The sequence below is a fragment of the Protomyctophum parallelum genome, assembly GCF_964188405.1.
Source record: "Protomyctophum parallelum genome assembly, chromosome: 10".
Lineage (NCBI taxonomy): Eukaryota > Metazoa > Chordata > Actinopteri > Myctophiformes > Myctophidae > Protomyctophum > Protomyctophum parallelum.
Window position 1 is genome coordinate 30202041 of NC_139704.1, and position 251722 is coordinate 30453762.

Consider the following 251722-nt stretch of genomic DNA (forward strand, 5'->3'; position numbering starts at 1 on the left):
TAAGGAGCCATTCCATGTACCAGCAGCCTCCAGTCCTCCTTGAAGGAGGCTAAGGAGCCATTCCATGTACCAGCAGCCTCCAGTCCTCCTTGAAGGAGGCTAAGGAGCCATTCCATGCCGTGCCACAACCATTATGTGCTCTCAGACATGGAACTTTAAAGCAGCTAAGCACCTTCGGTATTTATTTATTTATACGGAAATTATGTTTTGAATCCATTCACCGCTCAATGCCTATGAGTATGGACATCTTTTAATTAAGAATCTTAAGTTAATACTTGTGTGCTTGTTCAAGCATGAATTTAAGCAGGCAAGTTGGTTAAAAAATTATACATTGGCCCAGGAGAGTTGGAGGAGAGGGTTTTTTTTTGTCCTACAAACACCTGGTTGGTACTGTATAGCCACATCAGTGTTTGTGACAGTGAACATTACAGTTCCACAATGGCTGCGGTAGGTTATGTCCTCGGTGATAAAAATCCATTTGGGTATTATTGAGTGGTGCAACCACTCCCTTACGGAGCTACTGTATGTGTGTGGCTGGGTGGGTGGGTGGCTGGCTGGCTGGGTGTCTGGGTATGAGCACGAAAACAGCATGGTTGTTTTTCACCTGTGCGCAACCTAATGCACACACGAACACACACGCACGTATTAACTGTAAATATGCTATCGGGTGTGCCAGTACAGTACAGTGACAGTACAGTACAGTAGAGGGTACAGTAGAGGGACCGCCACACAGTACTCTGCCGCACAGTAACTGTCATTTCTCAACCGTTTCGGACGCGGGGCGGCACGCCGGAACCGGCCCGGCCCCCTGGGCGCGTTCCTGGGGGTCTGGAACTCCCCCAGAGACGTGCAGAGAGTGTTAGAGGGGAACACCCTGAAATACCGTAAGATTTTGGACAAAAATAGCAAAAATAGCAGATCTACATAACGCGTCGCGCTGCGAGTAGATCAGCTATTTTCAGCTTTACAGTCCTGTATAAAGCAGTGGTTCCCAAAGTGGGGTCCGGGGACCCCTAGGGGTCCTAGAGGGAGTTCCAGGGGTTCCCCAGCTATGATAGTTCAGAACCAAATGAACCATTAAACCTGACAGAGTTAAATTAACATTGATTTTACAATATAAATCGGGGTTCCCAGAGATAGAAATGCCATTAAATGGGAGTCGTAGTCATGTCAAACTGAGGGTCCTTGAAACTAAACGGGTTGAGAATCACTGCTAGAGCCGTAAACATCTTCTCTCATGGGGGTCCCTGGCATTGGCATCTCTTTTCAAATGGGGGTCCGCGGGCTATCTAGTGTCAATTTGGGGTCCTTGGGGCACGGTGGCACAGTCGGTCGCCTTACAGCTAGAAGGTCCTGGGTTAGATTCCCGCTGGGGACGCTGTGGGCGCTGCTGGGGGCGTGTTCTCTCCTCCAGTCCGCATCATCAGTGCCCATACCCGAGGCGTGGTTGGCGAAAGGGCCTTTCTGTGTGGAGTTTGCATGTTCTCCCTGTGTCCCCTAGGGTAGGTACCCTCACAAAACACATGCAGTAATCCTGGTCTCTATACTGCCTCCACCTGGCCAGCCGGGGCGCCTGATGGAGTGGAAAGGAACTGGTCGGAAATAACATGTTCCTTCCACGCGTGATGCGCTATACGTCCGGCCGGGGAAAGTCCCCCCTGTCAGGTGAAAAGAAGCAGCTTTGACTCCTCATGCAAATAAGGGGGCATGAGGTCAGTCCGCTGCCCCCCCCCCCCCCAGGTTGGCAGAGGAAGTGTAATACCCAGGATTACATTAGATAATTGACACTGGGTGAAAAAACCGTGGGATAAAAAAAGAATACGTCCACTGGTCCAACATCACACCCTCGGCAGGACCACATAAGACCTTTTGTTTTTAAAAGCTCAACAGTATGCAGGTGGTTTGGCTCATCCATTAATGCACTCAAACTACCGGTATCCATGCTATAGGTCCAGATTTAATCTGGCATGATTTCTTCACCTGGGCTGGGCCCTATATATGTTCATTGACCACCTCACTCGCAAATATTGGACAATTTGGAGAGAGAGAGTTTGAAAAAAAAAGAAAAAGTACAGGTGCATATAGGCGTCCTAATTCCTATCTGAAAAGAAACACATAGCCTACAGTATATATAGGCTATGCCTGGGGCTGGCTCCAGCCTTTATCATATAGGCCTCTCGGTCTCGGATGATAGTCAATAATCAATAATAAAATCGAATAACAATTTTAAATGCACAAACATATTTCGTTGGCGGTATAATCATCCACAATGTATAGCTATACTCGCATCAATTAATCACGGACCGGTATGGCAACGATATGTTTATTGCATCGGCATATAGCTGCATTCAAATGAATGGTATAATATATAAACCCATTACGGATGCTATGTAAAGGGCTGGTGGGCGGCGAGAAGATTTCCTTTAGCAAATAAAACCCTAAAGAGCTATAATAAAGCCGGTTTACAGCGTTTTGATCACATCTCAAACCACCAGGCCCACTTTTCACTTCATCCTCAGCCTGTATACGGCCGGTTATCGAGCAATATATATAGGCTATAACATAAACATGGTACCCACATCTACCGGGGCAGCCGCGGCGCTGTGAATATGGTCATGTTTGAATAAAGGCATCATCATGTACAGTAATCTTATAGGATTTAATTTCCAGACATAGGCTACCCCCCCCCCATGCGATTTGCGGCCCTTGGGGTGGAACAGAAAACCAAACATGATCAGAGTTCACGTTTTTTTTGGGGTGTGTGCATAAAATGGCTCTTTACATGATCAAAGAATTGTGTATTAATAAAGCAAAAAAAAAATCTTTCAAACCATCGGTTGATTAGCTATATGCGCAGATGTTGGCCACACGCCACCTACCTGAAATGTGCGTCCCTAATGTCTCCAATGTGTTGATAATTCCGGGGTTGACTCCACCCAACAAAGAGATCTGTCAAAAAAAACCCTGAAAAAACGGGAGACTGATCAGAGAAAGCCCCCTCGCTGCTGTTGTAACAGATCAGATGATTATTATAGCCAGGCAGGACGTCGTTTTCATCCGTGGTTTCATCGGCGTGCGGCTCTGCCGTGGTGGTGTCTCGCCCCGAAAGGTATGGTGTTGCGTTTACGCATATTCCGTTCAAGGAGGACCGGAGGATGAATCAATCCGAAATGAGCAGCTACGGCGCACGGCAGGTCCCGGAGAGTGATTACGCATGCAGCATAGGAGGGGATCCTCGCTATGACGGCGGAATATGGGGCAGGAACCACTCAATCACAAGACCATGCAGGGCTAGGAGGCGAGCTGCTGCTGAGTCTGAGAATATAATACACACAGGCGCTACTAGTACAGCCTACATACAGTAGCTTTCGCCCACCACCACCAGCTAGAAAAAAATATGGCTTAGAGAAATAAGTATAGTGGGCAATTCTGGTAGCGAGAAACGCATTCAGTCACACCCCTCCTCAACCCCCTCCAACTCCAAGCGAAGCAGCGTTCTTCTTACAGACAGCGACAGCCTGGCTGGGATTTAGGTTTCCCCATTTCACTTTATACATCAGAGCGTTGACATCACGGCGTCGGGTGGGTGGGTCCCCCCCTGATTTAGCCTATAGTTCAAGCAGGTATGAGTTCGTATAATTAATGACAGGCGTTTATCGACGAGTATTCATTCATATACAAATATTATCAACCTGAATAAACACGAACGATTTTTTTCCTTAATTCCGCCCACACTGTTGTCCCACGTACATTACACAATAATTGACAAATAGTCAAGGTATAAGGCGAAGAAAACAGATCAACTAAAAGTTTCTTAAATATTATATATGTATTTATAATATTGGTCACTTGGTTTATCCATACATACAAAAAAGAAAACGAACAAACAGAAAAAAATGGCATCAGGACTTAATTCCTGGATGCCAAATAAACCACAAACCAGTCCAGAAAGGCAAACAATGAGGGGGGGGGGGGGGGAGGGATCAATACACATTAAGTAACATAAGACAATTACCTTAAATTATGCATAGCTTAATTCATCAACAGAAAAAATAACACTCAATATTTCCTTCTGTGTTGGAAAGCATATTAAAGACAAATCTTTTAGTAGCCTATTTTCCTCCCTGCAAATGTTTGTCATTTTCTTCAAAATATCATTCATACAATCTTCTTATACCTGCTGATGCTCGAGGAGAGACCATATACAACAGTCTGGAGATGCAACTTTGAGAGCGGAGAAAGGCATATAGGAGCAACACATACTGTATGTACAGAAGCAAGCATTATAAGAGCACTGTAAACATCATGGAGTAATCAAACAGCAACATCCTTTGCGTCCCCGCTTGTTTTTCTTTAACCCATTTTGACCTGAAAAAGCTATGTTTCTATGTCAGTCGTTCTTCGATTTTTCAAAAATAGCAGACCTACAAGCTCGTAGCGCGCCACTCGGTGGCGCGCTACGAGCTTGTAGATCTGCTATTTCTCAATAGCTAAAGCATAACATAATGCTAACACCAAAAGGGGTTCCTGCCCAGAATGGGTTAAAAAAAAAACAGGTGTGCCGCACAAACTACACAGCATTAGTTCAGGGCAGCTGAATCAGAAGGAAAAATCAAGTAACAAAACATATATATATAAGTATATATAGTCCAGAAATGATAAAGACGTTTTCCCTTTTTCTTGTAAACACATTTTGAGTTGAACACAGGTGTGAAATGTACAATGTTAGGAACCCCGTCAAGGACCCTACTGAGCTGAAGACCGTTGCAGTGTTTTCACTGCAGTGGAATTTCTGCAAAAACAAAACATGAATGCTTATAATCACTGCCATTTTAGAATGATGGAGCTAATTTTTATATATTTTCTGAATAATTACCATCTCAGACTGAGGTAATCCATATAGACTCTATATACCTTACGTTGTGTCAGTGGATGGAATTAAATCTGAAAGCGATGCCTCTCATCGTCAAACCATACGGTCAACTGGCTAGAAGATGACACATAGGGGTGGTGGAGGCCAAAACAAAATTAGAGAAGAGGGAAAAAAAAGTGCTTTGCATTCTTCCATTTCAGTTAAAGACCACACAGATATGAATTATGAAACACATTGAACGTGCAGAAGGTGGAGAGAATGTAATGAACGTGGTATAGCGGTTTGTTTGTGTTGCCGTTTACTATCCCCCAAAGAAAGGCAGAGGAGACCTTTCCTCTTATTGATCAGTAACTGTGTTGCCTGAAGCAAGGAAGGTGAGAGCAGATGTTCCTCTCTCAGCTCAGGCTGGACCTCAAAACCTTTCGGACCTGGCCCACGAAAATCCCCTCTTGTGCTACTCTGTTCAGGTTCTCATAGCCATAGGAATGTCTCTGTGTGGGGGTACACAACAACATATACAACAGCTAGCGGACCTTCGATGGTTCACAGGACACCTGCGTACAAATAAGAGCGAGGCAAGCGAGGTCTCAGCCAACTCCTTCCCCACACTGTCTGTCTGTCGGGTAATCCTAGCAGGACTACCATTTCATTAGCCAGGGTAATACCTCGCTGACAGTAATGCGAATCTATTTGTTAAATTAAAGTGTCAATCAAACACCACTTTCAATGTGGATGAAGGCGGGCGGCTATGGGCATGTGATTTATGATAAATAAAATATCACGCAATATTCATCGCTATACCCTCATTATCCAACCTCAGGCTCAGCTGATACAGTGGCTGAAGTTAGATAATATCATGCAACAAAGGAATGCCGGGTCACATACAGTGTTAAGATAGTGCTGATTGTTCCATCATTGCTTTTATTCTCTGCCGTCAACAATGAACTCAAGTGATCTTGGAGAAGTTGGTTCATGTTGTGTAGTGCATTTGGGAGACAATTTAAGACAGCAGGACACGAGAGGAGTAAGATTAAAAGATGAGACTCCGTTGGTTTCAATCATAATCGAGATCGAGGACAAAGCTGGCCTTATCATGAGGAATGGAACAGCTGTAGTTTCAACAATCGCACAAGCTTCAACATCATTCTGCCATGCAAAGAAAGTCATTCAATTAAAACCCAAAAACATCCCAAAACTCCCCGTTTTCCTCATGCCTAAGCCGTTCTAATCTAGACAGAGATTCAAGGGTCACAGGATTTAGGAATAAACAGACTAGTGTGTTCATGTTTGAGTGACACAGACAACGGTGTTCTCAGACCCACGAGGGATTCGCTCTCTCTCACACACACACTGCCGTCTCAGCGAGACGAGGTGGTTTCTGAGCCTCTCTGAGCAACAATCTGTCAGGCCAACCAACGCCTGCTGCATGCTGGAGGACGTACATGCACTCTGGAGGTCAGACTCGGGGGCTCTTCGTGCTCCAGAATCTGACTCGACCGGCCCTTTGGTCGGTCTTATTATAGCAGCTTATACCGGGAACACCCACATTCAATCAATATCAGCCCAGGGGTCATCGCATGACAAGGGAACACAAAGGACTCGAATGCGCAAAACCAAACAAAGGGGAGGAGGAGGAGAAAAAGACAAAACCGAGCAAAAAAAAACCAAACAAACAAAAAACAGGGACAACGAAACTAAACGAAAACATCCAAAAATCCATGTTTTGTATTAAAGTGTCTGTTGCAACCTCAGCCAAAAATTCATCCATCTCTGTCCACCCACATTCCATTTAAGTAGGTCTATAAATATATATACATATAATACTATTTTCATATCATTGCTTTAGTCTGGGAGTGGGAGTGGCTCTGGTGTAGAGTTTGATTAGATGGGGGAATGGCTTTAGGTCGAGGTCGGGGTAGGTAGTTCAGGGTGTGTGTGTGTGTGTGTGTGTGTGTGCGTGCGTGTGTGTTGAGGTTTCTGTCTGGGTCATGCCGACACATCTTCCTCTCCCTGGGGGGGGGGGGGGGGGGGGGGGGAGGAGGAGGAATTGCTCTTGGTAAGGCTGGTGCAGAGAGAAGGAGAGAGAGAGAGAGAGAGAGCCGTATAAAGTCAGGGTACAGCACAGTGTACCGCCTCAGGGAGGCGTCAGCCTGCAGCATAGCTGCAGCCTCAGGGAGGCGTCAGCCTGGAGAATCAGCCTGCAGCGTCAGCCTGCAGCATCAGCCTGCAGCATAGCTGCTCAGGAAGGAGTAGAACATGGGCAGCTTCATTCTCTGCTGGTCTCGTCGGCACCAGGCCATCACCGTGCCCTCGCTGTTGGCCGTGTACAGGTGGTGTCCGTCGCACGAGTACGTCAGGCTGAGGGGAAAAAAGGACGAGAGCGTTAAGGAGAATTCCATACTAAAAGGTTTTCTTACCTTTCTTTGTAGTTGTTACGTCCCCACCAAAGAGGTCCAGGTGTTATTTTGTGCAAAAGCTCCTTATTGGCTATTTCCCCTACCATAAGCCCTAAATAAATTGCATTGAATTGAATGGGGATATGGGGTGTTGTGCTAATTCGCTTATTTCCATCGCACAATTCTTTTTTTGTTTGTTGTATATATCCTCTCTTCATAATGTAAATAATATCCCAAGCGGCACACTTTACTACTTATTTAGATGGAAATAAGCGAATTAGCACAACACCCCATAGCCCCATTCAATTCCCATTCAATTCATTGAGGGCTTATGGTTTTTGCACACAAAAAACACCTGGACCTCTTTGGTGGGGGGGACGTAACAACTACAAAGAAAGGTAAGAAAGGTAAAAAAGCCTTCTAGCATGGAATTCTCCTTTAAGATAAACAGACGGCCACATCAAGCCCCCAAATGAAAAAACGACTTGCACTATTTAGCATCGACGACAGAATTAACATGGATGCTTTACTAAGAGAGCTCGATTCTGAGTTGGTTCACTTCCATACACTGTACCGTAGTGTGCAGAACACTGTACTGTACTGTACTGTAGTGTGCATGAGTCACACAGCATAATTCAACTGGGAAGGGACACCTCTACCGCACTGGTGCTTTATCTCTGGTGCAGGGAGGGGCTTCATGTATCTTTAACGCCTTCAGGGCGGGAAGTGGGAACCCCTTTTGGTGTTGTAAGCATAATGTTATACTTTAGCTATTGAAAAAATAGCAGATCTACAAGCTCATATCGCGGAACCGAGTGCCGCGATACGAGCTTGTAGATCAGCTATTTTTTTTTAATCGTTAAAAATGTGGTGCAAATCTTTGAATATATATTCTTTCTGAGCAAACGTTTCTTTTAAGTCAAATCTTTGCTTCTGGGAGGGTCCCTGGAACAACATTTTCAGATGGGGGGGTCAGTGACCAAATACATATATAATTTCGGGGGTTCTTGACATGAAAATGTTTGAGAATGACCGACATAGAAACATTGGGTTTTTCAGAAAACTGTCAGGATTTAGAAGACATTTGTAGAATCGTCCTCAGGTCTAAATGGGTTAAATCATAAGCTCTTTTTTTTGCTTTGTGAGGTTCTACTGCTGCATACTACTGTAGTTACAACAGTTACACTTACAGTATGTGAAGACTTGGTTGGCCTAGTTTATAATGATCTAATGTTGCCCTATGAAGGTCTTCAGGATCAGAGAAGGATTAATGACATTTCATAGGCAATTATGAATTACTAGAGCGGTGCCGGTTGGGCACTGGCCTACTTGGAACGATGCAAGTTGGAGATGCGTGTAACGATGGAAGTTGGAGATCCATGCTCCCACCCCGGCTATGCAATACCCGTTGTCCACCCGTGTCAGAGTACTCGTTCCACCCATCTGTCTGTGTCCCTTTTATGACCATATATGGAGATTTCTGTATCCGTCTCTCTGTGTCCCTTCATTCCTATATATGGAGTTCTGTGTCAGGCATGACCAAATATGGAGTGTTGTGATGTCAGAACAGGCCAGCTCCATATATGGACCATGGGAGCCCAGGCTTTTTGTGGCCTTTTGTGGCGGTTCTGGACAACCGTGTGTCCGACCGACTGGACACCGGGCACTGCACTCTCTGTGGGGGCGTGGAACGTGTGTGTAGAATTTGAAGTCGGTGGGGGGCGAACGGTTCTCAAGTTACTGGTACGTGCATTACAGACGAAGTACACACGTACAGACAGACGGAGACGTGGTGCATTTATAGATAGATATGATTTAAAATAAGCTACCTTTTGAAAAGAACAACAATTATATAACTTTAACCCATTCTGAACGGGAACCCATTTTGGTGTCAGCATCATGTCATGCTTTAGCTATTTAAAAATAGCATTATTTTTGAAAAATCGAAGAGCGACTGACATTTTTAGAATCTGATCTCAGGTCAGAATGGGGTTAATCAGACCAGTGTGTGTCCAGTGGAAACCTCGTATGAATCTGATCTCAGGTCAGAATGGGTTAAATGAGACCAAATCAAACCACCTAGTCTGCCGGGATCGATCTATTACCTTTGGAGCATTACGGCGAAGTATTTGCAGCTTTGATTCATGTCAGAGAAAAACATGCCATTACGATGCGAAACCAAAACAGCATGGACAGCCTGTTGTAGTCCAATCAAACCAAAACAGCATGGACAGCCTGTTGTAGTCCAATCAAACAGCATGGACAGCCTGTTGTAGTCCAATAAAACAGCATGGACAGCCTGTTGTAGTCCAATCAAAACCAAAACAGCATGGACAGCCTGTTGTAGTCCAAACCAAAACAGCATGGACAGCCTGTTGTAGTCCAATAAAACAGCATGGACAGCCTGTTGTAGTCCAATCAAACCTCGTTCACTTGCATTGAACTCATTTTTTTCCCTCCGTCATCATTATGTGACGGCCTCGTCACCAGGTCCGTAACAAATCCGCTCTTTCTTTTGAATTATTTAAAAAACTACGAATTAAACACATTAAACAAATAGCTGGTTTAGCGTATTACGCAGCACCGACACATTGATTAAATAAATAGCGGGGGAACACGGGTTACGCAGTAGAAATGAACAGCTCCTTGTTTACATCAACTCTGAGTCTGTCAGATGTACAGGCCTGAAGAAATGGCAGCAGACATAAGGTACTGTAGTATATAGACATGGAATGAAAACAAAGGCCTGTGTGAAAGGAGCACAAATATAAAAAATGTATTTAACCTGATGATGGGTTTGCTGGACTTGGGGAAGGTGATTTCTCTCACTGGCTTCAAATCCCAGGTGCTCCAAAGCCTGAAGATGAGGAAAATATAAGGTCATCCATTGGGGGGGGGGGGGGGGGGGGTATTTCAAGAGCTTGAGACGTCAAGAACGAACCAAAATGGTGCATTTATAAATTGTGCATCACATTCACCCATTCACACTTTGATTGATTGATTGAAATATTTATTAACAGTTTGCAGAATTACAGTACATTTCAAGCACAAACTCAATACAAAGACTGTTAACTGTGAGTGGACGACCCAGTTAAGCATTACACTTGTTTACAAGAGGGTCCACCATGTTCAATTCAACATCAATTGAACATCATCAATTCATCACACACACATTCATACACCGATGGCGGTGGAAACCACGCAAGGTACCAACCTGCACATCGGGAGCAATTGGGGGTTCAGTGTCTTGCTCAAGGACACTTCGACACCAACTCTGGGGGAGCCCACAGGGTTCGAAGTGGCAACCTTGCGGTTCCCATCTGGCCACCCTGAGCCGCCCCTAACCGATTAACCCATTTAGGGCGGGAACCCCTTTTGGTGTTAGCATTATGTTATGCTTTCGCTATTGAAAAATAGCAGATCTACAAGCTCATAGCGTGCCACCGAGTGGCGCGCTACGAGCTTGTAGGTCTGCTATTTTTTTTAAATCGAAGGACGACTGACATGGAAACATAGCTTTTTCAGAAAGCTGTCAGGATGTAGAACCAAAATGGTGCATTTATATAGCGCCTTTATCCAAGGCGCTTTACATAGATTGTGCATTACATTCACCCATTCACACACACATTCATACACCGATGGCGGCGGAAACCACGCAAGGTACCAACCTGCACATCAGGGTTCAGAGTCTTGCTCAAGGACACTAACTCTGGGGGAGCCCGGGATCGAACTGGCAACCTTTGCAGTTCCCATCTGGCCACTCTACCCCTGAGCCACCGCCGCCCCCTAGTGGCCACTCTACCCCTGAGCCACCGCCGCCCCTAAAATGTTGAATGCACAATAATAAACCACCACTTTACCTGACCACGCCGTTCTCAAGGCCGCCGGCGATGACGTTCACAGACACGCCCTCCGGCTGATTGGAGAACGCCACGGAGCAGATGATCTCTCTGCAGTGGACGTGGCCAATCAGGTCGCCGTTCACCGTCCACAGGCGCAGGTCACTGCCGCCGCCCACTGCATATATTATACAGTACATCCAATCAGAAACCAGGTATGACGGCGTATGAAAAAAGGGCAAATATTCCACCCATCAGCAAACCCCGTTAGTGGCCGTTCTAAAAGGACCATATTAGCATCAGTCCAGTGTTGATTTCGTCGACTAAAACCAAGACGAAAAATGTTCGTCGACTATGCCTTTTTCCACTGACTAAATGGAAACAAAATGAAAACTAAGCTATGATGACTAAAACTAAGACTAAATATAATTGACAATTTCGTCAACAAATAAAAACTAGACTAAAATGTTAGGAAGGGACTAGTGGACAAGAGATCCAGTATAAGTCATTTTACACTTGGTTGCATGCTGAAAATAGCAGATTTACAAGCTCACAACACGTCGCAGCACGACGCATTGTGAGCTTGTAGATAGGCTATTTTCAGCAAGTGTAAAATACAAGCTTGTAGCTATGAGCTTGTAGATCTGCTATTTTTCCACAGCTAAAGCAAACATAATGCTTAAAACGCCAAAAGGGGTTCCTGCCCCAGAACAATAGGGATGAGGATATAGATTTAAAGAATTCTAAACGGCACACTGCGTTTCTCACCTGAGTCACAAACTGTAGCGATGTCACCTGTGGTCTCGCTGGCGGACACGGCGGTCACAGGACTCTTGTGACCCGTCAGACTTTGTACATAACACAGCCTGGAATGACACCACAGGCTCAGGGATACAGACATTATACATGACAGAACAGGCTCAGGGACACACTAGACTACAGACATTATACATGACAGAACAGGCTCAGGGACACACTAGACTACAGACATTATACATGACAGAACAGGCTCAGGGACACACTAGACTACAGACATTATACATGACAGAACAGGCTCAGGGATAATCTAGAGACTACAGACATTATACATGACACCACAGGCTCAGGGATAATCTAGAGACTACAGACATTATACATGACAGAACAGGCTCAGGGACACACTAGACTACAGACATTATACATGACAGAACAGGCTCAGGGACACACTAGACTACAGACATTATACATGACAGAACAGGCTCAGGGACACACTAGACTACAGACATTATACATGACAGAACAGGCTCAGGGACACACTAGACTACAGACATTATACAAACAAGGTAAAAGCATAACACCAGTTGTCAATACACTTATACCAAGCATGTGAATTCAGGCGGTTTTGTGCATGTGGCTCCTTAAAGATGGAATGCCGTGATCCCGCTATTAGAGTGACATATTTCAATATTCTAACCACGCCTGGGGGTCTATTAGAGTAATGTTATCTCCATAGATAGACACATACAAAACAGAAAATCACGGCACTCCATCTTTAACTCTGAAAGTGTGTTGTACAACATACCTGTTGAGGTCCCAGAGGATGCAGGTTCCGTCCTGGCTCACACTGATGAGGATGCTGTAGGGCTTACAGACGAACAGGCTGGTGACTTCCCCCGTGTGCCCGTACAGGTGGACCTGAGATTCCACCTCCATCTCTGAAGGCTAAAACACATCAGACAAACGGTTATAGCTCTAATGACCAGCGCTATGAGCTTGTAGATCTGCTATTTTTCAATAGCTAAAGTATAACATAATGCTTAAAACACGAAAAGTGGTTCCCGCCCCAAAATGGGTTAATCGGGGCCTGTGTGTGTGTGTGTGTGTGCATTGAATCACTTGGGTGTCCCCCGTTTTGAGGATGTCCTTCCTTAAAAAATAGCCGATATATAATTAGCTTCATGCCTTCTGAGCTTATAGTCCTCTACTTCCGCCATGCGACACCCTTCTCCACGACTAAGTACAAAATAAGGCCTAAGTGGTTAGGGGGGGGAATTAACATGTGCTACACCCACACCCTCCCCATCACCACCACCACCACCACCACGCCTCACCTCACAGACTCTTGTGTGCACAAATGAGTCATAGAAATTTCCGGAAAAAGGTTGTTAAACCATTCTGACCCGAGATCAGATTCTAAAAATGTCTTCTACATCCTGACAGTTTTCTGAAAAAGTTTCTATGTCAGTCGTTCTTCGATTTTTGTAAAATAGCAGACCTACAAGCTCGTAGCGCGCCACTCGGTGGCGCGCTATGAGCTTGTAGATCTGCTATTTTTCAATAGCTAAAACATAGCATAATGCTAACACCAAAAGGGGTTTCCGCCCCAAAATAGATTAATCAAATCAATGGCCACACAGAGTGAGAGAGAGAGAGAGAGAGCCTGGCTGTCTGCTGACAGGAAGCCATGAGAGCTTCATAAAGCTTTGATGACTGAACTCCCAGACCAATAATTCCCACTACGAGTAGTGGCTCAATGGAGGCCGTTTCTACGGCAACGTGATATCGTTCGCTGTCGAGGTGCAAAACCTTGTATGTCCAAACATTCTTGCTTTTCAGGAAAAGGGGGGGGGGAAGGGGAAGGACGGACGCGTCATGAAAATGTGGTGCAACTCTTTGAATATATATTCTTTCAGAGCGACGTTTTTAACTCAAACTCAAAAATAGCAGATCTACAAGCTCATAGCGCAGCACCGAGTGCCGCGCTATGAGCTTGTAGGTCTGCTATTTTTTTTAAATCATGAAAATGTCGTGCAAATCTTTGAATATATATATTTTTTCAGAGCGAACGTTTTGAACTCAAATCTTTGCTTCTGGGGCCCTGGATGGAACAACATATTTTCAGATGGGGTTCGGCGGCCAAATACATATAATTCCTTGACATGGAAATGTTGAGAACCACTGATATAGAAACATAGGTTTTTCAGAAAACTGTTAGAATTTAGAAGCCCTTTAAAAAAGAAACGGCCACAGGTCTAAATGGGTTAACCAACGTCTACAAGACCTCCAGTTGGGAGCTTGTAGATTTAGCTATTTTCGCTACAGTTGTATGACAAAGCAAGGGAATTAATTTAGAAAAAAAGATCTATCTGTAAAATTGTAAAAAGAAAAAAATCACACCCGAGTGAACTGAGTGGTGCAACTCCCCTCTCCCCCCCCCCCCCCCCCCCTCTCTCTCTCTCATTAGCAGGCAACAGTACAGCACTATCTTTTGTTTCTGGCACAACAGCTCCCCTACTGGTACCAATAGTCATACTCGTGCTCATTAACACATACATAGGCCGGCGGACGACACATAGGCGGACACGGACATTGCGGTTCCTTGGAGCGGTTGTGCCACTCAATAATAATATACTGTAAAAAATTGTAAATACAAGGTTTTCTACGTCTAATGAAGCCGGCAGAGAGTGGAGTCTGGTGCTGGTGGAGGTGTTGGTGGGTGGAGGAGGAGGAGGAGGGTGGGGATAATGGAAGGTGGGTGGGTGCTGTGTGGAGGTGGATGATTAGAGGAAGCAGAGGAGTGTGTGTGTATGTGTGTGTGTGTGTGTGGGGGGGGGGGTGTTGTCATGGTAACCCACCGTAGTGCTGGTGAAACGGTTGCTGTAGGCGGTGATGACTCCACACTTGCTGCCCGTGAAGAGCTGGCAGCTATCGGGCACCCAGGCACAGCTGGTCACCTGGTGCACACACACACACACACACACACACACACACACACACACACACACACACACACACACACACAGTGAGTGAACTAACTAATGTATCCAATTATACAAAGAATTGAGCTGCTCTGTTTTCCCAGCAAACTCGGTGGCTAGGCTAGCTAGTTTCTTGGGACAATTGTGGTCGTAGTGACTACATTTGACATATTTCTTTTTTTTTTTAGAAATCAGCAATTCTCTTAGTTGTAAGGGTAACTGTTGCAATATTACACTTGAGGGTGTGGTTATTGAACTGAAGGGGGGGATTGATTGTTCCTGCCTGACGACTACAAAACAATACTACAACATGACGTACAATATGACTCACACGGCAATTACGGCAATAACGCGAGGTTAGTTATGGTGTAGTCGAGTCCTGTGACTCATTCCCGTGAAATCGCATGCGTCTAAAATATCTCAACATGGGTGAGTTTGTTGGGAGTCAAACTTGTTGGGAATCAGCACCCAGTGTTGATTTAGATTTTTAGTTTTAGTCATAGTCTCTTGAATAGTTTTCATTTAGTTTTAGTCACATTTTAGTCAACCCGGAATGTTTTGGTGTTTAGTTTCAGTCGACTAAAAATGTATTTTGGCGGGCCTGGATGCCGTCGTAATGGCTGATATTACACTTGCTGAAAAAAGCAGATCTACACTGTGACGCGTTTGAGCATGCAACAAAGTGTAAAATGACTTGATGACTGGATCTCTTGTCCACTAGTCCCTTCCTAACATTTCAGTCTAGCTTTAATATGTAAACGAAATTGTCAATATATTAGTCATCATGGCTTAGTTTATTTAGTTTTCGTCAGTGAAAAAAGGGTAGTCGACGAACATTAGACATTTTCCGTCTTGGTTTTAGTGGACAGAAACAACAGTGATCAGCCCACCTGGTGGAGCTGTGAGCACTGGATGAAGTTGATGGGCGGCTCGCTCTGCTTGCTCTTCAGACGCAGCATGTTGTCCGCGTAGCCCCAGCTCAAGATGGCCGACCACTGGATGTCTGTGCTGTGCATGCTCCTCACACCTGGAACAGGAATTCATTATTGTCTTAACCTATTTAGGCCTGACGTCTTCTGAAAGAATATATATTCAAAGATTTGCGCCGCATTTTCACGAATTTTCAAAAATAGCAGACCTACAAGCTCGTAGCGCGCCACACGCTGGCGCGCTATGAGCTTGTAGATCTGCTATTTTTCAATAGCTAAAGCATGACATAATGCTAACACCAAAAGGGGTTCCCGCTCAGAATGGGTTAAAGGTATATTCAGTGATTTCACATCATTCAAATATCACTTCTTTTTTTTGTTTCGTTGTGATAATCCTCCCTAGTATAGAGTGCGCTGACCATATAAGGAGTTCCTCCCTGTCCCCAGTTAACCCCTGGGGTATAAAAAGCCTTAGGTTTTTGGCTAGGTGGCCCAGTCTTCATCCAATCAGGATAGAGAGGGGCCTTCCGCCAATCATGATTGAGCGTGGGCGGGCCTTTGTGTGCGTGCATGTGCACATCTTGTTACCGGGGGGGTTTTCCAAATCACCCAAATCACTGAATGCTCCTTTAAGTGTTCATTATTTTTCGATTCATCAAATACATTGAGAAGCGTTTTTATGTCGTGCAACAATAGTGAAGATGGCAAAAAATATATATATGAAAATATCTACAAGCTCACACAACGATGCGACGGGTTGTGATATTCATTCTTTTTGTAGATTGATTTTATTTTCACAATTTGAGCTTTTTGAGGAGCTTTGTGTGTCTGTGTGAACCCCCGCCCCGTAGCGATGATTTGATTGGCTGAGCAATGCGTGTACCCCATAGAGATGATTTGATTGGCTGAGCAATGAATGTGATGTATGATGTATGTACGATGATAAGAGCTCCCCTCACTTCACACAAGTGTGATTTTTTTTAATTTATGTTTTGAACTAAAATCCCCCAAAATAGGGATAATTGATTAATTATTTCTTTCAAATATCTATAATTGTTTTGTTGGAGTTTAACCGTTTCTTTCAGCCATAGTTCAGTCTAGCGGGTTTCTCATCATCATTTATTATTTCAATTCGGAGTACAAATCAACAATATACAAGTCGGTCATTTTACAACAGCACTCTTAAATATATATACGAATCAGAAAACAAACAATAATATGATACCTTGTTCCTTGCTGTAGATCATCATGAGGCAGAAGTTGCGCGACAGGCCGCAGATGGCCCGCGTGGGCAGAGCCAGCAGAGACCCAAACCTCTCCCCGTGGGGCTGGCTAAAGCACACCACCGGGTCCGGAGCGCTGGGAGAGCCCACATATTCACCCCACTTCAGACCCTTGATCCAGGGGAGGGGGCTCTGCAGCAACACGGTAGAGAGACGGAGAGATGTGAGAAAAACCCACCCAATCATATTCACTCTGTTACAGTTCTGGAACAATGGGAGGTTGGGCGGTTAGCTCAACTCAACTCAACTCACACTTTTTATTTATATAGCATGTATCACAATGACCAATGGTCGACCAAAGTGCTGTACAGATTAAAAAATAGAAAAGACAGTTTGTTTTACGGTCGGTCAGCAGTAGCTTGTCAGCTGACCTGAGGGGTCTGAGCGGAACATACGGGTCAATGAGTTCAGACAGGTACAGGGGAGCCAGCCCATTTAGGGCTTTAGAAACAAATAGCTAAATCTTAAAATTGATTGGGGAATGGACAGGAAGCCAGTGGAGGGAGGCTAGGACCGTAGCTGATCAATACCCATCAGAGAAAACCAGTACCAGGTCCTCGACGCACGTCCCACTGGGAGGAGACCCCGGGGCAGACCAAGGCGCAGTTGGAGGAAATACATCGACTCACTGGCCTTGGAACGTCTCGGAATCCCCCAGGAGGAAGTCACTAATGTTGCTCTGGAGAGGGAAGTCTGGAGCACTCTGGTGGAGCCGACTACGGATAAGCGGTTGAAGATGGATGGATAGATGAAAACCAGTGCGTATTCTATTCCAGTTGTCATCAGTGGCGTGCACAGATATTTAGAGGGGCAGGTGCTCACGTGAAAAAAGGTGCAGCGCATGGAACCTGCCGGTTGCCTTAATTAAAAGTGTGAGATTTATAGATTTTGGGGCATAAATAATATAGTAGAAGCTTTTTTTAATCAATAATTGATCAATGTCACCATGGTCCACATACTGTACAAAATTAAAAGTTAAAGTTGACCCATCTGGCACGAGAATAGCTTACCGGGAAGACTATCTCCTTGGCCTGCTCTCTGTTCTCCCTGAAGGCCAGCTGCACCAGGAGGCCCATGGCCGCGGGCAGCTCCCCCTCCATCAGGAGCCTGGGTCCGGCCCGGCTGACGTGGGTGGCGCTGAACAGCTGTCTGGGCGTCTGGCCATAGGTCTTGATCATGGTCTCCAGGGCCCGGCGCTGGACCGGGTCCTCCACGGCCGAAACGTCCATGCCGAAGTACGTCTTAGGGGGGGGAAGAGGGAGAGAAACTACAACGTTAGCCCAAACAATTCAACTTTTATTTATTCTCTTCTGATTTAAGAAGACATTTTGTAGAATCAGTAAAATCCGTTGAAATTAAAAGTCAATTTAAGATAAGGTTACAAGAGAATCAGTTAAAATCAGTTAAAAGCAAGGTTTTTTAGCCGCCTCTTTAAAGTCATCAACTGAGGTTGCCAGGTCTGACATGCAGGGGAAGAGAGTTCCACACCGCTTGGGGTGGAAGGACACTACTTACCGCCGGGTGGAAGACATTGATGGCGTGGACGGCGGCTTTGCCTTTCTGCTTGAGGCCGAACACCAGGTCGATCCACTGGCACAGCGTCTGGGACACCTGGTCCGACTCCAGCGCCTGGCGGTGGATCAGGATGAAGAGCCTCGGGTCGTTGCGGGCCCAGGGCGGCAGGTTGACGTGGTTGACCCGCTCGCTGTTCTGACGCACCCCAAAGTCAAAGCCTTCCAAAAAAAAATATATATATAGTCATTGGTTAGACCAGTCATTAGTCCTACAACCTATCTCAAACCCTCACCTCCCACGGGGCAGCACACCTAAACCTAACCTTAAAACCCTCTCCCAACCCTTAACACATCCCTCACCAACCTTAATCCGGTCGTTTTAACGCACCCCTCACAAACCTTAATCCGGTCGTTTTAACACACCCCTCACAAACCTTAATCCGGTCGTTTTAACACACCCCTCACAAACTTTAATCCGGTCGTTTTAACACACCCCTCACAAACCTTAATCCGGTCGTTTTAACGCACCCCTCACAAACTTTAATCCGGTCGTTTTAACACACCCCTCACCAACCTTAATCCGGTCGTTTTAACGCACCCCTCACCAACCTTAACCCGGTCGTTTTAACGCACCCCTCACAAACCTTAATCCGGTCGTTTTAACACACCCCTCACAAACTTTAATCCGGTCGTTTTAACACACCCCTCACCAACCTTAACCCGGTCGTTTTAACGCACCCCTCACAAACTTTAATCCGGTCGTTTTAACACACCCCTCACCAACCTTAATCCGGTCGTTTTAACGCACCCCTCACCAACCTTAACCCGGTCGTTTTAACGCACCCCTCACAAACCTTAATCCGGTTGTTTAAACGTACCCCTCACCAACCTTAATCCGGTCGTTTTAACGCACCCCTCACCAACCTTAATCCGGTCATCTTAACGCACCCCTCACCAACCTTAATCCGGTTGTCTTAATCCACCCCTCACCAACCTTAATCCGGTCGTTTTAACGCACCCCTCACCAACCTTAATCCGGTCGTTTTAATGCACCCCTCACCAACCTTAATCCGGTCGTCTTAACGCACCCCTCACCAACCTTAATCCGGTTGTCTTAATGCACCCCTCACCAACCTTAATCCGGTCGTTTTAACGCACCCCTCACCAACCTTAATCCGGTCGTTTTAATGCACCCCTCACCAACCTTAATCCGGTCGTTTTAACGCACCCCTCACCAACCTTAATCCGGTCGTTTTAACGCACCCCTCACCAACCTTAATCTGGTCGTTTTAATGCACCCCTCACCAACCTTATGTCTAACCAATGACTAAACTAAGTATGCACCCCTATAAAGAAATAAAGAATTCAGATAATTCAATACCCAATACCCAAAGCTCACAGCTTCATTCACATTGCATTTCTGCTCCAAGAGTGGTTAAAGATAGAAATTATCGATTCAAAGAATGGTAAAAAAAAAAGAATATCTAAACTCCTACCCTCTCTGTTGACCAGGAACTCGGGGAGATAGAAGAACTCCGGGATGAGCTCCTTGACGTCGGTCATGGACTCGTAGGAGGAGAGACGCCATGTGGTGTTCATGGAATGGAAGGTCCGGTCCGGGATATCAAAGCTCTGGTCTGATTAGGGCCAAAACACACACACACACACACACACACACACACACACAAACAACACTAATTAGAGATTCGGCTCCCCTTTCATGGCTCTCAGAGAAGCTTGTTTCGCTGAGCCGCATTCATTTACAACCACATTAAAACAAGATGGTGCACTTCAGAGGCTCAAAAGCGAGAGGAGAGATGAAGGAAAAAGTCGATGACAAGAAGAAAGATATTAGAGGAAGTGACACTGGACAGGGAAGTGGTCAGTATTTGGACAAAAGAAAGAGGGTTCACAGCATTAAGAGAGAACATGTTTTCATGGTTAATACCGGTAATAATACATATGTGACTAAATTTGACTGAGGGACTGCCATTGGATTTTCTTTTCTTCATGTCATGTAAAAGCAGGGAATCATAGCTTCAAATTGACATTGGTTGTTCAGTTTGACCCACCAGTTTTGGAGATAGAGCTTATAGAGCAATGTACATTACATATTTACCTCTGACACTTATTTTAGACATGCTCTAGTATGTGAAGAGTCTGCCTGTCCTATTAACTCATTTAACCCATTTCGGGGCGGGAACCCCTTTTGGTGTTTTACTTTAGCTATTGAAAAATATCAGATCTACAAGCTCATAGCACGCCACTGAGTGGCGCGCTACGAGCTTGTAGGTCTGCTATTTTTTGAAAAGTCGTGAAAATGTGCCGCAAATCTTTGAATATATATTTCAGAGCGAACATTTTTAACTAAAATATTTGCTTCTGGGGCCCTCCTGGAACACCATATTTTGAGATGGGGGTCTGTGGCCCAATAGAGATAATTCTGGGGGTCCTTGACATGAAAAAGGTTGAGCACCACTGACATAGAAACATGGGTTTTTCAGAAAACTGTCAGGACTTTGAAGCCTTTTTTTTTAATCAACCTCCGTCCAAAATGGGTAAAAAAAAAAAGAAGCTGGATTTTAAAAAGCTGGATATTGCACGATGGCAGGCTCTCAGTCAAATCTGGTCACATATGATCCCCCACCACCACCACCACCACAGTGCTGTAGTATCACACAGTCACATCTGAGTTCCTCCATTAGGCACATTAAGGGTTCCCAGATAGAGCTGCCGACATGATGCAAGACAGGTGCAACTCAATGACGCTAAAAGCTTTTCTCCACGAAGATAAACGACAATGATCAACCTACAATTTAGGCATTTAGCGGACGCTCTTATCCAGAGAGCCATACAAAGTACAAGTTATCTTTTGTTAAAGAGACATGGGTTATCAGTATTAAAAAAAAGACAAACAAAGAAGACATCACTAATGTCTTATGTGTTTTATTTGTGGTGAACACTAGCATCGCGCCTATTTGCCCCAAAAAATCATAGGTCTACAAGCTCACAACGTGTTGCAACACGATGGGTTGTGAGCTTGAAGATCGGCTCTTTTAAGCCAAGAGATTTGGGGCTCCATCTTGTGCCACCCCTTACCCCTTATCCCTAAACTTATTTGCCATTTTTTACTATTTTAAAACATTTAAAAATAATTCAACTAGCCAATCTACATCGACACGTTGTTAGCTTGCAGATCGACTGGCACAGAAACATAGTTTTTTCAGAATAATGTCTATTTAGAAGATTTTTTTTTAATAGCTAAAATAATGTTTTAAAACACCAAAAGGGGTTCCCGCCCCAAAATGGGTTAACCCCTTCTGAACGGGAACCCATTTTGGCGTTAGCATCATGTTATGCTTTAGCTATTGAAAAATAGCAGATCTACAAGCTCATAGCGCGCCACCGAGTGGCGCGCTACGAGCTTGTAGGTCTGCTATTTTTTGAAAAATCGAAGGACGACTGACATTTTTTAGAATCTGATCTCAGGTCAGAATGGGTTATAATCAGACCAGTGTGTGTCCCAGTGGAAACCTCGTATGAATCTGATCTCAGGTCAGAATGGGTTAAGACGGTTGGTCATTGTAGTCACCCTGATAGGCCAGGAACATCTTGGTGAAGGGCGGCATGCGGACCAGGAAGTGCAGCACCGTGCCGCTGTTGGAGTAGTGTGAGCCGTAGTGGTAGGGCTGCACGGGGGGCATGGGGTCGTCATCACGCACGCCCTTCCTGTACTCCTCCTCCAGGTACTGTAGGAGGGAGAAACAACACCACTAGCTTGTAGATCAGATATTTCCTGTACTCCTCCTCCAGGTACTGTAGGAGGGAGAAACAACACCACTAGCTTGTAGATCAGATATTTATACTCCTTCTCCAGGTACTGTAGGAGGGAGAAACAACACCACTAGCTTGTAGATCAGATATTTTCAGCGTCATCGTCTTACGATGGCATCAAGGCCCGCCAAAATACATTTTAGTCGACTAAATCAACTGTAGATGTAGTAGACTAAAATCTTATGATATTCTCATTTCTCACACACACACACACACACACACACACACACACACACACACACCCACACACCCGTTGTCTCTCAGAGCTCTCGGTAATGCAACACAACACTTCATACACTTCAACAAATCAACTGTGTTCACATGTATAGCTTCTGGTTACTAGAGTGATTATGTTTACTTTTGTATTGGAGACTATGTAATGGGTATTGTCATTTTGCTGTAAAAATTATTAGAATGTATAATTTTTTGTATTTGACCGGGTGTTTTTTTTAAAACTATAGTGTCACTGTATTTTTTTGAAAAGTCTCCTGTGGACAAGTGGTGAGAACTAGCAACATGTGCTAACACACTGTAAACGATGCATCTACAATTTGTGCAATGAGCAATGCAATGGTTATGTCCATATCAAATAAACTATAGTAAAATACAGCACATCACTTCGTGGAGGTGCTGGGTTCAAAAAGTGACATAGGAAAAGAGAAGGGGAAAACCTGTTTTGACCAGATGAAGAGCCTTGGCTCGAAACGTCGTCAATAAATATATCTTTTGGAGCATAAGAGTCTTTTCCCATATCAAATAAATAAACATAAACATAGTACTATAGAGGGCTGAGGCGTACTTTGTAATTGTCCACGTAGCGGTCCTCTTTCTCCTTGGACTGGACGGCGATGGGTTTGATCAGGTTCCTGCAGCGCGGCGACCACGACGCCGAGGCACGAAGGAAGAGAAGAGAAAAGCAGTAAATAACGGATGGATGGATGGATGGATGGATGGATGGATGGATGGATGGATGGATGGATGGATGCTGTCTCGTGTTGCACTGATGAATGATGAGCGCTTCTTAACTCCATTAAGTCTTGTGCAGAAGAGCATCGAATTAATCAAGAACAGACAATGTGTCAATTAACCACATCTGACCTTTATATCATGATAGTCTGAAAAGCCCATAAAATAAAAATGATTTATTTTGTAATGTTTTTTTTGTGGCTTTCGCTTTTATTTTATATGGGAGGGACAGACAGTAGGCTGACAGGAAATGGGGAGAGAGAGATGGGGGGGGGGGTGACATGCAGTAAAGGCCGTTGGGGATCGGGAGTCGAACCCGCGGCACACTGCCAGGCACCAGCCAAGGTGCCTGGACCGCTGAGCCACGGCCCAGGCCAGCTCATATTTTGAAATAGTTTGAGGCAGCACTGATATAGAAACATACTGTAGGGCTTTTCAGAAATGTTTTATGTTTTAAAAGCGATTCTTAGAATGTGGCCTGGCCTTAGAATCTGGTCTAAATGGCTTAACCCATTCTGAACGGGTCGGGAACCCCTTTTGGTGTTATAATTTAGCTATTGAAAAATCTACATTCTACAAGCTTGTAGCGCGGCACAGAGTCCCGCTCTACGAGCTTGTAGGTCTGCTATTTTTAAAAAATCGTGAAAATGTGGCTCAAATCTTTGAATATATATTTTTAACTCAAATATTTGCTTCTGGGGAGGTCCCTGGAACAATATATTTTCAGATAGGGGTCGGTGGCCAATTACATATATTTTTGGAGGTCCTTGACATGAAATATTGAGCACCACTGATACAAAAAACATGAGGTATTTCAGAAAACCGTCATGATTTAGAAGACATTTCTTTGTTAAATTTCGACGTCGGTCAGGTCTAAAATGGCTGGAATGAGTAACATGAACGGAGGAGGTGCCGTGTGGCGTGCCGACCTGTAGATGGCGGCGTCCTGCAGGTCCAGCGTCTCGCTGATGTAGTCCCGCAGGATGAAGGGGAACACGGGGTACTGCATGAGGTCGTTGAAGGAGCGCCCGGCGTGCTTGTTGAGGTGCGTGAGGTACTCGAAGTTGGAGATCTGGCCCGAGCCCCACAGCTGCGTGAGCGCCGTGATGTTGCCGTGCTCCAGCAGGTTGGGCAGGTCAGAGGTCAGGATGTTGTGGTAGACGTCGTCGCGGAACTGTGTGTGCAGCAACGTAAAGACGTCCCCAGAAACATAGAGAAGGGTGATGAGATTTGGGTTTTAAACAATGCGTCTACCATTTTTCATTCCCCCCGCCCATGTAGACTCTTTCACTGCAGACACCTGCTGTTTTGCGTGTGTGCGTCCGTCCGTGTGTGTGCCATGTGGCCCATAGGGCAGGAGTCTACACCACAGTGCCACTTGCCCAAAATGTGACGACCTCGTCAAATTTGTGATGACGGGTATGGCCGTTTTTAGCCCGAGGAGTGTTTTTTTTCGTGCAAAATCAAATGCTTGCAAATAAAGTATGTGAAAAGTAAAGTACAAATACTTCAAAATTGTACTTAAGTGCAGTATGTACTTAGTTACTTATTTTGCCGTACCTTGGTGGTGTCGAAGGCCAGCAGCAGGGTCCTGCCTGTGTTATTGTGTTATTGTGTACCTTGGTGGTGTCTAGGCCAGCAGCAGGGTCCTGCCTGTGTTATTGTGTTATTGTGTACCTTGGTGGTGTCTAGGCCAGCAGCAGGGTCCTGCCTGTGTTATTGTGTTATTGTGTACCTTGGTGGTGTCCAAGGCCAGCAGCAGGGTCCTGCCTGTGTTATTGTGTTATTGTGTACCTTGGTGGTGTCAAAGGCCAGCAGCAGGGTCCTGCCGTTGGTCAGGAAGATCTCCACAGCGTTGTCTCGGAGCTGCCACCAGCGCTTATGGACCTCTTTGATCTCCTCGTACGTCCAGGAGAACGAGGCCGCCTCCGTCTCGCCGTGAACGCTCTGTTCCAAAGACGTGAAAAAGTTAAAACCCGTTCAAAACCAGGGGAAGCAAAGCATGCGTCCGTGTCATTTTAGATTGGAGCAGACATTTTTGCAATAGTGGTTTAGAACAGTGGTTCTCCAAAAATAGCTAAATGGTAAACGGTGCATTTATATAGCTCCTTTATCCAAGGCGCTTTACAGTACATAGTGCATTACATTCACCCATTCACACACACATTCATACACCGATTGCGGCGGAAGCCATGCAAGGCACCAACCAGCACACCGGGAGCAATTTGGGGTTCAGTGTCTTGCCCAAGGACACTTCGACATGTAGACAGGAGGAGCCGGGATTCGAACCGCCTACCCGCCACGGAATCATTGGACGACCTGCTCTACCTCCTGAGCCACAGTCAGCCACAGTTCGCGGCCTAGCTGATGTACAAGCTCTCATAATGCTCTCATCAACACCACCGTCCGAGACGTATAACTTTATAATACGTATAAACAACTTTAAGCTGTTCCGTTTGAAGTTCCTTTGTAATTTACCCTGATTTTATAATGTAGCCTAAGGTGTACTGCCTGGATATACTTTGATTTGTATTGTGTTGTATTGTAACCTCGGCTACAGTGAAAATGAGGGCTTTCCCTCAATTGTACTCCAGAGTATACATAAAGGTGATGATGATGAGCATTATTTGACACGGTCCTGTGTGACTTTACCTGGCTGTCCTGAGCATCAGCTGCGTTGTCTTCCACAAAGTACATCCCAGACTTCCCTGTAACACAGTAGAGGGTATGATTCCATGATGGTGAACTTAGCAAACTACTGTATATTATTATATTTGATATTTTCTGCACTATAACCGAACTCAGAGAGAGTATACCGTACTACAAAATGTAATCAAAATATGGGTATACTATTTTTAAAAACATTTTTCAATAGTTAAAATAGCCATCTACAACAAGCTTACAACATGTCGATGTAGATCGGCTAGATGAACTATTCAAAAATGTTTTTCAAAATATATAAAATTTTAGGGATAAGGGGGTTTAGCATGGGAGGAAAATAGAGCCCTCTGTGAAGGTTGCCAGGTCTTAAATGTTAGGGATAAGGGGTTTAGCATGGGAGGAAAATAGAGCCCTCTGTGAAGGTTGCCAGGTCTTACCCAGAAGGAGCTCCCCTGCTGTCTCTCTGGAGGGAGCTACACTAACGCATCGCCGGGTGAACCTAAGGATTAAAGAAATACATTGAAGTCATGCAAGGAAATACATTAACCCGAGCAGAGACGCTTTAGTTCATAATTTATTTATCTCACGATTTTGTAACCCATTTAATGGTACCTGATGGGCTCGCTGGTGGCCTTGTCCTTCACCGTGGACGAGAAGGACGAGTGGGTTTTATCTTCAAAGAGGAAGGACAGAGGAGGCTTGGCAGCGTCTAGACCGCCACAGAGGAGGAGGCACAGTACAGTAAAGGACAATGAACGTCTAGACGGCCACAGAGGAGGCACAGTGAGTATACAGTACAGTACAGGACAATAAACGAGACGCTAGAGTAGATGGAGGACTGACTGACACAACAACAGGCATCAGACCCAACGGTCGCGATGACACGCAGCCAAACTCGCCGGAAGCCCAGTATTTTTACAGTATATCAGTGTTATTTTTGCCAGCTAATTTCTATTTTCACTACTATGACTTAGTCACTGAGTCTAATGAAATTAAATTGACTTTTAGTCACATTTTAGTCACCTGGAATGTTTTAATCGACTAGATATCATAAGATTTTAGTCGACTGAATCTACAGTTGATTTAGTCGACTAAAATGTATTTTGGCGGGCCTCGATGCCGTCGCAATGGCTGATTTTACACGCTGCGAAGCGTTGTTGTGAACTTGTAGATCGGCTATTTTCAGCATGCAACCAAGTGTAAAATGACTTACACTGGATATCTTGTCCACTATTTTAGTCTAGTTTTTATTGGTTGAACGACAATATATTTAGTCTTAGTTTTAGTCATCATAGCTTAGTTTTAATTTAGTTCCATTTAGTTTAGTCAGTGAAAAAAAGGATTGTATTTACCCTCGGCCTTGTGTCTGTCTTCAAGAAGGTATTTGTATGTATTTAGTACATCAGCCTTGCGTCTGTCTTTGAGAAGGTATTGGTATGTATTTACCCTCGGCCTTGTGTCTGTCTTCGAGAAGGTATTTGTATGTATTTAGTACATCAGCCTTGCGTCTGTCTTTGAGAAGGTATTGGTATGTATTTACCCTCGGCCTTGCGTCTGTCTTTGAGAAGGTATTGGTATGTATTTACCCTCGGCCTTGTGTCTGTCTTTGAGAAGGTATTGGTATGTATTTACCCTCGGCCTTGTGTCTGTCTTTGAGAAGGTATTAGTATGTATTTACCCTCGGCCTTGCGTCTGTCTTTGAGAAGGTATTAGTATGTATTTACCCTCGGCCTTGCGTCTGTCCTTGAGAAGGTATTGGTATGTATTTACCCTCGGCCTTGTGTCTGCCTTTGAGAAGGTATTAGTATGTATTTACCCTCGGCCTTGCGTCTGTCCTTGAGAAGGTATTGGTATGTATTTACCCTCGGCCTTGTGTCTGTCTTTGAGAAGGTATTGGTATGTATTTAGTACCTCGGCCTTGTGTCTGTCTTTGAGAAGGTATTGGTATGTATTTACCCTCGGCCTTGCGTCTGTCTTTGAGAAGGTATTGGTATGTATTTACCCTCGGCCTTGTGTCTGTCTTTGAGAAGGTATTGGTATGTATTTAGTACCTCAGCCTTGTGTCTGTCTTTGAGAAGGTATTGGTATGTATTTACCCTCGGCCTTGCGTCTGTCTTTGAGAAGGTATTGGTATGTATTTACCCTCGGCCTTGCGTCTGTCTTTGAGAAGGTATTGGTATGTATTTACCCTCAGCCTTGTGTCTGTCTTTGAGAAGGTATTAGTATGTATTTACCCTCGGCCTTGTGTCTGTCTTTGAGAAGGTATTAGTATGTATTTACCCTCGGCCTTGTGTCTGTCTTTGAGAAGGTATTAGTATGTATTTACCCTCGGCCTTGTGTCTGTCTTTGAGAAGGTATTTGTATGTATTTACCCTCTGCCTTGTGTCTGTCCTTGAGAAGGTATTAGTATGCATTTAATAGAAAAAATAGAGTCTGCAACACTGGTATGAAAAACTCAGCTCCACTGGTTTATTTGATTCAACGTTTCGATCCCTTAGGATCTTCTTCAGGAATAGTGTGACAGGGAATGGGTGTGTACCTATATACAGGAAGGGGTACAACTGATTGGCTCTAACCTCCTTGAGGTATATTGGTATTGAAAGGGTCCAACTGCCACCTAGGGGTGGAGACATTGATGTTCTACTCCTTCAGCGTGAAACTTTTTGGATGTCAACCCTCAATACTGTTAATAAGGGCTTGAATGAGTCTTTCGACATCAGACCATTCCTATAATTGTACATTTATTATGAGTCTCTCAATCCAGTATACCTTTGAGTACATTTGTGGTGAATTTATCCCCCTTTTTACTTGAAGGTTTTTAACATGATTTTAACTCTTGCAGTAGTACAGTGTGCATGCCCCACACTCTATTATGTTTAGGCACTCACCTGTTACTGTCATACTATTTGTATCTCACATGTTCTCTTTCTTATCTGTAGGTTGTCGGATGATGTACTCTGATGGAGTGCCCCTCCTGAAGAACTACTAGTCCTCATTTGTTCTCAGCATCGGACACAATTGGTGATAATTAAAGTAATGGTCTCAGCTTCCTCACTAGGAGCTTTGGGACTTTATCCCTTTTTTATTTTCAACATCAAACAATTAATAAATGAGTCATCTGGAATTTCAAATAAGATTTTTGTTATCCATGACAATCTTTTTGTGTCCTATCCTGAAATCAATGTGTATTATTGTGCTTAAATATTGCATATTGTGTACACATTCTGTACCTGTTGTATTTTTGTATTTGTGTATATTTAAACCTGTCATGTTTATTATTAGTATTGTGACATTGGAAACTGGCTAATTGGTTTGGGCTTAGGTGGCATGAGTCACCACCCATCGTTAGAGCCAATCAGTTGTACCCCTTCCTGTATATAGGTACACACCCATTCCCTGTCACACTATTCCTGAAGAAGATCCTAAGGGATCGAAACGTTGAATCAAATAAACCAGTGGAGCTGAGTTTTTCATACCAGTGTTGCAGACTCTATTTTTTCTATTGTACTGCCTTTTGTCTAGCACCTGGGCTAGAGTGGAGGTGCATGCTCTATTTCCTTTGTTAGTTTGCTTTTGAGCTTGTTGCATAGCACTCCACAGACCAGACTCCTGTCCCATCCTTTGAGAGGGACCCGACAGTTTGACAATGGATCCCAGTCAACCCTTAACTGGGACACATGGATACTTATCAGGTACTTTTGAATTCAGCAATGCTGACTACTCTCGCATCATGTTGACGGACTCACTGTTCACCGGCTCCAGTGTTTCCAACGTGATGGACACAGAGACACTGAGAAGAACCATTACTAAACTACAAGCCAGAGAAGCACGCACGTACCTACATGCCGTCTCTCTGAGTGACCATGTCCGCAACAAAGTGATCCCGCACGGGCTGCGCATACAGATAGTACCTCAATTTGGTAAGGATAATGAGGCTTTCTGTGATAAATGGTGTGAGATTACGAACAAATGCTCTTTTGATCTCATGGTTCTTACTATTGAAGAGCTGTCCGAGCAACTTAAGAAAGTCAGGGCAGAAATTGAGATCTTAAGAAAAGATTCAATTTCAGAGATTATCACTCATGAGAAATTAGAGACTATTTTTAAAGACTGTGAAGAACACAAACTGTATGTGGAAAGAGACACCACAAACAAGAAATTGAGAAAATTTGAGAAAGTTAAGTTTGATTATGCCAACAATCTGGTGTACAAATGGAGAATCAAGGACCAAGCTGTCCCAGCTACAGATGCCCAGGCTCCAGCCGCCCCAGGTCCAGGAAGAGGACACTACAACCACAACTATAGACCTCACCGATACAGGAAACAAAAGCAGCGCGGCCCCAGGCATCAGGTGACTGACTACTCTTCAGCCTCCTCCATTGGGATCGACTCCGACTCCAGCAGTCACAAGACCCAGTCCCAGAGTGGCCCTTTTTTAGACAACCATCCACACGGCGACACACGACCCCCCCACCTCCCCCTCCGAGGAGGAAGAGGTGCAGGAGGGGCCAGGGGAAGAAGTCAAAGAGACCCTCATTGGACTCGCAGCCACAAACGGAGTGCAATGTAATCAACTTGTCAAGTAGGTCCATTACAGACACATGCTTAGCAGCTCTTAGTAAGGGCTTGTCTTTTGTACCTACTACCCAATGTAATGATTTTGACACTTTAGTAGACTTTCAAAAATTCTTCCGCAATCTTAGACTGAGGGAATTCTTTTCTAATGTAAACGGTAACAGGGTACAGGAGGTTAGCTCAGAAAATACACAGCCTCCATTAGTTAACCCTGATGATATTGCTGAGCCCAATATAGGGCCTTTGAAACAGTTTAAGAAAAGATCTACATTTATTCCACCTAAACATAGGAACTCATCCATAGACACATATTGCAGACTGGTTGAAAGTGAAGTGTCACAACTCTTATCTAAGAAACAACAGTATAAGGTCACTAATAACATGGCCAAGTCACAACGTGATGCTTTGTTAGAATTAAAAAATGATAAATCTGTTGTTGTACAGTCTGCTGACAAAGGGGGTGCTATTGTCCTCTTGGACAGAGTAGCATATGTTGGTGAAATACATAGACAGCTCAATAATGATGTGTTTTACCAAAAATTGAATGGCAACCCCACTATAGAGTTCAGGAACTATATTCACAGAATTCTTGAGCACTATTTAGAAACAGGAGATCTCAATAAGAATGAATTCAACTATATGAAGGTTGACTGCCCTGTTACACCAGTGATATATACCCTGCCCAAAATTCATAAAAACTTTACTGATGTACCTCCAGGCAGACCTATTGTTTCAGGGATAGGCTCTCTTACAGAGAAGATTTCTTCATTTATTGATTATTTCCTTAAGCCACATGTTTTTGCACTACCCTCTTACTTAAGGGACTCAAGTGATTTCATTCAGGTCCTACAAACCATAGAATCAGTTGACAATGAGTCTTTTCTTGTTACACTAGATGTGGAAAGTTTATATACGAACATCCCACACCAAGGTGGTCTAGAGGGAATTGAACACTTTCTCAATCAGAGGGTTGAAGTTATCCCCAGCACTAAATGTTTGAAAGATCTCACTGAAATAGTGCTTACTAAAAACTTTTTCTTGTTTGAAAATGACTTTTACTTACAAAAATGTGGTACAGCTATGGGTAGTAAGATGGCACCCAATTACGCTAACCTTTTCGTTGGGCTCCTTGAAACTGAGTTTATTTTTGATTCCAGTCACAATCCGTTTCTACAACACATTCAGTTGTGGAAACGTTATATAGATGATATATTCCTTATCTGGACTGGTTCTTCTACAGAGTTGACAGCCTTCCACAACTTTTTAAATGACAGCAGTCATTCTTTAAGGTTCACCATGGCCTCTGATCGTTGCCGAATGAATTTTCTTGACATTCTTGTCATTAAAGAAAACAACAGACTAAACATGGATCTGTATAGGAAACCGACAGACCGAAATGCCCTGTTACATGGTGAAAGTTATCATCCGACCCCATTGAAGAAGGGCATCCCTATGGGTCAGTTCAAACGGGTACGTAGGATCTGCAGCTCAGATCAATCATTCACTACACATGCAAATGACCTCCAAAATCGTTTTGAACAACGTGGGTACCCAGATGAATGGATCAAACCTGCCATAGACAAATTCAGTGAATGTACCCAATTAGATTGTCTTAAAACAAAGGAGAAGACTGATAAAGCCCAACAAATTAACTGTTATACACAGTATTCTCCATTAGGGAGACATTTCGAAGCAACGATCAAAAAGCACTGGCATATCTTGAGGTCAGATCCCTCCCTAGGAAGAACCTTTTCTGCCCCTCCTCGCATAGTCTACAAAAGACCACCTAATCTTAAGAACCTCTTGGTTAGGTCACATTTACGTCAGGAGACACCCACACATTTTTTGTCTGATGTTCCAGATGGCAATTACAAGTGTGGCAGATGTGCACAATGTGGTTTCACATCTAAATGTCATACATTTAATCACCCTACTACAGGCAAGACTTTTAAAGTCAAGGGCATTATCAGCTGTACGACAAATAATGTGGTCTATATGCTTAAGTGTGTGTGTGGGCTTGCCTACATAGGCAAAACTCTAAGACCCCTTAAAACCAGAATTTCGGAACATAGGAGTGACATAAGAAACAAAAATTTCAAAAATCCTGTAGCCCTACATTTCCACCAAGCCCAACATTGTATTTCCTCCTTGAGGTATATTGGTATTGAAAGGGTCCAACTGCCACCTAGGGGTGGAGACATTGATGTTCTACTCCTTCAGCGTGAAACTTTTTGGATGTCAACCCTCAATACTGTTAATAAGGGCTTGAATGAGTCTTTCGACATCAGACCATTCCTATAATTGTACATTTATTATGAGTCTCTCAATCCAGTATACCTTTGAGTACATTTGTGGTGAATTTATCCCCCTTTTTACTTGAAGGTTTTTAACATGATTTTAACTCTTGCAGTAGTACAGTGTGCATGCCCCACACTCTATTATGTTTAGGCACTCACCTGTTACTGTCATACTATTTGTATCTCACATGTTCTCTTTCTTATCTGTAGGTTGTCGGATGATGTACTCTGATGGAGTGCCCCTCCTGAAGAACTACTAGTCCTCATTTGTTCTCAGCATCGGACACAATTGGTGATAATTAAAGTAATGGTCTCAGCTTCCTCACTAGGAGCTTTGGGACTTTATCCCTTTTTTATTTTCAACATCAAACAATTAATAAATGAGTCATCTGGAATTTCAAATAAGATTTTTGTTATCCATGACAATCTTTTTGTGTCCTATCCTGAAATCAATGTGTATTATTGTGCTTAAATATTGCATATTGTGTACACATTCTGTACCTGTTGTATTTTTGTATTTGTGTATATTTAAACCTGTCATGTTTATTATTAGTATTGTGACATTGGAAACTGGCTAATTGGTTTGGGCTTAGGTGGCATGAGTCACCACCCATCGTTAGAGCCAATCAGTTGTACCCCTTCCTGTATATAGGTACACACCCATTCCCTGTCACACTATTCCTGAAGAAGATCCTAAGGGATCGAAACGTTGAATCAAATAAACCAGTGGAGCTGAGTTTTTCATACCAGTGTTGCAGACTCTATTTTTTCTATTGTACTGCCTTTTGTCTAGCACCTGGGCTAGAGTGGAGGTGCATGCTCTATTTCCTTTATTAGTATGCATTTACCCTCGGCCTTGTGTCTGTCCTTGAGGTATTGGTATGTATTTACCCTCGGCCTTGTGTCTGTCTTTGAGGAGGTATTGGTATGTATTTACCCTCGGCCTTGTGTCTGTCTTTGAGAAGGTATTAGTATGTATTTACCCTCGGCCTTGTGTCTGTCTTTGAGAAGGTATTTGTATGTATTTACCATCGGCCTTGTGTCTGTCTTTGAGAAGGTATTTGTATGTATTTACCCTCGGCCTTGTGTCTGTCTTTGAGAAGGTATTAGTATGTATTTACCCTCGGCCTTGTGTCTGTCTTTGAGAAGGTATTTGTATGCATTTACCCTCGGCCTTGTGTCTGTCCTTGAGAAGGTATTTGTATGTATTTACCCTCGGCCTTGTGTCTGTCTTTGAGAAGGTATTAGTATGTATTTACCCTCGGCCTTGTGTCTGTCTTTGAGAAGGTATTTGTATGCATTTACCCTCGGCCTTGTGTCTGTCCTTGAGAAGGTATTTGTATGTATTTACCCTCGGCCTTGTGTCTGTCTTTGAGAAGGTATTTGTATGTATTTACCCTCGGCCTTGCGTCTGTCCTTCAGAAGGTATTTGTATGTATTTACCCTCGGCCTTGCGTCTGTCCTTGAGGAGGTATTTGTTGGGGATGGTGAGGTAACAGCGCTGAAGCCGCCGCCGTTCCCGGTTGGGTCCCTCCGTGGGGTCCAGCTGCCAGGACGTTGGGTAGGAGGTATGGTCGTACCAAACAGCACTAAAAAACACACACAGTTCAACATTATAGCTGTCATATAGAGCTTATTTTAATAATAATAATAATATAGCATTTTTATAGCACTTTTCCAAGTGCTCAAAGCATGCTACATTCATTCATACATTGGGAGGTGAAGAGGTGAACAGTCGACGCCAGCGTCCTCACTTCCCACATTCACACACCAATGGTGGCAAAGCTCACATCGACCAACTCATTGGAGGCAATGCAGGTTCAGTGTCTTGCCCCAAGGACGACATGTAGACATTCTAACAGCGGGCGAACAGCGGCGACAAAAATCTCCTAGTGGTAGTAAAGTAATTCCTGCTGTCATTAACCCATTTTGGGGCGGGAACCCCTTTTGGTGTTTTAAACATTATGTTATAATTTAGCTATTGAAAAATAGCAGACCTACAAGCTCGCTCGTAGCGCGCCACTCGGTGGCGTGCTATGAGCTTGTAGGTCTGCTATTTTTTTTTTTATCGTGAAAATATTTATTTCAGAAAACTGTAGGATTTAGAAGATTTTTTTTTTATTTTGTGGTCAGGTCTAAATGGGTTAAAACGTATCAGCGCTCCACGTGGAGGGCAAACAAAGCAACACATGAATTTGATTGCCAGAATACCGATACCAGAGAATAATATTTATAATATAATACAAAAAGAAAAAATATCTTATTTTGTAGTCCACCGACCGGGAATAATTTATAGCTATCTAGCTATAATATATGTCGTGTTGTGTTTATGGCAACTCCAAAGCAAACTCCACATGCCCCAACATTTTATTTACCTGCCATAGTGTCAACCCCTTACTCCTGTGTCGGATCAGTGGTTAGACTGGCATATTCACCGATACAGATATGACCCGATATGACCAAATGTTTTCCGATGCCGATACAGTATCGGGACATCTCTACTCATTACACAGCCCTTTGGCGCTCACCGGTCATGTGTGAGTTGCTGCACCAGCTCCTGCCAGTGCCGGCTGGCGCTCAGGTCGACCTTGTAGAGGCCTCTGATGTGCTGGATGACCTTCTTCCGTTCCATGCCTTGACGCAGAGACACGTTCTGGGTGATGTCGGCGGCGATCTTGGAAATGTCCTTTGACTTTCCGTCCAGCCGCTGCATGAGACTGCGTCAGCAGAAAGAGGACAGAAATGGTAAATGGTGCATTTATATAGCGCCTTTATTCAAGGCGCTTTACAGAGATTGTGCATTACATTCACCCATTCATACACCGATGGCAGCGGAAACCATGCAAGGCACCAACCAGCACATCAGGAGCAATTAGGGGTTCAGAGACTTGCTCAAGGACACTTCGACAGTAACTCTGGGGGAGCCCGGGTTCGAACTGGCAACCTTACGGTTACCATACCATCCAGGCACTCTACCCCTGAGCCACCGTCGCCCAGAAAGAAATGGAACAGTTGCATCGAGAAAATAAAGAAAAAGCAGATAAGAACCGATACTTTGCTGGTATCTATCTGCTCTGTGAGGAAAACCAAACACAGCAGGTCAGGAATACAACGTGACTCACCCTCTCTGCGTGTTGGACATTTTCTTTTCCCACGCCGCCTTGCTGGTCTTCTCCTCGCCCTCGTACTTGATCTTTTCCTAAGATGAGATGAAATGAAAAAAATCACAAGTCGTTTCTCGAGGACAAGTTGGTACTGAGATGCATGAGGTGGAATATTGTTTCCCTGGCCTAGTTAGATAAACCGCCTATAGCTTTGGGCTGTTGGCATTTAGAGGGGAGAGCAGTTGGAGCACACGGTACTGCTAAAGAGAACGCTTAGAGAGGCTCATCTAATGAGGAATGTTCATCTTTAGGAATAGAGTCCAAAGGGAAGCACGCAGATCTCACAACATTCTACAGGTGGTGCTGAACAAAAGATCATATTTACAGTACAGTGAAAACACAGATCTAGATCCCAGGCACTTTATTTGCAGAGAAGAAAATATGTTGCTACCCCGCAGTGGCGTGCACAGACATTTAGAGGGGCAGGTGCTCAAGTAAAAAAAAGGGCACCTTGTGCAGCGTGTGGAACCGGCCGGTTGCCTTAACCCATTTTGGGGCGGGAACCCCTTTTGGTGTTTTAAACATTATGTTATAATTTAGCTGTTGAAAAATAGCAGACCTACAAGCTCATAGCGCGCCACCGGCGCGCTACGAGCTTGTAGGTCTGCTTATTTTTTTTAATCGTTGTGGCGCAAATCATTGAATATATATTTCAGAGCGAACATTTTTAACTAAATATTTGCTTCTGGGGGGGTCCCTGGAACTACATATTTTGAGATGGGGGGTCCGTGGCCCAATAGAGATAATTCTGGGGGTCCTTGACATGAAAAAGGTTGAACACCACTGACATAGAAACATTTTATTTATCGACCTCAGTCCAAAATGGGTTAATAGTGTGAGATGTATAGATTGTGGGGCCTAAATAATATATTAGAAGCTTTTTATCAAGAATGTATCAATGTCACCATTGTCCACATACTGTACAGTGTACACTGTACAAAAAACAAACAAAAGGGCACATTGCCAAAAGGGCAGGGGGTGCTCTAGCACCCCCTAGTGTCTAATACTGTCTAATAATCTGTGCACGCCACTGGCTACCCGTGTGGGTCTCCGTCAGGTGTTACCTGACTGGCTCTAGGTCAGTGTGCGGACTGCCTTCCTTTTCACCCAGCGTTCACCTTTAATCGCTGCCCATTCGAAAAGAGGAGACCTTTATTTTGTGTGCATTCATTTACCTCTTTGATAGCCTTGAGCATCTCGGGTTTGTGCGGCGCGTTGGGCGGTATGCATCGATGGCCGCACAGCTTCAGCGAGGTCATGAAGATGCCCACGGCGCTCTGCTCCTCCTTGGAGAGGCTGTCCTTGTGGTCGTGCAGCATCTCGTGCAGGTAGAGAGCCAGCTTAGGGCCGTGCTGAAAGACACAAAGAAAATCACACCTGTGTGAAGGGAGTGGTGCAAACTCCGTGTGGGGGTCCCCGGGGGTGGGGGTTCCAGGCCCACAGGAACTCACCCAGGGTGCCGGGCCGATTCCCGTGAGCCGCCCCGCGTCCGAAACGGTTGAGAAATGACAGTTACCGTGTGGGGGGGTCCATCTACTGCTCCCTCTACTGTACCCTGTACTGTACTGTACTGTAATGGCACACCCGAAATCACCATATATACAGTTAATATGTGCATGTGTGTTTGTGTCTGTGTTAGGTTGTGACAGGGTGTTCAATAACACCAACAATAACAAAACAAAAAACCTTTTAGACTAAAATGTTAGGAAGGGACAAGAAATCCAGTATTCATTTTACACTTAAAAAAATAGCAGATCTACAAGCTCACACGCGCGCACATGCACAATTGCGCGTGCACACACACACACACACACACACACACACACACACACACACACACACACACACACACACACACACACACGAGAGTGACCGAAGGCTTCCATGGCAACGTCACGTCGGGGCTGATGGAGAGCATCAGTCTGGATTATGTCAGAGCCGAGGCCACTGTACTGTACTGTACTGTACTGTACTGTACTGTACTGTACTGTACTGTACTGTACTGTACTGTACTGTTCAACCTGCTTTTTACTCAGTATGTTTGAATCAAAACTATTGCTTTCAGAATTTGGTCGGAAAAAAATATCTTTTGACTCTCCAATCTACAATACTGGTCAGGATTGTGCCCAGACTGATTGCGTTAACCCATTAAGTCCTAAAAATAGGTCTATGAAGTATAAACGTAGTGTCTCCCCAGGCCCGGACCCAAACTTAAAGGGACACTTCACCCTTTTTGCAAAAAAAGATATGTTAATGACGTTTAGAACACTTTCCCGGGGGTCTTTATGTGTGTAATATGTGGTTTTAGATATTTTAGATTGTAGCAGTGAGCCCAGTGTCTCTGATGTCATGGACACTGGTCTCACTTCCTTCCTGGACTACAATTCCCCAAATACTTTGGTGCACTGCTCCTCCTTGTGGATAGGGGAGGTCTGTCTTACTGAGTACACATGTAGTCCAGGAAGTAAGTGATCCCAGTGTCCATGACATCAGAGACACTGGGCTCACTGATACAATTTAAAATATCTAAAACCACATATTACACACATAAAGACCCCCAGGAAAGTGTTCTAAAGCTCCTAAATGTCATTAACATATATTTTTTAGCAAAAAGGGTGAAGTGTCCCTTTAACCAATTCAGCCCCCTTTCAAAAATAGAGAAAATAGCCGCTCACAACGTGTGCACATACAGTAACAGCTTATAGATCTGGTATTTTCACTATTGTAAATAAATTAGTTTCTACAAGAAAATTACATTTCTGAAATACTAAACAATATATATTATTCTGACATTTTTACATTTTGTGAAATGTTTGAAAATTGTTCAAATTTTTTATTTACAAAAAAATTGAGTAGGAAAGATTTATATTTACTGTATATTTAATGTTTGGACATTGAATTATTCGATTATTAGTCTGCACTGAAGAGACACTTGTTTTGGAAATTAATAGTTTGTTTTTGAAAAGCGCTATATAAAATTCAAGTTATTATTAATAATAATTAGAGCAATTCGAGCTTTGTTTCTCTCACCTCTAACCCCGGGCTGAGGCTCTCCCTGAGGATCTCCGAGTGCTTGGCGTCGAACACGAACTCCAGCGCCTCCTTCCTGTCGGACAGCAGCAGTGCAGGGCTCAGCGTGTGGACCAGCAGGCGTCCGATCTGCACGCGGAACGTGTCCCGACACGACCACAGGATCCTCCGCCACTGCTGGTGAGGGGCTCCACCCCGCCCGGTGCTGCCCTGTGGTGGGGGGAAAAGGACTCAAAATGTTTTACTGGTGAGGGGCTCCACCCCGCCCGGTGCTGCCCTGTGGTGGTGGGGGAAAAGGACTCAAAATGTTTTACTGGTGAGGGGCTCCACCCGAATACTGGACAACTCGCCCCGGTGCTTGCCCGTTTTTCCTCCCGGATTTTTTTTTCCCCAGTGAGGGGGATAACTTTGTAATATGCTATTGGCTGTTTGTATTCTTTTTGGAAAAATATAAAAAGATACTCCTGTGGAAAGGCTATTATTTGACTTATATTGAACCTATAAACAATTTAGTATTATTTAGTATATGTAAGGTTTTGCCCCCTCAAATGGTACCTCGTCAGATAATCCCCACATATCCTACAACAACTTCTGTGAACAGACTTCACTGTAGTAGCTTTTCATAAATTATATTTGTACTTAGGCTGTTCTGCTGTCATGAAAGTTTATAGTTAGAGAAATTCAAAGTCCAGCCGTCTGCTGTCCAGCCTCTCCCACCCCTCACTGGGGAAAATTCTGGGAGGAAAACAGAAACGGGGCGAGTAGTCTTGTTACCCTCCACCCCGCCCGGTGCTGCCCTGTGGTGGGGAAAAGGACTCAAAATGTTTTACTGGTGAGGGGCTCCACCCCGCCCGGTGCTGCCCTCTGGAGGGACAGGGGTGGTGGGGAAAAGGACTCAAAATGTTTTACTGGTGAGGGGCTCCACCCCGCCCGGTGCTGCCCTAAGGACGGACAGGGGTATGAAAGGTTTTACTTTAGAGAATGTCTTCTAAATCCTGATAGTTTTCAGAAAAATCTATGTTTCTATATCAGTGGTTCATACTAACTCAAGTAAAGTACAAATACCTCAAAATTGTACTTAAGTACAGTACTTAAAGGACCACTTCACCACTTTTCAACCTATCTTCATATAATAGGTCCTCACTAATAATCATGATAAAATGGCACAATCTTTTTCTACTCAGTCTGTGTCTCATAGGAGGGCTGTGGGCAGTTTAGAAACTGTCCTCCAGTGACATCATCATTAGGCAGATTTTTTTTTAAACAAGATTGTCAATAATATTATATTTAGTCTTAGTTTTAGTCATCATGCATGTAGCTTAGCTTTCAATTAGTTTGTATTCAGTTTTCGTCAGTGAAAAAAAAGGTAGTCGACGAAATCAACACTGCTTGTAGACATTTTGGATGCTAGGGTTCATAATGTGGTCACATTGAACTAAAATAAAAAGGCTAAAAGACCAAAACAGGCCTGGGCCGTGGCTCAGTGTTCCAGGCACCTTGGCCGGTAGATCTACAAGCTCATAGCATGCCACAGAGTGGCCCGCTAAGAGCTTGTAGGTCTGGTATTTTTGAAAAATCGAAGAACCACTGACATAGAAACAGCTTTTTCAGAAAACTGTCCTTTTCAAACAGACATTTTTAGAATCTGATCTCAGGTCAAAATGGGTAAATGAATGTCACCCCCCCATCTCTCACCCCATTTCCTGTCAGCCTACTGTCTGTCCCTCTGTAAAAAATATAAAATAAAGGCGAAAGCCGCACAAGACAAAAACTAAATCCTACCAGGCTGATCTTGATTCCCTCCATCATGAGTTTGAGGATGTCCTTCTGGAAGCTCTTCTTGCTGGCGGGGGGGAGGGGGAAGGGGATGGGCGAGTGGGCCGAGCCGGCGGGCGTGGAGCCGCTGCTGCCCTCGTCCTGGGCCTGGTCGCCCGGGTCAGGGGTCAGCAGGTAGCCCGACGGCTGGTCAGGGGAGTCGGGGATGTTCAGGAGGTCGTAGAAGTCCTCGCTCACTTCTACGACGAGAAGAAGGGGGAGGAGGACAATAAATAAACAAATGCTGAGCAAAAAAAGGACAGATGGAAGCAGATTTTATTTCAGGTACTTGTTCTTCCGACACTCGTATCAACTGGCGCTGTTATCTTGCCCCAAAATGCACCCACTCAAAAGACACCGACTCAACAATACCGTTGGAGGGGTTGAACCTGACACAGAGGTCATCATAATCTCATAAAAAGGAGAAAAATTGGTTTTGTTTTCAAATTTATGGATTATTCTTTTATTTATTCAAGAAATTACTTAATTTGGTATTAATTCATGAAAACATTAGCTTTTTTGGGACAGTTTTTAGATTTTATTTTAAATTATTATAATAAAAAACAAAATATTAAGGGTCCCATAAAAATGTGTCTGCGACCCACAAATGGGTCCCGACCCAGTGTTTGGTAACGACTGCTCTAGGCGCCAACATTGCAGAGTACATTGTAGTCAACACTACTACCGTATACCCAAGAATAAGACCCTGTCATTGCTGTGTACCATGTGAGATGAGCCTGAATAAGACACTGTCATTGCTGTGTACCATGGTAGATGAGCCTGAATAAGACCCTGTCATTGCTGTGTACCATGGTAGATGAGCCTGAATAAGACCCTGTCAATGCTGTGTACTGTACCATGGTAGATGAGACTGAATAAGACCCTGTCATTGCTGTGTACCATGGTAGATGAGCCTGAATAAGACACTGTCATTGCTGTGTACCATGGTAGATGAGCCTGAATAAGACCCTGTCAATGCTGTGTACCATGGTAGATGAGACTGAATAAGACCCTGTCAGTGCTGCGTACTGTACCATGGTAGATGAGCCTGAATAAGACCCTGTCATTGCTGTGTACCATGGTAGATGAGCCTGAATAAGACCCTGTCATTGCTGTGTACCATGGTAGATGAGCCTGAATAAGACCCTGTCATTGCTGTGTACCATGGTAGATGAGCCTGAATAAGACCCTGTCAATGCTGTGTACCATGGTAGATGAGCCTGAATAAGACCCTGTCAGTGCTGCGTACTGTACCATGGTAGATGAGCCTGTTGACGGCCAGCACCACGAGCCTCTGCAGGCGTTGCACAAACTCGGTCTCGCTGGCTCGGATGGGGTTCTCCTGGCTCATCCTCCTCTGCATCATCTGGTTCAGCTCGTCGCTCGCCACAGAGCGCATGCGGGTGAGGAGAGAGTCCGACTGGGCCAGGGAGAAGCGACGTCGGCCTGGGGGAGGGGGGGGGGGAAGGGTACAACGAAGAAGTGCATTAGACTCGAGAGGAGGGCGACATTTCAAAAGTTCAGGGAGGGCAAGGCAGTCATGCAACGACCTTATGAATCATTATCGTCGGGCTTGGATGATTAGAAAGATTCACTAATCAAAACAACATCTGTGCTGAAATCTGTCAACAGTTAATTAGCAGATGCACGCTCGCACACACACACACACACACACACACACACACACACACACACACACACACACACACACGCACACACACACACGGGCACCAGTAATGCACAGAGGGTACTGTACTGGGCAGATTAACCCCCAGTTTGAGGACCGGGGCAAAGGGTGAGTTTCACTGCAAAAAAAAGGGAATAACATGTCCCGTGGAACGGAAGATGTTTTCCCTCCTCCGCGGAGCGGAGCGTAGAGGAGAGGACAGGGATGTCCACCGGCTACCTGACATGTAGGACGGAGATCCAGAGGGGGAGGAGGAAAGGGGGGAGTCCTGGGAGGAGAGGAAGCTGAAGGGAGGGGACAGGGGGATCTGCCCATAGGAGCAGTAGTGCTGTCTGGGGGGGCGGGGGATAATGGAGTCTTTCATGGCGATGGAACCTTTTGAGCCGTGGGAGGGAATGGGATGAAGGACACAGCGGTGAGAAAACTTTCACAGGACAAACTCCATCAAATGAAATGTGACAAACATGTGACAAACAATGTGACAAACAATGTGACAAACACTTTCACAAGACAAACTTGAATGAAATGTTCAATAATTAAGTTAAACTCTGGTTGAAATCATGCCAGAGGTGCAAACACTAATACAGTACGTTAAGGCACATTTTAAAACTGTTATTGCTTGTACTTAGATTAGATGTATTTATATTTGTATGTAAAAGATTGTTTTAGTTAGATGTTTAGCTGTATAGAAAGGCCTAACCAGGGACTGGGGTTGCAAATTAGCCTTGGCTACAAACCCTATGTACAATGCAACGGTTTCATGTTTTTACAACTTGATACATTGTTTTTTGTATTGTCCCTGTTAAATAAACGTATAAATAAATAAATAAATTAATTAATAAAATAAAACTACTTGGCACTTTGTAAATTAAGCATATAAAATGGGAGACACCGACTCCCCCGAGGCGTTTTGATTCGCCCGCCATACCTGCGATGCTCTTGCGTTTCTGGTAGATGGCGTGATGCGGAGAGCTGGGCACGTTGACAGAGCTGCTCAGCTTCTGGGGGTCCTGATTGGCTGTGGTCTTAATGAACTCTATTGCTGACTGGAGGACACGGAACTGCAGCGCCACGGCCATCTCTGGAGAACCAATCAGGGGATTGTAATGTAGTTTATACAGACATTTCATTCAGTACACTTTGTTAAACACTTTGTTTTTCTTTTCCTGGTCTTCTGATGTATTGTGATGTTTTTCTATGTGATTGTATTACTCGACGACACTGAAAATGAGTTTGAGTTACTCAGTGTAATTTCGAGAATAAATAAAACTTGAATGAAAAGAACACAACATTACAAATGAGAAAGGGAGTGAAAGACTTGACATTTAGAGCGACATGAGCACATTTAACTTCCTCTGCGTACCCCTATTAGAGAACCACACATTGACACCTTTAAATGAAGTGTGAATCGTGGTACCACTAAAGGTGCCACAGAGGCACCACGGAGGTACTCAAGTGGTATCACTGCCAGTCTCAACCACTCACCACTGTAGCTGCCAAGAGTACAGTAAGGACACATCAATCATGTTTTTGTGAATACATTTCCTGCCTCACCTCGCGTGCGGCGCATCTTGCTGCTCTGCATGTACCCCAGGAGAGTGATGAGGTCCTCGATGATGCGGAAGTATTGGGACCCCGAGGAGCTGCAGGAGTGGATCGTCACCGCCACCAGCAGCTGCTGGATGTCACACACCAGCAGCTTGTAGTCGTTCAGGGGGATTCTGCACGGGGAGAGACAGGAGGGGAACATTAAGCCCAGGGACCGAGTCAGTCAGTCAACTTCTATTCCACACATCAATGAAGTTAAACGAATTAATGTGATCCACGATTTAATTCATGGCTCAACGGTTCGAACTGAGGCCAATTTCACAATAATAAATAAAACATGTTCTAGACATTCTAATGGTCACAAAAAAACATATATTACAGTTATTATTATTTACTTTTATCAGGGTTAAAGGTCAAAGGTCATAGAGTCCAGAGATTTTTAATTTGTGTGAATTTCAGCCTCTGTGGGGGGTATTTATGTACAAATATCATGACCAATGGCATCAATGATGGCGTTTAGGTGAAAAAAGAACATTAAAAAATGTATTAATTTAAATATGTTGTATTATTACAACGCTGTGTGTTACAGGGTTAATCGGATTATGACACTTATTTAGCCTACCTTATAAATTCGATTTGAGCTTCTTTTAGACAACCAAAAAAAAAGCATTAAAGATGAATAATTCATTAAAAAATACATCCAACAATATTTTGGTTCTTGATCCTCATATACATCAGTAGTTCCCAAAGTGGTGCCCCTAGGGGTCCTTGAGAGAGTTCCAGGGGGTCCCCAGATAAATGATAATTAGGAACCAAATGGACTCTTATGGGTCTGTAACTCAGAGAGTGTACAAATGGAACCAAATGGACTCTTATGGGTCTGTAACTCAGAGAGTGTACAAATGGAACCAAATGGACTCTTATGGGTCTGTAACTCAGAGAGTGTACAAATGGAACCAAATGGACTCTTATGGGTCTGTAACTCAGAGAGTGTACAAATGGAACCAAATGGACTCTTATGGGTCTGTAACTCAGAGAGTGTACAAATGGAACCAAATGGACTCTTATGGGTCTGTAACTCAGAGAGTGTACAAATGGAACCAAATGGACTCTTATGGGTCTGTAACTCAGAGAGTGTACAAATGGAACCAAATGGTTCTAACAGGTCCATATGGTTCACACGGCATGGAACAAACTCAGGCAGCCTCTGTAGACATTTTAAAACACAGCTCAAGACCCACTTCTACACTCTTGCTTTTAATTGATCTTTAAATGTTTTTGTTATTCATATCCTCACTGTATTGCATTACTGCTATTATTTTAATGCCTTGCTTTTCTTTTATTTCTTTCTCCACTGCTCTGTAAATAACTTTGAGCTGCATTTCATGTCATGTAAGGTGCTATACAAATAAAGTTAATTATTAATTATTATTTGTACACTCTGAAACACTGGAATAACTTTACTATTGGGGGGGGGGCAATTACAGACAATTTGGGGGTCCTTGAACATGAAAACGTGTGGGGGGGGGAATCACCGTAATACAATGACTCACCCATTCTCCATGCCGTTGAGGGTGGAGAGCGTGTTGTAGAGAACATAGTACATGACTCACCCATTCTCCATGCCGTTGAGGGTGGAGAGCGTGTTGTAGAGAACATAGTACATGACTCACCCATTCTCCATGCCGTTGAGGGTGGAAAGCGTGTTGTAGAGAACATAGTACATGACTCACCCATTCTCCATGCCGTTGAGGGTGGAGAGCGTGTTGTAGAGACCATAGTACATGACTCACCCATTCTCCATGCCGTTGAGGGTGGAGAGCGTGTTGAAGAGAACATAGTACATGACTCACCCATTCTCCATGCCGTTGAGGGTGGAGAGCGTGTTGAAGAGCACGTAGAGCAGGCCGTGGTCCAGGAGGATGTCGGCCAGCTTGGGGCAGGCGTTGATGAGCTGCAGCAGCATGCACAGGATGTTGTGCACCAGCGCGTTGTCGTACAGCGAGTTCTCGATCAGCCCCAGCACCGGGATGATGCAGCGCTTCCTGAAGGGAGAGATGTTCTCCATGTCCTCCAGGTCCAGACTGGGTGGGTGAAGGAGAGGTATTTATTAATCACAACTCAAATGAAGGAATTCATTATTCATTATTGGCCAAACGGGATGGGAAAATGTAGTTCCTTAGATCAGTGGTTCTCAAACCGTCGAGGGCAACGTCCCCCATCCAAAAATAGTTTGAGAGTTTTGCGTTTTCAAAAATGTGCAGAATTAGCAGATCTACAAGCTCACAACATTTGATGGCTATTTTGTATTTTCACTACTTCTTAAATTGTATCGTTTCAATTTATTGGAATTTCTTAGAATTTTCTTTTATTCTTTCAATAAATTACTGAAAAAGATAATTGAATTTGTTTTCAATTCATGAAAATGTAGCTTTTTTTTGGGATTGTTTTGAGTTGTTTTTTTTTGTTTTTTTGGGGGGTAACAAAGGCGTTGTCTAGCAACCGGGCCAGGACTAAAGCTTGGTTTTCAGCCTAGCCGTTTCATATCGATATAAAGCTTAAAAAGCTGCAGTGATATCACGGCTTCGGCAGACAACGGATCTTGATTACACAGATGCGATATTGCGGCTTCGGCAGTAAAAAAAAAATTAGGAAACAAAAAATAAATGGACCCGTAAAAAATGTGTCCGTGACCCACATGTGGGGAAACAGTGCCTTCTTAGACACCCCCCCCCCTCCCCCTCCCTCGATGTCATACAGCAGACATCCCCCTGATGACTCACTCGTCCTCGAGGCCCACCGGCCGTCCAAACAGCATCTCCAGAAAGCACTCCAGCAGCCCCTGGCTGCCCTGGTGGAGGTACAGCTGGTTGGCCAGCAGGGAGAAGCCATGGTTCTTCAGGAACTTCTCCTTCTGCTCCTTGAAGGCTCTGCTGAAGTAGGCGTCCAGCAGCTGAGAGAGAGAGAGAGAGAGAGAGAGAGAGACCTTAACCTTAACCCATTTAGACCTGAGGACGATTCTACAAATGACTTCTAAATCCTGACAGTTTTCTGAAAAACCTCATGTTTCTATGTCAGTCGTTCTCAAACATTTTCATGTCAAGGACCCCCAGAAATATATGTAATGGGCCGCCGACCCCAATCTGAAAATATGTTGTTCCAGGGACACCCAAGAAGCAAAGATATGAGTTAAAAACGTTTGCTCTGAAAGAATATATATATAAAGATTAATAGGTTAATCTTCTGTAGTGTGTATTTTGTTTTAGCCCACTGTAGTAAATTAGGTTAATGATAATGTCCATTTTAGAGCCTTGTAAACGTCATATGAAAGCCTTATACTGTACTGTTACCATCATAATAGTTCCCATAATCTCAGTAAAGAATGCCTTTTTGAGGGCGCTTTAGTGACAGTTTTGTTTTACATTGCCCTGATATTGAACTCGCTTTTTTGCTCGCTGACCAAAAACATATTGTCCTCTCTCTCACTCAACCACAGAAACCCCCAGTACACTCTCACTTCCTCAATGCTCACTCATTGGGGACTTTCCATCTCCATTTTGGCCCCTGTCTGGGGTCACATTTAATCCCATATGAACCCTTAGATTGTGAAAGTGAAAACAAATGTGAAAAGATCATGTGCGTGTGCATGGGTGCGGTGGTGCTGGTCTACTAAATAAAGTCCAACCCAAAACATCTACAAAAGCAAAACCAACGCGATATTATTCTGAACCTTCAGACGGTATTATACCTTCATGACGCCTTGCTGGATGAGAGGCGAGGAGTGGTTGACCAGGACGATGAGCGCCTCGGGCTGGATGAGCTTGTCCATCACCTCCTCCAGCATCAGGTCGGGCAGCAGCAGCAGGACGCCTCTCAGGAGGTCGTACAGACCGCAGCAGATCAGAACCAGGCAGTCCTCTGTGCTGGACCTGCTGCCACAACGGGGCAATACAGAACAATGTTTGACACATTCCTTTGACTTTTAGGTTTTCAATAGTTACGTGGAGGATTTTTTAGGGGGCGCTAGCCGTTCCAATCCATGGCTATTCCCATTCTACGTACTGTGAATACAAATTTCAATCAATCAATCATGGCTTTTGAAGATTGCGTCATATGGCAGTCTAAGACAAGTCTTTAAGAGGACTTAAAGCCGAAAATCGTTTACCAGCCAAGTCTATGGACTTTAATGTTTGTTTAGGGCAGATCGGACAGGACATGAACTACAGACACAAAAAAACAAAAAAAGACAACTAGATAAAGTGCCAATCGGCACAGGTCTCCACCAGGATTCTTCCTCAGCCTAGTGGGAATATGCATGCACAGTTTCATCGCAATCGGACGCTGCGTTGAGGAGTTGTGGCCATTTGCTACTCCTGAAAACTGTAGGAGCCAATCGTGGCCAATCAGGATGGAATATGAGAAATCAAACAAACCTGTCTTGATCACATGACTATGGAGATGATGTGTACCGATTTGCGTGAAATTTGGATAAAATCTGAAGGAGTAATAATAGAAAATGTGTTTTACATATGTCGGCCTCCTGGTGGCGCTATAAAGAGCAGATGTGAAAAATTCCAGACAAAGATTTTTCCTTGGCCTCTAGGGAGTTGGCATACAAAGTTAACCACAGATCCGTGCAGTTAGAGGTAAAAACACTTTTTGGCCAGTTATAGCGCCACCTTGAGGCTGAGTTGAAATTGTTCATGTGGCATTTTGTCCTCTGCCTAGTGGGAATGTGGGTGCACAATTTCACGTAAATCACGCGATGTGTTCAGCATTTTGTTTGAAACTGAGCACTCCTGTGAACTTTGGAAGCCAATCTTAACCAATCAGGATGGAGTGTGAGAAATCTGAAAGAGCGGTTTCGTTGAATGGCTGTAGAGAGACTGTGTACCAATTTGCGTGATGTTTGGACAAAATCTGTAGGTGTACTGTGCAAAAACTTGTTTTGCACAAAGCGGCCTCCTGGTGGCGCTATAACAGGCCGTTCTGGAAAGTTTGGGGCAGAGGTTCATCGTTGGCATCCAGGGAGTGTGTGTGCAAAATGTGGCATCGACCGGGTTAACGGTGGCCGAGATTAGCTGCTAACGGACGGACGGACGGACGGACACACGGACGGACGGACGGAGTGCAAAACATACTCTCCCCACATGCCTTCGGCCTGGTGGAGACAAGAAGATGGCTACTATGTGTGCTATGTATGAACTGTATGTCCTCCTTCCTTCCTTCCTGAACTGAACTAGGGCACTAAATGACAACTATATATAAATACAGTACATATAAATACATCTTGAAACTAATTTAGTTTCTTGGCTGCCACCTCGTCATGTACAGTAGCAGCCAAGTCTATGGAGTAAAAACAACAGATCTGTTGACTAGGTCTTAATAAACACGACGTTTATACAGTTGTAAATGAATTTATTTTCAATACACCGGCTGAACATGTAAACATGGTTCCCTCCACAATTCACATCTGAATACCTGCTCTCACTGCGCATGCGTATATCATAGTTGCCCGTTGCCGTAAAGGAAACTATAGAGAACTGTCGTAAAGTGTACAATAGATAACAACACAAGTTAACAATCTCCCTCTTCTTTCTTTAAAATAAAAAAATAGATTCAGTCATCCCATAAACCAAGTGCAAAGAAGAAAAGTCAAATAGAAAAACATTCAAGAAAAATAACAAAATACAAACTCTCCACTTTATCTCTTTTTTTTTTTTTTTTTTTTTTTAGGCTGGACGCCATAGCCCTTCACAGAGTGCTTTCAAGAGCACTAGAGGTGACGCTCCCTTTTTAGTCAGACAGTCAGCGAGTTGGGCTTTCGTCACTGACCAGAGCACCTTTTTGATAGTTTTACTCTGAACGAGCTCTTTGATGCCGCTTATGTCTAACCGAAGTCTCTTCTCTGTGACCTGTTTAGTGGACTTAAGGGCATCGTAAAGGGAGTGATTGTCAGTCACACAGACCAACCCGGGAGCATTCAATTCGGCAGTCCCAGTAGTGAGCTCAGAAAAGAGGGTGGCAAGGAAAATTGCATTGTCAATTCCATCCGACATGGCAAGAGTCTCTCCCGCAAGTGTGCTCCGCACTACACGTCTGATCCTCTTCGATTGCCAACAGAGAGGAGAAAACTTTCCGCTTTCCCCCATGAGTGTGATCAATGTCCCCCCTTGTGTACCTCCATCTGGCAAGTTCCCCAGCGAAGCATCACTGAAAACAGTCAAGTTCAAAGCATCATTATTACCCAAATACTGAAATTTCAGAGTAACCTTTTCAGCTTTAAGTTTACGAATCACCTTATTTGCATCATGAATGGACTGTACAGTAGAATTTTTTAGAATGGATGCCAAAATACAGGCATCAAACATAACATCAGGTCTGGTTTGCCTTGCAACCCAAAGAATTTGTCCTATTTTTGATCTCAGCTGCTCTCTTTCAGTTTCACTAAGAGCTGAATCTCTTTGTATAGCACGTGCTGGCTGCATGTGGATGAGTTGCATGTTGTCAATATAACTCTGCTGATGCATCTCTATGACACCATTTACAGTGACAATATCCAGTCCCACATAGCAGAAATTCCCATGTTCCTCACGTCCCACATGGAACGCAGACTTCAGTCGAGGAATCACATCAGTTACAAAGTGTTGTGAGCCGGCCCAGAGAAAATCATCTACATGACATGCCAGTACACCTTTAACTTTGCATTGGTCATCTAACCAATAAAAGACTGCAGGATCCACTTTTGACACTTTAGCACCTGTGCTCAGCATGATTTCTTTCACTCTATTATACCAATAAAGTGATGCATCAGCAAGACCATATACACATTTCTTTAGTTTCCATAGAATCCCTTTACTGTTTGCTTCCGGGGGTGGGCGGACATGAATGTCCCTTGACAACTCCATGCCCTGCAAAAAGGCAGATTTAATGTCCATAGAATGGACTTTCCACTGATTTTGGCAAATCACTGATAGCAATAACCTCAGGGATTCAGAGGCACAGGTTGGTGAATCTTTCTGCAGCTGTTGAGTATTAAACTCTTCAAACCCCCTGGCTACAAGCCTAGCTTTAGGTACAATACCCTTGTCAGTTTCTTTTAGACTACAGACCCAACGGGTGGAAACACATTTCTGGCCTGCATCTTCAACCTCTTCAAAAACATCATTATTATTCCAGTTGTCAATCTCTACTTGTTTTGCTTCATCAAATGATATGTCCTTTGTTATAAGAACATCAGCATCCCTGACTTCTGAATCGGATTCAATGTTGAGACTATTCACACGTGACAGATCAACCGCCTCCTTTTGACCATGACCCCCATCATTTTCAATAAACTGCAGGTTATACCAATTTTTGTACCCTCCTGTGGCTTTGCCTGCCCTATTAAGGACTTTAGCTCTACATAGAACACTTTCATCTCTTTTCATAAAAGTTACAGTCTGTCCTGCTTTTACCTTGACACTTGCAGAAATCACAGGGTTATCATCACAGACATTGTGCTCCATTCCAGTTTGTGTTACATCATTTTGAGTCACTAAAGTATGTGCTCCCTCTCCTGCATTGGACTCCCTGTCACTTTCCTGTTCGTTGTCTGTGTTTTGTTCAGTAAATGAGCTACCTGTGGCTCTGTTCACCACACCTGTGTTTTCACTATCTGCTGCTTGGTTCTGTACAATTGTCTCACTGTTTGTGTCATTGAGGACCTCATCTTGAACACGTGTGTGTATCTTATTAAGCCTTAAGTGATGTACTCTAACAAGGATACCACCATGTCGTACAAATACAACAGCCCCATCCTGACCAATAACTACCCCTGGTCCCTTCCACTCTGTACTGTCAGCTCGTTTGTAATAGACTTTGTCTCCTGTCTCATACTTTTCATCTGTGGGTCTGAGCTGCTTACGTAGTGCTCTCCTTATCCTCTCTGAACATTCAGATTCAGTGAAAGCTTTCCTAGAAGCATGCAACGCTGATATGTGTTGCCCTACCCTTGCACTTACTGTAGTGCCTTCTAGTGCAGGTAATTTATCAATTAATACAGAAGGAAGGTTAGGGTTTTGACCAAATACCAGTTGATGTGGGCTATAACCATGAACACTGTGCATACAGTTCTTAGCCATGAGGGCCCAGTCTAGGGCAGTGTGCCAGTCACATCCGTTTTCCCGTCTCACCTTCAGGAGGATGTCAGTGAGAGTCTGATTATGTCTTTCCAACAGCCCGTTGCTCCAGGGGCTGTATCCTGCTGTTGTCCTCGTCTCGATGTTGAAGTTTTCCGCCATATCTCTGAACTCTGCGTTATTGAACTCTCCACCGTTGTCGCTGTACAGAATACGAGGAGGACCGTGAACACTTATCCATGTGTGGATAAGGGAGTTGACTATTTCAGAGGCTTTCTTCGTTTTCACAATACTTCCTGCGCTGAAGCGTGTGAATTGGTCAATCACATGTAGATACCATACTCCTGGCTCCAACTCGTGCAGGTCCACCGCCACGGTTTCATTATACTCTGAAGCTAGAGGCAGACCAACAGCTGGCTTCGGCTTAGCTTTGCTGTATCTCTGACATATGTCACAAACATGCACTATTTGTTGCAAAATAGTGAGGCAGTCCTTGTCTTTGTTTCCCGAGCTATGGATTAGCCTCTGCAGCCTGTCTGCAGATGCGTGGCCAAACTGTTTGTGTAGCTTGAGAAGGACTTTGCGCTTTTCGGCTGAGGACATGTTTTCTGTCACTGTCAGGGCTTCATCTTCAGCTGTCGCTGCAAGTATCATGTCATCTTTCATTCGCTGTGTTGTGTTATCTTTGTCTCTTATGTCTACACAGTAGTGTCCTGAGCTAGTGAACTCAAGAGGAATCTGCTGCTTAAACATTACTGCTCTGTCATTCTCCATGTCTAAAACAGTTCCTGCCTTCTTCAGTGAAGATTTACTCAGTAACAGTGGAATGTCAGCATTGACCACTTCAGCCTCAATGTGACATTTTGTGTGTCCTATTTTAGCAGGTAGTTTCACTTTTCTGGTGGAATATACCAAGTTGCCATCTCCAAAACGAAATGGTCTGGAACTGGAATTTTCTGTCTTCATCATTTTGTCTGCCTGCTCTTGACTAAGACCATTAACAAAACTGTCAAGCCATTTCTCCCCACATACAGTACGAGTGCATGCAGTGTCTATGATGGCGGATCCTACTGATTCAGTTATGAAAATCTCTGCGTCAGACATGGGGTTATTTGTCAACAACGTGATGTTAACTTCATCTACATTTTCGTCTTCAGTTAATCTTACTTGTTCGTTCTTCTTGTGTGGACAGTCCTTGGCCCAATGAAATGTGCTTTGACACACAGCACATCTTGACCGTTTACCAAACTTATCCAATGGGTTGGTGCCTGGCAACAATGTCCTTTCACTCCTTTGTTGAAATGTCGTGTTCCGTCTTCCTTGTCCTTGTCGTTGTCGTTGTTCAGTGAAGAAAGCTGCATCCTGATTTAGTTGTATCCCGCGTGACGATCCTGGCGCCGTCTTCCCTCCAAAAATCCGCTTGAGTGCCGACTTCATCGATGCAAACTTTAAGTCGGGGCACGCCGTTAGTGCTAGTTGTCTGTCTTTTTCATCGAGGCAGGCCGTGTCTAACAGCTTGAAGGCTAACACCGCATCTGGAAGCGCCATGTCGTACCTTTTGATTCGGTTGTAACGCTGCTCAAAGTCGATTATGTAATCTGCCATGGAAACCGAACTGTCTTTCATTAAACGATCAAACTGAGAATACGCTTCGTACGCGCGGTCCTTTTCTTCTTGCTGAAACACGCCGTCCAGTTTAGCTAATAATGTCTCCATACCAGTATCATTGTCCAAGTCTTCTGCTGATATCTCCATCGCGATTTCCCTGGCTCGTCCTTCCAGTCCCAAAGCCACTGCAAGCGCCTGTTTCTTCTTGTCGAGTTCGGTAACTCGCGACCATATGTTGACTTCATTTTTCCAACCTTCATACGGCTTGGTTTCGTCAAACTTCGGCGGTACTCTGTAGTTTGCAGCCATCTTCAAACCATCCTCTGCTACCAATGTTGACTAGGTCTTAATAAACACGACGTTTATACAGTTGTAAATGAATTTATTTTCAATACACCGGCTGAACATGTAAACATGGTTCCCTCCACAATTCACATCTGAATACCTGCTCTCACTGCGCATGCGTATATCATAGTTGCCCGTTGCCGTAAAGGAAACTATAGAGAACTGTCGTAAAGTGTACAATAGATAACAACACAAGTTAACAAGATCTACCAGCTTGTAGCTGCTACTGTGCAGGAGCATCAGAGAAGTGTACTGTACCGGTCATTGGAGTCGCTCTTGCTGTGGGCCCGGTCGTACCCGGGCGAGTAGGTGTAGCTCTCCCAGTCCTCGGGCAGCGTGGAGCCTCGCTCGGCCGTGGACGGCCAGCGGCCCACGGCCAGGGAGCCGTTGGGAGCCGGGAACGCCAGGCCCAAACTGGCCAGGTTGCTCTGGCTCCTCTGGAAGGACTGGATGCCCTTCATGGACACAGACACAGACAAGACAGTCAAAATGGGTGCTATGGCAACTGGTATTGCATACTACAGATAATGAACCGATAATGGTTCATTATGGCGATCCGATCCGATTCAATGATTTGAAATCGATACAGTAACTATTTAAAATACATTGACATTATTTTAAACTAAGTAATTAATCCCCTCTTTTTCCTCTTATCTTCTAAAAATTGCTAAATACCATGCACAAAAATGTAGTATTGATACAATTGATTATTTGCATAGCAAAACGATTCGATACCGATTATTTGCATTGCAAAAGGATACGATAACGAGTACATAATCAATGTTGCCGTTTTCATTTCGATATACTTCGATTGATGAAATTAAAATAGATTTTTCGATGCAGTTACTATATCGTTACACCCCTATTCGGCAGCCATAACAGCTAACCTGTGGAGCTTGTAGGTGTGCTATTTTAGAAAAATCGAAGAAACGACTGACATAGAAACATATCTTTTTCAGAAAACTGTCAGGATGTAGAAGATAACATTTCTAGAATCTGATCTCAGGTCAGAATGGGTTTTAAATCCATGCCTTCAGGCTGTCGGGGCGGCGTGGTGCCGCGGCCTCGGCGTCGCTGGCCCAGTCGAAGCGGTCCTCGGACTCCGCCACCCCCAGGCTGCCCTCCGCCAGGCTGTCCAGCTCCGTGGCGTTGGCCTCGTCTCGGTCCTCCTCCACGCTGATGGAGGGGGCGCTCAGGGCCACCGGCGGTGGTGGCGACGCCTGGCCACCGGCGGCGCCGCTGTCTTTGGAGTCACAGATGGTTTTGGCCGACTCGCAGCTGCTGAGGAGCTGCTCGCCGTCGCCCCCCCCGCCGCCCGTCTTGAGCGTCTCCGTGCTGCCCAGGGCCTCCTGCTGCGTGACGAGGGAGGCTGCGCCGTCTCCTCCTCCTTCACCGCCCGTCTCACCAGAGCTGCCGTGCCGGTGTCGAGGTGCCAGCGTCGGGGAGGAGTACGGAGATGGTGCCAGGCTAGGGGGTCGTAGGAGGTTCTGACCGTCGGTGGCAGCCCCGTGTTCAGGGAAAGGGCCTGGGTGGAGGTGGCCTGGTGGAGGAAATCATTGAATTGAAATGAGTCATGCAACAGTATAGAACTAGACACTGGTTTGGTTACGTTGGAAATGAGTCATGCAACAGTATAGAACTAGACAGTGGTTTGGTTACGTTGGAAATGAGTCATGCAACAGTATAGAACTAGACAGTGGTTTTGTTACGTTGGAAATGAGTCATGCAACAGTATAGAACTAGACAGTGGTTTTGTTACGTTGGAAATGAGTCATGCAACAGTATAGAACTAGGCAGTGGTTTTGTTACGTTGGAAATGAGTCATGCAACAGTATAGAACTAGACACTGGTTTGGTTACGTTGGAAATGAGTCATGCAACAGTATAGAACTAGGCACTGGTTTGGTTACGTTGGAAATGAGTCATGCATCAACAGTATAGCTTAATTTTTATATTACTACATTGGTACAGTAGCATCAGGGGTTCTCAACCTGGGGGTCAAATTATTTTGGGGGGAGCCCCCAGATTATACTAAAAAAGATATTTGGGAGACAGGATTCATGAGAGTACGGTACCTTCAGAGGGACCCTCCATGAAGACGGTGGGGGAGAGAGACATCACAGAGCTGCAGCCAGACTTTCCGCCTACGCTGTTGGAGTGTCTCAAGTACATGATGGACTGAACCTTCTCCTGGTACAGCTTACCATCTGACACACAGAGAAACCAGTTAAAACCTTCACCTGGTACGGGTTACCATCTGACACACAGAGAAACCAGTTAAAACCTTCACCTGGTACGGGTTACCATCTGACACACAGAGAAACCAGTTAAAACCTTCACCTGGTACGGGTTACCATGATCTGACACACAGAGAAACCAGTTAAAACCTTCACCTGGTACGGGTTACCATCTGACACACAGAGAAACCAGTTAAAACCTTCACCTGGTACGGGTTACCATCTGACACACAGAGAAACCAGTTAAAACCTTCACCTGGTACGGGTTACCATCTGACACACAGAGAAACCAGTTAAAACCTTCACCTGGTACGGGTTACCATCTGACACACAGAGAAACCAGTTAAAACCTTCACCTGGTACGGGTTACCATCTGACACACAGAGAAACCAGTTAAAACCTTCACCTGCACGGGTTACCATCTGACACACAGAGAAACCAGTTAAACCTTGTCCCAATGCCAAATGACTTGGGAATAGTGCTGCCACTCTCCATAATTACTGTTTTGATTAATGGATAAGCAGCTCTCTCTCTCTCTCTCTCTCTGTCTCTCTCTCTCTCCTCAGAGAATTACTGTGAACTCATTACAGGAATAGGGCATACTGTAGCAGTGGGTGTGGTTTTCTGGACTCAATCGGCCATTAATTTTTCCCCATAGAGATTTACAAAAATATTGATATCAATTATTTTAAGCCTAGAATCAAGCCATCCAGGATCCTGGTGAATCATGACCATAACACTTTGATTCTGTGATTTATTTTAAAAATAATATACTACATTTAACACCCCGATCGCCCGGGGTTATTTAATCCATTAAATCATAGCGCCCGGCGATTTATAGCAGCGGAGCACTTTTACCAACGGACTGGATGTTATCCTGGATGTGGCTGTAGCAGCTAAATGTAGCCAAAACACTCTTCGACAACAATGGGAGGTATGATTAAATTAGACGTTATGATTTAGATTTAGAGTTATTAACGTTTTAAGATTTTCGGTCTCGTCGGCTAAAAAGGGGGAGAACATTTTCGACGACGTCCCACTGTTACGCAACATCGAGTATTGCGCAACAGGCGCTCCTAGGCTGTGGAGCGATGCGATCGGTTGTGATATCAATAATCTCCTTTTTGATCAATCTTCGTCTGGGTGTTACTAATTGAAAAGACGGTGAACTTGGGGTGTTAATAAATACCCTTTGTTTATTCTTCACAGAATCAAAGGTGTTATGGTCATTGATTCTAGGCTTAAAATAATTGACCATTGATAAAATAAGCTCACAACGCGTTGTGAGCTTGTACGTAGATCGGCTATTTTCAGCATGCAACCAAGTTTAAAATTACTTATACTGGATCTCTTGTCCACTAGTCTCTTCCTATTTAGTCTTAAGTCATCATACTGTAGCTTAGTTTTCATTTAGTTTCCATTTAGTTTTTGTCAGTGGAAAAAGGTAGTCAACGAACATTTTCCGTCTTAGTTTTAGTTGACGAAATCAACACCGCTCTACTAGGGCTAGTCATTTTTACTAGTTGACTAGTTGCCTAGTTTACTAGTCGACTAGTAAACTAGTAAAAAAACGTTAGTTTTTATAAATTGTTGTACATTTAAAAACAGTGTACATTGGTGACTATAATGACTATGAATAATCTCTAATCTTGAGGCCTACAAAATCGTGGATTTTTTTTTTTTTTTTTATTCTTATCAACTAGTCAACTAGTACCAGCAAGGTCGACTAGTGGATTTACTAGTTAACTAGTCGACTAGTTGCTTAATGCCCTACGAGGCCAACCCACCTATATGGAGGGAGAAGTAGAAGCTGGTGGGGGTGTGGCAGACGTAGGTGTTAGTGGGCGGGTGGACCGCCAGGAGGAAGTTGTAGACCAATCGCAGCAGCTCCAAGTCCGGCGGAGAACCCAGCACTTCCTGGATGATTTTGACGAATGACAGACAGACTTCCTGCGGGATGGAAGTCAGATGCATGTCCTTGTGCTCCTGAAAGACAAGAAGATGCACAACCAAATTATCAGTGAAAGTTTTCAAGGTTGTTTTTTATTGTTACTTTATTGTCATTTTGTTTCCGCAATAAATGGAAAGGTGTGCTCCTCGGAGCAAGCCCCGCTAATTTGGTACTTGGAACTTTCATTGTATGACCTACAGTACAGTTCAAGAGCGCCACCATGAGGCCGATTTGAAAAGTGTAGGTTTGCATTTCTTCCTCAGGCCTAGTGGGAATGTGCAAGTTTCGCAGCAATCGGAAAGCTGCGTTCAGCATTCGAGACCTTTAGTTCAAAACAGGCCACTCCTGTAAACGTTGGAAGCGAATGTTAGCCAGTCAGTTTGGAATAATAGGAGAGAGATCCGTCTCGATAAATAGGCAGGAGAAGGGCGCACGCCAATATATTAATGAGGTGCTAAAGGCCTATGGTGGCCGGTAAGGTCTTCTTCAGGGAATGAATGGCGGATGCAACAATGAAATAATAACGAATAGCAACAACAACAGTACGAAAAATAGCAAAGTGGGTACGTTAGTCATAGCACTTTGATGTGCTTGAAGGTGCCGTGTACATCCTACTTCTGAATATGATCGTGTGCACGGCACAGTATATGCGTATAATGTATTTACAGTTTTACACCAATACATTTTGAACACTGGACATTTTTCTGACCTGTAACACCTGGCAGGTGAGCAGGAAGCGATGCACCACCTGGGCCTTGAGGAACTGGCGGATGTTGAACACCTGCTGAGGGTGGTGTACCCTGATGAGGATCTCCAGGGCAGCCAGCAGGGTCTCCCACACTCCACACTGAGGGGAACACAACAGAGGAAACATCTATGAGCAGGGTGTCCCACACTCCACACTGAGAATCAGGCTGGATTTGGGCTGTGTGAACCGGGCCTAAAAGGTATTCACAGATGTATGTTTTTACCTCAGCCTTGGCCCAGATCTTCCAGTCCAGCAGGACCTCGGAGAGGAGCCTGATATCTAGAACCACGGCGGTGGAGTCGGCATCCAGACGAAACTGTCCGTCTTCCCCCAGAGTGAGGATAGGCCCGCTGCAACACCCGTCCAGCAGGGTCTAGGGAGGGAGGGAGATCACATAAGCACAGTATTATTACTCGCACAAGCAGAGCTCAGTGGCCTTGTGGTTATAGTGTACGCCCTGAGACTGGGAGGTCGGGGGTTCGATCCCCGGCCGGGTCATACCCCAAAGACTCTAAAAATGGGACCCAGTGCCTCCCTGCTTGGCACTCAGCATCAAGGGTTGGATTGGCTGCATACATGTGATGATGTATGATGATTGGAGCGCCCCTCGGGTGTGATTTTTATTGATTACTTGTCAAATAAATGTCATCAGTGTTTATATTGCGCATACTGTAGCCGTTTTCTCTTTGGGCTTGAACGCGTCTTACAGCTCCTTGAAGCTATATCTATTATTTTATTTTATACATTCTACTAGCACAGTGCTTGTCAAATGTCATCAAAAACACTAAAACATGCTGCTAGTCATTATTATCTCTGTGCTTTATGGAGTACTACAGTATACTCAGAGTGCTCTGTCAGAACCGATGCCTGTTCATTTCCCCTGAGAGAGAGCCTGTCTCTATTGATCAAGCTCTGCCATTTGTTAAGCTGACCGGCGGCTCCACTGCGGTTGGACATAAAACCTGGCACTCCTTCAGGACTGACGTACGTAGCAGAGCAGCTCTCGGATCTTACAGCCGGTTGCATTAAACCCATTTAGGCCTGACGTCGAAATAAAATAAAAACATTAGTTCTGAAAGAATATACATTCAAAGATTTGTGCCGCATTTTTACGATTTTTCAAAAATAGCAGACCTAGTTAAGTATACATGATGCTTAAATCACCAAAAGGGGTTCCCGACATGAATGGGTTAACATCCAATTGCATTAACATTCGGCGCAGTGCTTTCAGTATTGTCGTAAACAACACAAATACGTTTTGATGAGATAAACACAAAATGTGATGACAGTGTGACTTTTCAATGTGTCAAATCAGCTTGAAAACGTATTTAGTTTGCAGTGAAAACCATTAAAATGTGCAAATAGACACTCTTTAGAAGTGCAAGTATACAGTAGCTTGCCATGTTTTCAGTATGAATGTGTGTGGGGGTGTAAGCTGTCTGAACCCTTTATGCCTATTCTGGGCATGTAATAACAGGTGAACATTTGCAGGGAAATAGCAGATCTACAAGCTCACACCACAGCATGAGAGATGTTGCGAGCTGTAGATCAGCCTATTTTTGGCAAAAGAGATGTGGGTACGTCAGTCAACAAAGAACAGTATATATCAAGGGTTGAAGTGGTTAAGTATGAAATTATGAATGTGTGTGAGTATAATTGTGCAAGTATACATACATTACAGTACATGGTAAATGGTGCATTTAAATAGCGCCTTTAATCCAAGGCGCTTTACATAGATTCACCCATTCACACACACATTCATACACCGATGGCAGCGGAAACCAGGCAAGGCACCAACCAGCACATCAGGAGCAATTAGGGGTTCAGTGTCTTGCTCAAGGACACTTCGACACTAGCCTCTGTAATCCAGACGGGTTCGAACTGTCAACCGGCCACGCTACTCATAGTGGCTGTGGCCTCACTACTACTGGGTCTGAAAACCCAACACACCAGAACGAAACAAAACCAGAGGTGCCGTGTGTCCAATCAGACAGATTACATTTCAGCAAAACAACCATGGATCAGCTCGATTGCAACCACAGCCTCAGGGTCAAACTAGAAAAAGTGCCCTTCGGGGCACAGGTCTCCACCAGGGCAGGTCAGGTTGTGGCCTCCTGGTGGCGCTATAATAGGCCAATGTGAAAAGGGTGCCATTTGTACTTATGCCTTTGATGGCAATTGGATGATTTGAGGCATTTTGTTCCAAAAACGTGTTTTGCAAAAATCCACCTGTTGGTGGCGCTATAGCAGGCCAATGTGAAAAGGGTGGGATATATTCCTCAGCCTAGTAGGAAAGTGTGTGAAAGATTTCTAAACTCCGCTGCAAAAACAACAAGCTTGCTATTACCACTAGCAGTTTCCATCAGAGAATTCTACACTTTCAAAGACATAAAATTCACATTCAGAAACTCTTTACTTCACTTATTTTCATCGGTGTGGATTTCCCCAAGGCACATTTCACAGTTCAAGCACAGTACACACTGCGCCTGTTAGTTGGTGCCAGCACCGCTTCAGAGAGTCAAACTTCAGAATCCATCAATCTCACTGTAACCGATAAACATAGCGGTTGAAACTACACTTTTATATTGTGTAAGACAAGCACCGCGCTGCGCGCCAGATCGTTTGGCTCATGTGGTCGTAATTAGGAACGTCTCACAGAATCACTTGGCGCAGCAGACCTCTTTCTAACAGTATACACCACATCATTAATGACTCACGGCATTGTGTCAGTGAGCCCGAGTATAAATGCCCAAGAGCTAAGAGCCATAGCTTGTCTTCTTATACAGTTTAAGCTTAGTCACTTAAGGCCTATTTTTTATTTGTTTTTGAGCGGTGGCACACCGTCTCCAATGCACAGCTACTGTATGTGTCTGTCCGTCCGTTTGAGTACGGAGCTGAAAATGTCTGTCTGAGTAGGACCTTTGACCCCTGTCTGAGTAGGACCTTTGACCCCTGTCTGAGTAGGACCTTTGACCCCTGTCTGAGTAATATGTAATGACTCACAGATCTGGAGATTGTCATCCTTAGAGGTAAAATAATGGTAAAAAGCAACACCACAGCACCAACCCACAAAGTAAGTGTGTGTGTGCGTGTAAATGGTAAATGGTGCATTTATATAGCACCTTTATCCAAGGCGCTTTACATAGATTGTGCATAAATTCACCCATTCACACACACATTCATACACCGATGGCGGCGGAAACCATACAAGGCACCAACCAAGGCGACTGTGGCTCAAGAGGTAGAGCAGGTCGTCCAATGATCCATGGGTCGGCGGTTCGAATCCCGGCTCCTCCTGTCTACATGTCGAAGTGTCCTTGAGCAAGACACTGAACCCCAAATTGCTCCCGATGTGCTGGTTGGTGCCTTGCATGGCTTCCGCTGCAATCGGTGTATGAATGTGTGTGTGAATGGGTGAATGTAATGCACAATCTATGTAAAGCGCCTTGGATAAAGGCGCTATATAAATGCACCATTTACCATTTACCAGCACATCGGGAGCAATTTGGGGTTCAGTGTCTTGCTCAAGGACACTTCGACACTAACTCTTCGGGAGCCCACAGGGTTTGAACTGGCAACCTTGCGGTTACCATCCAGCCACTCTACCCCTGAGCCACCGTCGGCCCCACCGCTGTGTGTGTGTGTGTGTGTGTGTGTGTGTGTGTGTGTTAGGGCATTCACTAGTCATTTTTACTAGTTGACTAGTTGCCTAGTTTTCTAGTCGACTAGTTGTTTAACTACTAATATGTAATGTGTTTTTTTGGGGGAAATAAATACTTGCACATTTAAAAACTGTGTACATTGGTGACTATAACTATAATCTACCTGGTGTTGAGGCCTACAAAATCAGGGGGAAAAAAAACTAAAAAAAAACTTAAAAAAAACTAGTCGACTAGTAAACTAGTCAACTGGTAGTTGCTTAATGCCCTAGTGTGTGTGTGTGTGTGTGTGTACGTACAGTGCGTGCACTGTGTGTACAGTGCACACACATATGGACACAGCGTGCAGAGAAAACAAAGTCTGTGACTCACTTTCAGCATGTGGTATCCTACGATGCACTTGGCCTTGATAAGGACCTGGTGGATCATGGAGTATCCGTGGTACCGGTCCATCTCGTGGATGCGGTGCTGGTTGATCCGGGACAGGGACAGCAGCACCTGCAGGGCCAGGGCCTGGGTCGTCTCACAGTCACTGAGCTCCACCGCCTGGAGGGTACCGAGGGAGAGAGAAGAACGCACCAGAACACACTGTCCATTAGCCGACCAGGAACACCGTCTGCCAGCTAATTAACCCATTTTGGTGTTAGCATTATGCTATAGCTATTGAAAAATAGCAGATCTACAAGCTCATAGCGCTACAAGCTTGTAGGTCTGCCATTTCTTTTAAAGTCGAAGAACGACATAGAAACATAGCTTTTTCAGAAAACTGTCAGGATGTAGAAGACATTTTTAGAATCTGATCTCAGGTCAGAATGGGTTAAAGTTTGTATAACTTCACGTCATTAAGAACAATAGTGAGCCACGGTGTTCTCGACAACTCAACATGTTTTCTGGCAAAAGAAATTGAGTTTGTTTTAATAAATGTTTGTTCAAAACAGCACAGCCTGGACATGGAAGGAAAAAAAAACCTAAAAAACGACAGGGTGCAGATTTGACCGGTGTGAAGTGAGTGGTGCAACTCCATGTGGGGGTCCACACCGGAAATTCCTGACCGTGTGGGGGTCCCTCTTAGAGTTCTCAAACTCTGCCCGAACCCGACCCGACATTTTAGGGCCGGGCCGGGCCTAAAATGTATGCTAATCAGTAGGGCCGGGCCGGGGCCGGGCCTAGGGCTCCATGAAAAAAAATATATATATTGAATTTGTTTAGAATAATAAAAATAATTGTTCTGTCTGTTTGTGTATTTATCTATTATGAAGATGGTGCTGACTGGCGTTTCACTTTTACTCTGTGTAGAGTTCTCAAATTCTGCACAAACCCGACCAGGCCCGACCCAACACAACGTTTTAGGGCTGGGTCGGGCCTAAAATCTATGCTAATTAGTCGGGCCGGGCCGGGCCTATGGCCTGTTCAGTTAGGGCCCAGTTAGGGCCGGGCCTTAATTTTCGGGCCCGATGAGAACTCTAGTCCCTCCCTCTACTGTACTGTACTGTCACTTTACTGTAATGTACTGTACTGACACAGTCATACAGTTAACAAGTGCGTGTGCGTTTGTGTAGTGTTAGGTTGCGCACAGGTGGTGAAAAACAACCATGCTGTTTTCGTGCTCAGACCCACCCAGCCACCCAGCCAGCCAAACCCACACACAGCTCCGTAAGGGAGTGGTTGCACCACTCAAAAAAAGGGGGGATATCTTGCCTGTGCAAAGAGGTAGACAAAGGTTCCGGTGCCTCCGATCTTGTGCAGAACACTCTGCAAGCCCTGGGTCTCGGTGGGGAGCAGGGTCCTGAGAGACTGGGGGTCCATGGCGCCACACTGGACCTCCTTGGAACTGAACGGGCGCTGGGTGACCACCGTCTTAGCCTGGCCCTTCATCCTGATGACGGGCTCGTAGATGGTGTAGAGTCTGGGACTGCTCGGAGCGTAGACCACCGCCAAACACTCCTGTCCAAGAACAAGGACGTTTTTTTTTTAATACATTTTTATGCCATGATTTTGCAACAGTTTTTTCACCCAGTGTCAATTATCTAATGTAATTCTGGGCGCTACACTTCCTCTGCCAACCTGGGGGGGCAGCGGACTGACCTCATGCTTCCTTCTATGCAGGAGTCCAAGTCGCTCCTTTACACCTGACAGGGGGGAGTTTCCCCGGGCCGGACGTAGCGTGTGGAACTTTAGGAACACGTTATAGAGCGTCGCAGTCCCGCCCCCTTTCAGAACGACGAGTGGCCTAGGAAATTAAACCCAATGCATTTCTCCCATAGGATTTTCTTTAAGTATTTATTTAAAGACGGTTACGCCGCAGACAAAGCCAACTCGGATCGTGACAAATCATGACAATGAACACAATGTTTTGGGCCGATCAAATAATTTATAAGAAGAAAATAAAAACAAATAGTGTTGTCTCCTGCCTTTATTTTCTTCTTTCTAATGATTTGATCGGCCCAAAATATTGTGTTCATTGTCATGATTTGTCACGATCCGAGTTGGCGTTGTCCGCGGCGTAACCGTCTTTAAATAAATACTTAAGGGAGAAATGCATTGCATTTCATTTCCTGGGCCACTCGTCGTTCTGAAAGGGGGAGGGACTGCGACGCTCTATTCCGACCACTTCCTTTCCCCTCCATCAGGCTGGCCAGGGGGAGGCAGTTTAGAGACCAGGATTACTGCATGTTTTTTGTGAGGTTACCTACGCTAGGGGACACGGGGAGAACATGCAAACTCCACACAGAAAGTCCCTTTGGCCAAACCCGCCTCGGGTATGGGCACTGATGACGCGGAGGAGAGAACACGCCCCCAGTGCCCACAGCGTCCCCAGTGGGAATCGAACCCAGGACCTTCTAGCTGTGAGGCGACAGCACTACCGACTGTGTCACCGTGCCCCTAACACAAGGAGTGTTTGAGATGTTTCATATTTGAATTCTGGAAATTGCTTGATATGTTATCGTTACTCTACTAGAACTTTAATTGGGGAAAAAAAATTAATACCAATTTATAAACAAACAAAAAAAATCAGATTCTGTGATTAGACTAAAGGTCTCGCATTAAAGATTTTCATATCAAGGACCCCAAAATTAAAATACATTTGGCCACGGACTCAATTGAACATATTTTGTGGCAAGGCCATCCCCCTATGGACTGGCTTCCTTAATTATATATTTCACTGTGTAAATTATAAATTAAGTAGTGATAACATGACAACACTGTCTCGATTCTTTTCTTCAATAACACATTTCTAATTTTGACATGAATGTATGTTATGTTTTCAGTGTGCACTGCAGTGAAGGTTTTCTTGAAGACTGAAACAACTAACAACTAAAAATAGGCCATCTAACAAGCTCACAATGCGATAGCCTATTTTTGGTGCCAGGACACACTTCTATAGAAGGCAATGCTGACTTCTATGGATTCACAGATGACTAAAATCAGTCGTGGCGACTGAGAACTTCAATCCATTCTATGATCATAAATAATCCTCCTCCTCCTCCTCCTCCTCCTCCTCCTCCTCCTCCTCCTCCTCCTCCTCCTCCTCCCCCTCCTCCCCCCCCCCCCTCCTCCTCCTCCCCCTCCTTACAACGAGTGCCGTCGTATCCACGTCTTTGTTCTTCATCAGCAGCTCCCGTACGTGTTCACATTTCAGTCCTTCCTGGGTGACGTATTTGGAGAAGGTGGCGCTGGGCGTGCCGTACTTGCAGGGCATGATGGAGGTGAGGTCAGGGCCGCTGGCGTAGAGGTAGAAGGCCTCCTCAGAGCCTATTCGAGAACCTGGATAAGAAGTACGAGCACACACAGGGAAGGGGAAAGTGTCATGTGATCAGTCTCTTTTTCCACCCACCCCTGAAAAAGTAGGCGATGGGGAGGGAGTGCTGCCGTCTCTTTCTAGGCCAAAGCAGGACTCACCACTGCAGACTGACTGCCAAAGGAATGTCTGCTTTGGATAAGAAAATAATCTCTGAAGTAAACAAAGGCTTATGGCATTAACACGTTTTGTTCCACGAGATAATCATCTTACGACACAGGCAATTAATGCGGATGCTAAAAAACACCTTCTAAAGCCTAACCAAAGTTTTCTGGAAAAACCTTTATTTTTGATTCAAGAAGTCTATGGGGCTTTGTGCATAAATCCTGGTGCCTGGGGTGACGGGGGCATTGCTAAGCAACCAGACCAATGTTAAACACTTCACTGTCAGCTGGGGACGCCCCCCCCCCCCAAAAAAAAATAATCAACCCACAGGTTGAGAAGCACCGCCGTATGATCCTCTGGTACAATTAGCAGTCCTTGTATTTTATTTTTTCCAGGAGTTATGTGTTCCAACCACAACAGAGGTTCACAGGTCGAGAATGCATGGCCGCATCAGCGAGGTCATGCACGCATTGCACGGCCAATTAGAGGCAACAAGGGAAGTGTTCTGTACGACTGCCTCGGAGGAATGCCCAGAATCTCCAGCATGCTGCGCGCCACATTGGCAACGGCCTTGCAAAGAGAGACGCACTGTAAGAAGACTGGCTTACAAAACAAAACGTCACCATGTACGTGAGAGAGAGGCTAGCGTTTGACCACTTTCAATCTGGCGCCTCTATTTTGTATAGTCATTAGTAATAAGGAAAAACGTCTTCAAAAGCTCTGCAAGCCACGAACAAGCTCACCGTGTATCACATTATGATGCATTGCAGATCGGCCATTTTGACACCATCATACAAAATTACAAATTATTATGAAATAGGGTTTTAAGTGGCCAACATGTCAGGGGCATCACCTCTGAATTAAGACTGATGGGCTGATGTTGAAATGGACGATTTAAAATAATTCAGAGGCATCCATTTACCGGTAGAGCGCACCATTGAGGCCCCGTTCCAACATAACTTGGGGGATTTAAGCCAGATGGCGAGCATGCACTTAAAAGGTATAAAAAGGGGGGATAGATCATGAAGGTGATGGCCTGGCCTGGCCTGAGGGGGATTAAGAGTGGGAGGGCTTATGATAAGCATGCTTCCAGCTAGAACAACACCAGAGGACTCCTACCACCAAGTACTGTAGACCTAAGTACCATTTTGAGATATAATTGTACTTTACTTGAGTATTAACCCATTCTGACCTGAGATCAGATTCATACGAGGTTTCCACTGGACACACACTGGTCTGATTAACCCATTCTTTTTTTTTTATATATATTTTTTATCCCACGATTTTGTAACCCATTTTTCACCCCTGTGTCAATCATCTAATGTGATCCTGGGCTCTACACACCCTCCGCCAACCTGGGGAGAGCAACGGACTTAACTCATGCTTCCTTCATGCTTGAGTGTCCAAGTTGCTCCTTTACACCTGACAGGGGGGAGTTTCCCTGGTTGATTAAAAACGTCTAGTCCACTACATTTCAGAGGCAAATATTGTAGTTTTCCTCCACTACATTTATTTGAAAACTTTAGCTACTAGTTACCTTGATTATTTTTTACAAAACATACATTGAAAACTTCAGCCCTATATATACATTTCGGCCTACAAACTCACAATGCGCCGCGCCACATTGTGAGCTTTTGGTACTTTTAAGTACATTTTTATGCCAGCACATTTGTACTCATTTGTACTTCAAATGTACTCAAGTACATTTCGAATTTCCAGGACTTTTTACTACTTCCGGGAGTAGTTCTACATTGCAGTATTGATCATTTAACTTAACCCATTCTGGGCGGGAACCCCTTTTGGTATTGGCATTATGTCGTGCTTTAGCTATTGAAAAATAGCAGATCTACAAGCTCGTAGCGCGCCACCGAGTGGCGCGCTACGAGCGGTGGCGCGCTACGAGCTTGTGGGTCTACTATTTTTGAAAAATCGAAGAACGACTGACATAGAAACATAGCTTTTTCAGAAAACTGTCAGGATGTAGAAGACATTTTTAGAATCTGATCTCAGGTCAGAATGGTAACAAACATGAGTACTTTTTTCCACCACCACTGAGTCGTACCGTTGAACAGGAGGACGGTGCCCATGTTCCAGAGAGCTCCCTGCTTACCGTTGAACAGGAGGACGGTGCCCATGTTCCAGAGAGCTCCCTGCTTACCGTTGAACAGGAGGACGGTGCCCATGTTCCAGAGAGCTCCCTGCTTCAGCAGCTCTTCAGACGAGGGCATGCAGTGTCCCAGCATGCAGAACGTCTTGTTGCTGTCCGACGACAGACTGGACTTCCTGGGCAGCGTGTAGTCCAGAGACACCTCACAGCGCCTGTTGTCCACACGCACGCACACACAGAGCACGCACGCACACACAGAGCACGCACGCACACACAGAGCACACACAGAGCACACACACACGCACGCACACACACACACACACACACACACACACACACACACACACACACACACACACACACACACACACACACACACACACACACACACACACACACACACACACACACACACACACACACACACACACACACACACACAGAGTTAGCGGTATTACGTTGTCGTTTTAGATGTTATTAATGGCCGGGTTTCCCAAAGGAAATATGCATAATGAGTATTAGGGATGGAGCTCGTTAATTTTGATTGATTAACGATCACCTTATCGATCAGGCTTATCGAGCCGGGTTTTTATCGAGCCCACTATCGAGCATTTTTTTATTATTTTGTGGAAAGACAGGAGACAATAAATTCAGAACAGAACCAGTATCTTTTACTACCAGGGCCTTCAAATACAGTACATTTCTAACGGGCAATTGACCTTTTTACCAATAAAATAATATTAAAGAAACTGTTGAACTTAAAAGTGTTATTTTGCTTACCCCGACAGCGCTGTTTGGCAGGTATCAATAGACTTTTAGACGGACATGTTTGTGCCAGCATGGATGATTACATTTATTTCCCTAGCCTCTAGCCATGATTGTTTGAACATGACGTCATGGAACACTATGCTCGATAACAGGCTTGATAAGCCCAAAGCGTATTGATAACGGTTACTCAATAAGCTTGTTATGAGTATGCCTGTGGTTCTTCTCAACAAAACGCCCTTTCACTGTGAACATAGATATTCCGTGCATAGATTTTTATTTTATTTTTATTTGGATCTCTTTTAGCCTTTCGTCTAATCTTCCAAGAGTCCAGAAATAAATTAAAACATAACAAAATACATTATATTACATTACAAAATAGTACATTTTGTAGTTCAAATTGCACTGATGCTAAACGACAGCAGTGAGTCAAATGTTACAGCGTAATAAAAAAATACCTCAACTCATACAGCTGCACACACTCACGCACACACAGGCACAGCATATGCCTGCCCACAGACAGATACAGTTCATTCACCTATCTATGGTGGACTATATACTATACTGGCGACCCCCTGGAACTCCCTCAAGGACCCCTGGGGGTCCTTGAGGGAGCCTACTATACTAGATGTGTAGATGTGCCACGCAATGGCTTCTGTGTGTGGCTTCTGTGTGCGGCCTAGAGGGGTTCAAGCTACGCGCAGCGGCGCAACACAGCATTTCTTTGGGAAACCCAGCCATTGACTTTTATTTTTGTTTAAGAATGACTTCACAACACCATTACAATACTTTTGGACAAAATACATTGGCATTGGCTAGGCTCTATGAATTATCAATACTATTATGAATCATTGTTATTATTATTATTATTATTATAATGAATCTCTTACTTGACTCCACACACCCAAAGCACCAGACATCCATGGATGTTCTTCTTCCCCTCGGGCTGCTGGGTGTAGGTAAAGCCCAGGTGCTGCCACGGGCCTGGCTTCAGAACGCCCTCACCGGACTGGGCCTGGGCCAACAGGCCCGCTTTGATCTCATCGTTCGGGTCTATACAAATCCTGTAAGAAAGAAAGGCCGTGATTAGTTACATGCTGGAAGTTACTGCTTAAACAGTGAGACACATTAGAGAGCCAATTTAGGAGTCGGAGAAAGCGTCGGCACACTCTAATTGGCCGGGAAGCCAAACGAGTTAGAGCGGAGATAGCACGGACATTCACTTCCTTGTTTACGTTTTGCTGTCGATGCTGTTGGCATGTCATCTAGACAAAACTCAGAAGTATGTCGTGAGATACGCAAGTGCCGTGTGTCATTGACTCGTTAAAACGGCAAAGCATGCATTTAACTTCCATGCAATTAAGTCAACAAGCACTGCTATACTGTAGTGTACTATACTAATTAGGGATGTCCCGATACACTTTTTTTTGCTTCCGATCCGATCCCGATACCTCCATTTCTGTGTTAGCCGATACCGATACAGAATACCGATACCAGTGTCGTGATCTCATGTTGTGTTTATAGCTATCTAGCTATATATCTCATGTTGTGTTTATAGCTATCTAGCTATATATCTCATGTTGTGTTTATAGCTATCTAGCTATATATCTCGTGTTGTGTTTATAGCTATCTAGCTATATATCTCGTGTTGTGTTTATACTGTAGCTATCTAGCTATATATCTCGTGTTGTGTTTATACTGTAGCTATCTAGCTATATATCTTGTGTTGTGTTTATACCAGACTCCTCACTCAAATGTGCACTTGCAGTTCTGGCAACTTCAAAGCAAATTCCAGATGTCCCAACATTTTATTTACCTGCCATAGTATTAACACCTTACCCCTGTGTCAGATCTGTGGTTAGACAGACTGGCATATTCGCAGATACCGATATGACCCGATGACAAATAAGGGCCGATCCGATACTTTTCCCGATACCGATACAGTATCTGGACATCTCTAATACTAATACTATGAATGAATAGAAACTTTGAATTACTATAATTCACACTGTTCACCAGCCTCAATCATGAGTCTGTGTACTATCAGCTGCTGCTTGTGTGTTCTTAACACACGTTGCAGGTCCCACGTTACTTGGAAACTTGGATTCATTCATATAGTTGTTTTGCTGCCCAGCGCCCACTGGTTACTCATTGACTGCTGAGTCCATTTAAAAATGGTTTTAATCTAATAAAGCCCTACAGGGGCTGAACTGAACCCAATTTAGGTATTTGAATCATTGTGCCCTCAGAAGGACACGGTGAGATCTCTCAGGTCCTTCTGAATCATTGTGCCCTCAGAAGGACACGGTGAGACCTCTCAGGTCCTTCTGAATCATTGTGCCCTCTCAGGACACGGTGAGATCTCTCAGGTCCTTCTGAATCATTGTGCCCTCTCAGGACACGGTGAGATCTCTCAGGTCCTTCTGAATCATTGTGCCCTCAGAAGGACACGGTGAGATCTCTCAGGTCGTTCTGACTAAAGCCTTCTATCCCCAAAATCGATGCTTTAAAAACTACGGGTGACGTTCTCTTGGTGATAAAGAAAACATTTGTCGTTTCTTTTCCGTTTTTATTTTTATGTAGGGATTTATTTGTATGCGTTTTGATTTTACAGCGCCTTGTTATAACTCTTGTTTTCTTTGGTTTATATATGCCAGTGGTTCCTCAAAGTGGGGTCCGGGGACCCCCAGGGGTCCTCGAGGGCGTTCCAGGGGGTCCCCAGGAAAATGATAGTTTGGAATCCAAATGGACCCTTATGGGTCTGTAAGTCAGAGTTACATTAACATTGATTTTACAATATATCTGTAACTCAGTTACATTAACATTGATTTTACAATATATCTGTAACTCAGAGTTACATCAACATTGATTTTACAATATATATCTGTAACTCAGAGTTACATTAACATTGATTTTACAATATATCTGTAACTCAGTTCCATTAACATTGATTTTACAATATATCTGTAACTCAGAGTTACATTAACATTGATTTTACAATATAAACTGGGGTCTCAGAGATAGAAATGCCATTAAAATGGGGGTTCCGTGACCGTAGCCTAAATGCATGTAAAACTGGGGGTCCTCAAAAATTAAATAATCTCTCATGGGGGACCTTGGGTGACTTAGTCTCAATGTGGGGGTCCTTGACATGAAAACGTTTGGGGGAACCACTGATATACGGTACTCTTCTTAAGGACATTTCCACCCACTGTGGTTCTCACCTGAATGTGAGTGATCCTGTGGAGAAGGCTCAGTCTCACCTGAATGTGAGTGATCCTGTGGAGAAGGCTCAGTCTCACCTGAATGTGAGTGATCCTGTGGAGAAGGCTCAGTCTCACCTGAATGTGAGTGATCCTGTGGAGAAGGCTCAGTCTCACCTGAATGTGAGTGATCCTGTGGAGAAGGCTCAGTCTCACCTGAATGTGAGTGATCCTGTGGAGAAGGCTCAGTCTCACCTGAATGTGAGTGATCCTGTGGAGAAGGCTCAGTCTCACCTGAATGTGAGTGATCCTGTGGAGAAGGCTCAGTCTCACCTGAATGTGAGTGATCCTGTGGAGAAGGCTCAGTCTCACCTGAATGTGAGTGATCCTGTGGAGAAGGCTCAGTCTCACCTGAATGTGAGTGATCCTGTGGAGAAGGCTCAGTCTCACCTGAATGTGAGTGATCCTGTGGAGAAGTCGGCCCACACCTGCAGCATCAGAGCCTTGGAGCCCATGGAGAGAATGTGGATGAGGCTCTCGTCCACCGTCCTCTGCCCCGCCTGGGAGGTTCCGTGGTGGGGTTCAGCTGTCGCGGCCTTACTCCCCTCCTCTGGAGAAGCAGCAACATGGATTCATTCATAGAGTTGTTGCTGTCATGCAGAAACCCTCTTATCGCCGAATCGTCTCGTTTTCAAATTGTTATATTTTATTTTCCTCGCTTCCTCCATAAATAGAATAGCACGTCTACATGCTAACAATGTGTCGCATCGGGACACATTGTGACCTTGTTGATTCCATTTTCCATACATTTTCAAGGTGAAAGTGGTTTTAAGTGGTCTGTGGGTTTAAAAGATATCCTACTATAAATGCACCATGTCTGTGTGTGTGTGTGTGTGTGTGTGTGTGTGTGTCTGCGTGTGCGCGTGTGTGTGTGTACGGTTGTAATGCACGTAACTCGAGAACCGTTCGCCCCACCGACTTAAAATTCGGCACACGTGGTCCACACCCCCGCAGGGAGTGCAGTGCCCGGTATCGAGTCGATCGGACCCCACGGTTGAGCAAGTGTGAGTGAGCGAGCGAGTGGCTGAGACCTTCGGCTAAATTGTAATTTGGCTTTAAACTCTTACCTTTGTCTTTCTCCGAGTCCTTCTCCTCGGCCTCGTCCGCCCTCCTCAGCCACACAGAGGCGCTGAAGCCGCTGGCCATGTGGGGCCAGCAGTTCTGCCCCACCAGGGGCAGGTGGAGCGGGGCCACGTGCCAGGGAGAGGTGCGCAGGTGGCTGGGCCGAGGAGACTCGCCGCCGCCGCCACCGCTAACCTCTCTGCGGCCGGGTGACAGTTTGCCCCTCCAGAGCAGGCCCACGCCTTTGTCCAGTGGTGGGGGGGAAGAAATAAAAAGTACTTGCTTGTTTTAATTATCCCACTTAGCCCTGAGGACGATTCTACCAAATGTCTTCTAAATCCTGACAGTTTTCAGAAAAATCTATGTCAGTGGTTCTCAAACAGTTCCATGTCAAGGACGCCCAGAAATATATATGTAATTGGCCGCCCGCCGACCCCCTATCTGAAAATATGTTGTTCCAGCAGGAACCCCCCGCCCCCAGAAGCAAAGATTTGAGTTAAAAACGTTCGCTCTGAAAGAATATACATCCAAAGATTTGCGCCACATTTTCACAGGTTTTTGAAAAATAGCAGACCTACTACAAGCTCATAGCGCGGCTATTTTTCAATAGCTAAAGTAGAACATAATGCTTAAAACACCAAAAAAGGGTTCCCCACCCAGAATTCCTTGACGTGAAATAGTTGAGAATCACTGACATAGAAACATGAGGTTTTTCAGAAAACTGTCAGGATTTAGAAGACATTTTATTTTTTTTCCAACGTCGGGCAGTACAGTAGCCTACTAAAGTCACTTTAGTTTCCACCACTGACCTTTGGCCCCCGCTGCGGCGCCGCTCTGTCTGGACCCCGGTGACGCCCCTCCTCCGCCCGGCGTGGAGGTCCCGAGGATTATGGGAAAGGACAGGTAGTGGAGAGGCTCCATCTCCACGTTGGCCTCCACGATCTGCAGGATACCCTTCAGCAGGATCTCCTGACGAGGAAGAGAAGAGGGAAACCGTCATGTATACATTGTTTTTTTTATGTTTTATTGACACTACTTTTGCCGGGCCCGGGCGGTTATACAGTAGCTCAACCGTCTGTCTGGGCACCTGAAGGCTCATACTGTACATAGTCTGGATTTTCGGTGGTGAGGTGACCACCGAACTACAACATGACTGTTGTCACTGAGCCGCGATGAAGAGCAAACCACCGCCCCAGCCCTTCTCTCTGTTTTTACTCACCACCGCTCAACGTTATTTCAGCTCCGGTGGTCACCTCACCACCGGAGCGGTGGTCACCTCACCACCGGAGCGGTGGTCACCTCACCACCGAAAATAGACTATGAATAGGCCTTAAGCTGCCAAACCAGCCAGTCGACGTGCCGCAGGTTCGACTCCCCGAGCCCTGGCGGCCTTTGCCACGTGTCACTCCACCATCTCTCTCCCACCCCTATCCTGTCTGACCACTGCTCCCTATCAATAAAGGCATAAAAGGCAAAACAAATCATACACTTTTGTCGGGAACTTTTCAGAATAAAAGGCATTAGAGTGCCAAGCAGATGAGGCCGATTTTACTCTGAAAAGCCCCGCCTTCCATTTCAGCCCCAAAACCGGGAAGGTATAATGTTCCATTACTACCTGGCGCTACCTCCTCTGATCTCTCCTTAGAAGCGTTACTATTCCAAACGAGGTGCTTCGTTTAGGTCATAAGTGAGGAGAGGACATGGGCGTTCTGATCAAAACCATGGAGAGCGCCGTAGATTCAGAGATAAGAGCACGCTTTGTCGGCCCGTAAACAAGGAAGTGGAGGCAGGCAAAACATGTCCGGGAGCTCTGAGCAAGGGGTGTGTGTGTGTGTGTGCGTGTGTGTGCACGTGACTGTGCGTGTGCGTGCGTGAGGCCGCGGGCGAGCGCCGACGGGTGCTCCCCGATATTTTAACACATAAGTGTTAAAATATATATATTGGACCGTCCATCCAAGGCTCTGCATCAAACCTCAAGTAACCCAGAGAGACTACATAGCATAGAGATGATAAAGACCATGGCATGATGAGATGCTACTGTACTATTTACAAACAGGCATCTAGGAGACAGCGCAGGCAACCCCATCACATTCACAGCCTATACGTTAAACCTAGTATTTGCACTTGGCTGTGGATTGTGTCTCGCTACCAATAATAGCAGATCTACAAACACTCACGATGTGTCGCAACCTTGCAAGATCGTAGATGTACTCTTTTCTGTGCGCGACACCAGTGCGTCACAGAAAGTACAGAATAAAACCAGGCTTTATGATCCTACGATCAAACCGTTAACTTGAGGATTTTGAAAAGGTAAGCCGTGCTGCAATATGCTGCCTTCCATTTTAATATACAGTAAGTTGTTGATCGTCTCATTATCAAAGTATTATAGAGAGTAAAACACACTCTGTTCCGCTAACACAGTGGTTCCCAAACTTGTTCATGTCAAGGACCCCCATATTGACACTAATTAGCCCGCGGACCCCCCGTTTGAAGAGATAATGCCAGGGACCCCCATAAGAGAAGATTTTTACGGCTCTAGCAGTGATTCTCAACCCGTTTAATTTCAAGGACCCCCAGTTTGACATGCATTAGTCTACTCTACGGAACCCCCATTTAATGGCATTTCTATCTCTGAGACCCCCAATTCATATTGTAAACATCTGTGTTAATTTAACTCTGAGAGTGTACAAATGTACATTTGTACACTCTCAGAGTTACAGACCCATAAGGGTCCATTTGGTTCCAAACTATCATTTAGCTGGGGACACCCGGCTGGTACTCCCTCAAGTACCCGCTAACGGATCTGATTTCTAAAAACAGTTGGCTGGTCGTCAGATTCCAATTAACAGCAGGTCTGTGGTAATAACTAGTTCACTGACACAACGGTGCTAATTATGCTTCTGACGAAGTGAAGACAGCCCAGGAGAGAATGTGTTGACGGCTCCACAGAGGAGCGAGGCAGAGCGGCTGTGTCTGATCGTCTAAGGCTCTGAAGCAGAACAAATTATGTCCAGGATTCTTGCAAATATTGTATGTAACTTTTATATTTTAATTAGCTCTTTTGTTAATGGTACGAGATACCAGGGTTGTGGTCTCTTTCAGAGCTGGAACTCTGGAGGGGGTGGGAGGGGTAAAATACTCATTTTTGTATGTTATTTTCTATTTGACCCATATGTGATTTGAAAATGTTAATAAAGAAACTGTGATTAAAATAGTTTTTTTTTTAATTTTGAAGGTTCTTTCAAATTTTGGTGAAAATGTTATGTTAACCCATTCTGGATAGGAACCCCTTTTGGTGTTTTAACTAAGCATTATGTTATACTTTAGCTATTGAAAAATAGCAGATCTACAAGCTCATAGCGCGCCACCGAGTGGCACGCTATGAGCTTGTAGATCTGCTATTTTTGGCGTCACCAATAAAAAAAAACTTGAAAATGCGGCACAAATCTTTGAATATATATTCTTTCAGAAGACTTTTTTATTTTATTTCGACGTCAGGTCTAAATGGGTTAACCCATTCTGAACGGGCACCCGTTTTGGTGTTAGCATTATGTTATGCTTTATCTATTGAAAAATTGCAGATCTACAAGCTCAAAGCGCGCCACCGAGTGGCGCGCTACGAGCTTGTAGGTCTGCTATTTTTGAAAAATCGAAGAACGACTGACATTTTTAGAATCTGATCTCAGGTCAGAATGGGTTTTAATCAGACCAGTGTGTGTCCAGTGGAAACCTCGTATGAATCTGATCTCAGGTCAGAATGGGTTAAGGATAAACAAACACTATGGGCCTTAATCAATGGTGTGACAACAGTGACGGTAAGCCAACAATCAATGTCAACAAAGTGTGAGCGAACGCTAACAATATGAATGATCACCACAGAGTGAACCGCGATAACGATAAAGTTTTCCATTAATTTACCGTCGGAGGGGTTTTCTCCAGGAAGAGCAGAATCAATAGGGCCAGTTCCTCGGCTGTGATTCGCCGGATCACCATGGCAACCAACAGCTCCACTAGGACAGTCTGGCAATCTGGATGGGGGCCAATGAAAAAGATGATTACGCAATAACACACAGGCTGCACGCAACACACACACACACACACACACAGAAACACTACCAAATCCAGGCAGACAGAGTGTTCCTTCTGAACTATTAATCTCCCACAGCCATGAGTAGAGCCGGCGTGAGCCCTTGTTGGTGGTGGTGGAGAAAACAACAAAACAAAATAAGATCAATTTAGAATGGTCCACGACACAGATAGAAAGTGAGAGAGAGAGAGAGAGAGAGAGAGAGAGAGAGAGAGAGAGAGAGAGAGAGAGAGCAAGATAACTGTATTATCCACTGGCGAAAAATGTCTGTTTGGCTTCACCCTGGTTCATTCAATAAAATTCAATTCAATAAAAGTTAACTAAAACAGAGGAGGCGTTCAATATGGATTAGAAACATTTTGCTTGTTTATCAAATGCTACCCAGAATGATACATTCAATGATTCTTTCCTTCATTTCCGTGAACTTTCGTTTCATTTTTGACCCCTCTGTCACACGGAACTATGTTTTTTTTGTGTCCATATCACTACGCCCCAAAAAATAGTTCCATTTGATAAGAGGGGTCAAAGTTGAACAAAAGTTGCGCTAATATTTTAGAACTAGGTCAACAATACAAATGACGTTAGTTTTGTGGATTCATTTACTTTTACTGCGTGGCCCCAGTGCCCCTCACAAAATGACCGGAATTACTTAATATTTCACCAAAACCAGAGCAGAACTCCCACCACAGGACTAGGCAATCAATTATTACAGTTGCAACCACTATATTAAATGGCAAGCATTTCATACAGCTTAACCCTTTTACTGCTGCCATTTATTGAGAAATTAGGACCTAATTCATGCCAGCATTTTTTTAATTTGAGCTCTTATTTTGAAAAGCCACATTTTGCCTCAACCGGAAGTGAGCTTATCCCTGCCAGCTTTACGTTGCCAAGACAACCTTTGTTTACATAATCGAATCATTGCCGGTACATATAGCACTCCACAACGTCGGCTCTGTGCCGTCAAAGAAACGCTGTTTTGACCAAAAATGCCATCTGGGACAAGGAATAGGAGATACAGGCGATTGAAAGAAACGGATAGAATGGATTCTTATGGCGACCGCGATCTAATCTGAACGATCCAGTGCAGTGCTAACAACAATGCTAGCTAACCGGCTAACGTGAGTAGCATTATGGCTCGATCGATCATATGCACTATAAAAGTATAATTGCCGAAGGGCTACGGCAATGGCAGCAAGGTGTATTATCAAATTGAGGCTTTGATTGCCGAAGGGCTTCGGCAATGGCAGGAAGACGGTTAAGTTAAAAAAATCTGAACTATAACTTTATTTCTTTCCTTTACTCTTGTTTTAGCCATTCTTTAGGACGTCTGCCAGTTACTAAATACAGTACTTCTGTATGTGCACATTCACGTTTATTCCCATTTAACCAGTAATCATTGTTCTATTTTATACATTCTTGTAAAATATATAAAACAAGTGGCTGATGAAGTCCATCAGTAACTGTGGCTGGCAGACAAAGTATTCAGGCTTTTCCACAACTCAAATAAAACAAAACAATTAGCGTTGTCCCGATTTTTTTCAGACCGCGTACGAGTACTGTACTTAACTTCGATACCTAGTACCGATTTTTTTGTTTGATTTTATTTTACCCCCTTTTTCCTCATAGATGCAAATGGTTCTCCGATCTACACGTTGTCAGTTATGCTTGTTGTAGATCGGCTGATTTTGGGCTGATTTTCTGCAGTGTTGTTTGGTCAGACTTGCTCCCGTTGCATTCGTTCAGCGTGCCTATAGTGTCAATTGAATGTTTTGGTACTCGGGTCAAAGTATCGGGGGGGGGGGGTTCCGAGTACGGAGTACTGAGTATTTGAGGGTGGTATCGGCCCAAGTAGCCGATACCAGTACCAGTATTGGAACAACTGTAAAAACAATGAGACAAACCTGTCAAGGAGGGATCCGTTTGGCTGAGGATGTTGTGGAAACCAGAGAGGATGGTTTTGACTCCGCCCTGTGTGGACCAGAACAATGTGTCATCATCCACACTGTACATACTGTACACTTACTACAACACAGCTGGGAGGAGAGAGGTGCAAAGTGCAGACAGAATCTGAGTGCTGTTTTTTTTTAATATTTTTCATTTACTTTTAGTCACCTGGAATGTTTTAGTCGACTAAATCTACAGTTGATTTAGTAGACTAAAATGTATTTTGGCGGGCCTTGATGCCGCCGTATTGACTGGGGAGGAGAAGGAGAAGGAGGAGGAGGAGGGGGGGGGGAGGAGGAGGAGACGAGCGAGGAGGAGGGGGACAGGGAGGAGGGGGAGGAGGAGGAGGGGGAGGAGGGGGACAGGGAGGAGGGGGAGGAGGACGGGGAGGAGGAGGGGAAGGAGGAGGAGAAGGAGGAGGGGGAGGAGGGGGACAGGGGAGGAGGAGGGGAGGAAGAGGGGGAGGAGGAGGGGAAGGGGGAGGAGAAGGAGGAGGGGGAGGAGGAGAAGGAGACGGGCGAGGAGGAGGAGGAGGAGGAGGAGGATGAGGGGGAGGAGGAGGAGGAGGAGACGGGCGAGGAGGAGGAGGGGGAGGAAGAGGGGGAGGGGGAGGAGAAGGAGGAGGGGGAGGAGGGGGAGGAAAAGGGGGAGGAGGAGGGGAAGGGGGAGGAGAAGGAGGAGGGGGAGGGGGAGGAAAAGGGGGAGGAGGAGGAGGAGGAGGAGAAGGAGACGGGCGAGGAGGAGGAGGAGGAGGAGGGGGGAGGAGGAGGAGGAGGGGGAGGAAGAGGGGGAGGAGGAGGAAGAAAAGGGGGAGGAGGAGGGGAGGAGGAGGGGGAGGAGAACCTGTAGAACAGTGGGTCACATGGTTCCAGAACGTTTTTAGCCCAAAAGTGAGACCCAAAGAGAGAGATTGATTGGTCGGACCTGGTCGTAGAGCAGCGCGGCGTTGAGGGGGTTGGCGTGCACCGCCCCCAGCAGGCTGTGGAACACGTGCTTCAGGACGTCCAGGTCGGGCGAGCCGGCGGCGAGCAGCTGCAGCTCCATGGTGCAGATCTCTGGGAAGAGGAGCACGCCGCGCTCCCCCACCCCCACCCCGGGGGGGCCCGCCGCTGACCCCGCTGCGGACGCCGCCGAACCGCCAAACTCGCCGTGCAACACGTCCGATTCCGCCTTCAGCCCTGCGACAGAAACCACACAGACACCACAGGGATGAAGCATAGAGTATTAAAAGGATTTGTTTTCCCTTAGGCAAGGCATTTGGCCTGCAAAAACCTAACCAAAAATGTATTATTCGATAAAGTTACAATTAATTTAAATAAGGGCTTCGGCTTTCGGCTCAGGCATAATATATTAATATAATATATATAGTGTTTTTGTTTTCCTTTTGTGTGTATATTGATAGGTAACCTGTGAAATATTTCTGCTATGTCCTTTTCTTTTTTTTTCTTTTTTCGTATCTATTATTTTCGCTATGTCATTGTTTCTGGTTTTACTTGTCTTTATGTTGTCCTAAGTGGGGTATTTTGTATCTGTATGACCACACCGTGGTGTTCACATAAAATAAGTATAAAGTATTAAAAGGATAGAGACTGAACCAGAGAGACAGCCCCGCTATTGATTTCCAGTGGAAGTTGCTCAGTGGCGTTTTGAAGCACCCGGAAGAACCGTCTATGCGTTTTTTTGCAAACGGACGCTTAAGCAATAATACAAGAGAGGGTGTGGGTTAACGTGATTATTGCCACGACAGGGATCCGGTCAGGAACGAGACGTAGTCGAGTTCCGCAAGCATCACTGAAGTGGCAATAATCACGTTAAACAACACCCTCAAGTGTAATATTGCAATTCTACCACAGTTAACCTTAAAACTAAGAAAATCGCTGAAAGAATATATATTTTTAATGACAGATGTAGTCACTACGACCACAAATGTCCCAAGAAACTAGCTAGCCTAGCCACGAGTTTGCTAGCGCTCTGGGAGAACAGAGCGGCTGAATTATTTGTTTTGCTGGTTTAACCCACGGCTAGAAGGCTGTTTCAACCAATCAGATTGCTTCCTCGAAAAGACCTGTGGTAGAATCAATGTTAAAGCCCAGCTGCACTGGGGTTTCCTCGTCATAACTCCACGGGTCCGCCTGCAGTCCCCGCTCTTACCACTAGGGCCGACCGAGCGCCTCAACGTTGGAGAGCCTCACTGGGGGCTTGGGTTGAAAAAGAAGTCCATACGACCAAAACATTTAAACAAATCCCCCCACCCTCCCCCAAAAGCTAACACTTGAAATTGACACACACGTGACGCGTGTCTTTCCGCAGTCAGTAAAGGACCTCCCCCCTCTGCGCAAAGCCTCAACCTTCAATCTCCGGCGATCGCCGCTCATAAAGATGAATTAGTTCCCGTCCTGTGCCTCTCCCAGCAGCGGGACGGAGTCCCCTCATGATTCACAGGACAGAGAGCAGCCTCGGCAGGCTCTCACGTGGCTTCTGGGACGTGCCTTTATTAATGAAGCTTGCTTGGTCTCCCTCTCCCTCCCTCCCTCCCTTGCTCTCCTTCCCCCTTCCTATGTACTCACGCAGAGCTCCCTTCCATGTCGCACACATTCAAATATATATAATGCACTGAATAAAAAAAAAAAAAAAAAAAAAGAGTTCAACGATGCCCCAACATAGTTATCCGCAGCTCTCAGTTTTGTTTGTCAATTGAAACGGCCCTGCGTTCGGTCCGCGGACCCCAATGTGTTCTATACGGAACAGCAAACGCTCAACTGGTCGTCCGGACGGTCCGGTTGTATTCTGCTGCACTCCGAGGGGGAAATAAAACAAATCCAATTTGGATTCCACCAATCAATCCAATGTTTGATTGATTGAATCTTTTTTTTTATATATATATATATTTTTTATCCCACGATTTTGTAACCCATTTTTCACCCCTGTGTCAATCATCTAATGTGATCCTGGGCTCTGCACACCCTCCGCCAACCTACTCCCCATTATATGGGGGACAAGGGGAGAGCAACAGACTTGAACTCATGCTTCCTTCATGCCTGAGTGTCCAAGTTGCTCCTTTTACACCTGACAGGGGGGGAGTTTCCCTGGTTGGACGTACTGTAGCGCATGGAAGGAACACGTTATTCCAACCAGTTCCTAAAATTGAATATTTTATTAGGCAACATATAAATGCAAACAGCACAATGTACAGTCAGGCATTTTTGTTAAAAAAAAAGAAAAGGATTTCACCGAAGAAAGACCTTGCGGCCTTGTTTCCATTCGGGTCCTATATCCACTCACACATGTACTATTTACAAGGGGGTACTATCCAAGCGAATACATTAATATAAAACTAATTATTTAAACACATTTAGAGTGCCATTTCACACGGCGAAAACACCCAAGGATAAAGACATTCTGAAAATGTCAGCCTGCAACTTACTTTGACAAAATGAACTGTTGGCCCCGGCCTACAGTACAGTACACTGGGGATCAATGAATGAAGGCTCAGCAGAGACTTTACCCCCTCCGGAGGCTCAAGAAGGCGGGCCTTCCCACTCCCCTCCTTACCACCTTCTACAGGGGCACCATAGAGTCAATCCTGACTTACAGCTTCACCTCTTGGTTCGGCAGCCTCAAGGCACAGGAACAACACCAGCTGAATCGGGTGGTGAAGACAGCTGGAAGGATCATTGGTGCCTCTGTTCCCCCCTTGTTGGAGCTCTATAAAGAGCGCTGTGCCAGAAGAGCCACCAGCATCATTGGGGACCCCCATCATCCCTCCCACGGCCTGTTTATGCTCCTACCCTCAGGGAAAAGGTACAGGAGTATTTGGGCAAGGACAACCAGGATGAAAAACAGTTTTTTCCCAAGTGCAGTGAGGCTCATAAACGAACTGCGCCCCCTCCCCCCCCCTCCCCCCCCCTCTCCCGGCAAAACTGAATGAAGCGTTGGACTGAACTGGACAAAAAATGCACTTTTGGATGCACAACAGCACTTTAAAAAAAACAGTGCTGGTAACGTTTTGTTTTTAAGGATTGCACCATGCCACTTTATTTATTTATAGTTGTGCGTGGTGTTGGTAACTTTTAACTTGCCCATATGAATTGCACGTCATCATACATACTGGGGCTCTTTTTAAATGTTTGTCCATGTTGGTTTTAGTTTTTAGCTTGTGTTTTTAAATAGGCTCTATGTTTTATGTTGCACTGCCAATAACTGAGGGGAAACGATATTTCATGTTCTTTTGTATGCAAGTACATAGGAAAATGACAAATAAAATGATTCTGATTCTGATTCTGATTCTGATTCTGAACACCGAGGCTGATGGAAATACTGTACAATCAATGTTTAGAATGAAGGGGAAAGAAGATACGGTGTACTACCGGTGTACTGTACTGTACTGTACTGTACTGTATGTGCGTCTGACTGTGCGCGCATGCAAGAATACTACTTAACCCATTCTGACCTGTGATCAGATTCTAAAAAATGTCTTCTAACATCCTGACAGTTTCCTGAAAAAAGCTATGTTTCTGTGTCAGTCGTTCTTCGATTTAAAAAAAAATAGCGGACCTACAAGCTCGTAGCGCGCCACTCGGTGGCGCGCTATGAGCTTGTAGATCTGCCATTTTTCAATAGCTAAAGCACAACATGATGCTGACGCCAAAAAGGGGTTTCCGCCAAAAATGGGTTAAGTCACAAGATTCAGCTCATGAGGCTGTGGAGAGTGCAGCAACCTTACATCATGTAATAAGGGGTGCAAAACAAAGAGTCCATTCTGAAGAGATTAAAACAAAACACAGGGAGTTATTATAAGGAACAGAGTCTTAACCAAACCCACAGAGCAGAAAGGAGAACGGAGCTGACCAGAGGGTTGGGGAGGGGGGGGGGGGTTCACTGGCCACGAGAATAAACCACACCATGCATTTACTGACCTGTCATTCACACTGAATCGCACACACACACGCTATACAACACGCACACAGACACACACACACACACACGCTGTACAACTATAGCCGTTTCAATGCCGTGTGTAAATTCCGTCTTGCCGCGTCGTCCAGGAAGCTACTCATCTTTGCCAGTATGGACGTTTTTTAAGCCTCGTACTGTATACTGTACTGTACTGTAAAGACTGCTATTTTGTCCCCCCCAAAAAAAACCCCAAAACAACCGATGGTGGATCTCAGTCCTATAGGAGTACAGACAGGTTGACAGATCCATCTCAGTAATGGGGGGGGGGGGGGGGGGGAGAGAACATACTTTTTAAGGGTTTTCCCAGGGTTTAAATCGTTAGCTGCTTAATTAAGGGGGTTGGAGTCAAATGCACAACGTTTGGATCCATCAATCTCTCCGAGAGCGCTGAACTCTGGTCTCCGGTGTGTACACAACCAGCAGACGGCGGGGGGGATTGAGGGCACGAAGCAAAACATGTGAGAAAATAACCTCCGGGAAGTAAACAGGGGGAAGAAAAACTATGACAAAATTCATTTCAAACTGTCTTTTAAGTCTTTTAAGACATGGAATAAAAATAAATACAAATGAAGCAAATGACAATGATATCCATCAGTGAGATGTATAGCTACGGTAAAGGGACGCTCAGGAATGAGTAAATACTGTACGTAAATAAGTGTGTGTTAGAGTGTGTGTGTGTGTGTGTGTGTTTGTGTGTGTGTATGGAGTTTATACTGTACATTATGTGCAGTGCGCGATTCTAATGTGCTGTTCTTCTGGGTTTGTTTTATTCGTTATGATACAAATGTGTGTGCGTGTGTGTGTGGTCAGTGGTGAAGCAGAGAGAGAGAGGGAGGGAGAGAGAGAGAGAGAGAGAGAGAGAGAGAGAGGGAGAGAGAGAGAGAGAGAGGGGGGAGAGAGAGAGAGAGAGAGGGGCACAGAGGCGATAAGTATGATGACAGCCGCCTGAAAGCAGAAGTACTTCATGGAGTTTGCACAATACGATCCATGAACCCATTTTGACCTGAGATCAGATTCTAAAAAATGTCCGTTTTAAAATGACAGTTTTCTGAAAAAGCCATGTTTCTATGTCAGTGGTTCTTCGATTTTGTTCAAAAATAGCAGACCTACAAGCTCGTAGCGCGCCACTCGGTGGCGCGCTACGAGCTTGTAGATCTGCTATTTTTCAATAGCTCTAAAGCACAACATAATAATACTAATAAAGTGCGTTGAGTTGCGTGCAGCATAATACCGTACCTTCCTCCTGCTTGGCCATGTTGTTGTCCTCGGGGTTGCTCTCGCTGTCGGCGTCGTACCCTTCCTCCTCCCCGAGGGGCTTGTTGACGCTGCAGCCCTGTCCCCCTTCGTCTACCTCCTCAGACAGGTCCCCTCCGGCTGCTGGGGCCACGCTCTCCACCAACACCTGCAGCTTCTTACAGAGGGAGGGAGGGAGAGAGAGAGAGGGAGGGAGAGAGAGAGAGAGAGGGGAAGAGAGGGGGGGAGAGAGGGGGGAGAGAGAGAGAGAGAGAGAGGCAAAGAGGCGATAAGTAAGATGACAGCCGCCTGAAAGCAGAAGTACTTGGAGTTTGCACAATACGATCCTGCATGAACCCATTTTGACCTGAGATCAGATTCTAAAAAATGTCCGTTTGAAAATGACAGTTTTCTGAAAAAGCCATGTTTCTATGTCAGTCGTTCTTCGATTTTTTTTTCTAAAATGAGCTTGTAGATCTGCTATTTTTCAATAGCTAAAGCACAACATAATGCTAACACCAAAAAGGGCATCCCGCACAAAATGGGTTAAGGACATCTGGAAAATGACAAATTCATGAAGAGCTTACCCCATTCTGTAAAGCAAAAGACAAACTGTCTCTCACACACCAACGCGGTGCAAACTTAAAACCATACAGTCAGAATTTAAAACTTGACCAAAAGATGCTATAAATTACACTCGGCAGGAGACAAGCAGCAGTTCTCCGGTTGCAGCAGCAGAACGGTGAAAAGATTGTTTGAATGAATAAAAGATTACAGGATTTTAGTCATAAGACGGCATCAGCTGACATGTGAGGCATTCACACAGCCATTCCCACCACTGTGCAGTCAGGCGTGTGTGTGTGTGTGTGTGTGCACTGCAATGTGCACAAACGCGTGTACACATATAAACAAGGACAAAATGTGCAAACATGCACTTGCACAGAATGCAACCCGGGGAAATATCCCAGGTTTAGCATGAGATGATCTCCCCTTTTTGGAATAGCACTCAAGACAGGGAAATGACAGTTGACCCCCTTTCTGTTAGATATACCCATTCCACACCCACACACACCCACACCCACAACCACACCCACACACACAATAAGGACAGGTCTGGTGGATCAATCACCTTTAGACAGAGACATTGTGCTTGATGTCTGTCAATCACCTTTAGACAGAGACATTGTGCTTGATGTCTGTCAATCACCTTTAGACAGAGACATTGTGCTTGATGTCTGATTGTCTGTCAATCACTTTTAGACAGAGACATTGTGCTTGATGTCTGTCAATCACCTTTAGACAGAGAGATTGTGCTTGATGTCTGTCAATCACTTTTAGACAGACATTGTGCTTTATGTCTGGTGGAGAAATTATCTATTTTTAATTGATCATTTCAGTTCTATAATATCTCAAGGCACATTTTAAACTTATGGGGAACATCACACCATGACACAACGCTATTACTCTTTAAAAATAACAACAGCTGATTACATTAAAGATTTTCACAGCCGCTCTCTTGCGGGTAAAATGAGGACATTAATTCATGTCTTATCAAAGCACATGTTGTAGTTCTCAGGTGGGTCCTTGACACCATTTACTGTCCCGTACACTAACTTTCCACTGGGCACGGTGACGTGTCTAGTGTTGGTGGACGAGCAGGGAGAGGATATAAGAAGCAGGTGCACGATATCAAATAGTGACTCGGCTGCAGGATGAAGGGTTGTGTGGCTTTGCTTGTTTTACTGTTCTGTCTGTCTGAGGCTGCTGGGGCTCCGGGGGAGAGCGGACCGGTCAGCGAGAGACAGAGCGATGCGGAACCAGGTTCCCTCTTCACACAAGAAATATGGGATGCGATGATAGAGTTGAGAGACAGGGTGGCAGCCAGCGAGGAAGAAGCCAAGGAACAGAAGATGTTCATGACAGGTTAGAATGGTCACAATGGAGCTGGAAGAGGTTGTAAAGGTATACAGGATGAAATGTGTTTAAAATGTTTCATAGTTTAACATAATGTTGCTCTGTGATGTTTTCCAGTAATGGCTGCCAAATTGAGTGCTAGCGAGAGCCTCGTGAAAGACCTCCAGGCCCATGTTGCAGACCTCCAAACCAGACTCGGTACCAGTGAGGTCCATGTTGCAGACCTCCAAACCAGACTCGGTACCAGTGAGGTCCATGTTGCAGACCTCCAAACCAGACTCAGTACCAGTGAGGTCCATGTTGCAGACCTCCAAACCAGACTCGGTACCAGTGAGGTCCATGTTGCAGACCTCCAAACCAGACTCAGTACCAGTGAGGCCAATGTTGCAGACCTCCAAACCAGACTCAGTACCAGTGAGGCCCATGTTGCAGACCTCCAAACCAGACTCAGTACCAGTGAGGTCCATGTTGCAGACCTCCAAACCAGACTCAGTACCAGTGAGGTCCATGTTGCAGACCTCCAAACCAGACTCAGTACCAGTGAGGTCCATGTTGCAGACCTCCAAACCAGACTCAGTACCAGTGAGGTCCATGTTGCAGACCTCCAAACCAGACTCAGTACCAGTGAGGTCCATGTTGAAGACCTCCAAACCAGACTCAGTACCAGTGAGGTCCATGTTGCAGACCTCCAAACCAGACTCAGTACCAGTGAGGTCCATGTTGCAGACCTCCAAACTAGACTCAGTACCAGTGAGGTCCATGTTGCAGAACTCCAAACCAGACTCGGCACCAGTGAGGTCCAAGTTGAAGACTTGAAGGAAGAAAGTGAAGGTAATTTGATCCAGATGGTGTTCAGTGAATGTTCAGTATCGGCCCTACATGTGTAGTGTTGAAAAGGCACTTTGGGGGTTCATTAGTAGTTCACCCAAAAACGTATTATCAGTTACACTCCCCAAGAAGCCTTGAATTGACCACAACTCAACCGGTCATCACATTATATGCTTATTGGAATGTGACAAAAACGTAATAAAATAAATCACACCCGTGTTATCATCATACTAACTGTACATCACATTCCGTGCTCAGCCAATCAAATCATCACAAATGTCATTCACTTTTGGCATCTTTTTTCTGTCGGCACATTTTATCCTCAATATGTACTTTGCTCGGCCAATCAAATCATCACTATGGGGTGATCAGCCAATCAAATCATCAAGTTGGGAAAAGGAGGGGCTAGGGCCCCTCAGAAATCTCCATGAATTCAAGGCTTCATGAGGTGTGTAATTAAGTCACATTTTGGGTGAACTACTCCTTTAATTATTTAAATTGATCTCAGAGAATAGATAACTTTTTTTTATCATGTATCTTACTGTACAGGTGATCCATATAATCCATAATGGAAAGCTTACTCACTCAACAGTGAAAGTGCATGAGTATTTACTGTATGACTGACTTAATGCTAATGTACTGATTTCAGCTCATCTTGCTCAGCTGACCACCATAGAAACCAGGCTGACTGCTGCTGAAAGCCAAGTGCACCAACTGTGGAGTAAGTTTGTTTTATAAATTATAATATATACTAACATATTATTAAGTATACGTACATGTATATCAAAAGTAGGAATTGAAAAAATCCCCAAAAAGGTTCAATTAAATGGAGTACAAGGTACTCATATTTCCACTTTTTTATTGACACACTAATAAACGTTCATATACTATACTAATTATATATAAGTATGATATACTAATATAAAATATGTAAGTATATGCTCAGTAAACATTATGTTCAGTCTTCATTGTGTATGAAGAATTTACTGCACATTATTCCCCAAATATGCATATAAAATTAAATGATCTACTATTCTTTGGCACACATTTGGCTTTTTCTTTTGCAGATCTACAAGCTCATAAAGTAATGTGACATGTTGTGATCCTGTAGATCTGCTATATCTGTCAAAGAGGCTGTCAATGCCTGAATGGGTTAATGTTAGATAGGGTGTTTCTGTGTGGATGTATGGGCTGTCAAGGCCATCCTGAATGGGTTAATGTTAGATAGGGTGTTTCTGTGTGGATGTATGGGCTGTCATCCTGAATGGGTTAATGTTAGATAGGGTGTTTCTGTGTGGATGTATGGGCTGTCATCCTGAATGGGTTAATGTTAGATAGGGTGTTTCTGTGTGGATGTATGGGCTGTCATCCTGAATGGGTTAATGTTAGATAGGGTGTTTCTGTGTGGATGTATGGGCTGTCATCCTGAATGGGTTAATGTTAGATAGGGTGTTTCTGTGTGGATGTATGGGCTGTCAAGGCCAGAAAGTAGTGTTCCTGCATATATGACGATGATGTCACGTGCATAATAATATATATAATATTTAAACTGTTTGATAATGCTCCTCCTGTGTTGACAGACAAACCGAAGGTGGCCTTCTCTGTTGGTTTGACTGATGCTGGACAAGTTGGACCGTATAGTTCTAGAACCACTCTGATCTACAAGAAGGTCTTCACTAACGTCGGCAACGCCTACAATCCATCTACAGGTAGTGCAAAGGGTTTTTACTTAAGTAAAAGTATCAATACTGCAATAACTACTCTGTTACAAGTAAAAGTCCGGAATTCGAAATGTGCTTGAGTAAAAGTAAAAAGGTACTTAAAGTAGTACAAGTGAAAGTATTCATTATGCAGAATATACGTGCCATTTCAAGTTTTCAAATGTATATTAAAAAATCTTTTTGAAAATAGCAGATACCTGGTATACAAGCTTGTAGATCTGCTATTTTCAAATGGCCTAAATGTGGCTGAAGTGGTTAATATATATGTTTTGTAATATTAATCAATACCTACAAAGTAACTAGTGACTAAAATAAATGTAGTGGAGTAAAAGTACAATATTTATATCCAAGTATAAGTAAAAGTATTGGAAATTGGAAATACTCAAGTAAACTACAAATACCACAACATTGTACTTAAGTACACAGTGCTAAAGCAAATGTACTTAGTTACTTTCCAGCACTGTGTTTCACATTGAAAACAACAGTCCAGAGGAGATGAGGAAAGTAACCTCTTAACTCACACAAACTTGTAGATCTGACTTTTTAAATTAAGGTTTTTATTTTTATAATTGTATTTTTAATTTCTATTAATGTAATGTGTTCTCTCATCCTGTGTTCTCAGGGCTATTTTCTGCGCCGGTCAGAGGACTCTATCACTTCACATATACTGCATATAACCAGTGGTCACCAGAGCAGTTCTGTGTCTCCATGTATAAGAATGCCTCTTACCTCTTAGGTAACTGTGGATACAATAGTAGAGGTTATGAACAGTTATCTAGTGGGAGGATGGTAGAGCTGGAGGAGGGAGACACTGTTGACATGCGTTTACGTGGAGGGGAGAGGCTCTATGACTCCTCAAACCACCACAATGTGTTCAATGGTGTTCTGCTCTATGCTATGTAACACTGTCTGGTACCATTACTTTATACAGTGTTCTGGTCTATTCTATGTAACACTGTCTGCTACTGGTACCATTACTTTATACAGTGTTCTGGTCTATTCTATGTAACACTGTCTGCTACTGGTACCATTACTTTATACAGTGTTCTGCTCTATTCTATGTAACACTGTCTGGTACTGGTACCATTACTTTATACAGTGTTCTGGTCTATTCTATGTAACACTGTCTGGTACTGGTACCATTACTTTATACAGTGTTCTGGTCTATTCTATGTAACACTGTCTGGTACTGGTAGCATTACTTTATACAGTGTTCTGGTCTATTCTATGTAACACTGTCTGGTACTGGTAGCATTACTTTATACAGTGTTCTGGTCTATTCTATGTAACACTGTCTGGTACTGGTAGCATTACTTTATACAGTGTTCTGGTCTATTCTATGTAACACTGTCTGGTACTGGTACCATTACTTTATAGAGTGTTCTGGTCTATTCTATGTAACACTGTCTGGTACTGGTACCATTACTTTATAGAGTGTTCTGGTCTATTCTATGTAACACTGTCTGGTACTGGTACCATTACTTTATAGAGTGTTCTGGTCTATTCTATGTAACACTGTCTGGTACTGGTAGCATTACTTTATACAGTGTTCTGGTCTATATAGGCTGAGCTATCATTCCAGCTGACATCTTTAAGAGTCTCCTTATCATGAGGTTTGTCAGATTTCAATTCAGACAATAGATTTTTAATTTCAGATACATTAGTGAATGAAAATTCAATTTTTCATTATAATTTGTTCTGCATGATATCATTTTTTAATAATTGATCCAGATAGATGACTGTTTGCAGGCATGTCATTTCCTATGGTATGAACTTTACTTATGAAATAATAAGAGCGATATGCCAGCCAGTCCTCTGATCTACCTGAATCTACAGAAACTATTTTACCTTCATCTCTATCTTTCAGCAAGCTTCTCAGCGTTGTCAGCTTTTCATCTACCATTTTCAATATGATTTGAAAAACAATCTGAAATAATTATGAAAGTTTAAATTGTGTTGAAACATTGTAGCAATACAAATGTTCTCTCGTGGGGTCTATGCTGTCACAGACGGGGGTCCACAGACAAATAGATCATTTGGGATCTATGCTGTCACAGACGGGGGTCCACAGACAAATAGATCATTTTGGGGTCTATGCTGTCACAGACGGGGGTCCACAGACAAATAGATCATTTTGGGGTCTATGCTGTCACAGACGGGGGTCCACAGACAAATAGATCATTTAAGGGGTCCTTGACAGGAAAATGTTTGAGAAGCATTACGTTAAAGAGCCTCCATAATGTTCATATCCATCCTGTCATTAAACACATTGAAAAGCATTGTTGTCTGTTGTATGTTTTACTTTACAGGCGACACACACACACACACATACTACAAACACAGTGTTCTATTTCACCAACAGTCTGTGTTGGATTTTACAGTTACTTGTATTGTAAATTAAAGAGCCTGTTGTATTATGCAAATCACAGAGCAGAGGCTAGACGGTCAATGAGACACATTTTAACAGCCCATTTCTGCACGGCGGCAGAAGCAGCAGCAGTGATAAACAATAATGTATGTCTTACCTATATTTGGGAGAAAGTGCCTTCCCTTTCCCCATGAACACCAAAAGGGGTTCCCGCCCAAAATGGGTTAAGCATTTAAATGATGCTATAAGACACACATTATGTTTCTGTGTAAAAATAAGTAATTAAATAACATAAAAAAGTTATCTAAATGGATAAATGCTATTCACTGGAGTGCATGGACTTTATAAAGTGGACACTGGACAAAAGACGGCTCCGCGAGGCACTGTTGTGACATATGCACGCGTTCAGGGTCCTCTACCACACCCCACTCTCCACTAAGCGGGAGAGGTGTAAAATTCCCAGCAGCAGACGTTCTACCAAGGACAGGTAATGTACTTAAATAATCAAGTAAACTCATAGACCAAATCACTCAGAGAACTAAGCTTCCGAAAATTGGGGATGGGGATCGGTGAAGCATAAATCTGTTATACCTAAATGCTCAATGTTGGAATTGGATAAATTACACAAAAGCAATTAGAAATGATTAGGCATGTAACGATACACTCAACTCACAATACGATACGTATCACGATATGAGGTTCACCATACGGTTTTTCACAATATTTTAAACACAAATTCATTTTCCAGAGAGATCTTTTTTTTAATGATTTATCTTCCCCCCCCCCGCCCCCTTGCCTTCCTTGATGTATTAATGAGAATCAACGACCATCACCTGGGCACAGTCACAGACACACACAGCTCCCCTCTGCAGGATTCTACTACCGAAAGTGACTGGATGGTCTGACAGTCTCTCATTTCTCTCCAAAACCACTGGAATATTCACTTGAATATGATGGAATATGATTAAAGCTCACATTTCATATCTCTCACACACACACACACACACACACACACACACACACACACACACACACACACACACACACACACACACACACACACACACACACACACACACACACACACACACACACACACACACACACACACACACACACACACACACACACACACACACACGTCTGGTGGATCAATCACCTTTAGACATTGTGCTTGATGTCTGTCAATCACCTTTAGACAGAGACATTGTGCTTTATGTCTGGTGGAGAAATTATCTATTTTTAATTGATCATTTCAGTTCTATAATATCTCAAGGCACATTTTAAACTTATGGGGAACATCACACCATGACACAACGCTATTACTGTTTAAAAATAACAACAGCCGATTACATTAAAGATTTTCACAGCCGCTCTCTTGCGGGCAAAATGTCTTATCAAAGCACATGTTGTAGTTCTCAGGTGGGTCCTTGACACCATTTGCTGTCCCGTACACTAACTTTCCACTGGGCACAGTGACGTGTCTAGTGTTGGTGGACGAGCAGGGAGAGGATATAAGAAGCAGCTGCACGATATGAAATAGTGACTCTGCTGCAGGATGAAGGGTTGTGTGGCTTTGCTTGTTTTACTGTTCTGTCTGTCTGAGGCTGCTGGGGCTCCGGGGGAGAGCGGACCGGTCAGCGAGAGACAGAGCGATGCCGAACCAGGTTCCCTCTTCACACAAGAAATATGGGATGCGATGATAGAGTTGAGAGACAGGGTGGCAGCCAGCGAGGAAGAAGCCAAGGAACAGAAGATGTTCATGACAGGTCAGTGTTTCCTGCAGGAAAAGGCCTTGGCATGGTGCTGGGTGCGGGGGGACCTTCTGGCGCGCGGCCTATCAAAAATTTGATTAATTAATTAATTAATTAGATTAATAAATTAAGATCAATTTGTATTATTGCTCTTGTATTGCTATTGGAGACACTGGGGGGACACTGGGGAGGCACTGGGGAGACACTGCAGCCACTGGGGAGACATTGGGGAGGCAGTGGGGAGGCACTCAGGGGGACACTGGGCAGACACTGGGGAGGCACTTGGCGGAAACTGGGCAGACACTGGGCAGACACTGGGGTGGCACTGGGGGTGGCACTGGGGGAGGCACTGGATATTTCATATCACACACACTATGATTCACTATCCCCCTCAAAAAAGCTTGGCATGGCGCGATTTATTTCAAGCCTGGCGCAGCGCCATGCCAACAACATTGTGCAGGAAACCCTGCAGGTTAGAATGGTCACAATGGAGCTGGAAGACGTTGTAAAGGTACAGGATGAAATGTGTTTAAAATGTTTCATAGTTTAACATAATGTTGCTCTGTGATGTTTTTCAGTAATGGCTGCCAAATTGAGTGCTAGCGAGAGCCTTGTGAAAGACCTCCAGGTCCATGTTGCAGACCTCCAAACCAGACTCAGTACCAGTGAGGTCCATGTTGCAGACCTCCAAACCAGACTCAGTACCAGTGAGGTCCAGGTTGAAGACTTGAAGGAAGAAAGCGAAGGTAATTTGATCCAGATGGTTTTCAGTGAATGTTCAGTATCGGTAGTGTTGAAAAGGCACTTTGGGGGTTAATTAGTAGTTCACCCAAAAACTAACTTATTATCAGTTACACTTCCCACGAAGCCTTGAATTGACCACAACTCAGCCGGTCATCACATTATATGCTTATTGGAATGCGACAAAAACTTAAATAAAATAAATCACACCCGTGTTATCATCATACATCACATTCCGTGCTCAGCCAATCAAATTATCACAAATGTCATTCACTTTTGGCGTCTTCACTTTTCTGCCGGCACATTTTATCCTCAATATGTACTTTGCTCGGCCAATCAAATCATCACTATGGGGTGATCAGCCAATCAAATCATCAAGTTGGGAAAAGGAGGGGCTAGGGCCCCTCAGAAATCTCAATGAATTCAAGGCTTCATGGGGTGTGTAATTAAGTAATTTAGGCCCGAGATCAGATTAAAAAAATGTCTGTTTGAAAATGACAGTTTTCTGAAAAAGCTATGTTTCTTCTATGTCAGTCGTTCTTCGATTTTTCAAAAATAGCAGACCTACAAGCTCGTAGCACGCCACTCGGTGGCGCACTATGGGCTTGTAGATCTGCTATTTTTCAATAGCTATAACATAATGCTAACACCAAAAGGGGTTCCCGCCCAAAATGGGTTAAGTCACATTTTGATCATGTATTTTACTGTACAGGTGATCCATATAATCCATAATGGAAAGCTTACTCACTCAACAGTGAAAGTGCATGAGTATTTACTGTATGACTGACTTAATGCTAATGTACTGATTTCAGCTCATCTTGCTCAGCTGACCACCATAGAAACCAGGCTGACTGCTGCTGAAAGCCAAGAGTGGAGTAAGTATGTTTTATAAATATAATATATACTAAATTACTAACATATTATTAAGTATACATGTATATCAAAAGTAGGAATTGAAAAAATCCCCAAAAGGTTCACACACTAATAAACGTTTATATACTATACTAATTATATATCAATAAGTATGATATACTAATATAAAATATGATATATGCTCAGTAAACATTATGTCTTCATTATGTATGAAGAATTTACTGCACATTATTCCCCAAATATGCATATAAAGTTAAATGACCTACTATTCTTTGGGCAAACATTTGGCTTTTTCTTTTGCAGATCTACAAGCTCATAACGTAATAAGACATGTTGTGAGCTTGTAGATCTGCTATATCTGTCAAAGAGATTTGTTACCCCCCTCCCTCTGATTGCTCAGAGGGAAATACTAGCATCCCTACTATACAGCCCTGGGGGACCCCGGTCAGGTTTAAGTGGTTATTAATGAGTAATTCATATTGATGGTACTGTCACACTCACAACATGTTACATTTAACCAAAGTAATGACTTTACCGTCTTCCACTATTAAATGTCAGTGAGGATCTGACCATTAAGGTGAATGAAATATTTAGGTTTACAGTTTTCTGGATCCCCAAGGACCCTGTTTTTGCTGGAAATAGCAGATCTACAAGTGCACAACATGGCCCAGTTCAACACCTTGCAAGAGATCTGTTATTTTTGCTCCAGAGCAGAGTTACTAGGGTTCAAGTAATGAATGATAAATTATAATACATCCTGTCTCTGCATTTGACAGTAATACAATTCCATGGAGTATTTAACTCATAAACCAACTAAATGTAAAAAGACTTGCTCAGATGCAATTTCGCATGTTTATTTGCGAACGCTGACGCGTTTCGGCAGAGCCTTCTTCAGAAGACTTTTTATGTCAGTCGTTCTCAAACATTTTAATGTCAAGGACCCCCAAAAATATATGTAATTGGTCGCCGACCCCCAGCTGAAAATATGTTGTTCCATGGACCCCCTGGAAGCAAAGCAAAAAACGCACTCTGAAAGAATATATATTCAAAGATTTGCACCATATTTTCACAATTTTTCAAAAATAGCAGATCTACAAGCTCGTAGCGCGGCACTCGTAGATCTGAACACTAACACCATCTGCTTAATGTTAGATAGGATGTTTCTGTGTGGATGTATGGGCTGTCAAGGCCCTGAATGGGTTAATGTTAGATAGGATGTTTCTGTGTGGATGTATGGGCTGTCATCCTGAATGGGTTAATGTTAGATAGGGTGTTTCTGTGTGGATGGATGTATGGGCTGTCATCCTGAATGGGTTAATGTTAGATAGGGTGTTTCTGTGTGGATGTATGGGCTGTCATCCTGAATGGGTTAATGTTAGATAGGGTGTTTCTGTGTGGATGTATGGGCTGTCATCCTGAATGGGTTAATGTTAGATAGGGTGTTTCTGTGTGGATGTATGGGCTGTCATCCTGAATGGGTTAATGTTAGATAGGGTGTTTCTGTGTGGATGTATGGGCTGTCATCCTGAATGGGTTAATGTTAGATAGGGTGTTTCTGTGTGGATGTATGGGCTGTCATCCTGAATGGGTTAATGTTAGATAGGATGTTTCTGTGTGGATGTATGGGCTGTCATCCTGAATGTAGTGTTTTGCTACTCCGTAAGTGCTCCTGCGTACTGTATATGACGATGATGTCATGTGCATACCCTCTATTGGCTTAATATAATATTATGCTTTTATAATATTTAAACTGTTTGATAATGCTCCTCCTGTGTTGACAGACAAACCGAAGGTGGCCTTCTCTGCTGGTGGTTTGGGTTCTGGACAAGTTGGACCGTATTATTCTTTCAACACTCTGATCTACAAGAGAGTCTTCACTAACGTCGGCAACGCCTACAATCCATCTACAGGTAGTGCAAAGGGTTTTTACTTAAAGGTATATTCAGTGATTTCGCTCAAAAAACCTTAGGTTTCGTTTTTGGCTTGGGACCCAGCCTTTCGTCCAATCAGGATAGAGAGTCAAAAACGAAACCTAAGGTTTTTTGACCCCCCAGGGGTTAACTGGGGACAGGGAGGAACTCCTTATATGGTCAGCACACTCTATAGTAGGGAGGATTATCACAACAAAACAAAAAAATAAGTGATATTTGAATTATGTGAAATCACTGAATATACCTCTAAGTAAAAGTATCAATACTGCAATATAGAACTACTCTGTTAAGTAAAAGTCCGGAATTCAAAATGTGTTTGAGTAAAAGTAAAAAGGTACTTAAAGTAATACAAGTGAAAGTATTCATAATGCAGAATATACGTGCCATTTCAAGTTTTCAAATGTATATTAAAAAAATCTTTTTGAAAATAGCAGATATACAAGCTTGTAGATTCGCTATTTTCAAATGGCCTAAATGTGGCTGAAGTGGTTAATATATATGTTTTGTAATAATAATCAAAATCTACAAAGTAACTAGTGACTAAAATAAATGTAGTGGAGTAAAAGTACAATATTTATATCCAAGTATAAGTAAAAGTATTGGAAATTGGAAATACTCAAGTAAACTACAAATACCACAACATTGTACTTAAGTACACAGTGCTTAAGTAAATGTACTTAGTTACTTTCCACCACTGTGTGTTTCACATTGAAAACAACAGTCCAGAGGAGATGAGGAAAGTAACCTCTTAACTCACACAAACTTGTAGATCTGACTTTTTAAATTAAGGTTTTTATTTTTATAACTGTATTTTTAATTTCTATTAATGTTCTCTCATCCTGTGTTCTCAGGGGTATTTTCTGCGCCGGTCAGAGGACTCTATCACTTCACATTCACTGCAAATAACAAGTGGTCAGAAGACTATTTCTGTGTCGACATGTATAAGAATGAGCAGACACTCTTAGTTAACTGTGGATACACTAGTGGAGGTATGGAACAGTTAGCTGGTGGAATGATGGTAGAGCTGGAGGAGGGAGACACTGTTGACATGCATTTACGTGTATTGGACAGGCTCTGGGATACCTCAGAGAACCACAATGTGTTCAATGGTGTTCTGCTCTATTCTATGTAACACTGTCTGGTACTGGTACCATTACTTTATACAGTGTTCTGGTCTATTCTATGTAACACTGTCTGGTACTGGTACCATTACTTTATGCAGTGTTCTGGTCTATTCTATGTAACACTGTCTGGTACTGGTACCATTACTTTATGCAGTGTTCTGGTCTATAAAGGCTGAGCTATAATTCCAGCTGACATCTTTAAGAGTCTCCTGTCTAGATTATCATGGTGTTTGTCAGATTTCAATTCAGACAATAGATTGAATGAAAATTCTAATTTGCATTATAATTTGTTCTGCATGATATCATTTTTAATAATTGATCCAGATAGATGACCGTTTGCAGGCATGTAATTTCCTATGGTATCAACTTTACTTATACGATATGCAAGCCAGTCCTCTGATCTACCTGAATCTACAGAAACTATTTTACCTTCATCTCTATCTTTCATCAAGCTTCTCAGCGTTGTCAGCTTTTCATCTACTGTTTTCAATATGCTTTGAAAAACAATCTGAAATAATTATGAAAGTTTAAATTGTGTTGAAACATTGTAGCAATACAAATGTTCTCTCGTGGGGTCTATGCTGTCACAGACGGGGGTCCACAGACAAATAGATCATTTTGGCGTCTATGCTGTCACAGACGGGGGTCCACAGACAAATAGATCATTTTGGGGTCTATGCTGTCACAGACGGGGGTCCACAGACAAATAGATCATTTAAGGGGTCCTTGACATGAAAATGTTTGAGAAGCATTATGTTAAAGAGCCTCCATAATGTTCATATCCATCCTGTCATTAAACACATTGAAAAGCATTGTTGTCTGTTGTATGTTTTACTTTACAGGCGACACACTACAAACACAGTGTTCCATTTCACCAACAGTCCGTGTTGGATTTTACGGTTACTTGTATTGTGAATTAAAGAGCCTGTTGTATTATACAAATCACAGAGCAGAGGCTAGACGGTCAATGAGACACATTTTAACAGCCCATTTCTGCACGGCGGCAGAAGCAGCAGCAGTGATAAACAATAATGTATGTCTTACCTATATTTGGGAGAAAGTGCCTTCCCTTTCCCCATGAATTAATCCACCCGGGCAATAGTTTATTAAATGAGTTTGCAACATGGCAGGCAGCGGCAGTTTTTTGGCAAATCTAAGCTAGCAAATATAAGACGATCTCTTCAAAATAAGAGTACCCAGTCTAGAGTATTGAAAAAAAGATTAATTTGCACATTAAAACTACAAATTAAGCATTTAAATGATGCTATAAGACACAAATTATGTTTCTGTGTAAGAATAAGTAATTAAATAACATAAAAAAGTTATCTAAATGGATAAATGCTATTCACTGGAGTGCATGGACTTTATAAAGTGGACACTGGACAAAAGACACTGGACAAAATCTGTTATACCTAAATTCTCAATGTTGGAATTGGATAAATTACACAAAAGCAATTAGAAATGATTAGGCATGTAACGATACACTCAACTCACAATACGATACGTATCACGATATGAGGTTCACCACACGGTTTTTCACAATATTTTAAACACAAATTAACTTTCCAGATAAATCCTTTTTTTAATGATTTATCTCCCCCCCCCCCCTTGCCTTCCTTGATGTATTAATGAGAATCAACGACCATCACCTGGGAACAGTCACAGACAGACAGCTCCCCTCTGCAGGCTTCTACTACTGAAAGTGACTGGATGGTCTGACAGTCTCTCATTTCTCTCCAAAACAACTGGAATATGCACTTGAAGTTGAATATGATGGAATATGATTAAAGCTCACATTTCATATCACACACACCATAATTCACTAGTCCCCCTACATGTTTTCCCCCTTTTTTTTGGAAAATCGATTTCTATTTTTTATTAAATCGATATACATCGTCGGGATTAATATCGATATACGATATATCGTTACATGCCTACAAATTATTGATGGAAAACCCATCTAAGGCAGGAGTCACCCACCAACAGGCAGAGAATAACTGCAGTGTGACCTTCAGCCAAAACGTCAGATGACTTCAACCCAGCAAATATAAAAGATCATTTATGTTGTCTATACTACGCAATTATGACTTTCATGGATAATGCAAGCAATTTCAACCAAAATGTCAACCTTTCTTCCTGCGAAGAAAACAGCTTTCGTCTTTTTGAAAATAGGCTTCTACAGCAAATGTAAAAAATAAATAGACAAGCTTCAAACTAGTTGGAACACTGCAACAGCTCAAGGCCCAGACATCCTACATACAGTAACCGGCCTGGTTGATGGACGTTTGAAACCGTAGTACTCACCAATCTACACTCACCAATGAGTGTATAAGCCATATATATATATATATATATATATTCCTGTCACCTGGAAGTTTGGAAGCTACAAAAACACAGACCCAGCTGTCCAGTGGGTCTCAACTAAGTCACTGCTACCCCATGAAGCTCACATCCCAGGTCGTACCTACAAGCCACGGCCTGGAAATCCTCAAGTCAAGAAAACACCAAATGCCTTAAGCTTTCTCCACTCTGCTATTACAACATGGAAGAGCCGTCCGGTCCCCCTGCGGTTGTTAGAGACATTACATTAAGTAGTGTTGCATGCCTTTCAGAAGAGGCTGAACAAGCTCTGATGAAGGCTGCATAGCCCAAACGCCTAAGTAAAGCGTTCCTTTTTGGGGTTTGCCAATAAAGAAATGGAAATGTGAGTACTTTTATTTTAAAAAAAAGCTTGTAGATCTACAATTCTTTCTTTGAACTCTGTCTGTTGGTTTTAAATGAAAAGTACCTTGTGACTTTTTGACATGCAATATTTCCGCCTGTCAGCGACGATACGTACTGTATACGCTAATCTATTTATTTATGTATGAACAAATTACTTCTTGTAAATGAAGTAATGCAGATGTTTAACAATAATGTAACTCTTGACAGCGTAAAATGAAACCAAATGGACCCGTGAGGGTCCATTTGGTTTCATTTTACGCTCTCAATAGTTTTTTAGACCATTCAGGCCTGACGTCGAGGAAAAAAAAGTTTTCTAAATCATGACAATTTTCTGAAAGATTTGAGGCACATTTTAACGATTTTTCAAAAATAGCAGTAGCGCGTAGTAGATCTGCTATTTTTCAATAGCTACATTATAACATAATGTATGCAACCACCAAAAGGGGTTCCCGCTCAAAATGGGTTAAAGATCTATAAAGGGTCCATTTGGTTGGGACCACCTGGAAGGCCGGAACCTCCTCAGGGACCACTGGTGGTCGACGGACCACTGGTTGAGAACCCCTTGGTTCTACAGACTCTCCCCAAATGGAGTCAGAGCTTACCCTGTCCTGTTTGTCCTCGGGGGAGGTCGGGTCAAATGGAGTCAGAGCTTACCCTGTCCTGTTTGTCCTCGGGGGAGGTCGGGTCAAATGGAGTCAGAGCTTACCCTGTCCTGCTTGTCCTTCGGGGGAGGTCGGGTCAAATGGAGTCAGAGCTTACCCTGTCCTGCTTGTCCTCGGGGAGGTCGGGTCAAATGGAGTCAGAGCTTACCCTGTCCTGCTTGTCCTCGGGGAGGTCGGGTCAAATGGAGTCAGAGCTTACCCTGTCCTGCTTGTCCTTCGGGGGAGGTCGGGTCAAATGGAGTCAGAGCTTACCCTGTCCTGCTTGTCCTCGGGGAGGTCGGGTCAAATGGAGTCAGAGCTTACCCTGTCCTGCTTGTCCTCGGGGAGGTCGCGGACAGAAGACACCTCAGCCAGGGCCACTCTCAGCAGAGAGTCAAACAGAGGCACGGCCAGGTCAGAGTTCACCACCCCGGAGCGAGAGAGCTGGTCTCTGACTTCACACAGGGTCTCCTCCACTGACTGGAGCTGCAGGGAGAAGGAAAGACACATTCCCCCAAATAAACGCTCGAGTCAATAACGCGTTTTAGTCAGAGGTCGACGCACTGGCGAGCGTCTATACAATAGACATGTTTCATCCAAAATGTTTGCATGTTGCTAGGAGGCCAAACACTGGGACCCGTGGTCAGCTGTTGGTGGGTTAATATTATTATCTTGTGATTATTATCTTGTGGCTAAAACACACATTAGCTATCACAAATTGAAAAGGGTCAGAGGGGGTCGCTTCTCCCTGTGTGTTTCAGTCCCCTCACCATAGTAACTACCAGACGTTAGCTAGCTTAGGTAAGATAACAACTGACCAAACAATCAAATGTTTTTTAAAATGTTGTATCCAGGAAGCAGAAGGGAAATCCCTATGGCAGGGTTATTCAACTAGATTAGGTCGGGGGCCACAACTGTAGGATCATTGTGTGTGGAGGGCCGCACAGCGTTTTCTTTTGTTGGATTCTACAAATGCATGTTTTTGGATTCTACAAATGCATTTTGTGCTCAAACACAAAGATCTATGTATTTGTATGTATGAGCACAGGGTGATATAATAATGTATCTAGACATATTATGTCTAGATACAAGTATATGTTATACCTTAGAATAGACCTATTTGACAGAATGAGCGTCAACAAGCACTAGCTGAGAACACACACACACACACACACACACACACACACACACACACACACACACACACACACACACACACACACACACACACACACACACACACACACACACACACACACACACACACACACACTAATTTCTCTCCAAAAGCCCTTGAATATGATATAATATAATTTAGGATTACTGTCATTATGACAATCTAGCACTTTATACATCGCACACATCATACCTGTAACTTTCTCTCTTAAAAATAAATATTTTTTAAATTATTTCAAGGGCCACTAGGGGGCGAATGGAGTGAGAGCTCACCACGAGCTTCATAAAGAATGATATAATCATCATACCTGAAAGGACAGTTCGGGCTCAATCCGCTGCAGGGCCGAGTTAGCGCTGTGTAGACAAATGGCCAACAGGGCCTCGAGGAGACGAATGCTCTGCAGGGGCCACTCCTCCTCTAGCTTCTTGGCCGGATCTTTGGCCTTTCCTTCTGCCGGGCCGGTGCTGAGACTGTCGGCCGCGGCGTCGGGGTTGGTCTCCTCCACCCCCAGCGAGGAGGCGGTGGTGCCGCCGGGCTCGGCGGGAGGCGTGACGACGGGCGCCGGGGATTCGGGAACAGACGGGCTGGCCTTGCCCTTGCTGCCGTCCCTCTTCTTCTTGGCCTTGCCGTCCTTGGTCTTGGAGGTCAGCTTCTGGATGACCATGGCCATGAGGCGCGAGCACACGTCCAGGCCTCCGAGTCGGAAGAACTGCCGCTGAAACACGGGGCTGGCCAGGTAGATCCAGCGGCACACGGACCAGACGTCCGCGGCCCGGCGCACCTGCTCCTTGGAGGGCAGAACCACGCTGTCCGGCGACAGGCAGGGCAGCCGCCCGCCCAGCGGCTCGCTGGCCGTGCTGTCGTAGCCCGACGTGTCCTCGGAGTCGTTGGCCGAGTCGCGGTCGGAGTCGGCCTCCTTGCTGACGCAGAGGAAGGCCACGCACAGGAACAGGTTGATGGTGTTGAGGTGCGTCTCCGCCCGGCCACGCCCCCCCGGCGGCGCCGCGGCCCACCCCGGCCCGCTCCTGCCTCTCTGGCGGGACGGGCACGCCTCTTTCAGGCCCTCGTAGAACTTGCTGAGACTCTGCGGGCCGTCTCCGCTGCTCCCCCGGGACCCCAGTTCCTCGGCCAGGCCCAGGATGGCCTCCCTCTCCTGGGCATCGGCGCCGTCCAGTTCCTGGAGCATTCCGTCAGCGTGCTGGTCACCGACGCCCAGTATCAGGGTCTCGAACACCTTCAGAGCCCAAGAGCGGGTCTGGTCCAGGTAGATGAGCTCCGTGACTTGGTTCAGCCCATTACAGCTGATGAAAAGGTCTCTGATCACCCTGCAATGCAAACATCAAAGACTAATTAGAATACATTCAGGTAGCACTACAAGCACTGTGAAATATTTTTCAAATACTTTTCCACTTTTCCAATATAAAACACAAAAGCCAAGCCGACATCTTTTTTTGTTTAGAATTAAATCACTTCAAAGGGCATATTATTGTGTAGTCCAGGGGTCCTCAATAGGCGGACCGCGGTCCACGACCAGACCGCGGACCACCTCTCTGTGTTCTTTGTGCCTCAACACAATACCTCTCCTTTGCTGTGATTTTTTTGGAGGGGAATATTTGTGAAACATTTTATTTACATACTCTGCACCCCAGTATTGGTTGGTTGGGAAGGGGGTCCCATTTGTATAAGCTTGCCTTGGTGTGACTGTACTAAACAGGCATTGTTATTTATTTTCTTTATATACGGTACCTTACTGTCCGATATTATTGTGTGTGGACTGTGGGTGTGTGTATGTGAGAGTGTGTGTGCGTGGGAGTGTGTGTCTGTGTGTGTGTGTGTGTGTGTGTGTGCGCACGCTCACATATTGTTTGCATTTTATTATTATCCTGTCTGTGTGTGATCTCCTACAAATATAGCATTTATCTACTATTTTTACTATTTTTTATTTACTGAGTTGGCAACACATACTGTAATGTTCAATTGTTTGACTTTTTCCTTTCTGTATGTCCTTGTCTATTTCTGTTCGTGAAAAATGAATAAATTTTAAGTTGAAAAAAAAAAAAAACGGGCGACCTTAGTCTTTTTCAAAAAGTATTAGTGGACCTTCAGCTTTTCTTGTTGAGGACCCCTGGTGTAGTCTGAAATACTATGGTTAGAATAGAAAGTTCAAAATTGTATTAATATTGGTAGCTGAAAAAAAATTGTTCACTTCAAACTATGTAATATGAAAGAGACTACCCCAGTCTTTTCAGTAAAAAAACTAATTTTATCTCATTACAACAATAAATGTGATTTTTTTTCTTCATTCAATGCTTTTCTCATTGAAATGCCCTATTAATTTTATTTTGCTACATTACAGCAGAACAAATCCATGTCTGAGGTTTTCAGAACAATGCCTCTTTTCATTATTTTCCCCTTATCAGAGGAACAGAAGTTCAACATGAAGAAGAAACCATTAGCCTAGATAATTAATGCTAACAGCAGAGTGAAACACCAGCACTCTCAGAAACGTCCTTTACTGAAGGCACCTTTACTTTGGTGTTTTAAGCGTTACGTTAGGCTTTAGCTATTGAAAAATAGCAGACCTACAAGCTCATAGCAACATAGCTAGCTACGAGCTTGTAGGTATGCTATTTTTGGTGTAAATAATGTGGTGTAAATCTTTGAATATATATATTTCAGTGTACATTTTTAACTAAAATATTTGCTTCTGGGGGGGGGGGGTCCCTGGAACAACATATTATTTTGAGATGGGGGTCCGTGGCCCAATAGAGATAATTCTGGGGGCCCATGACAAGAAAAAGGTTGAGCACAACTGACATATAGAAACAGGTTTTTCAGAAAACTATTAGGATTTAGAAGCCTTTTTTTAAATCGCCATCAGTCCAAAATGGTTTAAGTACGTAGGCACAGCCAGACTACGTACCAAAATAAAATGTACCTAAAAAGGATATTTCTGTGAGTGAACTGTTCTGTGAATGAACTCTTCTGAACCGCACACCAGGGAAAAGAGACCGCTTGTTGAGACTCACTCGAGTCGTGCTCGCATTTCTTGCGATCATGCGAGTTCCATGAAAATGTGGTGGAATTGTGTGATGCAGATAAAGATCAAGCACATGACTAGTGACTACTACAGGATCTGATGCTTCAGGGGCGTGCAGAGAGTGTTAGAGGGGCAGGGGCTGAAATTCCGTAAGAGGGCACTTTTGGACAAAAAAAAAAAAAAACAGATCTACAAGCTGCGACACGTTGAGAGCTTGTAGATCGGCTATTTTCGGGGCGCAACCCAGCACTCAACCCAGCACTCAAACTAATGTTTGCTCTGGAGAGGGAAGTCTGGAGCTCTCTGGTGGAGCTGTTGCCCCCGCGACCCGACTACGGATAAGCGGTTGAAGATGGATGGATGGATGGATGGAACCCAGCACTCTTTATCTACCGGAGGTGCGGTGTAACGACATGGATTTCTAAACAAACTTGTTCAACGCAAAATACTGCGTTCAAGTCCAGGAGACTTCGGGGAAAAAAGGAATTCTCCTGAATGCTGCCTTTCCGGTATATTATGGCATTGGAAAGGAGAGGAGAGGCATTTTGCATTTCTTTCACCATAGTTAAATGCTGCATCCGTGGTCTGGAGAGGGCAGTCTCTCAGTCGTTTTAACCCATTTTGGGGCGGGAACCCCTTTTGGTGTTAGCACTATGTTATGCTTTAGCTATTTTAAAAATAGCAGATCTACAAGCTCTTAGCGCGCCACCGAGTGGCGCGCTAAGAGCTTATAGGTCTGCTATTTTTTTTTTATCGAAGAACGACTGACATAGAAAACTGACATTTGAACCCAAACAGACATTTTTAGAATCTGATCTCGGGTCAAAATGGGTTAAAGACTGGAAAAAGGGCAGGGCCCCCTTTGATGCCTATGTGTGCACGTCCCTGTGATGCTTTATTGTGCACAGGGCAGTGAGGGCACCATGGCACCATGGCACCATGGCACCACAGGGCACCATGGCACCATGGCACCACAGGGCACCATGGCACCAGGGCAGGGCACCGTGGCACCAGGGCACCATGGCACCATGGCAGGGCACCAGGGCACCGTGGCAGCAACAGAACATAGTGAAGAGAATCATTTTCCTAGCGGTGCTCCCTCCCTGTGACCGCTTCACTGTTGTGGAATTATCAGTCACATGTTTGCAATCTGATCAGCGTATCTAGTCTGGTATGTGACTTCTTCTGGCTCTCTCTCTCTCTGTTCACCTGTCATTCACTCACGTGGCTCCAGCTTATATTCCATGTCCTTTCTCATTAACTGGTAATAAGCTTTTGGATCTGTGTGTGTGCTGTGTGGCATAGATAGCACGAAAAGTAAGAACGCTTTGTTTTGAAGAATCGATTCAATCACTTAAATCCATTAGAATTTTATTAAAAAGCTCCATCTCTTTTAAAATCATACCCAAGGCTTAGCCCTACTGCAAATGCACACTTTTCTTGTTGGGTTATAATGTACAGTAAAGCTAAATGAATCAAGCCTTTGCACAAGTATGTGACTACATAACTGTCTACAAACATCATGGAAAAGGGGCTAGTTCTGTACAGTCACAGGCAGTTTAAAAGTGAAATGAGTTCCTTTTCGGAAGGTCTCTCTATGACGAGGCTGAAAGCATGTCAAAGCCGGCAGAGAGCTGAACAAATGAGGAAATCAATTGGCCTGCTAAAGATAGTACGCCTCGCAACAAAATGAACTTAACACACTCGACCGATGCCATTTACCACCAATCCTAGATCGAATTAATATGACATTCATTCTAAGGAAAGAAAATTTGCTATAATTAGCTAACTTTATAGGGTTATAAAAGAGACACATTATAAAGTGCATCCCTTTGCGACATACAGTACTATCCATGATCAAAGCGAGTCACATAAACCGCCAATAATGTTCTGCCTCGCCTACTTGACAAAAGTTTGTGATCAATAATTTAACAGCATCAATTAGCGATGACTCGGGAGAGAGACGGGTCTGATGACAAGCAGTGTTGAAGTTGACAACAAGAAGACTGACCCGGGCCGGGCCTGGCTAATTATACACTTACTTTGGCTCATGTGAGAGCACATCAGAAGTACTATCCAATATTCTTCAAATGCCTATTCTAGCTAAAAGGCATGGAACAACAAACAATGATTAGACTAAAGTGACATGTCATTAATGCAACGCTCACAGCATATTATAGGCTAGTCGACACAGTCACTTTGACTTGTGCTACAAGAAATTATGTGGTGTGTTTTTTGCCTCAGGCGAATTTGAGCCAACAGCAGCGTGTCCCCATTACGAGCTCAACACGCTACTTGTCGCTCGTACACAAGAGGCCAAATCAGGCTGCTTGTAAATTACAAATGGCTGCCTTGAAATTCTAAATAAAGCGAGTATTGTAGCAGTGTTGTTTTTTGGCAGCAAATTTAAATTTTAGTTTTAGTCATAGTCTCCTGAATAGTTTTCGTTTAGTTTTAGTCACATTTTAGTCACCTGGAATGGTTGAGTGTTAGTCTAGTTTTAGTGGACTAAATCTAGTTGATTTAGTCGAACAAAATGTGTTTAGGCGGGCCTTGATGCCGTCGTAATGACAGTTTTTTTTTCACTTGCTGAAAAGAGCCGAACTACAAGCCCACAACGCGTCGCAGCTCGACACGTCTACATAGCTTGAAGATCTACTATTTTCAGCATGTAACCAAGTGTAAAATGACTTATACTGGATCTCTTGTCCACTAGTCCCTTCCTAACATTTTAGTCTAGTTTTTAATTTGTTGACGAAATCGTCAGTATATTTAGTCTTAGTTTTAGTCATCATAGCTTAATTTCATGTAGTTTCCATTTCGTTTTCATCCGTGAAAAAAAGGTAGTCGACGAACATTTTCCGTCTTAGTCGACGAAAACAACACTATATTGTAGTCGTAAGGATGTGTATATGCTTGCTAACCAGGGCCCAGCAAATGAGTTCCTACAAATGCATTTATAAACACGATCGTAGGAACTATTTGCCTTTAATTGGCACCTCTACTGCTGTAAATTGTTTATTCTGTTGATAACGTGTTGCTGTTTTTATTTCTCGGTTTCTCGCAAACAAATAAAACTCATTATCATCATTTAAAATGTGTCTTAACAAAATCGATGCCAGCACAAACATTAAAAACTGAAACAATTATGCATATAATGTGTCCTTTGACCAAAACAACCAAGGTTCATGTTTTAGGTTGTTATTAGTGAGTGAGTACAAGATTAGTGTCAAAATGTTTTCATTTACCGCTTTCTTTCGTTTTAAAGATTTTAGCTATTTTTGACAGGGGGGGCGGGGGCATTCGAACAAGTGGCTAAATATGTATTTTTATTTTATTTACTATAGTCCTACTAGACCCCAGGAAATTGGCCACAAAAGATGATGGGATCTATTGAATGTGAAGGTGACATATGACACAGTATGGCAGCCCTACTAGTCAGTTGTTTGTTCAGACTCACAGAAAACAATTACTGTGGCCAGATGCAATTTCCCGTCACATCTTTGTTTGAAAAGCTGTCAAAAATAGCTAAAATTGTTAAAACGAAAGAAAGCAGCAAATGAAGAAAAAATAATTAACACTCATCTTTTACTTTCTCTAAAAAAACAAAGCTGTTTTTTAAATTGGATGAAATGCCCAATACATGATTAACTGGAGGGGATTGGGTTTAAAAGCAACAATAAACCATTTTGGGGTTAGCATTATGTTATGCTTTAGCTATTGAAAAATAGCAGATCTACAAGCTCATAGCTTGCAGGTCTGCTATTTTTGAAAAATCGAAGAACCACTGACGTAGAAACATAGCTTTTTCAGAAAACTGTCAGGATGTGTAGAAGACATTTTTAGAATCTGATCTCAGGTCAAAATGGGTTTATAAAAGCAACAATAACAACATTGGAAGGAGAGAAGCATGGTTTTCACTATAGTAGGCTTATATACTCACTTAGACTTGAGGAGCTGGGGCAGCGTCTGCAGGTATACGAGCAGCACCTCCACGGGCAGACACTGGGTGTGGTAGCTGCAGACCTGGCTGCAGACCGTGGACACGCCCAGCTGCTGCGCGTGGTGCGCCAGCTCCACGCCGCGCTGCAGCACGGGGTTGAAGATGTGCGTGTAGAGCTGCCACTGCACCACGGCGTTGCCCCGCAGCGTCAGCTGACACACGTGGCCCGCGATCTGCTGGCTCAGCTGGCGGTCCTCGCCGAACACCAGCTCCTGGGTAAGGTAAAGGAAGGTAAAGGTAGTAAGTGTTGGTTTTGACACAGTGTTGTTTTTGGCGGCAAATTTCTATTTTAGTTTTAGTCATAGTCTTTGGAATGAAACATTTTATTGTTTTTTTTGAAGGGACAGACAGTAGGCTGACAGGAAACGGGAGAGAGATGGGGGGATGACATGCAGTAAAGGCCTTGTCGGGTTCGGGAGTCGAACCCGCGGCACACTGCGACTGGATTACCAGTCGGGTGCCCAGACGGTGACGCCACCGCCTGGGCCTTTGGAATGAAACTTCATAGTCATATTTTTGTCACCTGGAATGCTTTAGTGTTAAGTCTAGTTTTAGTCGACTAAATCTGCAGTTGATTTAGTCGACTAAAATGTATTTTGGCGGGCCTATATTATGCCGTCGTAATGACTGTTTTTACACTTGCTGAAAATAGCCGATCTACAAGCTCACGACGCTTGAGCTTGTAGATCGACTATTTTCAGCATGCAACCAACCAAGTGTAAAATGACTTATACTGGATCTCTTGTCCACTAGTCCCTTCCTAACATTTAGTTTTTATTTGTTGACGATTTGTTGACGTCCCACTAAACATGACCCTCACCTGGTAGGCCTCCAGGGCGTCCCACTAAAAATGACTCTTACCTGGTAGGCCTCCAGGGCGTCCCAGTAAACATGACTCTTACCTGGTAGGCCTCCAGGGCGTCCCACTTCCACAGCATGTCCTCGGCCCCGCCGCCGCTGGGCAGGATGCCCTGGGAGCGGTAGGAGAAGCTGAGGGAGGCCGAGGAGGGCTCGCCCTGCTGCAGCGTCTCCTCCAGGCCCGGCAGCTGGCTGCTGTCCAGCGTGCAGACGTTGCAGGAGGCCAGCTTGGCTCTCTCCGAGGGCCGGCCGCCGCCGAGCTGGTCCAGGATCAGCCGGGCCAGGACGCTCAGGACGTGGGACTGGTAGCTGCGCAGGCCGGGGGCCTGGAAGGCGTGCAGCAGGGGCCCCACCACCGAGCGGGGGTCCATGCAGCAGCAGATGCCCACCGCCTGCACGCCGGCCAGCACCTGGAGGACGGCCGGCCCGCCGGGGGAGAGGCGCTGCAGCAGCCGCAGGCACTGGTGGGCGCAGGCGGCGAGGCAGCAGCAGCGCTCGGGGTAGCGGACCACGTCGCCCTCCTTCCCCTCCTCCTCGAAGGGGTTCCGCCGCGCCGCCTGCTTGAAGGCGGAGACGGGCAGGCCGGAGAGGTCCCTGTGGTGGTGCAGGAAGTGGGAGTACTCGCAGCGGCGGTGGCGCCGCCGCGCGCACACCGACTGGTGCAGCTGCTCCGACTTGGCCTTCTTGACGGCGCTGACGATCTTGAGGACGCCGGCGATGAGGCCGCGCAGCCTCTCGGCGGCCTCGCCGCCCACCGTCTCCGACTCCACGGTGCGGCTGAGGCCCTCCAGGCGCAGCACGGTGGCCTCGAACAGCTCCAGGCCGCGGTGCTGCACGAACTCGTGGATGAGCTCCAGGGCCTGGCTGAAGAAGAAGGGGTTGGGCGCGGAGGCCTGCAGGCAGCCCAGCAGCACCTGCAGAACCCCCTCCAGCAGCTCCGGCAGCAGCAGGGCCCGGTGGCGGTAGCGGGAGAAGGAGAAGTCGTCCTGGACCTCCTGCAGGGTCTTCTTGGGCCGCGGGGCGAACGGGTCGGCCTGCCGCTCCAAGCAGCTGCGGATCTTCAGGGTGGCTCGGAGGAGGTCCGTGAGACTGCGCCGGAGGCTGTCCGGCAGGGTCTCGCTCTGGCCCACGTCCACGGACATCAGGTGTAAGATGGTGCGCAGGAGCATCCTCTGGACCAGAGCGATGGGTTCCTCCGTCCAGCCTCCTGCCAGCTCCTCTGCCCCGGCTCCTCCTCCTCCTCCGCCCCCCCCCTCCTCCTCCTCCTCCTCCTCCAGACCCCGGCCCACAGCAGTCTCCGAACTCCGTCAGGATCTCGGTGAGAGTGGGCACGACGCTGACGGCCAGGCCGGGGTTGTGGTTGATGCTCATGTCAAACTTACAGACCTTCTCCAGTAAAGAGAGCAGCACGTGACAGAGGTCAAAAGGAGAGTTCTCCATGCGATTGAAAATGGACATTGCGGCCGGGTCGGTAAGCGTCTCGGTGTCCAGCATCTGGGAGGCGACGGGCGCCCGCGGATGGGGATAAGGCGCGCTCATGGTTTCCGGTGCGGCGGGCGGCGCCGCTGGCAACGCTTCCGAGCGGTGATGCTGACCGCTCACGCGGAGGGTGGAACCGTGAGAGCGTCGGTTCCGCACGCCACCCTGACCCGCTGCGGCTTTGTCTTCAGAGTTTCCCTCCGAATCCGAGGTAGAAGAAAGCTGGGACTTGCGTGCGTCTCTCACAGAGTATTTCTGCGCGGTTCTGCGCGAACGCCGTGACTTCCATGACCCGCTGCTGGTGCGCGCCCGCTTATCAGCAGAGTTCTGAGCATCTGTCTTCTGTCCTTCTCTGCAAGGGATAGCCTTCACCTCCCGGCTAAGGAACACTTCCAACAAGGACGGCAGGGTGAAATCTGTTGGCAAAACGCACATGTCAGTCAGCCATCACAAAGCCTGAAGGTATATGTTGATCTAGAAGTGCTTCTTCAGGAAGGGGAGATTGTTGGTGTGCAACACCCCGCGTGCAAATAAGTTTAGCCAGCGTGATCTAGTATGAGAGTGACGACACTAGCGCCAACTCCCATTGTAACAATGGAATGCGGAAGTGCTCATTCTATCTCAATGGGATAGTTCCAACGTTTGGAACTATAGCCCATAGGCCCCCCGCTTTGCGGCGAGATCAAAGCGTGTCGCCACTCTCTTCTTCTACGGCTCTGGGTTATACTGTAGTGTAACATACAGATACTGACCGTACAGCAACTGACAGTAGTGTACACATACAGATACTGACCGTACAGTAACTGACAGTACAGACTTTGTTTAGGTCCAAGTCCTGACCTTTGCTGCAATTTATCGCATTCATCTCTAGATTCTCTACCCTTGTCGCATAAAATAAATATATATCTTAAAAAGACGTAGTTTTTTTTTCTCAAGTGAATCTTTGTATTTGCAGTTGAATAAAAGGACCAACCAGTGGAAAATGATTTGAATGCTAAATTAAACCAATGCCTTTGACTAAAATCAACTGATGTTTCCACAAACACTACATTTATTCATTATCTGGTCAAAAAAAAAAAAAAGAATTAAGACATGCATTTTAAACCGCGCCAGATTTAAAGCACGCTGCAAAGTCATATCATGTTAACCCATTCTGTACGCGGGAACCCCTGTTGGTGTTCTAAGCATTACGTTATACTTTAGCTATTGGAAAAATAGCAGATCTACAAGCTCATAGAGTTTGTAGGTCTGCTATTTTTGAAAAATCCTTGAAAATGTGGCGCAAATCTTTGAATATATATTCTTTCAGAGCAAACGTTTTTTAACTCAAATATGTGCTTCTGGGGGGTCCCTGGAACAACATATTGTCAGATGGGGGGGGGGTCGGTGGCCAAATACATATCATTTTTGCTTTTGGGGTCCTTGACATGAAATATTGAGCACCACTGACACAGAAACATGGGACATTTTTTTAGGATTTCTACGTCAGGTCTAAATGGGTCAAAGCATGCTGCAAAGTCATATCATGTTAATGTACCATTAGCATCAGCCTAATAAACACTGGATTTTTCTAAACATGTACGGTGCTAATGACTAACTAAACTAATGAAGATAGCGCTATAGATGAGTATTGTATGGTTCATTTACATAAAGGGTAGCTATTCCCAGCTTGTTAAAAAACAAAATCAGTACGCACATATACAAATTAATAAAGGTAGAAATGTCTAGGCTCCATGTTAGAATGGATTAACACTTCTACACTAAATGCCGGTGTCATCCGAAGGTCACCGAGAACTAACTGCAATCAGTGGTCTTCTGTTATGTAAGCTGTATATGTTAGACCAGAGCTTCAATTAAACTACAGATCAGAAAGTATAAACTACAAATCTTCAATTAAACTCAACAACACAGTTCTTCTTCAATTGAAATCGGGCTTCACAAAAAAACCAAATGACAATTAAGCAACTGACCAACTTTACAAACAAACAGAACCCAAAGAACCCTTAATTAAAATCAACACTTGACGATTTCACCATGCACGTACTACAGTACAGTATGTATGTTGTTCATGGTGTGAATTCAATCTCCACACTGAATAAAACAGTGGAATGAGCGTCGTTTGATGAAGGATGAGCATCACATGTTCAGCCAAAGCGGTCATCAAGTTTAGAGCATTCCCATCATCAACCTTAATAGTGTGATGTTGCTCGACACACAGTATAGTCAAATAAGAACTTGTGTAAAATGACGCCGACATTTCTACATTAAAAAAAACGAAGAACAAAACTAAAAACAGAGACTAAAGTGCTAAAGATTGATTGAGCTGTGACAAAAGCATGTTTAATTCTTGCCTGTGTGAGACGCAGTGCTCATGTCATGATGAGCCACACTGCAGCAATACAGTATATGTCCATCACATAAGATAAGACAACCCATATACGTTACTAAACTATAAACATGACGGTTCAAATAATTGTGTTCACGGTTGTCGGCGAAAATAAAATAGCCCCATCTCCAAGCCTCGCGCGTGTGAGCTCGGACGGAACTGAGATGGATATGTCTTCGGATAACTAGAGTCGTAGCGTTGTCAGTGTGAGTGTTATTTAGCCCACTTCGGGCGGGAACCCCTTTTGGTGTTAGCGTTATGTCATGCTTTAGCTATTGAAAAAATAGCAGATCTACAAGCTCATAGCTACGAGCTTGTAGGTCTGCTATTTTTGAAAAAAAATCGAAGAACGACTGACATAGAAACATAGCTTTTTCAGAACACTGTCATTTTCAAACAGACATTTTTTAGAATCTGATCTCAGGTCAGAACGGGTTAGTTACCTGGGGCTTTCTCCTCCTGCACAGGGATCTTCCACACCAGCGGCAGCAGCGACAGCAGCAAGGTAAGCAGCTCCTCCCTGCAGGTCAGCTCCTGAAGAGTGGGTTCAAAAACATGCTGACGTTATCTCTAGAATCTCCCCCACACACACACACCACACACACACACACTTTCCCTCCCATACACCCCCCCCCCCCCCACCCCCTCTGCTTCACTCTCTAGTCACACTCCCACGTCACGCCCGCATACGCCACTCCCACTCGGCACACATCACGCTCTAACTCGGAGAAGAGTATATTATGCAAATGGGACACCCTTCCCTTATTATGGGTCCATTTGGTTCCACTCAGTGTATACGCTCAGAGTTCAATTAACACTGAGGAATTTGACCGTTTATATAGACCCAGAGACACTGAGTCCGTTCACACTAGTGCAAACTTCACTTAGTGTTTTTTGCTACCTCCATTTGTGGTGCACATCACGTCATTTTAATCACTTTTGCACTGAGGTCGATTAAAAAAAACTGTTTTCTGAAAATCATATGTTTTTGTCAGTGGTACTCAACCTTTTTCATGTCAAGGACCCCCAGAATTATCTGTATTTGGCTGCCGACCCCCATCTGAAAATAATGTTGTTTCAGGGACCTCCCCAGAAGCAAAGATTTGAGTTAAAAACGATCTGAAAGAATATATATTAAAAGATTTGCAACACATTTTAACAAGCTTGTAGATCTGCTATTTTTCATTAGCTAAAATATAACACGATGCTTCAAACACCAAAAGGGGTTCCTTTCCCGCCCAGAATGGGTTAAAGTTAAACCCTCTAGACTTGGTGAACTGGACCCGAGCTCCACCCTCTACTACTCGGACAGGCTTCTTTCCGGCCACATCAAAACAAAGCTAAGATCAGCTATCGAAAATAGCTGATCTACAAGCTAACAACGCTTCCTTTTGCAACACACTGTGAGCTTTTAGATCCGTTACTTTTGGCAAATGTTCCCCCCAGAATATGGACGCTGGGGGCTAAATGTCAACCAGTACATCCCCCAGTCCCCCCAACCACTGCAGATGTACTGCAAAGTTATATCACCATTCAGATTGATTAAAATGCTTTATTCATTAAAACATTGACCTGAGACCAGATTCTACAAAATGTATTTTAAATCATGGCAGTTTTCAGAAAAACCCTATGTTTCTAAATCAGTGGTTCTCAAACTATTTCATGTCAAGGACCCCAAAAATTACATGTAATTAGTCGCCGACTAATTACATATAATCTGAAAATATGTTATTCCAGGGACCGCCCAGCAGCAAAGATTTGAGTTAAAAACGTTTGCTGTGAAATAATATATATTCAAAGCTTTGCACATGTTTTTACGATTAAAAAACAAATAGATCTACAAGCTTGTAGCGCCGCTTATGAGCTTGTATAATCTTCTATTTTTCAAACAGCTAAAGTTTAAAATAAATTGGTTGAAGCTCAAGTGGTTCCCGATTGCAGCTTTATATACAAACATAGGGCTCCATTTTCGTCACCGCTAAACCCCTTATCCCTAAACGTCTTTGCCCCTTTTTTTTTTTTTTTACTATTTTGCAAAACATTTTTGAATAGTTAAAATGGCCAGTCTACAAGCTCACAACGTGTCAATGTAGATTGGCTAGTGGAACTATTCAAAAATGTTTAAGGATAAGGGGTTTAGCGGTGACGAAAATGGAGCCCATATAGTGTCTGTCACTTTTTCCTGGCCTTCTGTGACCCTCGCAGATCCACACAAAATGAGAAGAGGTGGGACTCCACTACGGTTTCCTGGATTTACCCCGTGGTCCGTCCTATGCAGATGTCAGACGGGTGTCAGCGCGCGGTGTGGGGGTTTAATGTAACGTCTACATGACGACACAGAGCTTCTCCCTGAATCAACTTCCAAGTCCTCCATGACCTCCGCTGTGGCCCAGGGCATTCCTCACGGGGGAGAGACAATTTGTTCTCCTCACGTGTGAATTATAACCCGTTTAGACCTATGAGGACGATTCTCTACAAATGCCTTCTATATAACCGTGACAGTTTTCTGGAAAAAAACTCATGTTTCTATCTATGTGTCAGTTGGTGCTCAACCTTTTTCATGTCAAGGACCCCCAGAATTATCTGTATTTGGCTGCCGACCCCCATCTGAAAATATGTTGTTCCAGAAGCAAATAATTGAGTTAAAAACGTTCGCTCTGCTTGGACTCCTCATGCATAGAAGGAGGCATGAGGTCCGTTGCCCCCCCCAGGTTGGCAGAGGAAGTGTAGCGCCCAGGATTACATTAGATAATTGGCACTGGGTGAAAAGAAAAAACTGGGTTACAAAATCGTGGGATAAAAAAAAAAAAAAAAAAAAAAAAAAGTTCGCTCTGAAAGAATATACATTCAAACATTTGCGTTTTCAAAGATAGCAGACCTACAAGCTTGGTGCCACGCTATGAGCTTGTAGATCTGCTATTTTTCAATAGCTAAAGTATAACATAATGCTTAATAATAAAAACACCAAAAAGGGGTTCCCGCCCAGAATGGGATAAATAAACTTTACTTGGACAGCGGCAAACGCTGTAACACGTATGTCCTGCCAATCACATGACAACGCAACACAATGACGATGAATCCATGACGATGAATCATGTGTCATCAATCATCATGGCTCATCAGTTGACTGTTGGTTCAGGATTTAATGTAAAGTACAGTTTGAGACAGGTTATAATTGTAGTATACATTAACAGGGTCCCCTAAGAAATTATCTGGAAGTGTGCCAGATCACCATGGGGCTCACAACAGCACATTGTTGTCATGTATGTATTCCATGACATACAGTTCAATTTATTACGTGCACAAATGTGTCCGTCTATTCAAATGAAACTGGAAATGGTACCAGCTGCTCTGTGGCCATAAGACACACATCCAGAGTTGTTCTTAACTAATTTTGGGCGGGAACCCCATATGTTGTATATATATATAGCATTATGTTATACTTTAGCTATTGAAAAATAGCAGATCTACCAGCTCATAGCGCGGCACCGAGTGCATTTTTGAAAAGAAAGTGACATTTTGGTGAAAATCTTTGAATATATATTCTTTGAGAGCGGACGTTTTCATTTTCAACTCAAGTCTTTGCTTCTTGGTGGAGGTCACTGGAACAACACATTTTCAGATGGTGGTCGGCAGGCCAATTACATAATAATTCTGGGGGTTCTTTTTACATGAAAATGTTTGAGAACCACTGACATTTAAACATGGGTTTTTTTCAGAAAAGGATTTAGAAGGTATTTTGTAGAATCTGGCGTCAGGTCTAAATGGGTTAATAAGCCTAATTTATATACTTGGTCGTGTGGTGGTGATGGGTGTCCCCACCACGCCGAAAATGTATAAGCTCGCACTTGACGATCGGCCATTTGCGGTACAGGAGTAACAGGACACACCATTGTGCGAGTATAAACTAGACTGAACTCAGGACAGGAATAGAAAGATGTTCCCACATACAGCCAGGACACCATTTTGACACGTTTCCCCAAATTAAGTTAACACTCCTGATGAAGTGCCACGTCACCCCTTACTGACGGGAAGGCATTAAAGAGACAGGAGTCCCTTTAGTCATCCAATCGTAGCCGGCAGTGGTCAGTCATCCAATCATTGCCAGCATTGGTCAGACACAGTCATCCAATCATAGCCAGCAGTGGTCAGACACATGGTTTGACCAGACAGGAAGCTAAGGATTCATCACCACGATGGCATGAACCCTGGACTTCTAACACACTCGCTCAACATGAGCGTACATTTGTATTCATGCATTTTTTTAACCATTTAGTCCTGACGTCAACATTTTTAAAATGTTCAGTTTGTGTTCAGTGGTGCTCAATATTTCATGTCAAGGACCCCAAAAATGATATGTAATTGGCTGCCGACCCCCCCCCCCCCCCCCCCCATCTGAAAATATGTTGTTCCAGGAACCCCTCAGAAGCAAAGATTTGAGTTAAAAACGTTTGCTCTGAAAGAATATATATTCAAAGATTTGTGCCGCATTTTCACGATAAAAGAAAAATAGCAGACCTACAAGCTATGAGCTTGTAGATCTGCTATTTTTCAATAGCTAAAGCATAACATAATGCTAACACCAAAAGGGGTTCCCGCCCAAAATGGCTTAATCCATCTGAAATATACAGTGTGGATTATGCATCCATCCAACTGAGTGTACTCTGCGATATACATACATTACATAACACAACTGTATAAATTATAATACCATAGTGGTCCACACAGATGAGGAAAGGACTGGAGAAAGTAATACTTTGAGAGGATAAGCAGACTATTACTGTACCCGAGATCATTATGGTCTAAGTCTTTTCTTTCCACAAGTATCTTATGCAATGAAAGAAAGATCCCCACCCGATATATATGATTTTTTTGTTGTTATTTACAGTTTAAAGGTATATTCAGTGATTTTACTCCAATCAGTGAGCCTTTCGTCCAATCAGGATAGAGAGTCAAAAACGAAACCTAAGGTTTTTTGACCCCCAGGGGTTAACTGGGGACAGGGAGGAACTCCTTATATGGCCAGCACACTCTATAGTAGGGAGGATTATCACAACAAAACAAAAAAATAAGTGATATTTGAATTAAGTGAAATCACTGAATATACCTTTAAATTGGTAACTTCTTCGGTTTAAAGTGAACTGACCCGAATACTTAGTTGTTGACAGACAGTGTACAAAGGACTAACTTATTCAAATCGCAGCTGTAATGACACATAACTGGATCTTTGTGTGCAAACTCTGCATTCTGGGTGGGAACCCCTTTTGGTGTTACTTTAGCTATTGAAAAAAATAATATATAGCAGATCTACAAGCTCATAGCGTGGCACCGAGTGCCGCGCTATGAGCTTGTAGGTCTGCTATATTTATTTTTTTATCGTGAAAATGTGGCGCAAATCTTTGAATATATTCTTTCAGACTTCAGAGCGAGCGTTTTTAACTCAAATCTTTGCTTCTGGGTGTTCGCTGGAACAACATATTTTCAGCAGCCAATTGCATATATTTTTGGGGGTCCTTGACATGAAAATGTTTGAGAACGACTGACATAGAAACATAGGGTTTTTCAGAAAACTGTCAGGATTTGTAGAATCAGGTCTAAATGGGTTAAGCTTCTAAGTGCACACTTTGAAACAGGGCACAATATCTCTCAGCTCAATCTGTGGACGGCCAATAAGTGACATTTACAAGAGATAAAGCACATACAATTCTTGGCCAATGCAATGGCCATGTGGGAGTTTCAGTGACAACCATCTGTGAAACTACACATTTACCATCCAATAAATAAGCCGCCACTCTGCCATAACGTGGTATATTTTGTTGTCATTAACGGAGACTTTTTGGCCATAGAAAATACGACACTGATAAAACAAGCAAGATTCCCTCCTAAAAGATTGTTTCAGAAAACGAAAGACAAACTCAGTCATACACGTATAACTCAACTGACATATTTGCAATTTTGGGTTGTACTGCCATAATTACCAGCAGACAGATGCAGCATAATATATTTATGTCTAACAAAGTTTGAGAGATAATGAAAACCCTTAAGAGACGGCACGTTTAAGCCTTGGCATCAGACCTGAGGGAAAATGAAGATGTCTCTTTCCCTCCATTTTGTTTTAAGTTCACACAGGGTCAGATTCAATAATATGGTCAAAGCCGGTGCCATCTTTCCCCCATAGAGGCTACACAGTAACATTCTCAGTGTTCATTAACCTGTTTGTGTACAAAATGTAACCAAAATGTGGTTACATTTGTACACTCTCAAGAGTTAAAAATGTCCACTTATAATTAATTATACAGTGCTGATAAATGCTGGTAGATCAATGCTGGTTCCTCACCAAAACACCTTAACCTATTTTGGGGCGGGAACCCCTTTTGGTGTTAGCATTATGTTATGCTTTAAGCTATTGAAAAACAGCAGATCTACAAGCTCATAGAGCGCCACTCTATGAGCTTGTAGGTCTGCTATTTTTGGAAAATCGAAGAACGACTGACATAGAAACATAGCTTTTTCAGAAAACTGTCAGGATGTAGAAGACATTTTTAGAATCTGATCTCAGGTCAGAATGGGTTAAGGGTGAATTCATACTCTCACTATTTTACGGACGGGAAAAAAAACCTTGGTTGGGTTCTGTAGAGACTACAGTACTGTGTGACGTCATTTGAGGCGGGAACCGTACTAAAGTCGGCGCTTCAGTGACAGTGCGACTGAAACTTTCTGACGAGTCGAAATAATTTCGGCACTACGGCGGTATTTCCTCATTCATTCAGCCCGGCTTAGGCGCGATTCGGAATAAAAGTCAGAATAAAAGTCGGTTCGGCGCTGTAGAGCCTACAATGTGATGTCATTTGAGGTTCGGGGGGGGGGTACCGTGCTTAAGTCGGCTCTTCGGTGCTACTGAAAATTTCTGACGAGCCGAAATCATTTTGGCACTACAGCGCCGAAACAGCGGTAAAATAGGAGTATGAATCGGCCCTTAAGAGTTCAATTTGTCGGCCGTGGAGCCAAGAAAACACCGGTAGTTTTGGAAGAGACACACAAGAAGCCACCTTCCAGATGCTTGTGGCCGGAAGGTGAGCTCTGCAGAGTGGGCAGTGTTGTCAGACCTGCTGCTCCTCTCCTCTCACATTCGCTCTCAATTTAAACAATAAAACAAATATACGGTCTCTAAAATAACCAATACTAGGCTACACAAATAAACAAGACATTCACATTAAAAAAAAAACACAAGATGCCTCTGTTCCCCACGACGCATCGCGTGCTTAACGAGCCGTGTTGCGTGTGCACACACACACACACACACACACACACACACACACACACACACACACACACACACACACACACACACACACACACACACACACACACACACACACACACACACACACACACACACACACACACACACACACACACACACCGAGGGTCAGTCAGATTATGTGTCCGCGGTGCGAGGCTCATTTCCCGGCCACACAATATCCATGTCAAGGACCTCCAATATTTACAAGCCACTTCGGCGCTAGCCGTGAGGGAGTTATGAATGTACTTTTAAAGAGCCTATAACTAACTGGAGGTCTGGGACCTTTCCCCCAAACGACCTCTTTTTCCGGGACTAAAATAGGAGTATGAATGGGCCCTTACAGTAGACCCGTCTGATCCAATCAGACCATTTATAGTACCAACATGTACAAACAAGCCTAATTGACATGTCTGTCTATTAGGGGTGCAACGGTTAATCCAACTAAAAAGGGGCTTAAGTGAATAAACCAGACTAATCGATTTAAAAAAAATGCATCATGTTGATTTGATTAAAAATAATAATAATCATAATATAATTCAGTCAATGTCTGTACTGTCTGAATGTCTGAACTCTGAATGTCTGTCTGTGACACTGTGACCGCCGTAGCTCCTCACCGCCTGCACCAATCACTCCCACTTTTCACACAGGCATTGGCCATAATAATATATTTTGTCGATTTAACAAATTAATGATTAATAATTAATGTATTAGTGAATTAAAAATGCGAAAACGCACCCAGGGCTTAGTACCCCCCCACGGCCACAAGGGGGAGGCAATATCTCACAACGGGTAAGGGTTAGTAGTAATAATAATAATAATAATAAATAAATACTATCAGAAACAAAAGTCATGCTTCTTTTTTTTTTTACTTAATGTTTTATCCCACAATTTTGTAACCCATTTTTTTCACCCAGTGTCAAAAATCTATCCTGGGCGCTACACTTCCTCTGCCAACCTGGGGGGGGGGGGGGGGGCAGCGGAGTGAGCTCATGCTTCCTTCTATGCATGAGGAGTCCAAGCTGCTTCTTTTCACCCGACAGGGGGGAGAGTTTCCCCGACCGGACGTATCGCGTGGAAGGAACACGTTATTCCGACCAGTTCCTTTCCCTTCCATCCAAAAGTCATGCTTCTTAACTAACCCATTTAGAGGCGGGAACCCCTTTTGGTGTTAGCATTAGGTTATGCTTTAGCTATTGAAAAATAGCAGATCTACAAGCTCATAGCGCGCCACCAAGTGGCGCGCTACGAGCTTGTAGGTCTGCTATTTTTTGAAAAATAGAAGAACGACTGACATAAGAAACATAACCTTTTCAGAAAACTGTCAGGATGTAGAAGACATTTTTTAGAATCTGATCTCAGGTCAAAAATCGGATTAATTCGAAAAAGTAATCAACAGAATAATAATCATAAAAGAAGAGAATGGATGGTTGCAGCCCTAAAAGCAGGGCTGCGCGCACACTGGCTTTGGTGTGTGCTGGACGAGGCCGTGTGGACCGAGGCGTCAGTGTCAGTGTGTAGACACAGATCTGTCTGCATAACAGTAACACTGGGGTCAGTCAGAGCCTGTCCCCAATTAAGACATGGAACAATACCTGCCTCTGTGGATGAACCCATGCCTACCAGTTAAAATGGTCACCCAAATAGCATGCTTGCTTTACAACACAATGTCACAGAATAGAAATGGACGTTATAAGAAATGGAATGGCCGCCGTTTTCCCCCTACATACGTAGTTGTTTTGATTCCTGTTTAAAAAGGAGAATTCCATCATACTAGAAGGCTTTCTTTACCTTTATTTGTAGTTGTTACGTCCCCACCAAAGAGGTCCAGGTGTTATTTTGTGCTATTTCCCCTAATATAAGCCCTCAATGGGGGTTGGGTTTTTGTGCTAATTCACTTATTTCCATCGAAATAAGTAGTGTAGAGTAGTAGTAGATTTTTGAGTGATGGAAATAAGCGAATTAGCACAACACCCGTCCCCAATGCCCCATTCAATTCATCGAGGGCTTAACTTAACACACCGTAGGGGAAATAGCCAATAATAACACCTGGACCTCTTTGTTGAGGACGTAACAACTACAAATAAAGGTAAGAAAGCCTTCTAGCATGGAATTCTCCTTTAATGTCATGGCAAAAACAAGCGCAAATCCTCATACTGTATACCGTATAATGTATAAAAGATTTGCAATATCAACATTTCAAGTCTCAATATCGATATAATATCAATATAATAGGCCACTGTATTTGGCTATCGTTAGGTCAATGTTTGCACAGCCTGTCTATCACTTCCTCTTGCATATGAGGCAGCCTTGTCTGGTAAGGAGAGCCACTAATACTGTAGCTTTTAAGCTTTGTATAAAGTTAACTGGAACTGTTGGCATCTGTTCCAGGAGTACATTCCCCCAAGCAGAGACTAATGCATTTATTCCCTTAGCAAGAAGGAAATAAATGCATTATCCACATACCTAGCGTCCCTTTTCTGGGCATGTCATAATAGACAAACATTCTGCAAAAAATAGCAGGTCTACAAGCTCACAAAGCGCTGGAACGTGACGCGTCGTCAGCGTTTAGATCAACTATATGATAATAGGGAAAAAGGAGTGGGTATAGACAGACCCCTGGGGGACATATAGCGTTTAAGTGGTTAACTATCTCGGGTTAAATGATGAAAATGTAACCGTATGTAAACCACCCATTTAATGTGCATAAGACCATTAAGGGTAAATAATCAATGTGTTAAGCTTGAATGGATAAGTCTTTCAGAAAGAGAGTTTAGCAGGCATGGAAACAGTCCATGGAAAATACCATAGAAATGGAGGTGGTGTAAAAAGATGAAGAAAAAAAACAATGATCTCTAACTGACTTCAGTTCTACTGTACCTCAGCCCTGGTGCTGCTGCAGTAGAGCAAGAGCACCTTTACGTAGACTTCAGTATAGTAGCCTATTTGGATAAAGTGTTTGACAGAGCAACCAAGGCCAGGAGACAGTAAAAGGAACTACGCCATAGACCTAGGCTAGATCTAATGCGTTGCATTTAGACTTAAGAGCCATGTTACTCTCGACTTCCGCCGCTCGCATGAATGCAGAGTTTGCAGACCAGCCTCTTGTCTTTAGCGTAAATAAAAAATAACGTTTTTGCTACTCACCAAAACAAAGGCGGGTTGTGTCAATAGAAAGCCTATACTTCCCTTAGTGGGAGCACTCTGAGCCCCCCCCACCACACATATAAAACTGTACTTTTTGGCCAAAAGAGGATTTAGTTTACACCGGAAAAGAAATACTTTTAGTTACTCCACTGCGCCTTCTACCGATATTGCCCAGAGAATTGCCTCACATAGAATATTTTTCCTCCATCAGTCGACTCTGAGGCTTAATGAGGATTTAGTCCAGGACTACACTGAGCTGTGGACATTGCTCTCTGGCCTTATGTTTCTATGTATGTAACTGTATTTTATCAAATGTGTGTATATGTGTTGCATACAAGGCCGCTGGGACGCAAAACAAATTTCAGTGCAAACTGACAAAGTACTCTATCATATCATATCTTATCAACCACTTCCAGCCCTAAATACATGTTGGCCTTTTGAAAATAGCAGATCTACAAGCTCTTTCTACAAGTACTTTTCCCCCCACCACTGCCAAGCTGACAGAGCCGGTGAGGACGGTCTGACCTGGTCAATGATGGAGTCCAGCGTGCTGAGCAGGAGGAAGCCGCGGCCCCTGACCAGGTACTCTCCCAGCGCCACCATGTGACTCTCCTCCTCGTCGTCCTCTCGCGTCTCCGCCCTCTGGGCCACGGCGCTGCACAGCTGGTGCACATCGGTCAGGAACTCCCTCGCCAGAGTGTTGCTGGCGCCACTCATGTCTGAGCTAAACGTGAGGAGAAAAACAAAACATTCAACGTTAGGATTAGCCCATTCTGACCTGAGATCTCATTCTAAAAATGTCTTCTACATCCTGACAGTTTTCTGAAAAAGCTATGTTTCTATGTCAGTCGTTCTTTGATTTTTCAAAAATAGCAGACCTACAAGCTCTTAGCGTGCCACTCGGTGGCGCGCTATGAGCTTGTAGATCTGCTATTTTTCAATAGCTAAAGCATACCATGATGCTAACACCAAAATGGGTTAGAGATGTCCCGATACTGTATCGGTATTATGGATGCCAGAAAGTGACCATCAGCCAAATCGAATAATCGACAGTTTTGATCTTCTCAGTTCTCATTGTATGCTAGTTACTGCCATTTCAAGATGGAAAATGAAATCCATTTGGATTTGGGGAGAAGTAGTTTCATAAGGGGCTGGTATGAAGTACTTGATATAAACAGAAAAAGTTCAGTTCACTAGTCTACACTCTACTCTACACCTGCCTTCATTTCATCTGATTGTCTGTCTGGCAGGCACTTAACAAGCGATCGTTGCGAACTGTGTCTGTTAGAGAGAGGGGGAGAGAAGAGTGGCTTTGCTCAACTTGATTTATACTTATATTCTCCAAGTGATGAAGGTACATGTTCGATATATCATGCAGCCTTACTTATTAGCCTATATTTGGCTATCGATTTTCGATTATGAAATATTAAAATTGATTTCGGAGACTCCGACGATTAATCAGAAAATCGATTAATCGGCGGCATCCCTAATCGGTATCGGAAAAGTATCGGTATCGGCGAATATGCCAGTCTAACCACCGATCCGACACGGGGGCAAGGGGTTGACACTATGGCAGGTAAAATAAAATGTTGGGGCGTGTGGTGTTTGCTTTTGAGTTTGCCCAAACTGCAAGTGCACATTTGAGTGAGGAGTCTGCTATAAACACAACACGAGATATATAGCTAGATAGCTATGAACACAACACGAGATCACGACACTGGTATTGGTATTCGGTATCGGTATTGACTAACACAAAAATTGTGGTATCGGGATCGGAAACGGAACGAAAAAAGGGTATTGGAGATTTGGGACATCACAAATTAGGATGTAACTCCTAAGATTGCAAATGCAATTGAAAGCATTTAGTGAGGGAAACGTTTCTAAACACTGGAAATGACTAAACTTCCCGAGCAAATATATATTATATTTACTAAAGACCTTCTCACAAAAAGAAGAGAAAACAAGTGCACTGTTCCCCAATGATATTAAATTACATGCAAATTGGGGATTGAGACAGAAAAGAATTGCATTGTAAATTGAATTATTCTTATGACGTTACATTGACAGCATCAAACTTAATGTCCCTATGCTGGGATTCATCATTCATCAGCAGAACGTCCTGCGTACGACCAAGTGTTCCACACAGTGAGTCCATTTCATTAGTTTGTTTGGAAACCTACAAAGTTGGACCATGTGAAAAGAATTACGCTTGACGACGGCGGGCCACGGTCACGGTCAATGTTTTGGGAAATGCTTGGAAAGGGACACTAATAAAGTACACACGAGTACAGACTATAGTTAGTCACTGTCGGGCAGAAACATTGTATCTCCATTTCAACCTTTTTGTGGGGTTTTTTCGTAAATGTACTGTATACCCTACTTATACACAAGTAGAAGTGAAAATAGGCGATATACAAGGTTTCCACAGACAGCAACGACCTTAGCACACCAATCTTATCTTACACCAACCATGTAGGCCTGAAATGACTGCAGCCTATATTGTCCTAATATATAAAAGCTAAAGCTAAAGAAAAGAATTTACCAATGGCATGTACACAGAAAAACCCCTTAAAGTGTTCATGTATACATTTCTCAGAAAGTGTACAAATGTAAATGGACATTAGGTCCATTTGGCTACTGTACATCGATAACTTTCCTAGCACTTCGCTAACTAAACCATCCACGCAAAGACTTACAGTATTTGAAACATAATCGTGCGTTACACACGCCTCAATCACCTCCCCGTTCAATGGTTTGGTTACACACACACACACCCCTATATTACGACAAAATAGTCACACAGTTTTGCTACTAAGAACAACATTTACATTTCTGCAATTGTCGACTTAACGCTCTTTTATCTCATTACTACAATAGAATAAGACAAATGTCATTGCCAAAGACTGAGGGTACATAATGCATCCATTCCATTCCCCCACACAAGGCCATAATCACAAAACATAACTACTGTATAATACAGTTTATATCTCACCAAATTTTGGAACCACCAGCACTTTTATTCCATTCATCTTGCCGTGTATAGTCCAAGGTTAACTGCAGCCCTACGGCCTGTGTCCGCATACCTCCTCACAGGAGCGATGACTGCATTTTCTGTTCCGCAGCGCAAATTCCATTAAATTGGAATTTCAAATGGAAGCTTTCCAGATTTGGAGTTGATCGGCGTATCACATGAAAGCATGTGATGTCACATGGTGACTGGGACTGGCCTCTGGCATATGGACAAGCCCCCGTTGCCCTCTACAAGACCTCACCAACCAACACCACAATGTGTTTTCCATAAACTATGGGACACCCATGTCTGCTAGGAGGAGGCAGCTCTGAGATCAGATTCTAAAATGTCTTCTACATCCTGACAGTTTTCTGAAAAAGCTATGTTTCTATGTCAGTCGTTCTTCGATTTTTCAAAAATAGCAGACCTACAAGCTCATAGAGCGCCACTCGGTGGCGCGCTATGAGCTTGTAGATCTGCTATTTTTCAATAGCTAAAGCATAACATAATGCTAACACCAAAAGGGGTTCCTGATACAAGTGCTAGAGCTGTGATAAGAAGGTGCAACTCAACAGAAGCATGGCTCAGTCCCGACTGTGAACGTGATACAGTAGATATGCCTGCAGTGACAATGAATCCACAGTTGTCGACAATTTGAAAACACTACTAGGACATGACCTGCTTTCTCCCGCACTTCTTCATGTTCACTTCATCTCATGTATAATAGTTACCATGTGCTTTACAGACAGAGGAAGGAAGGCACTGGAGCAACTCAGACAGTTTAAGCTCTTTTTCTACTGTACCGTCTAAGGTTATTTATAAAGCACTTTAGAATGTTATTAAAGAGCAGTGAGGTCCCTAATGCAGTGGTTCCCAAAGTGGGGTCTGGGGACCCCCAGGGGTCCTTGAGGGAGTTCCATGGGGGTACCCAGCTAAATGATAGTTTGGAACCAAGTGGACCCTTATGGGTCTGTAACACTGATACATGAACACCTACCAGAACTTCAGACTGACGTGAACAGAGTGAACACCTACCAGAACTTCAGAACCACTGCCCTATAATGTACCAACTGACGTGAACAGAGTGAACACCTAACAGAACTGAACCACTGCCCTATAATGTACTACCAACTGAAGTGAACAGAGTGAACAGAACCTACCAGAACTTCAGAGCGTCCTTACTGCCGGGCCCGTGGAGCTGCCGCACGCAGTGGAAGAGACACAGAAAGTTCTCCAGACACTGCAGGCTGACCTGAAGGGAGACGAGGAGGAAACAACGATGGGATGTTACACAAGAAGGAGTAGCAGAAAAACAATCAATGAAATGTACAGTCAGTGTGCATTCCTTTTCAAGTACGTCACAGAACACGTATCACATAATGTGTGTGTACAAACTACACATATGTACAGTATGTAGCGTTTACACACACACACATAAGTCACATATATACGGTACACGTCACGCGCACACATAAACGCTGTCAACGTTTATTCTATGTTTTTACAGGGATTAAACAGATCCATATATGCCAATATTTGACTTTAGACCACATCGGCATCAGCAATTATGTGTCCAATTTTAACTAATTAGTTCCAGGATGGAACTCATTTCCATCCTGGTGTTTACTATTTTGGGAATGTCATTATAGGCCAATATTTTCAAAGGGTTACAATTAGTCAATCTACAAACATGTTGTGAATGTCACATTAATATTTGTTTATGTTTTTCAAATTGATTTGAAAATGTACTGTAGCACTTTTTGACAAAGTATACAGTAAGTCAAACCATTGGTGACTGTGGTAACTTGTGGTTTAAGACTCCGAAATAGGGATCGCCATTGGACCCAAAACTATGGCATCGGTTGGACTCCAACAGGAATAACAACTAATGACTTTATTATAACCAACAGGAATAACAAGTAATGACTTTATTATAACTAAATCATGCGGTAACATAACTCAGTCACAACAAGCACACATACTCCCACAAACCAGCTGCTCTCACTCTTTTACATAACTCAAGAGGAAAAGACATACACATGTTACAATGTCTAGACTTAGTAATCTCACGCACGCACACACACACACACACACACACACACACACACACACACACACACACACACACACACACACACACACACACACCCCTGAAGGTTGGGAAAAGCCCTTTTAAGTGCAATGTTGTTAATGTGTGAGGCTTGAGCGTGTAAATACCTTTCTGGGACATAATGGGATCTCCACAAGCCCTTGTCCACCCACCCCCTTCCCCCTTATCCCCGTAGAGATAAAGTATATGCTGGACACAGTGGACAGGAGGATCTACTGGGTCGCTAGCTCTGTGTCACTGCTAATCTGACACCACTGAGTGGATTCATTCAACCCACCACAGCACGCCTCCACACTCCCTCCCTCACTGATCCGTCTGCGTCTGTCTGTCTGTCTGTCTGGGTCACAGAGCTGAAGAGGAGATAGCAAATACTACCAGGCACATTAGACCTAGTCTGGTCTGGTTCTACGATATAACCCCACGCATGGAGCAGCTCATGGGAAACTAAACCTGTGACCGATCAGCCATTTAGGCCTGACAAAACAAAAATAATGTATATTCAAAGATTTGTGCCGAATTTCACGATTTTTCAAAAATAGCAGACCTACAAGCTCAGACCTGATCTGCTATTTTTAAATAGCTAAAGTATAACATAATGCTTAGTTAACCCATTCTGCGTGGGACTGGGAACCCATTTTGATGTTAGCATCATGTTATGCTTTAGCTATTGAAAAATAGCAGATCTACAAGCTCATAGGTCTGCTATTTTTGAAAAATCGAAGAACGACTGACATTTTTAGAATCTGATCTCAGGTCAGAATGGGTTAATCAGACCAGTGTGTGTCCAGTGGAAACGTCGTATGAATCTGATCTCAGGTCAGAATGGGTTAAAACACCAAAAGGGGTTCCCGCCCAGAATGGGTTTAAGGCAGACTGCAACACAACATTTTAAAAATGAATGCAAAGCTAAAAGCCAAGCAAAAAAAAATAAGAGTACGCTCAATGCAGAATAGATGCCAATTGACATTTACAATGTAGCCCACTAAAAACCAAGAGTGCTCATCTCTGGTACGCTCATGTCTTCATCTTACTGTACAGTGATATCTGTATTTGTTTGTAGGTTTATTTATTTCATTTTTTTTTTTTTTTTACGCAATAGCAAGCTGAGTCTATAGAGCGTCGCAGTCCCTCCCCCTTTCAGAACGACGAGTGGCCCAGGAAATTATTCTCCATTAATTTTCTCCATAGGCTTTTCAAAATGTATTCATTTAAAGACCTTTTTTTTTTTTTTTTTTAGATATTTTTTTGCGGCTTACGCCTTTATTGATTTTTTTTAAGGGATAGAAAATAGGCTGACAGGAAACGGGAGAGAGATGGGGGATGACATGCGGTAAAGGCCGTGTCGGGTCCGGGAGTCGAACCCGCGGCACACCGCGACTGGATCACCAGTCCGGTGCCCAGACCGTTACGCTACGGCCTGGGCCGACCTTTTAAGCGTCGTACGAAGCCAACTCTTGTCGTGACAAATCATGACAACATAATATTTTGGACCAAATAAATTATTACAAAGAAGAAAAACAACAAAAAAAGTGTTGTAACCTGCCGTTCTTTTCTACTTTCTAATTCTTTGTTTGGCCCGAAAAGTTGTGTTTGTTGTCGTGATTGGTTAAATAATGCAGCTGGTAATTAATAATAGTTTTGTATTAGAAAGTCACAGAATCAATCTATGAAAACATTTCTGTTAATGTATGTACTGTATGTAGGTAGGTATAATTCTTCACTGAACAGAAAGCATCAGGTATTTGTAACCATTCCATACTTGACCAAGACATTCTCAGTTTTCCTGAATCCTGACCGTAAACTGACCACTTTCTGAGTACAGTGGAGGAGGGACACATCTCTCATATCAAAACTGTTGTTGTAGCAGTTGGGTGAGTGAGTGAGTCAGCTTCCTTCCTCTGTGTAACCACAGTGGAAGATCAACTAATTTGATTTCCTGTGTTTGTATGGCAATTCAGAGTTAGCGTTGGGCTGTAAAATCAATACATCCATGTGTGTGCGTGTTTGCGTGTGTGTGAGATTGAGATTCAATCTCAATCTGTGTGTGTGTGTGTGTGTGTGTGTGTGTGTGTGTGTGTGTGTGTGTGTGTGTGTGTGTGTGTGTGTGTGCGTGTGTGTGTGTGTGTGTGTGTGTGTGTGTGCGTGTGTTTGCGTGTGTGTGCGCATGTGTTTTCACGCATGTGCGTGCGTGGGTGACGTGTGTGTGGGTGTGTGTGTGTGTGTGTGTGTGTGTGTGTGTGTGTGTGTGTGTGTGTGTGTGTGTGTGTGTGTGTGTGTGTGTGTGTGTGTGTGTGTACATATCGTTAGGGTGGAAACCGGTACTATTAAAAAATAAATAAATAAAAAACTTCTACGTATTGAGCTTCCAAATGGATCCAATGTAGTTATTATTTAGTCACAAGCTCCTGATAATCATTTAATTGTTTAAATGTCCCCGCGGCACACCGCTGTGTCTTCAGACCCCGATATCGGAAACAAAGACGCAGTTTTTTTCCACCGTGTTTCAGAAAAACGCAGCAGTGTGCAAAGCTCCTTTAGATTCCACTACCATTTCACACAACGCTGTCAAAGTAAACTATTATGTTTATCGTTGCTGCAACAATGTCTGAGGAACCTGAACAAAAACTAAAATGGTACTCTTAAAGGACCACTTCACCACTTTTCAACCTATCTTCATATAATAGGTCCTCACTAATAATCATGATAAAATGGCACAATCATTTTCTACTCGGTCTGTGTCTCATAGGAGGGCTGTGGGCAGTTCAGAAACTGTCTTCCAGTGACATCATCGATGGGGAATACAAGCTAATAGAAACTGCAGGCTCTCTAGTCCTGAAAAATTGCAATGCGAATATGGAAGCCATCGTTCTCACGATAATGAAAATCTAAACATTTTTGTAAAACAAATCTTGTTTAAAAGAAAAATATGCCTAATGAACTGGAGGACAGTTTCTAAACTGCCCACAGCCCTCCTATGAGACACAGACTGAGTAGAAAAAGATTGTGCCATTTTATTATGATTATTAGTGAGGAGTGGACCTATTATATGAAGATAGGTTGAAAAGTGGTGAAGTGGTCCTTTAAGGGCCTTTCAAACGGGAAGAGAGAAACGCAGGCGTCGTTGCCTGGATTAGCGACAGGTCTCCTACAGGTCTGCTCAAGAGGGGCGCAACAACGCAAGCGTAAAAAAAAAAAGCTAAACCGAATCCAGGTCTGGTGAGTCGCGGGCGTGTGCACGAAACGAGCAATGCGCGCAACAAATTCACAGGGCGGCGCTCACGTACTGTATATTAAATACAGTTGCGTTGTCACACCACGACTGCTCCGTGCAAAAACTCAGGTCTCATTTGAAATTAACTATATGGGGGCTTCAAGATATGGGCCAAGCAAGGGATTAAACAATGGAAGGATGTTTTTAGAGCTCAGCCTGTATGGATGCTCATTCCCAGACGGGTAACACTTGGTTAAAACTGTTGCAATATAATTGGCTGATGAGGGTCTATATCACTCCAGAGAAATTAAATAAATTTAGTGCAGATATTCCAGATACTTGTATCAGATGTGGTAAAGACAAAGGTACACTTTTCCATTGTCTGTGGGCATGTACAAGAGTGAAAGAATTCTGGGAAGAAGTGAGGAGGGAGATTCAGAAGATATTGTCGATAGATATTGAGCTTGATCCTAAACTGTTTCTATTAGGTCTTTACCCACCTGGCCATAAGATTCAGAGTAGTGAACAAAGATTTCTAGATTTAAGTTTACTACAAGCCAAAAGGGCTATAGCCTTATCGTGGAAAAAGATAGGCAAACCCAGTATTGCTCAGTGGTTTAGGGAGTTATCATTGTGTCTTCCTCTGGAAAGAATCACTTATACTTTGAAGAAAAAATAGAAGATGTTTGATAAGATATGGGGACGGTTTATCTAGAGATGCGCCGATCGATCGGCCACCGATCATGATCGGCCGATCATGCCTGTATCGGATCGGATCGGATTCTCAAAATAAATCTAAATTGCCGATCAAAATGCCCGATCAAAACAGACAGTGGGACAGTGGCAAGTCTCCTTTAAGGGGGCGCCTGTTTTTGCAGCTCCGGTCGCTGTTGAGAGCTTGTAGAAGTGAAGTTGGAACGGACAAGCAGATGCAAGCCAAGCTATTAGCTTGGCTTGTTAGCTTGAAGCTAACATCACAACCACTGGCTGGTGACAGTGTTTTGTTTTTAGCCACAGCAACATGTAGCCTGGCCAGTGCCCAAGTCTCCTCCTCCCCGGAGAAGTCTTGCCTCCCCACACCGTCGGAGGCTGGGAGTGCCGGCCCCATGCTGCTGCTGATCCACACAGGCTCTCAAGGCATCGCGTCCTGCCTGTTTCTGCAGTGCCGTTCGCTACGCGTTGAGAGCTTGTAGATCTGTCTATTTTTGCAGCGCTGGTGTCGGGGTTCGTTCACGTTGTCAATAAAAAAATGACTTAGATTAAAGGCGGAGATGAAGTTCAATCAGTGGGTTAAATCAGTAGCTACACGCTAATCTAAGCACTAAGGCTAAGCTAACGATCAGCGAGCCTATACAGTATACAAGTGCTAACACTATCAGCCTGCTTTTTATTTTAGTCTGTACAGTGAAATGTTCAATTGTCTGTGTCCGTGCACTGAACATGTACGGTATGTTATTATAATTTTTTTGTATTTGATGAAAGAAGAAAGCTACAGTTTACTCTCCAAGTTGTCTCTAAGACAGTGGTTCCCAAACCTTTTCACGTCAAGGACCCCCAAATTGACACTGATCAGCCCACGGACCCCCATTTGAAAAGATATGCCAGGGACCCCCATAAGAAGATTGTAGCAGTGATTCTCAAATTTCTCCACCAGTTTAATTTCAAGGACCCCCAGTTTGACTACGAACCCCCATTTAATGCCACTTCTATCTCTGAGACCCCAATTTATATTGTAAAATCAATGTTAACCCTAACGGGTCCATTTGGTTCCAAACTATCCTTTTAGCTGGGGACCCCCTGGAACTCCCTCAAGGACCCCTGGGGGTCCACGGACCCCACTTTGGGAACCACTGCATTTTGAGTCTCTACAGTTTACTCTGTAACCTCCAAGTTGTCTCTAAGAGAGTCTAGAGTGAAATATTGCACGTTGCCTCAGCTTGCAAAAAAACTCTCATCTCCTAATTTTTATACTTACAATGTCAATGATGTGAAGAGTACAGGAGAAAATACAGTAAGTATATATGCTACACAATGGAAAAAAATATGGATTTCACAACGCTGTGATCGGCAATATCGGTATCGGCCTATACTGTTTCCAGTGATCGGTGATCGGTGATCGGCCCCAAAAAACCTGATCGGAGCATCTCTAGGTTTATCCAATATATTACGGTTAATGATTTATCTTATTTAATGGTGGAAACTGAAAATGTCTAATTGTATTCTCTGCAGTTGTTTGGTCTTGTGGCCATAAGGACTCTGTTGTTGTTACCATTCTAATTGCCCTTATTTTATTACTGTATTTATATATGTATGTATTGTAAGTTTTTGTTTGTTTTTTATTTTAAGTAATTGTATTGTCTGTATTATGTATTGTTTTGTTGTATTGTCCGTTTGTCAAAAAAGAAAAGAAAAATGCAATAAATATATTGTTAAAAAAAAAGAAATTAACTATAGGCGCGTTATATCGCTTCAACGTTTGAAAAGGCCCTTTACGCAGCTTACTTGAAAACAAGATGCACAAAAACAAATAGAATCTATGAGAACAAAAACCTATAAAAAGATGAAATGTGAGGTTTCTGCCCGACAGTGACGACATGTTGCATGACAAAAATGTTACAATGGATGACAGTTGTTGTTGTGATGCAGAGCAGTGACAGGAGGAGAGTACAGTTACAGTTGTTGTGATGCAGAGCAGTGACAGGAGGAGAGTACAGTTACAGTTGTTGTGAGGCAGAGCAGTGACAGACAGGAGGAGAGTACAGTTACAGTTGTTGTGAGGCAGAGCAGTGACAGGAGGAGAGTACAGTTACAGTTGTTGTGAGGCAGAGCAGTGACAGGAGGAGAGTACAGTTACAGTTGTTGTGATGCAGAGCAGTGACAGACAGGAGGAGAGTACAGTTACAGTTGTTGTGAGGCAGAGCAGTGACAGACAGGAGGAGAGTACAGTTACAGTTGTTGTGAGGCAGAGCAGTGACAGGAGGAGAGTACAGTTACAGTCTTTGTGAGGCAGAGCAGTGACAGACAGGAGGAGAGTACAGTTACAGTTGTTGTGAGGCAGAGCAGTGACAGACAGGAGGAGAGTACAGTTACAGTTGTTGTGATGCAGAGCAGTGACAGACAGGAGGAGAGTACAGTTACAGTTGTTGTGATGCAGAGCAGTGACAGACAGGAGGAGAGTACAGTTACAGTTGTTGTGAGGCAGAGCAGTGACAGACAGGAGGAGAGTACAGTTACAGTGTGCACAGAGAGAGAGACAGCCACACACTCACCGGTCAGTCAGTGTGCCCCAGTGGGCAGAAGGAGGGAGGAGGAGGGGGCAGAGAGGAGGGTCAGGGTGGGGCTTCGGCCCACCCGCCGCCCTCCTACCCTCCCGGGGGACAGCAGTGAGTGACCTCCTCAAGGGAGGAGGAGGAGGAGGGACAGGGAGGGTCACACTGCACACCAGGGGTCTGGAGGACAAGATGGACGCAGGAGACAGGAGGAGGAGGAGGAGGAGGAAGGAAGGAAGGGGGGGAAGAGAAAGAGAAATGCATGGATCATGAGACAGACGAGAGGACAAGCGAGAGGCCAAAACATGGAAGAACATGATAATATGGTGTCAGAGAGAAATGAATGTTACATCAGATGACAATAAAAAGGTAAAAAAGGAAGAGAGCGGTTTGCAGAATAGATAGATCGTAATTGATTTGCTTTGTGAGTGGATTAATGAATAACCAAGCAGTGAGTAGTAGAAGCCTTGCCATCAATCAATGGCATCACTCAAAAAAGATGTTTAAGCAAAAGGCAGATGCACACCTCAGAAGGCTAGCGACAGGTGCGTAGGGCAATAGAGCATACATTAAAAAAATCACACCCGTGTGAACTGAGTGGTGCATCCCTCTTCCTCTCTCTCTCTCTCTCTCTCTCTCTCTCATTAGCAGGCAACAGTGCAGCACTATTTCTCTCTCTGTTTCTGGCACAACAGCGCACCTACTGGTACTAATAGTCATACTGGTGCTCATAGTCACATAGGTGGGTTAACCAACGTCACATATAGGTAGGTGAACACGGACATTGCTGTTCCTTGGAATGGTTGCACCGCTCAAAAAAAGGGTATCTTTGAAAAAAGAAGAAGAAAGAAAAGGTCCAGCACACGGTCAGACACTTGCCAAAATGTTGCTCTTTATTGCGTCGACGTTTTGGTCGATTGTCTGTCCTGATGAAGGTCTAATCAACCCAAACGTCGACCCAATAAAAAGCAACATTTTGGCAAGTGTCTGACGGTGTGCGGGACCTTTTTTTTGCTTTTCAAAGATACCCTTTTTAACCCATTTTGACCTGAGATCAGATTCTAAAAAGGTCTTCTACATCCTGACAGTTTCCTGAAAAAGCTATGTTTCTGTGTCAGTCGTTCTTCGATTTTTCAAAAATAGCAGACCTGCAAGCTCGTAGCGCGCCACTCGGTGGCGCGCTATGAGCTAGTAGATCTGCTATTTTTCAATAGCTAAAGCACAACATAATGCTAACACCAAAAGGGGTTCCACTTCCTGCCCAAAATGGGTTAATCACTCAAAAATAAACCTGATAACCTTAAAAACGATCTTCTTACCCATTTGTTAAAAAGAAAAACAAAGGTCTTCCATATATATTCCGTGATAAGAAGCTATGTCTTCCCTAATGCCGTCAGTGTAGCGTAGCTGGATCTCAACTCTCCATGAGACACACTGCCTAAACCAAGTCCCCCCCAATGCCTGTGTTTTCTCATTAAAGTAAAAGTGAAACCAAGTGTTTAGAGATAAGATAAGACTCAAGCAGTGAGAGGTTTTTTCCCCCCTCTCTGAGGCTCTAATTTCATAGTACTGCCATGAGCCAGGGGTTTGGTGAGATTTGATAACGGAGCAGATTGCCAATACTGATGATTGAATAAAGCTTGGATGCGCTAATCAACTCCTCACAGTGCTCCGAGATCAGTGCTTTGATATTCTGTTATGACATCATGAATACCTTAAGGTGTGTTGTGCTACATTTTCCTCTTTTAAATACAATCTTGAAAACCAAAGCTGCAACCATTCATGATTATTTTAGGTGTATTTCTTTTGTATGCTGTGTTAGAGAGATTATTAAGAGTAAACCTACCCTAATAATAGTTTTATCTAATAAGTTTAATCTTTTCTTATTCTTACTAGTCTTATTACGTGGGGACCCCCCACACGATAACTCTGTCATTTCTCAACCATTTCGGTCGCAGGGCGGCTCGCTGGAACTGGGCCGGTACCCTGGGCCTGTGGGTCCTGACACTCCGTTCACACGGGTGTCATTTTGTAAGAAGAGAGCATATAGAGGTAAGAAGAAGAAGGGAAAAAAACAGGAAAGAAACTGATGAAAAACTAGAAGAAGTTCCCCGTGGGGCACAGGTGGGCCCCCCTGGGCACAGGTGCCCTGTGGGGCACAGGTGGGCCCCCCTGGGCACAGGTCTCCACCAGGCTGGACATTTGGATAAATTCTGAAGGACTAATATAAAGGACTAGATAAAGTGCCCCTCGGGGCACAGGTCTCCACCAGAGCAGATCAGGTTATCAAATATCAGTTAACAGTTTTGTATTGAGTTGTGCTTGAAATGTACTGTAATTCAAGCCTACTGTACATTCTCAGCTCACCTCTGTATGAATTCAGCCGAAAATACATAAGCGACCTTCTGTGTGGAAAAATTACTTTCTTCATCATTTTCTTTCAAATAACAGGTGATCAGGGACCGGGTGCCTGGTGGTACAGCCAATTTAACTAGGGGGCACAGGTCTCCACCAGGGCAATCAGGTTGTGGCCTCCTGGTGGCGCTAGAATAGGCCAATGTGAAAAGGGTGCCATTTCTTCTTACGCCTTGGATGGCAATTGGATGATTTGAGGCATTTTGTTCCAAAAATGTGTTTTGCAAAAAATCCACCTGTTGGTGGGATAAAGGGTGGGATATATTCCTCAGCCTAGTAGGAAAGTCTGTGAAAGATTTCACGTAAATTGCACGTCGCCGAGTTCATGATTTGAGGCTTTTTGTTCAAAACGGGCCAATCCTGCAAACTTTGAAAGCCAAAGTTAGGTAATTAGGATGGAATATGAAATATGGGACAGATCCGTCTTGAACACATGACTATAGAGATAGTGTGCGTGCAAAATTTGGCACAGACCGGGTTAACAACAGTACCAGAGATTAGCTGGTAACAGACAGACGGACGGACGGACGGACGGACGCACACAGCCACACACTCACAGACGGAGTGCAAAACATACAGTACTCTCTCCCCATGCCTTCGAAATGGTGGAGACAAAAATGCTCCCTATTTATTATTTATTTACTCATAGTCATACTGGTACTCATAGTCATACTGGTGCTCATAGTCACATAGGTTAACACGGACATAGTCACATGTGGTTGCACCGCTCAAAAAGAAAACTGCCAAAAAAGAAGGGATTTTTTTTATCACACTTTACTTGTGTGAACTGTGAAGTGAGGTGCGCTCTTAGAGCCAATAAAATCACCACATTCCATGCTACAAACCCAAACACGTGCTCAAACAAACCTACACACAAAGCTGTGAATAGGACGGGCTAGCGCCCCTCAAAAAGATGGACATTTTGGAGTGGAGGACCAGTGTGTCACCAGCGCTCTGTGGTTGTGGAAAAGTTTACTTTATTATTTAATCTTCCACACACTTTGGGGACAATAGGACCGGCCTTATAATGTACAAATCTAATCATGTGGTGAGTAATACAATCACATCATTCTAATTTCCTGTAATATCATATTACATGTTAAATTGTTTGAGGTCAAGGGCTAGCCACTGCCTGGGGATTTTAAATACAATGAACAGTTTACAGATGAATCACACGATGAAATAAATAAATACGTGAAATTAATTCACTAAAAGTAAAACAAAATTAATAAAAAAATTAAAAGCTAATTTACTTGAGGACACTGGAGCAACTCGTTTTAAGCCGTTGTATTAGGTGCCAGTATACAAAAACAACTAACGTTTCGACCTATGCGGCCTTCATCAGAGTCATAATGTGCATGTTTTTTATAGAGCGCCGAAGTCCCCTTGATTCCCCTGGTTCACAGGTGGTAAATTTATCTATGGAGAATAACATGGGTTCATCTTAATATCGTCGACTACTATACGCATTGTGGTCCAAAAATAAATAAGCTGTCTCTGCGTTATTGTCAGGGAGGTGTCTCTGTATCGTTTATGACAGTCAGCCACTCTATATATGATAGTCTGTTTCTAGCGAAAATGTAACTAATTCAGTAGCAGTAACATTAGCGTTTTCTCTCAGTCGGTTGATTCTTCATATCCATATGAGTATTTTTCAAACACAATATGAGGCGATCTAAACAATCTTACAGTGCAAATAAAAAGTAGGCTACATGAACCCGTGGATTTGCGCCCTCTACCGATATTGATGTCAGACTTCTCAGTGCTCAGACCGGTTTAGATGGTCCCTGAGGTCATCACTTCTTGCTCCGAGAGTGTATTATTGTAATGTTTTTAATGTGCCCTTGTATTTCCTTTCTTATATTTCTTATATATTTGGCCTCATGGCCCTTATTTGTGTATGTTCACTGTTCATCATGCCTTTTATATGGTTGATTCACTGTTTTACTTGATTTAACTGTTAAACAGCATTATTATCCATATATAATATTCCATTATTATTATGGAACCGGCCGGTTGCCATAATATAAAATCTAGATTTATAGGCCTAAATAATATATTAGAAGCTTTTTTGATCAATAATTGATCAATGTCACCATGGTCCACATACTGTACAGTGTACACTGTACAAAATAAGAAAAATAAATAAATAAAAAGGGCACATTGCCAAAAGGGCAGGGGGTGCTCTAGCACCCCCTAGTGTCTATCTTTGCACGCCACTGCCTCTCCTCCTTCTGCAACATGTGTCCTTGTCCCTGTGATGCACTGGACCAGCTGTTCCGGGCTTGAGGGCGCGTTGGTACTTAGACTCCCTTTGTTGATAATTTACTAGAGTTCAGGCTTTTTTTCCTTCTGTGGTCTTTTACCATCCTAATAAATGTCAGTTGCAACTCAAGAGGATGTATATTTCGTCTCTAAACTGCCTCCCCCTGGCCAGCCGGGGCGCCTGATGGAGGGGAAAGGAACTGGTTGGAATAACGTGTTCCTTCCACACGCTACGTCCAACCAGGGAAACTCCCCCCTGTCAGGTGTAAAGGAGCAACTTGGACACTCAGCCTCAGGCATGAAGGAAGCATGAGTTCAAGTCCGTTGCTCTCCCCATGTCCCCCATATATGGGGACTAGGTTGGCGGAGGGTGTGTAGAGCCCAGGATCACATTCGATAATTGACACAAGGGTGAAGAATGGGTTACAAAATCGTGGGATAAAAATTATATATATAAAAAAAGAGGATGTATATTTCAAGGTTCCTCAAACACTCCTCATCGTGATAGCGGTGACTTTACTTATATATATGCTGCTTTTATAGGTTTTTTTCTTGATGATCATGAGCGCGCTCTAGTCATGAGTCGGCTGGGCTGAGTCACCCACTACACACTACAGACTTCTCTCTCCCCAACTTGACATGGGTCATTAGGTAAGCTACAACTGGACAGAGGCGGGGGAAGTTGTGATGCGATCCTGTCCTCGTGAGACAGGGGACATGAGGGAGCTTATGTAACGTTTTTTTCCGGTTTTGGTCCTTGTTGATCTAATTTGACGTTTGGGTGATGAGCGTCATGAGGAGCCCCTAACGTTCCGCATTTCCTCACAATCTGTGAAGAAAAGTCCAGAGCCGTTCTCCACAGACACACACACACACACACACACACACACACACACACACAGCAAATAACTCCACAAATAAGACTTCTATTTTTTCTTACAGACTAGTATTTGTGACACAGATATCCAGCAGTTAGCAACAACCGCAAAGCATGTTTGTTTGTGTTATTTCTTATTTGTTCCACACACTGTTGAACTCAACAGTGGTAACAAGGCTCAATGAAGCATGAGCTATTAAGCAGGAATCGAAAATGCATGAGGAATTTACTCTCCCGTGTTGCTGTTTCCAGGGAAAAGCAATTAGTGACTGTATCCCCCCCCCCCCCCCCCCCACCAACAATTCCACAAAACCAACTGTCTTGGATTCTCTTCCTTTCCTAGTGGACTGAACTGGACTGTCTTGGGAGTCTCTTACATAGTGGACGACTGACTGGACAAAAGGATGTTTGTGTTGTTGAACAGATCAGCAGACTTGTTGTACCCACAATAAACCTCTGGTTAGAAAAGAACTCGGAAAGAACTGGACAGAGTTGGGAAATCTGACTCCGAGAGGTACACAGACATTATGAATTATTCATGATGAAGTCAATTGGGACAGACCCAAGAACGACTCCAAGGAGAGGGTTCAAATGAAGGCTTGAACAATACAAGCTGACGTGTTGTGGACATGGCCAGGCTATGTGGTCAGCCAGTGAGTCCTTACTGTCTGTGGACATGGCCAGGCTATGTGGTCAGCCAGTGAGTCCTTACTGTCTGTGGACATGGCCAGGCTATGTGGTCAGCCAGTGAGTCCTTACTGTCTGTGGACATGGCCAGGCTATGTGGTCAGCCAGTGAGTCCTTACTGTCTGTGGACATGGCCAGGCTATGTGGTCAGCCAGTGAGTCCTTACTGTCTGTGGACATGGCCAGGCTATGTGGTCAGCCAGTGAGTCCTTACTGTCTGTGGACATGGCCAGGCTATGTGGTCAGCCAGTGAGTCCTTACTGTCTGTGGACATGGCCAGGCTATGTGGTCAGCCAGTGAGTCCTTACTGTCTGTCACAGACAGAACATGGATCATAACACTGAAATATAATATCAGGATAATCAGCTGCATGGATCAGAAATTGTGTGACGCTCACAAGACATTAGACTGCATGGTTCTTCATGCATGGACCATAGGCCAAACAAAACAAAACCCAGCCACCTACAGTACTGTATGTCATGGTGAATTCTGCGAAAGAAAGAGAGACTATTGTATTCTCTGAATAACTAGTTGTATTAACAACCTTAAATCATAAGTAGTTGCTTACTTAGGAAAGAAATGTTTTATTATTTTTGTATTTGCAAATTGCAACTAATAATTGGGCCTTAATAATCTGTGGATAATTTGTGGATGCAGTAAATTAGATGTCAAGATGCTTATTCAGGCCTGACGTTGAAATTAAATGACATGACATGACATGACAATTTTCTGAAAGATTTGAGGCACATTTTAACGATTAAACAAAAATAGCAGACCCGCTATGAGCTTGTAGATCCGCTATTTTTCAATAGCTAAATTATAACATAATGTTTGAAACACCAAAAGGGGTTCCCGCCCCAAAATGGGTTAAGAATGCCATCATCAGTCTTTCCTCTGTATCCATTCCAAATATTACACTTTTGACAAATACCTGTAGCCTGTCAAAGCCAGCCCACACATTGCGTTGTTCATTGAATTCTGAGCTCATGATCACATTTAAGGCTAGTTATGCAAGGCTACATAACTTGTTCAAAAAGTCAAATCTGCTTTAAACAGAGATTTGCAGAAGGAATGTAAAGCAGCCAGACACCTAGAAGATTAGCAAACCTAATGACTAAATGTTTGAGGGAAATACTGTCAATGTTGTTATATTAGATCACCAAAACTATTCAACCTTTCTGAAGCTTGATCCAAGGCTCCACGCCACGTTAAGGTTCAAGGTGTCAGGCAGTTGTATTGCAAACTGACACTAATATGAGCTGTAAAATAAATGAAAAGCTTTTAGACTAAACCACAGAATTATTACAGAACATCCAGCAGGCACAGGATGGTGCTGACAGTAAAGATCAAGTATTCATTTTTCAGTTTCACACAAAAGGCTTAGCTGTTAAACCAGTCAAATAAAAATGCCATGGACTGACTCATGTCATTTGACAATGAAGTACTTGAAACAAGGCCACTAGAAGCCCTTAGAACACGAACATGAACCAAAAAAATGCTTCAATCTAGAGTTTTGAATCATCCTGTGAGCTAAAAGTAAACGTAAACACAGCATGGATGCATTAGTTGAGTTCAGTATCTCAGGCTTGTCATGCATGCGTATTATTATAGATGTGTATTATGTTAAAAAAAAACTAGACAACGTAGCCCACAGGATGGCATAAAGATGTGGTGGGAGGGCACAGCATGCAGTCTATTTGTGTATGTTAACATTTTTGTTCACTGTGTAGGCAAGACGTACTATCTTCAATACAAATATCTTCTAAATCCATGTTTCTATGTCAGTGGTTCTCAACTTCTTTCATGTCAAGGACCCCCAGAACTATATATGGGTTTAGGCCACCATCTGAAAATATGTTGTTCCAGGGACCCACCAGAAGCAAAGATTTGAGTTAAAAATGTTGGCTCTCTGAAAGAATATATTCAAAGACTTGTGCCACATTGTCACGATAAAAAGGAAATAGCAGATCTGCAAGCTCGTAGTGCGGCACTCGCTGCCGCGCTACGAATGGGTATACCCAAATGAATGGGTATGTGCTGTGGCAATGGCATAATTATTTTTGGCAAAACAAATGGGGGTTTTCAGCTGGCCTGATGAGGGCTCTTCTCGTTGGCGTGGTAGCCAACCACCAGGCCTGTACAATTATAAGAGAAACACTGGGCACCGAGCCATATAAGCATTCAGCTTATTGACTTGATTGCCTCGAGTATTATACTGCATCCAACAGTAAGCCTCGAAAGCCAGGAGGCTGCTGCTCCTCCAAGAGAGTTTGGTTTATTATTTATTTATTGGTTTATGTCTGAGCATAATTGGGCAATTTGTATAGTGCCTTTATCCAAGGCGCTTTACATAGATTGTGCATTACGTTCACCCATTCACTCAGCACTACTGGTCTCGGACAAACTGCAGGTTGAAAAGACCCTCAGCTCTGAACTCGGTAGAATCTGCACCTGGCTCGCTGATAACAAACTATCCTTACATCTGGGAAAAACTGAATCCATTCTCTTCGGATCAAATAGTAGGGTAGCAAGGCAGATGGCTTCTTGGTTAGAGTGGGTGACAATATTATCACACAAAAAGATGAAATTACCTACCTAGGTTCCATCCTGGAGGCCAATCTTTCCGGTGATAAAATGGCCACCAACGTAATCAAAAAAGTCAATCAAAGAACAAGATTCCTTTACAGGATCTCCTCACTGGTCAACAAAAACACCTTGAAGACCTTAACAGGAGCCCTCGTACAAGGTTTCTTTGACTATGCATCCACCGCTTGGTACCACAGCACCTCAAAGGCCCTTAAAACAAGGCTCCAGACCTCCCAAAACAAACTGGTCAGGCTCCTACTTCGCCTCACCCCCCGAACCCACCTCACCCCTGCCCACTTTGACAGGCTGGGATGGCTTAGGGTTGACGACAGAGTACAGCATCTTGCAATGGGTCTGGTCCACAAGATTCGATACACCACCAAGATACCCATGTACCTGTCTAAATACTTCCTTAATGTAAACGAAGTCCACACCCACAACACCAGAGGGAGTGCAACAAACCATGTACAACCCAGATTCGGCACAAACAAGGGACTAAATTATTTTCACTCCTATGCCACCAAAATGTGGAACGCCCTACCAACAGTCATTAAGACATGTGAATCCCTTGACTCCTTCAAAACCGCTCTCAAAGGGCACCTACGGATGGCTGCAATTCGAAACTGGCCTCTGTAAAATCTGAATGCCCCACCGCCCCCCCCTCTTTCCCCTCACTGTATACGTATGTATCTTTTCCCTTTTTGCTTCCTATATGATGAATTCCTGTTCTGTTCTTTAACTACATAGAAGTGTCTATTTGTATGTCTCTAAATGTTTTGATGAATTGAACAATGTGGAACAAGTGTAATGCTTAATTGGGTCGTCCACTCACAGTTAACAGTCTTTGTATTGAGTTTGTGCTTGAAATGTACTGTAATTCTGCAAACTGTTAATAAATATTTCAATCAATCAAAAAAGCACGCACATTCATACACCGATGGCGGCGGAAACCATGCAAGGCACCAACAACCAGCACATCAGGAGTCTTGCTCAAGGACACTTCGACACCAACTCTGTGGGAGCCCGGGTTCTAACTGGCAACCACCTTGCGGTTACCATCCAGCCACTGCCCTGAGGCACCGCTCACAGAGAAGGTTACCATCCAGCCACTCTACGCCTGAGGCACCGCTCACAGAGAGGGTTACCATCCAGCTACTCTACCCCTGAGGCACCGCTCACAGAGAAGGTTAGCATCCAGCCACTCTACCCCTGAGGCACCGCTCACAGAGAGGGTTACCATCCAGCCACTCTACCCCTGAGACACCGCTCACAGAGAGGGTTACCATCCAGCTACTCTACCCCTGAGACACCGCTCACAGAGAGGGTTACCATCCAGCCACTCTACCCCTGAGGCACCGCTCACAGAGAGGGTTACCATCCAGCTACTCTACCCCTGAGGCACCGCTCAGAGAGAGGGTTACCATCCAGCTACTCTACCCCTGAGGCACCGCTCACAGAGAGGGTTACTATCCAGCTACTCTACCCCTGAGGCACCGCTCACAGAGAGGGTTACCATCCAGCTACTCTACCCCTGAGACACCGCTCACAGAGAGGGTTACCATCCAGCCACTCTACCCCTGAGGCACAGCTCACAGAGAGGGTTACCATCCAGCTACTCTACCCCTGAGGCACCGCTCACAGAGAGGGTTACCATCCAGCCACTCTACCCCTGAGGCACCGCTCACAGAGAGGGTTACCATCCAGCCACTCTACCCCTGAGGCACCGCTCACAGAGAGGGTTACCATCCAGCTACTCTACCCCTGAGGCACCGCTCAGAGAGAGGGTTACCATCCAGCTACTCTACCCCTGAGGCACCGCTCACAGAGAGGGTTACCATCCAGCTACTCTACCCCTGAGGCACCGCTCACAGAGAGGGTTACCATCCAGCTACTCTACCCCTGAGGCACCGCTCAGAGAGAGGGTTAGCATCCAGCTACTCTACCCCTGAGGCACCGCTCACAGAGAGGGTTACCATCCAGCTACTCTACCCCTGAGGCACCGCTCACAGAGAGGGTTACCATCCAGCTACTCTACCCCTGAGGCACCGCTCACAGAGAGGGTTACCATCCAGCTACTCTACCCCTGAGGCACCGCTCACAGAGAGGGTTACCATCCAGCTACTCTACCCCTGAGGCACCGCTCACAGAGAGGGTTACCATCCAGCTACTCTACCCCTGAGGCACCGCTCACAGAGAGGGTTACCATCCAGCCACTCTACCCCTGAGGCACCGCTCAGAGAGAGGGTTACCATCCAGCCACTCTACCCCTGAGACACCGCTCACAGAGAGGGTTACCATCCAGCCACTGCCCTGAGGCACCGCTCACAGAGAGGGTTACCATCCAGCTACTCTACCCCTGAGGCACCGCTCACAGAGAGGGTTACCATCCAGCCACTGCCCTGAGGCACCGCTCACAGAGAGGGTTACCATCCAGCTACTCTACCCCTGAGGCACCGCTCACAGAGAGGGTTACCATCCAGCCACTCTACCCCTGAGGCACCGCTCACAGAGAGGGTTACCATCCAGCCACTCTACCCCTGAGGCACCGCTCAGAGAGAGAGAAATCAAGAGGCTGCAACCCCCAAGTCCCCTGCCCGGGGCACAGCAGTAATAGTCTGGAAACATAAATATGTTTCCATACATTATTTTACATTTTCCAGACTTTTCCAGACCTGGAAATGTATGAAATGAAATTCTATAGTTACTGCGAAGGAACCCTGTTTTTTTATTACTGAAAACAATTATTGCACATGTACACACACACACTACTATGTGTATGTATGTATGTATTATGTACATGTATGTGTAGTAGTTCATACAGAGAGAGTGAGAGTATACATACACAGTAATATTATATGCACACACAGACTGCACCACTGTAGGTCTTTGCATGTGGAGTGTGAGGGGAGAGCGTATACTAGGTATAAAAACACATCAATGTGTGGAGGACAGACAGGACACATCATCCAGCGGATCTGCAGTGCGATCCTAATCTCTGTCTCGTGATCTGACTGCTGTTAGTTCACACAGGGAGAGAGAGAACAGATAGAGAGGGAGGGAGGGAGGGAGGGAAGCAGGGAACTGCAACAGCAGCCTGATGGGGATTACAGAACAGTCTGCCTAGAGATTGATGTATGTGTGGGGGAGAAATACTAAAAGACCCACAATCACAGATCTACACGAACAAAGTGCAATCTGTGTTTTGAAACCTCCTTCGTTCTACTTTGCAGTCAGTCATTGTGAGTCAAACTCATGCTTGCTTGCACTGACAGTCTGACAGCATGCATCAGTTGAGTTTTTGTTTGACATAACATTTTTACATTATTGTTGTTAAATTCACTTTATCAGTTCTAAATGCAGTGAAGCCTGGCCTTCAGTGCAGTGTGTTGTCACAACTTAAGTAAAGGTTTTTCTCTGTATTTACTCACCTAATTTTGCATAATACACCTCCTGGAGCATAGTTTACTTTACACTTAATTATGGTTTACTTTTTGAAAACAGAAACCTGACCATTTTGACAGCACAATGACAACCACTTTGTCCCAACACTAGCATGTCTGAGAGGTCATTTTGACCGTTTTATATTTTATTTTTAAGCTTTCAGAAGGTTTCCCTTCCATGACCATCATCATCCATCACCATTCCATCATCTCAGAAATGTTTGACATCTGAAATAAATTCTAAATATGAATTTATGCACATGCTACTTCTGTCTCATTTTACAAAAAAAGTTAAATGGACAAATTAATAACACCTGGCGTATACACTATATATACAGGCAGGTGCATGATGATTCCTGCATTATATATGTGTCTTGTTTGATTGATTGATTGAAATATGTATTAACAGTTTGCAGAATTACAGTGCATTTCAAGCACAAACTCTTGTAAGTTCTTACCTGTAGTTCTGCTCCTTGTAGTCGACAGTCCATGTACTTCTCCCATGCGAATGACAGCTCAGCCATGTGTGGACTTGCCATGTCTTGCTTAGAAAGGACTCAGCCACAGAGGATGGTCAAGAAGAAGTCACGAATTTAAAAAAGTGCTCCGTTTTAAGTGGTATATCCTTATATATCCAGTGTGTCCAACAGCAACAATACAAAGTCGAAAGCTTCCAGCAAGTCATTCATAGTAGGCTATAGATCCATGTTTTCCCAAATGCGAGGGTTGTTCTGCTGCCACTTTTATATTAGGCTCCTTCTGCAGAGAAAGAAACATAATGCGAACAGCTATCAAAAGGACTGTGCTGATAATAAAAGCAACACAACTCTGGACTCTAACAACACGGAATTATAGTGCACATTTATTAGGGTCCTCCTGGTAATAACGGATCCCGGCATGCAATAAGTTTGACAGTCCTGTCTGTCGCATTGACGACCGAGAACAGTCCAAACACACCGTTGGGTGGAAAGCTACAGCTAGTTAGCATCCTGCAAGACTATAGCTGCCCGTAGATTGAAGCTACTCTACTTCCGACTTAGTATGTCTGCCTTCAAAATAATGGTCCATATATAGACCATAGGTCCAGACATACAGAATATTATGTTTAAGAACCCAAGTCAAGTCTCTGAAATCCAAATAAACATTTGTCACTCAGTATTACCGTTTGATGATGGTTTCTGTATTTGCACATATTTATTTTCATTCAAATGACACTAAAAGGTGCCTTAAATTGAATAGCGGTACTGTCTACAACCTTACTATTACAGGTTGCATTATTCTATTAAACTACATTTCTGTATTGAAGATTAAATATAATAAACCTATTAAATTTCCCCTAAATAATTACTTGTAAAATACTGCAATGTGTAGGTTACAACTTTATACTGAATAGTGATTACGGATCGTGATATTTTTAGGTTAATGTTTAAAGCTCAATATATATTGTTTTTGCTATAGTGTTGTACAGTAAGGGCTCTCCCCGTCTCTACAACGCTTTAGTAAATGTAAAATACCTTTTCATGACCGGTGAGTTAATTAACAATTTCCTCCCACAACTTAGCATTATCTATTCCTTCGCCTGGAAAGGAGCCAGCTTAGGTGGTTCGGGCATCTGGTTAGGATGCCTCTCGGGCGTCTCCCTAGGGAGGTCCTCGAGGCACGTCCCACTGGGAGGAGATCCCGGGGCAGACCAAGGCGCAGTTGGAGGAAACACATCGACTTACTGGCCTTGGAAGGCCCAGGAGGAAGTCACTATTATTGCTCTGGAGAGGGAAGTCTGGAGCACTCTGGTGGAGCTGTTGCCCCCGTGACCCGACTACGGATAAGCGGTTGAAGATGGATGGATGGATGGATGGATGGATGGATGGATGGATGAAGCATTATCTACGAGTTTGTGTCCCTGGTTCCAATTTTGTCTGCCATTATAATAGTTTGGTCACCTCCAATTTCTCTTGTTTATCCGACATGTTAGTTCGCTGTCCTGGTTGAATGAAATTGGTGTCGTGACCTGAACATGTCTTTTCTGTTTACCAAAGAGCTGGAGAGATGGGGAGTTTGTTGTAACTAAACTCTTGCATTGCTATGGGAATATGTAGACCTACAGACATGTAGAGAGATATTTAACACAGCCTTCAAGGAAAGAATATCATGACACATGCAGCATTAGGAGGACTACTATTTATTGGATTAATAAATATGCCGCAGAAATGTATTCTGTGGCATATTTTGAAACACCAAAGTCCTTTGGTGCTGATAAGTTTGTCTTGAAGATCATTATTTTTAAAGAGGCCTAAAGGAAGTCCAAATAGGATACTGTTCCTCCTTTGACACAGCTGGGTTACAGAATGTAAAGGCAAGCGGCAAGCGAAACGTTTAATAAAGATAATAATCACACAAAATCCATAATACCAGCAGCGTTGCAGTCCAAATATGTCTGACAGTCTGAATAAAACCACGTTTAAAGTGTGTGAGTTTGCTGTATCTGACACACGAGATACATGACACGAGTATGCATCGCATCTGGCTGCTGTCACAACTGTTTGTGTATAGGTGAAGGCAACACAACACACTAACTTAAACACACAGATATACTGACACAGCCTAGCTACTTATAATACATTATATGACTGACATAATCTTTCTCTTTGTGTGTCCATATATTTCCCCAATCCCCACATACCTTATGCAATTCCAGTTTCTTTAAAGCCGCCAACCGTTAGCCAGTATGTCAAGCAGCAGCAAGTGCTGCTGTGTGTCATTTGATCCCTGTCACATTTGCACCGCCCCCTTTCTAACTCCTCCTACTATGCCAAGCTATAGCTATACTGTACAACTCTGTAGATGAATGCGTAATATCATCATATGACGGCATTAAAGTGTGTGTGTGTGTGTGTGTGTGTGTGTGTGTGTGTGTGTGTGTGTGTGTGTGTGTGTGTGTGTGTGTGTGTGTGTGTGTGTGTGTGTGTGTGTGTGCAATATTATAATATAACTGTGCAATACTGTTATTAATTTAAATCAACCATAAGTGAAATTATTACCCTATTAAAACAAATAAAAATAGCCGATGTGTAAGGTTGATTGATTTAATAATTTATTAAACACAAAAGTACAGTTCAATACAAGCTCTGCTAAGAGGATTTAAACCCAATAAAGCCTATATGGCTTGTTTCTATTGGGGTCCTTAATTCCTTCATACTCACAATGCAATGTGTTCCATAATGTCATCATGTGCCTCTATAATGCCATTCCCAAAATAAAAGATCTTTGTTCATTTCAAGCTCCTCTTGATCCATTCTTTTATAGAACATTTCTGAAATTATTTTGAATAATGTTTTATCTTATTATTCTTTTGTTATTTCTTTAAAAAAAAAGAAAAAAGAAAGAAAGAGTCACATTATGGCTGTATAATGTTGTTGCAGTTCTCAGTGGCTTTTTATTTTATAATACAGGGGTCTTCAATATTAAAAATGGCCAAATATGATTGGAATTTTTTTAATTTGACTTTTTTAGGTTTTGTTTGTCAAATGAAAGCAGGGCATCATAGCTTCAAATTGACATAGTGGTTGTTCAGTTTGACCCACCAGTTTTGGAGATATGGCTTATAGAGTAATGTTAATGTCAGCGAGTTGAGAAAACAGGCTTTACTTGAAAGGTTCACTTCTGTGGACTCTAACATTACACCTATAGCTATACATGTTTAAGCATTTAATTCATATTTACATGTCGATTTCAGCTCTGATATTTATTTCATGAATGCTCTAGTATGTGAAGAGTCTGCCTGTGCTATTAATTCATTTTGGATAAAATATAAATTCAGTTCTTCTCCTCTGGTGAAAAGCTGGAGGTTGCACGATGGCAGGCTCTCAGTCAAATCTGGTCACTTTTCAGGCCAAGGACCCCTAATAGTTGCTAAAGTGTCTTAGGAACCCAAACTAAATAATGTCTACATAATAAGACATAATCAGAAAGAAACCTTGAAACGTATATGTATGATATTGTACGCATAATCATATTATAAGCTTATAGCTTACTGGGTTATATGTTTTACAAAACTGCAATTATAGACTATGCCATCTGACAGTGCATAGATAGCTGTTCCAGCCACACAGCAACCTGTTGAAGCAGTGATTACCATCTACCATCTACACCTGCAGTGCTGCTCTAATCAAGCCCAATTGAACTGAGTCAGTTCAGCTGTTGAGGTTAGAGACAGAAAGACAGCCAAACAGCAGCAGTGCACAGCACATGAGAAGAGCACAGAACAGAGAGATACCATTTCAACAACATGGGGGGACGGGGGTCCAACGGGGGGAGACGACTTCATGAATCTACTCTAGGTCTTCGTCTTCATTTTGGGGATCTAACGGGGTCCGACGGGGGAGACGACTTCATGCATCTACTCTAGGTCTTCGTCTTCATTTTGGGGATCTAACGGGGTCCAACGGGGGGAGACGACTTCATGCATCTACTCTAGGTCTTCGTCTTCATTTTGGGGATCTAACGGGGTCCAACGGTCTGGGCGAGTGGTCTAGGCGATTCGCCAAAACGTCAAGTCCACTCGGCCCAAGCAGAAGGCCATTCGCCCCGGGGCGAGATGACTTCCCCTTTTGGCGACAAGTCTTCACTTTTTGGCAGAAAAAGAGAAGAGAAGTCCGGTATTCGGTCCAACGGGGGGACTCTTAGTCTTCATTTTGGGGATCTAACGGGATCCAACGGGGGGACGGGGGGAGACGACTTCATGCATCTTCATCTTTGTCTTCATCTTTTATTTTTGTGGGCATGTTGTGGGTATTCCTGAGGTTCAAGAACCAATCCTTGGCATCCTCGTTTGTCACACGGTGCTTGTAACCGATGCGGCCTCGCTTTCTCTTTTTTTCAGCTATTCTGAATCCAGGCCTGCCCAGGACCACGGAGAAGCCCATTCCAAAGTCGCGAAGTCGAGTATCATATTCGATCCAGGGATCACGGTTTGAAGTTGAACCAAAATCGAAAGTCCCCGTATTGGTGAAGGCCTTCCCCTTCAACTCGAACTTGTTCGCCTTGAGTCCCATTTTCAGGATTTCCATTGCCGTGTCACCACGGACGGTACAGTGGACACCAATCTTTTGGTTTTTACGGATACCCCATCGTCGTACAGGGTTGCGGGCCTTTGAGAAGACAGGCTCCTTGCCTGTGAAACTCTTCAGCACCTTAGCAGCGCTGGTCACTTTGTCCATTTCAGACCCAACCATAATATTGAGGCAGGGATCGTTTTCCAGTTGACCATTCCAATAGATGGCGAGCTTCCCACCAGGATCTAGAGATTGAGCGACAGCGAGTATTCCCCCATACTCTGCTGACCACTGGACAGACTACTGCACTCTACGGTGTGGTAGGCCTAATCTGCAGACTCCCCCACTCTCAGCTGCATGCAGTTATCCTAATTCCCCCTCTCTCCCTTCGCGCACACGCATGCACATGTACATTCCCCTGGAATTGGAACTCTGATACTTAGTTTTGGAAACCATATGGAACTTTGACACATACACTGATACATACCTGGATGGTTTATCCTTGGAACTCTGAACCATAACACGTATACTGATATTGCATACATACCTTACCTTACCTTGTTCATAATTGGGAGAACAGTGACTGAGTGGTCAATTCATTACGCATTGAAACGGTGGATATTTGTAAATTGTATTGTCCTATTGTGATTGAACTGGAAAGTTAGAAGGGTGCACCCAAATTAGAAAGACACAGTGAACTGTGAGAATTGAAAGTGGCCAAGCAATTGCTAATCAAGAGTTGGTACCAATTTATTTATTTTCCATATTGTATGTTTGTTTGTTAATGGGTTTTTTCAATATAACTGCCGGCAATCATTTAACATTTAACCTCCTTGTGTCTGAGTCTCATTTAAGCACTCCCCATAGCTCCAGCAGTCGAACCTACACAATAACTAGAAAAAGTGCCCTTCCGGGCACAGGTCTCCACCAGGTTATCCATAATATCCACAGATCCGTGCAGTTAGAGGTAAAAACACTTTTCGGCCAGTTATAGCGCCACCTTGAGGCTGAGTTGAAATTGTTCATGTGGCATTTCGTCCTCGGCCTAGTGGGAATGTGGGTGCACAATTTCACGGAAATCACGCGATGTGTTCATGATTTGCAGCATTTTGTTTGAAACTGAGCACTCCTGTGAACTTTGGAAGCCAATCTTAACCAATCAGGATGGAGTGTGATAAATCTGAAAGACCCGTTTCGTTGAATGGCTCTAGAGAGACTGTGTACCAATTTGCGTGATGTTTGGACAAAATCTGTAGGTGTACTGTGCAAAAACTTGTTTTGCACAAAGCGGCCTCTTGGTGGCGCTATAACAGGCCGTTCTGGAAAGTTTGGGGCAGAGGTTCATCGTTGGCATCCAGGGAGTGTGTGTGCAAAATTTGGCATCGACCGGGTTAACGGTGAAGTTTTTGCACAAAGCGGCCTCTTGGTGGCGCTATAACAGGCCGTTCTGGAAAGTTTGGGGCAGAGGTTCATCGTTGGCATCCAGGGAGTGTGTGTGCAAAATTTGGCATCGACCGGGTTAACGGTGGCCGAGATTAGCCTGTCACGGACACACGGACACACAAACGGACGGACGGAGTGCAAAACATACTCTCCCCACATGCCTTCGGCCTGGTGGAGACAACTAGTCCAGACTTTGCTATAGTGCCTTATACAGTTAGTGCTACAAGTTACTCACAGAAGTGTCACTCGCCCCCGTTTGGCACAAGTTGGTATTACAATATTCACTTTGATTTCCTCACTGGAATTAATTCATCATCAACATTTTTGGGATTCAATGCAAATAGTGAGCCCCACTTGGCATAATACACCAGGGGTTTCCAAACCCTATTCTAACCCTAAACCTTGATGTAACAGACCTGCAAAATATGCCCTAAACTAAAAGGATTCCACTGACATAATACAATCTGTTGGAATATGACTGTGTTTTGATTTAAATTGTCTGAACTATAGTGAAATTAAAGTACTGCTCATTTGGCTGGGTACCCCATGGAACTCCCTCATTGAGTCATTGAGTTAGTGTAAAGTAGGCTACCCTAAGCCAGTGCAACCGAGAAACAAAAAAAGATACATTAATTTACCCAAGTGAACACATGGTGGCGGTATAGTACCACATTCACAAGGCATTGCATACACACTTGTTACAAAAATGTTTTATTGATTAGTTGCACAGCATGTAAACTCATCGCAGCAGCTTGAATAGATACCTTTTAGTCATTTTAACTATAATACTTCCATGAGTTAGCCTATGGCATAATTCAAACACGACACAAAGTAACAGAACTGACATGAGATGTAACAAACTGATCAACCAGCACCTGTTATAATATAATGAATTTGTAATTAATTTCACATTAAATTATTCATCCCTTGAGATATTCATCAGTGTATGTGCACTCAGGAAAATATTGAGAAAAGGGTGTTTATATTTACACTTCTTTAAAGCAGTTGTGAATGTATAATAGGAATAGGGATTTTCTTTAACAGAGTAGACCTGTATTAGGATAACACTGTGACCTCTTTTCCACTCGTTGGTTCCCAATGGGAACCGGTTCAGTTCTTTGTGGTTCTTAGTCCATGAGCCAGAGCTCCAAAATTGGAACATTAATCATGAATTGAGTGTGCAAAACCATACCTATATTAGATTGCTATCACCATGAAACTTACCCGGTTGATCACTTACACGAAGACAATGATTTATTGTATTACAAATTTATTTAAATATGCAAATGAGGCATTATATAGGAAAATATGCAACAAAATATCATATATTAATTTACTTATATTGATCCTATAAACAATTTAATACAGGTTTTGCACACTCAATTCATAATTAACGTTCCAATTTTGGAGCTCTGGAGAACCAAAAAGAACTGAACCGCATCCCATCGGGAACCAACCGGTAGAAAAGGGGTCCGAGTGATGCAAGGCACAGCAGTCCACCTCTGGTTTTCAGTGGCATTTTCAACAGCTACAGTTTAGTACAGACATTAAAATGGTGCCACCTTTTGAACCCTTAACCACTTAAACCCTATACTTTAGTTGACCAGATTCCCCGTGGGGCTTTGGCTCTACTAGGGCCTCCTCCTGTTTTTCGCTCTATACTAAATATCTTCACTTAAAATAGATTTATTTGCAGATCGGCTAATTTGTGCCCAATGTTGGCCCCCAGAATAGGGACGCTGCCTGGGGTTCAAGTGGTAAAGTCTTCTCTTCAGTGTCTGCCCTCCACACAGCTCACACCCCCTGCGTTGTCGGGACACAGGCAGGAGCGACCGGACGGTGTCGCTAAACAGAGGTGAGTGCAGCCTCCCTTGTTCACAGCACAGTAGTTTTGTCCTGGAAATAATATGACAAACATTAGTGGATTTATTTACATTTTTTAAAGGTGGGACATGAAATAAATTATCGTTTTTCAGAAAGGGGTCATTGAACAAACGGCACCAGAAGAGGTAACTTCAGGCAACATCCTGTTCTTTATTTGTTAAACAGATATGCATAATTGGGGCGGAACCACATAGCAGACTCCAGATGTTGTGGGGGCCCCTTGGCTCTGCATTCCCTGGCTTTATGCAATCTTATCTGGTGGGAGGAGGGTGTTGTGAGGATGAGGTCTGTGGCTGCTATCTCTTCCTCACTTCACCGTGAATATACTGGCTAGGGAATATCCCCTGTTTCTTTCACACTGGGGGGGAATAACCAGCAATCGTTCTGTACTGTAATCTCCTTCACAGAGGTCATGATACAGGGCATCAGCAGCTCCACAGGGCAATAGGTAATGGTGAGGAATGGCCTGACTCAAACCTCCAAATATGCACGGGCCATGCTTTTTCTAAGAATTGCCCTTTAGGCACAATTGGGTCCAGGTGGTTCCATTGGTACAGTACGCTCTCAATTAACACTGAGGACTTTACTTCATCCCAGACATTATTATACACAATAATTAAAACAATATTCAGAAATCAGACCTGACCTGGGTAAATTTCTAAAAACGTTGAAAACACACAACATTCGTGAGTGACACGTTGAGGGCAGGGGGGGCAGTCAGACAGATATTTTGTGAAGCCTGAAACTCTGAAAGTTCATATAATGGCCTGTTGTGGTGCTGTCATTGGACTCAGAAAAACCCATAGCCCCATAGAAGTCCATGTATTTGGCCCAACTTCACCTAGACTGTATTACCTTAATAAACATGGTCATGAATACTTTCTGCTTCCAGTCACTAGTTTAAAGTCTCATTTCTAATGTCATAATATTCTTTTTGGAAAATTATGGTCCCATTTATTAAAAAAATGACCATAACGTTGCGCATGTTCTGAGGGGCGTGGCTACCGTTACAGTCTATGATCGGATTCCCCTCCCACTCGAGTCAAAATAAAAACCAACGGAGAAGAAGGGGGGAAGTCCGCCTCGTGTCTGGGCCAGCCAATGGCCAGCTGGGCCAAAACGGAGCCAGCCAATGGCCAGCTGGGCCCAAACGGATCTAGAAAGATGGCGACTTACAGTGCAGGAATAACAGGCTTCATTTTACGTCCATGTTAAACCCGGGGAACGCTTTGTCCATATTATTTTACAGTCTATGGTTGAGGGGCTATTTTTAAAATATGTTTTTTAAAAGTTTTGCCTATAATGAAAGAATATTGGACGCCAGGTTGAAAGTGTATAATAAGTGGCACACTGTACTGTACATACCAGAAGGACACTGGGCGTAGGCTGTGCGATGCCGTACAGTTTGTCCGTTTCTGAGGGTGGAAGTCGTCTGTCTCTTTCTTAGTATACCAGTCCACACCAATCACTGCATCTCTAGTGGAACAAAACACAAGGATTTGGGCTTCACTCACAGCTTTCGATCTAGCATGCAACATTGATGCATGCTAGATGTAAACAAAGGGTAAGTAGTGTCATGGCCGCCCCAATGCATTTCCAATGGAAGTCACATGGTTTGCCACAACATTTTTTGTTGTACGGCTTTCGGCTGTGTTTCGACTGCCCCCCCCCCCCTTCTCATACAACAAAAATGTTTGTGTCAAACCATGTGACTCCATTGGAAATGCATTGCGAGCTTGCATCAGTAAACAAGTCTCATGCATCAGCTTTTATACAACAATCTGTTGTGAAGGTGTGAGTCAGGCCTTAGAAATCTGGGCTTATCCAACATTTGGGAAATATTAGCTGCTGTCCTGTGTGTATGTCATAGACAGGTATATCATGGGGGGGGGGGGGGGGGGGGGGGGGGGCGGTAGAGGCTCTATGGTTCTTAAATTTACCGACATAGTTGTGTTAGTACTGCTCAAGTGTCCAGCCTCTCCGGGGAGGTGGAATCCCTGGTGAGATCAGAGGAGAGGCCCTGCAACAGGTCACTCACAGACACTCAAGAAACGGAGAAATTGCAAGCAGCTGTCACATTTTAAGTAGCCTCCTTGACCCCTCCAAATGCCCCCGCCCCCCCCCCCCAGCCCCCTGGCCGATGGCAAACAAACATGCATAGATTGAAACATGGGGAGGAAAAAAAAGAACAAGCTGCAGAAGGGGGAAGGAGGGGGGGGGGGGTGTTGGTGCCAGGCTGACAGAACATCAGAACATCAAGATCTCAGTGTAGCGTGGAAGCTGCTTGACCTTTAACCACTTAAGCCCTGTTTTATACTTACGATGGTGTCACATGGTCAACATATCAGATCTACAACTCCACAGCGTGTCACACTGCAACACGCAGTGAGCTTGTCAATAGGCCATTTTCCAACACAAAGGTTTTCTCCAAAATACAGACACCAGGTGGCACCTTGATAGATGAGGCTAGTCGCGTCACAGATACGCTTAATCATACATAAAGGCATTCTGTTTGATTCTGCTGTAACGCGTAATGCCTGCAGGCCACAAATTACTACACAGGCCTGGGCCGTGGCTCAGCGGTCCAGGCACCTTGGCCGGCAGCCCAAGTCTGGCGGTGTGCCGCGGGTTCGACTCCCGATCCCGACGGACTGCATGTCCCCCCCCCCCCTCCATCTCTCTCCCCCCAATTCCTGTCAGCCTACTGTCTGTCCCTCTATAAAAAATAAAATAAAGGCACATTTTAAAAAATGGCGCAAAAGGGTGGCGCAAGATGGAGTGCTTTATGTAAAGCGCTTTGGATAAAAGCGCTATATACTGTCAATGTACCATGTACCATATTATACGAGACAACCCACAGAGCCTAGTCCCTCCATGCCCTGGCAGAGTAGTTCTGGAGTAGTTCCAACGGATTGTGTGTCCCTGGTTTTTCCCTAGTGGGACTGATCGAGGGTAAGCTACTGGGATGTACGTCGGGACTTGATCACTCCCGGCTGGGTATGATGTCGAGAGACCCGCAACCCCGTTGACCTCAGGATACATCACTGAGGATACGTCCCAGGTGCATCCATGCCATGTTTTTTAGTTATACGTGACATATAGAGCCATACTGTACATACCTCTTCCAGTCGGTGTAGTAAATGTTCTTCCAAATGCAGTAACTCCAAAGGGATACTGGATCCCCTCGATGATGGTTCTGCGGTCGCCCAGCTGAGGATTCATGCACTCCAGTTTATGTGTCCCTGAAATACAGGAGATTACATCCGTTAGGAGGAAGACAGACAGGAGATTACATCCGTTAGGAGGAAGACAGACAGGAGATTACATCCGTTAGAAGGAAGACATACAGGAGATTACATCCGTTAGAAGGAAGACATACAAGAGATTACATCCGTTATGAGGAAGACAGACAGGAGATTACATCCGTTATGAGGAAGACAGACAGGAGATTACATCCGTTATGAGGAAGACAGACAGGAGATTACATCCGTTATGAGGAAGACAGACAGGAGATTACATCCGTTAGGAGGAAGACAGACAGGAGATTACATCCGTTAGGAGGAAGACAGACAGGAGATTACATCCGTTAGGAGGAAGACAGACAGGAGATTACATCCGTTAGAAGGAAGACATACAGGAGATTACATCCGTTAGGAGGAAGACATACAGGAGATTACATCCGTTAGAAGGAAGACATACAGGAGATTACATCCGTTATGAGAAGACAGACAGGAGATTACATCCGTTAGGAGGAAGACAGACAGGAGATTACATCCGTTAGGAGGAAGACATACAGGAGATTACATCCGTTAGAAGGAAGACATACAGGAGATTACATCCGTTAGGAGGAAGACAGACAGGAGATTACATCCGTTATGAGGAAGACAGACAGGAGATTACATCCGTTAGGAGGAAGACAGACAGGAGATTACATCCGTTAGGAGGAAGACATACAGGAGATTACATCCGTTAGGAGGAAGACAGACAGGAGATTACATCCGTTAGGAGGAAGACATACAGGAGATTACATCCGTTATGAGGAAGACAGACAGGAGATTACATCCGTTAGGAGGAAGACAGACAGGAGATTACATCCGTTAGGAGGAAGACAGACAGGAGATTACATCCGTTAGGAGGAAGACATACAGGAGATTACATCCGTTAGGAGGAAGACATACAGGAGATTACATCCGTTATGAGGAAGACATACAGGAGATTACATCCGTTATGAGGAAGACATACAGGAGATTACATCCGTTAGGAGGAAGACATACAGGAGATTAAATCCGTTATGAGGAAGACAGACAGGAGATTACATCCGTTATGAGGAAGACAGACAGGAGATTACATCCGTTATGAGGAAGACATTGATAAAGCATAGACGCATCACCACATACAGTAGATCAGTTGTTCCTCAAAGTGGGGTCCGGGGACCCCCAGGGGTCCTTGAGGGAGTTCCAGGGGGTCCCCAGCTAAATGATAGTTTGGAACCAAATGGAACCTTATGGGTCTGTAACTCAGAGTGTACAAATGGACCCCGACAGGTCCATTTGGTTCCATTTTGTACACTCTCAGAGTTAAATTAACAGTGGTTTTACATTATAAATTGGGGTCCATGAAATTAATATGTTTCGGAATCACTGCTAGACCCTCCCTTATCGGGGTCACTGGCATATGTTTTCAAATGGGGGGGTCCGTGGCCTAATAAATGTTGATTTGGTGGTCCTTTGGGACCCACTGCAGTAGATAACCTTAGTGTGGAACTAACCTGCGTCCACCCAGCACAGCAGGGAGCTCTGTTGGTCGTACGTCAAGCCGTTGGGAAGCCCGAGGTCATCCTTGACCAGCACTCTTCTGTTGGTTCCGTCCATATAAGAGGTCTCAATCTTTGGGGCATCTCGATTCCAGTCGGCCCAGTATAGGTTTCTGTCGATGTGACGTTGATTGCAATTAATTTATGGATTTAAAGTTATTCAACCTATTTTGAGCGAGAACCCCTTTTGGTGTTTTAAAGGGATTGTGACATTAAAAAAAAGGTTTTGGAATTGTTCTTGTTTTTTTTAGGTTTTCTAATCTCAATTGTACCCAAAAAACATGAACTTTTAACATTCAGTAGATTTTCTGTGATCTGGGCTCAAACAGGTGCTCTGATTTGCCGCAGTAAGTGACATCACTTACTGCAAATCCCATATATGTCAATGGGATTTGCCATTTTCATTGTAGCTCAAAAGGCCAAAAAACCCCAAAGAAAACTTCAGACCACAGAAAATCCACTGAATGTTCAAAGTTCAGGTTTTTTGGGTGTAATTGAGGTCATAAAATCTAAACGAAAAAAGAAAAAGAAAAATAAATGAAAATGAATGTCATAAAACCTTTAAACATTATGTTATAATTTAGCTATTGAAAAATAGCAGATCTACAAGCTCATAGCGCGCCACCGAGTGGTGCGCTACGAGCTTATAGGACTGCTATTTTTGAAGAATCGTGAAAAGTGACATGAAAGTGTTTGAGAACGACTGACATAGAAAAACATAGCTTTTTCAAGAAAACAGTCAGGATTTAGAAGACATGTGCAGAATCGTTCCCAGGTCAACATGTGTTAAAGAGTGTGGTACTGCGAAAGATTTCAAGGGATGCCTTGCTTATACAAAATAAATGCATCTTTTGGTTAACGTTAGCATCAAATGTTTACCCACCCACTGGGGGGGTCGGCGATGATAGCACGAGGGTTCACCAGGTCGGAGTTTATAATGACCCGCCTCTGGGAGCCGTCCAGAGAGGCCACCTCGATCCGGTCCTTCATGGAGTCGGTCCAGAACAGATTCCGGCCCAAGTGGTCGATGGTGATGCCTTCAGGGCTGTCCAGATCTGTGGAGAGGTTATTTATTGTCATTAATAATGCCTTCATTTCAACCTGACTGTAGAAAGTAACAGTACAGTAAAGAACCTGGGGGTTATTATTGATTCTGAATTGAATTTTTATTCACACATTAATCATGTTACCAAGATTGCCTTTTTTCACCTTAGAAATATTGCACGAATCAGAGCCTATGTGTCCTTGGACGATGCGAAAAACGTTAATCCACGCCTTTGTTTTTTCTCGGCTTGATTACTGCAATGCACTTTTTTCAGGACTGCCTAAGAAAACAACTGACAGATTACAACTTGTCCAAAATGCAGCAGCCAGAGTTTTAACTAGAACTAAGATGAGAGAACATATTACTCCAGTTTTGGCATCACTGCACTGGCTTCCGGTTGTTTTTAGGATTGATTTTAAAATTATTTTACTTGTCTATAAAGCTCTCAATGGTCTCGCACCTTCCTACCTACATGACTGCCTGCCTAAATATGTCCCAAACCGCCCCCTAAGGTCTTCCACTGCTGGCCTGCTCGCTTTGCCTAAAAAAATGGCAACTAAAAAATACGGGGAAGCAGCTTTTTGCTTCTACGGGCCGACGGCATGGAACAAGCTCCCACTGTACCTTCGTCAGGCAGCCTCTGTAGACATTTTTAAAGCTCAGCTCAAGACCCACTTCTACAACATTGCCTTTAATTGATCTTTTATTTTTTATTTTTATTCATGTCCTCACTGTATTGCATTACTGCTTGTTTTTTGTCGTTGCCTTGCTTTTCTTTTATTCTCCATTGTTCTGTAAAGCACTTGGAGCTGCATTTCATGTCATGAAAGGTGCTATACAAATAAAGTTTTATTATTATTATTATTATTATTATTATTATTATTATTATTTTATTTATTATCATTTCAGGGCTGTCCAGATCTGTGGAGAGGTTATTTATTGTCATTAATAATGCCTTCAGGGCTGTCCAGATCTGTGGAGAGAGGTTAATATGTTGCATTTTCAATGATCTTAATTTGTTAACACAATCTCAAAATGTACAATATAAATTGACCAAAGCAGCCCGAGAAGAGCAATACATTGATGAGACAGTTAGATAGCATTTGAAACAGACTTATAGCATGTCATGTAGACAGCACAATAATCGCATTGTATGTAGTCACAGCACTTCATAGTATATGTACAGCATAGTATAGTATATATGTATAGTTTATATGTATAGTGTCATTATATAGATATGTTCTAGTTACGTTCTTAGCTTAACCCATTTTGAGCGGGAACCCCTTTTGGTGTTACATACATTGTTATACTTTAGCTATTGGAAAATAGCAGACCTACAAGCTCATAGCGCGCCACCGAGTGGCGCGCTACGAGCTTGTAGGTCTGCTATTTTTTTAAATTTCGCCGTCAGGCCATAAGCATGTTTCATGATAAATGCATATATATGTGATGTATTCCCATGCTTTTTTGTTCTTGCTTAAGAGCGTCTGCCAAATGCCTAAATTGTAAAATTGTAAATTGAAACGTTGGACTTTTTGATCCCACCTGAGATGATAATTGGAATGGGCTCTCCACCCTGCAGGCTGGCCTTGCTGATGGACGGAGTAGTGATGTCCGTCCAGTAGACCATTTTCTCCACACAGTCATAGGCCACTCCGATGATGATCTTCTCCTGTGGAGAGAGAGGTCAACAACAGTCAGCCATCTTTGAAGTGCACTTTGTTTGATGCAGGAGTCGGAACGCTCAGAGAAGTAAAACACTCAACAGATGGGGGACGACAGTGTTTTCACACTCCCACGTCTAGACATAATATCAAAACAAACAAACACAATCCTAAAACCACCCACACACCACCGTCAAACTTCAGACCAGCTGGTTTTGGAGATATGTTGTAACAAGAAATGCGGTTTTATAGTTCCAGTGGTGCTCTGCTGGTTCGACAATTAGAACAAATGTCACCATGTGGCTGTAATAACGATTAGGTCTCCTGTGGCCGATGGGAAAATCGTGTGCTATACAGACTAGTAATTACAGGCAAATAAGGAACAGAATGGAGCAAGATGTTGAGCTGACGACATACAGACTAGAGAGAAAACCCACACGTCGCCCTGGCTGTGAAGGGGTTTGATTCATTTCTCCAGCACAGGTTTCATAATCACACATGCTTCAGATAGATATCGTAGTATCATCCTCTCAAACTCTCTGTGGCAGAGTTCAACTGTAATACAAAACAATGTTTGTTTCCTCTTGAGAGCCAAAGTGTTTACTGGACAGTCATCGCATTACGAGAAACATATTGCCAAACCACAGATGGACCCAAACAAACACAGACAGTGAAATATTCCCAAACAAACAAACCAGTGTCTGGGGCTATAGCACTTCACAATGTCTAAACAAAAATATTTATAACGGCGTGGCTTCCCTGTCCAGTCTTTACTTACAGGAAATAACCCATTCTGACCTGAGATCAGATTCATACGAGGTTTCCACTGGGACACACACTGGTCTGATTAACCCATTCTGACCTGAGATCGGATTCTAAAAATGTCAGTCGTTCTTCGATTTTTCAAAAATAGCAGACCTACAAGCTCGTATCGCGATGCTAAATGAACCATTTAAAAACTGTATTCTAAAACGGTTAATCCCAATACTTGATTCTGATTGGCTGGTTACCGTCACATGACCGTTGTTAAATTTCACAGATAGCCCACACCTTCAAAATCAATCGCAGCTGATTCCGCATCTCTGTAGCTGTACTGGGGAAGGGGAGCGCTTGATTGCCTTGCAAACCCATGCCGTGCAGGTGTCTAAGCACCGCCCGGCTCATATAATAATAATAATAATAAAACGTTATTTGTATAGCACCTTTCATGACATGAAATGCAGCTCAAAGTGCTTTACAGAACAATGTGAATGTGTGAATGTGTGGCTCCAGGCAGTCCCGGAAAGACATCAAGCGATATTCTCCCGTCACATACTCTACTTGCCGAGCAAAACAAGGAAGTGATGTGGCTCGCTCTGGTGGCGCAAAGCGTAGCTACTTTTGTGAATTTAATAGTTTTATTAGGTTAATATTGCTATATATTTGTAACCGTTTTAGAAAAGCAATAAGCCACTCGAGGCCCCAGCCACTGCCTACGCCTCCCAGCCACTGTAAAATACCCGGTAACCTGAGACCTCTCGTGGCTTATTGCTTAAATGACCTATTGGCACTACAAGGGGAAAAAAAACAAGGTACGACGAGTTTCATTGCAATGTTTGCGAACAACCTTGACCAATCCAAACTCAATATAATGAAACTGCCTTCAGAGATGAAACGCTATGCCCATCCACAGAAATGAGTTAGAGGGTATTTAACCCATTTTGGGGGCGGGAACCCCTTTTTTTTTCTTTTTCTTTTTTTTTTAAGATATTTTTTGCGGCTTACGCCTTTATTGATTTTTTAAGGGATAGAAAGTAGGCTGACAGGAAACGGGAGAGAGATGGGGGGATGACATGCGGTAAAGGCCGTGTCGGGTCCGGGAGTCGAACCCGCGGCACACCGCGACTGGATCACCAGTCTGGTGCCCAGACCGTTACGCTACGGCCTGGGCCCGCGGGAACCCCTTTTGGTGTTAGCATTATGTTATGCTTTAGCTATTGAAAAATAGCAGATCTACAAGCTCATAGCGCGCCACCGAGTGGCGCGCTACGAGCTTGTAGGTCTGCTATTTTTGAAAAATCGAAGAACCACTGACATAGAAACGTAGCTTTTTCAGAAAACTGTCAGGATGTAGAAGACAATTTTTGAATCTGATCTCAGGTCAAAATTAGTTAACTATTAGACAGACTTACAGGTAGATGGAGGGTATTTAACTATTAGACAGACTTACAGGTAGATGGAGGACTGCCTTAGCGTCATCTTTATGTTACATTACCTAATGTTACATTAGTTAGAGGGTATTTAACTATTAGACAGACTTACAGGTAGATGGAGGACTGCCTTAGCGTCGTCTTTCTTCATGTCGTATCCTTCCAGGGGGATGTGCTCTATCCTGCCACTCTGAGAGAACAGTAAGTGTGTTCCTGACGCCGGGGGTTGAACCCCGGGGTTGGGAGAGGGTCCCACCGGCGGCCGCCCACCGTCACCATCGTGGTCAATACCTACCAAAGAAATACCAGGTTGGTGGATTTTTTTTTTTTTTAGTTAAAGGTATATTCAGTGATTTCACTTAATTCAAATATCACTTATTTTTTTGTTTTGGTGTGATAATCCTCCCTACTATAGAGTGTGCTGGCCATATAAGGAGTTCCTCCCTGTCCCCATTTAACCCCTGGGCGTCAAAAAACCTTAGGTTTAGTTTTTGACTCTCTATCCTGATTGGACGAAAGGCTGGGTCCCAGGCCAAAAACGAAACCTAAGGTTTTTTTAGTGAAATCACTGAATATACCTTTAAGTAAAAGTATCAATTCTGCAATATAGTCGCAAAGTAAATGTCCGGAATTCAAAATGTACAGTACTTGAGTAAATGTACAAAAGTACTGGCAGCAAAATAGTACTTACAGTACCAAAAGTAAAAGTACTCATTATGCAGAATATCCCATATTTCAAGTTTTCAAAATGTATTTTGAAAAACAGTCGCATCACGAGCATTGTGAGCTTGTAGATCGGCTATTTGTCCAAAATGTCCAAAATGTATATACCTACAGTAGGGCTGAAGTGGCTAATGTATATATGTTTTGTAATAATAATCAAAATCTACAAAGTAACCAGTAACTCAAGTTTTCAAATAATTGTAGTGGAGTAAAAGTACAATATATTTTCCTCTGAGATCATGTCGCGGAGTACAAGTAAAAGTATTGGAAATACTCCAGTAAAGTACAAATACAAATACCTCACAATTGTACTTAAGTACAGTACTTAAGTACAATTATACTTATATAATTATATAAGTACAAATATACTTAGTTTAGTTTTGAAAACCTTTAACCGCTTGAACCTTAATTCACGCTTCATTGTACTCACTGCAAAAACATCAGATATTGTCTATCTGCTATAATTTTGCTATTTTAGACAATTGTTTCCTACTGTTTCCAGAGTAGGGATGCCAGGGTGCATGGACACTGCATGGACACTCACACATTGGTCTGTTTTCAGGCCCAGAGCGAGTCCCAGGGATCTAAATAGTGATGCCAGGGTGCATGGACATGGACACTGGACACTCACACATCGGTCTGTTCTCAGGCCCAGAGCGAGTCCCAGGGATCTAAATAGCGATGCCAGGGTGCATGGACATTGGACTAGGGATGCCAGGGTGCATGGACACCAATGGCGTGCATGCACAGATAGACACTAGGGGGTGCTAGAGCACCCCCTGCCCTTTTGGCAATGTGCTCTTAAAAATAAAATAAAAAAGGTTATATTTTTTTTCTTAATTTGTAGTGTGTGGACCATGGTGACATTGATCAAATCTTCGATTTAAAAAAAATAGCAGACCTACAAGCTTGTAGCGCGCCACGCGGTGGCGCGCTATGAGCTCGTAGATCTGCTATTTTTCAATAGCTAAAGCACCAAAATGGGTTTCCGCCCCAAAATGCGCTGCACAAGGTGCCCTTTTTTTCACTTGAGCACCTGCCCCTCTAAATGTCTGTGCAAGCCACTGATGGACACATTGGACAGGGTGCATGGACATTGGACAGGGTGCATGGACAGTTGGACACTCACACATCGGTCTGTTCTCAGGCCCAGAGCGAGTCCCAGGGAGCTCCTGTCCGTTGCTCTTCACACACCAGCAGCGTCCGGTGCTGCCCATGCACTGCATGGGTTCATAAGCCCCGTGCTCGTCACATGCTGGGATGAACTGCCCCACTGGAGGTCTGGGGCCTCGAGGGAGAGAGGCCAGGAGTCTCTCCCTGTGTTCTTGACATGGTGTGTTGGTCCTCTCTAGAGAAAAACAAAAAAACAAGGAAGATCAATGAATCTATGCACGCCTGACTATAACATACACCAAGCTCAAATGTGGTATACTAAACTGTTGTATGCAAGCTGCATTGTATAACCTTCTTTGTGGAGTAGGACATGAAAGCTATGGATGCAGATTTAACCCATTCTGACCTGAGATCAGATTCATGCGAGGTTTCCACTGGACACACACTGGTTATAGAGAGTTTGAGGGTATGCGTTTTCTTTAACCCATTCTGACCTGAGATCAGATTCTAAAAATGCCAGTCGTTCTTGATTTTTCAAAAATAGCAGACCTACAAGCTCGTAGCGCGCCACTCGGTGGCGCGCTATGAGCTTGTAGATCTGCTATTTTTCAATAGCTAAAGCATGACATGATGCCAACACCAAAATGGGTTCCCGTTCAGAATGTGTTAAAGAAAACGCATACCCTCAAACTCTCTATAACATCATCAAATCGATTACAGACATCTAAAATAAATCCAGACTGATTCAGTAAGATGACGATACCAAACGGAACCACCTGGCATTGCGGACACTGTAATAATCAAGCAAGATGCCAGCTCAATGGGATGGCGTTCCAATTGAGGCTCTTACCTGAGGAGCATTGGAAGCCATCGCCGTAGTAACCTGGCCTGCACTGACAGGTAAACGATCCCTGGGTGTTGTAACAGGCAGCGTCCTGATGGCACCGGCTTCCAACTGTGCATTCGTCTAGGTCTGCAGGCAGGGAAACACAAACAGGCAGCGTATGAGTATTCAGTATTTAAGTCCGACGTCATTTTGTAGTGCTACGTTACGTCCGGGTCCAAGTGGCACCAGCTCCCGTCCACATCTCCTTGTAAATAGAATATCTAAATGCGTGAATCTTTTTACAATGACGTTATTTTTCAGAAAGGAAGCCATTGAGGGTTAAAATGGGTCTTAATGCTTCCAACTCGAGTAGAATTATTAATGTTTTGTACAAGTGTCCATGACAAAGAAAATATATGAAACAATAAAAACGATTATTATCATTATTATTGAAGGTGGTAAGTCGATTTGCTCAGTACAATATTTCGGGGGCATATTTAGAATGTGTGCAGGCTTGAGTATGTTGAATCTCTCTAATGAGGATTCAGACACAATGAAATAAAATGGCGATAGTATCCGGTGTGGGGCAGACAGCCTGCCACAGACAGATTTGGGAGAGCAGCAGCTTTGTTGTTGTGAGGAAAGCGGTAAAATGAGACTTTCGTGGTTGCGACACAAAAGTAGGACCCGTAAGTATCTCTGGAGGGGGCGCTCACGTCACGGCTAAAATACTGAATGACGGCTACGAGAAAGGACAAGCAACAATGAAACTGCGCACAACATAGGCTAAAATATCACATACATAATACAGATGCCGGATGGTCAGGACATTTTGACAAGACGTACAAGTTCCGTAGCCAGAAAAAGGGATACAGAACATGATCCAAATTATGAGCACTTTCAGGACAGGCCCCCAAAACTGTCCCTTGGGTGGATAAGATGTAGATAAATTGTGGAAGGAATGGAAAATGTGAACGAGTCGTGCTGCTGGGAATGGGAGCTTGTGCCAGGTCAGCGTTATGTTGGAAGTTGGAACTGGACCTCAGCAGATGTATTGTCCATCTGCTTTTTTATGTCCCACTTGTTGAATCACACACTTAGAAACATTGCCTAACTGCCCTCATTTCCCCCCTGTGTTACTCTCCAACAGCTGGTTTATTAATCTTTGCCTCGGTCTCCTTGTATTGGGAATAAACAAGCTGAACTGTGTGTGTGTGTGTGTGTGTGTGTGTGTGTGTGTGTGTGTGTGTGTGTGTTGAATCTAATGTTATTGCACAAATGATGTGCAAATGTTACATTAATAAGAACCTCTTTAAACACTTTCAACCTGGTTTGACCATTATTTGACATGTCATTAACATTTTTAAGTGGTGCAAACCACTTCCTTAAGTGAGTATATCCAAATTTCTCAGAGACTCAGCCTTTTCCATAGCTCCAGTCATCACCCACATAGTTAACCTCTCCATCAAACAGGGACAGGTCCCCCAAGATTTTAAACTGGCCAAAGTAACCCCCTTGTACAAAAAAGGGAGTAAATTAGAACCCGGCAACTACCGCCCTATTTCTATTCTAAGCTCCATCTCGAAAGTGATGGAAAAAATAGTCTATGAACAGGTTGAAAAGTATCTTGTCACTAATAAATTGCTGTACGAGTTCCAATCTGGTTTCAGAACATCCCACTCCACTGACACATGCCTCCTCTATTTGAGCGACCACATCAAACACGAGGTGGACGCTGGAAAATACTGCGGCATGGTCATGCTGGACCTCCAAAAGGCTTTTGACACCGTGAACCACTCCATACTGGTTAACAAGCTTAAAGCTATTGGTTTTGATAGCACATCAGTGAGCTGGATGCAATCCTACCTGGAGGGGAGAGAACAGATGGTGGAGGTGAACGGAACACTGTCCCCTCCCCTCCCAGTGAGCTGTGGCGTCCCACAAGGAAGCATACTAGGGCCTTTACTGTTCCTAATATATGTTAACGACATGACTTCAGCTTGTGACTGCAACTTGTTCCTGTTCGCAGATGACTCAGCACTGCTGGTCTCGGACAGGAACAAACTGCAGGTTGAAAAGACCCTCAGCTCTGAACTCGGTAGAATCTGCACCTGGCTCGCTGATAACAAACTATCCTTACACCTGGGAAAAACTGAATCCATCCTCTTCGGATCAAATAGTAATCTCAGCAAGGCAGATGGCTTCTTGGTTAGAGTGGGTGACAATATTATCACACGAAAAGATCAAATTACCTACCTAGGTTCCATCCTGGAGGCCAATCTTTCCGGTGATAAGATGGCCACCAACGTAATCAAAAAAGTCAATCAAAGAACAAGATTCCTTTACAGGATCTCCTCACTGGTCAGCAAAAACACCTTGAAGACCTTAACAGGAGCCCTCGTACAAGGTTTCTTTGACTATGCATCCACCTCTTGGTACCACAGCACCTCAAAGGCCCTTAAAACAAGGCTCCAGACCTCCCAAAACAAACTGGTCAGGCTCCTACTTGGCCTCACCCCCCGAACCCACCTCACCCCTGCCCACTTTGGCAGACTGGGATGGCTTAGGGTCGACGACAGAGTACAGCATCTTGCAATGGGTCTGGTCCACAAGATTCGATACACCACCAAGATACCCATGTACCTGTCTAAATACTTCCTTAATGTTACATCATGGAGTCATTTAAGTCCATGCATGAAATCCATGAAGTCCATGTAATAACTAATCGAAAACATGTCTCCCCGTTCATGATTAGAAGGACAACATCATGGATCTTTTCTACTAATAGAACTAGGAAAAACATGCCGTGCCGTGTCGGGTTCTGGATATGTTTTCATAGGCTATATGGATCGGATTCAGATAAGGTTCCCAGTATCCAATTTGGGGCGCTGCTCAGGAGATACTGATCCCGAGTTCTGGGAACTCAGAACAGAGCTTATAGATCGGTTATTTTCACTTGCTAGCCCCTTCCTCCAACGTCTGGCTTTCTGAAAAACAACAGGCCACAGTGGGTGCCCCTCACTTCACACAAAGTGTTTTAAATAAACTGGCAGTGAAGGCAATAGGCAACCGTGCACATAACCAACCTACTCGCCATTCCAGCCTACCTGACAGGCTGGAATGGCTTAGGGTTGACGACAGAGTACAGCACCTTGCAATGGGTCTGGTCCACAAGATTCACTTCACCATCAAGATACCCTGCAATTCGAAACTGGCCCCCGTAAAATCTGAATCCCCCACCCACCCCTGTTTCCCCTCACTGTATGTGTTTCTTTTCCCTTTTTACCTCCTATGATGATTTCTTTTTGACTATATTGTGTATAGTTGTGTATATCCGCACGTCTCTAAATGTTTTGATGAATAATGGTGGGCCCTATTGTAAACAAGTGTAATGCTTTATGGTGTCGTCCACTCACTGGTAACAGTTTTTGTATTGAGTTGTACTTGAAATGTACTGTAATTCTGCAAACTGTTAATAAATCAATCAATCAATTAATTAAAAAACTCATCACTCAGTAGGAGTTCAGTATCTTGCTCAAGGACACTTTGACAAGCAGCCAGGAGGAGCTGGCTCCCAGAAGGGTAGGGTCCTCTACCTCCAGTGTATCAGTAATGGTGCATTACTGATCTCAGTCCCTATGCTGTGGTCTGTAGTCTGTACCTACAGACTGGTCTGTAGTCTGTACCTATACATGATCTCAGTCCCTATGCTCTGGTCTGTACTGTACCTGTACATGATCTCATTCCATATGCTCTGGTCTGTACTGTACCTGTACATGATCTGCCATCTCCTTCAAATCCAGGCAGGCAGGAGCAGACATAGTCAGAGTTTCCAACGTAGCGGCACAGAGCTCTCTCAGGGATGTCACAGTTATGGGACCGTTCTTCACAGTGGTCCGTAGGGCGGTACACCTCTAGAGAGAGAAAGAGAGAGAGAGAGTTATGGGACCGTTCTTCACAGTGGTCCGTAGGGCGGTACACCTCTAGAGAGAGAGAGAGAGAGAGAGAGAGAGAGTTATGGGACTGTTCTTCACAATGGTCCGTAGGGCGGTACACCTCTAGAGAGAAAGAGAGTTATGGGACCGTTCTTCACAGTGGTCCGTAGGGCGGTACACCTCTAGCCCATTCTGACCTGAGATCAGATTCATACGAGGTTTCCGCCGGACACACACTGGTCTGATGAACCCATTCTGACCTGAGATCAGATTCTAAAAATGTCAGTCGCTCTTCGATTTTTCAAAAATAGCAGACCTACAAGCTCGTATCGCGCCACTCGGTGGCGCGATATGAGCTTGTAGATCTGCTATTTTTAAATAGCTAAAGCATAACATGATGCTGACACCAAAATGGGTGCCCGGTCAGAATGGGCTAGAGAGAAAGAGAGAGAAAGTTCAGGAATATTTCATATAAATGATGGATTACTTAATAATGTAAAGTCTATATAGCTTGAACGAGCCTTGAATGAGCCTTTTTATAGCAAACATGGAGAAAGAGGCAGGGGAGTAATTCTTTCTCAAAAAGCAGTTAAATAAAATAAAGCATTTTGTATATTTACTTGATGTCTGTTATAAGTAAAGTTAAATGTTATATTATATACACATACACGCACGCACGCACGCACACAATTTACAATTTTCTCTAAAAAGTTATTTTTTATAATTTTTTAGTTTTTGCTTAAAGTTAAATGTTCTCAAAACTCAAATATAAACTTTAATCAAAACTTGTATCTATGAAAACATCAGTAATCAGTCGTCTAGGTCAGGACTCGGCATCCGACCCCCAAATCTGGCAACAGTTTCCAGTAACCAGGTAACCCCTTTCAGCTCCGGTAACCTTTAGTGCGTGAAGTGTGTGAATACTTCACATCCTGAGACTGGTCAAAAGTAACGTAATGCAGCTGGACGTGATGAGACATCACATCATCCCTTCTGATTGATGCCACATGACAGTGTTTACCCCATAAATGAGATGAGTTGAAGGACTACAGAACAGATGCTGGTTCTGTTCCAAATCTATACTCACAACCAGAGTAAGGGAAGAGAAAAGACTGCTCTCACATGTGTTTCTTAAATCAATGTGTCACATAAACAGAGCATACAGGCAGGGAGAACAGACCAGACCAGGCCTGAAGTATTTGCTGAAGTATCATGCTGTGTTTTAGACTCCGAAATTGCTACATGGGTGTATTTGCATCATAGCACGAGACATTCCAGAATGCCAGAAGAGCACATATAGGCCATTAACTTGGTTTAACTTCATGGTGCAGCTGGCAACTTATCTGAGACTATTTAAATATTCCTGATGCTGTAAACTCCGACATCTAGTATTATTTAGAAAAAACTACACAGTATCAGACACGCACGCACGCACGTGCACACACACACACACACACACACACACACACACACTCTCTCACGCGCACCCATGAATCAAACCTGAAGAAAAAATAATTTTTTATGTACAACATTATATTACCAGTTTACCACCTTGCCCAAGGTCCTACTGTAGGTAGAGTGTGTCGCATACTTGTAAGTACATCTTGTTCACCTAATTATCCACTTGATATTTTAATGCATTTTTATTATACTTTATGTCTCTATGCTTACATCAAACCACCAGCTGAGAACACATAGAGTAATTCTACCAGGCAGGACATAAACACCACTTACCGACGCAGGTCTGCCCGTCACCGGCAAATTGATAGCCGTCGTCACATTCACAGCGGAACGTCCCTGGGTGGTTGTTGCAGGTGGCGTGGACCCCACACACCTTAGGAGGCTCTCTGCATTCATCAACGTCTGAGAGGGATGCACACAAAAATCACTTAATGTAGTACATTTTACATCATCATGTGTATGTACAGTATATTCACAATTGCTATGTTACATCAAGTGTTAACATGATGTAACATTACATCATGTTACTCTCTTCTTTTTCCCCACGATTTTGAAAACCCAGTTTTTCACTCAGGGTCAATTATCTAATTGTAATCCAGGGCTCTTCTACACTCCCTCTGCCAACCTGGGGAGAGCAACGGACATGACCTCATGCTTCCTTCAATGCATGAGGAGTCCAAGCCGCTTCTTTTCACCAGGGAGTTTCCCCGGTTGGACGTAGCGCGTGGAAAGAACACGTTATTCCAACCAGTTCGTTTCCCCTCCGTCAGGCGCCCCGGCTGGCCAGGGGGAGGCAGTTTAGAGACCAGGATTACTGCATGTGTTTTGTGAGGGTACCTACCCTAGGGGACACGGGGAGAACATGCAAACTCCACACAGAAAGGCCCTTTTGCCAACCCCACCATGGGTATGGGCACTGATGCCCCCAGCACCCACAGCGCCCACCAGCAGGAATGGAATCCAGGTACTTCTAGCTGTGAGGCGACAGCACTACCGACTGTGCCACCGTGACCCCAACATCAATGTACTCTATGACCTTTGAAGTCTGTCTTTGTAAATCAAATGCAAGTTTACTATCTTAATTACAGATTTCCTAATTACAAATCTTTCAAGATCTTTTTGGTATCTGAAAGACATCCTTCCCGTGCCCTGGAGCCCTTCCTGTCTGGCTTCTAGCCCAAATAAAAGCTCAAATCTATAGATAGTGTGGTGGGAGTGAATGCCCAAAATGGATGCGTTGACCTTTGATTCAATATTTGGTCTAGAACCATAAAGACCAAATGGAACTAGGCTCTGTTTACAGTTTGACCTCCTGTCTTAATTAACCCAGTTCCCCAGGAAGGAAGACAAGGCCACTTATTTTGATGGGAGAATGATGGCTCTGGACAGATACAGACTTTTTGTCTGACTTTGTCAGTCAGACAAAAAGACCCTGGGACATTTTCTGGAAGGCAGCTGGGACATTTCTGGAACCCACTAAATCAACAGGCTATCGCTAAACAATGAATGAATTCCCAAGACTCTCGGGAATGTTTAGCGGATCTTGAGGCCAACAGCACTTCAGACTGACGCAAGTCCGTTCAACATTTCCTCGTATTCTTAAGAATCATACCGTGGCCCAGGCGGTGGCGTAACCGTCTGGGCACCCGACTGGTAATCCAGTCGCAGTGTGCCGCGGGTTCGACTCCCGAGCCCGACACGGCCTTTACTGCATGTCTCCCCCATCTCTCTCCCGTTTCCTGTCAGCCTACTGTCTGTCCCTTCAAAAAAACCAATAAAAGGCGTAAGCCGCAAAAAATATCTTGAAAAAAAAAAAAAAAGAATCATACCGTAGCATGTGCGACCGTCACCGGTGAATCCTGCAGCACACTCGCAGGTGAACAGGACCCCTTCTCCGGGTCGGCAGACGGCGCTGGTGTCACAGCCGTGTCTGCCAGTGAAACACGGGTTCTCCTCTGGCTCTCCTCCTGGACAAGGATTATTATTAACATGTTAGGATGCTGTTAGCAAAAACGTTACGTGAATTGTGATCATCCTCATGTGTGATGAAATGATAATGGCCGATTTTTACATGGTCTCGCATCATGTTGTGCGCCAAATATAGTCAGCAGGACTTCAATCTCTTCGCTTAGAGGGAGAGAGCTGAAACTCTGAAACAGGGACCCCTACAGAGCTGAAACACTGAAACAGGGACCCCTACAGAGCTGAAACTCTGAAACAGGGACCCCTACAGAGCTGAAACTCTGAAACAGGGACCCCTACAGAGCTGAAACTCTGAAACAGGGACCCCTACAGAGCTGAAACACTGAAACAGGGACCCCTACAGAGCTGAAACTCTGAAACAGGGACCCCTACAGAGCTGAAACACTGAAACAGGGACCCCTACAGAGCTGAAACTCTGAAACAGGGACCCCTACAGAGCTGAAACACTGAAACAGGGACCCCTACAGAGCTGAAACTCTGAAACAGGGACCCCTACAGAGCTGAAACTCTGAAACAGGGACTGTTGCATAACACTGTGTCGCATAATTATTTAACCCATTTTGACCCGAGATCAGATTCTAAAAATGTCGTTCTTCGATAAAAATAAAAAAAACAGACCTACAAGCTCGTAGCACGCCACTCGGCGCCACTCAATAGCACCACTCAATAGCTAACACCAAAATGGGTTAAGAAAGCCTTCCATGCAACTTGATAGGAGGCTTTCAAAGCTAGCCCACCGTGTAAAGTAAATGTTTGTTACTTTGTTTACACATTAAGCTTTAGCCTTTGCACATAATCACAGGCTTCCCCCTATATACATACAGCCCACCCTCAGAAGCTGGCCTTTTTGACGTAGGACCGGAGACGAGGGCATGGCTGCCCTCGAGTTGGCCATCTGATGAAGAAAGAAGAAGATCTTTGGACACTAATGTGTTGGATTCATATTTGCTGTGTATTTACAGACTCTATTTTTGGTCAATCTGAGGTGGTACCAGAGACCCCTTGTTGAAGGCTCATGGACTTGTGGATCAGTACTGGGTATTATTACCCAGATTACCCAGATCTACAAGCTCATAGCGCGCCACGTAGGTCTGCTATTTTTCAAAAAATCGAAGAACGACTGACATAGAAACATTTTTCAGAAGACTGTCAGGATGTAGAAGACATTTTTAGATTCTGATCTCAGGTCAGAATGGTTTAATCAGGCCTAATTCACAGCAGTCACAGCAACCTTCCACAGTCACTCCCACTTTGTCCTAATAGCGGATCAGCCTGGTTGTTGGAGCGGGGTGTGGGGGGTGTGGGAGGTTGTATAGCAGGCCAGGCCAGGAAGGAAGTGGAAAAAATATATAAACAGGAAATCTAAAGGGGGACCAAAATAACCCCCGATGACCTCACCGTTGACATCGCCGATCTTGTTGGTCATGGCGTAGCGGATGAGGTGTTGATTGGCGTCGTACGACACAAAGACCTGGTCCACGCTGAGCATCTGGGTGGGCCGCACTTCCCCCCCGGCAGGGGCCTCGCCGTGCTGGCAGCTCTGGAAGGTGATGGTCTGGCGCCACTGGTACGACCGGCTCTCCGTGGAGCCGTCGGGGAGGCTGACCTCGTACTGCCGCGTGGAGGACGAGGTGACCACTGGAGAAGAGAGAGGATGGAATGCTGAAGATAGCAGATCTACAAGCTCACAAGGCTGACCTCGTACTGCCTCGTGGAGGACGAGGTGACCACTGGAGAAGAGAGAGGATGGAATGCTGAAGATAGCAGATCTACAAGCTCACAAGGCTGACCTCGTACTGCCTCGTGGAGGACGAGGTGACCACTGGAGAAGAGAGAGGATGGAATGCTGAAGATAGAAGATCTACAAGCTCACAAGGCTGACCTCGTACTGCCTCGTGGAGGACGAGGTGACCACTGGAGAAGAGAGAGGATGGAATGCTCTCTGTCTACTACAGCACTGGTTCAGTTCCCGCAAACGTTTTAGCTCAAAACCCCAGAAGAGAATTAAGCTAGCCGTTTGTCCAAGGGCCCAAACTATAGTGAAGATAGCAGATCTACAAGCTCACAAGGCCGGCGTTTTGCACCGCGTTGTGAGCTAGATCGGATATTTACACTACTTTTAAAAACATTTGTTTTCTAAGTTATGGGATTTGATTTGATTTAATTTAATTCTTCATGAAATTACTGAAAAAATAATTTAATTTCGTTTTTTTAAGTCATGACATTTTTTAGCTTTTTTGGGGGATGTTCTCTGAAAAATGTTTGGAAATAAATAATAATAATAAAAATGTAGGAAACAAAAAATAATGGGACCCGTACAAATGTGTCTGCGACCCACAAATGGGTAGAGAGAGACCCATTACATTAGAAAATGAGTAGACCCACTGTTTTGGTCATATGGCAAGCGGAAACTGTTGACCTACTGTACAAGATCGGTTATTGGATTAACATAACAAACAAACTGTCTATCTGTTGTGCAGTTTGTTCTGAATAATCTTAGGCTCTATATTTTGGCCTATCACCACGAACGGATACGTTGAAAATATAGACCATGACTATATATAATTATGCTACTGGAGAAATATTCCCATCCAAACCGTAATCTTTTGTGAATGTAAAACGTCTTTCTTCGTTTGGCTGTCATGACATTAATCATGTCAACTTCTCCATATCGCCGTTCTCAAACAGATGGTAAAATGTGAAATACAGATAAACATAAGAGAGAGACTGCTACTATCATCAGAAATGTACTTTGTGCCCGGGTGCCCCAGGTATATATAGTGTGGTTTTTAACCACTTTAACCCTAGTATTTTGGTTTTGGACATGTCCCCCCCCCCCCCCCCCCCTATCTACAAGCAATGCCCCACGTTGTCAGCTTGTAGATTGGCCATATTTCGGGAAGATTTGTGACAATGTTGAAAAATGTTTGTGAAAATAAAAAAACGTATAAAACGCCTGCGTCTCACAGTTGTTGCTGTACTGGTAGATCTCAGAGTAGCGGTCGATCTGCACGGTGGCGCCGACCGGCACCTCGGGGAGCCGGCCTTCCACCGCGGTGCTCACCGCCAGGTGGTCGTGCTCGTCGATGCCTTTGAACTCCTGCCGGATGGTCAGCTTCTCATTCCCTGGCAGAAAGGTCACCTCGGCTTGGCGTGTGAACTCCCCTCCTACAAAGAGACAGAGAGTAGGAGGAGGTTGTTGAGACACTAAGACAAACATGTCGGCCCTGAATGAACTTTGGCCCGGCCGTCCACTCTCTCTGAGCTCGGGGGTAACGTAAGCTGAGGGGAATTCGAGCTGGACAGAGTTAAGTGGAAACTGCAACTGCACAGTGTGGTTGCAAATAACAGTGTTACATTATGGTGGTACGAAAACAATCTAATTACAATGTTATTCAATTCATATTATCACATTATTGGAATGTGTCACCTCTTACCCGCCCACTCACAGTCACGGGCCCATTGGCAGAAATCTTTTTCTCTCACCAATGATACTGAAGCCGTTCTTGAAGCCAGGTTGTTCCAGAGCAAAGGCCCACCCGATCACGCCACCGAGGGCCGACAGCGGCAGGAGGGAGGGACCGACGTCCGCCGGGATGTCGCTGATGGCCACGTAGGAACGTCCGTCATTAACCACCACGTATGAGTGGAGGTCGTTGCTGCTGAATTCCACCGGAGTAGGGGAATTGCCCACGTACAGTTTTCCAAAAACTTTGCCATTCATCCTCTGGGGTTTCCCTGCAAAGACACACTGGATTCAGGGCTGGAGCCAGGCTAACATATTGTCACTCTAGTTGTATTAACACATAGGCTGTATCTATCTATAGTATACTGATGTAGTGTAGTCGAGAGCCGAAAGAGCCCAGTTAGACTAGTGTGATATTAATGTTTTGGTAGTTTCAGTAAAATACAATATTCCTTTTTTAACACAATATCAAACGAAAGGCCCTTACCTTCTGCCACACACGTGATTCCATTGCCGTAGAAGCCTGGCCTACAGTGACAGCAGTAACCGCTAGAGTAGTCCCTGCAGTCGGCAAAGGTGGAACACTTCTTTCCACTGTTAGCACATGTCCCAAAGTTGTATGAGAACACTATAAGGGTAAACAATAGTCAAGAGTAAGAAAATTACAGCTACGGCAAATAATTGATACCTGTGTGTTGTGCTAATACGGTATTTCACTGCATTGATAAAGACAAAAGTAGCGTTTAGGAAAATATGTCAAACTGATTGTATCATTTGTCTCTTGTGGACGCACCGTCAACATCTATATCTCCATCCTCTACCTCCAACACCTCGGCGTTGTCAGGTTGATAGTTGGGCTGCTGATTATGGCTTAGCTGGTGAACTAAGATCTGGCCCTCTGGTTCATAGGGAGGGATCTCCGCCTGCTGCTCCCCGTGGTATACAGGCCTCTGGGAGTCAAAGGCATCGTCCGCGTGGCCCTCGGGGGCCCTCCGCTGTGGGGCGTCCACGTAGCCCCGCTGTGGGGCATCGGTTGGCAGGTCCGTGACCTCGCCCGGAGCCACGTTGGAGAAATACGGAGACGTGCCCACCTCGTATACCCACACACCTCGCACACCAGAGTTGGTTTCCCTATAGGGGAAGGGAAGGGAAGGTGTGAGGTGGGGAAATATCTCTTCCAGTCATTCAACCTTATATAAGCTTGTCTAGCTAGTGAAATATTTGAGATAATAGTGAATTAACCCGGCCATTGATTGTGTTCCGGCTTGGATCAATGGATACTATACTATAGTATTCATTTTCTTTATGTAAACTTATATTATCATTAAAATCTCATCAATATCCTCACCCAAGGGTAAGCGGAACGCTCGCCCCAAAACACACTCGACCCCAGCGGTTCTTGTTCTCTTGTATTGGGGTTAAGGTTAGGAATAAGGTTAGGTTCAGGCATAGTTTTACTGAGGTTCTGTTTAGGAATTAGTTTAGGTTTAGTTTAGGCATTGCTTTACTGAGGTTACGTTTAGAAACACCTGGATGGCGACCGCTCCGAGGACGCCATATTTGACCCGGTGCCGAATGTGTTTTGGGGGGAGAGCGTTTTCTTGTATTCTAGATAACTGGTAGTGAAAACACTTACTCCGCTAAAGCCCTGACAGTCGACTCGTCCTCAGTAGTGGTGCGGTAATACGGGCCCTGGCTGGAAAACAGGAAGCCCTTCACTAGGCCTTTACTGAACCCGGCCTGCATGGGCACGGTAGTGACCCCTGCTGGCGTGGAGGCAAAGCGTATCCCGTCACGAGGGTAAAGCACAATGGCATACGAGGCGGTCTCCAAGGATGCAATGACGAGCTGAAAGGTGTCTCTCTGTGTAATAAAACATAAAAGAGGATATAAATGATCACAATGAGAGGCATGGATATAAATGATCAATCACGATGAGAGGCATGCAACGCAGTCATCAAAAGACAGACTGTCAGGACTGTATGTAGGGCTCCATCTTGCGCCACACTTATCCCTTATCCCTAAACGTATTTGCCCTTTTTTACTATTTTGAAGAACATTTTAAAATAGTTCAACTAGCCGATCTTCATCGAGACATTGTGAGCTTGTAGATCGGCTATTTGAACTATTTTAAAAGGTTTTTTTAAATAGTAAAAAATGGCAAATTAGTTTAGGGATAATGGATAAGGGGTGGCGCAAGATCCATTGGCTGCGCCTGGTCCATTTGATTCCTGAATCCTAACTATCAAGGAGCGGGCTCCACAATGAGAACCACTGATTTAAACACAACCTCACAAACGGACATCTGACAACACCTGAGCAGGTAGGTACAACTTTAACCCATTTTGACCTGAGATCAGATTCTAAAAATGTCTTCTACATCCTGACAGTTTTCTGAAAAAGTTATGGTCCTATGTCAGTCGTTCTTCGATTTTTCAAAAATAGCAGACCTACAAGCTCGTAGCGCGCCACTCGGTCTCGGTGGCTGAGCTTGTAGATCTGCTATTTTTCAATAGCTAAAGCATAACATAATGCTAACACCAAAAGGGGTTCCCGCCCCAAAATGGGTTAAAACGTCTCTTCATTTATAAACTCACCACGTTGTCAATGCCATCTCCTCTGTTTGGGGCGTTATGGGTGGTGACATCGACCCAGGTGACCACTATCACGTTGGTGGGATTGACCTCATCGTCCTCTGGAAAAGCATTGTTGATGTAGTCGGCGGCCTGTTGCAGCGTCGCCGGGCTGCTGTCCTGGCGGAAGAAAACCTTCCCCACGCCATCGCTGGTGTCCAGATCTCCTTGCAGAGCCGCGATCATTCCGAACGCCGGGGGCATTTTGCCAAGATATGTGGACTCCCTGGATGGTTGCGCCGTGGCAACGAAACCATTGGTATTGATCTGAAATTTAAAAAAAACTCTGGTTATATAGTAGCAATATTAACTGGACTGTCTGGTACTGTTGACGATTAGCTAGCCTGTAGAAACAGTCCCTGTCCCAGAAGCAACCTAGCTTCACTATAGCTATAGCCTGTATGTTTTAGGATTCATTTTAAGATTCGGTTTGTTTTATTTTATGGGTTATACACCTGCACCTCTGACCTTCTTAAAACAGGGGGGCATACGTTAGTCCAAGCGTACCAATAGTCCGACATACGTGGCCGGTTAAGACTCAACCGTGGCCGTAGCCCGTTACGACACATAGGCAGTAGGTGGTCGGTTAAGACTCGCCCTTTCACGTGCGGTTAGTAGTGTTGTGCGGACCGGCTTTTTTGCATAACCCGCCTGCCCGCCCAGCCCGCACCAACCTGCCCCGCAAAACAATATATTCATCAACAACCCGCCCGCCCCGCGGACCGCAAAAACCAAAAAACGACCGGCTTTTCAACAGCAAGTTCACTCCAGTTGCTTTTTTTTCCTTTTGCGCGGTGGCGGTACCGCACACCCAAAATCGCCGCTCTACAAGCTCGCCTGCGACGCATTGTGAGCTTGTAGATCCTATGATTCTGTGTGTGCGCACTTTCCACGCCTGCACGGCTCGGCAATGAAGAACGATTTAATGCAGATGCGCTCATTGCGCTGATGACGGCCGGGTTCAGACTCAGAGCCTCAGAGGGCCGAGAGCCGAGAGGGGAAGTGTTTTAACATGCAGTTCAGGACGGAGATGACACTTTTCTCCGACGGTCAAAAAGGCAGGGGCTAAGCCCCCTTTTATAAGCATGAGATGATGATTTCAGCAGGAGGAGTAGGAGAGCACGTACCGGAATACTTTTTTCTCTCCTTTTTGGGGGGAAGGGGAGGGGGAGGGGGGTGACCCTCCCCGCCTGCGGAACGAAAATTGCGCTGAAAACCTTGAAACCGTCCGTCCGCCCCGCGGGACCTGGTGGCAACCGCGCATCACTAGCGGGTCAGGGTTTGGGGAGAGACTATTGCGTGTTGGACTGTTAGGACGTCGGACCAAAGATATGCACCTCTTAAAACATATGTCCTCTCAGATCAGCGGACCAGTTGTTGCTTGTCATCCCTAAGACAAGGGGGAGTGAGCCCTCACAGTCGTAGCCCCCCAAACTATGGAACAAGTTGACCAATGACCCCCCCATGATGTCATGTTGGCCGGCACTACCTGTTTTTTAAATATATCTGTATGTTGTACCTACAAGTATGTGTTTTGTTGACTGTATTTAAGCACTTTGTCAACTCATTTTTAAAGGTGCATTGTAAATAAAGTTGAATTGGATTAAATATTTGAAACTGTATAAAATATTTCAAAATGTATTTGATATTCCCAAAGAAGGCAAACATTAAGGTTTGAGCAAAGTTTCTATGTGAAAGTATGTTAGAGCTATAGAGAAGAGTCAAATATTTAAGAATAAATAGTAATGGAAAAGTGAGAAGAATATTAAACTGGGCTCTCTCCGAACCATTAATAAGATCACAGGTGATTGGTTGTGACGCCATATGATTTTAAAATATTCACCCTAATGAAACTGGGATATATCGCACCCACAAAGGCGAACTCTGTGTGACCCACTTTGATCTCTATTTACGAACTCATTAGACTAATGATCCACGTCAGCTGCTATGGCCCTCAACAGGCACTAATGAACAAACAAGATGTCATTTCACACACACTGTTTTACACACAAGTTTAACATGAACACATGCAGGGAGGCAGGGCTTGTAAAAAAACAAGAAAAAGAAAGAAGCTGGGCTCATGTCAAAAACACACTCTGCAACAAGGGCCTCCTCCACTTCCTGACCAAGAGAGGGAAAACCAGAGCACTATTCCTGGCCAGTTATAGTTCCATGTGCTCTGATTTATGCTCCTGTCGTAGTACAGTGTCGCACATACCGGAAATAGCCGGTCTACAAGCTCACAACTTGTCACAGATGCGACGCGTTGTGAGCTTTTAGATCAGCTGTTTTTCAGCTCTGCACCGTGGTGCGACTGAGTATAACACAGGCCATACCGCCATAGTACACCGTTTCCTGTCCTTGCCCCTGACAGCCAGGCTCCGAGATCCAGCAGATTATTATTATTATTATCGCACACAAACCTTCATGACAGAACGCTCCTGCCAAGACACAGGATGGAGTTGGGAAAACGTTCTGCTGGTGTGACCGGCCCAGTGTTGTGACTAACTAGTTAACTAGTTACTTTACCCAACGCAACTACTTTTTGTGGTAACTATAAAGGTAACTAGTTACCCTTTCCCATTCAGTAACGCCATTATAGTCTGTCATGTAAACTGACAGGGTGGAGTCTGTCATGTAAACTGACAGGGTGCGCTGAGTGCGCTCCCAGAGTGAAACACATTCCACATGAGAAAGTGGCATAACCGTCATCATAACGATGATGATTGGTCAACCTATAGGGTAACATTCCAGGGTAAGCCAATCAGACACAGAGTTTCAAAACCTCTTTTAAAAAAATGTAAAACCTTTATAAAGCCTATAGTTTTTTTTTCTCCTTTTGTATAAAGTAAAGTAAAGTAACTGATTTAGTAACTAGTAAAGTTACTTTTTCAGACTAGTAACTATAACTATAACTAATAACGTTTTAAAAGAAACTTGAACAACACTGCCCCAGTCTAAACGCAAAGTTTAGTAGTTACTTTTATTGATCGTAAATGTTAAAGCTGCAATCGGGAACTTATTTTAATCAACACACATTATTTTAGCCAATCTGTATATGGTATGTAACGTTAATACAAACAATATAACTATCACATCTGCGGTGGTTGGAGGTGGCCTACCTACTGTACTGTGCATTTGAGATATTTACACCCTGGTGTTGGATATAGGACAACTTCTGGTTGACAAGTAGTACTGCCTGAAGCTCATACACGCAATACATAATTAATAATAGGTATTCTGCCTTTGAAGAGCGATGGAATTTTGTTCTCTCGTGCGGCAGAAAAGGTTCAAATCCCTGGTGAGGGAAAGTAGTACATGTTATGGACTGCTTTAATGTACCAGTGTATGTTGTTCATACATACAATAGCCAAAACACATTAGTGGATGATGGGAGACAATGAAACCTACAATTATGCAAGAAAGTACAGCATTTCGTCACGTAAATGCGATTGATCTCATTTCTGCTCCAAAGGAAAGTGAAACATTACTGTTCCCCCACAGGGCACAGACAGTTCAGGGCAGGCACTGGCTGTGTCTCACAGACCTCATGAATGAAAGAATTCTGCATGCTGTCCTGACTGCAGCAGGGAAATATCTTTGTGGTGAGTGATGCAGGCCTAATTGGGGCCCACTAACTCTCCAAGTGAAAATAAATAAATAAATGGCTTCCCCCAAAGTCTGCCTGCCTGTCATGATGAGGAATGAATAGCTTTACACTTTACTCCAGACCTAATGCTTTAACCAGGACTTTGAGACTCCCTCTTCTCCTCCAGCAGCTGGGGCTTGAAGTACACACTCTCAACATGGTGAAGTTGAACAGACTGTTTGCTGAAGGAACAATAACACTGTGGTTAACCACATGAACCCTTGGCCTGTTGTCGCCTATTTGGGGCAATTTTAATAATTATCATCATAGTATCATATCATTATTGTCTCTGCCAGTCCGAAGTTGGTTTTGCCCCCTGTCTGCCTGTCTGTCCTTCCGTCGGTGTGTCTGTGAACAGCTAATCTCCGGCACCATTGGCCCAATCGACGTCACACATTCCCTGAATGCCAGAGCAGAACATCTGTCCCAGATTAATGAATTGCATTTTTATAGCGACTTTCCAAGTGCTCAAAGCGCTTTACAATGGTTCATTCATTCATACATTGGGAGGTGAAGCGGCGAACAGTCAACGCCATCGTCCTCACTTCCCACATTCACACACCGATGGTGGCAAGTCAACACCGACCAACTCATTGGAGGCAATGTAGGGTTCAGTGTCTTGCCCAAGGACACTTCGACATGTGGACAGGAGGAGCCGGGATTCGAACCGCCGACCCACGGATCATTGGACGACCTGCTCTACCTCCTGAGCCACAGCCGCCCAGATTAGCGTTTTTGAGAGGCCCTCCTATAGGAGATGTTTGTCCTAACACAAACATTAAATGATAATGACAATGAATGGAGAATTCACGTCAACCCTGGACGAGCAAATGTCAAATCCCCTTTGACAATGAATGGAAAATATACGTCATATGTGTCTGAGCAAATCGACATGTTACGTCATGATGATGTACGATGATAAGAGCGAGCGAACCGGCTATTGTTGTTGTACACAAATAAATTCCCATTGACAACACCCTGGGCAAGACCTACGCTGAAAAGACTATCAGCAGAAGTTGCGGGATCTTGGGTATTGCCCAAGGAAATGACGTTGATGCTTTGCAAATCAGTTTACATTCTCCGCGAATTAAACAAGTGTTGTGATTGTTCGGGAAAATATCGTATCCGGGGAAATACATCTGACGGATATTCCGGAGGATACATCCGATAGCTTCTCTGCCTTACGTTGTGACCAGGCTTTTCTTTTCGCAGATAAGTAAGCCTGGGATCGAGGCTACATTGACAATGAATGGAGAATTACATTTACGTCATATACTGTACATAATTATGTTATAAGATGATAAGAGTGCCCCTCACTTCACACAGGTGTGATCTTTTTTTACCTATACCTGGACCGATCGGTGTGAAACTTTGCACACACTCCCTAGAGGCCAAGGAAAAACCTCTGCCGTGCATTTCTCACATTGGCCTTTCGTAGGAGTCCTACATATTTTGTCCAAAGATCACGCTATCTCTATAGCCATGTGATCAAGACAGATTTTTTTCCTATTCCCTCCTGATTGGCTAAGATTGGCATTTAAAGTTTGGTAAGTGGTTCTCTTGAACAAAACGCCTCAAATCATGAACGCTGTGTCTTTTTGTGATTTGCAAAGACAAAACTATTTTCTACACTCCCCAAAAAACATATTGTGCAATAACTTCATCAACATGAATCCCTCAACTCTGTAATGACTGAATTACAAACATTTGCTTGCCCACACACCTGTGCACCGGGGAATGGGGATATATATATTATTTTGTATTATTATTATTATTATTTTGAGAGGTGCTAGCCCCTCCTATGCCCAGCTTTGTGTGTCTGTGTGTACCCCATAGCGATAAATTGATTAGCTGAGGACTTATCATCATACATCATCATACATCATCTCATTCCGGCCAATCAGAATTATGCGTCCTCACCTTCGTCTCCAATGTTTGTGTTACGCAATGTTTGTGTTTACACAAACACTCAAAAATGTCCATTCATTGTCAACGGCATTTATGTTTGTGTTAGGACACATTTTGGGTTACACACACCAGGGGGAAGGGGCTAGTGCCCCTCAAAAAGACCACACCAGGGGCCGGGGCTAGTGCCCCTCAAAAAGTGAGGACAGAAAGTGATGATGTATAATGATAAGAGTGTCCCTCACCTCACACAAGTGTGGGTTTTTTTTCTTTCTAAAATAGTGAACATTGCAGATCTGCAAGCTAACAAGGCATCACATCACAACACGTTATGAGCTTGTAGATCAGCTATTTTCACTATTTGTCATACGATGAATTATAAGATTTGAAACTAGAAAGGGGTGGTCTGATGTGCACATTTCTCTGCCAGGCTGGCCGGGTTGCCTACCCAGGGCTGTGTAAGTTGCAGCTGCCAGGACCCAAGGAAGCTATGTGGGGGAAATTTATATGATTCATGTTGATAAATGCCACCGATTTGTGTGAGTTTTGGAGAAAATCTGTAGTAGCCACAAAGGGCTAAATGGTGCAAATCTAGTTTTTTAGGCGCAAAAGGGCATGGCCTATAATATATGGAGAGTCGTGTCATGATCCAAGGAATTCAGGGGGGGTATTGCACCCTCTGACCTATGGTTCAAGAGTTATAGGCCAAAATGTAAAGCGACCTGGTTTTAGCGCCATCATAATTTGAAATATTTGGGGTAGTCGTAGTGTCTGCCTTGGCCAACCTACACGGATTGGTTCTGGCCTGGCAGAGATGGAATTGCCTTTAACTCAACATTGACATGACTGTTAACTGTGAAGTTAACCGTGTTAAGACCATGCAGTAAAAGATAGAACTGAGTAACTATTTAGTATTTACTAGACTGAAGGTATTAGTCATAGAGCGGTATGTATGGTATGGGCCTCTCTACTCTACTTCAAAATACACAGGAGTCTGTGGGCAAATACAGAATGCCTGATTTCAATGGAAATACCTATTGTATGAAATTACACTCCGATAGCATAATCACAGTCCATATAATCTACAACACAACTAGAACAAAGAGGCAGCATTTTTCTTTGAAAAGGAGAAGCACAGCTAGTGGATAAAGGGCTATTTGTCCACACAACACAACAGTGCAGCTTTTGGGACAAATGTTACCATTGCCATTAATCATTCTATACACAGGACACAATCTTAAGATTTTCATGACATGGTTAGAAAATCTGTTTATGTGTTTTGACATCAGAGCACTTATTTTTTGTCTTTTTGGCAGCACATGACAGCCGGCTAAATTGAATTAACAACACTAATTCCACACAGAATCACGAGTGTGTGTATTTTAGATGGATTGCAAAATAGGGGCTTTTAACTTAAGAACTTTGGCCCGGCTTGGTCATGGTCAAATAGTCAAACGATAACCCCTGGGGAAGCTGTGAGAATGCACGGCCAATTGGGCCAAACATGCATTCCTCAAGGTATTGGAGCCAGCCAAGAAGTAGCCTATGATAAACAAATAAGAATTTCTCAAAAGTAACAGGGGGAAAAAGTATGCAGACCCCAACAAATAGCTACGGCAGTACGGCTATATTCACATTGCATTGCACTTTTCAAATGTCATTTAACTCAAAATGAGTTATAAGATAACTCGAAATGACACACAGGCTGCTGTGATGTCAGTGTGTTTGGGTCCTGGGGTGCTTAAATTAACAGCCTAGATGCGCAACAGCGCAACAACAAACCCTTACAACAATCCATACGCATTTCGGTTTGTTGTATAGTGTTCAATGAAGAACAGTTTAGCTAGTGTTTATATGTGAAGTGGAAACTCACAAAGATGCTTTCGAAAGTCCCATCATAAAACAAAACGGGGCTGTCCAAGGAGAGCTGGTGCGTCTGGTCATTCCCCTGGTCCAGTAGCTGGTCTCTGGCGCTGTAGCCAAACGGGAAAAGTTCCGTCCGCGTTATGCCGCGCACGGAGCCAGCTAGAAGTCCGAGAAGAGACACGCACCAGGCCACGCAGCAGTGCTTTTGCCAAGCCATTGTGGTCTGTTCTGTCTGTCCGTCCGCGTTCAGAACAAACCCGCTGGGCAGTCAGTCCAGTCGGCAGCTCTCTCAAAGCCAGGTACACGGAGAGTGACGCACAGTCTTCTCTCTAGTCTGTGGTGCAGACAGTTAGTTCAGTGGAAGTAGACTCACACACACACACATGCACACACACGTACACACACACCACGGGGCGGAGTTGAGAGGGGCGCGGACAATCAAATAAGACATTCTTCGAAAGGAAAAAAAATGATAAGTATGCTGCTCTCTGACTCTCTCTGTGTGCCTTTTTTCTCCCTTTTTCTTGTTTCCCCCTAAATTAAATTCTACTGCACTGATTAAAAACTGGTGTGCTCTCTCTCTCTCTCTCTCTCTCTCTCTCTCTCTCGAGGCTGGAGCTTAGCTCTAGTAGTGGCACTTATTGAAGTTGAATCGGTGCGACATGTGATGATAGCTTATTTTTGTGCTAGCTAATAGGCCTATAGTACATGTTTGATAGTTTGTATGCTGTTAAGCAGTTTGTGCTCTCAGTTTTTGGTCAGCCAGACATTATAGCCTAAGTATGCAATGTTGCATCACCAAAATGAAAAATCATCTATTCCGATTTATTTTCAATTAGGCCTACCGGTAGCCTATTATTGTCAGGACCAATATAGGCTTAATTGGTTTGGATTGGTTAGTATCAGTGGCGTGCACAGATATACACTAAGGGGTGCTAGAGCACTCCCTGCCCTTTTGGCAATGTGCTAAAAAAAAAAAAACTTTTCTTTTTTTCCCTAATTTGTAGTGTGTGGACCATGCGGTGACATTGATCCAATCTTGATAAAAAACGCTTCTACTATATTATTTAGGCCCCCACAATCTAAAGCTATATGTTTCTATGTCAGACAGTGGTTCTTCGATAAAAAAATAAATAGCAGACCTACAAGCTCGTAGCGCGCCACTCGGTGGTGCGCTATGAGCTTGTAGATCTGCTATTTTACAATAGCTAAAGCACCAAAATGGGTTCCCGCCCCAAAATGCGCTGCACAAGGTGCCCTTTTTTTCACTTGAGCACCTGCCCCTCTAAATGTCTGTGCACGCCACTGATGTCCATATATGGTCGTATTTGTCCAGACAACTCATAACCTCTATAAAATAAATAGACAAAGCGGAGAGGAGAAAACACTGGGCCTGGGCAGCATGTTGCTGGGGTTATAATAATATTATATTATATTGTAGGCCTGCTGACAATGTGCTGCTTCAAGACACATCAGTGAAATGGGTTGTTTTTTTTCTCTCCCTCTCTGTTTGTTCTTGCTGATCATCAAGCTCTGGTCTGAGCTCACAATTTGTGATGACACGTGATCCACATACACACACAGTAACACACACACACACACACACACACACACACACACACACACACACACACACACACACACACACACACACACACACAGACATGGGCCCTGAATTCTGTACCTATATTATCTAAATTAAGATTAAGAAACACAGAAAATGGCTTGAGTGTTCTCTCGTCGTCCTCATTATATCCACAATAGATAATCTATTCGATTATATGCACATCTATAAATGTGTGTGTGTGTGTGTGTGTGTGTGTGTGTGTGTGTGTGTGTGTGTGTGTGTGTGTGTGTGTGTGTGTGTGTGTGTGTGTGTGTGTGTGTGTGTGTGTGTGTGTGTGTGTGTGTGTGTGTGTGTGTGTGTGTGTGTGTGTGTGTGAGCTCAGACCAGAGCTTGATGATCAGCAAGAACAAACAGAGAGAGCAAAAAAACAACCCATTTCACTGATGTGTCATGAAGCAGCACAGCCAGCAGGCCTACAATATAATGTAAATATTATTATAATAACCCCAGAAACAGCAACACATGTAGGGCAAGCTGATATTTGCCCAGGCCCAGTGCATGTGTGTGGGAGGCTTCAAACTGGCAGGTTCCAAAGTGCTTCTCCAGAAACACAACACTGGACCTGTCTGTATTAGGGAGATGTTGGACTGGTGCCAAGATGCCATCAGAGCATGATGGTCATCAGAGGATGGACCAGTTCCTGCCAATAGGCCCCTCATGCAGGCCACGCTGACTGAAACAAACAAAACAAAAATTGCATAAAGGACAACATCGCAAGGCCACTGTACCATACACTAATCATTAGAGAGAGGCATGCCACAATGGGTATCAGACACGACCCCAGCTGGGATAATGAGGGCCATGCTGGTGGTAATCTGGATGGGTGGAACAGAGTTAAATTAACAGTGGATTTAATTGGGGTACCAGAGATAGAAATGCCATTACATCAGGGTCCGTACGTAGCCTAATGCGTGTGAAACTGTGGGGGTCCATGTTTCGGAATCACAGTGCTAGAGCCGTAAAAGTCCTTTCTTATCTGGGTCACTGCAGGCATACGTTTTCAAATGGGGGTCCGCTCGCGGTTTAATAAATGATTCGGGGGTCCTTGACATGAAAACGTTTGGGATCCACTGCCTTGTAAAACGTCACTTTTCTGCCTATACAGACCCAAGAAAGGAGCACCGACAAGATCATAATAATAATACACTTTATTTATAAAACGCTTTTCGAAAACAATGTTTACAAATTGCTTTACAGTGTCAAGGGATAACCAACAACAACCCAATGAAATGCATACAATAGACAATAATAGAACCAAAGCATATATATATACACATGGACATGAAAAAATGAGAAACATGATGAACATGATGAATCTAAGGAAAGGCTTTAGTGTACAAATACGTTTTCAAAAGTGATTAGAAAGTTGACACTAGCTAGCTATCTAGCTAGATAAGCCTATCTCCAGTGTATACACTGGGTTTGGAACAACTGTGAATCAGTGTAGAGATATTTCCATGTTTGTAAAATACAGTATGTGTGTGTGTGTGTGTGTGTGTGTGTGTGTGTGTGTGTGTGTGTGTGTGTGTGTGTGTGTGTGTGTGTGTGTGTTAGTGTTTATATTCACATCCACAGTATCTCTTCTTTACACACTGTAGTACACACACTTCATAGCTTGTAGAGTCAAATACAGTTCTAGAGTGCCACCTTGTGGTTATGATATGGACTTGCAATGTTTGGTTTCTTGAATTAAGATCTAAAATTGTACTATAATGTAGGCTGAATAATAATAATAATATTTGTGAAATCAATATTTGATGAATGAAAGTATGTCTTGTCTGTCAGTACAAAAAGTCAAAACGAATATTAATGTCATCACTCAATATTCACCACTTAATTAAACCCAGGGGTGCCCAAAAATTTTTGACTTTCAAAATGACGATCTCAACAAGATCTACCCACAAAAAAACAGTATTATTCCATTACTGATTTTTTTTCTTTATGTACCTAGCGGCGCACTTGAGGAATAGAGGGGAGGAAATGGAACTGGTAGGGTTTTTAAAATAATATATAATATAACTGTATAATGCTACTGACATCTGTGCGCAACACACTTGAAAACAAAGTCTTGCATTGTGGGTTTGAGCTGACAGGCACTTTTTTATGTCAATCAATCAAGTCACCTTAATTCAAGTGGCAGGTGGCAAAAAAATATTTTGTTTATATTTAAATGATATATATTTTTAGGGCCATATGTCATGTGATCTACCTGCACAGCCTTTGTGATCTACTGGTAGCCCATCCAACGTATGGATTTCTGTATTCATGTGGCAGCCATTTCTATGGACTTTATTTTTTTAAATATTTTTTATTCCACGATTTTGTAACCCCTTTTTCACGCTTGTGTCAATTATCTAATGTGATCCTGGGCTCTACACACCCTCCACCAACCTAGTCCCCATATATGGGGGACATGGGGAGAGCAACGGACTTTTGAACTCATGCTTCCTTCATGCCTGAGTGTCCAAGTTGCTCCTTTACACCTGACAGGGGGGAGTTTCCCTGGTTGGACGTAGCGTGTGGAAGGAACACGTTATTCCAACCAGTTCCTTTCTCCTCCATCAGGTGCGGGGGAGGCAGTTTAGAGACCAGGATTACTGCATGTTTTTTGTGAGGGTACCTACCCTAGGGGACACGGGGAGAACATGCAAACTCCACACAGAAAAGTTTGCTTTAACCCCCCCCCCCCCCTCCCCCCTTTTTCAGCATGCCCCCATGACGTCATGTGGTTATTATTCCAAATCCTTTCACCAAAGGTAGTACAACTAACTACAAGCTCTCTAACTTACTCACAGTGTTGTGAGCTTGTATTGTAGTTCTGCTATTTTCGCCAATGTTGACCTATTATTATGATATGCCCAGAATGCGTGTGGTTAAAATAAACTGATAGTTGTGTTCATCTCTCTCTAGGCCGCCCTCAGACTAAGCCCTCCAGCAGTGTCTCGAGTCCAGTCATCTGGATCCTTCATACATCCGGCCAGCATCTCCGTACCGTATGTCCACATACTGTAAGTACATTAGGTAAGTGTGGGATGCCTTTGTACCGTATGTCCACATACAGTATACAGTACATTAGTTTTAGGTTTTACGGCTCTAGCAGAGATTCTCAACCTGTTTAATTTCAAGGACCCCCAGTTTGACATGCATATTAGTCTATGCTTGTCGGTAACATTCCGTTTCTAGCCCATGATCTCTGGTACACGTATTTATGTTTCTGAGCTGAAGATGCGCGCACACACACACACACACACACACACACACACACACACACACACACCCACACACACACACACACACACACACACACGACTCTCGTTTGGAGTTAGTGAGTAAGGGTTTTTTTTTAACCTGGGGTCAGTGATGTCACTAACTGTGACCTGCTAATGTTTGAGTGAGTGTTTTTCTCTGTCCAAGTTGCCTGGGAACCACTAGTACCCTGTGGTGGTCAAGATAGTAGGGAATGTTATGACGCAGAGGGACAGAATAATTGTATCGTTCTTTCATTCATATGTTGCTTTTTGCTCTCAGAAAGGCTGGTGGCGTGGAGGCTGTGTTTTCACTTTCTTCTTTCCACTCGACTAAATTCCTCACAGCAGTCACATGTTTGAGCACACTTAACACATCTACAGTACACGTATTTTGTCTCAAAACATTCTCTACACAATAAAAGAGATAATTTAGCAAGTGTTAAAATGAGTCCATTTGATTGTATTTGTACACTCCCAGAGTTAAAGGTAGAGAGAGAGGATAAACCAGAGAAAATGGAAGTGGTTAAACAAACAAAAGAAATGAGCACAGAAAAGGAGAAATGGAAGTTAGCTAATTAATGATCTTTGTGGTGGGGTTCCCTCTCTCTCTCATGGATAAAATGGGTTTACTAAAGAGCTGGAGAGATGCTGAATGTGCAGAATGAAAAATGTGTCGATGGAGTCATATGTGAATTGGGGCGACCTCCCTCGAAGGTTACCCTGACGTTCACATGCCCCAGTCCTGTGAAAACAAAAACAAACCACACTGCTAGTCTGCTACAGTATACCAACCATAACAAACTCTGTGCTATTATGCTGAGGAGCATAATAGACCCTTTACCCTCTGGGTAAACCCAAGTTCTGTACAGAGTCACATTTCATTTGACCTGCTGTGATTAACTTGGTCAGAAGTAATCAGCTTATTTGAACACATTTCAGCCACTGTCTTAAAGCATAAGTCACTTTTTGTGCCTGAATTTAACATACCGGTAAATCAATCTTCTTTCGTGTATCATCCTCAAATGTCCAACTCTGTATCGAGTAGCCACGCCCTTGTTTCTGGTCCCACGTGGAAGAGGTCGGCCTCCGAAGGAGGTCTGTACAGTACAGGTCTGTACAGTCTGTACAGTCTGTACAGTACAGGGGGCACCTTGAGGGCCCGGGCCTATTTAATCCATTAATAAAATGTGCCCATCGTCAGCAAGCGCCTCTAGGCTGTAGAGCGATGCGATCAGTTTTCATAGCACTAATTTGACGGAGATTATCAATCTCCGTCTCAGGCACATGACCGGTGTGCACTTGAACTTGACGGTTATTTACGTCATGGGCCCCGATGGTGTTAATTATGTGCTCGGCAGATTGCTCAGGCTCGCCGCACTCGCATGCTGCACTAGTGTCCGCCAAGCCGCACCTCATATAAATCAATAACATCATATTTTTCTCTGAAACACACTTTTTACCATACGGAACATTGGCAAGTTTCAAGCACCTACATGATATATGGGCCGCCACCACCACCACCACACTGTGCCAGGACTCTGCTGGAGGGAGGTAACAACATTCTTCCAAAAGATATTCCCTCATTTGAGAGCGCTGTGCTTTCTATCTAATGTAAACACCCATAGGTGTTCACCCTTTTGGTGTTAGCATTATGTTATGCTTTAGCTATTGAAAAATAGCAGATCTACAAGCTCGTAGGAGCTTGTAGGTCTGCATTTCTTTTTAAATCAAAGAACGACTGACTTAGAAGCTTTTTCAGAAAACTGTCAGGATGTAGAAGACATTTTTAGAATCTGATCTGAGGTCAAAATGGGATAATTCACCTAATGTATTATACTTGGAAAACTATTCAATTACCCCTCGTGCTCTATGGATGCATGGAGGCATTGTTATCCTAGAAGAGACCACTCCATTCAGGATAGAAGTGTTTCTTCATAAGATAAAGGTTATCACTAAATAACGATAATGTTTTTTTTGCTGACAGTCTGATCAAATCTGACAGTGGCACAGATCTCAGTCAACAGGAAGAATTACTCTAGTTTTTCCCTTACATAATGCGCTAACGTATGAGCATCATAGTCATCAAATGTGTGCTTCTGAGCTCAACGTATTTTACAGATGTCTTTCATGCAATTCAAAATGCAGATGTCACTTTAGCCACAGTTGCTATTGATTCAGACTCTGAATCATTAAGCAGTCTCTGCTCCTCCTGACACCCATGACAAGCATTGTCACCTTGCTACAAAATGAAGGTCAACTGGGCCTGCTCAGACATGTCACAGAGCAAGATAGGGTGGTGTGTTCATTGCTTATGTTCTATTATCTATAATAGATTATTTCTTTGTCACAAGGATGGAAAACATAGCTTGGGGGGGCTCAATAATGCACAATAAAAACAATACTAAAGTTATCAACATGGCCTAAAAAGCCATTTCTAAAACAAGGTTTAAAACCCCCAGCTCAACAAACATACAAGGCTGTAATAACACAGAAGATGTTTCTTATTTAGCAGTCTTATAGCCTGGGGGAGGAAACTGTTCTTCAGTCTGCTTGTGATGACAACACCGTTGAACAGACTGTTATGGGGGTGTGGGGGGTCTGTTATGGGGGGGTGTGTGGGGTCTGTTATGGGGGGGGGGTCTTTGTTGACCCTCTGAGGCAGTGCTGGGTGTATCATGCAGTACATGTATAGGGAAGCATGTCCTTGTTCACTCATTATGTTTACTCAGGTTTTTTATTTACTTTGTCACATGTCTGTATACACTATATATACAGTTGCCATAAGACCTTCTCCACACATTATTTATTTTGTCACCCATCTTATATATACAGTATAGTTGCTAAACAAATAAGGTTTATCGTCATTATTATCACTACTTAGTGAGAGCATCTCCTGGGAGCGTCACCGTAGTCCTGGGAAGCTCCAGCAGAGGGTTAAAGGTACTGTAGAATGCGTCAGCTGATGCGTAGCGTAACGTAATGTATGTAGGGGAGGTGGTACTGTACTCCTCCTCCTCCTCCCTCTGAACCCTGCACAGCTTCAGCGTAACATAATGGATATACGGTAGGGGAGGTGGTACTGTACTCCTCCTCCTCCTCCTCTCCCAGCTACAGAGCAGAGCAGCTTCCTGCTCCACTGTTCCTCACAAACAGCTCATTCTCAATGCTGATCATGTGCCTGAAGCCTCTGGCTCGCAACGCGCTGCAGCAGGAAGTCAGCTCTATTCTCTCCACCCCTCCTCTCCTCTCCTCTCCTCTCCTCCGCTTTCCTCCTCCTCCCCCCCCCCCCCCCCCTGCTCCTGACACCTCTATTCACACCACGCGTCTCTGCCCCTTTTCATTTTCTCCTCTTCCTGCTCAAGGCTCTCTCTCCCTCTCTCTTCTATGCACGCTGCAGCCCGCTGTGTGTGCATCGCTGTAGCAGCCAGGGGAGGCTAGGCAAGGCAAGCAGGCTGTGTGTGTGAGGACGGAAGCCGGCTAGCGAGGACTGGGCCACCCCGCTTTTCTTCCCAGCAATGGAGGCCCCTGTGAGGGAGACGGAGCCGCTGCAGCAGCAGCAGGGGGACCACCGGTCTCTGCCTCCCCCTACCCTCACTCCGGCGGTGCCCGTCTATGTCACCCTGGGCCTGACGGTGGTGTACACGGTCTTCTACTCCCTGCTCTTCATCTTCGTCTACGTCCAGCTGTGGCTGGTCCTGCGTTACAGACACAAGCGCTTCAGCTACCAGACGGTGTTTCTGTTCCTGTGCCTGCTGTGGTCGGCCCTGCGCGCCGTGCTCTTCTCCTTCTACTTCAAGAACTTTGTGGCGGCGAACAAGCTGAGCCCCTTTCTGTTCTGGCTCCTCTACTGCTTTCCCGTCTGCCTGCAGTTCTTCACGCTGTGTCTCATGAACCTTTACTTTGCACAGGTGAGTGCTACAGTATATACACACCAGGTTTCTGCACCTGTATTATTATATGCCTTGACAAGTATAATCTTCTAAGAGTTTAGAGATTAGGGGGTTCACTAATTTCATCCTCATCCGTGTGTCAACAAAACAGACAAAGTATGGATTCTGGGTAGCTATGCAGTCTTACCTTAATACACTCCACAAATCCCTCACTAATCACCACCAACAAAATGTTTGCTTTTCCAAGGTTAAGGGAACAACATGATGTATCGGCTTAAATGCTGTCATTAAAAGTACATACAATGCAATATACTACAGCTAACTATAGTTGTTTATGTTAGTGTTTCAATCAATCTAATACCAACAGCAAAACACACATTCTGTCTCCTATAGTATCTCTCATATGCTTATTATTAGCAGAACCATTCCAGTTGCACTGATTTAACTCGCGATTTAGCACAAAAGTCAAGCCAGGCCATGACAAAGCAATAACACCATGTTATGTACAGATGTAATGTACACCATGATGTTATGACAAATGTGTATCAACACTCGGGCAGCAGTTAAAAGTAGAAGATCCTGTTTCTGGTAAGTGCAGTTTCTCTTAGGAGAGATAATAACAGAAGTGAAACAGCCTCTCCGGAACCCCGTGACGCATTTTGCATGACAGGATTGTTTTTCCTTCTACAGGTTGTTTTCAAGGCAAAGTCCAAATATACACCAGAACTTCTAAAATACAGGTGAGATCAATCATTAGAAAGTCTTTAGTGAAACTGGAGAAAATAGAAAATACATACATTACATCTTATCATTATGTAATTCAGTAGTATTTGTTTTGACTGTTTTAACTTGTTTTCATAGACAATTTATGAAATTGTGTGATTAATCCATTTAGACCGGATCAGGACCCCCAGAAATATATGTAATTGCCCACCGACCCCCATCTGAAAATATGTTGTTGTTCCAGGGACCCCCTCAGAAGCAAAGATTTTAGTTAAAAAACGCTCGCTCTGAAAGAATATATATTCAAAGATTTGCAACACATTTTTCACGATTTTTCCAAAAAATAGCAGATCTACAAGCTCATAGTGCGGCACTTGTAGATCTGCTATTTTTCCAATAGCTAAAGTATAACATAATGCTTAAAACACCCAACAGGGGTTCCCGCCCCAAAATGGGTTAAATAAAAATAATGAAACAAAACACATTGCATGATTAAAGTGTGTAATATCATATATTGTAGGATGTAAACCTGTGTAATAATAACCCTGTGTCTGATCCCCATAGACTCCCCTTGTACCTGCTCTTCCTGGTCATCAGTCTGGTGTTTAATAATAATAACCCTGTGTCTGATCCCCATAGACTCCCCTTGTACCTGCTCTCATGGTCATCAGTCTGGTGTTTAATAATAATAACCCTGTGTCTGATCCCCATAGACTCCCCTTGTACCTGCTCTTCCTGGTCATCAGTCTGGTGTTTAATAATAATAACCCTGTGTCTGATCCCCATAGACTCCCCTTGTACCTGCTCTCATGGTCATCAGTCTGGTGTTTAATAATAATAAACCTGTGTCTGATCCCCATAGACTCCCCTTGTACCTGCTCTTCATGGTCATCAGTCTGGTGTTTAATAATAATAAACCTGTGTCTGATCCCCATAGACTCCCCTTGTACCTGCTCTTCCTGGTCATCAGTCTGGTGTTCCTGGTGGTGAACCTGGCCTGTGCCATCCTGGTGAAGATGCCCTCTGCCCGGGCACAGACCATCGTGCTGGTCAGGGTGACCATCAACGACACGCTGTTTGTGCTGTGTGCCGTCTCCCTCTCCCTGTGCCTTTATAAGATCGCCAAAATGTCACTGGCCAACATTTACCTGGAATCCAAGGTAAGAAAATGTGTAAAAAAATAAGATATATTTAGCAAAGTAAGCCTTGCTGAGCCATGAGGCCCATAGGGCAGGAGGTGTCCAGTTGCACACTGGACACGTTTTTCGGAAACCCAGCTAAAAACCTGAAAATCGTGCCCGGTGTGTAGTGACCATATCTCCTGTTTCTGTAGCGTGAGGCAGCTTGTTGTACAAGTACACCCCCTGGACATGACGCTAGTATGTCGCAGGGAGGGACTTACCCCCAAATCCAACCCTTTGATGCTGATTGTCAAGCAGGGAGGCACTGGGTCCCAGACTTTAGAGTCTTTGGTATGACGCGGCCGGGGATCGAACCCCGACCTCCCAGTCTCAGGGCGGACACTCTAACCACAAGGCCACTGAGCTCATGGTCATTTTTAGCTCTCAAATTAACCCCTGGTGTTGGTTAACTAAGGTTCATGTTGCTTACTTTGAATCTGACTGTGCACTTTTTAGTCGTCCTGGATAAGGCCGCCTGCTAGAAAAGGAATCATTTGGGAGCTATAAAACATACCCCCCCCCCCCCCCCCCCCACCGCCAACAGTACCTGCAGGATGTTGAATGTTCTTAGGAGATGCACTTCTTCATATAATTTATGCTTTTAAACACATGATAGTGAGTGTTCCCTAGCAACACCACATGGGGCCTGTCTGTGCATGACTGAGCACATTCACTGCACATGCATTGTAAGCTTGAGGAATCAAACAGCATGGTTCTGTAACCATTGATTTGTGGAAGGTTTTATAATCGACTGCCTGAGCAGAAAGAAATAAAACATATTTCAATAAGGCTCTTGCGAGTTGTGTTACAGTTTGGGGGATTTATTCTTCTTCGTTTCTATCATTCCAAGATCCAAGCTACCCATTAACCCATTTTGGCCTGACGACGAAAAAAAAAGAAGAAGAAAGTCTTCTAAATCCTGACAGTTTTATGAAATACCTCATGTTTCTATATCAGTGGTGCTCAATATTTTCAGGTCAAGGACGCCAACGATTGTCTGTATTTGGCCGCCGACCCCCATCTGAAAATATGTTGTTCCAGGGACCCCTCTGAAAGAATATAATATTCAAAGATTTCAGGCACATTTTCACGATTTTTCAAAGATAGCAGACCTACAAGCTTTGAAGCTTGTAGCACGGCACTCTGTGCCGCGCTATGAATGTGTAGATCTGCTATTTTTCCAATAGCTAAAGCATAACATAATGATTTAAAAAGTACCACAACTTTGATCTAATGTAAAGCTATAGTCCCTATGACAACTACCAAGTTTAAATTGTTATTTAACTGTTTATCATATAATACAACCGGTTTTACATATAATGGTTCTTAATTCAAATTAAAAGCTATGAAAAGATGTTGTCATCAGGTGTACGTTCACTATCAGAACCTGATTACATGACTCAGTAGTGAATTATGAACATCAACACATAAAACCGTTGTACAATGTAGGCCTACACTTTGGTACTAGTTGCAGTGGAAACTATATATGAACTATATACACTTATGATTCCAGTGTTGTTTACATGTAAACATTAGTCCACAAATAAACTCATGGCTAATAAACTATTATGATATAAATAATATTTTAGTGTTTTTCCGACGTTAATCATTTTAATGTAATGCATTAATGTTAAATTACCATGTTAATTTTTACGAGGACAATAATTGATATGGCCATATAAATACTTGCATGACACTGGCTTGCCCACTAGAGGGCTCTACCAATTAATACTATAATTAATAGTGGGGAATACATAGAATTCTGGGGGTCCTTGACATGAAAATATTTGAGAACCACTTCACATAGAAACATGGAGTTTTTCAGAAAACGGTCAGAATTTAGAAGGCATTTGTAGAATCGTCCTCAGGTGTCATTTTGAAAACGTGACCCATGTATGTGTCTGTGTTTCAAACCTCCACAGGGGACATCAGTGTTCCAGGTGACCGCTATAGGAGCCCTGTATGACCCATGTATGACCCATGTATGTGTCTGTGTTTCTCTCCAGGGGACATCAGTGTTCCAGGTGACCGCTATAGGAGCCCTGTATGACCCATGTATGACCCATGTATGTGTCTGTGTTTCTCTCCAGGGGACATCAGTGTTCCAGGTGACCGCTATAGGAGCCCTGTATGACCCATGTATGACCCATGTATGTGTCTGTGTTTCTCTCCAGGGGACATCAGTGTGCCAGGTGACGGCCATAGGAGCCACCCTCATCCTCATGTATGCTTCACGGGCCTGCTACAACCTGGTGGTCCTGGCTCTCTCCAACAAGAGCATCAACTCATTCGACTACGACTGGTACAACGTATCTGACCAGGTACACTTACTGTATTGTATTCCGTGTATATTGTCCCTTTTAGCTGCAACTTATATCAAGATTTAGCCTACATACATCCTATCTCAGTAACCTAGGGATGATGCCATTCCAAATTTAATGCACACACCAATATCTGTGTATACCGATGCATTATCAGGTTCTTTACATTTTCTATTTATTACCAGCTTTCTTGAATTATAACATACTACCTTTACTTGTATTTTATATGTTGGACATTGTTAGCAAAGTATTGTGGAGTCGGTCACCACACCAACATTTCACTAAATACAAAAAATGCCAAGGTTCAAACAACCGTATGACCCTTCCTGTCGGACTGGTTCTCTCCGGCAATCACCGCGAGCAAATCTGCCTTTTGGTTCCCGATGGAGACTGCCTGCTTCCCCTGATCTTGGGTCGGCCGTGGCTGGACCTCCACGAGCCCCTACTCCACCACTCGGGCCGAATCGATTCTTGGAGCCTTGCATGCCATTCCACCTGCCTCGGGGTCGCCACCACCCCTCCTCCCCTTGAGTCAAACCACTCCCCCCCCGAACACATCGACCACGGCCTGTCGGAGGTTTTCAGCAAGGAACGTGCTCTCTCCTTGCCCCCTTACCGTAATCATAAGGATTGTTCCATCGAGCTCCTCGACGGCGCCTCCCTGCCTAGCTCCAGGCTCTACAATCTCTCTTTGCCCGAGAGGACGTCCATGGAGAAGTACATCAGAAGTACATCAGGGATTCTCTCGCCGCAGGGATAATTCGCACACGCCGCCTAGGAAAGTAGGGGCTTCAACAGGTATGGGGGCACGTTGCCGATCAGCTAGGGGTTAAATGTTGGCCTCTCCCTGGGGAGGGGGAACACAATACCCTTCAGCTTGGGGTTCAATTTTGACCTCGCCCTGGGGAGGCGAGAGCAAGACGTCCTCAGCCCCTCCCGGAGGCGAAGTGCCACCGGTTTGGGAGATTCCAACTTTGGAAGAATCTGAGGTCATGGTCTTTCCGCTGCGACCAAATTTTGTTCGGATTATACTGTAAGGGTGGAGAAGGTCCTTGGTCACAGGAGCGGAGGTGCTGACCAGCTGGCGTAATCCGGAGTTGGGTCTTGGCTATATCTTTACCTTTACGGACAAGTCAATAAAACTTAAACTGAAAGGCTTAGTTTAGATTCTCAAACAGACTACCGTAATTTCCGGACTATAAGGCGCACCTGAATATAAGCCGCACCAGCCAAATTTAGGGAAAATCCCAAATATGTATGTATACAAGCCGCACCGGACAATAAGCCCCCTAGTGGCCGTTTCGTTAGCTCAGAGCCTTAGATGGCTCTGAGTCAGCTGTAAAAATCCATAGATTAGCCGCACCGTTGTATAAGCCGCAGGGTTCAAATCATTGGTAAAAAGTCGCGGCTTATAGTCCGGAAATTACGGTAGATAGAAAATGATAATCCGACGGAGAACGGTGCTGGCAAGATGCCTTATATAAGGAGGGGATGACGTCACAACTAGGTAGGCGTGACATCAGCCCTGACAACGCTGGGTGACGCTGGCTACGTTGTCTTTGTTGTGTTTAATGTCGAGGTTTACTTGTCTTTCCAGGCAGACCTGCGGTCGACGCTGGGTGACGCTGGCTACGTTGTCTTTGGAGTGATCCTGTTTGTGTGGGAGCTGCTGCCCACCTCTCTGGTGGTGTTTTTCTTCAGGGTCCGACAGCCTGCCCAAGACAGAGTGAGTTATGCTGATCATTTAGACACCGAGCTCCATTCTACAAAATGTCTTCTGAAAAACATATGTTTCTATGTCAGTGGTTCTCATACTATTTCATGTCAAGGACCCCCCAGAATTATCTGTATTTGGCCTCTGACCCCCCCCATCTCAAAATATGTTGTTCCAGGGATCCCCCCCCAGAAGCAAAGATTTGAGTTAAAAACGTTCACAAAGATCAAAGATTTGAAAATAGCAGACCTACAAGCTTGTAGATCTGCTATTTTTCAATAGCTAAAAGCATTCTGGGCGGTTCCCGCCCAGAATGGGTTCATTTAGAGGGCACAAAAGCTCTCAGAGAGTTAAAAAAAAAGTATAAATAAACACACATTCAGGATTTGACTGTGTTGATACCGTAGCTTGTTGTGTTTGGTGTCTGGCTCGGCTTGCAGAGCGGACCAGGAATTCCAGGCCATGTCTTCTCATACTGTAACTTGTTGCAGAGCGGACCAGGAATCCCAGGTCATAGTGTAACTTGTTGTGTTTGGTGTCTGGCTTGTCTTGCAGAGTGGACCAGGAATGATACTGTAACTTGTTGTGTTTGGTGTCTGGCTTGTCTTGCAGAGTGGACCAGGAATGATACTGTAACTTGTTGTGTTTGGTGTCTGGCTTGTCTTGCAGAGTGGACCAGGAATGATACTGTAACTTGTTGTGTTTGGTGTCTGGCTTGTCTTGCAGAGTGGACCAGGAATGATACTGTAACTTGTTGTGTTTGATGGTCTGGCTTGTCTTGCAGAGTGGACCAGGAATGATACTGTAACTTGTTGTGTTTGGTGTCTGGCTTGTCTTGCAGAGTGGACCAGGAATGATACTGTAACTTGTTGTGTTTGGTGTCTGGCTTGTCTTGCAGAGTGGACCAGGAATGATACTGTAACTTGTTGTGTTTGATGGTCTGGCTTGTCTTGCAGAGTGGACCAGGAATGATACTGTAACTTGTTGTGTTTGGTGTCTGGCTTGTCTTGCAGAGTGGACCAGGAATGATACTGTAACTTGTTGTGTTTGGTGTCTGGCTTGTCTTGCAGAGTGGACCAGGAATGATACTGTAACTTGTTGTGTTTGATGGTCTGGCTTGTCTTGCAGAGTGGACCAGGAATGATACTGTAACTTGTTGTGTTTGGTGTCTGGCTTGTCTTGCAGAGTGGACCAGGAATGATACTGTAACTTGTTGTGTTTGGTGTCTGGCTTGTCTTGCAGAGTGGACCAGGAATGATACTGTAACTTGTTGTGTTTGGTGTCTGGCTTGTCTTGCAGAGTGGACCAGGAATGATACTGTAACTTGTTGTGTTTGATGGTCTGGCTTGTCTTGCAGAGTGGACCAGGAATGATACTGTAACTTGTTGTGTTTGATGGTCTGGCTTGTCTTGCAGAGTGGACCAGGAATGATACTGTAACTTGTTGTGTTTGGTGTCTGGCTTGTCTTGCAGAGTGGACCAGGGATCCCAGGTCACGTCTTCTCCTCCAGAGGAGCCTACTTCTTTGACAACCCACGGCGCTATGACAGCGATGACGACCTGGCGTGGAGCATCATCCCCCAGAACATCCAAGCCAGGTACACTTAGAGTAGAATCCTTTCACTCTAAAAGTTAAAAAAGGCACCTGTATGGAGCGTCGTAGTCCCGCCCCCTATAGACCGATTCCGTAGCGGGTCTCATGGTCGCAGCCTACGTATTTCCTGTAGGCGGAGACGACACATCTGCAGTTTCCCCGCACCAAGCTTCTACTACAGTGAATAGAAAAGTGACTGATGTTAGTCTGCCTCAAACGTTCTGGGCATCTTTGTAATGTTAGTCTTAGTAAAAAGCAGGTAAAAGAGTAACGTTTGAAGCAGACTAACATCAGTCACTTTTCCATTCACTGTAGTAGAAGCTTGGTCGGGGAAACCGCAGATGTGTCGTCTCCGCCTACAGGAAATACGTAGGCTGCGACCATGAGACCCGCTACGGAATCGGTCCATAACAAGGAAATGATTCCCCGTTCATTTATTTATTTAAAGACCTTTTAAGCCTCGTACAAAGCCAACTCGAGTTGTGAGAAATCATGACAACAAACACAATTTTTCAGGCCGAACAAATAATTAGAAAGAAGAAGAAAACGGCAGGTTACAACACTTTTTCCTCCTTGTTTTTCTTCCTTTGTAATTATTTTGTTTGGTCCAAAATGTGTTTATTATTGTCATGATTTGTCACGACTCGATTTGGCTCGAGTTGTACGACGCTTAAAAAAGTCTTTAAATAAATACTTTTTGAAATGTCTATGAGAAAAATGCGAAAAAGGCGCAGGAATTATTTCCTGGGCCTGCAGGTGTCGTCATGAAAGGGGGAGGGACGGCTCTATAGTCATTGTATACAATATATTCTGATATGCAGGGTTTGATTCTCTGTGGGGGGACGGGCGGTTCCACTTCCCATGCCTCCATTAGTGTGACCAAACAATGAAACATACATTGCCGGGAGGTTAAAAAGGCTCCATTCATGATCTTTTCTTTGTGTTCGTTTCTCTGCCAGTTTGTCTGCAGACAGCTACGACTGGGAGAGCAGGAGCAGCAGTATCACAGCCTACACCGGAGGGGAAGAACCTCCACCTCCTCCTCACCTCCCCCCGCCACCCCCAGAAGAGCTGAATCCATACTAAATGGATTCCACCATGGCTCTCTCTCTCTGAACCTACCTGTGGGCATTTGTTATTTTATTTAAAACTTTTTGCACATTCTTTTCATGGCTGCGGACGGATTTCCCTGGGCACTCAGGACTGATGATGAGACACACAGGGAGGACTGTTTTGAACTTCGACAGCCTCGTACACCATCGTACACCTAAGTGTACATCAGAGTAAACCGTGTGGCACGGCCATTGCATACGGTCCTCTTCTTTGGCACATTAACTTGGCACACTCTTTGTACAATTAGTTATATATATTCTGGACTGACTCTGGAACACCCCCTACACACACACAAAGGCCCCTTTTCCACCGGTTGGTTCCCAATGGGAACCGGTTCAGTTCTTTTTGGTTTTTAGTCCATGAGCCAGAGCTTCAATTTTGAAACGTTAATTATGAATTGAGTGGGCAGAACCATACCTATATTAGATTGTTATCACCATGAAACTTCCCCAATTGAGTACTTACACGAAGACAATGATTTATTGTATTACAAATTTTACATTTTTGAATATGCAAATGAGGCATTATGTAGGAAAATATGCAATATAATCGAAAATATGAAAAAGCTACTACTGTGGAAGGGTTATCATGTATTTATTTACTTGTATTGATCCTATAAACAATTTAATATAGTGTATAGTTCGTCCACAAATGTTGGACCTCTGGCTCATGGACTAAAAACCAAAAAGAACTGAACCGGTTCCCACTGGGAACCAACCGGTTGAAAAGGGGTCACACACACACACAATGAACTGTATATAGTTTGTTGGATAATATTCTTAATATATTCTGTAATCTTTGTATGTAAATGTCATGTTTTAGGACATTTCATATAGTCATGTACTGTCTGTACTGTAGTAGTAGTAGGGCCTTACTCTTTAGTTTTATGAAGAAATACCAAATACATTCCCTGCCCGAAATACAGAATATCCTATATTTAAAATCAGCTTGAGGGAGGAGGAGGGGCTGGCCGGTGGGGCAGGTGGCGTGTCACGCTGACTCACATCACCATATATGGAGTGTGTTGTCTAACCTCAAATCGGTTCTTCACGATATCATCAGGCGCAAACTCAATTAGTCGGCACAAAAGGGGGTATGCCCAAATATGGGCATAATACTGATGACATAATACTGGGATCTCCATGTGGCATAAAAAGGGACAAAGGACAGACAGACGGGGATCTCCATATATGGCCATTAAAAGGACAAGGAGTGACAGAGATCTCCATATAGAGTAACGGGCATATGAATCGGATCGGTGGTGTGACTGTGAGGGACTCATACCGGCCCAGACTATTTGAATGTAGTATTAAAAAAAGAGTTAGGGATAAGGGTAGATGTGGAGGGTCGTGGAGAGAACCTCTAGTTTTCTTACAATTACTTATACAACATTTAGGCGTCTAGCAGAGCAAAATGGTAAGATTACAATAAATGGCACGAATGATTCATTCTACTCCATTCAAGATTAATCTACAATGGATACACCTATATGGTCAAGTAAATGGATAACATTACAAAATATACGAGTGTAGAGAAAACCGCTCTGTTCTGTCCCAACAGCGAAACAGGCCATACATAGCATTTTGACCTGAGATCAGATTCTATTCTATAAAATGTCTTCTACATCCTGACAGTTTTCTGAAAAAGCTATGTTTCTATGTCAGTCGTTCTTCGATTTAGCAGTCCTACAAACTCGTCGCGCGCCACTCGGTGGTGCGCTATGAGCTTGTAGATCTGCTATTCTTCAATAGCTAAAGCATAACATGATGCTAACACCAAAAGGGGTTCCCGGCCAAAATAGGCTAAAGTGAGTCAAAACGGCCAGTTGAATAGTCAAAAGTGGTGTTTCCTGCCTTGCGCAGTGCTGCCGTTCCGTACAGATATATTGATGCATTGTCCATTATTAACATTACAATCATCAAAACCTGCACTCCTCTCTCTCTCTCTATGTGGCATGCTTAATTCACAACAACCGCCACGAGATGGCGCTGTTCGCTGCGATACTGCTATTTTGGACACAATCAAGACTACAGTAGTCGGTCTATATCATGTTAACATGATGGTATATGGAGTACAGATTAATACAATGGCATTGTGGAATTTGATTTTGTTTTGTCAAAAATACTAAGCAGCCAATTCACTTATAATCCGACTGTAGTTAGTTTCCAATAACTTTGTTAACGTAGGGTTAGCGGTCTATATAGGCCTACTGTAATACATTGTATACTAGTGGCAGATAGATCTTCCTTTCTTCTACGATACAGGCATTTCTTTTACATTCCGATAAAAGTGGTAGCTATTCATCGTCCCTGATGCAACTGTCATTTCATAGGTTATGTATCACCATTACCATCCTTAACCCATTTTGGACTGAGGTCGATTAAAAAAAAAGGCTTCTAAATCCTAATAGTTTTCTGAAAAACCCATGTTTCTATGTCAGTGGTGCTCAACCTTTTTCATGTCACGGACCCCCAGAATTATCACTAATGGGCCACGGACCCCCATCTCAAAATATGTAGTTCCAGGGACCCCCCCAGAAGCCAATATTTTAGTTTAAAATGTTCGCTCTGAAATATATATTGCCACATTTTCACGACTTTTCAAAAATAGCAGACCTACAAGCTCGTAGCGGCCACTCTGTGGCGCGCTATGAGCTTGTAGATCTGCTATTTTTTAATAGCTAAAGTAGAACAGAATGCTTAAAACACCAAAAGGGGTTCCTGCCCAAAATGGGTTTTAAAGGCAAATTCCATGCTAGAAGGCTTTCTTACCTTTATTTGTAGTTGTTACGTCCCCACCAAAGAGGTCCAGGTGTTATTTTGTAGCAAAAGTGCATTATTGGCTATTTCCCCTAATATAAGCCCTCAATGGGGGTTGGGTTTTTGTGCAAATTTGCTTATTTCCATCAAAATAAGTAGTAAAGTGTGCCACTTGGGATACTATTTACATTATGATTTTTGAGCGATGGAAATAAGCGAATTAGCAGGGCTGGACCTCTTTGGTGGGGACATAACTACACATAAATGTAAGAAAGCCTTCTAGCATGGAATTCTCCTTTAACTTTGTAAACTTGAGTCTCCTAAGATTACAAGTTATATTTTCATACAATACAATAAAAACTTAGTTTAAAATGGTTTAACTTTGAATTCAATAAATTGCATATAAACACACATATACACTCATGATAGGTTACTACCACGTTTGTATAGAGCGTGCCATCCAGATGCTTAAAAACAATCCATATATAGTGTACAGTAAATCATTATTGATTGATATCACCTGATTAATCCTCTTTGCCCAACAACACCAAGTCAGTGCATGCACTGGAGTGCCCTTTGCTGCTGAAGGGACTCAACTCACCATATCAAATGGGTACTAAATGCAGTTGGCGGAGATGGTTATAGAATTCTCAGATGAGACTGGACTTTCTCTGGGTGCAAAGAAAGAAAGACAGCTACCATAGAGCATAGACTATTCACACATACAGTACTGCCTTTGCTTACCGTTAACATGCCGGTAACACCTGTGCTCTCAGCCGACTCCTTAACCCATTCTGACCTGAGATCAGATTCATACGAGGATTCCACTGGACACACACTGGTCTGATTAACCCATTCTGGCCTGAGATCAGATTCTAAAAATGTCAGTCGTTCTTCGATTATGCTAAAGCATAACATGATGCTAACACCAAAATGGGTTCCCGTTCAGAATGGGTGGTTTGAGAACTGCCCAACTATACCACCATGAGCAACCTCACAGAAAAAACTAAACCACACATCAAACATAGACACAGCAGCACACAGTCATTTGGAAACAATCAAAAAGCAAACGAGATCACCATCGGAAATAAAATTGTGTTTTTTTTTTTTTATTCAGATCACTTATCGAAAACGCAAGCATATTTGAACAAAGCTTATGACAGCTTATCGTGTGAAAAACATTGACACAATAAGCGTTGGTAGAACACTGTACCATAAAGGAATTAACTGCAAAAACCCCACTATGCAAATGATGGAAGATCAAACAGTCTTTCTGGTCTCAATTCCTGTCTGGAGTATTTTCTTTTCTTTTCTTTTCTTTTTTATTTAATTATGCGCCTTCTTCACTGAAAAAGGCAAAAAGGAAGGGAGAAAAAAAGCTGTCCCTTGGATTACGACGTAATCACATTCAAAGTCAGTTTTGTTACCCAGATTTGAAGAAAAGTGAATAGAAAAATCACTGTTTGTTTCCTTTCTCAACACGGATGGGTCATTTATTACCCAGTGTCTCATTCAGCGCGCGCACACACACACACACACACACACACACACACACAGGACGTCGGGCGTCCCATTAGCTAGGATCTGATGGTTTGTTCAGTTCAACCTTCACTCCTTTTTCTCCAGCACCTGGCCACCCACACACACACACACACACACACACACACACACACACACACACACACACACACACACACACACACACACACACACACACACACACACACACACACACACACACACACACACACACACACACACACACACACACACACACACACACACACACACACACACACACACACACACACAAAGAGAAACAGAGTCACCGGTTATAATAGGAAACGATACTCAAAAGGGAAATACACAACAAAACAAAACATCAACATTGAACTTATATCCACTCAAAGCCTACCTGTTAAGTATTTCTCCTTTGCCCTGGCTCGTTCATCTGCATCAAAATACCACACCGTGATGGCATACCTGTGAAAGGGCAATCAGAACAGTTTGTCGAGGATAAGGAGAGATCGGTGTGTTGTAAAAGCGTGATTTCTTTCTACGTCCGAGCATAGACATGGGTAACGCCCCGCCTGCCTCTGATTGGCCTACCGACACCGCCGGCCCGTCTTGCCTGTCCTCCGAGATGCAAGGCTATTCCGTGGTGGGAAATAATACAAGGGAATGGCAACACACGACAGTAACTTGTAACTTGCAAACTAATACTAAAAAATCACACCTGTGTGAACCAAGTGGTGCAACTCCCGTCTATTGGTTCTCTATATCGTTCCAATTTCTTCTCCGTATCGTTCCAATTTATTCTCTGTATCGTTTGCGTCCAGCAGGTGGCAGCCATGTCACATACTTCTCTCGTTCCAATTTCACGCATGCGCACACCACTCGTGCTCACACAGGTACACACATCACAAACAGGTACACGGACATTGCATGCTGGATGTAGAAGTGGTTGCACCACTTAAAAAGATATTTATTTATTTCCCACCACAGAGTAGCCATCGGTCCCATCCCATGCTTACTTATCTGCGAAAAGAAAACCTGGCGGCAGACTATCCAGCATGTAACCTCACCTCACCAGGCTTTCCACCACCTCGGAGGAAAGCCTGCTCTCTGTTTCAAAAGTCTGTATGATCCGGTCGGGAGCTCTTCTACCAAAATTAAAGTTACAAGTTACTGTCGCGTGTTGCCATTCTCTTGTACTTACTACTCTCCCACCACGGAGTAGTAGGGGCGTTACTATGTCTATTGTCTATGCTCGGACGTAGAAAGAAATCACGTGTTGTAAAACACAATCATTTCAGGACAGGACAGCACGCTATATCCATTTCATGCAGTTTATTCGTGTGGGCTGGACAGTCTTGACGTGTTTAAGTGCCACTGACCTGGTGGCATACGCTGGTTGGACCTCATGAGGATTCCGTCTGTCTGACCAGAAGAACAGCAACCTGTCGAATTTGGGCTCAATGTCGGCAAACTGGGCCTTTCCTTCCGGGAAGATTCGAAGAAGGCCCCCATGTTCCTGGAAACCCGGAAACAAAGAGAAACAACCTCATTGTGTGAACACATCAGGATGCTGCATGGGAAGACGCTGCTGCATAGTAAATAATACCGAGAGAAGATTTTGGAATGATGATATGGGCATACATGGGAATGTATATGGGCATACAGACATGAATAATGGTATGGGCAATTGGGCATACAGACGCAGCTTACATGGCGTGTGATCAATTCACCGTGGATTAACCCATTTAGAACTGAGGACGATTCTACAAATGTCTTCTAAATCCTGACAGTTTTCTGAAAAACCTCATGTTTCTATGTCAGTGGTTCTCAAAGTTATTCATTGTCAAGGACCCCAAAGATTATATGAAATTGGCCGCCGACCCCCATCTGAAAATATGTTGTTCCAGGGACGACCCTTCCCCCCCCCCCCCCCAGAAGCAAAGATTTGAGTTAAAAACGTTCACTCTGAAAGAATATATATGCAAAGATTTGAGGCACATTTAAAAAAATAGCAGCTCTACAAGCTTGTAGCACTGCATTTTTAGAATCTGATCTCAGGTCAAAATGGGTTAACATGGTACCAATTATTTTCCTAACCTGTCTCAGAGGAGGGCTGTGGACAGTTCATCCTACCCTGTCTGTCTCAGAGGAGGGCTGTGGACAGTTCATCCTACCCTGTCTGTCTCAGAGGAGGGCTGTGGACAGTTCATCCTACCCTGTCTGTCTCAGAGGGCTGTGGACAGTTCATCCTACCCTGTCTGTCTCAGAGGGCTGTGGACAGTTCATCCTACCCTGTCTGTCTCAGAGGAGGGCTGTGGACAGTTCATCCTACCCTGTCTGTCTCAGAGGGCTGTGGACAGTTCATCCTACCCTGTCTGTCTCAGAGGGCTGTGGACAGTTCATCCTACCCTGTCTGTCTCAGAGGGCTGTGGACAGTTCATCCTACCCTGTCTGTCTCAGAGGGCTGTGGACAGTTCATCCTACCCTGTCTGTCTCAGAGGGCTGTGGACAGTTCAGAATTCTGCCTACTAGTGACATCATGACAATGAGGAATCCAAGCTAACAGAAACGGCAGCCTTTCTCTTCGTTTAAAGCTTTATAATAGAAGCCATTGTTCTTGCTTAAAGTGCAAGACCACATTGTTTGTGTTTGTTTTTACGTACTAAAAGTGAATTTGAGAGCTGTTTCAGCGCACAATGTAAGACAAGTCAACGAGAAGCATATTTTTAACTATCAATTTCTAATCACTGGAGCAATTATTGTTTTAATTTCTTGTCCACATAGTTACATCATGACAAGGTAACTACACAACCCAAACATCTATCTAAGTGGTCTTGACATGTTTTGAGCTTGTAGATCAGCTATTTTTTTGCTATTTTTGAATTGGAATCCTTTATTTAATTTCAAATGCTTTTAGTTATAGATAGATGTTAACTTTATGAACTAAATACAAATACATTGGACATAAAAAAGACATTAACATTTTAATACTAATAGTTAGCTGAAATCAATAATATATCAATGTGCAGGGCCGCATTATGTGATGGTGGGGGCCGCATGTGGCCCCCCGGGCCACCAGTTGCCCATGTATGCATTTAGATGGAACTATTCAAGTGCACCATACCATACGTTAGGAGGACTGCTGAGTGATAATAACTCAGAGATGACAATGTTAGGGAAAAGGCTTTGTCCAGCTCTCCAAAGGCTAGGGGGGAAAACTCAGGATAGGAAGCAGCGACAGGGAATGGCTTTCCTGTACAGGGATGGTTAGAATAACCCACAGGAAAAATGTGCTGGCTGGATAAAGGACCTGGGGAGTGAAAAAGCAGATTGCGGCAAGTATGACTGTTCAACTTTCACACAGCTGATATGATAGGCCCTCCTCTCTCTTCACACGCACACTGGCTTTAGCTGGGCAAAGACATGTTTTAATAACCTCAACGTCAGAGAAGAACTTGCCCAACCCGTGATTCCTTTCTACGTCCGAGCATAGACATGCATGGGTAACGCCCCGCCTGCCTCTGATTGGCCTACCGACACTGCCAACGTCTTGCCAGTCCTCCGAGATGCGAGCCTACTCCGTGGTGGGAAATAATACAAAAACAATATTGTTAACTTTAATTTTTGTAGAAGAGGCAAACTAATATCGTTCGTGCCGTTTGCTTTGATTGAATAATTGATTGAACAACTATGATTTGGCTGTGTTCTAAATTAAAGTGTTAGTGTTGAATATCGTGTATTAATCTACCATAATTAAAGTAAACTAATACTGAAAAGATATTTATTTATTTATTTCAAGAGTACCATTGATATTACAATAACGTATTGTGAAACAAAAGATGCACAAATTCTACAGACCTACAAGTTCATAGAGCTTGTAGATCTGCTATTTTTCAATAGCTAAAGTATAACAATGCTTGAAACACCAAAAAGGGGTTCCCGACCCAAAATGGGATAAAATCCATAAATGCCACCATAGCTGTCATCTTTGAGTCCAAGCTCCCTGACCAGAGCCCTGTGGTGGTCATATAGAAACATAACCCCCTAAAGCACAGACAAGCCTGCAGCCTCCATTAAGGATATTATTATAATATAATATTAACAATAAAATTAAACAATCATTTTCAATCATATATCAAATTACGATGATCAAGCAGGGCTCAAATTTGCGACTGTTTTGGCCGCAAATGTGCCTGAATTCTAATCTGTGCGACCTAAATATATAATTGTGAGCATATGAGTGCCACTGCAAAATAATTGTTGTAGTGAGACCAAAACAGTTGATTGTAGCAAAACGGGCGCTCTCTGCCATCCAACTGTTGGTGCTCCTTAAGTTTTGGTGGGTGCTCCTATACATCTTTTCTGGCGCTCCTTAATTTTGAACTTGGTAGCACCAGTGCTACAAAGTACAAAAAGGTCAATTTTGAAACCGAGTCAATAGATAATAATCCTATTCCTAATCGTATTGGTCACAATCTTGAATCTTAGTCGTATAGTCTTGTCCTGCATGGATTTGGAGCAAACCCAGAATGGTTTTTGGCCAGCTGGCCATCCCATGACCTTGAACATCAGCAATCAGTTGAATGACCTTGCTGTGGAATGCCTACAATAATGAATATACACAATCCCAGGAAGTGGCGTTCATTTAAACCCAATACATGCACCGACGTGCAGAGTCTAAATACCACCAAACACACTAACTGCACACAAACAAACTGTCTACATTTGAAATGGCATACAGTGGGACTGCATACAAATTCTGTTATCAGTCAAAATCTAAATAGTGACGCAATTGCACATTCCAAAGCAATGTCATTCTGATTCTCTGACAGCGAGTCAGTAACCAGGCAACATAGTTCTATAAACAAAAACAAAGAAAAACTGAAACTCCCCTGAGTCTCCACACCAAATAGCCAATCACACACTCACACACACACACACACACACACACACACACAAAGTCAAACAGTCAAACACACACACACAGTCACACACACACACACACACATACGTCATAACAAAGCAAAGAATGAAGTAAAACTAATTCAGTTCCCTCTATAAAAAGGCAGACTTGTGCACGCTAATAACTTTTGTTGCACCTGTGACACCAAACACAAGACAGAGGACAGGAGCCAATAGGTGGCTTTCTGACCTCCCTGACTAGGTTATGGCTTGTGCATAATGTGTCTAGACTGAGATCAACTTGTTTAGCAATTTTCTGATATGGTCTAGTAGAGAATACTGATATGGTCTGTGCTCCAAAACATATTTAACTTGGAACCCCACAAACTTTAGTAGTGTGCTCCAAATATAATCTTGACTAATCTAATATAAAACTTCCCCGTGTTTCTTCACTAGTCCGATCCAGAAGAACACAGCTTTCCGGCCACTGCTACAGAGCTGATCATGAGGTCATATCTTCTTTTCTTGGAGTCCTGCCTCAAAGCAGACCAGAGGTAGAAAACTGTCGTTCCCTGATGTCATCGCTAAGGATACACAGTAAGCTGGAAGTGGGGATGGCAATGAAGGACCGGGAAGTCTGGCGTGGCATCGTGAAATCCATGATCTCGAAAAATGATGAGGAGTAGGGGTGTGCCAATATAACGACATTGCGATATATATCGTGATACTTCGATGAAATAAAATGAGCCCAACTTCACAATACATAAAACAAGTTGGTGATGAATACCTGAAATCGGTCCAGGTTTGCTCAGCACATTTAATGTGCCCCTCTTATTTTATTTGTTTCTTGTCAATTACATTTTCACTACATATTTTAGTGATGGATTGATTAGTTAGTACCAGTAGTACCCATTGTTGTGGACAGACAAGTTGTGGACAAGTTGCAAAGTAGCAGTCAGTGTTTTACCGTTTGGATGAGGCAAGATCCATGTACTTATTGGCCAGGTTGTGACAAATATGTGACTACAAAAAAACGTTACAGATATCGTGATATATTGTTCATGAATTCTCTTGCAATATATTTAGGCCTCTACAAGCTTAAAGTGAAAGTACTCATATTGCAGAATGTCCCATTCCACAAGTTCAAAATGTGTACAAAATCTATTGAAAATAGATCTACAAGCTTGCGACACATTGTGAGCTTGTAGATCGGCTATTTTCAAATGGCCGAAATGTATAGGGTTGAAGTGGTTAATGTATGTTTTCTAATCTAGAAGTAAAAAATATTGGAAATTGGAAAGTAAAGTACAAATACCTGAAAATTGTACTTAAGTACAGTACTTTAAGTAAAAGTACTTAGTTACTTTCCACCACTGCATGCAGTTGAATAGCGAACTGGGATGGCCTGGGGCCGTGAATGGGAGGGAGGGGTTGGGAGTGACTCGAGTGAGTGAGAGGGGCGCTAAAGGACTTCAGTGCATTGTGCTTACACATGTTGTGCAAGCACAGTGCATTCGCCATTTATCTGAAGGAAGCCTGATCTAACCACTCTTAGATTTTCTCCAGTTTATTCCTGAGTTTAAGTTTTGTTGTTTGGGTTTTTTACTGTTTTCCCTATAAATAAGAAAAGCCGCCAGGCTCTTCTAATTAATATTTATATTTCAAGGTGTCCCTGTCCTATGTTTCCCTTGTGTTTCCTGGGCCCGGTATCTAATGGCCCATTTGGTGGTCACGGTGGCGAGGGGGAGGGGGGGGGGGGTCTTGGGGAAGTGAGTGAGAGGGGACTGTGTCACGGTGGCTAGGGGGGGGGGGGGGGGGGGGGGGGGGCTTGGGAAGCGCAAGTACCACTGAAGTTACACTTTATTTATCCCATTATTTTGTAACCTATTTTTCACCCCTGTGTCAATCATCTAATGTGATCCTGGGCTCTACACACCAACCTAGTCCCCATATATGGGGGACATGGGGAGAGCAACGGACTTGAATGCTTCCTTCATGCCTGAGTGTCCAAGTTGCTCCTTTACCCCCGACAGGGGGGAGTTTTCCTGGTTGGACGTAGCGCGTGGAAGGAACACGTTATTCCAACCAGTTCCTTACCCCCTCCATCAGGCAGTTTAGAGACCAGGGTTACTGCATGTTGTTTGTGAGGGTAACACACCCTAGGGGACACGGGGAGAACATGAAGTTACGCTTCTGTTCGCCTACGGCGCATGCGTGCCACTTACTGGCCAAAATACAAAAAAACTAAAAGTTAGACTGTACAATTTGGAAATACATTCAAGGTGGGGAAAGAGCCAGACCACTGATTAATATTTGTGGAAGGTGATTCTGTGGACCCAGTAGTAAGTACCGGTAAGTAAGTACATTTTATTTATAGACTGTGGACCCAGTAGTAAGTAAGTACATTTTATTTATAGACTGTGGACCCAGTAGTAAGTAAGTACATTTTATTTATAGACTGTGGAGTGTGGACCCAGTAGTAGTAGTATGTGAGACCCCTGACAACACACCATGGTCGGGCCTGTCAATATTAATTCATAAAAATGCAAAACTGGATCTCTGCAAAAAGCTACACATTCATTGATCTCGCCTTAATTCTTGGAATTCTCAGAGAGGATTCCTAAAATGACCATCCTCCTCCACGCACGCACGCATGCACGCACGCACGCACGCACGCACGCACACACACACACACACACACACACACACACACACACACACACACACACACACACACACACACACACACACACACACACACACACACACACAATCTTCCACAGAGGCAAAAAAAGTGTTTCCTGTAATTAGATAATTCCCTAAGCAGGTCTGGAGGTCGAGTATTATATCTGACGGACGGGGGGGCTGCAGACACAGCAATCCCTCCCATACCTACGTGCCTTTTTTCCTGTCACTACTGGCCTCTCAGACAAACACTCAACACAATTGTTCCATTTTACAGTTGTTGGTTTTGTTATTAAGACTACAGTTCTTTGCTTAAGTGGAGCATCCTGTTTTCCGTCAAAACGTCTAGCTCCTGATCCACTCAGCCAGTGACCTTTGACTCAAAAAGGCTACAGGAATTTGGTGTCTTAGATTATATTGATTACTTCTTTGATTTATCGAATAATTAAGACGTTTTTTCTTTTTTTTATTAACCAAAAAAAAGTCTAACAAAACAACAAAAAAAAGAAAATTGAATTACTAATTGACTAGCCTTATTTAATTGCAAAGTGTGGTGAGCTGGGAATCGTCAGGGGGGGGGGGGGGGAAAGAGAAATGTAAACATGTTCCCCCAAAATCGATTAGTATTTTCTTTTTATAATAAAGTCGGTTAGTTTGATTACCTGTTGCAATTTGCACCCTTCCTCTAATATTCTGGTGACTGCCTCCATTTTAAAATACATGAGACTAACAGAAGAGCTATGGTGTGGGGGACTTTCCCCTGGGGTCAGAGTGTTTATTTTGACCTGCTTGGGAGCACCGGAATGATGCACAATAAAATGTGTATCAAAACTGATTACATCAGGTTTTTTGCTCACTACACGCTTCTGAAGCCATTTGAATAGTTTTCTAGTGTCAAAAAAAGAAAGAAAAAAAAAAGATATCAGATTTTTCTACTGGACTGGAAATCCACAAAAAGTGATTGTTTGTATGTACTATAGTATGTACATTGAACATGTGAGAAAAGAAGAAAAACATAATATCATAAAAGGTTTAGGCAATCGTGAATGCAGGGCTGGACTGGGACAAAAATTCGGCCCAGTCATTTTCGCATGAATTTGGCCCAGACCCCCCCCCCCCCCACCACAACCAGCGCACAGACAGCAGAAACTCCACCGCCCGCTCCGTCGAGGCACACACAAACACAAGCCCCTAATACCACCACTTTTACAGAACAACATAAATGATACAAACCAACAGACAACTACACAACCCTTTGTAGAGGGTTTATTTGTCACTCACTGATACAGGTACAGTGACATTATCATGATGGCAGAATGGCAGCATGCCCGGACCTTTCCTGGTGGCCTGCCGTCTATTGGCCTGCCTGCCTGTCAAAGAAAATCATGGCGGCCCCCTACGGTACCGGGAATATGCCCGGTACGACCTGTGGCCAGTCCAGCCCTGCCTTTTAGTGATGGTTTCTCTTTCTTCTGAGTTCTGACGTGATCTGAATTCTTGGTGTGGTAAAACCAAGTATTTGTCTGTCTGTAGTATAACCGTCTTAACCCATTCTGACCTGAGATCAGATTCATACGAGGTTTCCACTGGACACACACTGGTCTGATTAACCCATTCTGACCTGAGATCAGATTAAAAAAAATGTCAGTCGTTCTTGGATAATAAAAAAAAATAGCAGACCTACAAGCTCGCTATGAGCTTGTAGATCTGCTATTTTTAAATAGCTAAAACATGACGTAATGCTAACACCAAAATGGGTTCCCGTTCAGAATGGGTTAAGACGGTGTCGGATTGATGACAATAGATGTACAAGTAGATGTTCCATTTACAAATCTTTACAAATGTTTCCTTTGCTTATGACATTCCGAAAAGGTTGAAAGTGTTTTTTTTTTGCAAATGCCTAAACACGCCTAATGAAGTTGCACGGCACACATCTCATTTATTAACACGACCGACTGCGCACGCCTCCGTGACATTGACTGGCGATGAGCGATGTGAAAAGAAAACACTGTTCTTTCTGTTGCTAACTTGCTATACAAGCAAGGCTTGGATTAGCAGGATCCCTGTGTTTTAATGGGATTATATCAGAAGGGACAGTGGCCGAGCCGCACGTACTGACTCCACTTCATCCATTATGGTGGAATTGTGTAGGATGGAGGCTTGAGTGTGTCTGTGCCACATTGAGATTGAAATCCGATTGGTTTAAAATGAGTCCAACATGTCACAGGACTCATTTAAACGGATCAGATTCCAATCTGGATGTGGCTCAGATCTGATTGACTGATCTGGATTTGTCTGCCAGTGTAAATGGGTCCTAATGGGTCTCAGAGCCCAAAGTACAGGTCATGTTCTACTTGCCCAAAAGGTCATGACCACTTTGCCCCGAAATGTACATTTTCCATTATGAAATAATAGGTTAAAAAATGCTTGTTAAATCTAATCGATAACTTCCGAGTGGCAACATTCACTTGAAAAAAAAACAGAATGACTGAAACTGCCAGTTGTAAAAAGGTTGCATTGTTCTTCAGATATGAATAGCTACCGTAATAATATTATTTAATCAGACCAGTATGTGTCCAGTGGAAACCTCGTATGAATCTGATCTCAGGTCAGAATGGGTTAATGACGACAGAATGCACTACTTGCCCGTCGGGCAACCTGAAAGCAAACTTGCCGAACGTTTTATTTACTTTCCCACGGGCACTCAGGCAACCGTTAACCCCTGCACTACATAGCGGACCGACACATTCACATTTTGAGGATGATTATTTCCCCCTCCTGCACCATCCATCCCTCCACATACCTTGGCATCCCAGTCTTTATTCAGGTAGTATATGCATGTAACACATCTTACCTTGGCATCCCAGTCTTTATTCAGGTAGTATATGCATGTAACACATCTTACCTTGGCATCCCAGTCTTTATTCAGGTAGTATATGCATGTAACACATCTTACCTTGGCATCCCAGTCTTTATTCAGGTAGTATATGCATGTAACACATCTTACCTTGGCATCCCAGTCTTTATTCAGGTAGTATATGCATGTAACACATCTTACCTTGGCATCCCAGTCTTTATTCAGGTAGTATATGCATGTAACACATCTTACCTTGGCATCCCAGACTTTATTCAGGTAGTATATGCATGTGACACATCTTACCTTGGCATCCCAGTCTTTATTCAGGTAGTATATGCATGTGACACATCTTACCTTGGCATCCCAGTCTTTATTCAGGTAGTATATGCATGTAACACATCTTACCTTGGCATCCCAGTCTTTATTCAGGTAGTATATGCATGTAACACATCTTACCTTGGCATCCCAGTCTTTATTCAGGTAGTATATGCATGTAACACATCTTACCTTGGCATCCCAGTCTTTATTCAGGTAGTATATGCATGTGACACATCTTACCTTGGCATCCCAGTCTTTATTCAGGTAGTATATGCATGTAACACATCTTACCTTGGCATCCCAGTCTTTATTCAGGTAGTATATGCATGTAACACATCTTACCTTGGCATCCCAGTCTTTATTCAGGTAGTATATGCATGTAACACATCTTACCTTGGCATCCCAGTCTTTATTCAGGTAGTATATGCATGTGACACATCTTACCTTGGCATCCCAGACTTTATTCAGGTAGTATATGCATGTAACACATCTTACCTTGGCATCCCAGTCTTTATTCAGGTAGTATATGCATGTAACACATCTTACCTTGGCATCCCAGTCTTTATTCAGGTAGTATATGCATGTAACACATCTTACCTTGGCATCCCAGTCTTTATTCAGGTAGTATATGCATGTAACACATCTTACCTTGGCATCCCAGTCTTTATTCAGGTAGTATATGCATGTAACACATCTTACCTTGGCATCCCAGTCTTTATTCAGGTAGTATATGCATGTAACACATCTTACCTTGGCATCCCAGTCTTTATTCAGGTAGTATATGCATGTAACACATCTTACCTTGGCATCCCAGTCTTTATTCAGGTAGTATATGCATGTAACACATCTTACCTTGGCATCCCAGTCTTTATTCAGGTAGTATATGCATGTGACACATCTTACCTTGGCATCCCAGTCTTTATTCAGGTAGTATATGCATGTAACACATCTTACCTTGGCATCCCAGTCTTTATTCAGGTAGTATATGCATGTAACACATCTTACCTTGGCATCCCAGTCTTTATTCAGGTAGTATATGCATGTAACACATCTTACCTTGGCATCCCAGTCTTTATTCAGGTAGTATATGCATGTGACACATCTTCCGTCTCCGTTGGGGTTATCCACGTGACGCACGTACCCGGTCCCGTTTCCAGGGTAACACGCGACCATCGCCTGGGGAAAAAAAAACAGAACCCGTGTTTAGAAAAGGATGTTCACTGAAGCACGTAATTACATTTACTGGAATTGGGGGAAACTTGTGATGTTGTATGCGTGAAATCAATCAACTCGGTTCAGCAAGATGCAGAACTACCAGAACTAGAGTTGTTCTTCTGATTCCCCCGATACTGTTATATCGGATACTCAGGCCGATATACCACCCTCAAGTACTCATACTCGGTACTCAGAACAGAACCGGCCCTGATACTTTGACCCGAGTACCAAAACATCCAATTTGACACGGGAGCAAGTCTGACCCGGCCAACACTGCAGCAAATCACCAAAAAACAGCCCATCTACAACAAGCATAAATGACAACTGACAACGTGTAGATCAGAGATCCATCTGCATCTATGAGAAGGGGGTAAAAAACAGTACTCATATCGGTACTCGGTATTGACGAGTACTACAAAGTAAGTTGTACTCGTACTCGGTCTGAAAAGAAATCACACCCGTGTGAACTGAGTGGTGCAACTCCCGCCACCCCCCCCCCCCCCTCTCTCTCTCATTAGCAGGCAACAGTGCAGCACTCCCTCTCTCTCTCTCTGTTTCTGGCACAACAGCGCCCCTACTGGTACTCATTCTCGTGCTCTTTAACGTCACAGACACACATAGGTGAACACGGACAAAGCTGTTCCTTGGAGTGGTTGCACCACTAAAAAAATGCTATCGGGGCAACTCTAAACAGAACCGCATGGAGATGGATGGAAATATCGACGCAGAACACGAGTACACGAGTCAGTCCGTTGGACCCGGAGGCAAAGACAATGAATTATCAACACGCACAAAGACGGTGCCGGCTGTCACCAGGAGGCTCAGTTACAACCCGGGCCACTATGTTATAAACTCTGGAACAGCGGGAAAATAAACCGGAGACATGTGGTGCATGTCAACTTCCCCTCGTAGTTTCCTGCTCCAATAAGCTAATACATGATCTGCTTGGGTGTTGGCACTGAACCCAGTCAACCCAAGCAAGCCCCTGTTAAACCTGTGGTGTAAACAGTGAGTGGGTGCACGGTGTTGGGATAAAGTAGACCTTTTAAGCGGTTACCATTACTCATTAGAGTGTGCACCCTAGCTGTGCTCAAGCAAGGTCACAGAGAGACTGAAAGATTTCTATATAGGTGTGTAACAATCGGCCTTTTCCACTGAAAGGGTAATCATTGCTAAAGGAATAAAACAGCAGGATCGTCGGGTTAACTCTGTGGTATTTTATATAGAAGCCACGCAATGGTGTTGAGCAAACAGAATGGCAATCAATACATACACAGTTTACACAACAGAAAAGACAGAAGTCAAACACTACTCAAACCCCCTCCAAACCCAAATGAGTCCCAGCAACCCCTCAGGATCACAACATCATATATAAACAATAAACAAGTTCAAATAAACAAAATAGCAGTCGCGCGACTCGCGTCGGTCCTCCTCTCCGCGTGCACGCGCACTATAGTCTCTTAAAGATCCTATAATCCACACAGCATGAAGAGTCCGCTCCCGACGGCGTAGCGAGCGTTTGGGGTACCCCTTATTATAATCCAACAAGGACAATGTTTGGAATGATCTCACCAGAAGAGACGTCTGTCAGTCTCGGGTGTGGTTCCAAACGACCGTGATCCTACGACAGCAACGGACTTGCGTGTTCCCGTTTCCGCTGGCTCCACTAAGTCAAACGTCCTTTATCTCGGCTGCAGATACTACACATTAACACTTTAGTGCAGTGATTTAAACGGTAGGCCTATCTGGCGCCACGGAGCTCCTCTCTGTCCTGTTCACCCAGGTACCTGGATTTGTTTGTTCCTCCCCCCTCCTGTGTCACTTCCTCTATTAATAAAGTTGGGTGACATTCAATCAGACCTGTTACCTCTCATGTGAGCTAGGAATGTTCATATGGACTTAAAAGCCGGTTCACAGTTTTCTACATGCCCCCATATCACACGTATATAAGGACATGCATAGATCAAGCAGATAATACAATCTTATTATGTGCATAAATACAATTTCATTATGTGCAATTGTCACAGTCCCCCCCCCCCCAGCTGGAAGCTAATTCTCAAGTCCTCCCAACGGAGGGCTTGAGGTTGACCACATAATAATGTATCTTCATCATTCTTTCCAAATTCACATTGGTAACCAATAGGCCCTATCCTGACTCATCACTAAAGCTGAACCTAACCGTAGTGGGGGCACTAGCTTGGACGAGTATATTTCAGATGTTGTGGAAAGTGGGTGCGTTCTCACCTAGACCAAACCGCCTGGCTGGAACTGGCCTGTTCCACCGGGCACTATCACATCTGGCTTCTCTAGTCCGAGAACCACTCCCCCTCCGTTGAACTTCTTTGACCATGGCCCACTTAGTATTGTAGTCAATAGTGACCAGCAGCATGGTTTTTCCTTTCCTTCCCCTCGAGCCCTGCCCCGTCGGGCCGATCCCAAGGGCTGCCTGGTCGACCTGAGTGGACCGTAACATGTGGGGCGGCTTGCAATCCACTGGCTTGCGTTGCTGACAACCATGACATCCCTCAACGTAGTCCCAGACATCCCTGCGGACTGTCGGCCACCAGGCTACTTCAAAGACTCGAAGGAGAGTCTTTAGCCTCCCAGAATGACCACCCGCGGGGCGGCCATGGAAATGTCCCAGGAAACTGCGAACCAAGCTGTCAGGCACCACCACCTGGTATCTCCACCCAAAGGACTTGGTCGGCTGCCTTCGACATAGGACCCCCTGGATTTCCTCGTAGCCAGGGCGGCCTGGTCGATGGTCAGTCTGGTCCAGATCTTCAAGCAGACCCCTGACCTTGGGATCCGCACGTTGAGCCTTTACTAAGCCAACCTGAGTTACCTCCGATGGCCACATCTTGGACAGGCATTCCACCTCAGGAGGGGCATTCAGGCTTCGGGGTCCCGGAGTGACACCACCAGTGCCACTCGGCGATGGTAATTCCCCCTTCACCTGCTGCACAAGATTGACGTCGGCACACACCGCCTGGGCTCCTCTCCCTGTCGCTTTTTTGCGCCCTCTGTCACTGCATTGCCGTTTAGCCTTCTTCTCCAGGCTGGTGGACAGGCTATGGGAGACCAGATGATAGGGAATACTGGCGGGACAGCCGTGAGGATTAAGTGGAGTATGGGACCATGGCTGAGACGCACTGGCTCTTTTCATTTCCGGCACCTCACTGTTCCCTTTCTCATCTAACCTCCTATAGCATTCAACCAGACCTTTCTGTAGTTGTTCCACTGAGGTTTTGATGAGAGTTTCCATCTCCACCATCTTGCGATCTATGAACCCTCTTAAGCACATTTCCCTATTAACAATACTCTCCATAGACATTTTAAATTCTCCCCGCACATCCTGCACCTGGGTTTCCAAAGCTTGCAACCCGCTCTTAATGCACGCCAGTTCTTGCTGCACTGGAACATTAGTGCCCCCACTTTGCTCCATGGTATTTCTGTTTTTTTCTCTCTCTTCTCAAAGTAAAAATTAGAGTTCGTTTTTACAGTGTACTATTTCCACTTTTTCTGTGAAATGTTTTTTTACAGTGTATTATTTGGGCTTCACTCGTTTTTCAACACATAACAATTTGGGCTTCCACTATACTACCTTTACACCCGCGGTCCCCGTATGGGCCACCACCTGTAACAATCGGCCTTTTCCACTGAAAGGGTAATCATTGCTAAAGGAATAAAACAGCAGGATCGTCGGGTTAACTCTGTGGTATTTTATATAGAAGCCACGCAATGGTGTTGAGCAAACAGAATGGCAATCAATACATACACAGTTTACACAACAGAAAAGACAGAAGTCAAACACTACTCAAACCCCCTCCAAACCCAAATGAGTCCCAGCAACCCCTCAGGATCACAACATCATGTATAAACAATAAACAAGTTCAAATAAACAAAATAGCAGTCGCGCGACTCGCGTCGGTCCTCCTCTCCGCGTGCACGCGCACTATAGTCTCTTAAAGTTCCTATAATCCACACAGCATGAAGAGTCCGCTCCCGACGGCGTAGCGAGCGTTTGGGGTACCCCTTATTATAATCCAACAAGGACAATGTTTGGAATGATCTCACCAGAAGAGACGTCTGTCAGTCTCGGGTGTGGTTCCAAACGACCGTGATCCTACGACAGCAACGGACTTGCGTGTTCCCGTTTCCGCTGGCTCCACTAAGTCAAACGTCCTTTATCTCGGCTGCAGATACTACACATTAACACTTTAGTGCAGTGATTTAAACGGTAGGCCTATCTGGCGCCACGGAGCTCCTCTCTGTCCTGTTCACCCAGGTACCTGGATTTGTTTGTTCCTCCCCCCTCCTGTGTCACTTCCTCTATTAATAAAGTTGGGTGACATTCAATCAGACCTGTTACCTCTCATGTGAGCTAGGAATGTTCATATGGACTTAAAAGCCGGTTCACAGTTTTCTACATGCCCCCATATCACACGTATATAAGGACATGCATAGATCAAGCAGATAATACAATCTTATTATGTGCATAAATACAATTTCATTATGTGCAATTGTCACAGGTGTCTGAAAAAGTAGAGACACGTCAGAGTTCTCCAGGACAGACGACCAACGGACTGATATGATCGAACAATCTGATTCGTGATGTAACAGGTCGTATTTGCTTTCATATATGTCTTTGCTGTTGGTATGCATATTACCACTCATTTTGGGATAAGTATCCCGGGCAATAAAATATGCCAGATCATATGATTCCATGACTTACGTGTACAGCCTGCTTATTGGACCATCAGATAACTCTCTCACGGTAATGACGCATCAACGGCAAGTTGGTGAATAAACACCAAGGAACGTCTCATCTGCTCTGTCTGGCGAGTCACACTTATCTCCGGGGCTCTCCCACCAGATACCACACCTGTCTCTAATAAGCTAATACATGATCTGCTTGGGTGTTGGCACTGAACCCAGTCAACCCGCCAAGCCCCTGTTAAACCTGTGGTGTAAATAGTGAGTGGGTGCACGTGCACTACTTTCCTTAGACACAATAAAGTATAGGGCTAAGCCAAGGGTTTAACCCATTTAGACCTGACGCTTGGGTGTAAACAAGTGTAACGCTTTATGGTGTCGTCCACTCACTGTTAACAGTTTTTGTATTGAGTTGTACTTGAAATGTACTGTAATTCTGCAAACTGTTAATTAAGCAATATTACACGAGAACGTGATTATTGCCACGACAGGGATGCGGTCAGGAACGAGATGTACAGTAGTCGAGTTCCGCAAGCATCACTGAAGTGGCAATAATCACGTTAACCCACACCCTCGAGTGTAATATTGCAATTCTACCACAGTTACCCTTAAAACTAAGAAAATCGCTGAGAGAATATATATTTTTAATGACAGATGTAGTCACTACGACCACAAATTTCCCAAGAAACTAGCTAGCCTAGCCACCTTGTTTGCTAGCGCTCTGGGAGAACAGAGCGGCTGAATTCTTTGTTTTGATTAGGTGGTGAACGGTGCTGGTTTGATCCACGGAAAGGCTGTTTCAACCAATCAGATCCTCGAAAAGACCTGTGGTAGAATAAATCAATCAATGTTGGCACTGAACCCAGTCAACCCTCAAGCCCCTGTAAACCTGTGGTGTAAATAGTGAGTGGGTGCACGGCACGTGCACTGTCACAACAGACCACCTTCCCTTTGACACAATAAAGTGTACACGGTTTAACATTCCCAAAGCAAGTCTATTTTCTGACTGGAGCACCCAGGGTTCCATACAAGGTCCACACCTTTTTTTCTTTTTTTTATACAAGCCAAATAATTAAAAACATTGTTTATAAAATAGCCAATCTACATGTGTGATTGCAGTTAAATCACATTGTGTTGTGCGCTTGTAGATCTTTTTTTTTTTCTTTTGTACAAATGTGTATCCAAGTTCCATAAACTACTTTCATATTGTAGTCTCTTGAATGTATACAGAATACCAGCACATCATGATTTTTTTAATACCCTACTTAGTAGGGTATTAAAAAAAGTTTATAGTAGGGTAGTACTAGTAGGGCCTACTATAAACGCACAATAAAACTGAGAAACCTGTCTGTCCTCAACCGCGTTCTCTCCTCAGTGGCTTGGTCATACGGATCTCAACTTGCACACACACACACACACACACACACACACACACACACTGACCATTGGCATACAAAGAGTGTGACAAAGCAGACCATGGGATCATTGTGGTTGCAGTCCCATAGCCCCGGATGGACGTTGGGTGGAAATGACAGGTATTGAGACTAGTGTATAACTGTATACATCATATTTCTGCCTCTATTGACAGTGACGACGAGACACAGTAAACAACAGGGAGAGAGTTGGGGAGTTAGTGACATCATGCAACAAAGGTCTGTCGGGCTGGGGTTATGAAACCCGGACCTCCCCGTCAGGCGTATTAAGGTCTGTCGGGCTGGGGTTATGAAACCCGGACCTCCCCGTCAGGCGTATTAAGCTCTGTCGGGCTGGGGTTATGAAACCCGGACCTCCCCGTCAGGCGTATTAAGCTCTGTCGGGCTGGGGTTATGAAACCCGGACCTCCCCGTCAGGCGTATTAAGCTCTGTCGGGCTGGGGTTATGAAACCCGGACCTCCCCGTCAGGCGTATTAAGCTCTGTCGGGCTGGGGTTATGAAACCCGGACCTCCCCGTCAGGCGTATTAAGCTCTGTCGGGCTGGGGTTATGAAACCCGGACCTCCCCGTCAGGCGTATTAAGGTCTGTCGGGCTGGGGTTATGAAACCCGGACCTCCCCGTCAGGCGTATTAAGCTCTGTCGGGCTGGGGTTATGAAACCCGGACCTCCCCGTCAGGCGTATTAAGCTCTGTCGGGCTGGGGTTATGAAACCCGGACCTCCCCGTCAGGCATATTAAGGTCTGTCGGGCTGGGGTTATGAAACCCGGACCTCCCCGTCAGGCGTATTAAGCTCTGTCGGGCTGGGGTTATGAAACCCGGACCTCCCCGTCAGGCGTATTAAGCTCTGTCGGGCTGGGGTTATGAAACCCGGACCTCCCCGTCAGGCGTATTAAGGTCTGTCGGGCTGGGGTTATGAAACCCGGACCTCCCCGTCAGGCGTATTAAGGTCTGTCGGGCTGGGGTTATGAAACCCGGACCTCCCCGTCAGGCGTATTAAGCTCTGTCGGGCTGGGGTTATGAAACCCGGACCTCCCCGTCAGGCGTATTAAGCTCTGTCGGGCTGGGGTTATGAAACCCGGACCTCCCCGTCAGGCATATTAAGGTCTGTCGGGCTGGGGTTATGAAACCCGGACCTCCCCGTCAGGCGTATTAAGCTCTGTCGGGCTGGGGTTATGAAACCCGGACCTCCCCGTCAGGCGTATTAAAGGGCCTATGTGGTACGTGCCTTAACCACTCAGCTGTTTGTGCCCCCCCCCATGATTGACATGAGCACACGGGAAATATCCTAATTGTTCTAAAGGTCCTGTTGATTTTTAACCCATTTTGACCTGGGAACGATTCTACAAATGTCTTCTAAATCATGACAGTTTTCTGAAAAACCCTAAAGATTTACACCACATTTTCACGATTTTTCAAAAATAGCAGACCTACAAGCTCGTGCATCGCGCTATGAGCTTGTAGATCTGCTATTTTCAATAGCTAATGTATAACATAATGCTTAAAACACAAAAAGGGGTTCAAAAAGATTTGAATAAACTTTTTTTTTGTCTTTTTTTCCTTCAGCGCCAAGCAGGCAAATGAGATGAGATGAAATGAGGAGTGCAACCAACAGCGCCGTTACAGTGACACTGGCATAATGTTCTTAACCCATTTAGGCCTGACCTCAAAATAAATAAATAAGATCTTCTAAATCCTCCAGTTTTCTGAAATAGATATTTTCACGATTTTTCAGAAATCTATGAAAAGCTATGAGCTTGTATATCTGCTATTTTTCAATGGCTAAATTATAACATAATGTTTAAAACACCAAAAGGGTTAAGTGCATATAGGCAGGGACATGCACACAGACATCAAAGGGGGCTTAAGCCCCTGCCCTTTTACCTGTCAAAACAACTGTCCTTTCCAGACCATGAATGCAGCGTTTACTACATGGTGAAAGAGATGCAAAAATGCCTCTCCTTTCCATGAAGGCAGCATTCAGGAGGATTGCTTTTCCCCCCCAAAGTCTCCTGAACTTGGAACGCAGAATTTTGCTTTGGAACAAATTTGTTTCGAAATCCATGTCGTTTTTTTACACCGCATAAAGAGTGCTGGGTTGCGGCCAGAAAATAGCTGATCTACAAGCTCTAAACGTGTCACAGCACGATGCATTGTGAGCTTGTAGATCTGCCGTTTTCACAATATTTTGTCCAAAAGTGTCCTCTTACGGGATTTCAGCCCCTGCCACTGTTTGTAACACTCTTTGCATGTCCCTGCGTATAGAGGGTATGCGCGTGACATCATCATCATCATCATCATCAAACCAGGAAGTTATGCAGGAAGGCCTACTGAGTGGGAAAAAACTACTTTCTGGCCTCTACAGCCCATATACATCCACACAGAAAAGTCCTATCTGATTGCATTAAACAACGTTAAACAATGTTAAACCCACTTTGCATGTTGCTTTGCCACTCGATGTGCCATTCACTTTAAGCATGCGCATAGGGCAGCCAGTCAGTTCAGCCCCCATACACCAAGGCATATAATGATAAACAAAGGGCGAGTTCTCCCACATTCTTCCAGGCACTTGGATCCACAAAACCGTAGCAAAAGGTTATTATAATATAAATACATGCAGCACTGCAGACTAAATACATGCAGCACTGCAGACTAAATACATGCAGCACTGCAGACTAAATACATGCAGCACAGCAGACTAAATACATGCAGCACTGCAGACTAAATACATGCAGCACTGCAGACTAAATACATGCAGCACTGCAGACTAAATACATGCAGCACTGCAGACTAAATACATGCAGCACTGCAGACTAAATACATGCAGCACAGCAGACTAAATACATGCAGCACTGCAGACTAAATACATGCAGCACTGCAGACTAAATACATGCAGCACTGCAGACTAAATACATGCAGCACTGCAGACTAAATACATGCAGCACAGCAGACTAAATACATGCAGCACTGCAGACTAAATACATGCAGCACTGCAGACTAAATACATGCAGCACAGCAGACTAAATACATGCAGCACAGCAGACTAAATACATGCAGCACAGCAGACTAAATACATGCAGCACAGCAGACTAAATACATGCAGCACTGCAGACTAAATACATGCAGCACAGCAGACTAAATACATGCAGCACTGCAGACTAAATACATGCAGCACTGCAGACTAAATACATGCAGCACAGCAGACTAAATACATGCAGCACTGCAGACTAAATACATGCAGCACTGCAGACTAAATACATGCAGCACTGCAGACTAAATACATGCAGCACTGCAGACTAAATACATGCAGCACTGCAGACTAAATACATGCAGCACAGCAGACTAAACGTCTTCGCCATCCTGGACCAAATTCAGAATCAATCTGATTGACCCATGATTTGCCAGAGTTGTACGTCGTCAACAAATCACGAAGCAGTCTAATTTGTTTCGCTGCAATCCTGCAGGTAGAAAAGGCGGTATTATATTATCATGACATATGTATGACAACATGTATAAGTTATAAACATTAACACAGCTTTTATATAGCACCACTTCTCATAGTTTCTTTGTCCCAGTTAGCAGGTTTTGCTTTTCTTATTTAACATAACAATATTTCACCTATAAGTACTGTATGAAAGGCAATGTGCAAATAAAGTTTAAATTATTATCATCATCACTTTTTTTTAATGTTTATTCTTTTATTATTTTTGGGATTTTTGCTATTTTTGTGGCGCTAGATGGGCTTGAATTATATTATTATTACGGATAGTTTATTAACCCATTCTGAACGGGCACCCATTTTGGTGTTGGCATCATATTATGCTTTCGCTATTGAAAAATAGCAGATCTACAAGCTCATAGCGCGCCACCGAGTGGCGCGCTACGAGCGGCGAGCTACGAGCTTGTAGGTCTGCTATTTTTGAAAAATCGAAGAACGACTGACATTTTTTTAATCTGATCTCAGGTCAGAATGGGTTAATAATGAAACTGTCAGGATGTAATAGACATTTTTTTAATCTGATCTCAGGTCAGAATGGGTTAATATTATCAACATTCCTTTGTTGGGGGTACCGTCGTTACATTTTTAAGTGTCAAATTCCACAATTCTCTTGCATCTTTCCGTCAAATCAAGTGTTATCACCGGAATGCATAGTATCAGCAGTGTGTCAAACAAACAAAAAAAAACTACTTCCCACATCCAGTTTGGGTGCGAGTCACGCTTCAGTGAAAATGCATGACAAACTACTCCATGAAGCACGTCTCACACACACACACGTCTCTCACACACACGTCTCCCCACACACACACACACACACACACACACACAGAGAGAGAGGGGTGTGTCCATACGTACTGTGCTTGCGTGTGAGCGAGAGAGAAAGGCAGAGCCACTGACAGAGAAAAGGGAAGAGGTTGGGCGGAGAGCAGAAGACAGTCAACAGATGTAAACTTTGACTCCTGGCCTCTCTCCAGAGGCAGCAGTAATCTTAATGGTCTTGCTACGTGCAGAGCGTGAGGGTTGGTTGGCCAATAGTCTGCTAGCGTCCCCCCCCCCCCCCCGTCCCCCCCCCCCCTCACTGCTCAGGAGGCCATAAAATGTGTAAATATATTCGTCTTCGCCATGCAGGAAGAGTGTGTTCGTGCAGACATGATGCGAGAGGAGGGTGCAATGGCCAAAGGTGTGAGATGGCTGATATTTGGCACAGCCCGGAGGCAGCAACATCCCCTCGTCTTAACACGGAGCAGGGCTCAGGCTTAAAGCCTTAAACCATTACAGGAAACACTCCGGCACATGCTTAATTATGGACCTGTGGGGGTGTGCCAAGTAGGGGGCTGTGCTCAAATACGGTTGCCAAACTCAACTGTCAGATGAAAAGCACCGGTGGGTATATGGACATAGACAATAAAAAAAAATTGCTTCAAGTGATAAGCATTTACTAAATCCAGTTTTTGGCTTTTTCTGCCTTTATTGATAGATTGATAGTAGACTGACAGGAAATGCGGAGAGAGATGGGGGGGGGAAGACACGCACGCGGTAAAGGCCGTCGGGATCGGGAGTCGAACCCGCGGCACGCCGCCCGTCAGGCTGGCTCAGCAGCCCAAACGGTTGAGCTAACTGCCCCCAGGCCCAGTTTAGATAATTTCCGTGTCAGGCACTAATCAAGTGTTGAACCCGTCTACCTTTCATGTGATCCAGTCCCTGACCTCCCAAGAGAGCGTTAGACAACAGAGTTAACTCAGACATGAACTCAGAGACCTTCTGAACACACCGACTGCCAACAAACAACGTATGTCTACGTATTACGCAATCTGTCCTATCCAACGCGTGACTGCTGTGGACGTCTGGTGTTTTCAGTGATTACGCTAGACTAGACTGTACACAACCACTGGTACGTGTACCTGTGCTGGTACGCGGGACATGTCCCACTGGTACGTGTACCTGTGCTGGTACGCGGGACATGTCCCACTGGTACGTGTACCTGTGCTGGTACGCGGGACATGTCCCACTGGTACGTGTACCTGTGCTGGTACGCGGGACATGTCCCACTGGTACGTGTACCTGTGCTGGTACGCGGGACATGTCCCACTGGTACGCGAGGAGGGAATCCCATACCGTGCATCACCAGGATCAATGATATGGTCAATGACGATGAAATAACTTTATGTTGTGATATGATAATCCATTCTGACCTGAGATCAGATTCATACGAGGTTTCCCGCCGGACACACACTGGTCTGATGAACCCATTCTGACCTGAGATCAGATTCTAAAAATGTCAGTCGCTCTTCGATTTTTCAAAAATAGCAGACCTACAAGCTCGTATCGCGCCACTCGGTGGTGCGATATGAGCTTGTAGATCTGCTATTTTTAAATAGCTAAAGCATAACATGATGCTGACACCAAAATGGGATAATATAGCAGCGGGTTAGGCTACTTGAGGCCAGTCAACTGTTTCTAGGAGACAGATACACCCAGAAATGAACCGGAAGTTATTATTTTTGCCAGGTGCTTGAAAAGCGCCTGGACTACATTTGCACCCACCGCTACTGACGACTGTAAAGGCAACTTTCGTGATGACCTAGTCATGTTTGCCTGCATCCTAGCTACCTTACTAGCGACCTAGTCCTGATTGGCTGCCTCCTGTCCTAAGCCAATGATAGTCTGAACGGCATAAAAACCCATACTCTGAACGCAACAGAGGTTAATGTTATGAGCCAACTGGAGCTAGACGACAACCATAACAAAACACAGTGAGTGAACCAACAAAAGAATGTCGGAAAGGAACGAAAACGGGCGCTACAAGAGCTTGTTGCACCTGGCAGTTATGACTGAGTCATTCTCGTTTTACTCAATATGTTATCAGATTTAGAAATACATTTATTTCTGATTTTAATTTTTCTTTAAATTAGGGTAATTACGGTACGGATCTCACTCATTTAAGCCCTGCAACGGACAAGAAGTCCAGCCCCGGTTTCCGCTAAAGCCCGACAAGGTTCTGCAATATAATAAGCCTGAGTCCGACAAATGAATGTAATGTCTCTCGGTCGTGCTCTGCAGCACACAACTATATATATACGTGCTCACTGCTCACTCACGCTGATACACGCAACCACAGAACATGTCCCAAACGCTGAGGGTCCGTGTGTGCATCGCCTTGTCCACATCGCTCTAGTATAAATAGCTGATCTGCAAGCTCACAACACATCGCAGCCGCAAGTCCATGACACGTTATGAACTTGTAGATCTGCCATTTTCTGCATGCAGAAACTTGCAGGATATGAGACGTTCAGAGACGTTTGCCTTCACTATAAAAGCGTATCAGCTTTAAAGTTGTAGTGAAAGAATGTTTTAGTCCATTTTAGTCCATATCCGTGGTCATCATATGGGCATACCTAACAATGGATGCCAAATAAAATGGCAAATTCTCATTTTTATATCAAAAGTCCATAACAATCTTTTTTGAATTAGTTCCTGAAGTAATAGAGAGTATGCGCGTGACATCATCATCAAACCCGGAAGTTATGCAGGAACGCCTACTGAGTGGCAAAAAACTACTTCCTGGCCTTGACAACCCATGCATCCAAACAGAAAAGTCCTATCTGATTGCATTAAACAACGTTAAACAATGCTGAGAGAGAAAAAATGAATCTGGATTTTATTTTTAGGCAAAATCAAACAGCCTTAAATGGATCCTAAAACCTCAAATGGATCCATTTGGTTACACTTGTACACACTCCTTAAAGTTAAATTAATTAACATGTTTTACTGTGCATGAATCCTGACAATGCTGATCCCTTTCCTATAAATTATACCATATCACATTATAAAAGGTTTTGCTATCACTTATAAAGAGCTGCAGAATATTCCTTCCCTTCCCATAAATAACTACCAATTATGCAGGAAATACTGGCGGGATGAATTCATAGGACTGGGTTTAACCAACCAATGAATCATCAGCACTTTTTCCTCAATGGAAGATAAGAGGCGTCAGAAGCCTGGAGGATTTCCTTTGACCTCTGACCTTTCTCCCTGTCTGTGCCTCCTTTCCTCTTGCTTATGTGTCCTTCCGCGTTCCTTGGTGGCCCTCATTAGGAGGCTGACCCCCCTAGCCACGCCATTTGTTTACATTCCAAAGAACCCGCTTTAGAGGCCAACTGGCATTCACACAGCGGAGAGTTAACAGAATGAATGAATGAATGAGGGCAATGACAGAGAGAGAGAGAGAACAGGAAGAGCAAAGCATACTTTTAGGTGCCAATGAGTCACACAGAATGTTAGTTTTTGCAGGAGGCTTGTAAAGCCCCCCATCTAGAAATGCTTCTGTTCCAGACTCAGACGGATTCAATTTGACATTGGGTCAGGATGTGAAAGTGAAAGCTTTCTCAGCGATGGGATGCATTACTTTGCCAGGGATGGAATGGACAACAAACAGCACAATAGAGCCGTAGCCTGGACTCCCCATGAAGAGCCTCCTAGAATCTGCAGTTGTGTTGAACATACAATTGTTTTTTGCTCAGTTTATGAAGTTAATCTTCACATTTTAGTGTCTTGCTTTGTACGAAGAATGTACGTTTTGTACATGATATATTGCGTCAGCTATACGTTAAGAGGTATAATTGACAGATAATTTCCCAACGTTGCATCGCAAATGTGAAGCTATTGACATGTGTCGGCAATAAGAATTGGTAGTAAAATGTTACGCTATGAAGCAATCTATAAAATGTCAGCAAAAATGAGCAAGACTCACAGTGGCGACATTTGTTTCACAAGCTGGTCCATGTTTTGTCAGGCTGCATGGAGGCTGTCGTCTTCTCTACTGACATACTGAATAATACAGTAGGCGGGCTATAGACCGGATATAATCGCTGAGCAATGAATTTAATAGAAACCAGGTTTTCTGAAGGTGACGCAAGGTTAGCTACACTAAGTGTGACTTGCGCTAAAAGACACGGCCAGGATCATAGCGTTTCACTTCATGCCATGATACGAACAAACTTGTAGTATTTTTGAAAAATCGTGAACATTTGTGCAAATCTTTGAATATATCTTCTTATTTTAAAGCGAAACTTTTTAACTAAAATATCTGCTTTTTTGGGCGCCCCTGGAACAAAATATTTTGAGATGGGGGTCCGCGGCCAAATACATCATTTTGGGGGTCCTTGACATGAACAAGTTTGAGAATCACGGATATAGAAACATACGTATTTCATAAAAATGTTTGTGGATTTAGAAGACATTTGTAAGAATCGGCGTTGGGGTGTAACGATATACAGCAACTGCATCGATTTAAATGTCACTGATTCAACTACGTCGATATACAAACATAATCATATCGTTCTGCAATGCAAATAATCAATTTCATCAATAGAAAAAGGAGAAAGAGGGGTTAAATTACTTTTCCATTCCATATCGCTACACTTGGTCTATCGATAAATGTGTGTAATCAGTCACTCTGTGTTCATGTCAAGGTGCAAGTTTGTCCAAACTAGTCCTTACCCGTTCAAATATATTAACACCAAATGATGTACAGTGTGACGTACAGCGATATAATGGATACAAATATTGATGTATGTATTTTGAGGTGTAATCAGTCTGCTGTAATCAGTCTGCTTGTCCTACAACAGTCCTACAGTCATTAGTCCAACAAGTAGCCTTGCCGAGCCATGAGGGCCTATAGGGGCAGGAGCCTATCTCCTGTTTCTGTAGCGTGAGGCAGCTTGATGTACAAGTACACCCCCTGGACATGACGCTAGTATGTCGCAGGGACAATCCAACCCTTGATGCTGAGTATCAAGCAGGGAGGCACTGGGTCCCATTTTTACAGTCTTTGGTATGACCCGGCCGGGGATCGAACCCCGACCTCCCAGTCTCAGGGCGGACACTCTAACAACAAGGCCACTGAGCTGGTCTCCTGGCATGTGCTGTGGGTTAAATCTCACCGTGGCGTCCACGTGTGGTTATAGTTAGGTTAGGGTTTTGGGTAGGGTCTCGGACTCATGACTGTTGGCATGTATAATGGACCCGCAAGTAGTACAGGAAAAGTGCAGTGTGGTTGGCTACACAAGTGGCTCCCCCACATTTGTGGCACCCCCTATGGATGAAAATGGAATTGCTTTGGGCTCTCCGTTGATTAAACCACCCTCGACATGTGAATACAATTTGGGGTGGATTGGACATTCTGTTCGTGATTCGTGTAATTTTTGGTAAAACAGCTAACTTTGGAAGCCGATTACAGCCGAACGATATGGACTATGGAAATTCTGCCTGTGGTGTTTTACTTTTAATCAGATAGGTCCAGAGATCATGTGTACCGATATTTGTGAGATTTGCACAAAATCTGTAGGTGGAAGAGCAAAAAGTGTTTTTTGAAGAGAAGTCAAAATGGCGGAGAATCTATCCTGCCGCAAATGGGCGCGGCCTACACAGGGATATTTTGATTGTACGACCTACGGTGCAAGAGTTATAAAGCTAAATGTAAAGTGGGCTGTTATAGCACCACCATGAGGCTGACTGATGTAATTATTACATTAATTTTAATAATTATTATGAACCTCCCCTCCAAGTGTAACTGTATCTCTGACGGTTTCTGAGAGAAATAGACTTGATGTGAGTTTTCGCATTGTCCCACATGTATGGTAAGTCGATGGGAAAGTTTAATTCAGTTATAAAGTAATTATGAATTAATAATTTGGGAAATTGAAATAATATTATGGTCAATGCCTGTGTGAAAAGTCAAGAGCGGTTGGTGCATCCAGTGAGGAGCTATGAGTCTACGACAGCGTTTCAGACATTCAGACATTGAGTGAATTATAGTCAGATGTGTTCAAATACAATGTCCATGTATTTGACACAGAATCCCTGTGCTTACTTATTTATATCCATAATAAAGTGTTCCTTTAAAAAAAACCTTCACTATCCACACATTTTCTTTGCCAAATACTGTAGTTACTGTATCGATTTTAACCCATTCTGGGCGGGAACCCCTTTTGGTGTTTTAACTAAGCATTATGTTATACTTTAGCTATTGAAAAATAGCAGATCTACAAGCTCATGGCGCGCTACGAGCTTGTAGCTCTGCTATTTTTGAAGAATCGAAGAACGACTGACATAGAAACACAGCCTTTTCAGAAAACTGTTATTTTCAAACGGACATTTTTAGAATCTGATCTCAGATCAAAATGGGTTAAATCATTGAAATCGTCATGAATGAACCAATAAAGTCCATGTATCGTATCGCAAACCATGTATTTAATTGTGATGTGTATCGTGTCGCTGTTAAACTGTATCGTTACAAGCTGCTGAAGCTGGGCATATTGCTAAAAAGAATTAACTGTACCAACCTAAATCTAAAATCATAAAACATCCTCAACCTGTGCTGACAGGACCATTTGGCCTCTAGACATTTCTGACAGTAATGTAATGTCATCAGTTCAAATTCAGTAAGCATATTGAATTATTGATGTAGCATTGAATGTGGGAAGGACAAAGGGAAAGCTCTGAGGGCACTGCTTAACGGAAAAGATGCTTATCCAAACATGAGTAGAAACAGTTGGGACAGAGACCGTACACAGGCAGTGCTGGGGAGTGTGGGAAACGTGACAGTTTGAGCCCGGCCTGGTATAGCCTGCTGTTTTATCAGTAAGATAGGGAGGGATGCAGCCAACCCAGGAACTCCCTGTGTAAATTATTGACCTAGTTTATTCTTTTCTTTTGACAGACAGACAAAGAAACAATAGAAAAGATACAGTCTGTACTAGTACTGTACATCACAGGACAAATACACGGGTCGGCAAGGTAACACCGGTAAGATTCTCTAGTACAGGGCCGGGTATTTTAACCCATTTAGGCCTGACGTCGAAATAAAACAAGTCTTCTGAAAGAATATATATTCAAAGATTTGTGCCGTATTTTCACGATTTTTCAAAAATAACAGACCTACACAAGCTCGTAGCGCGCCACTTGTAGATCTGCTAGGTTTCAATAGCTAAAGTATAACATAATGCTTAGTTAAAACACCAAAAGGGGTTCCCGTCTAGATCTGTGCAATTTGAAACACTGAGAAAAAGATATCACGTTATATAAAACAAAAGATAAAACAATAAAGTGCACATGAGTTGAACTGGGTGGGCTGCTAAAAGGCATCCAATGAAATCACAGCTTACAACTGAGATCCACACAGAGGCCTCTGGTTTCCTCTCTTCGATTGGTTAAGTGTAAAGAAGGAAGAAACTAAGGAAATCACTCGGGACGAGGAGGCTTATTTCCAACCCAAGAGGTGTGTTTCATCTTATTCACTCTCCTGTGCTAAGCACAGTGGAAGAATTGTATTCATTGATCAATTATATTCTTGATTAGTGTGCAATAGTTAATCTAATCAAACCAATAGATTTAATCAATTATAACAAATAACTGATCATCAAAAACATACATTATCGATCAATAATCAATCCCTTGATTCCCTAGTTTGGGCATGTCATAGGCAAAACATTAAACAACAACTTAACAAATATTGAACATTGCATATAAGCTCACAAGTCACAATGCATTGAGATGTGAACTTGTAGATTTCAAATCAATATTTTTTTTGCATTACACTGTTGTACAGCAAATTATAAAATAGGATTAATCGAATTGATCAAAGGATATATTAAAAAATACAAAATATATTTATATAATATTTAAGAAACTTCAACGAATCTAAAAACGTTATCAATTATAGAATCATTTCTAAAGGACGTTCGGGTGGCGTAGTGGTAAAGGTACCTGCCCACAACCGGAGCCTACAGTATAGGTGTTTGAATCCACTATGGTGAGTCAGAGGAGGGGAGCCGGGTGTGGGGGGGGGGGAGGGTCATATTTGTCACTGCACAACACATGCCATGACCTCGACCTTGATGTCATGGTGATATTTGTCCAAGCATACTTCCACGGGCTGTGTACACCTGTCCCCAGGAGTGTTGACCGGTGGGGGGGGGGGCTCCTCACTGGGAGGTGAGACAGTAGGCTACATGTTAATGCAATCTGTCGGTGAGCACTTATAACATAGTTGAACAACAATAATGAGACAGACACCATTCAGAGTTTCAGGGTATTGGAATAGAATGTATTCGAATACGGGGACAGCAGTGAAGCGTTACAATGGAACACCGTACTGACCCAACACATCTCAGTCAGACTTCAGCTTAAGTACATTATTACCCCCCCCCCCCCCCCCAGGGGTAGGTGGGTCCTAACACTGCCAATGAGAGACCCCTCCACACAAGTCACAGGTCAAATGTCAATGGGAACAGAAAACAGCTTCTCATGGCTTAACAGCTTCTCATGGCTTGGTTTATGACGTCCTTAAATATACAACTCAGGTATCCCACATTTCCTTGACAGCTACAACAGCAGTGACGTGTTGACCGGTGGGAGGAGGGACTCCAGCAGTGACTGACACATACGGTAGGTAGTGTACAGGGAGGAATTCATTGGCATAACAAATACAATACAAATACAATTGGCTATACTCTAATAATTAAGATAATTGTTGCAAAAATAGGGCGGCCATGTGGCACAAGTCATGTGCATGGCGGGTCGTCTTGCTACAGACAGAACCAGAGGCCCGGTGTACTGTACCGCTACAACACTGCCTCATTAATAAAAAGGAGACAAAGACAACAAGCTCGTTGAAGCGTGCGTCACATCAAACGTTGTTGTCTTGTCTCTAGTCTACCACAGAGAGTGAGGTCAAGTGAAGTCGTGAGATCAGCTGGGTGAAAGGTGTGAAAAGGTTGCTGAATGCCGCTCTCTGGGCTCACTGCAGTCGACTGGTAAAGGTGCCAATAATAGAGGGTATGAGCGTGACATCATCATCAAACCAGGAAGTTATGCAGGAATGCCTACGTACTGAGTGGCAAAATCAAACCCGGAAGTTATGCAGGAATGCCTACGTACTGAGTGGCAAAAAAATACTTTCTGGCCTTGACAGCCCATACATCCAAACAGAAAAGTCCTGTCTGATTGCATTAAACAACATTAAACTCACTTTGCATGTTGCTTTGCCACTCGATTTGCCATTCACTTTTTGCATGAGCAAAACGATAAATACCACCACTGTACTTACCTGCAGCACAGTGCACACACATCCATCATATCAATTTGCTTCAGCTATTGAGCTAATATCTAGACTATTAACAAACAGCTGGAAGGAATTCACAAGCTTTGTGCTCCGGCAAGTCATCCAGTCATCAAACATCATCATCATCATCATTTTTAAACGTTCGCTCTGAAAGAATATATATTCAAAGATTTGTGCCACATTTGTATGATTTTTCAAAAATCTACAAGCTTGTAGATCTGCTATTTTTCAATAGCTAAAGTATAACATAATGCTTAGTTAAAACACCAAAAGGGGTTCCCGCCCCGAATGGGTTAATAGATCAGTGTTTCTCAACCTTTTTTGTCCCGGGGCACACTTTTCATAGCCTAAAAATCTCGGGCACACCTAGATATATGGTGTGTGTATATACTGTATATATACACCGGTGTATATATATATATATATATATAGTAAATATATATATTATATATAATATATATATATATATATATATATATATATATATATATATGAACCCAATATACTTTTAAAAACACACATGACAGCACTCGTCAAATAACTTTAAAGAGAAAGAAAAGGACAGAGACAGTGCCTCAGTTTCACCAATTTATTTTTGAAAACTCATACAAAATGTAGCACACATGTTCAATTTGTCAATGCAAAGTAATACTTAAATAAAATAAAAGTTGTAAAAACAAGAACAAAAATCTTTTGCCACAATACAATGGTCTTAAACTTGAGCACTTTTGTACAAAGAAAATCGTAAAAAATAATTGATAAAAACAAAAGTAAATATGTTTGACAGGTAGTTTGCAAAACAGGTCATTCTCTCTGATCAAGTCACCATCCGCGTCACAATCAATGAATCTCACGTTTGCCAACAGCTGTGCGTGTCCACTTATATCTGTTGATTCATTTTATCAGCTTCAGTTTACTCGGATGTCGGAACCTTGCCGCTGTTTTCAAACTTGAATCCTTGAAGTCCTTGAAACCTTGAAGTGGATGAATCAACAGATATAAGTGGACACGCACAGCTGTTGGCAAACGTGAGATTCATTGATTGTGACGCGGATGGTGACTTCAGAGAGAATTACCTGTTTTGCAAACTACCTGTCAAACATATTTACTTTTCTTTTTATCAATTATTTTTTACGATTTTCTTTGTACAAAAGTGCTCAAGTTTAAGACCATTGTATTGTGGCAAAAGATTTTTGTTCTTGTTTTTACAACTTTTATTTAAGTATTACTTTGCATTGACAAATTGAACATGTGTGTGCTACATTTTGTATGAGTTTTCAAAAATAAATTGGTGAAACTGAGGCACTGTCTCTGTCCTTTTCTTTCGCTTTAAAGTTATTTGACGAGTGCTGTCATGTGTTTTTAAAAGGTTGGGTTCATATATATATATATATATATATATTATATATAATATATATATATATACACCGGTATATATACAGTATATACACACACCATATATCTAGGTGTGCCCCGAGATTTTTAGGCTATGAAAAGTGTGCCCCGGGACAAAAAAGGTTGAGAAACACTGACCTAGTCAATCTATGCTGTATCCATTCATTGTCCCATCAGTTTGTTGTCTTACGACAGTGAAAACAAAGTGAAAGGTATCTAATTTAGTATATCGTTGCTGTCGGGAGGAAACCTCATAACTCAATTTTTAAGGTTTTTGATAAATCAGTGCTATTGATTGAACACCCTTTACGTCTGTGTGTTGTTTAGAAAGTATTGAACCAATGGAAAGTAGTAATTCCGACGGAGCATTTAATAGTCCTAGTCATAGTGAGTAAAAAAAACAATGTTGTTTATCCATGCATTTGCTCATTAAGCACTATATTTTCTGGAGTTCCACACACACACACCTGTGTGTCTATGTACCGCCATTACCACCTTCATTGCGACGAAAGTGCCCCCACCCCGTCCTTGCAAGGCTAAACAGAGAGCTCTGCCACACACCACTGCTATCAACGGATGACAACCAACAGCGCTGTCTCGGTTGTCGAGCAACACCGCACACACACACACACACACACACACACACACACACACACACACACACACACAGTGTGTGAGGGCCTTAAAATCACAGTCACTGATATACTATTACTTAACGATCAGTGATAGTAGTTTCAGACCCATGCAACAATCACGCTTCACGTTCAAAACGTTGCCACATAATGCTGGTGGTGTTGATTGAGTTTGGCCTTGATATTGTGGCCTTGAACTTGAAGTATTCTAACGTTGGGTTTGGCAGCATGAAGCACTGCATGTAGAATTACAATAATTTCTGTTGTATTGTTGTGCTCTCATAAATCACCCTGGCGGAACCTTGAAGGGTAGTAGCCATGATTGTTTTTGTCACTTTGTAAGGGCCGATTCATACTCCTATTTTACCGCTGTTTCGGCATTGTAGTGCCGAAATGATTTCGGCTTGTCAGAAATTTTCAGTAGCACAGAAGAGCCGACTTTAGGACGGTACCCGCCGCCCCGAACATCAAATGACGTCACATTGTAGGCTCTACAGAGCCGAACCAACTTAAATAGGAGTATGAATCGGCCCTAAGTTTGTAGTAAGCGGTTGCTTTAGGCAGGTATTCTGTCCTATCTCAGGCGTTGGCTATGCCCTCATCCTGATTCTGCTGTCTTCTTTCAGTCAGATCTACAGCTGCAGTCAGTCAAAACAGGAGACCTCTTTCTCAAGGATGCACCTGGAACGTGGCCAGGGACTGCCTGGAGAACCATGGCATTAGTAAACAGGGACAGTCATATGCTGGAATTTTGAATCGACTATTGCCATTATAGCAGTCAGTTTTACTACTGACCCACTGTTCTTATTGTGCCCACTGAGACAGACATATTTATAAGACAATCACAATTGCATGTACGTGTACGTATGTCACAGTGATCCACTTACATACCAATTAAGATTCTCGGGACAATTAAGCATATGTTTTGAACATAAATTGCAATCATTTTTAAAGCCATTTTGGGAGGTCTGCTGTGACTGCTGTGATACCAATTTACCAAATAGCTTCTGGTCTATCAGTATCCGCAAGACTGTGACCCATCTGTGTTATTATTAAAAAATAAATAAAAGTGTTTGCCTTGCATTGCATAAGACGTTAACGTTACTTGTAAGAATCGACTGAATCCTACAGCCATAATTGCATACTATAGTGGCTTGTTGTAGCAGTCAGGGAGCTGTCATCACATGACTCTTGCTTAATACTTACATGATTCTAGAAATTGTAGGTCAAATGTCAGTTTTCTTAAGAAAGCAGAAATCTCTCTATCAGGAAGTTATGCAGGAATGCCTACGTACTGAGTGGCAAAAAAATACTTTCTGGCCTTGACAGCCCATACATCCAAACAGAAAAGTCCTGTCTGATTGCATTAAACAACATTAAACTCACTTTGCATGTTGCTTTGCCACTCGATTTGCCATTCACTTTCACCCTCAATAATTTAATAAAGCTTGACATTCGCTAAACAAGAAATACATGATACATGATGCCTGCAGGCTTCACTGCGGTGCGGGGCTTGCAGCATCGATACTGTACAATCACAATATCACATGAATCACAAATCACTGTCAGAAACTGACAAACCATAGCAGCAGGGGACTTACTGGACAGGACAGACACATGGCTAGATGTTAAACGCATTGCCTACTGTGTATTTATTTATATTTACTTTTCATTTTATCAATTATTTTTTACGATTTTCTTTGTACAAAAGTGCTCAAGTTTAAGACCATTGTATTGTGGCAAAAGATTTTTGTTCTTGTTTTTACAACTCCTTTTTTTATTTAGAAGTATTACTTTGCATTGACAAATTGAACATGTGTGCTACATTTTGTATGAGTTTTCAAAAATAAATTGGTGAAACTGAGGCACTGTCTCTGTCCTTTTCTTTCTCTTTAAAGTTATTTGACGAGTGCTGTCATGTGTGTTTTTAAAAGTATATTGGGTTCATATATATATATATATATATATATATATATATTATATATATATATATATATATATACACACCGGTATATATACAGTATATACACACACCATATATCTAGGTGTGCCCCGAGATTTTCAGGCTATGAAAAGTGTGCCCCGGGACTAAAAAGGTTGAGAAACACTGCTCTACAGAGCCGAACCGACTTAAATAGGAGTATGAATCGGCCCTAAGTTTGTAGTAAGCGGTTGCTTTAGGCAGGTATTCTGTCCTATCTCAGGCGTTGGCTATGCCCTCATCCTGATTCTGCTGTCTTCTTTCAGTCAGATCTACAGCTGCAGTCAGTCAAAACAGGAGACCTCTTTCTCAAGGACGCACCTGGAACGTGGCCAGGGACTGCCTGGAGAACCATGGCATTAGTAAACAGGGACAGTCATATGCTGGAATTTTGAATCGACTATTGCCATTATAGCAGTCAGTTTTACTACTGACCCACTGTTCTTATTGTGCCCACTGAGACAGACATATTTATAAGACAATCACAATTGCATGTACGTGTACGTATGTCACAGTGATCCACTTACATACCAATTAAGATTCTCGGGACAATTAAGCATATGTTTTGAACATAAATTGCAATCATTTTTAAGGCCATTTTGAGAGGTCTGCTGTGACTGCTGTGATACCAATTTACCAAATAGCTTCTGGTCTATCAGTATCCGCAAGACTGTGACCCATCTGTGTTATTTAGTTTGTATTAAAAAATAAATAAAAGTGTTTGCCTTGCATTGCATAAGACGTTAACGTTACTTGTAAGGATCGACTGAATCCTACAGCCATAATTGCATACTATAGTGGCTTGTTGTAGCAGTCAGGGAGCTGTCGTCACATGACTGACTTCCTCTTGCTTAATACTTACGCCAGCGCTCCACTGGGCGCGTCTGTGTCTGCGTCGCGTCTGCGTCGCGTCTCTGTCAGTGTCGGGAATTTTCCCTTTTAATCAATGGAGGGTGGCTCCACTGCCCGCGTTGCGTTCGGTGACAAAAAAATTGCCCCGGTTCGTTTTTTGACGCACGCACGCGTTGACAGCAACATAAAAGAATGTTGCTGACGCGCAGTTTTCAAAGGCCCGCGGTGGAGCACCTCTAGCGTGACGTTGACGTTGTCAATGACACGAGCAGGACGCGACGGAGACGCGACGCGCCCAGTGGAGCCAAATGTAGGTCAAATGTCAGTTTTCTTAAGAAAGCAGAAATCTCTCCGACTAGAGACACCTGCCAGTAAAGTGATGTCATTGACACTGTTATGATAGTTATGCTAATATCACCGCCCTCTTCACTAGGATTGGGTATGTTTTGGCACTGTTATGTTAGTTATGCTAATATCACCGCACTCAGGCACCTTGTTGTCATAAGAGAACATTTTGAAACAAGCAAAAACTATATTTTCACATTCAGTTTTACTACTGACCCACTGTTCTTATTGTGCCCACTGAGACAGACATATTTATAAGACAATCACAATTGCATGTACGTGTACGTATGTCACAGTGATCCACAGACTGTACAATTACATACCAATTAAGATTCTCGGGACAATTAAGCATATGTTTTGAACATAAATTGCAATCATTTTTAAAGCCATTTTGGGAGGTCTGCTGTGACTGCTGTGATACCAATTTACCAAATAGCTTCTGGTCTATCAGTATCCGCAAGACTGCGACCCATCTGTGTTATTTAGTTTGTATTAAAAAATAAATAAAAGTGTTTGCCTTGCATTGCATAAGACGTTAACGTTACTTGTAAGAATCGACTGAATCCTACAGCCATAATTGCATACTATAGTGGCTTGTTGTAGCAGTCAGGGAGCTGTCATCACATGACTGACTTCCTCTTGCTTAATACTTACATGATTCTAGAAATTGTAGGTCAAATGTCAGTTTTCTTAAGAAAGCAGAAATCTCTCCGACTAGAGACACCTGCCAGTAAAGTGATGTCATTGACACTGTTATGTTAGTTATGCTAATATCACCGCACTCTTCACTAGGATTGGGTATGTTTTGGGTGGTGGGTGGTGGGGGTCAGGCACCTTGTTGTCATAAGAGAACATTTTGAAACAAGCAAAAACTATATTTTCACATTTTAACCTTCAACCTATGACTATGATGTACAGCAGTCAGTGGTTCCCAAAATGTGGTGCGTGCACCCCAATGTGGTGCGAGCACCTTCTAGGGGGTGTGCGACATGAAAAGGTGGTGCTATGGTTTTATTTTAAATATATTAACATATTATGCCAATATATGGCAAGTATATGCAGAATATAGCCTAAGCTGCTTATACAGTATATGCCATATTCAAGTTCATATTATGTGCATGTGTGTGTGTATATATATATATATATATATATATATATATATATATATATATATATATATATATATAGCTTATGCAATTAATATTTGCAATTAATATGTGCGTCAGCTAGGTCAGGAGGTAACAGGGGGTGCATGGCCAAAAAGATTTGGGAACCGCTGATGTACAGTATAACTTGATGGGGATCATCTCAGGACATCGTTTAACATATTGTAATATTAATATTTCATGCCAACTACTACTTTATGCTAGGGCTGCACGAGATGGAATGGAAAATGGGCCGGGAGTGACTCAGACCAG

General features: G+C 43.8%; 4 protein-coding genes across 4 annotated transcripts; 1 reads left to right on the plus strand and 3 right to left on the minus strand.

The window, feature by feature from the left end:
* Window positions 1-5455: 5455 nt before the first annotated feature.
* Window positions 5456-152763, minus strand: lyst (lysosomal trafficking regulator). The gene is given in 59 exon segments (XM_083774566.1): window positions 5456-7231; window positions 10055-10126; window positions 11130-11286; window positions 11877-11974; window positions 12670-12809; window positions 14723-14821; window positions 15736-15872; window positions 17000-17189; window positions 18068-18298; window positions 18573-18790; window positions 20068-20208; window positions 22164-22320; window positions 23205-23271; window positions 24301-24545; window positions 25166-25318; window positions 26024-26079; window positions 26470-26531; window positions 26645-26741; window positions 34348-34493; window positions 35433-35621; window positions 36027-36103; window positions 37244-37420; window positions 39099-39308; window positions 40881-41113; window positions 42168-42359; window positions 42820-42975; window positions 43529-43681; window positions 44155-44321; window positions 46002-46232; window positions 46932-47101; window positions 47897-48077; window positions 54480-54676; window positions 55253-55761; window positions 56296-56427; window positions 58245-58443; window positions 59118-59255; window positions 59380-59529; window positions 63188-63361; window positions 64514-64759; window positions 66390-66580; window positions 68878-69038; window positions 70482-70655; window positions 73245-73404; window positions 73922-74158; window positions 74726-74885; window positions 77835-77944; window positions 79908-79974; window positions 80875-81128; window positions 86143-86317; window positions 103083-103244; window positions 104243-105260; window positions 110919-111190; window positions 111881-113080; window positions 113082-113731; window positions 116145-116235; window positions 126674-126872; window positions 130319-130410; window positions 150476-150776; window positions 152698-152763. Coding segments are annotated over 58 exon segments (11940 nt in total). The 5' UTR covers window positions 150557-150776; window positions 152698-152763; the 3' UTR covers window positions 5456-7092.
* Window positions 152764-154753: 1990 nt separating this feature from the next.
* On the minus strand, window positions 154754-155233 carry LOC310865783 (large ribosomal subunit protein uL5-like; the record flags this gene model as incomplete). Its single annotated transcript, XM_083774992.1, has 1 exon — window positions 154754-155233. The coding sequence occupies one exon, from the start codon at window positions 155231-155233 to the stop codon at window positions 154754-154756; it is 480 nt and encodes a 159-aa protein (XP_083631118.1).
* Window positions 155234-157206: 1973 nt separating this feature from the next.
* On the minus strand, window positions 157207-192015 carry nid1a (nidogen 1a). Its single transcript, XM_083774861.1, is given in 23 exon segments — window positions 157207-158407; window positions 159761-159784; window positions 159787-159804; window positions 159807-159871; window positions 161515-161542; window positions 161545-161637; window positions 163164-163321; window positions 164092-164263; window positions 165799-165925; window positions 168219-168397; window positions 169959-170177; window positions 170793-170915; window positions 174539-174682; window positions 176438-176566; window positions 177994-178131; window positions 179546-179785; window positions 181115-181315; window positions 181634-181885; window positions 182101-182241; window positions 182407-182744; window positions 183250-183476; window positions 184211-184513; window positions 191674-192015. Coding segments are annotated over 23 exon segments (3654 nt in total). The 5' UTR covers window positions 191884-192015; the 3' UTR covers window positions 157207-158282.
* Window positions 192016-192080: 65 nt separating this feature from the next.
* Window positions 192081-209381, plus strand: gpr137ba (G protein-coupled receptor 137Ba). The gene is made up of 9 exons (XM_083774497.1): window positions 192081-192142; window positions 196204-196301; window positions 199904-200449; window positions 201122-201171; window positions 202092-202314; window positions 204510-204656; window positions 206254-206382; window positions 207843-207967; window positions 208923-209381. The coding sequence occupies exons 3-9, from the start codon at window positions 200057-200059 to the stop codon at window positions 209047-209049; spliced, it is 1194 nt and encodes a 397-aa protein (XP_083630623.1). The 5' UTR covers window positions 192081-192142; window positions 196204-196301; window positions 199904-200056; the 3' UTR covers window positions 209050-209381.
* The last annotated feature ends 42341 nt before the right edge of the window (window positions 209382-251722 follow it).

What these genes read in the sequence shown, in the direction of transcription:
- gpr137ba (XM_083774497.1), top strand. Translation starts at nt 200,057, where the DNA reads ATGGAGGCCCCTGTGAGGGAGACGGAGCCGCTGCAGCAGCAGCAGGGG. An exon ending in TGAACCTTTACTTTGCACAG is followed by an intron (nt 200,450 to 201,121) that starts GTGAGTGCTACA and finishes TTCCTTCTACAG; the next exon opens with GTTGTTTTCAAGGCAAAGTC. An exon ending in ACATTTACCTGGAATCCAAG is followed by an intron (nt 202,315 to 204,509) that starts GTAAGAAAATGT and finishes GTTTCTCTCCAG; the next exon opens with GGGACATCAGTGTGCCAGGT.